Here is a 256,700-nt window from a genome sequence, read left to right on the forward strand (position 1 = left end):
CACCAGTTGCTCCATGTTTTTGCTCCAGACTTTACTCCCTTCTTTGTCTGGCAACAGATATTTTTCTCCTGGATTGGGGGCATGTTTCTATATGCATTCCCTCCACTTCTTCTCCTGTTGAGCATTTTATTCAAGCTCAAGAGAGAAGTAGCCACCATGCTTCTCTTAATTTCTTGGTGGCCCAGACAACATGGGTTCTCCCTTCTTCTTCAACTCAGTTTTAGGGAGCCCTTACTTATTCTAATTTTCTTACTCAGTTCATTCTGACTTAGGAATCTTTAATTTATTCCAATCTCCATTGTTTTTTCCTCGGGCTGCATCCATTTCATTTACATATTTCTCAGCCCGTTTGTTAATTCCTGGATGTCTCCAGGGCACCAGCCACTCAACCATGTTACTATCAAAAGTGGATTTGGTTTTTCCCTGGTGTCTTTTCTTTTTTTTTTTATCTGCATGATCCACCTTTCCAGCCGGTGGAATTGATCTTGCCTTATTTCGCTCAGACTTCTTTTCACTGCTATTGCATTTTTTCCCTTTGTCAGTCCAAGGTCAACCTCTTCTGCTGGTTTCTAGATTCATGACAGGGGTATTTTAATTTGTATAACCACACCTCATACCTTCTCCTGTTATTTGGGCTATAGCCTTTTCTACTGGGTTTCCAGGTCTATGATGGAATTCTTTTCCCTATGAAACCATCTCTACAGTCTCCTCATGTCATCGGAGCACTCCTGTGGTTCCTTCCCGTTTGTTGATACTACCTTTTGTAACAATGGCATCAACGCAACTTGAGTTTCTTGCCTGGAAAGTGTTTTTTCTTTATTACTCTCACCTCTGCCAGGAGGGTCGATGAGTTACATGCATTACTAGCAGATTCATCCTTCACAGTTTTTCATCATGACAAGGTGGTTCTGTGTACATATCCAAAGTCTCTTCTACAATTTTCATCTTACTCAGTTCTTCTGTGTTTTTTTCCTGCACCTCATTCTCCTACGGGAGCTCTTGCTTTGTATACTCTGGAATGTAAGAGGATTTTTTGTCCTCCTTAATTCACTGGTCAAAGCCGCAGCAATTTTCTCCCTACCTTTTCTTTTGATTCAACCCAGTTTGGGTATCCTATATTCATGAGAACGATTTTCACATGGCTGATTGCCTGCCTTTCGTTCTGCTATACTCAGACTGGACTGGCACAGGGATATCGTGTCCCAGTCCCCTGAGTTGGAGTTCTGGCAGCTTTTGCTGTTTTTCCTTTTAACTACATCTTTGAGGAACTCTGTAAAGCTGCCACTTGGTCCTCAGTTCATACCTTAACTTCTCACTACTGTCTGGATTTTTTCTCCAGATGGGATGGGCACTTTGGCCATTTTGTATTTCAAATTATATTTTCTTTGGCCAACACTCCTACCATCCCATCTCTGTTAGCTTGGAGGTCACTCATCAGTAAGAATATGCTGCCTGCTTGTCCTGGGATAAAGCACAGTTACTGACCGTAACAGGTGTTATCCAGGGACAGCAGGCAGATATTCTCACAACACACCCTCCTCCCCAGGTTGGCTTCTTACCTAGCTTATCTTTAACTGAGGAACCGTGCGCCTATGTCGGGTGGGACGGCACTCGTGCATATGCGGTGCGGGCTAGCCAGAACTTTCTACGTTCTTAGAGTGCAATCACTCTAAAGTATTTGTACTGGGGCTCCATCGGTGCAATCAGTGAGAATATCTGCCTGCTGTCCCTGGATAACACCTGTTACGGTAAGTAACTGTGCTAATTGGCACTAAACTAAATACTAAACTAAACCTTAAGTTTATATACCGCATCATCTCCACGGATGTTGTGGAGCTCGGCACGGTTTACAAGAACTTAAAATATAGGAAAAGAAGGAAAAAAAAGAGAAGAGAAGAGTAAGGGGGGATAGAATTACATTTTAGTGAAAAGCCAGGTTTTCAATTGCTTGTGGAATAATTGGAGGGAGCCCAGGTTCCGCAGTGGGGTAGTAAGGTCGTTCCAAAGACCTGTGATTTTGAAGAGAAGGGCACGATGAGTGAGGTGATCAAATTTGTGGATACAGTTATTTAGAGCAGTGAGGACACAGAAGGATTACGATGACCTATACTGAGACATAAACATGCTTGAGGAGTGGGCTGCGAAATGGCAAATGAGGTTCTATGTGGATAAGTGCAAGGTTATGCATGTCGGTAACAAAAATCATATGCACGAATACAGGATGTCTGGTGCTATACTCGGAGAGAACCCCCAGGAAAGAGACTTAAGCGTACTTGTAGACAAGTCAATGAAGCCATCTGTGCAATGTGCGGCGGCAAAAAGGGCAAGCAGAATGCTAGGAATGATTAAGAAGGGGATCATGAACAGATCTGAAAAGGCTATCATGCTGTTATACTGGGGCCTGGTACACCCCCACCTGGAATACTGTGTCCAACACTGGTTGCCATACATAAAAAAGAACATAGTACTACTCAAAAGGGTCCAGAGAAGAGCGACAAAATGATTAAGGGACTGGGGGCATTGACATACAATGAGAAGCTAGAGAAACTGGGCCTCTTCTCAATTGAAAAGAGGAGACTGAGAGGGGACATGATTGAAACATTCAAGATATTAAAAGGAATTGACTTAGTAGAGAAAGTGAGATTGTTCACCCTCTCCAAGGTGAAGAGAATGAGAGGGCACTCGCTAAAGTTAGAAGTGAAATGATTCTGTACAAACGTAAGGAAGTTCTTCTTCACCCAGAGAGTGGTAGAAATTTGGAACGCTCTGCCGGAGGCTGTTATAGGGGAAAGCACCTTTCACCCTCACCCCACCAACCCAATGCATGGAGTAAGAAAAACCAGAACTGGGTCAGCTTATTCAGTTGACCTTAGGGGAGTTTCGGGGAGCTGGCTTAACCATTAGGCACACTCACTATGCAGTCACCTAGGATGCAGCGTCTGAGCAATGGAAAACAGCTGTTGTAGCCAACGTACAAACCAATATTTAAAAGTAGGATAAGAACATAAGAATATCCTTACTGGGTCAGACCACTAGTCCATCAAGCCCAGTAGCTCGTTCTCACGGTGGCCAATCCAGGTCACTAGTACCTGGCCAAAACCCAAGGTGTAGCAACATTCTGTGCTATTGATCCAGGGCAAGCAGTGGCTTCCCCCGTGTCTTTCTTAATAACAGAGTATGGACTTTTCCCCCAGGAACTTGTTCAAACCTTTCTTAAACCCAGCTACGCTATCCCCTCTTACCAGTCATGGCACATGGCTTGTGTACAACCAGCAGGGCCTCCTAAGGTGCAGTGGTGTAGTAAGGATGAGTGGGGGAGGGACAGCAGATTGGCCCAGGCGCTGTTTTGGTTGGGGCATCTCTCACACCATGCTCGCGCTCACCCTTCCTCGCTCTCCTGTACCTCTTTAAAATTTTTGTCAGTGTGAGCAACTAGTCTAGCCTGCTGCTTGCGCTGGCCAAGCACCCTCTGAAATCACTTCCGGGTTGTTGGGACCAGGAAGTGACATCAGAGGGAAAGCCTGCGTGCGCAGTAGGCTGATGATGATTTTAAGAGGTATGGAGGTGGGAAGGGAGGGCGTGAGTGCGGTGCAGATGGAGAGGGGTTTGATGTAGATGGGGGGTGGCGCCTACCCCCCTTTACTACGCCACTGCCATGGTAGACAGGTTTCAGTGGAGATGTCAGACCAACCATGTACCATCTATATAGGCAGAGGATCACATTTGATGCGACAACGGTGACCACATTGAATTAATACTGTGCCAAAGGTCCAGCAATCTACTTCTGTATTGTGCCATGAGTCGATGGCAATCTAACAATGATTTCCAATAACATGTTTTATAGGCTTGTTCCATGGGATGCCATGCTGGGGGCATTTTGAAGAGTGTTGCTAAAGCCTCTTAGCTTTCTCAGTCAGAAAGGGGAACGTGAAGCAGCCTCTAGTTGCTGCTTTTGCATGGCTTGTCTTTGCTGTCCCCCTTTGGGTAATTCTACAAAAGATGCACTAAAGCGGGAGGGGCCGAACTTTGAGGTGTCCCGAAAGACCCTGTGCACACACACACACGGGCCTCCTAACCTGCTTCCCCCCCCGCGCGTTCAGGCGCCCAGAACAAAGCGCAGCCCCAGGGGGGGAGCAACGCGGTTGCCGGGGCGCCCGCGAACTCCTCCCCCTCGCTGCTCCCGGCGTGCAGTCGGCGGCGCGCGGACGCGCACGTCGCCCCTCGCGGCCTGACGCGCTGACGCCTCTTGTATATGAGCGCGAGCGGCGGGAGCTCCGCTCTTTTTGCCGCCATCCGAGGGGCACCTCCTCCGTGCTCTGCGTCTCTCCCCTGCCCCGAGCGACCGCGCGGCAGCCACCAGCCAAGGCCCCGGTAAGCGGCGACCCGCCGTGAGCTCGCCTTCCTCCTTCTGTCAGCCACCGCCGGAACCCCCCCCCCCCAGTGGGGCCTCGTGCGGGCGCCTATGTGACGGCGCCCGGGCTCCGCTCTGAGGAGGGGGGGTGCGGGTCCCCGCTTCGGTTGGGGGTGGATGGGCGGAGCCCGGTGATTGGGTCTGGGCTCCGGGCTCCGGGTTGCAGGTGGGCCTGGGGGGTGGTGGGGGCAGCAGCGGACGGGGACGTCTGTGGGAGAGAGGGGAAAGGCGACGTGACGTTGCGTGACGTAGATGCTGCTCCCCCCCCTCCTTTCGTTGGGGGGGAGGGAGGGGAGTTCTGTCGCCCATTGGGCACGTGGTGAGCAGCGTTGCCTTCCCCTTCCTAGGCCAGCTTCGGGGGTGCAGCGTGTGATGGTGCCTGAACGACTTCTTCCTCCCAGTTGCCCTGTTTACCCGAAAATAAGACACTGTCTTTTGGGCCCGAAAAATGCACTAGGTCTTATTTTCGGGGAAACACGGTATCCGATTTACTCCCGAGTCCCTCTCCCCTTTCACCTTATTCTGATGCCCCTCAGTCCCGAACTTCCTTTTAACTGAAGGATGCCTCACTCCTGTGTGTTTATATCTGAGGTATTCAAATCATCCCCTTGTGTCCAAATAGACATACCGGTGTCCTATTCCCCCCACCCACCCCATCCCCACTGACCCTTCCGTCTCTCCCTCCCATCCTTACCCCGCCGACCGCGAGACCGATACCTTCTTGCAAATGGTGGCGTCGGCAGCAATCTAGATGCGCTGTCGGGGCTTTCCGTGTGCTACGTTGCTGATGACATCATCGGTGATATGGCAGAGGAAGGCCCCAGCGGGAGAAAGCCCGAAGCAGCCTGGCTGGATTGCTGCCGTTTGCAAGAAGGTATATCGGTCTCCCGGTCGGCGAGGTTAAGATGGGAGGGAGAGATGGAAGGGTCAGCGGGGGGGGGGGGGGGGGGTGAACGCTGGGGAACGCTGCTACCATCAAATCCAGCGCTTCAACTAGGGCTTATTTTTGGGGTAGTGCTTATATTAAGACCTACCCTGAAAATCATGCTAGGGCTTATTTTCAGGGTAGGTCTTATTTTCAGGGAAATGCAGGAGAGAAGCTGTTCTTCCTGGCTGTGGCTTGGGCTTAGAGGGGCACTGAGCTTAGGAACTATGGCTAGGCCTTGCTCTTCAGTTGCTGTACCCACCCTCCCAAGCAGTGATTTGCACATTGTCTTGAGTTGCTCATAACATTGCCCTAGGTTGAGAATCTTTGACGAGCCTGGCTTAGGACATCAGCGATAATGGGTGCCAAGATCTCCGTCCTGCTCTTTTCAGATTTTGAGGGATAGATATCGGGCTACGATTTTGGCACCCTTTATTAAAAGTGCTTTAAGCCAGCGCCTCACCTGGTCCAGTATGGGGTGTGTGGAGGGGAAGCCAGATCATGGGGAGGGGTGCCAATGCAGAAGTTGGCTCGGGGCACCACAGGCCCTAAAGCCTGACTTGGCTCAGATGAGTCATTTGTAACTAAAGTGGTAGCCTTCATTAACCAAAGTGGTGATGTTGGTGTTAATTTTTTGATCTTTGTGAAGAGTGAAAGAGATACTGCACCATCAACTGAGCAATATGTGCATGATAATTACTACATTGCATACAGGTTTGAGTCTTGAGCATTAGCTTTTCTCATAGTGTTAGGAAATAACTTAATTGTGAACCTGTGTGCTTTAGCTCTGGTATGCATAGAAATTTGCACTAACTAGTCATTGCCCATCATTTAGGGGCTTCTCAAAGAGCTTATGCATTCAAATGAGAAACCTAAAATGTAAGGGTTGATTACATGGTTGAGCAATAGGCAGAGAAGTCTTATGGATACGGATAGAATGTATCCCAGAACAGCATTATTCAGTGGGCCTTCAGGATTAAGAACTCCTTGTAATGCATATTAAGGTGGTTTTTAAGTTTAAACTACAAGGGCTATATTGCATATGGAGAATAAATCTTATAAATGTTGAACCAGGATGTGATGTATTTTTGGAAAATTCTTAAACTATATCTTTAGTAAGCATTGTTTTGAAGATCAGAAGTTGCATAGTAGAACCCCTGTATCTGTGGGTGATATGTTCGACTTACTGCAGATACCTGAAACCGCTGATAGTAGTGAATCCTACACATAAGTCACTTTTCTGATGTTTTAGTTTAACCCTCAAGTGACAATGGAGCAATGAAATGCAGTATATTTATTTATTTATATACACTATTTATAGCCTAAGTGATTTATATTCAGGTACTCAAGCATTTTTCCCTGTCTGTCCTGGTTGCTAACATAGTAGATGACAGCAGATAAAGACCCGAATGGTCCATCCAGTCTGCCCAACCTGATTCAATTTAAATTTTTTAATTTTTTTTCTTAGCTATTTCTGGGCAAGAATCCAAAGCTCTACCCGGTACTGTGCTTGGGTTCCAACTGCCGAAATCTCCGTTAAAACCTACTCCAGCCAATCTACACCCTCCCAGCCACTGAAGCTCTCCCCAGCCCATCCCCCACCAAACGGCCATACACAGACACAGACCGTGCAAGTCTGCCCAGTACTAGTCTTAGTTCAATATTTAATATTATTTTCTGATTCTAGATCCTCTGTGTTCATCCCACGCTTCTTTGAACTCAGTCACAGTTTTACTCTCCACCACCTCTCTCGGGAGCGCATTCCAGGCATCCACCACCCTCTCCGTAAAGTAGAATTTCCTAACATTGCCTTTGAATCTACCACCCCCAACCTCAAATTATGCCCTCTGGTTTTATCATTTTACTTTCTCTGAAAAAGATTTTGTTCTACGTTAATACCCTTCAAGTATTTGAACGTCTGAATCATATCTCCCCTGTCCCTCCTTTCCTCTAGGGTATACATATTCAGGACTTCCAGTCTCTACTCATACATCTTTTGGCGCAAGCCTCTTATCATTTTCATCACCCTCCTCTGGACCGCTTCAAGTCTTCTTACATCCTTCGCCAGATACGGTCTCCAAAACTGAACACAATACTCCAAGTGAGGCCTCACCAATGACCTGTAAAGGGGCATCAACACCTTCTTCCTTCTACTGGCTACTCCTTTGTTTATACAACCCAGCATCCTTCTAGCAGCAGCCACTGTCTTGTCACACTGTTTTTTCGCATTTAGATCTTTGGACACTATCACCCCAAGGTCCCTCTCCCCGTCTGTGCATATCAGCTTCTCACCTCCCAGCATATACGGTTCCTTCCGATTATTAATCTCCAAATGCATTACTCTGCATTTCTTTGCATTGAATTTTAGTTGCCAGGCATTAGACCATTCCTTTAACTTTTGCAGATCCTTTTTCATATTTTCCACTCCCTCTTCGGTGTCTACTCTTTTTGCAGATGATACCAAGATTTATAATAGGCACACTTTTCCTTCTAACCCTTCAGCAATGTCACTCACAAACATATTGAACAGGATTGGCCCCAGCACTGAACCTTGAGGGACTTCACTACTCGGCTTTTCTTCCTCCGAGCGACTTCCATTAACCACCACCCTCTGGAGTCTGTCCGACAGCCAGTTTCTAACCCAGTTCACTGCTTTGGGTCCTAACTTCAGCCCTTCAAGTTTGTTCAACAGTCTCCTATGAGAAACTGTATCAAAGGCTTTGCTGAAATCTAAGTAAATTACATCTAGCATATAAGTCCTTGATCCAGCTCTCTGGTCACCCAATCAAAAAATTAAATCAGGTTCGTTTGGCACGATTTACCTTTTGTAAAGCCATGTTGCCTCGGATCCTGTAACCCATTAGATTCAAGGAAGTACACTATCCTTTCTTTCAGCAAAACTTCTGTTATTTTTCCAACAACTGAAGTGAGGCTCACCGGCCTGTAGTTTCCTGCTTCGTCCTTGTGACCACTTTTGTGAAAAGGGACCACATCTGCTATACTCCAATCTCCAGGAACCACTTCCGTCTCCAGAGATTTGTTGAACAAGTTTTAATAGGACTCGCCAGAACCTCTCTGAGCTCCTATAGTATCCAGGGATGCATACCGTCTGGTCCCATTGCTTTGTCCACCTTCAGTTTTTCAACTTGCTCAAACACTCTCTTCCGTGAACAGCGTAACTTTGCCAGACTTTGCCAGACAATCTCAGTCCTTCTCCAGGATTTTCTTCTGTGAACACAGAACAGAAGTATTTATGAACACATCTATCTAATGTACCTGGGGCAATGGGGGATTAGTGACTTGTCCAGGGTCACAAGGAGTAGCATAGGATTTGAACCCACAACCTCCGGGTGCTGAGGCTGTAGCTCTAACCACTGCACCATACACTCCCCACATACAGTTTTAAATACATTTTCTCATTACATTTTTACATTTACCTCTCTTTATCAAGCTATGTAATGTTGGGGTTTTTTTTTATTGCAGACTGCTGAAGTAAAAGCTCTGATGCTCATAGGAAGTCTTTGAGGGTTGGAGTTTTTACTGCAGCATTCTGTGATTTAAAAAAAAAAACCCACCCCAACTTTTACTGCTTGATAAAAGGGGGCCTATTTTCTTTAAAAAATATCTTGGTTTATTGTGTGTACTTAATGCTTCACCATTCTTCGTTGTTGCTGCAATTATATTTTTGAGCCATGGTAAACCATGGATAACTCAAAGCGCTGATACAGGGGTTCTGTAGTTAGAATTTTTGTATTGATGTGGGTGGGTTACTCCCTTTTGTTTAGGTAATAATAGTGAGCTTGAAAGGTATCTGTTTTTCTTTTCTTGGTTTTGTTTTATTTCAATATATAAAAGTGGGCAACATGGCTACCACACCACTTAATCCCTTTATTTAAGGGGGGGCTATAGGTGATCTTCTAGAGTTTAGAAGAAAATAGTTTTGACCCCCAGGTAATTTATGAGCAAGATGCTTCAGCAATAAACATTTTTGGCTTTTTTTAATCATATAGAATAACATTATTTATTTAAAAAATTTACCAACTGCCTATTCCTAGGCGGCTTTACAAAAGTAACATTCACAGAATGAAACAGACAAGACTTATACAAACATCTCAAATTACAAATCATTCCATGTCAACAGTGGGTTCACAGATCCTCAATACATTCATCCTAAAACCAGCATTGAACAAAAATGTCTTATTAGAATGCTTCTATAGAGGGATCCAAGATGGCTGTAGACCCTCTCGGCTGAGCAACACGCTGCGGAGCTTTACCTCTAACAACTTTCAACCTGCTGCTCTGGATTATTACCTCCTCTTCAATGCTGAAACAGAGGTCGCAGTGCCGCTGGAGTCTCGCGCAGTCTGGAGCGACGGCATTCGGCAACATTGAGGAGCTTCTCTGGCATATGCAGAAGACACCCTGGGCGTCGGTAGACCCGCTGGAGAGGTGAAACGGATGTGATTTCCTTGGGCTTGGAGACAACACTTAGCCCTGAAGCCAAAGTGCCTCCCCCTCCTCCTCAGATTACCAGCTCCCCACGAGAGAAGGTACTTCCGGAGAATGGGCAGTATTCTCCCTCGAAGGCCACGGAGAGCAGAGAGGGGAGAATGGAGACAAACTCCCTACATTTGCAGGAGAGTTTGGAGGAGACTGAGTTCAACAGCTGTAGGGGTAAACTAAACTCTGAGCAGTGCTGTTCAAGAAGGGATGCCAGGTGAGATTTCTCATTATACAAGGGTTTCCTATACAATTGAAAAACTCAGAGAGGTAACTGGATTCCCTTTGGGATCTAGTGTCAGACTTGGCAAAGTCAGTTGAGCCCCAACTGAAACAGTTGGAAGAAAGATTTAAAGTCCAAGAAACATTAGTGGAAAACATGAAAGCTGAAATAGATGACACAAAAGTTCTTTAGAAAATATTCATCAAGAACTGAAAGTATCTAAACAGATTAGAGAAACACTAATAAAGGACAATATCAATTTGAGAAGAAAGCTGGAATCCTTAGAAAATACTTTCCAAAATAATAATCGCAGACTGATTAATTTTCCTAGGGTTGCAACAATATCTCCAAGGGATATAGTGAAACGCTATATAATGGAAATTTTGGAAATTTCTGAAGATATGTTGCCACCACTTATTATCTACCCGTTAAAAGAGATGAACAGCTACAACCACAAGAAGGGGACCGGCAACCACTTGATGTTTCAGCAATGTTATTTCTTTCTGATATAGAAATGGCTAAGCCGGAGACACTTCTTATCACAGTAGCCTTAGCACCAGATAAAAATTGGTTGCTCAGGCTTTCTTTAAAAATAGACAAAAAAAATTTATGGTTCTTAAGATATTGATTTTTCCAGATCTGGCTCGAGATACGCAAAAAGGAGACGTGAATTTCTTCTTTTAAAACCAGGAGTTATCGCTTTGGTTTTTTTGATCCAAGCCAGCTGACAACATTCTTGTCTACAACACCCCAGGTTTAAGGGAACATATGAGGGCTATATTGATTACTTGTTATCCTGTCTCAGTCTAAAGGACCTGTTTTTCCTTCATATAATTTGTTAAATTTCTTTTAATTTTTCGCTAGGTATACCTTGGATCCTAATTGTGGACTTGAGCTGAAGTTAAGCTGTATTGATTTTCTTTCCTATTTTGATGTTTGAAATGTTAGATTGAATACTTTATTGGGTTATCTTTATCTTTCTGTACAAGTGGATACTTGATTTTGTAATTTGAAAATGATAGATAAATAATAAAAAAAGAAAAGAATGCTTCTATAAGAAGTGTAATTTTAAGGATCTTTTTAAATGTCTGAATTTCAGAGAGAGCTCTTTGCAGTCCAGTTAGTTTGTTCCACAACATTACTCTTATGATGGAAGTAGCAGAGGTTCTCGTATTCTCATAATGTATTTTTGAAAAGTCCATTAATGACAGTTGTATTGCACCCTTGGACTGCATAACTACAGTAAACTTGAAACAGTTGTAACCTAACTTTTAGACAGATGCATCTGGAGACCTATTGCTGAACAATGATTTTGGTTGAAGGAGCTTGACTTTGGAATAGTTTACCATTTAATTTGAGAAGCATGAACACTATTTATAAGTTAGGAAACGGTTGAAAGCTTACCTTTCTGCCTATGCTCATAATATAGAGGTAGGTTAAAGAAATAGTCAAGGAACCACTGCTCAGGCAATAGGCCTGATGGGCCGCCGCGGGAGCAGACCACTGGGCGAGATGGACCTCTGGTCTGACTCAGCGGAGGCAACTTCTTATGTTCTTAATGTGCATTGATATCTGATTACCTTCTAATATAGTAGTCTTCGTTTTTGTTTATATATTTTTACTATACATTGCCTTGAACTGGGGAATAGAACATAAGATTTGATGCTGCTGGGTCAGACCAGTGGTCAATCATGCCCAACAGTCCGCTCACACGGTGGCCTTTAGGTCAAAGACCAGTGCCCTATTTGAGTCTAGCCTTACTTGTGTATGTTCTGTTCCAGTAGGAACTTATCCAACTTTGTCTTGAATCCCTAAAGGGTGTTTTCCCCTATAACAGCCTCCAGAAGAGTGTTCCAGATTTCTACTACTCTCTGGGTGAAGAAGAACTTTCATATGTTTGTATGGAATATTTTCTCTTCTAACTTTAGCGAGTGCCCTCTCGTTCTCTTCACCTTGGGGAGGGTGAACAATCTCGCTTTCTCTACTAAGTCAATTCCCTTCAATATCGTGAATGTTTTGATCATGTCCCCTCTGTCTTCTCTTCTCGAGGGAGAATAGGCCCAGTTTCTCTAGCCTCTCGTAGTTGTTGCTCTTCTCTGGACCCTTTCGAGTAATACTATGTCCTTTTTCATGTACGGCGATTAGTGTTGGACACAGTATTTCAGGTGGGGATGTACCATGGCCCGGTATAATAACATGATAACCTTTTCAGATCTGTTTGTGATTCCCTTCTTAATCATTCCTAGCATTCTGTTTGCCCTTTTCACCGCCGCCACGCATTGTGTGGACGGTTTCATTGACTTGTCTACAAGTACTTCCAAGTCTCTTTCCTGGAGGCTCTCGGAGTATAGCACCGGACATGCTGCAGTTAAGAATTTTTTAAATAAAAACAATAGAAGGGAAAACTTTCAGCTGTTTTTTCTTTTTTAAATCTTTATTGATTTTCAAACTTTGATAGTGCAATACTTTGATTAATCATGAATACCGTATTTTCGCGGATATAACGCGCACCATTGTAAAACGCGCACAGGGGTATAGCGCGCAGAAATCACGATGATATGTACAAAAACTTTTCTATACCGCGCTCAGGCATATAACGCGCATGCTGCCCGACTCTCCTCTGGCCACCCCGACTCTCCTTTCGCTCTCCCCGACTCTCCTCTGGCCACCCCGACTCTCCTTTCGCCCTCCCCGACTCTCATCTGGTTGCCCCGACTCACCCTGACTTTCGGTGCACTGCCCCGACTCTCCTCTGGTTGCCCCGACTCACCGTTCACCCGCCCTGACTTTCGGTGCACTGCCCCGCCTCTCCGTGCCTGTCCCCCTTGAAGTCCTGTCCCCCCTTGAAGGTCTGCCTGTCCCCCCTTGAAGTCCTGTCCCCCTTGAAGGTCTGCCTGTCCCCCTTGAAGATCTGCCTGTCCCCCCTTGAAGTCCTGTCCCCATCCTGAAAGCCTGATGCCCCCCCTCGACGTCCGATTCTTCTCCCCCCTCGGCAGGACCACTCGCACCCCCACCCCGAAGGACCGCCGACTCCCCGACAATATTGGGCCAGGAGGGAGCCCAAATCCTCCTGGCCACGGCGACCCCCTAACCCCACCCCGCACTACATTACGGGCAGGAGGGATCCCAGGCCCTCCTGCCCTCGACGCAAACCCCCTCCCCCCAACGACCGCCCCCCCCCCCAAGAACCTCCGCCCGTCCCCCAGCCGACCCGCGACCCCCCTGGCCGACCCCCACGACACCCCCACCCGCCTTCCCCGTACTTTGTGTAGTTGGGCCAGAAGGGAGCCCAAACCCTCCTGGCCACGGCGACCCCCTAACCCCACCCCGCACTACATTACGGGCAGGAGGGATCCCAGGCCCTCCTGCCCTCGACGCAAACCCCCCTCCCTCCAACGACCGCCCCCCCCCAAGAACCTCCGACCGACCCGCGACCCCCCTGGCCGACCCCCCCACCCCCCTTCCCCGTACCTTTGGAAGTTGGCCGGACAGACGGGAGCCAAACCCGCCTGTCCGGCAGGCAGCCAACGAAGGAATGAGGCCGGATTGGCCCATCCGTCCTAAAGCTCCGCCTACTGGTGGGGCCTAAGGCGCGTGGGCCAATCAGAATAGGCCCTGGAGCCTTAGGTCCCACCTGGGGGCGCGGCCTGAGACACATGGTCGGGTTTGGCCCATGTGCCTCAGGCCGCGCCCCCAGGTGGGACCTAAGGCTCCAGGGCCTATTCTGATTGGCCCACGCGCCTTAGGCCCCACCAGTAGGCGGAGCTTTAGGACGGATGGGCCAATCCGGCCTCATTCCTTCGTTGGCTGCCTGCCGGACAGGCGGGTTTGGCTCCCGTCTGTCCGGCCAACTTCCAAAGGTACGGGGAAGGGGGGTGGGGGGGTCGGCCAGGGGGGTCGCGGGTCGGTCGGAGGTTCTTGGGGGGGGGCGGTCGTTGGAGGGAGGGGGGTTTGCGTCGAGGGCAGGAGGGCCTGGGATCCCTCCTGCCCGTAATGTAGTGCGGGGTGGGGTTAGGGGGTCGCCGTGGCCAGGAGGGTTTGGGCTCCCTTCTGGCCCAACTACACAAAGTACGGGGAAGGCGGGTGGGGGTGTCGTGGGGGTCGGCCAGGGGGGTCGCGGGTCGGCTGGGGGACGGGCGGAGGTTCTTGGGGGGGGCGGTCGTTGGGGGGAGGGGGTTTGCGTCGAGGGCAGGAGGGCCTGGGATCCCTCCTGCCCGTAATGTAGTGCGGGGTGGGGTTAGGGGGTCGCCGTGGCCAGGAGGGTTTGGGCTCCCTCCTGGCCCGATATTGTTGGGGAGTCGGCGGTCCTTCGGGGTGAGGGTGCGAGTGGTCCTGCCGGGGGGGGGGGGTGTATCGGACGTCGGGGAGTCGGCCGGGCAAGAGGGCTTGGGCTCCCTCTTGCTCCGATCGTGGATGCGGGTGCGGGTGGGAGCGCGTGCGAGCGGTCGTTCGGGGTGGGGGTGCGAGCGGTCCTGCTGGGGTGGTGAATCGGGCGTCGGGCGGGGTGGGAACTATGTTTAAAAACTTTTGTATACCGCGCTCAGGCATATAACGCGCGAGGGGTATGCGCGGTATGTAAAATCACGTATAACGCGCGCGTTATATCCGCGAAAATACGGTACTACATGAAACGCACTATTAACTATACAATTGATGCATTAAACAATCATTTTCTCCCATCCTCAACTTAATTACTAATACAATAATACATATAATGTACTTGCAATATTATAATTAAATAATTTAACTCTTCAAAGTATATTTCCCTCCCCCAACCCTCCCACCCTCCCTAGATGTGTAAAGAAATCTGATGAAAAGGGAAGAAACATGACCCTTACTGTAATGCAACAAAAGTAGTCAATGGACTCCATACATCATTAAAGGACTTACTAGTCCCCAAACGTTCCGCCATCATTCTTTCAAACTTGTATGTGGTACAGCTGCTTTTCTAACGGTAAGCATGAACTTCTAATACAATATACAGTCTGATAATGTAAAGGGTGTGTACACTGTGAATGGCATGCTGTAGTACTTGGAATTTGCTGCCATTGGATCTAACAGAGGTCTTGATGGATTTTCTTCTCAAATTTAGGAGCTAGCAGAAAAGCTTAAGTTTCAGTAACAAGAGAGTGCATCTCCCAATCTATACCAAACCTGACAAGGTGAAGTTTCTCACTCTAGCCTTAAAAAAAGAAAAAATCCATCTTGGATGTTGGACAAAATTTCTAGTCACAATGGTGACCTCATACACAGGATTTGTAGAGCTATGGTTTGGGAAAGCATAGTTCGTTAGGCGTGAATGGAGATCTCCACTGGTTTTGTGCTTGCAAGTACACAGCGAGTATTGATATAGGATGAAACACCTGCCCTTTTCCATTTTGTATCGGTATGTTAATGTTTGTCTGTGTATTTGATCATCTAATAATAATTGTAATTTGTTTTTAACTTATGCCCTCTTTATTCTTTGTTTTTATTATGTAAAACCGCTTTGAATTTTGATAAGGCGTTATATCAAATTTTTAAATAAACCTGAAACCTTATGAAGAGAGGGTGAACATGTTAAGGTTCATCAGTTTGAGGGGATATCAGTTTGAGTGAAATAACAGCTGGTCAGTTTCATGGGGTGTCTTTGATTTGATCTTTGAAAACAAATCTGTAGAGTTTTTTCTCCATACAGTGCGTAATTAAGTTGTGGAATCTGTTGCAAGAGAGCATGGTCAGACTCATGTTTAGCAGGAACCTAAAGGTCTGGACATTATTCCTGGAGGAAAAGGCCTTAACATAAGCCAGGTAGATTTGAGAGCCATTGCTTATCCCTGGAAGTGAGTTATAAGAACTAACTGGGTTTATAAGTTACTTTGAGGAAAGGTGATATGCGGTATACTCAAATATAAACCAAAGTAAACCCCCCCCCCAAAGGAGGAAAAAAGGTTGACTGGAATATAAACTGGGGAGGGGGGTTATATTCAAGTGCCCTGCCAGGTTCTGCACCCAGCACCCCTCCCTGTCAGGCTCTGCATCCTGTCCCCCTCTCTCCCGAAGCCTTGTAGGCTTCCACTGGGCCTGCAGTAAGCCCTGGTGGTCCAGCGGTGGGTGGGAGAGGAGGGACCACTCCCACCTCCTGTCCAGCCAACTCTTAACAACTCTCACCTCCATGATTAGTAAAAGCGTATCTTTAAAATCTCTGGTGGTTCAACAGTGAACTGAACTGGGGCAGGAGCGATCTTCTATGCTCTTGCCCTGTGCCGAGCTGGGATTTTAAAGGTTTACTTTTTGCTAATCAGGGTGGTGGGAGAAAGGTGAGAGTTCAGTCAGCTGGTAGAAGAGGCAGGAAAGAGCCCATTGCTAGACCACCAGCTCTTATAGCAGGCCTGGGGGGGGGGGGGGCGGATGGACACTGACCCTAATATAAATAGAGAATCTTGGTTTATATTCGAATATATATGGTACATCAAATGAATAAACATTCTGTGGCCTAGTGTACAGGTAGGTGCTCCCTTAGACAGGTTTTTTTTTTAAATCAAGTACTTAAAAGCATAATTAAAAAGTTTCCAAAATGCACCTAGATAAGTTGCCTATATATAGTAACATAGTAGATGACGGCAGATAAAGACCTGAATGGTACATCTTCCCAAACTGATTCAATCTGAAAATATTACATTCCTGTAACAAAAAAAAACCCCAAAACACATTGGAATCTTGAACCTATTGTAGAAAGCAAGGTTACAATCACTTCCGTCATTGTCATCTTGATGGAGAAAAGATGGCTCCAGGACAACTGGACGTAATGGTAAGAGTAACACCAGAATGGCATTCATTGTAGAGATCGGTCCAAAGTAGAGTTTGATGGGGACAGAAATGTCATGCATCCCCACCTGTACCCACCAAGATTCATTCCATCCCTAAAATGAATCTCCTCTGTCACCTCCTGTACATGGAGGAGTCGATGCCATTTACTTGTTTGGACCCCTCCCAACCCCAACAGCTTCCTGAGTTTTGGTTTTTTTTTTTTTTAAATGTATTCACTATTCAACCAATGAATGTTCCAAGCCTGTCTGGTGTTTAGCTGCCTCTGGGCAGTTCAAGCCGCATTCTGGTTGCAGTGCATTTCAAGCCTCATCTTGGAGCCAGATTTTGGCTACACACCATGGGAACTCCTGTGGCAACTCCTATACCTGCAGGAATCCTGTAGGATTCCTGCAATCCTCTTTCCCATGCAGCTTTGTAGTCTAAAGCTATGATTCTGTGAATCGTGTGGACAGAGAGAAGAAGACCTGGAGTCTGAGATAAAATGTGGCAAAAAGATAACAGAAAAATTTCCCATTGTGTTGGATGCCACAGGCCTGTTAACATTTACCAAACATAACCCCTACTTTACAAAGCACAGCTTTGTAAAGGAGGGCCATATATAGACACTTATCCAAGTATGTTTTATCTGAATTCCAGACTGAAGCTCTTTGGCACAGTGATTTACCACAAGTATTGGCAGTAAATTGAGACTGAGAATATGCCACATGCCCTGGTTTAGAAGTGAGGTTCTTTCCTGTCATGATATGCACAAAACTAAGTCACCAAACAGATAAGTTGAAATCTCAATTGCAGAGTAAAGTGTTCAGTGCCCACCTTACCCTGCCAATATATATATATTTTTTAATGTAAAATGGAGAAAAAAGCCTGCCTTAGCAGCAGTTAAAAAAGCTTTGTATTTGCAGCAACTATAGAAATTGCAGGCAACCCCCCCAACAAAAAAACAAAAGCCCTCCATTAAGCCTTTCAAGAGCAGTGAGGCAAAAGAACAAATGAATCTCTTGATAATGCGCTAGGAATATATAGTCATTTATTTGCATTTCTCAATCACATATAGCAGTCCACCATTCCATTGCACGTAAAAGTTTCACATGCAGGCAGATTGACTACTCTTCAAAACCCAAGCTCAGTTCCTGGATAGTCAAAAATTCTGTGAGTCATTATATATGTATTGTCACAGGATCTTAAACCATAAAGAATTTAAAAAAAAACCAAACAAACAAACAGCAAAAAGTGCCTTTATTACTAATATTGCTGTGATCATGTTTTAAAATATTTTAACACCTGTGAACAGCATCTCTAGACATTAACAGAAACATTGTTTCTTGATCTGCAATGCATCTAAAGATTATACTGTATTCATGTGGTTCAGCATTTTGAAACCAATTTGGAATGGTGAGAATATAGTAAGGGTCACTTTTTAACCAGTCTTAATTACTACAAATAGTTGTTGCATAGGGGGGAGTCCCTACAGTTTTCCTCACTCACCAACCTCCTATTTCCTGTGCTTCAAAACAGTCTGTAGTAGTTAGAGAGGATGGAGCCAAGATGTGCACACATGGTTCCATGCTACTAGGTTCTCCTTAGGGCCAGATAGAAGTAGAAGTACAGATGAAAGGTGATGCATATGGTGGGGTATAGATCTGGCAGAGGAATGCTGGGCGGGCAGTGTCTCTTAAGTGATGGAGTCTGGTCAGTGTATGGAACTGACGTTTCAGGATTTCCACAGTATTGAGTGATTTTATAGTATGGCTGTTCTGGAAACCAGACTTATTGTGGCACTCAAGGATTGAGATTAGAGGTTTGGCTCCATTCAGGATAGGGCAGACTCGCTGCCAAAGAGGAAACTGCTGAACATGAGGAATAACCCTGGGGAGCTTTCTCCAAATACTGTAAAGAAAAGTCCGATCTACTTGCACACAGAAACGGGGAACATTGATGGAACAGAAAAAAACGACCAACCTTGAAATGGAAGTTTTCTTTTAAAATAACTTCCTTCATGCTTTGTTTACCAGGGCACATCTGATTCATTGGGAAGAGTTTCTCTATAGCAGGGGAGGGCCTAACATAGGGGTGTCAAAGTCCCTCCTCAAGGGCCGCAATCCAGTTGGGTTTTCAGGATTTCCCCAATGAATATGCTTGAGATCTATTAGCATACAATGAAAGCAATGCATACAAATAAATCTCATGCATATTCATTGGGGAAATCCTGAAAACCTGACTGGATTGTGGCCCTCAAGGTCTGTCCTTTTCCCCATCTCCCAGGTTGTTGGTTCTCTGTGAGACAAAAAACTAGCCATTACCTCTGTGGATTGCCTTCTCACTGTTATAAGTATGTGATTGCTGATTTGATTATAACTTTGAGCAGTGATTGTGCTGTAACTTTCATTGTTCTTTCTTTTTGTAATAGCTTGTAAAGAAAAGCAATTAGCTTAAGTACTTTAATCTTTTTTTCCCCTCATTTGTCAGGTATTGTGAACTTTAACATGGCAGACATAGATAAGTAAGTACAAAAACTAATTTGCATACATTTAAATGATACATTTAATGAACTATGGAATGTATTGTTGAAATGGTTTTAGTAAGATTGTTTCTTTAAGCATTAACATAGAAATTAATCTATAGTTGCTTTTTATACAGCTTGTATGTATGTATGTCTCTGCCAGCAGGTAGAGACTGAGAATACAATGAATTCTTATAGTACAAGTGCTGCAGGACCTTCCGGGGGTGCATTTTTTACCAGGCAGAGCCCCAGGAGCGTATTCTTCAGGTGTCCTCTGTTTTACGTTTGGAGGAGGACACCAGAGAGGTTCCGTGGGTGGTGGATCCTTTTAAGGGATTCAGACAGCTTTATGTTCTTTCCCTTGAATCAGGATCTCTAGGATATAGTTCATGCTCAGTGGAACACTCCAGACGCCCCTTTTTGTCTGGCACAGTCCATGTCTTGGTTTTATCCTGTTCCTAAGCCTGATAAGGATACTTTTAGATCTCCAGTTATGGATGCTGTGGTTTTGGCCATTGCCAGGAGGCATACTGTTCTAGTGGAGGAGGTTGGGACCCCCAGGGCTGGAGGATGGAGTCTCTTCTGAAACAGAGTTTTGATGTTGTGGCTCAGGTGACGATGTGTGGTGGTCTAGTGGCCAGGGCTTGTTTCCATTGGGCTGAGCATGTGTTGGATCGGAAGTCTAATGACTGGTTGCTGGTAGATCAGAATGTTACTAAAATTGAACTGGGCTCTTCTTTTCTTTCTGACACCATGTATAACTTGTTGCATGCTTTGGTTAAGTCTCTGGCCTTGGGGGTGGCTACTAGACGTACTTTATGGCTTCGTGATTGGTTGGCAGACACAGCCTCCAAATTCAAGCTCGGTGAAGTTTCCCTTTTTTGGGTTTTTTTTCTCTTTGGAGAGGAATTGGAAAGCTAGTTCAGAGTATGGCTGACTCCAAGAGGACAAAACCTTACCAGTCAGCTAGAATCTGGGTTAAGTTTGTCTTTGGGAGTTTTGCTAGTGTAGGCCTGGTTGAGTGTCTTTGGCAGGGGCTTCCTCCTGCGGTCGTTTCTTCCAGTGGATGCAGTCCTTTTGGGGTGCTTGGCTTTGGCGGTTGGAACCCTTCCTCCCTCTTCTCTGCTGCTTGTCCTGCCTGATGAGTGTTGAGGTCCTTCCCTCAGTTCAGATGGGTGCCTGCTTACAGGAGTTTTACTGGGGGGTGGACTGAGATCACAACAGATCAGTAGATCCTGGAGGTGATTCAAGATGGGTATGCTCTTGAGTTCAATCAGCCCTTGCCAGATCTTTCTCGCTTCCCCTTATCACGCCTCTTAGAAGAAGCAGACGTTCCATCAGACTCTTCAGCGGTTAATAGAGCTCAAGGCAGTGGTTCCTGTTTCTTCTTCAGAGAGTTGCATCGGGAGGTACTCCATTTATTTTGTGGTACTCAAGAAAGAGAGGTCTTTTGTCCGATTCTGGATCTGAAAGATGTGAACAGGGCACTTGGGTCCCTTCCTTTCATTTGGAGACCCTGAAGTCCATGATTTTGGTAGTGCAGCCTGGAGAGTCTCACTTCTCTCGACCTGATGGAGGCCTACCTTCATATTCCCATTCAGGACTCCCATCAGTGATTCCTTCGCTTTGCCATTTTGGGAAAGCACTATGAATTCTGTGCGCTTCCGTTTGGTCTGGCCACAGCTCTGCAAACCTTCACCAAGGTTATGGTGATAGGTGTGTCCTTGAGCAAGGAGGGCATCTTGGTTCATCCTTATCTGGATGTGTTAGATTTCAAGAGAAAATGGGATATTCATGTGGGATCTCTGAGAGAGTAGGAGTCAGGGGGTGGGTCATTGGTATGGGCAGACTCGATGGGCTGTAGCCCTTTTCTGCCGTCAATTTCTATGTTTCTATGTTTCTATGACTTGTTGATTTGTGCAAAGGTCTCAATGATTTTGAGTGTATCGGAGTTGTGTTCGACACTGCTCTGGGGAAAGATTCCCAGGCCCGAGTGCAGAAGTTAGTTACAGATTCACTCATTGATGGGTTCTCATCCCTAGGCACAGGAATTTCTTCAAGTCTTAGGGTCAATGGTGCCCTCCTTGGAGGAGGTCCACTGGGCTTGGGCTCGCATGTGCCCCCCTTTAGTATGCCCTTCTTCAGTGGTGGTCTTCACAGGTTCACAAGCTAGACTCCCAGTCCCTCTTCGTGGGATCGTTCATTACAGCCTGCGCTGTTGGCTTCAATCCTCCAGTCTGGTTCAGGGGGTGAGTCTGGATCAGCCCCAGTGGATGGTATTACTTATGGATGCAAGTCTCCTTGGCTAGGGAGTCCAATATCTGTTGTTCAGCTTGGGGCAGCTGGTCGCTGGTGGAGGCCTCCTGGTCAATAAACATTCTGGAGACCAGGGCCATTCGGTTGGCATTGGCAACTTTCAAGTTGCTGGAGAGCAAAGCAGTGTGAGTTCTCTCAGGAAATGCCATGGCAGTTGCCTACATCAATCGTCAGGGGGGACCCAAGAGTCTTCTGGTAGCACAGGAGGTGGCTCTGCTCATGGAGTGGGCAAAAGTTCTTCTTCTGGACATCTCAACTTCCCATATAGTGGGGCTGGACAATGTTCAGGCAGATTTCCTCAGCCGTCATGTTCTGGATCCTAGTGAGTCGTGCCTCAGGATGGAGGCCTTCAGCCTGATCATTTGCTCGTGGGGGGGGGTGTCGCTCACTAATGGATCTCATGGTCATACGCTTAAACACTAAGGCAAGGCAGTTCTTCAGTCGGCGCAGAGACTGTCAAGCCAAGGGTCTGGATGTTCTGGTGCATGAGTGGCCAATGCATGTCCTGTGTGTCTTTCCTCCATGATCTCTAGTGGGCAGAGTTCTTTGAATTGCAAGACTCGGGGGCTGGGTGATCTGGTGGCTCTGGATTGTTCCAGACGCCCATGGTATGCAGATCTAGTTCATCTGCTTGTGGCAGATCCCCTTTCTCTGCCCCTCTCAAGCAACTTGCTGACTCGAGGTCCCATTCCCATGTTCGATCCGGGTCCCTTTTGTCTTGGCTCTTGAAAGGGAATGCCTAAGCAAGAGAGATTATTCAGATAAGGTAGTTTCTACACTTTTGAGGTCTTGCTGCTTTTCAACATCTTGGGCTTATGTGCACATTTTGCGCTTCTTCGAGTCCTGGTGTTCTGTTTGGGCAGTTGTTCCCTTGTGTGTGTCCCTGCCACACATCATGGAGATTTGCAGGACAACTTAGAGCACAGCCTTGCTTTGTCTTCCCTGAGGGTTCAGGTAGCAGCCTTGTCATCTCTTTTAGATGGCTTTTGCGTGATTGACGGTTGTCATCTCTTCCTGATGTGATCTGTTTCTCAAGGGCAGGGAAGTCAATTTGGCCTCTCGTTCGCCCTTCAGTTCTAGCTTGGGATCTCAATCTGGTGCTTTCAGTGTTGATTCATTCTCTGTTTGCAACCCTTGGCTCCTGGTCTCTTAAGGACCTTACTTTGAAGACTGTTTTTATGGTAACAATTTCCTAAGCTTGGTATGTATTGGAGTTGCAAGCCTTTTCTTGTCATGCTCCCTTCTTGGAGTTTTCGAAGGAGTGTGTGATGCTGCCTGATCTTCTTTTCTTCCTAATGTCGCTTCCTCTTTTCATGTGAATCACTGTTGCCCTTCCGGTCTTGGGTAGTCGGAAGGGTACTTTGGAGCAGAGGCAGTTGCAGAAGTTGGATGTCCGCAGAGTCCTCCATACTTATGTGAAACACTCAGGAGTTCAGGCGTTCTGATCTGTGTATTTTCCTGGTGGGCACTCTAAGGGGGAAGGTGCCTCTAAAGCTTGGTTCGCATGCTGGATCAAGGAGACTGTTGCTTCGGTGTGCCTTCAGAAGAAACCAGTGCTGAAGTTTCTTAAAGCTCATTTCATTTGGTCAGGTGGCTTCCTGGGCTGAGTCCTCTCTTGTGTATCTTGGGGATATCTGTAAGGCTGCTGTTTGGTCATCTTTACATTCATTTGTGCATCACTACCAGGTAGATGTTCAGGCACGTTAGGACGCCGTTTTTGCTGAGTGCGTTCTTGTGGCAGCCCTTCAGAGGTCCCACCTGTGATGGGTACTGCTTTGGTATGTCCCATCCATCTGTGCTGGTCTGGAGGAACGATAAGGAGAAATTAGATACTTACCTTTTCTTTTAATCTCTGCAGACCGTCACAGAACTGACCCAGTGTTTTTGCGCATGATGTGAAACGTTTTTTTTCTCAAGAATGTGATCTTGTGATTTTGGTTCTTTTTGCCTTTTTCTTTTTTTTTTTTTTTCTGAGGTGTATAAATAGTGATATTGGAGCAGCGACATCTGGTTTGTCTGGTGTAGCTAGCGAACTGTGGGGTTAGTTTCTGGTTATCTGTTCTGTACCTTCTCCAACAGTTGTGCTTGGTTTTGCACTGTTCTTGTTCAATGCAATCTACATACATTCCTGGATTTGTCAAAGCTTATAGTTTTGAATTCCTGCTTGGCTGTACTTCAGACTGATTCTGAGGGCCTGCACAGCCCACTTGTACTGTAAGAATTCAGTGTGTTCTCAATCTCCACCTGCTGGCAGAGTAGCATAAACCCAGCCATCTGTGCTGGTCTGGAGGGACTAAAAGAAAGAAATTTAGCAGGTAAGAACCTGATTTCTCCGTTTAGGATTGCAAGCTTGAAACCAGACAATATGGTGAAGGGAAAGAGTCTCATTCCCCCCCTCTTCATTTATCCTTTCTTTTCTGTATTTAATGCCTGCTGTGAATACCACCTATTGATACCTAATCTGAAAGTGATTTGCCATTTTCTGACCTTTTACAGTTTGACTAATGTTACTCCTGGGGATATGCTGCATATTTTGCAATACACAGTGGTGGTTCTATTGACATTTTAAATTCTTGTTTTGCATTTATCTCCATGAATACTGTAATATCAATACCTGCTCCCCTCCCCCTTTTCAGCCCCTTAAGTTTCCATATGATCCCCACACTGAAGCTCATCACTGCTTTTTTCTTTCTTGTTTTTTTTCCTTCATGTTCACTCTTGCTTCCTTTCCATAGCTGTGAACCCACCATGACTGCATGGGTCAGCTACTGCACCCTTTTTTTCTGCCTGTTATCCTACTACATAAGGTGCTATGGCATGTCTAGTTACACACACAAAGTATTCACAGAGGTTTTTTTTTAATTTTGCATAGATTCCATGCTATGCAGAAGCCCCATCCCAGAAGGTTCTACTATCTCATGCTTATTATCTTCTGGATGTTTTGCACAACTGCTCACTGCTTATGTTATAATGCTTGTTCTGGTCTCTTGAACCTATTTCACATATTCTTCCCTAATCACTTTTTGTCAGACCTTTTGCTTTTAAGTAACTGCTTTTAACTATGCAGTGTTGGACTGGAATGGTCATAAGACATTAACCCTCTTTCTTCCTCCCCTCTTAAAGTCAATCAATTTGTACCTTTGCTTAATCTTTGTAAGCCGCATAGAACTTCACGGTATTGCGGTATATAAGCTGTTGTTGTTATTATTATGTAATGTAATGTAATGTAATTTATTTCTTATATACCGCTACATCCGTTAGGTTCTAAGCGGTTTACAGAAAATATACATTAAGATTAGAAATAAGAAAGGTACTTGAAAAATTCCCTTACTGTCCCGAAGGCTCACAATCTAACTAAAGTACCTGGAGGGTAATAGAGAAGTGAAAAGTAGAGTTAGAGGAAAAATAAAAATAAAATAAACATTTTAACAAGACAGCATTGATCTAAATACTTTGGAAGGTAGAAGAGAGGAGAGAAAGGAATAGAAGCAGAAGGGGGAGCCGTTGAACAGTAGAATTCTGGAGAAATTTAAATGATAGAAATAGAACAAAGCAAAGACAAAAGGCAAAACAATAGATAAGATTAAAGATAAATCATAAGCTGGAAAGAAAAATAAAATAAAACTTTGTCTTCAATCCACGGTTTCAGCGTCAGTGATGAAGTGGAGCAAGTAAGTTTAGGAGTTTATAAGACATGGACAACCAAATGGTGAAATGTCAGAAAATCTGGTGTCTTCCACTATAGTGAAATCTAAAGCTTTTGTAGAGGCAATCTCTTGATCCTGGTACAGGTTGTATTGTACAACCTGTATTTGACCCCAGTTAATATATGCATGTTTTTATTAAAATCAAAGACCTGTTCCGTATTCACATATACATAGGTGGAGAACACTGGCGTATTTTGTGTCCCCAAAGACTTCAGCACCTGCACAACACTAAACAATATTGATTGAAAAGGATTAGCAATGACAGTTTGACAGGTCATATTCCATTCTCTGCAGATGGTGCTGAAATGAGTTAGCTCAGCCTAATAAATTAGAGCTAGCGTGGCATCCTATGAGTAAATGTTCCAATACCTCCTGATATGCTGCAGAGCTCATGCTGTGAACCTTCTGAGACACAACATTGAACTGGAATTATTTAAGATGTGGGTTTTTCCCCATAGAACTAATTGCAGTCACAAGTGGTGAAGGTGAATTTGTGGTGTAACAAAACCCAGAAAAGTGAACTTTTTTTCCCAATTTGTGTTGAGCTTTGTAGGCATTTTGGAAAATTAAAATTCTGGTTAGAAAAACACACAAGCAACATATAACACTTTTTTTGAAACCTCAGCTTGTTTACCAATTGAATGCAAAATGTGAAATTTTAACCAATTAAAAATGCATTGTAAGAGCTCAGCTGAGATGAAAGTGGCTTTATATTCATGTTGGTTTATAATCCATGCAAGAGAGCTGCCAAAACGCTGGCTTTTCTTTGAGTCCTCTATTTCATGATTGGAATTTTCAAGTTCACAGTGAAAACAAGCTATTTAGTTTTCCAGGTTGATGGTTTAAGGTTCAACTGTTTGAATTGCATTAGAAACACTGAGAGCTAAGTTGAATCTCTCTGTACTTCATTAAGTTTGATACCCATTTCTGAATTCCATTCAGTTTTTCATTTAATAATATGTTCAGTCTTTTTGTTTAGTTGGTAGACAACTGGGAATTCAAGAAGTTGCTTGTATGTTTTATAACTGTAAAAATTTGACTGAAAAATGCTTCACAATTTAGGTGTGGGTTTATTTTTATTTTGCAATGGTATAATTTTAGTCACTTCTATATATCTGACTAGGCTTTGTCTTTTGAAAGACTAAAGGAAAACTTAAGCACATTTTTAACTCTATAGGCATCTAAATTTTATTTCAAATTAGACTTAATTTGGCCAAGATTAAGGACAGTTGGGGAATGAAGTCATACATTCAGCAACAATATTGGACTAGCCAGTTAACCTGAGCTTCCTAATTAGTGACTAGCTTGATCTAAATGCAAACACCTTCGTTAGTCTGAAAGTAGGCACTCAACATTCTAGTAAAACCAGCCTAGAAAATGTTATATGCATACTTCTAGGAGGTTGGTGTTCAGGTGAGAGAACATTTTTAAATCTAACTTACAGTAGATATAATAACTTAATATGATCTGGCAGGGAGGTTGTTTTTCCCTTGTTTCAGAATTGACCATGTAAAATAACTCTTCTTTTGGAAGAGGTGGATCTTTTAATGTACTTGAGGTATGCTTTCCTAGACTTGCAGACATGCCATATCCTCGCCAAATCAGTAGTATCTTGCACAAAAGCAGACTGGGCAATTTATTGATCTACTCTTGAACTTGGTAGAAAAGTTTAAAAATATAACTTCTCTAAAGCAGCAAAGAACAGAATGAATTGGATCAACAAGACATGGAAGATGTTGAAGATGTGGAAGAAGAAGAAACCGGTGAAGATGCAAACAGTAAAGGTACACACTTAAATAAGCACTGGGGATGTCCAGTAAGACTACATTAATGTACTGAATTTTTAATGTGTAGAATTGGTGTGCAACTGCTTAAGTTTATTCACTTTTGTGGTGCTCTTTGCCTAGGGTATGATGCAGAAAAATGTTAACCTTTTTCAGTAGACAATTTTGTGAGTATACGGTCAAGCTTTCATAGACACCCGGGCACAGTCCATTTAAAATTGAGCTAATGAAACTATTTAGTTATTCAGTGAAGTATGCAGATAACCAAAAGGTTGAATGCTGGGCTTTTAACACTGGGTCTGAAGAGGGGTAAATGTTCATGTACTAGTAAGGATTTAATTTCTCTTAACTGAGAACATATGAACCCACAACTTGGATTGAGTAAGAGCATGGATAAGAACTGAGTGGGAAATATGCCAGGCTATTGAATTACATGCACAAAAGACTGTACCAGCATTCTGAGTTGTACGCAGATAAATATTAGTATTAGTTTTATGCATAGAACAGCGTTCCAACATGTATGCACTTCTCATGTTAGCATATGGTTTTGTGCACCAGGCCTAGTTGTATAGTGTTTGACTTCATTGGAGAGCAAAACATTGGCATCAGGAAGTTATATACTGATGCTCAATATCTTGTGCAGATTGTGCATGCAACATTCTTCCTGATGCTCCTACATAACATTAGCTGTCTGTGTCTAGATTGCCACATGAGTGCAATGCCTGACTTCACAGCTGTAGCACATGTGTAATCACCTTTGCTCCTCATTCCTATGACACTTGTTCACCCATTTTCCAATAAGTTGTAGGTAGGTCATACTTGCAAAAACACTCAATTGCCAGCCACAGAAGACAAGCTAATTTTTTTTATTTTTATTTTTTTTTACTCCCTCTCCATGCTAAAATACCAGCATTTAAGTCTCTTGGTTTTGCATGTACAGTGGTACCTCAGTTTACGAGTGCACCGGAATGCGAGTGTTTTGCAAGACGAGCAAAACATTCGCAAAATCGGCGACTCGGAAACCGATCATGGCTCGATTTACGAGCGCCCACCCCCCGCTATCCGGCACCCTCCCCCCCCATGATCCGGCACTCTCCCCGCCGAAAATTGGGCACCCCCCACTGCGATTGGGCACCCCCCTGCTGCTGCTTACTGTCATCTGGGCACCAGCATGTCCTGTGCGTTGGTGCCGGTGCCTGAAGATCGGCCTCCTCTTCTTGCTGGGTCTTGAGCATCTGCGCATGCTCAAAGCCTGCGAGTTCACGTGAACATCCGGTGCCCAGATGACAAGGGGGGGAGGGGGGAAGGGTGCCGGATCGCAGGGGGGGCCTTCGGGGGGAGCAGTGCTGGTTCTCGTGGGGGGGGGGGGGATAGAGCAGTGCCGCTGGCCTTGGGGGGTGGGACGTATCAAAGCGAGTTTCCATTATTTCCTATGGGGAAACTCGCTTTGATAAATGAGCATTTTGGATTACGAGCATGCTCCTGGAACGGATTATGCTCGTAATCCAAGGTACCACTGTACTGTACTGTACTTGTATCTGGGCTTTAGCTAATGTTTTCATTTAGTTTTAAGTGAGCTGTGTGGTGATGCCTGTGAAAACATTTGCACATTTAGCTAAACTCCTAAACCATAATAGCTCAAAAATGTGCATGGAACCTGTGCTAAGCTGTCTAAGCCTCCTACCCTTTATTACATCAGTCATTGAGTGTGTAAGTTTGAATAAGAAAAGCTTTAAAGGAAGGTGTTGAGTTGGGTCTTTTGAAAATATGATGCAGCAAGTAGGTAGATGGTAGTGAAGGTGGATGCGCACCTCTTGAGTGTGTAGAGGGGAGAGAAGTTTTGATTTTTGCCGAGCAAATAAAGAGCCATTGTAGTGATCTGAAGAGGGGGTAGTGTATGTGTAGACACTGGTAAAATCATGCAGCTAAATTGTAGGCTTACATGGAGAGGTAATGATATGGTGAGTCTGGCTGTGGTGGTAGATGAGTTCTAGTAGTATGCTAAAAGGGATAGTTTTTGCTAAAATAGGTTTTCATAAAATCAGCAATATTGCACCTGCAGAGAAGAGACACAGATCCCCCAAGGTTATGAGCACAGCATCTCTAGTTGATTTGTAGAAGAACTTTATTGAAATCTCAGGGGTACAAGTACAATAACAGTATATGCAGTCGTTATTGAGGTTACATGCAGTAGAAACAAATTAATGCATCGGCATATGGCAGTTTTAACCCATTTTGCCCCCAGCTCCTCATCTTGCAAAGCAACATAGTATGCTCTGCCTAGAATCTTGGATCAGTGTGGCCATGTTATTAGTTTTACTGTGCTCTGTTGGAAACGTTTTTCAGGTCCATATTTGCTGAGGTTAATGAAGTTTATTTGGTGTATCTCTCTTAACTTGATTGTATAGCAATTGTGTGCTTGCCCTGTGGCCTAAGTAAAGGACTTAATTGGAGTTCCGAGCCTTCTGGTCAGGCTGCCTTGGTCCAAGCTGTGCAACGGTCATGGTCCTTTGAAGATGACTACTTCAGGGCACAACAATTGATATGTACCTCTGCAGCTTCAGCTGAATATTTTTATTCTGGATGAAATTCCTGGTTTATGGTATGGGAGGAGCAGTCAGAGTGTGGGACAGGAGAGGAGATAATGGATGCTGTGAATGGGCAGACTGGATGGGCCATTTGGCCTTTATCTACCATCATGTCTTATCTATTGTTGCAACATGTGAACCAAGTCTGCCATGACTGCATAATACACCACATTTAATCTTTAGACATAAAGGTATAAAAAGAAAAAGTTCTGGATTTTATTTTTACATTCTGTTCCTGGACTTTTTTGTTTTGCCTCTATGAAATTTGTGTGTCTAAAATTTCACCTTCACTGTAACATCTCTGGGCAGGTATTAGTCCACACTGCTGCAACTTTTCTCCAAATGACTGCCAGGTGCTTGAGTCCTAGGTCACATGGAAATATTTTCCACCTTCTCCTTCCTTACAAGCTTTACTCCCAATACACAGTAATGGAATTGGTTCCTGCTCCCACCCCCCACCCCCTTCTCAAAGGAAGGCCTTAGCCTCCCAACCACACTGTTAGGAACAAGAAAAGCAGTCGGCTTATGCTGTATTCACCAGAATCAAGATTTCCGTTACTTAACCCATGACAGCATGCCAATGTTTTAGTGCTATGGCAGTAAGCAGTGGCTGGCTCAGTTAGCTGTTTGCCAAAAAGGAAATATTTCTACATCATAGAAACATAGTAAACAATGGCCCAGTAGTGGCTAGGCATGTAACTGCCACATCATGCAGATTACCTCAATGTCTTTTCTGAAATGCAAAAGTCATTTGACTTAAGGCTTTTCAACAGAAATTAATGATATTGGATTCCTAAAAAAATAAGATGGTCCTTTTATCCCATGACTTTTGAATTGAGATGTAGCCTTAAAAAAAATGAAAGAAAAAGCAGCTTTTGCAGACTGATCTTACCACTACTTTCTAATCCCCTAATAAACAGCCATTCTGCCTTGTGCATAATTCCTTCAGAGTAAAGGGTGGCTAGTTACTCATACTAATTCTTTGGGTGGGAGGGGGCATGCTCCCAAATCACCATGTTTAATGTTTGCTCAAACTAGACATGCTATGTAGTCTCGTCTAAGTTTCTAAACTAATAGATTCAAGTGCTGATTCATTGTCCACTAAAAGCTCTGAGTGTGAGACATGGACATGCTTGGAGATGTCACAGCAAATCAAAGGACTACCTCCTGTTTCCATGTACACTGTGGCATTAAGTAGGTCCAAATGTTATAGTGACTGTTTTCCTTTCATTTCAGCTCGTCAGTTAACTGTACAGATGATGCAGAATCCTCAGATTCTTGCAGCTCTTCAGGAGAGACTAGATGGCCTTGTAGGAACTTCTACAGGATACATAGAAAGGTAAGGCTACAACTTCCTGCTTGCGTTGCTAATGCACTTTCTAGTTCACTTTTCATAACCCTGCTGTATCCAAGGCCAGACAAACAGTCGTTTGACTATTTGTATTATTCTTTCAATTTGAATTGGCCACTTGCTGATGTCATCCAGGACAATTCAAACATCAGCTTCCTGAACATTATAGTCCTGTGGAGGTACTTCCTGTCCATTTCTGTTTTGATAAATGGACCTGTTTGTAGCTATCATCTCTTGTTAATATTTTTTTCCTGCCTGCTTTAAGACTGGGTTGGGGGTAGGAAGGGTTGGTTGGATTAGTGTTCATCTTTCATGCTCTCCAAAGTTTTGGAGGAAAAGTCTGGGTGTGAAGATTTCCAAGCTATAACAAAAAGATGGACCTAAAAGAACAATGAAATCTGCTTTGGGCCGACCTGTAACTACTTTAGTGAGCCCTTTGCAAAATGTCAACGGCCCACTTGGTCTTCAAGCAAACTTGAGCATTAAGTTTATAGTTGCTTATCTATTTTAGTATAGATAATCTGTATTGTGCATATTTTACTTTGAATAAATTAGGGTTGTATTTTGTTAGTCAGCATCTTTTATTGAATTGTGTCTTATTTCTTTTATAAGACATTGTTATTTGGATCTGTATTTAATTACTTGTTGTAATTATTATTGTGTAAACTGCCAAGAACTGATGGTTTGGCGGTATATAAAAATAAACTTATTATTAAATGGGTAATTCTGTGATGCACAAATTTGCCAGCAAGAGTGGGATGTTTGTTACCTTTTCCCTGCAGAGGCCAGCTGGTGAACAGGTAGGTCTCTGCCAAAATGTAAGACAAAGGTCCAATGTTAGACAAGTCATATGGCACCAAAAAAGAGGGCTTGTTGGTCTTGGTCCTTGTGCAGAATTTTTTGGGCACAGAATTATAGTGTTAGCTATGGTACCCAGGTCTGTGGCCAGGAATGTCAGCAAGAATAGCCTTTGAGTAAGGATACAAAAATCTGGAAACCATTTTAGTGAAGTCAACAAATTAGAGGAGTTTAGGCAAATTAGCCACAGCTTTACTAATTCACACTTGCATGTTGGCCTCTTGCCATGACGGAACATTATCTGTCTGTTCTATTTTGTCAAAAAGTAGCAACAGAAGCAGATGAACAATCAGTTGGTTTCTTTACCATCTTAGGTGGCCAAACTGGCATATCAGAATTATTCCAGGATTTTCGTTGGCTAAACAGTAGCAGTAGGGGGTGTCTTGTTCTTAAATATTTAGGCATACCTCGCCGTAGGGCAGGCTATTCCTGCCCTGAGAATCCAGAAATTGCCTGAAACGGAAATCCCCCAGAAGTTTTTACTTGAAGTTAGCTGAAATTCTCACTGTAAATTTTCACTATTCCATACTGCTGCATGATGAGGAAGACTGTTCACAGGCTGGACTTCTAATCACTGCTTCTCTGCCACAGATTTCTCTTCTGTTATATCCCTTCCAGATTCCATACGCTAGGTGTTCAATTCCAACCCGTAATCCAGGAGTTGCAGAAATCCAACACTTTTCTGAGCACATGCTCCACCCCCTTAGCCTGAGAGCTAGCAAACATAACCAGTTATAATTTCTGTAAGCAATTTGTGCAGAAGCCTTTTGCAATTGCTCTGCTTCTTTTTCTTGGGGTTTTTGGTTTTTGTTTTTGTTTTTTGCTTAAGGTTTGCTTTCTCGGTGGCTTCAGTGCCTTGAGACCCCTTTCCGGTGGTCCCCTGTCGGAGGAGAGGACACAATCCCACGGTGCTGGACTGTTCTTATGTTCTGTACCTTCCTTTCTACTGAAGGTGGTTCTGTCTGCCATGTCAAACCTGGAGGTTCATTTGCCTGTGTTGTTCCACAGGCTCTTGCATAAGTTGGATGTAAGGAGAGTCTTTATCCACTATTTGGGGAAGACTAATGATTTCAGGCTGTCTGATCACCTTTTTGTCCTGACTGCTGCGCCTTACCATGGTCAGCCAGCGTCCATCCTCGAAAGGCTATTTCTGCGACTTAAATCGGAGTGCGGCAAGCAGCTGCCAGTTTCTCTTAAGGCTCATTTGACTAGAAGTGTTGTTGCATCGTGGGCAGGGTCTTGCGCAATTCAACTCAATGAAATTTGCAGGGTGGCTACTTGGTCCTCTCTTCATACCTTTACCCAGTTTTTCCGAATGGATGTGGCAGCTCCATTTGATGCCACTTTTGGGACCTCTGTTTTGTGGGCAGGCTCTTCTGTCCCTCCTTAGATGCTACCATTGCTTTTGGTACATCACCTAGCGTATGGAATTTCGGAAGGGACATAACAGAATGAAAGACTAGGTTTTTACCTTTGATAATCTTTCTGTTAGTCCCTGTAGTATTCCATACGAACCGCCCTCTTTGTGTACACTCAGTGGTTTGGCATAGCGTGCATCTTTCTGCCTCTGTTGTTTTCCTTACAGGCTTGAACAATTTCCAGCCAGTTGACAGATCTTGTGGGCAGTTTCCACTTCAGATTTTTTATCTGAAGGCTGTCTCATGTTGGTGCCCATTGCACACAGCATGTTAATTCTATATTGTTCCTCTATGTTTTGCTGGAATGATTTTGTGTCTGTTACTTATTTCATGTTTTGTAGAGCAGACCAGTTCAAGGCTTGTTTGTATTGCAGGGGTTCTTCCCCCATACCCCCTTGTCATGGATTTGTGCGGAAATGTTAATTAGTTTTGGGACTTAACTGGATATGTTTGCTAACTCTCAGGCTAAGGGGGTGGAGCATGTGCTCAGAAAAGTGTTGATTTCTACAACTTCCAGATTGCGGGTTGGGATTGAACACCTAGCATATGGAATCCTACAGGGACTAACGAAAGATTATCAAAGGTAAAAAAACCTAATCTTCCAATGTACATCCTTCATGGAATATATCAGTTTATCAAACAATCCCAGTTCAGCATAATAGTGATCAAGATTTTTTTTTTCCTGGTGTCGGCACTTCCTATTGATAACTTTTAGTTTGGGAGAGCCAGTTTACATATAACAAAATGTTCTCCCTATATATATCTATATATCTATATAATAAAACCGTAGGCGGCGCATGCGCAGTCTAATCCGCGTGCTTCCGTGATCCGTATGTCTGTGGCCGGCAAGAGTGCACATGCAAACTTACAACAGCTCGCACTCACGGTCTGGCTGGCTCTTTAAAGTTTTTTTCGGTGCCGGCTCACCTGCTCCGCCTTCCTCTTCCTGCCAGTCTCAGCCGGACTCACTCCTCCCCCCCTGGCAGCCCTGAACCTGTTCCTCCGTTCCCCGCCCGACGGGCCGGTGAGTGCTGCGCCAGGGGCAATGCAGGTGGAGACTATCGGCGGCGGAGCCGGAGGGAAGGGGGGGCACGCAACGCTGCAAGTTGCCGACTCCACCCCCCCCCTCTCTCGAACCGCACAAGGACTGCCGTTGACGAAATTTGCCCCACCGTTCCTTCCCTTCCTCCATCAGGTACAGTTCAGCTCCGCCTATGTTAAAAGCAGCTGCTTTGAAATTGGAGCCCTGCTGCCACCGTAACACGTTCCCTCTGCCGCGGTCCCATATGTCAGAGAAGGGGCGGGACCAAGGCAGAGGGGAACGTGCTACGGCAGTGGCAGGCCTCTGATTTCGATGCGGCTGCTTTTAACATTGGTGGAGCTGCACTGCACCTGATGGAGGGAGGGAAGGAAAGGTGGTTGTGCGCTGTTGAGCCCCTCTGCACGCGCACAAACCAAAAAAGGAGCCAGGACTCTTCCCCACCCGGTGCCGGCAGACCCGAAAAAACGGCCCTACCGAACAGACCCGCGAGCAGGGTTGCCATGGAAACCTAACCGGAATTACATGCAGTCGGCAAGGGTCAGTGAGAGGGGATCAGGAGCTAAAGAGAGATTGAAAAAAACAAACAAACAGTGCACAAGTAGAGAGAGACACACAGACAGTCACAGAAGGACAGGGGGCTAGAGCAGAGATGCTTGCAGGGAGAAAAAGCTAAGCAGTAATGTTACAGCTTGAGAGTGCAGACTGAGGAAGAAAGCAGAGACAGCGCTACACAGGGAAATGGAGGGAGGAAAGAGACAGAAAGAAAAATACAGACAGACATAAATTCTAGCACCCGTTAATGTAACGGGCTTAACGACTAGTATATAGATAGATAGATAGATAGATAGATAGATATAGATATAGAGATATGTATATATGTATATATATATATATATATATATGTATATATATATATATATATATATATATACACGTCCCTTACCTCAGCTGATGCTAACTCAACTGAAAACTTCTCTTTTCAAAATACTTGGTCAAATAATTTCTTTTGTCTTCCTTAAATTGTCTTTAATTTATAATCTTTTGTAAACCACGTAGAACTTATGGTTACGCGGTTAAGAAGTACAATGTCATCTTATGATGCTTATTTGGTAGAGCTACTAACTTGGATGCTATTGCATCAGATGCATTTGGTTGATCTGTTGTCCACAGAATACTTGTAAAACCTTATAACCAGCCACTAGGTTCTGAAGTTGGATTTATCCCAGGACAAGCAGGCATGATATTCTCACATGTGGGTGACGTCATCTACGGAGCCCCGATGCGGAAGCATTTTCAAGCAAACTTGATTGAAGATTTAAGTTTGCTCTGCTGCTCCACGGATGCGTGCCTTCCTGCTCCACTAGGGGGCGCATCCCCTCGTGGTGTCCAGTTCAAAATTTTCCGCTGAGCCTAGAAGTCGTGTTTTTTCAGGCTCTGCCCCAACTGCCTTCTAGCACCGCGATTTTTCTTATTTTTCTCGATTAAGTCGCTGTGTGCAAATTTTTTCTTGTTTCAACTTGTTCCTGCTTCGTTTTTGACCGACCCGGAGGCTTCCGGGTCCCCGTGGCCGCGTGGCTACTCGAGCCGCGGCCAGTTTCGATTCTATGTCCCGGCCTTTGACCGGCTTTAAAAAGTACACCTGGTGCGAGCGGCTTCTTTCCATCACAGACCCACATCGCCGGTGCATCCTCTGCCTGGGGACTGCTCATCCAACCGACTCCTGCCCCCAGTGCGCTACTTTCCAGAACCGGACCCTCCGCCGAAGAAAAGCCCGCATGGCGGATCTCTTCGCCGCCGACCAACCCTCTACCTCGGCCTCGGCCCCGAATACCTCTGCATTGCCTCGAGACTCGAATCTGAAATCCTCGGGACAACAGAAAGCCTCGGCTCCGGGTTAGAGAGCTGCACGGGAACGGGGACGACGGGAATCCCGCGGGACCCGCGGGTTCCCCCTTTGGGTCACGGGGATCCCGTGGGGACGCCCCTAGGGTCGCGGGGATCCCGTGGGGACGCCTCCGAGGGTCGCGGGGTTCCTGCGGGGCTAGATGTACTCAGTCGCGCGGCTCTTCTCCCTACCTTCTCTGCTTGCAGCACAGAGCCGAACGGAAGTCTTCCCGACGTCAGCGCTGACGTCTGAGGGGAGGGAGGGCTTAAACAAAGCCCTCCCTCCCTCCGACGTCAGCGCTGACGTCGGGAAGACTTCCGTTTGGCTCTGTGCTGCAGGCAGTGCAGGTAAGGAGGAGAGTAGCCTCGCGGTTTGAGTGGCTACCAAGGGAGGGGGCGGTCCGCCCCGCCACACCCCGCCCCGGTTTCAGCACAGCCGGCCAGGTCCCCTTACTTTTGTGGCACTTCCCCGACCGACCGACAACAGCCCCGGTCCGACAATCCTCCCTGCCCTGTAGCCGCGAATCTAAATTATCTTCTTACAGCAGCTGTAATAAGGTAATTTAGATTCGCAGTTAAGGGCAGGGAGGTTTGTCGGATCGGGGCTGTTGTCAGTCGGTCGGGGAAGTACCACAAAAGTAAGGGGACCTGGCCGGCTGTGCTGCACCCGGGGCGGTAGAGAAGGAGTGGGGAGAAGGACGCTGAAAGGCCATGGGGAAGACGGGAGGGGGGGGAAGGACTCTGAAAGCACTTGAAGACAGAGGAGGGAGAAGGACGCTGAAAGCACATGGGGAATACAAAGGGGTGGAGAAGGACGCTGAAAGGCCATGGGAAGGGCGGGGGTGGGGGGAAGGACTCTGAAAGCACTTGTGGAAGACAAAGGGGTGGAGAAGGACGCTGAAAGGACATGGGGAAGACGGGGGGGGGGGGGGGGGGAGAAGGACGCTGAAAGGCCATGGGGAAGACAGAGAGGGAGAAGGACGCTGAAAGGACATGGGGAAGCAGAGGGGGGAGAAGGACACAAAGCACATGTGGAAGACAGAGGGGGGAGAAGGACGCTGACAGGACATGGGGAAGATGGGGGGAGAAGGACGCTGAAAGGAAATGGGGAAGAGAGAGTAGGGAGAAGACACTGGCAGGGAAGAAGACAGATGCCAGACTATGGGGGGAGCGGAGAGAAGAAGATGGGTGCCAGACCAATTTGGAAGGGGGAAGAAAGGGAGAGGCACAGTAACAGAGCAAATGGAAGATGCAGAAGGAAGAGAGACAGTGGATGGAAGGAATTGAATGAGAACATGAGGAAAGCAGAAACCAGGCAACAAAGGTAGGAAAAGAATTATTTCTTTTTTTTTATTTTGCTTCAGGATAAAGTAGTATATTAGTTGTGTTGATAAAAATTTATAAACATTAGAGGCTCTGGTAGAAACCCATTTGCAAAGTATGTATTCTTCCCAATTAATATTTTCAAATTAATAAAGTCTTTTTGCTTATTTGTAAATGGGTTTCTACCAGAGCCTTTAATTCAGTAGCATAATTAAATGAAATAACTATTTCTGAAGTTTATAGGGACGGGCGGGGACGGAGGGGATTCCTCGCGGGGACGGGTGGGGACGGAGGGGATTCCTCGCGGGGACGGGTGGGGACGGAGGGATTCCTCACGGGGACGGGTGGGACTTTGGCGGGGACGGGTGGGATTTCTGTCCCCGCGCAACTCTCTTCTCCGGGTAAGTCCCCTCTTCCCTCTTCAGGTTCCATAACAGCGAAGAAGCCAGCCTCGGGGACACCAGCGACGCATGGCAGAAGTCTCATGCTTACACCTCCGGCGAAGCCCCCCAAACCTTCGGGCCGTGCCTCCACCACACGGGAATACTCTGATACGAGGTCGCCCCCGGTGGAGTGCACCGAGGCAGTGGACATGCCCTCGATGCTGTCCGTGCCCGTTTTCTATGACCTACTCTGAGCGATGATCTCATCGGAGCTGTCCGCTGCAATGGCCCATCTACAACCGACCTCGACCCCCGCATGTGCCAGACCAGCCTGAGCCTCGCGTCGAGCCACCTCGGGGAAAAGCGCGCAAGCTTCGCCGCATCCCATCCTCCTCGGACTCCTCGCCGAGACACCCGAGGCGCTCTCCCTCCACAGACCGCTGCGGGGCAAAACGTCGTGCTAAACCGACGGAAACCTCGAACTGCCGTACCTCCAAGAAGGCCCGGAGTTCCCCCACTCTACGAGGCCGTTCACCTACACCTCGTACGGGACCGCTGAGGGTGGCGGAGCTATCACTCTCCAACCCGCGCATCCTCCGAACTCCCCCTCGGACCAGGGCTCCGATCCGAGGTTTCAGGCTTTCACCGAGGGAATCCGGGTCGAGGTCACTGATTCGACATCAATCGGTACCCCGAACCCCGGCATCATCTCCGAGGGGCTCCTCGAGACGTCGGAGATCCATGACCCCGGAACACTTTCACAGTGCTTCCCCGGTCTCGGAGCATGGATCGGAGCAGGAACCTCGATACTCGAGGGAAGCCTCCCCATCCTTGTCCACCCGACGGAGGTCTTGTTCACCGACCCCGCACGGGGCCTCTGGAACATCCCGCCCATCCTTCTCTCGCTTTGTCCAGGACATGGGCCACTCTTTGGACTTAGACCTCCAGTCAGACTCCAGATACTCTAAGGAGTACCTAGCGGAGCTAGATATGCCATCATTGCCCAGAGAGTCCCTTCGCTTACCGCCTAACCCGGTACTCCAAGAGGCTTTCTTCAGGAACCTGGAGACCCCCCTATATGGTCACAGCAGTACCCTCCAAAATGGAGGCCAAGTACCGTACAGTACCCTTCCCGGGATTTGAACAACCGCAGCTCTCCCACCAGTCGCTGTTAGTAGAATCCTCCTTGAAAAAGGCTCACCCCTCCAGGGTCTCAGCGGCGGTCCCCCCAGGCCGAGAAGGCCGAACCCTAGACAAGTTCGGCAGGAGACTATATCAAAATACGATGATGGCCTCTAGGGTGCAAAGCTACACTTTCACCTTCACATCCTACCTCAAACACCTCATTGGACTACTGAGAGCCTTTGAGACTGACTTACCGGCCTCCCGCCAAGGAGCGTTTAGCCTGCTTTCAGAGTCCCTCTCCAACCTACGCCTCCATCTATTCCACGCGGCCTACGATGGCTTCGAACTCTCCTCCAGAGAGGCAGCCTTTGCTATCGCCTTGCGCCGACTAGCTTGGCTGCGCCTGGTCGACATGGACCCCAACTTACAGGACCGGTTGGCTAACCTCCCCTGCGTGGGTAAAGAACTGTTTGATGACACTATCGAGGCAGCTACAAAACGCCTCTCCGAACACGAACGCTCGTTTGCCTCCCTCGTGCGGCAAAAGCCTAAACCGCCCACATCCAGGCCGTTCAGGGCCCCTCCGCGCCGCTACCCACAAAAATCCACTCCTGCCTTCTCGCGGCCTCCGCCCAGGCATCCGCAAGCCCACCATCGGGCTCTGCCCAAGTCCCAACCGCCTGCGACTACCAAACCATCCCCGTCCTTTTGATGGGATACGCGGAAGGGGGCGGGCCCCCTCCGCCATAGTCCCAGGCCTCCTTCCCATCGGAGGTCGCCTCAAAGCCTTTTACCCTCGCTGGGAACAAGTCACGTCGGACGCATGGGTCCTTGGCGTGATCTCATCAGGATACTCTCTCAACTTTCGGGCCATTCCTCCAGACAACCCCCCAAGGAATTGCCCTCCCAACCGGACGCAGCTACCCCTACTCCTCTCCGAAGCTCGAGATCTGCTTCATCTGAGAGCAGTGGAGGAGGTTCCCCCCGGCCAACAGGGGAAGGGCTTCTACTCCCGTTACTTCCTGGTACCGAAAAAAACGGGAGACCTTCGCCCAATACTAGACTTGAGACGCCTCAACAAATTTCTGGTACGGGAAAAGTTTCGGATGCTTTCCCTACCGACCCTCTACCCCCTGATCGACGAAGGCGACTGGCTCTGCTCCCTCGATCTGAAGGAGGCGTACACACATGTTCCAGTGCACCCCGCTCACCGCAAGTTCTTGCGTTTTCAGGTGGGAGACCTGCACCTGCAATACCGAATCCTCCCCTTCGGCCTAGCATCGTCACCTCGGGTCTTCACCAAGTGCCTCGTGGTGGTCGCAGCTACCTTACGCTCCCAAGGTCTTTAGGTATTCCCCTACCTGGACGACTGGCTGATCAAAGCCCCGTCCAGGGAAGGGGTTATCTCAGCGACCCAACAGACTATTATCTACCTACAGAGTCTGGGGTTCGAGATAAACTTCCCAAAATCCCAACTACGCCCCTCGCAGTCCCTACAATTCATTGGGGCCACGCTGGACACGGTTCGCCTCCGTTCCTTCCTCCCCCCTCCGCGTTTAGAGGCGTTAGTAAGTCTGAGCCGAAGGATCTCACGGCTGACCTCGGTATCAGCTCGACAGATGATGACTCTCCTGGGCCACATGGCATCCACCGTCCATGTCACACCCTTCGCCCGTCTCCATCTGAGAATCCCTCAATGGACCCTGGCCTCTCAATGGCGTCAAGACCGGGATCCGATCGATTGTCCTATGACAGTGACTCCTTCCTTGCAACGATCGCTCCGCTGGTGGGCCGACTCTTCAAATCTTTCCAAAGGTTTGCTCTTCCTCGCCCCTCCTCACAGCAAGGTACTCACCACGGACTCGTCGGAGTACGCTTGGGGAGCCCACCTGGACGGCCTCCGCACTCAGGGGATGTGGTCAGCAGAAGACCGCCGCTGTCACATCAACATGCTAGAGCTCCGGGCCATCTATCTCGCAGCTGTAGCCTTTCAACATCTGCTTCACGACCGGGTGGTCCTCATCCGAACTGACAACCAGGTAGCAATATACTACATAAACAAGGGGGGACAGGGTCTTGGTCCCTCTGTCGGGAAGCCATGCGCCTCTGGAAATGGGCAATCTCCAACAACACCTTCCTTCGAACGGTGTACATACAAGGAGAACAAAACTGTCTGGCGGACAGACTCGGCCGCCTCCTCCAGCCACACGAATGGTCACTGCACTCTCAGACCCTACGACAGGTGTTCGAACAGTGGGGGACGCCTCAAATAGATCTGTTCGCATCCCCCCACAATCACAAACTGCCCCTCTTCTGCTCCCGGATACACTCCCCGGACCGACTCGAGGCCGACGCCTTCCTCCTCGACTGGGAGGGAAGGTTTCTGTACGCGTTTCCGCTGTTTCCTCTGATCCTGCGGACGCTGGTCCACCTGAAAACGGTGAAAGCCACCCTGATCCTGATTGCTTCTCGCTGGCCACGCCAGCCTTGGTTTTCCCTTCTACTTCAACTCAGTGTCAGAGATCCACTGCCTCTGCTTCGGTTTCCCTCTCTACTATCACAGAGTCAGGGTTCGCTGTTACATCCCAATCTTCAATCTCTTCATCTGAATGCTTGGTTTCTTTCCCCCTGACTTCTCTCCCCGTGTCTCAATCAGTCAAGGAGATATTGGAGGCCTCTAGAAAGACCTCGACGAGAACCTGCTATTCCCAAAAGTGGACCAGATTCTCAGCCTGGTGCTCCTCTCACAGCCAGGACCCGGTGTCGGTCCCCGTCCCTCTGGTCCTGGACTATTTACTTCAATTATCTCACTCCGGCCTAAAGACCAACTCCATTCGAGTACATCTCAGTGTGATTGCGGCCTTTCATCAGCCCCTGGAAGGAAAAGCCCTCTCGCTCCACCCCTTAGTCTCTCGCTTCATGAAGGGTCTTCTGAATGTCCACCCTCCTCTCAAACCCCCTCCGGTGGTTTGGGACCTTAACGTGGTTCTGGCTCAACTAATGAAACCTCCATTTGAGCCCCTAGACAAATGCCATCCTAAATTCCTCACTTGGAAGGTGATTTTCCTGCTTGCACTCACTTCCGCTCGGCGAGTTAGTGAGCTACAGGCTCTGGTAGCGGACCCACCCTTCACTGTATTCCACCATGACAAGGTGGTACTCCGCACACATCCAAAGTTCTTGCCTAAAGTAGTGTCTGATTTTCACCTCAATCAGTCCATCGTCTTGCCCGTGTTTTTTCCCAAGCCCCACTCTCACCCCGGAGAGGTGGCGCTTCACACTCTTGACTGTAAGAGAGCGTTGGCCTTTTACCTCCAACGCACTCAACCACACCGGAAAGTCCCACAATTGTTTTTGTCCGTCGACCCAAACCGGTTAGGCCACCCAGTTTCCAAGCGCACCTTGTCCAACTGGTTGGCCGATTGCATCACCTTTTGCTACGCTCAGGCTGGTCTCGCACTGCATGGTCGAGTAATGGGACACAAGGTCCGAGCGATGGCAGCCTCCGTAGCGTTCCTCAGGTCCACACCTATTGAGGAAATCTGCAAGGCTGCCACGTGGTCTTTGGTTCATACTTTCACCTCCCACTACTGTCTGGACTCACTGTCCAGAAGCGATGGCCGGTTCGGCCAATCGGTATTGCGAAATCTATTTGCTTAAATTGCCAACTTCCCTCCATCCCTTTTCAGTTAGCTTGGAGGTCACCCACATATGAGAATATCATGCCTGCTTGTCCTGGGATAAAGCACAGTTACTTACCGTAACAGGTGTTATCCAGGGATAGCAGGCATATATTCTCACAACCCGCCCACCTCCCCGAGGTTGGCTTCTTTGCTAGTTAAGAGAACTGGAGACCACGAGGGGATGCGCCCCCCTAGTGGAGCAGGAAGGCACGCATGCGTGGAGCAGCAGAGCAAACTTAAATCTTCAATCAAGTTTGCTTGAAAATGCTTCCGCATCGGGGCTCCGTAGATGACGTCACCCACATGTGAGAATATATGCCTGCTGTCCCTGGATAACACCTGTTACGGTAAGTAACTGTGCTTTATGGTGTCATAACGGTATTTTGTATTTGAATCCTATGAATGTATAAAGGGGAAAGTGATAGGAGTGTACTACCATCTGCCTGACCAGGATGAATGAACAGATGCTGAAATGTTAACCCAATGTGTTAAGCCTCCTTAATTTCTGATAACCCAATAATGGGTGATTTCAGATACCCTGATATTGACTGTATAAATGTAACAGGGCATGCTAGTTAGATAAAATTCCTTGATGAAATCAAGGACTGCTTTATTGAACATCTGGCTAAGGACCTGACATAAGAAGTGAAGCAATTCTAGACCTTGTTCTTGGTGAAGCCCATGAATTAGTGCAGGAGGTAATGGTGCTGGGGCCACTTGATAACAGTGATCATAACATGATCAGATTTGATATAATCCCTGGAATAAGTTCACCCACAAAATCCAATACAGCACCATTTAACTTTAGAAAAGGAGACTTATGATAGCATGAGAAGAATGGTAATAAAAACTTAGAAGTTTCAAAGGTCAAAAATTTACATCGGGCTGGAAGATATTGGAACCAAAAGAGAATCCTTCAGAAAGTGGAAGTAGGATCCGAATGAAAATAATTGTAAACACAAGGAATGAGAGATTTGTATCTTAAAGAGGTAGTGCATGCAAATCCATCTCGTATATATTCATTGTGGATATCCTGAAAGCCTGACCTGCCTGTGGCTCTCGAGGACCAGAATTGCCTACCCCTAGATTAGCCTATGCCAAGACTTTGGATAGCTCCCACTGTTTAAGCCTAATATTCAGTCAACCTTCCTAGCCACAGCAGACCTCTTATCCCTGCTGTGCCCACAGGACCACTACATGGATCCACCCCTAGAGTGTGATGGTACTCAATTTACCCATACCCAAACTGCCTTGAATGGTTTTAATTGGTTGCAGTAAGCGTTCCTGGCTGTACCACATATTCATACTGATGTTATCCGACTATTTATGTCTCGGCCTCCAACTGCTGATACAGGACCTAGACCATAGGTCTGGACTAACCTATTAACAGGTAGGAACAAATTCACATTTTTTTTGTGTGCACCAACAGATGACTTGAGTCTTTGACCGGTGGTTAATCTATAAGATCTGCAATAACACATGTAGACCAGAAATGCAGCTTGAGCAAACTTAATCTATTTTTTGGTCATGTAGTAGAAGTGCTTTTTTTTAATTGACCAATCTGATTTAGGAGTCAAAATGGTCAGGAAACTTGATTGCTTATGGTGCCATCTTTAAACTTTTTCAGTTTGCCTAAAGTAGTTAAGAGGCGAGTGAATGCCCTCAAGAATCTTCAGGTTAAATGTGCACAGATTGAAGCCAAGTTCTATGAGGAAGTTCATGAGTTGGAACGAAAGTATGCTGCTCTTTATCAGCCCTTATATGATAAGGTAAGATATTCTGTAGCTTTTTAGAGGTCCAAAAAAAGTGTTAAGCGCTGTGCTAACATTGCTGCAAAGTACCCTTTAAGTGTATATTGTAAGTGTGGAGAGACATTTTCAATAGGATATCTAAGTCTGACTTTGGACATTCCCCGCAAAATGTCCAAAATTGGACTTCCAGAAGGGTCCATTTTTGAAAATGCTGGACATCTAAATTTTTTTTTGAAAATTCATTTAGTTGGACGACTTGGCCACCAGGAAAGTCCAACTAGATGTCCATACTCAGTATGTTTAACTTTATTCCTCATTTTCGACCACAATACCGTTCAAGTTGAAATTGTCCAAATGAAGCCCATTGGATGTGGGAGGAGCCAGCTTTCGTGGACTGGCCACACAGACGTGCCAACAGAGCATTAGAAGGCACTGCTGTGAACTTCACATAAACAGTGCCAAAAGTACATCTCACCATAACCCCCTTATGTGTGGTGAGCCTCCAAAATGCCCACAAAACTTACCGTACCCACTTGTCCACAATCCCAATAGCCCTTATGGCTGCAGGTGACACCTATACGGCAGTATTGTAGGGTTTTGATGGGCTCACACTTTCCACCATAAATGTAGTGGTTAGAGTAGCTTATGGGCCTGGCTCTTCCTATTTATGGTTCACTAGCCCACCCACCTGACTACTTAAGAAACTTGTGTGATTCTCTACTGGGCTGCTGTTCTAGAGCCAGGTATGTACTGTTTCATTCAAATATTTGGGGGGTGGGAGGGGTCGGTGATTACTGGGGAGGTGTATGGGACTCATTACTTAATCCCTCCAGTGGTCATCTGGTCAGTTTGGGTATCCTTTTGGCACTTAGATGCTTCTCAGACTAGTTTAAAACAACTTAAGTTACATCCAAGGGCGCTGAAGAAACTTAGGGAAGTTATGGTGGCTCCACTGACCTTTTCAATGAGTTTCTAGAGTTGGGAGTGGTACAGGAGGACTGGAGAAGGGCGGATGTGATCCCTCCCCCCCAATTGCTTGCTTTCCAATGCACTCTGTTACAGTACCTCTAACCCAGCTCAGATTGCTGTTCTTCTAGCACAGATAGAACATTGGATGTTCAGGTTTAAACTCAAGCTCAATCCAGAAAAAACTAAATTTTTTCTCACAAGTCTAAATGATAGCATTGCAGAGAAAAAGCTTCAAATCAACAACCAGAATTTTGATATTGTCAGCTCAATTAAGATCTTAGGGGTGACATTAGATCAATACTTAACGTTAGAAGATCATACTGCCGTACAGTGAGAGATTAGAGAAACTGGGCCTCTTCTCCCTTGAAAAGAGAAGTCTGAGAGGGGACATGATCGAAACATTCAAGATACTGAAGGGAATAGACTTAGTAGATAGAAACAGGTTGTTCACCCTCTCCAGGGTAGGGAGAACGAGAGGGCACTCTCTCTAAAGTTAAAAGGGGATAGATTCTATACAAGCGTAAGGAAGTTCTTCTTCACCCAGAGAGTGGTAGAAAATTGGAATGCTCTTCCACAGGCTGTTATAGGGGAAAACACCCTCCAGGGATTCAAGACAAAGTTAGGCAAGTTCCTGCTGAACCGGAACGTACACAGGTAGGGCTAGTCTCAGTTAGGGCACTGGTCTTTGATGACCTAAGGGCCGCCTCGTGAGTGGACTTCTGGGCACAATGGACCACAGGTCTGACCCAGCAGTGGCAGTTCTTATGTTCTCTCCACAAAAGTGGAAGTAAGGAAGAAGTATGGAATTACAGGCGACTTCTGTGGTAAGCAAATTAATGGGAACACTTTTAAATTGGAGAATGGTGAAGTTTCTATAATCCTGTGGATTACAGGATCGGAGGCAACATGGATTTAGAGAATGACACGGGGACCGTTTACCGCGGTAAACCATGGTCACTGCAGTAAATCCGCAGGAATGGAGACTTTTACAACTGGTTTACCGCAGGAATGAAGATAAGACCTTGCGGAATGGGGACAAGACCTTTTACCACCCCGTGGTAAAAAAAATTGCACCCGTGTCAGACTTGGCATCTACTCCCCAGACAACAAAGGGTAGAAAAAATAAATTTTATATTTTGTGATTTCAATATTTCAGATTTGAAATATGTATCCTGCTAGAGCTGGTATTGGACATAACTGGGGACCGCAAAGCCCAGGCTGTGCTTCTTTAGCTTCCAGCTGGCTTAGGGCTCTCTCTCTGAGCAGGGTGCAGTTGCTGTCCCCTAACACTATTCCTGCCACTTGTGACTGAAGTATTCTGATAGCTTGATTTTGCTATGTAGCAGCATTCTGTAGTAATTTTTGGTTTGTTCAGTTTTCACAATAGTGGAGGGGATATTTGTGAAAGGGAGTGGAGACAGGGGTTTTGTTGATTCTTGCTCTGTTTTTGTGTTTATAAAATGACAATTGTACAGAATATTGTCTCTTTTTAGACTTTAATAAAATAAGTTCAGTATAAAATCATAACTATTCGAGGCTTGTGCGGATGGGATCTGACAGTTTGCAGGATGGGGGACCAAGCTTGCAGGGCAGGGACAGTGACTGAGCTTGCGGGGACAGGAACTGAGTTCTGGGGGATGAGGACAAGCTCACGGGGATAGGGCGGGAACTGTGATAATTTTTTTTCCCCGTGTCATTCTTTACATGGATTCACTAGAGGTAGGTCTTGTCAGACAAATCTGATCAATTTCTTTTACTGGGTGACCTGAGAATTGGATAGAGGGAGTGCGCTAGATATGGTGTATTTAGATTTTAGCAAAACCTTTGACAGTGTTCCACACAAGATGTTTAATAAATAAACTTGAGTGCCCTCGGGATGGGTCCCAAAGTGATGGGCTGGATTAGGAACTGGTTGAGTGGAAGGCGACAGAGGGTAGTGATCAATGGAGAACGCTCTGAGGAAAGGGATGTTACCAGTGATGTGCCTCAAGGTTCTGTTCTTGGGCCTGTTTTTAACATTTTTTATAAATGATATTGCTGTCGGGTAAGATTTATCTCTTTGTGGATGATGCCAAAATCTGCAATAGAGTTAGACACCCAGGATGGTGTGAATAACATGAAGAAAGATCTGCTGAAGCTTGAAGAATGGTTTGAAATTTGACAGCCAAAATTTAATGCTAAGAAATGCAAAGTCATGCATTTGGGCTGCAAAACCCCTAGGGAACGGTACAGTTTAGAGGGGTGAAGAACTTATGTGCACGACAGAGTGGGACTTGGGTATGATTGTATATGATGCTATTAAAGTGGCCAAACAGGTTGAAAGTTGTGAAAGCTAGAAGGATGCTATGGTACATAGGGAGAAGTATGGCCAGAAGGATGCCCCTGTATAAGACTTTGGTGAGACCTCATTTAGAATATTATGTTTAATTCTGGAGGCTGCACCTTCAAAAAGATATAAAAAGGATGGATAAGAAGAAGGCTACTAAAATAGTGAGTGGTCTTCGTGATAAGGCGTATGGGGACAGACTTAAAGATTATAACCAAGTCCAAAATCTCTTGTTAAAGCCAAAGATAGGTAATTTTTTTTTTTTTTAATTCTTTATTCATTTTCAATAAGTGCAATACAAAGTAAATACATTTTATATTTAAGACATCACTTAAGACTCGTTCACATATATAAGGGGTTCCAGTGTCTATCATTGACCCTAAAAACCTCATAGTAATTCTCTATTTTTAACTTGAAACTTTTTAAATTCAATTTTATATTCTTTTACTTATTGAATAAATAACTTAGTGAATAAATAGCTTATCAATTGTTGAACAATATGCAAACGCTCTTGATTTAGTGCTTGCAAGAAAAGCAAGAGTGGGACTTATCTTAATCTGCATCTGCCAATGTCTGAATCATAACAGTAACAAGGCAGTTCAATCAACCCCCATCCTCTGGTTGAACAACCTTGTTACTGTTATGATTCAGACATCGGCAGATGCAGATTAAGATAAGTCCCACTCTTGCTTTTCTTGCAAGCACTAAATTAAGAGCATTTGCATATTGTTCAACTATTGATAAGCTATTTATTCACTAAGTTATTTATTCAATAAGTAAAAATTGAATTTAAAAAGTTTCAAGTTAAAAATAGAGAATTACTAGGAGGTTTTTTGGGTCAATGATAGACACTGGAACCCCTTATATATGCAAACGATTATCCCTTGTGGATTGTTCGCGGGGTTACTGAGACCTTTTTCCTCAAAGTTAATTACCTATCTTTGGCTTTAACAAGAGATTTTGGACTTGGTTATAAGATATATGCTATCTCTTGATCCTCATTGGATTTTGTGACATTAAAGATCTCAATCTGTATACTTTGGAGGAAAGGTGGGAGAGGAGAGATATGATAGACGTTTAAATACCTACATGATGTAAATGCGCATGACTCGAGTCTTTCATTTGAAAAGAAGCTCTGGAATGAGAGGGCATAGGATGAAGTTGATAGATGGTAGGCTCAGGAGTAATCTAAGGAAATATTTTTTACAGAAAGGGTGGTAAAATGTGTGGAACAGTCTCCTGGAAGAGGTGGTGAAGACTGTCTGAATTCAAGAAAGCCTGGAAGAGGCACTCAGGATCTCTTAGAGAGAGGAAGAGATAATGGTTACTGTGGATAGGCATTTTCTGATTCATTGCCCGATTGGCTTTCCCTGGTATGCACAGGATAGCAAGTATGTAGTGGTTTGCTCATTGTGGTTGCAGTAGTTGATGGGAGCATAGGTATGTTCTGCTTTGGCAGATGCATACTGGATTCCTCCAGGGGACACCACAGCTTATCCAGTGATGTCTCTCTGGTGGAACCTTTTTTTTTTTATTTTTTTTACTTCACCTGCCTCAATTTCTGGGCTGGCCCAAACTTTTTCTTTTTGAAAATTTAACATAAGATGTAATTGAATATTTATCTTAACTTTCTGAAACCTAGTAACTGCCGTAAATAGCAAATATTTTTAAATACCAGGGTTGTAGTTTTACATACAATGTATATATCTTTCAAATGAAGAGCTGACAGTGGTAATAAGGGTGATACCTCTTTATATAGAGGGAGTAATTCTTGTAGCTGCTGTATTACCATAGTGACATGCTTGACTTAATCTTCTAGAGAAGCGAAATCATCAATGCAATCTATGAACCCACAGAAGAAGAATGCGAATGGAAAACAGATGAAGAGGAGGAGATTTCAGTGAGTATCTGCAGATTTATTAGACGGAAAACTAAATGGCTGTTTGAATTGCTATACTAATCACCCCAAGATCTAACTTGGGGATGGGCAACCATTATACACGGTTGTTTGTGACGGGACCCGACACAGCCTGTGTTTTGGTTCAACGGAACCTTCCTCAGCTCACATGTTACAAATGTTCAGTCGGTTGTGTATACATACAAGAAAATACAATTCTCCTTAGACATGAAGGCGTCACCAATGGGGGGGAAAGTGACAACTGCGATGCCATGTCGGGTCCCATCACAAACTGGGTCGTTTTATTTTGAACTGACAATAAAATGCCATCTCAAGAACATTATTTTCCACAGTATTTGGTTTTTCGTTCTCCATCTCTTACTGTGGAATCCTTGGGCTTCTGTTTCTCCAGCCTTTCTACACAGAACTGCAGGAATGTCAATACTATCCCTAGTGGGCCACATATAATGTTGGAACTGGAAACGTGCAGAGCTCCCCAACTTTGATAAAGTTAACTAAAAACCAATAGAAACTGCTAAAGTGGATATTCTGAAAATTGCAAAACGCAGTATTTAAAATCACCAAAACACATTATGTTTAATTCCCAGGCCACAGTTAGCCCAGCCTTGATTTAACTAGTTAGGGTTTAGCTGACAGCAGTCCAAACAGCCTCCAAATGGCATGGATCAGTAGCTAACTGCTGTGTGCATTTTAGCCCACATTTCCCTAGCTTATTGCTTAGACCTGGTGTCAGCCACTCCACTTAAGTGCCACAAGACGTTTTGAATTTCACGATTTCTATAGTACATAGGTGTAAATTATTTGTCGTGTAAGATCTTGGAAAAAGTGACAACTTATGATGCTTAGGCTATCCCTTACTTGCAGGCATATTTTTTTTCTAGATTTTGGTAAGGGGTTGCAGTTTAGCTTCAAAGTTCAAAGCCTTTCTGCTCATCTCAGAACAGCTTCAGATCATTGAATAACCTCAGAACTAAAACGGAGGAGTATAAATAGAATGTTTCTTCGGTGTTGTCCTAACAGCAGTTCCCAAATATATTCTGGTGGGACCCTCCCCAATTCAGTTATCTTAAGGAATAAGCTATCAGTGTTCATGATTTGTGTGCATTACTAATGTGTTTCCCCCCAAATAAGATATTGTCATATTAATTTTGGGTCCAAAAAACGCACTAGGGCTTATTTTCGGAGGATGTCTTCTTTTTTTTTTTTTGTGTACAACGGTCATCTCTCACACATCCCCTTGTGCAGCAGAACCCTGAAAGCAATTTCATTATGTTGCATTAGATCTAATCTAAGCATTGTTCTAGTATGCCACATCTTCCCTATAAAATAGAGTTTTAAATGGTTAACAAATAAATTACAGATCACCCTTAAAATGAATTTCAGATGTCATAACATTTCTGAAATATAAAAGTCTTTGAGACTTTTGTGGAATAGATAATATGAAGCCATTCCCCCCCCCCCCCCATATGCAGCACAACCTCGATGACACCGCAGACCCAAACAGCAGCAGCACTGAACAGGCTGCTTTGGGGCCTTCCCTTTTGTATCACAGAGGGTGCATGTTTATAGCAACAGAAGTTTTTTTTCTTCCTATGATGTATTTATGGTGGAGTGGGTTTCCCCCACCTATATAACTGAGGCTTTTTCTTTTGCTTTGCTATGTTTGTAGCACCTCTTTGTTATGATTTATGCTTTGTTGTTCTAAGTGTTTTCAGGGGAGTTGATTTTGTTTTGATTGTTCATATTACCCCCTAGCCTCTTATTTCATTGTTTTTGTTACACTAAAGACATAGGGGAGAGTGTGGTGCAGTGGTTAAAGCTACAGCCTCAGCACCCTGAGGTTGTGGGTTCAGGCCCACGCTGCTCCTTGTGACCCTGGGCAAGTCACTTAATCCTTCCCATTGCCCCAGGTACATTAGATAGATTATGAGCCCACTGGGACAGACAGGGAAAAATGCTTGAGTACCTGAATAAACTCATGTAAACCGTTCTGAGCTCTCCTGGGAGAATGGTATAGAAAATCGGGAAAAATTGAATAAATAAATAGTTTGTCATATAGATAAAATTGTCCTATAGAAATGTTGTAATACTATTAATGCCCAAGATTAATCTGCAGTTGAATTTAATCAAGGAGGAAATGAAAGAAAAGGCAAAACTTGAAGAAGAAAAAAAGGATGAAGAGAAAGAAGACCCAAAAGGCATCCCAGAATTTTGGCTCACTGTTATCAAGAATGTTGACTTACTGAGTGACATGCTTCAGGTGAGGTTATTAAAGCCCTTCGGTTCTTCTTGATGCAACCATTTTTTTGTTTGTTTCAGGGTGCTGACTACCGTTGCAATGTGTGGTGTGGGGTTGTTTGTTTTGTGCTGCTTTGTTAGCCTATAATTGTAGGACTTGATTTTCTAAAGCAAGCATCCCAGGGAGGAAAACTGCTGCTCTTTGTTCCGACTCTGGCATCTTGAAACTGGTTCTAAGAAATCTGACACTTTCCCTCTTGGCAGTACATAGAAAGCATGCAGTTATACCTCAATTACTGAAGTACAAAAACAAATGTGGTATCCAATTGTAATCTCACTCGATAGTACACCATACAACAGCATTAACTCATCTCGTTTATTTATAGCTTTCTACTTGTATCTGTTGGACTAGGTTTCCACTGACCTGGTTTATTCTTGGTCTAATCAGAATCTCTCCCATCGTTTCATGAAGTTATTTGATTCCATCCTTAACTATAGGGGTATCACAGTGTGGTTTTAGTCTGATTGACTAAATATATAGAGAATTTTTTTTTTTTTTTTAATTGTGCTAAATGTGTGGCACACTTTGCTTGGGTCAGGACAGGTTGGAGAGACAGGCCAGGTATTAGACAAGAATCTAACTTGAGTAGTACCATATCTGAAACCACAAAGCAGACCAAGGTGGAACTTTTTTTTAAATTTTTGTAGGGAAGACCAGAGCATGGGTATCAGGATACTAAATTTTAAAACAACTCATCAAACAGGATTTGTTGCAAAGAGACATTCTTCTAATAACAATAGATTGGCTTTTCATTCTCTAAATTTTACAAAAAACATGAATGATCTGGCTTTTTTGATCTCCTTGGATGCAGAAAAAGCCTTTGATAAGAGTTGAATGGACTTCTATGTATCAGGCTTTAGAATGGTTTGGTATAGGTTCTGGATTTATTCAAAAGATTCAGACACTGTATAGCTCTCCTGGTGCAAGATTATATATTAACAATAAAATTTGTCAGAACAGTTTAACTTGCTAAGGGGAATTAGACAGGGTTGTCCTTTATCGCCTCTGCTCTTTGATGTTGTTTTGGAACCCTTATTAATAGCTATTTTATTCAAGTTTCAAGTTTATTCATATTATTTGATTAAGCGCTTTACCAAATTACAAAGCGTTGTACAAAAGGTAAAAATATGATTTTAAAGAAATCACATATACATAATTCGTTACCAGACTTACTTGGGGGATTTTCTTTTTAAAGCCACGGGAAACAATAGGAAAGAGGGGAGGAAATACAATTTTGAAGAAAAAGTACATAAAAGGGAAGTACATAAGGAGGGTAAGAATAAAAGGCTTGTTGGTGGAGGTGGGGGTCGAATAAGAAAGCTATTAAAATCTTAATTTGAAAATGGCTGAAATTGTAAGATATTACATCTAGGTTGGACATTATATTTTCAGTTAAAGGCTTCTTTAAAAAGAAGGCACTTTAAACTACTCTTAAATTTCTGCAAATCTTGTTCGGGTCTTATATATAAAGGAAGAGAATTCCAAATTATTGGAGCAGTTACGGAAAAAATAGAAGCACGGCATGTTCCGATAATTTTCAAGGAAGGAACATTAAGGGTAGACTGTGAAGTAGATCGAAGAACTCTCGATGAGCTCTCTGGAATCAAAAGCCTATCTATAAATGCCGGAGCGTTGGTTTGTATAGTCTTAAAGACTAGAAGAGCTATTTTATATGTAATCCTATATGTTACTGGCAACCAGTGAGCTTTTTGCAGTAATGGTGTGACATGATCAAATTTTCTTGAACCTGAAATTATCTTTATCCCAGGATAAGCAGGCAGGTATTCTCACTAGTGGGTGATGTCATCCGACAGAGCCCCGATACAGACATCTCACAAGCATATCTTGCTTGAAGAAACTCAGAAGTTTCGAGATGCCCGCACCGCGCATGCGCCAGTGCCTTCCCGCCCGATGGTCCGGGCGTGTCTCCTCAGTTCTTTTCTTTCCGCGGAGCTGAGAAGTTTTACTTCGATTCTGCACTGACTGAATTCCCGTTTTTTGCCTTCTAACTAGCCGCGGTTTTGAGTTCTTTTTACTCTTATCGTGTGTTTTATTTCTTTTTCTTAAAAAAAAAAATTTCTTCCGGAGATTCGGCCGGGTCGGCCGCGTGGCTCAGGCCCCGCTCCTTTGATCTCGCGGCGGAGCTTTTTCGGCCTATGTCCCGGCCAATTACCGATTTTAAAAAGTGTAGCAAGTGCCAGCGCGCGATTTCGCTGACGGACCCGCATCGACGCTGCCTGCAGTGTCTTGGTCCAGAACATTTCCCGAAATCGTGCCGGCCTTGTTCCACCCTTACAGCGCGGGCGTTTAAGCGTCACTGTTTTTTGTGGGAGTCCATGTTCAAAATGGAAGCTGCGAAAGAACCCTCAGCTTCGACTTCGGCTGCCGCTTCGCCTGCCCATGCGAAGCCCGCCACCACTCCTGCTGCTCCGGGTCTCCTGAAGCCGGCTTCGTTTGTCCCGGTTTCGACTCCGACTTCGGCACCGTTGCCTTCCTCCGTCTCCTCGGATCAGGTACCGCCTTCTACCATTCCACCCGTGGTTACCAAAGTGCCGAAAGCTTCCAAGCAGAAGCACTCGACCACGAAGGAGTGCGAAGACCGTGCTGGAGGACCCCCTTTCGGTGCGGAACCCTCCATATCGGCTTCGTTGCAGTCCCTTTTGGAGGCTCAGTTTGTTGAGCTCATACAAACCATGGGACCCAGGTTAATTGCCACCATCCAGGGTGACCTCCCGACTCCGATTTCGGGGGGCGGACCGCCCCCTCCTCCTCCTCCTCGCCGGTCGGTCTCGCTGCTTGGTGAGGAGGTGCGGCGTATGGCGGCCGGTCCCTCGAGGCGGGCCTCCTTTAGTGACATGCCCCCTTTAGAGCCCATCACGCCTTCAGACAAAGAGGTCTGGAATACCTCTTCGGGTAATCGAAGCCCTGGGAATCGCAAGTCTCAAGAGGAGTTCTTCTGCACTCCTTACCAAGCCTGGACTGCATCTCGAGAGGTGTCGACTCTCCCGCCTCTTCGCTCCATGGCCTCGAGTCCCATCTACTCACTAGAGGCATCGGGGGATCATGCTAAGCATCGTCATTCTAGATCCCCCTCCAGATACCGAGAAGGGCATCGGTCCAGACATTCATCACGGCACTCCTCGCGGCACTCTGAAGTTTCACCGCAGAAGATGCTGCCACGCCTGGGGTACTCTTCGTCGGACATGTCTCCTCCGCAGGGGCCGGAGTACGAGGAACCGATTACCTCTTATTCTCCCTGTCGATCCCAGGTCTCTGTGGATCCCGAGGCCTCGACTTCATCCAGTCCTTCTCGGAGGCCGGTGCTGGCGGATCAATTGTCTTTTTCTTCTTTCCTCCGGCAGATGGCGGATGACCTGGACATTACCTTGGACACCGGTTCTCGGTACTCCAAGGAATACCTTGACACCATGCATTTGCCTCATCCTCCTGCGGAGTCTCTTCGCCTGCCTCTGCATAAACTACTCAATCAAACGTTTGAGATGTTTTGAAACACCATACTCCATTCCTGCGGTTCCGGGCAAGTTGGATGCACGATACCGCAAGGTTCATCACAAAGGGTTCGAGGGCTCTCAACTCTCTCACCAATCCCTGCTGGTCGAATCCTCCCTCAAGCGGTCTCATCCGTCCCAGGTGTACGCCTCGGTGCCTCCGGGTCGCGAGGACAGGACCATGGATAAGTTTGGGAGGAGAATATACCAGAACTCGATGATGGCTTCCCGAGTTCTGAATTACACTTTTCATTTTGCAACTTATTTGGAGTTCTTCCTGCCTGTGCTTCGGAAGTTCACACCTTACATTGAGTCTCAGGCTCGCTTCGAATTCAAGGAAGTAGTGGCCTCGCTGTCCCAGCTACGTCTCCAGTTGATGCAATCCTCTTACGATGCTTTTGAGCTTTTGGCACGGGCTGCCGCCTGTTCCGTGGCTATGCGTCGATTGGCATGGCTTCGGACCATTGACATGGATCCGAACCTCCAGGACAGACTTGCCAATGTTCCTTGTGCAGGAGCGGATTTATTTGACGAGTCCATCGAGACTGTGACAAAGAAGTTATCTGACCATGAAAAGTCTTTTCAGTCTATCCTTCGGCCCCAGCCTAAGCCTCAACAGTCTCGACCTACTAGACCGCCCTTGATCTATCAGCGGCATTATACTCCGAGGCAAGCTCCGGCTGTGAGACAACCGGCAAAGAGACAACCTCCACAGAAGGCTCAACAGAAGCCTCAACCGTCTACTGTCCCCAAGGCTCCTCAGCCTTTTTGACTCTCTCTCAGGGAGCATAACCAACCTCGTTCTGCATCCTTCTGTATTTCCCATCGGAGGTCGCCTCCATCATTTCTTTCATCGCTGGGAGGCTATTACCACCGACCTCTGGGTCCTTTCCATCGTCAAGGAAGGATACTCTCTTCAATTCCATCGGGTCCCCCCGGACCACCCTCCAAGAGAGTATCCTTCCAACTTGACACAGACCGCCCTTCTTCAAGCTCAGGCTTTGCTCTGGCTTCGGGCCGTCGAGCCGGTCCCTGTGGACCAACACAACCGAGGATTCTACTCCCGGTACTTCCTCGTCCCGAAGAAGACGGGTGACTTGCGACCCATTTTGGACCTTCGGGTCCTCAACAAGTTTCTGGTCAAGGAGAGATTTCGCATGCTGACTCTTGCTTCTCTCTACCCCCTCCTCGAGCAGAACGACTGGTTATGCTCTCTGGATCTCAAGGAGGCCTACACTCGCATTCCCATTCATCCGGCCTCTCGCAAGTTCCTCAGATTTCGGGTGGGACATCTACATCTGCAGTTTCGAATGCTTCCATTCGGCCTGTCCTCGTCTCCCAGAGTCTTCACGAAGTGTCTGGTGGTAGTGGCCGCTGCACTCCGGAACCAAGGTCTTCAGGTATTCCCCTACCTCGACGACTGGCTCATCAAGGCCCCCTCTGCTCCGGGGTCATCTCGGTGCCCCTTTCCACGATTCGGTTCCTGCAGAGTTTGGGCTTCGAGATCAACTTCCCCAAATCTCATCTACAGCCTACCTAGTCTCTCCCCTTCATCGGGGCAGTTCTGGACACCATTCAGCTCAGGGCATTCATTCCTCCTCAGCGCCTGGATGCTCTTCTTCACCTCTGCCAGTCAGTGTCTTCTCGCCAGTCCATCTCAGCGAGACACATGATGGTGCTCCTGGGCCATATGTCCTCGACAGTTCATGTGATGCCTTTTGCCAGACTTCATCTCAGGATTCCTCAGTGGACCCTGGCTTCTCAATGGTCTCAGGTGTCGGACCCGTTGACTCAACACATCACAGTCACTCCTGCTCTTCGGCAGTCTCTGCTTTGGTGGATGACCTCTTCAAATCTATCCAGAGGTTTGCTGTTTCACACTCCTCACCACCGATTCTTCGACCTATGCATGGGGAGCTCATCTGGATGGTCTTCGCACTCAGGGATTCTGGACCAGTGCGGACCGCCTCCATCAAATCAATCTTCTGGAGCTCAGAGCCATCTTCAATGCTCTTCAGGCATTTCAACATCTGCTTCACGACATGGTGGTCCTAATTCGCACAGACAACCAGGTCGCCATGTATTACGTCAATAAGCAGGGGGGCACGGGCTCGGCCTCCCTCTGCCAGGAAGCTCTCAGAGTCTGGTATTGGGCGGTTCGCCACAACACCTTTCTCAAAGCTGTCTACATTCAGGGGAAGGACAATGTCTTGGCGGACAACTTAAGTCGTCTCCTCCAGCCTCACGAATGGACGCTCCATTCCAGCCCCCTTCATCAGATCTTTGGTCAGTGGGGAACGCCTCAGATAGACCTCTTTGCTGCTCCCCACAACTTCAAACTGCCTCAATTTTGCTCCAGGATCTACACTCCTCATCGTCTCGAGGCAGATGCCTTTCTCCTGGATTGGGGAACTCACTTTCTGTATGCGTTTCCTCCATTCCCTCTCATTCAAAAGACTCTGGTCAAATTGAAATCCGGCCATGCCACCATGATTCTAATAGCTCCTCGGTGGCCCAGACAACCTTGGTACTCCCTTCTACTTCAACTCAGCAGCAGGGAGCCATTCCTTCTACCAGTATTTTCTTCACTGCTTACTCAGCATCAGGGATCTCTGCTTCATCCCAATCTGCAGTCCCTCCACCTGACAGCTTGGTTCCTCTCAACGTAACTCCTCACCAGTTTTCCCAGGCGGTGAGGGAGGTGCTGGAGGCTTCCAGGAAGCCTGCTACTCGACAATGCTACTCCCAGAAGTGGACTAGATTCTCTTCCTGGTGTGTTTCTAATCGTAAGGAGCCTCAGCGAGCCTCCCTGTCTTCTGTATTGGACTATCTTCTACACCTGTCTCAGTCTGGGCTCAAGTCTACATCTATACGAGTCCACCTGAGTGCTATTGTGGCTTTCCATCAGCCTCTACAAGGGAAACCTCTCTCTGCTCATCCTGTGGTTTCCAGATTTATGAAAGGACTTTTCCATGTCAATCCTCCTCTCAAACCTCCTCCAGTGGTTTGGGATCTTAACGTGGTCCTTTCTCATCTTATGAAACCTCCTTTTGAGCCTCTCAACAAGGCTCCACTTAAGTTTCTCACTTGGAAAGTGGTTTTTCTGGTGGCCCTCACGTCTGCTCGCAGGGTCAGTGAGCTTCAGGCCTTAGTGGCGGATCCACCTTTCACAGTGTTCCATCATGACAAGGTTGTCCTCCGCACTCATCCAAAATTCCTGCCTAAAGTGGTCTCTGAATTTCATCTCAACCAATCCATTGTGCTTCCTGTGTTTTTTCCAAAGCCTCATTCTCATCCTGGAGAATCAGCTCTTCACACTCTGGACTGTAAACGTGCTTTGGCTTTCTACTTGGATCGCACCAAACCACACAGAACTGTTCCTCAACTTTTCATCTCCTTTGATCCAAACAAGTTGGGACGACCTGTATCGAAGCGCACCATCTCCAACTGGATGGCGGCTTGTATCTCTTTCTGCTATGCCCAGGCTGGATTACCCCTTCCCTATAAGGTCACAGCCCATAAGGTCAGAGCAATGGCAGCCTCTGTAGCCTTCCTCAGATAGACACCGATTGAGGAGATTTGTAAGGCTGCCACTTGGTCCTCGGTTCATACATTCCCCTCTCATTATTGTCTGGATACTTTCTCCAGATGGGATGGACAGTTTGGCCAAACAGTATTACAAAATTTATTCTCCTAAGTTGCCAACTCTCCCACCATCCCATTGAGGTTAGCTTGGAGGTCACCCACTAGTGAGAATACCTGCCTGCTTGTCCTGGGATAAAGCAATGTTACTTACCGTAACAGTTGTTATCCAGGGACAGCAGGCAGCTATTCTCACGTCCCACCCACCTCCCCTGGGTTGGCTTCTCTGCTAGCTACCTGAACTGAGGAGACAGCCCGGACCATCGGGCGGGAAGGCACTGGCGCATGCGCGGTGCGGGCATCTCGAAACTTCTGAGTTTCTTCAAGCAAGATATGCTTGTGAGACGCCCGTATCGGGGCTCTGTCGGATGACATCACCCACTAGTGAGAATAGCTGCCTGCTGTCCCTGAATAACAACTGTTACGGTAAGTAACATTGCTTTATTGCTGTGTTTTGTATAAGTTGAAGACGCCTTATGTCTTTTAAATAAGCCCCTTTTAATAAAGAATTGCAATAATCTAGTTTAGATATTACTAGGGAATGAACTAGTATATTGAGGGAGATTTTATTAAGAAGGGGGACTAGTGATCGTATCATCCTCAACTTGTAAAAGCAATTTTTGACCAATGCACTGATATGCGAACGAAACGTGAGTTTATTGTCTATTAGCACTCCCAGAATTTTAGTGTTGTTAGTTTGTTTGAGTGGCTTGTTGTCGATTAGCACTGGGGCGATAAGTTGTACCCCTTCTTTCCCTGAGAAAAGCACAGTAGTAGTTTTGTTGATGCTTAAGGATAGCTTATTGACATTTAGCCAGTCGTGGATTTTGGCTAGCTTTTGATTGATATTAGAAATGTCGTGTGAACTTGTGGGATCAATTGTGTGCAGGAGTTGGAAGTCATCTGCATAAGCATATACTGTGAACCCAATGGATTGACAGAGTTAAAAGAGGAGCCAAGTAGATGTTAAACAATAAAGGAGACAATATAGAACCTTGCGGAACTCCGAAATTGGTTTGATAAGGGGATACGAGGTATTCCGTATTCGAATTGGGAGTATAAGCTTTCTGCTTATGCGGATGATATACTGCTTTATTTGAGAGACCCAGAAATTACCATTCCATGTTTACTTGAATTAATAGAGAAGTTGGGAAGATTTTCTGGATATAAAATAAATTGGAGAAAGTTTGAAGTTCTTCCGTTCAACGTTCACTGTACTAAAGGATTATTTGAATCATTTTCATTTGTTTGGAAAGAAGATGGATTAAAATACTTAGGTATTACTATTAAAAACACAATAGAAGATACAGTGAAAGAGAAGGAAAAATTTTTATTAAAGAAAATATCAGAAATGTGTGAGCAATGGAATCCTTTGCATCTTTCTTGGTGGGGAAGAGTTCAAACTATTAAAATGATGATATTGCCTGTGGTTTGTTATCAAATGAGTATGATACCAATTTTTTTTCAGGGGTCATTTTACAAGAAGTTAAATGGTATTCTTACTAATTTTTTTTGGTTGGGTAAAAGACCCAGAATTGCTTTAGTAACTTTACAAAAGACAATTGTGGAGGGAGGGGTAAATTTTCCAAATTTTTAGGTATCATCAAGCCTATATTTTAAGACAGGGTATGTATTGGATCCTCCCAGAACACTTGGAGAATGAACCAGATTGGTTATATTTAGAATGGTGACTCCTGTTTCCTTTGTATTTATCTCACCTTATAAGTATAAAATTGCCTAGGAAATATAAAGAAAATAGAATTTCGCTTGATACATGGAGAACTTTACGTTATGTTAGTAATCTTTCACCAAATCCAATTTCTAAATCATTAAATCAATCCATTTGGCTAAACTCCAAGATTAAAATTGGCGGATTTCAAATCGTCTGGAAGCATTGGATTATTGCAGGTATACGGACATTAAATGATGTTTCAAATAGTTTGCTGCTTAGTTTTTCACAGCTGCAACATAAATTTGGTTTAGATAAAACACAAAGTTTTAAGTGGCTGCAGCTGAAGCAGGCTATTCAGGAGGGGTTGCCTGAATGGAAAAGTTTTAATACTCAGTATAGTTTGGAATTCCTATGCTTTCAGGCAGATTTCTTGGGTCACCAAGCCGCACAGTGGTATAAATTGTTGTATGGGTATTTGAATAAAAAACAAAAAACTGGTCTTAAGAATATTTGGAGCATTGAGATAACGCATCAAATCTTCTTCTCAATGGCCACGACTTTGGTCTTGGAGGTTAAAAAGTACAAGGTCAGCATCTATGAGACAAACTTGGTTCTTTTTGTTGCATAGAGCTTTTTGGACCCCCAGTTCGTTTACAAAAGTTGGATAGCTCTAGGTCTAATAGATGCTGGCATTGTAATTTAGATATTGGGACTTTAGATCATTTACTTTTTTTCTGTCCCTTTATCAATGCCTTTTGGAAGTCAATTTGGTCCCAAATTAATTCACTGTTAGAAAATCATGTTGCCATATCTTATGATACTATTTTATTTGGAACATCTATGAGATTAAAGAGTCAACTTTTAACACACAATAATAAACTTTTGCAAATACTGACAGGGGTTGCCATTCAGCATATTACTGGAAATTGGAAGGATTATATTAAACTTAATTATACCTTTTGGTGGAATTCAGTTTGCCATATTTATAAAATGGAGAGAATGCTTGTTTTACAGCAAGGAAATTATGATAATTTAAAAAAAAATATGGGGGCCATTGATTACATATTCTAATGATCAGACATACACCTTTTTATTACATAAGATTATATTCAGTGGGGGGGTGGGGGTGGGGTTGTATGTTATATGTTTAATTAGTATATTTCTAATGGATGGGATGGGGAGGGGGGTTCTTCTGTATGATTTTGACAATAATGATTGAGAATGTCAAGTGATTTGTACGAATTTTTGATTGAATATTGTACACTTGTTGAAAGATATGAAAATGAATAAAGATTTATAAAAAACAAAAAACAAAACAATCCAGCAATGTAAGACTTAAAACCATCTACCGTATTTTCACTCATATACCACGCACCCGTGTACAACGCGCACACGGGTATAGCGCGCGGGAAACTGTAATTTATGTAAATAAATTTTTATATACCGCGCACACCCCTATACCGCGCATGCCGCCCCGACTCTCCTCTGGCCAGCCCAACTCTCCTTTAGCCCGCCCCGACTCTCCTCTCCCCCTTGAAGTCCTGCCCCCCCCCCCCCGCAGGACCACTCGCACCCCCACCCCGAAGGACCGCTCGCACACGCACGTCAGAGAAAGGGCGGGACCGCTGGAAGAGGAAGCAGCGTAGACGCAGGGCTAAGAGAAGGGGCAGGACCACCGGCAGAGGAAGCAGCAGGACGACGGTAGGCAGCTTCTTCATGATGGGGGGGGGGGGGGTGAGAGGCTGTGGGGGTGCGAGCGGTCCTTCGGGGTTGGGGTGCGGGTACGTGTTCGAGCGCGAGCGGTCCTTCGGGGTGGGGGTGCGAGCGGTCCTGCGGGGTGAATCGGACGTCGGGAGGGGGGGGGACTATGTAAAAAAAAAAAAAAGGGGGGATAACAGGCTCACGAATATAATGCGCATGGTTATACTCGGTTTGTAAAAATCGTGTATAACGCACGCGTTATATGCGTGAAAATACGGTAGCCATTAAACTTTAAAAAACTGAAGCCTTGAACACTTTAAAATCATAAGTGTTTGAGGCTTGTGCAGATGAGAACAGAGCTTGCAGGGATGGGGCAGGGACGGAACTCGCAGGGATGAGATGGTGATAGAGAAATCCCATGGGGACAAATTGTCCCCTTGTCATTCTCTACTTCTCCAGTTCCTAGTCTGTTCTTCTGCAGCTGCTCTTGACCCCAGTTTTAGCTGTCAGCAAGGTGAGGCTTATTTGGAGCTGGAGTGACACTTGGTGCTGAGTACCTTCACTCTCCCTTTGTTTGCCTACTATGGGTAGAGGCCACTCCTTATTCAACTGGTTCCCGTTTGAGCTCTGGGGATCCGAGTCTAAGATATAGACAGTTACATCTTGTGGTCTGGGTCCCTCCCCTTCTCACATCTCTGCAACTTTTTTCATAAACTTGGAAAGGTAAATCTTACAGCAAAGTAAACTTCTAATAAAAGGACTGCAGGGCAAGTTTGCTTCTTAATTTTCTATTTTTTTCACTGAATGCGTGGATTTGCTACAGTAGCAGCTCTGCTTGAATGTATTGGAAAGGCACAACAGTCCAAAAGCAGTGTAGCAGCAAAATCACTTTTCTGAGCCACTTCAGACCTGCTTTTGAGCCACAGAGGTACTTAGCTCAAAAGCCAACTTATCCACATAGGCACTTTGTGGCTGAAATGTTTTTGAAGAGCTTCTCTACCAGTTTTCTCTCATAGGTAACCTAGAACCTTCCCATTTCATCAAGCCCTCCCGCCCAGATGGTGGTAGAGTAGGAGTTGCTAGACAAGGGTTCTCCAGGGCAATAAACTCATGGGAAGGCTATATCCTCTTCACCGGAAGATTTACTGTCCACCATAGTACCTGATTCGAGACACCAGTCTCCAAAGTGAAGAGTAGCTCAGCCCTGAAATATGCTTACATTTGCAAGGAGGAGTTTTTCTTAAGCATTTAGTGCTTCAGCTCTTGGCATATGATCTGTTGGCTGTGGCTGTTAGGACTCTTCTGCAGTGGACACAGTTGCCTGCCTTGCCAGATGTGCTCAAGGTGGAGTTGGAGACAGCCTTTTTAGCAGATACTCCTTAATCTTGTGTATTTTGTTCTTGGAGCTGCATCTGTGCATCACCATCACAGCTGCCACCGAGTCCTGCTTGAGTATGTTGGCCTTTTGAGGTTGCTTATTCAGATTTTGGAAAACTTAAGGACCTGAGCAAGGCTCGGTGCTGGCTCTCCAAGAAATCATTGTGAGCAAGACTGGGTCTCTGGCGCAGGGCTTTCAGGCCTATAACTAAGGATTGGGTTCTATCAGCAGAACAATAAATGGACCCTCCAAGGGTTCCCTATAAGCTCCAGGGGAGGCTTGTTTGTGGGGTGCAGGTGTAAATCTTACCCTGTTTAACCAGAAGTGGTTTATGGAAGTAGGCTATCTGGGCTATGTCTTAGACTTTGTAGAGCTGGTTTCAGACACTTTCTCATTTTCCTTCTGCAACTCTCCCCTTAGGGCAGGGGTGTCAAAGTCCCTCCTCGAGGGCCGTAATCCAGTCGGGTTTTCAGGATTTCCCCAATGAATATGCATTGAAAGCAGTGCATGCACATAGATCTCATGCATATTCATTGGGGAAATCCTGAAAACCCGACTGGATTCCGGCCCTCGAGGACCGACTTTGACACCTGTGCCTTAGGGCATGAACAGTTGATTCCACATTTGTTGCTTCAGTTAGGAGCAGTAGAGCCTATTCCAAGTCATAGGCTGTGACACTTTAATTTATTTCCTGGTGCCCAAGAAGGGATGTTCTCTCTCGCATTTCTGTATGAAAAATGGGAAACCATACAATCTGCTTGCAGTAGAGAGACTTGACTATTTAGTTTCTGATGTCTCTGGACTTCTGAGGCCTGTTTCCACATTGTCATCAGAGCTCAGAGCCAAGCACAAATGATTTTCTCCTTTTATTTTTATTTAGTTTTTTTTCTGCATCAGCTTTGTTTCGGGTGCTTTGTGTAGAGCTGATGAGTCTATAGATAACCTTTTGCAGGGTTATGGCAGCCCACCAAGGTGTGTGTGCATCTGGACTTGATTGATTAATCTGAGCCAATTCCAAGGTGAAATTGAAGCTGGCGACCTTAAGAGCTTTTTGAGGTGCTGGACTGAGTAATGAACTATTCCAAGGGTTGGCCAGTATATTGTAAGGTTTAGTTGCCTTGGAGTTAGAGACAAGTATGGTATAGTATTTAACCTTGACGTGCATTCTGAAGCTTCAGACCCAGAAAATTACATGTATGCAGAGAGCATCCCGGGTCTGGGACCCTTTCATTGCGATGGACTTGCGCACTAGTAGAGCCCTAAGTGAGAGCCCATATGGAGATAACAGTGCCCAGTAAAGGAATCTCAAATCCCAACAATTCAATGTTCAGCTTCCAGCTGGCAGGAGCTTGAAGCTATAGGGTATGGTGGGACTCTTCAGTCTCCTCAAGAGGGTTCCTCTGGACTGGTTGGTGCCTACCATAGACAAGTCTGATAGGCCGGGGTGCTCATTGTCTGGGTCACATGATACAGGTATTTAGATTCTGCAGGAGGCCTTCTGGAATATCAGTCCAACATATTCAGGGCCTGGGCCATGTACTTGGCACTTCCTCACTTCCAGCTACTTCCATGAAGAAAAGGGGCCATGGTGCTGTTGGTCAAATGTAATGACATTGGCATACCTCAAGCAATGTGGGATCAGGAATGTGGTAGTAGCAATGGGGAGAGGTTGAACTTGTTCCTAGGTGGAATGCCATTTGGGGGTTGGTTTCAGCTGCTTAGAGGGTGCAAGCAGATTTTTTTCAACACTAAAATCCATGGGAGAGCATTTCAGATCCTAGTAGCTCTCGGGGTTCCTCATGGCATCCAGCTAGAACATGGTGCCCATTTCTTCAGCAGTAAGAAAGTGCATCATCTCCTTTGCCTTTGTTACAGTGTACCTTGCCTGGTGGGTAAAGCTTTGGTACATCAATCAGTCTGAACAGGTCTAGCAGTATAATGAAGAAATTTATCCTTACCCGATTTCCTTTCCTTGAGCCCTGCTAGACCATTCCCGGACCCATCAGGGAAGATGGAGTCCTAGTAGCCCTTAGCTTTGGGCTGTCCTTTCCTGTTAACGATATATTCTCTAATGTTCTGGGGTCTGTAGAGGGTTTCCTGGTTGATAATGGGTTCCACATATAGGTTTCTTTTGTTGGTTCTTAGCTTTGGCATTAGCTTACTGGGAATATTCCTGGTTATACCATCTGATGTTGTTAATCTTCAAGCCTCTGCTTTCATCTACCGATGGGGAGCTGCAACTGGTCAGTAGAACTTAAGGAAAGGAAATTTTTATCAGGCAAGGTAAATTTTCACCACTTAAGGGCACATGGCACTGGAATTCCAGTACAGATTCAGATTAAGCTGAAAGAATGGCCAGTTAAATAATAAATTCTGCACTAATAGTAAACTTGATACAGCTAAAACAAAAGTTTTAGTGTACTTTGAAGAATAACGTTGGTGATTGGATGAAATACCAAATAGTAAGAGGCAGCTGAGAAATGGTGATAGCCAGGATTGCTAAGATGACTGGGCAAGAGGTGTTGGAGATCCTCCATGTCTTCCTTCTTGGAGAACTGTTAGCCTGCTTTCTGAAGTTCTGAATAGTTGTGCTCCCTTCATGCAGTCTGTATAAAAGCTTTATTCACTATCTTACACATTGTGAAAGCTCATTCTTTATACAGTTGTGTGGTTTGGCAAGAATACTCTAATCTGAAGTCTTATTTTTCTAACAGGAACACGATGAAGCTATCTTGAAACATTTGAAAGATATTAAAGTAAAATTTTCAGAAACGGGTCAGCCTATGGTAAGTTTATTCTCAATATTTTTTTAAATTCTTGCTATTGCAATGTGGTACTTTTTTTTTTTTTTTTTCCAGTCTTGTCCTTTTGCAGTTCAGCTGTTATAACCTGCTACAGCTGGAGCTTGGAAACACAAACCTTCAATAGTCTCCCTAGGATTTCTTCTATTTTCCCACAATCTTCAGACATAGCTCCTGAAACACTTGAGCAATAACTGGGGTGTTAAGACTGCAGTCTTCATGGGGAACGAGGCAGCAGCTGGAATGTCATTGTCACATTGCATGAAAACCCTGGTACAATAAAAGGGGAATCTTTTTGGTAACATGACTTCATTGGTTTTAGCTTAGAGAATTACTAGCTAAAGGACCACTGGTCTCCCATTCTTTAGTATCCTTCCATTGTTTGCAAAATGTCTTTATTTTCTGTTAATGGTTCTAAATGGATTATAAACAAGACTAGATTATGTATCTAGGAATTTACAGACTAAATATAGGACACAGCAAACAGGTTTTTGATTATTTTTTTTTATTTCTATTTCATAGTTTAGCTAGATCTTAGAGTAGATCAAGCACTAGGCAGCTTGCTAAGAAATAGAGAGAAAACTTTCACAGATGAAATACCTCTAGGGCTTTGTTTTAGCTTTCAACTTTGTGCCACCTGTTAATGCAACTAAGCTGTTTGTTAAAATCCATATTTGTATATTCAATTTATAAGCATATGGAAGGGTTAAAAAAAAAAAAAAAAGCCCTGTGTCTTGAGTGCAGTATATCAACCATTAAGATGCATTAAGGTGGTACTCCTGGGTAGTTCATAAGTGTCCATTTATTCATCCCAAAAAACTCAATGACTCGACATGTACATGTTTCGGCCGTGTTAGCCTGCTTTCAGGAGTCTTAAGAGTCTCAAGGATAACGTAAATTGATTAGTCCACAAATGCACAAAATTCCAAAGACTTTGAATACCAGGATATCTTTTTGGCTCCTGCATCATTTAATTCAGAGGATTCCACTCCGTACCAACGGCTTGGAATTTTGTGCATTTGCGGACTAATCAATTTACATTATCTTTGAGACTCTTAAGACTCCTGAAGCAGTTTACAGCTCAACATTGGGATGTTATTTGTGGGGAAGTATCCCGGGCCTCTACCTGTGCTTTGGTTCAGGAGAACGCCTATAAAGTGCTTACTAGATGGTACTATACCCCTGAACAGTTGCACAAAATGTTTCCAGGAGTATCGGCTCAATGTTGGCGTTGTGGTTCACCTGTGGGATCTTTTTCACACATTTGGTGGGACTGTGTGCTTATTGGCCCCTTTTGGAGGGCGGTGACTAGTACTTTGTCTACTATGATTGGGGAAACGGTGGGGGTGACTCCACAGTCGTGTCTTTTGGGTCTCCATAATGAAAGAGAACATCCATGGCAGACTAAAATACTTCGTTGGGGTCTTGCAGCTGCCAAATGCCTCATAGCTAATCATTGGAAAAATAAAGTTGCTCCCTCTATATCAGATTGGACCATTAGATTTTTGTCCATTGGGAGAATGGAGATGGCGGTAGCTAAACGTCACCATAAGTTCCTAACACGTTCCTTGACTTGGAGCACCATTGGAGCCTTATTGGATGCCCTGTAGGGGTTTCCGTGTTCTTTCTGCCTGGCTGGCTCACAGGATGGTGAGCGAGTGTTTTTTTTTTTGGGGGGGTTGAATGGGGGCTGGGAGGGGGGGTTGAATGAGTGGGGGGGAGGGGGGATCGGGGTGAAAATAGTAGGGAAAATGTGCATTCTTTCTTGTATATTGAACATTCTTAGTAGTTGATATCTAATCTATTGCTGTACAAGCTGGTTGTTGTATATTGTTTGTTGTATTTTATGGAAACACTTTACAATAAAAATTTAAATATAAAAAAAAAAAAAGACTCCTGAAGCAGGCCATCTTGGCCGAAACATGTACATGTCAAGTCATTGAGTGTTTTTTTGGACACTTATGAAATGAGTACACCAGTCTGTATAGGACATTTCCTCTCTTTGCTTTGCATCTGAGTTTGTGGATTTGGTTCTCGTGTTTTATACTCTAAACTCCTGGGTAGTTGTCATGGCCACTGTCCAGATGACATTTGTTTTAAAGCATATTGAGCAGTTCAGTGTTCTCCCCAGAAATTTTTTCCAGCCGGGTGGCATGAAAAAGTAGCCGGGTGGGGCGGGATGGGGAAATTTGGTGGTGGGGAAAATTAACCCCCTCTTTTACTAAGGTGCGCTAGCATTTTTAGCGCGCGCAAACCCCTTCGCTATGTGGCAAAACTAACGCCAGCTCAATGCTGGCGTTGGCTCCTTCAATAAACTGTCTATCCTGTGCCCCTTCTCTTCTCCTTTGTACATGATTGATTTCAGATCTGCCACCTCTCCATTTTTCTCTCTCTGTTACCACCCCGTCCCCTATGTTCTGGCATCTCTCTCTTCTCCTTTCTTTCCTTCGCACCCCACAGTCTGGTATCTTCCCTTCCCTGATTCTCTGGCATCTCACTCCTATCCTTTTCTTCCATCTCTCCCTCCCCCTCCATGCTCTGACATCTCCTCCTTCCTTTCCCCCTTCCTTTTCCCTTGGTCTGGCATACTTTCCTCCTTCCCTCCATGCCCTGGCATCTCTTCCTCCCTCCCTTCCCTCCAATCCCTGGCATCTCGTTTCATTCCCTCCCTCATCTTCTTTCTCCCTCCAGTTGGATGCGGCAAGTCTCTCCTCCTCTGCTCCCTTTCCTCCTTCTGTCACCCAAGGCCTAGCATCATGAACTTCTTCAGGCAGCAGCATTCACAATTCACTGCTATTGCCAGCTTCAGGTCTTCTTCTCTGTCGGGTCCTGCCTTCATGGAAACAGAAGTAGGCAGGACCCGGCAGAGAGGAAGGCCTGAAGCTGGCAAAAGCAGTGAATTGTAAATGCTGTTGCTAGCCGAAGAAGTTCATGATGCCAGGCCGAGGACCCAGGGCAGATTGCTACTCTCCCCCCCCCCCCCCCAAACGACCCTCCTATCTCTCCCTCCCTCCCATCACGAGACTCTAAACAGCACTGCTCTACTCTAAGCAGGCTACTTCAGGGCTTTCTCCTGCCGTGATTCCCTCTAGCACGTCACTGATGAGGGAGAGATAGGAGGGTCAGATCGGGTTGGGGGGGGGGGCGCCCGGGATGATGATGAGGCTGCTGCTGCCAGTGAATCCAGCAAGGGTAAGGCCCCAGAGCACAGCACTGGCGGGCCCCCCTGACCATTTCGGGCCCTAGGCCTGTGCCTACTGGACCTATCCTTTAATACGGCCCTGCTTCCCACCCCCAAATGCCATGACATCTCTCTCTTCCACTCCATGGTATAGTAATCTCCTTTCCCTCCCTCCCATGGTCTTTGCATCTCTTTCCTCCTTTTCCTGATCTTCCTTCTCCCTCCTTCCCTCTCTCTCCCCAATTGGGTGCAGCAGCATTTCTCTTCCCCCTCCCCCCATTGAGTACAGCAGTATCATCAGCATTTCTCTCCCCCCCCAATTGGGTACAGCAGAAGCAGCATTTCTCTTCACCCTCCCCCCCTAATTGGGTGCAGCAGCATGACTCTTCCCCCTCCCCTTTTGGGTACAGCAGCATCATCATCAGCATTTCTCTTACCTCCCCCCCCCCACAATTGGGTACAGCAGAAGCACCAGCATTTCTCTTCTCCCTCCCTCTCTAATTGGGTACAGCAGCTTTTCTCCTCCCATTCAACTCCCTCCCCCCGTCTCACACACCCAGCAGATTCGCTACAGACAAAGGCAAGTTGCAAGTTTCCCTTCATCGCTGACCTATCTCACAAAGGTCAGCGACAGAGGGAAGCTTACATTATCCCAGGACAAGCAGGCAGCATATTCTTGACTGATGGGTGACGGCACCGACGGAGCCCCGGTACGGACAATTTTAGAGTGATTGCACTCTAAGAACTTGGAAAGTTCTGGCATGCCGCACCGCGCACGCCAGAATTTGAAAATTTTTTTGACTTGCCTTCCTGCTCGCGTAAACCTTTTTGGCTTTTGCCTGTTTCTTTTTTCTTTCATTTTTGTAAAAAAAAAAAAAAAGAATATTCTTTTTTTTTACTTCAATTTGGCTTTTCCCCTGCGGGGCCTTCTGCCACCATCGAAGCCTCGGCCTTCGATTTGGCTGAAGCGGTCTTCACGTTCATGCCCCCTCAGCCAGGTTTTAAAAAGTGCCAGCGGTGTGCTCGGCCCATATCTCTCACGGACCCACACAACTGGTGCTTACAGTGTTTGGGTCCTGAGCATCAGGCCTCCACCTGCACCCGCTGTGCCACACTTAAAAAACGAACATTAAAAAATCGCCAAATACAACAGCGATTATTGTTCGGTGCCGAGATGTCCGATCCCGTTCCATCGACTCCGACTTTGGCACCAGTTCAGTCGGCACCCTCTTCTTCGACGCCGCGAGACACCGCACTGGCGTCCCAACATGCAGGTAAGCCGGCTAAGAAGCCTTCCCCGCTGGAGCGTCCTCCGGTCTCGAGTGCAGTGAGTCCAATCCTGCCGACTGTGAGGCGCCAGCAGAAGCGCTCCGCCCCTATCGAGGTGAATCCCTCGACATCGGGCTCCTCATCTCCAGGGCGTCGAGCGGCACTGCAGGTACCGCAAAAGAAAAAAGCGGTACCGGTGCCATCCCTTGATGACCGTATTACGGCCATTCTCCAGGCACAGCTGAAGTAGCAATTACAACAGCTTCTTCCAGCTATCCTGGCACCGAACCTTCCGGTGCCGGTCCGCACTGAGCCGGTACCGATAGTGGAACAACCTGTGCTGTCGGTATCCACTCCCTCGGTACCGATTCACTCCACCTCATCGGTATCGATGCCAGTCCTTGCGCCGGAGCCGAGAGCTCAACATCAGTCGGTGCAGACTTCGGCTCCGGTACAACTGATTACATCGCCTGGGTCGATGTCGATGAGATCGGGTAAATCGGTGCGCAAAACCCGGCATGTAGACCCATCTACCCCAGAGTCTCGGGACCGTTCTCTCCATGTCAGGGATCCTGATCTGTGGGGAGATTCAGAGGAACCCTTTCTCTCTGAAGGAGAATGTTCCTCAGATGAGGAGGAGTCTGCTGTACATGACCCGTCCTCTAAGCATGACACTTCATCTTTCTCCAGTTTCCTGAAAGATATGTGTGATTCTCTGTCCATTCCTTTGGAGGCTGAGTCCAAAAAGTCTAAAGCTTTTTTGGATGCCCTTGACTTTGACCAACCTCCAAAGGAATTTTTGAAGCTCCCTCTTCACGATATCTTGAGGGAGACTTTCTACAAGAATTTAGAGACTCCCTTAACGGTTCCAGGGGCCCCAAGTAAGTTAGACTCTATATAAAGTAATTCCCATTATCCCAGGACAAGCAGGCAGGTATTCTCACTAGTGGGTGATGTCATCAGACAGAGCCCGATACGGACGTCTCACAAGCACGTGTTGCTTGTAGAAACTTAAAAGTTTCGAGATGCCCGCACCGCGCATGCGCCGGTGCCTTCCCGCCCGGAGAGCCGGGCGTGTCTCCTCAGTTCTTTTCTTTCCGCGGAGCTGAGAAGTTCAACTTCATCATGCGCTAGCTGAATTCAGTTAAATTTGCCTTCCTTGTCCGCGTTTTTCGCTTTCTTTTATTTTAATTGTAGTACATTTCTTTTTCAGTAAAAAAAAAAAAAGATTATTTCCTCCGGCGGGTCGAACGGGCCGGCCACGTGGCTCAGGCCTACTGGCTTCGACCTCGCGGCGGAGATTTTCCGGCCTATGTCCCGGCCAATCACCGGGTTTAAAAAGTGCAGCAAGTGCCAACGCGCGATTTCACTCACGGACCCGCACCGACGCTGTTTGCAGTGTCTTGGTCCTGACCACATTCCGAAATCGTGCAGGCCTTGCTCTACCCTTACGGAACGCTCATTCAAACGGCGTTGCCTACTGTGGGAGTCGATGTTCAAGATGGACGCAGCCAAGGATCCTTCAGCTTCCACTTCATCTGATACCTCCCCGGTTCGTGCAAAACCGGTATCGACCCCTCCTGCATCGAGTGTGGTGAAACCGGCATCGTTCATCCCGACACCATCCACGAGCTCGACGTTGGTGCCTGCCCCGGTCTCCTCAGTTCAGGTACCTCTTCCTTCCACAGTACCACCAGTGGTCATAAAGTGCCGAAAGCTACCAAGCAGAAGCACTCGACCTCGAAGGAACGCGATGTCCGTGCAGGAGGACCCCCTTTCGGTGCGGATCCCTCCCTATCGGCTTCGCTACGGTCCATGCTGGAAGCTCAATTCGTTGAGCTCATGCAGACCATCGGACCCGGGCTCATCGCTGCCATACAGGGTGACCTCCCGGTACCGGTCCAAAGGGGCGGTCCGCCCCCTCCCCCTCCCCCACGCCGTTCGACCTCGACAACCGACGAGGACGAACGGGGGAGGGCGGCGATGCCCATGCGGCAAGCCTCGCTTACTGATATGCCGCCATTAGAGCCCATTACGCCTCCGCGCCAACATGGGACCAGATCTCCGATCGATAATCAAAGCCCTGGGCATAGTCAGGAAGAGTTCTTCCGCACTCCTTACCAGACTTGGGTAGCATCGCAAGAACCCGCATTGCAACCCCTGTTACGATCCACCGCCTCCAGCCCTATCCATCACTTGGGGGCCTCGGGAGACCATGCGATGCACAGATGATCCCGATCTCCGTCCCGCCACCGAGAGGGACATCGATCCAGACACTCATCCTGGCACTCTTCACGCCACTCGGAGGTGTCACCGCAGAAAAAACTGCAACGTATGGGATACCCCTCATCAGAGGTATCCCCACCGGAGGGACCGGAGTACGAGGAAACACCCGTACCCGACTCTCCTTGCCATTCCCCGATGTCCATGGACCCGGAGGCCTCTTCCTCCTCCAGCCCGTCTCACAAACCGACGCTGGCGGATCAATTGTCTTTCTCATCATTCCTCCGACAAATGGCGGATGATCTGGATGTGACTCTTGACACGGGCTCCCGATACTCCAAAGAGTATCTGGACACCATGCATTTACCTAACCCTCCAACGGAGTCGCTTCGGCTCCCTCTGCATAAATTGCTGGATCAGACCTTCATGCAGTGTTTCGAAATACCGTACTCCATACCGGCGATTCCCAGCAAACTCGATGCTCGATACCGCATCGTGCACCACAAAGGGTTCGAAGGCCCTCAACTCTCTCACCAATCCCTACTGGTCGAGTCCTCTCTTAAACGCTCTCATCCCTCTCAGGTCTACGCCTCTGTACCGCCGGGCCGAGAGGGGAGAACGATGGACAAATTTGGTAGAAAATTCTACCAAAACTCCATGATGGCGTCACAGGGTGCTGAACTACAATTTCTTTTTCTCTTCCTATCTGGAGTTCTTCTTGCCGGTGCTCCGCAAGTTCACTCCTTTCATAGACACCCAAGCTCGATTCGAGTTCGAGGAAGTGGTAGCCTCCCTCTCCCAGTTACGCCTCCAGCTGATGCAATCCTCCTTCGATGCATTCGAACTCTCGGCACGTGCTGCCGCAAGCGCGGTAGCCATGTGCCGCCTGGCATGGCTCCGTACAATCGATATGGATCCCAACCTCCAAGACAGACTCGCCAACGTACCATGTGCGGGAGCTGATCTGTTCGATGAGTCTATCGAAACTGTTACCAAGAAGCTGTCGGATCACGAAAAATCCTTTCAATCCATCCTGCGGCCCAAACCCAAACCTCAACAGTCTCGACCTTCCAGGCCACCCCTGATTTACCAGCAGCGTTACATGCCCCGACAAACGCCTGCTGCGAGACAACCTGCGAAGAGACAACCTCCCCAGAAGTCTCAGCAAAAACCCCAGCCGCCGGCTGCACCTAAGGCTACCCAGCCCTTTTGACTCCCTTCCGGGGAGCATAACCGACACCGTTCTGCACCCCACAGCCTCTCCCATAGGGGGCCGCCTCCATCTTTTCTACCATCGATGGGAGGCCATAACCACGGACCTATGGGTCCTTACCATCATAAGAGACGGATACTCTCTTCACTTCCATCGGGTCCCCCCGGACCATCCTCCAAGAGAGTATCCTTCAAGCTCGACACAGACCACCCTTCTTCTTCAGGAAGTCCAAACCTTACTTCAGCTTCGGGCTGTCGAGCCAGTCCCGTCAGACCAATTGAACCGAGGGTTTTACTCCCGGTACTTCCTCGTCCCGAAGAAAACGGGCGACCTGCGACCCATTCTGGACCTTCGGGCCCTCAACAAGTTTCTGGTCAAAGAGAAGTTTCGTATGCTGACTCTGGCTTCTCTATACCCCCTCCTCGAGCAGAACGACTGGTTATGCTCCCTGGATCTCAAGGAGGCCTACACTCACATCCCCATTCACCCGGCCTCCCGAAAGTTCCTCAGATTTCGGGTGGGAAATCTGCATCTACAGTATCGAGTGCTACCATTCGGCCTCTCTTCGTCCCCCAGAGTCTTCACAAAGTGCCTGGTGGTAGTGGCCGCGGCACTCCGGGACAGGGGTCTACAGGTGTTCCCATACCTCGACGACTGGCTCATCAAGGCCCCGTCAGCCCCAGAGGTCACTTCGGCAGTCTCGGCTACAACCTACCTCCTCCAGAACTTGGGCTTCGAGATCAACTTTTCCAAGTCCCACCTACAACCCACCCAGTCCCTCCCCTTCATCGGGGCAGTCCTGGACACCAGTCGACTCCGAGCATTCCTGCCCCTGCAACGCATGGAGGCTCTTCTTCATCTCTGCCAGTCGGTGTCTACTCACCAAACTCTACCGGCGAGACAACTGATGGTGTTCCTGGGCCACATGGCCTCCACAGTACATGTGACACCCTTTGCCAGACTCCATCTCCGAATCCCCCAGTGGACCCTGGCATCACAGTGGAATCAGACGTCCGATCCACTAACCAAACACATCGTAGTCACACCTGCTCTTCGGCAGTCTCTACCTTGGTGGATGACCTCTTCGAATCTATCCAGAGGTTTGCTGTTGCACTCTCCCCCCCCATCAGAAAGTTCTCACAACCGATTCGTCGAACTATGCATGGGGGGGGCCCACCTGGATGGTCTCCGCACCCAAGGATTCTGGACCAGTGCGGACAGACTACATCAAATCAATCTACTGGAGCTCAGAGCCATCTTCAATGCTCTCCAAGCTTTCCAACACCTACTTCACAACATGGTGATCCTCATTCGCACAGACAATCAGGCCGCCATGTATTATATCAACAAGCAAGGAGGCACGGGCTCGGCCCTCCTTTGCCAGGAAGCTCTACGAATCTGGGACTGGGCGGTTCCCCACAACGCCTTCCTCAGAGCTGTCTACATTCAGGGGAAGAACAACGTCTTAGCAGACAACCTAAGTCGTCTTCTACAACCTCACGAATGGACTCTCCATTCCAGCCCCCTTCACCAAATCTTCACACAGTGGGGGACGCCTCAGATAGACCTCTTTGCGGCTCCCCACAACTCCAAACTGCCTCAGTTTTGCTCCAGGATCTACACTCCTCATCGCCTCGAGGCAGATGCTTTTCTACTGGACTGGGGGAAACGATTTCTATATGCGTTCCCACCATTCCCGCTGATCCAGAAGACTCTGGTCAAGCTGAAACTCGAACAGGCCACCATGATCCTAATAGCTCCTCGGTGGCCCAGACAACCTTGGTTCTCCCTTCTACTTCAACTCAGCAGCAGGGAACCTGTACCACTTCCAGTGTTTCCTTCACTACTTACTCAACAGCAAGGATCACTGCTTCATCCCAACCTGCAGTCTCTCCACCTGACAGCTTGGTTCCTCTCAACGTAACCCCTCACCAATTCTCACAAGAAGTGAGGGAGATCTTGGAGGCTTCCAGGAAGCCCGCCACTCGACAATGCTACTCCCAGAAATGGACTAGATTCTCCTCATGGTGTGTTTCTAAATCAAAGGAACCTCAGCGAGCTTCCTTATCCTCCGTGCTGGACTATCTCCTACACCTATCTCAATCTGGGCTCAAGTCTACATCCATACGAGTCCACCTGAGCGCTATTGCAGCTTTCCACCAGCCTCTACAAGGGAAACCCCTCTCGGCCCATCCGGTGGTCACCAGATTTATGAAAGGGCTCTTTCATGTTAACCCTCCTCTCAAACCACCACCAGTAGTTTGGGATCTCAATGTAGTCCTTTCCCATCTCATGAAGCCCCCGTTTGAACCACTCAACAGGGCTCCTCTTAAGTATCTCACCTGGAAAGTGCTTTTTCTTGTAGCCCTTACGTCTGCTCGCAGAGTCAGCGAACTCCAGGCATTGATGGCGGACCCACCATTCACAGTATTTCATCACGACAAGGTGGTCCTCCGCACTCACCCGAAATTCCTGCCTAAAGTGGTCTCCGAATTTCATCTCAACCAATCCATCGTACTTCAAGTATTCTTTCCTAAGCCCCATTCTCACCACGGAGAATCGGCCCTTCACACTCTAGACTGTAAACGTGCTTTGGCTTTCTACCTGGATCGTACCAAGCCACACAGAACCACCCCCCAACTTTTTGTCTCCTTCGATCCTAATAAGTTGGGAAGACCCGTATCAAAGCGCACCATCTCCAATTGGATGGCGGCTTGTATCTCTTTCTGCTATGCCCAGGCTGGATTATCACTTCCTTGTAAGGTCACAGCCCATAAGGTCAGAGCAATGGCAGCCTCAGTAGCATTCCTCAGATCAACACCAATTGAGGAGATTTGTAAGGCTGCCACTTGGTCCTCGGTTCACACCTTCACCTCACATTATTGTCTGGATACTTTCTCCAGACGGGATGGACAGTTTGGCCAAACAGTGTTGAAAAATTTATTCTCTTAAGTCGCCAACTCCCCCTCCATCCCACTGAGGTTAGCTTGGAGGTCACCCACTAGTGAGAATACCTGCCTGCTTGTCCTGGGATAAAGCAATGTTACTTACCGTAACAGTTGTTATCCAGGGACAGCAGGCAGCTATTCTCACGTCCCACCCACCTCCCCTGGGTTGGCTTCTCAGGCTAGCTACCTGAACTGAGGAGACACGCCCGGCTCTCCGGGCGGGAAGGCACCGGCGCATGCGCGGTGCGGGCATCTCGAAACTTTTAAGTTTCTACAAGCAACACGTGCTTGTGAGACATCCGTATCGGGCTCTGTCTGATGACATCACCCACTAGTGAGAATAGCTGCCTGCTGTCCCTGGATAACAACTGTTACGGTAAGTAACATTGCTTTCCGGGGTTCGACAAACCGCAACTTCCACATGAATCTTTACTTGTCGAATCCACCCTTAAAAAATCCTTAAAATCCTTAAAATCCTTAAAAAATCCTTAAAATCCTTAAAATCCTTAAAAAATCTTCAGGAGCCAGTGTATATGCTTCTGTACCTCCTGGCAGAGAGGGTAAAGCCATGGACAAATTTGGTAAGAGGCTCTACCAAAATGCAATGTTGGCAAATAGAGCTGGAAATTATGGTTTTCATTTTTCTTTCTACCTTAAACATCTCCTTACCACCATGGCTTCCTTTGAGAAATACCTTCCTCAACGGAAACAACAATCTTTCCACCATTGCTTGTCATCTCTGTTTCAGCTGCGTAAGTTCATGGTTAGGTCCATTTACGACACCTTCGAACTTACATCCAGAGCGACAGCAATGTCTGTGGAAATGCGTCGCTTGGCCTGGCTTCGGGTATCTGAACTTGATGTTAATCATCAAGATCGGCTAGCCAACGCTCCATGCCTAGGGGATGAGCTTTTTGGGGAATCCATGGACTCGACTACTCAAAAGCTGTCTGCTCATGAGACACGTTGGGATACCCTATTTAAAAATAAGAAAAAGCCTCCCCCAACAAGGCCTTTTAGACAACAGTCAGCCTATCAACGCCGCTTCACAGCTCGGCCATTGCCAACAACAGCTCAGCAACCCAGGCGTCAACGGCAGCAACAGCGTCAGCCTCCCAGACAACAACAGCAACAGCAGCCTGTAAAGCCAACTCCACAGCAGAAGACACAGCCCTTTTGACTTACTTCTCCGAAGTATAGCCAGTACTCCTATATCTGCTCTCCTGCCTCAACCTATAGGAGGTCGTCTCTCTCTGTTCCTCAGCCGGTGGGAAGTTATAACTTCGGACCAATGGGTCCTCAACATCATCCGCCACGGCTACTCTCTCAACTTTCAGACTCTTCCGCCCCAAAACCTGCCAAAAGAGTCTGCTTTGAACAGTCCTCAATCTGCCCTCCTTATTCAGGAAGTCCAATCCCTCCTCCTTCTGAACGCTATAGAAGAAGTTCCTTTAGATCAAAAGGGGCAGGGGTTCTACTCCCGTTATTTTCTAGTTCCCAAAAAAACAGGAGATCTCAGACCAATTTTAGATCTTCGCGATCTCAACAAACATCTGGTAAAGGAAAAATTCAAAATGCTTTCCTTAGCCATCCTTTATCCTCTTCTCAATCAAGACGACTGGCTATGCTTCCTCGATCTCAAAGAGGCATACACTCACATACCGATCAATGTAACCTCAAGACAGTATCTCCGTTTCATGATCAATCATTGTCATTACCAATACAAGGTGCTGCCCTTCGGTCTTGCCTCCTCTCCAAGGGTGTTCACCAAATGTCTTATTGTGGTAGCTGCATTTCTACGCTCTCATCACCTTCAGGTATTTCCTTACCTGGACGACTGGTTAATCAAGGCCACATCCGCTCAAGCAGTTCTCCTGGCCATCAACCAAACCATCCTGTTTCTACGAATACTGGGGTTCGAGATCAATCTACCCAAATCTCATCTCATCCCCACTCAGAGACTTCAATTCATTGGAGCGATGCTGGACACACTCCTCATGAGAGCATTCCTACCATCCAATCGTCTTCAGACCCTTCAGTCTCTATGTCAGCAGGTGCTTCCACAACATTCCATCTCAGCCAGACAAATGATGGTACTCTTGGGTCACATGGCATCCACAGTTCATTTCACACCCCTCGCACGTCTTCACCTGCGCACTCCTCAATGGACCCTTGCTACTCAGTGGTCCCAAGCGACGGATCCTTGCTCGCGACACATATCTGTGACATCATCTCTTCGTCTGTCTCTTCAATGGTGGTTGGTATCCTCAAATCTATCCAGAGGTCTTCTGTTCCATCAACCTCCTCACCAACTAGTCATCACCACCGACGCTTCGCCTTATGCATGGGGAGCTCATTTGAACGAGTTCCAAACTCAAGGCCTTTGGACAGCCCAGGAAAAGAAGCATCACATCAATTTCCTGGAACTCAGAGCGATGTTTTATGCCCTCAAGGCCTTCCAACATCTTCTCTTTCCTCAGGTCCTTCTGTTGTGCACAGACAATCAGGTTGCGATGTACTACATCAACAAACAGGGTGGGACAGGCTCTCGCCTTTTATGCCAAGAAGCCCAAAAGATCTGGACTTGGGCCATAGATCACCATCTCTTCCTGAAAGCTATCTACATTCAGGGAGAACAGAATTCCTTAGCGGACAAACTCAGCAGAATTCTCCAGCCTCACGAGTGGACACTCGATCCTGTAACTCTACAGTCTATCTTCACTCAATGGGGCACTCCTCAGATAGACCTCTTTGCAGCTCCTCACAATCACCAGCTGCCCCTATTCTGCTCCAGACTCTACTCTCCTCACCGTCTGGCAGCGGATGCTTTTCTTCTCGACTGGTCAAATCTGTTCCTGTACGCCTTCCCTCCTCTGCCTCTCATGTTGAGAACCTTGTTCAAGCTCAAGAGGGAACGAGCCACCATGATTCTGATTGCTCCGAGGTGGCCCAGGCAACATTGGTTCTCCCTTCTACTTCAACTCAGTTCCAGGGAACCTTTTCTTCTTCCTCTGTTTCCTTCTCTGCTTACGCAGCATCAGGAGACCCTTCTACATCCCAACCTACAGTCTCTGCACCTGACAGCTTGGTATCTCTCGGGCTGACATCTCATGATACTCTTATCTCAGCCTGTTCGTTCCATTCTAGATGCCTCCAGGAAACCAGCCACTCTGCAATGTTACCATCAGAAGTGGACGAGATTTTCTTCCTGGTGTCTTCTTCATCATCTTGATCCCACTTCCCTAGCAGTGGAGACGTTGTTGGATTATTTACTTTCCTTGTCTGACTCTGGCCTTAAGTCTTCTTCCATCAGAGTCCACCTCAGTGCCATTGCTGCTTTTCATGAGCCGGTCCATGGAAAACTTCTCTCAGCTCATCCCCTGGTGTCCAGGTTCATGCGAGGTCTTTTCAATTTGAAACCACCTCTTAAAGCCCCTCCTGTTATCTGGGATCTCAATGTGGTTCTTTCTGCCTTAATGAAGCCTCCATTTGAACCTTTGGCTACCTCTCCTTTCAAGTTTCTCACTTGGAAAGTACTTTTCCTTATTGCTCTTACCTCTGCCAGGAGGGTCAGTGAGCTTCATGCACTGGTTGCAAATCCACCTTTTACGGTTTTTCATCATGACAAGGTGGTTCTGCGTACACATCCAAAGTTTCTCCCTAAGGTTGTCTCTGAATTCCATCTCAACCAATCCATTGTTCTACCTGTTTTCTTTCCAAAACCTCATTCTCATTCTGGGGAACAAGCTCTGCATACTTTGGATTGTAAAAGGGTTCTAGCTTACTATCTAGAGCGTACGAAACCCCACAGATCAGTTCCCCAACTCTTTCTGTCCTTTGATCCGAATAAATTGGGACGTCCTGTTTCTAAGCGTACGTTGTCTAATTGGCTGGCAGCGTGCATTTCATTCTGTTATGCTCAGACCGGACTGACACTGGAAGGTTCTGTCACGGGCCATAGAGTCAGAGCAATGGCAGCATCTGTAGCTTTCCTCCGTTCCACTCCTATTAAGGAAATCTGCAAGGCTGCTACTTGGTCCTCAGTTCATACTTTTACATCTCATTATTGTCTGGATGCATTCTCCAGACGGGATGGACACTTCGGCCAATCTGTTTTGCAAAATTTGTTTTCCTAATGGCCAACCTTCCCTCCATCCCTCTTTTTGTTAGCTTGGAGGTCACCCATCAGTCAAGAATATGCTGCCTGCTTGTCCTGGGATAAAGCACAGTTACTTACCGTAACAGGTGTTATCCAGGGACAGCAGGCAGATATTCTTGCGTCCCACCCACCTCCCCGGGTTGGCTTCTTAGCTGGCTTATCATAACTGGTGGACCGCGCGCCTCTGTCGGGCGGGAAGGCACTCGCGCGTGCGCGGTGCGGCATGCCAGAACTTTCCAAGTTCTTAGAGTGCAATCACTCTAAAATTGTCCATACCGGGGCTCCGTCGGTGCCGTCACCCATCAGTCAAGAATATCTGCCTGCTGTCCCTGGATAACACCTGTTACGGTAAGTAACTGTGCTACTTGCTGCTCTTGCTTACTTCGGGCCTTTCTCGTTGCCGGGTCCTGCCTTCGCGGAAACAGAAAGTAGGCAGGACCTGGCAGCGAGAAAGGCCTGAAGTAAGCAAGAGCAAGTAAGCTTCCCTCCGTGGCTGGCCTATCTCCCGCATGCTCCGGGGCTCTAATGGTCCGTGCCGGCTTCTCTTCCCTACCCCTGACCCCCCCACTGACTTAACTTCCGGTTTCGGAGGGAAGCTGGTTCGAGTCGCTTGCTGGGTTTTGTTTTGTTTAAAGTACGGTGGGAGTCTTTCGGCGGTTCTTCAGGCTGCGCATTAAGCAGTGGCGGCAGCAGGATTTGGCAGATGATAGCCGGGCGGGCATCTAAATTTGCTGGGCGGAGCGCCCGACTGAAAAGCGCTGGGGAGAACACTGGCAGTTACTGTATAACTAAGTGGCAGGGCAAGCCTTATGGCTTAGGTGGTAAGTGTTGTGCTCTTCCATGTAAAAGCATCCGGCTTAGTCTTGGGTCAGCCAGGGCTGTGGATGCTGCAGAGGTAGCATTGACAGTTCAGGAGATGGAAGGAGTTGTGGCCATTTTATGAAGCTTAAATAATTTTAGGCGTTCACGGCTATGAAGGAAGCTGGGCACATCGTCTGATCCAGGATGGTTATCATAGTGGCTCAATGGAAGAGCATAATTGAAAGCTCACGGTGCCAGATCTACCCTGTCCTGTTCTCAATGAGCATGTAAGAAATAGGAACAGAAGAGAACTACTGAATCTAAAAGGGTAACTCAGTTTCATGGCAAAAAGTTCTATAGATCACATATTCTGGGTTCTGTTCACCCCAACCTGGTTAATACGGTTGCAATTAGGGATTCTCATCTGATTTGCCAGAATTAGGGATTCTCATCTGATTTGCCAGAATAAAGGCTACATTAGAATGAAATCTAAACTTAACCACTCTTCTAGGCAGTTTGCTCCTGCAGCTTTGGGTTCCTGCTTAATTGGAGCAAGGGCTGGAATCGGGCATCGTGAGACTTCATGGAGAGTGTGGCACAGTGGTTAAAGCTGCAGCCTCGGCACCCTGAGGATTGTGGGTTCAAACCCATGATACTCATGTAATTCCCCCATAGCCCCAGGTACATTAGATACTGAGCTTGCTAGGACACAGGAAAAAATGCTTGAGTACCTGAATAAATTTATGTAAACCATTCTGAGGTCCCCTGGGAGAACTGTATAGAAAATTGAATGAATACATTTTTGCAGTTTACCAGGGAACTTCCTCAGTGTCACTCTTGTCTTTAGTGACCATCATCTGCTAAGGCTGTGCACCAGGGCTGCTTCCAAAACCTTGCAACCATCAGTTTCAAATATGGCCAATGTGTTGCTTGTGCAGCGATGGACTCTTCACATGCTTAACTGACCTTATTTTTTCCCCCCTTCTAGAGTTTCACATTAGAATTTTATTTTGAACCCAATGAATACTTTGCAAATGAAGTGTTGACAAAGACATACAAAATGAGGTCGGAGCCTGATGAGTCGGATCCTTTTTCCTTTGATGGCCCAGAAATTATGGGGTGCACAGGGTAAGCCAAGCAGTTTATCAAGTAAAATAGTTAAGATAGAGGTCTCTTCTTTTTGAGAATATTAAAAAAAAGGCTTTGAATCGGCTCAAGAGTACATATACTGTAACATCTTAAGGATCCAATATAAATAGCAGTTAAGAGTTAAAACTGCTATTGTACTGTGTGTTTTTGGAAGCCCTAAATTTAGTTGGAAGTTAAATCCTTGTTTCAGTATTGTGCAAAATCATAGCATTGAGGCAGCATGGATATATTAAATTTTGTGTGTCTTCTCTTCAGCTATGTTTGAAGGGAAAACACTAGTTGTAGTTGGCAAGACTAGCAATACCTATGGTGCATGAACTTCCTATATTAGCTTAAGTGTTAACTCACAGGTTGGTCATCACCCATCACAATAGCTAGAATTGGGAACATTTGCAGAAATTCAGCATGTTTCAGGTTGTCTGTCTTTTGGTGCCATGAATGTCAGAACATGAATCGTCTTATGATCTGAAACTGCTTGAGTCGGAATCTGAACATTACACTACCAAAGCTCATATTTTGTGTGAGCTTATGTGAAGTCCCTTAGTTGGAAGGGGAGATGTCCCATCGTCTGCTGTGCGTTAAATAACATTCTTTAATGTTCATGCTGGACCAGTCCAGAAAACAGATATACAGCAGACCCTCAATATTCGCGGGGGTTAGAGGCAGATAAGCTGACCCTCCCTCCTGCCTCCCCCACCTTACTTGCTGGTCTAGCGGTGACACGGGGCAGAAGCAATCTTCTACACTCCTGCCCCGTGCAGAGTTGTCATCAAAATGGCTGCCGTGAGTTCCTGTTGTACTCTCAAGACTACAAGAACTCTGACAGCTCTGCACGGGGCAGGAGCGTAGGAAGATTGCTTCTGCCCCGCGTCACCGCTAGACCACCAGTGTTTCTGCATTAAAAAAAACAAGGGACAAAAAAAATCATGAATAACCAAATTTGTGAGTGGGGAAACCGCAAATCGGGAGGGGGATCTGTAATCCCATGTCTTGCAGAACCAACACCATTCTCCTTCATAGGGTGCTGGTAATCAACATAAAATACTGTTGCATGAGATGCTAAGTATAGATCCCTCAGTAATCTGTTAAAGGGGATCCTGACAATTGGTAGGGTTGTCCTATCCTGTTAGAATGACTTGCCATCAGATTTGTGATAGGGGAATACCTGATCAGCTGAACTGGCAGGATTTCCTGAAACTGGGGTTTAGAGGAGTGCTGCCAGCTCAACTAGTCAGGGATTCCCCTGCCACAATCAGCTAAACCGGCAGGGAAATCTGCAATTCCTCTCTCTCCCTCCCACCTCCTTGGATGCACTGGGAGGGGCCTAAGGCCCTGATTGACCAATAAGGTCCTTAGGCCCCTCCCAGTGCATCCTGGGAGAGAGAGGGAAGGGCCAACATTTTGAAGAGGCAGCCTTATAGGCAGGAGGGAGTGGGCTTCCTGCTGATTTTTTTTTCTTTTTTTTTTTTTCCCATCGGAAGGTATATGTGTGTGGGGGGGGGGAGATATAATAGGAGGGATGTTGGTGGAGGCAGGAGTATAGGGCTCGGTGGAAGGCGGCTGTCTTTAGAGGGGGACTGGGAGGGAGAGAGAGAATTGTGGATCTCCCTGCCTGGGGTGTGGGGGTGTCGGGAAATGTTGGGATGCATCAGCTGAGTAGAAAAGGGCTCTCTATGGAGGGGGCTGGAGGATTGGTGGGTGTGAGGGAGAGGAATTGAGGGGTTCCCTGTTGGTTCAGCTGATCATGTCAGGGGAATCCCTGATCAACTGAGCCAGCAGGACTCACCAAAGACCTGATTTGGGGGACTCCTGCCAGTTCAGCTGTTTGGGAATTTCCCTGCCATTCTGACAGGTAGGACAGTTAGTAGGAAGATACTACAACTGTCATAGACCTCTGTTAAGGAGGTCCAATCCTAGAAGCAGCACATCAGTTTTGGGTTCCTAGATGGGGGAAAGACCAACCCCAAGTAGGAGAAAAGAGGAGCTTAGAATCGGAAAAAGGGAAATTTTTTGAGTAGGTCAAGAGATCCCATTTGATCTAGTATTTAAGAAAAGCATCTCGGTGCTCTGGAAACTCCGCACCATAAAAAAATACTTCGACACCTCTTTCCGTCTGTTAGTACAATCCTCCATTCTCAGCATCCTTGACTACTGCAATATCATATACCTGGGCGCCTTTAAGAAAACCATCAGGAAACTGAAACTGATTCAGAATACCGCCATCCGCCTCATCTTTGGCTTGAACAAATGGGAACACATCACCCCTTTCTACCATAAACTTCACTGGTTACCATTCGAATCCAGAGTCCTGTTCAAGTTCTCCTGTATCTGCTACAAAACAGCATTTGTAATGTCACCGAGTTACCTTAATCTACACTTCAATTTAAATTACAACAATAAGAGCTCCCACAGAATACACCTGTTTGCCTTTCCCTCATTAAAATTATGTCATTTCAAAAGGTTCCTTGATAAAACTTTCTCCTTTCATGCGGCTAAACTGAATCTATGGCTCGCCCAAATTGTACTTGATGCCCCCTCCTACCTTGACTTCAGAAAGCAGCTCAAAACGCACTTATTCCACAGACTGAACTCCTAATGCACTGTACCACTACCAGTATCTTTTTACTACCTTCCCTCATCACCACTACTTTATGTCTGCTCTCCCGTCCCCTTATGACCTGCAACCCTTCCCGCCACTTTCTTTTTTTGTTCCCCTTCTAACTGTTAATTGCAATGACTTTACTGTATGTATTTTTGATTAACTGCTGTGAACTGCCTAGAACTCCCTGGGTATGGCGGTATACAAAATAAATTATTATTATTTGCTTGCCAGGATGGATAGAACAGACAGGAGGAGCAGCAGCGATGAGCACATGGGTGGGGACAGAAACACATGCCCAGAAAGCCTAAACTTTTACAGGCTCTGGGAGAGCTAATCTATTCATAGCACCATCAGATAGTCACCTGTTTGACTGATTTTTATCCTGCTTTTCCATACAGAATAGCACCAACACTACATTATATAATGTACTTTCCCAGGTGACGTCTGGATAATGTATTAAGGTCAGGTGATTTAATTTATTTCCTGGGTAATGGGCTACCAAGTTCTCTGTTCAGTAGCATACCTAGAGATATGTAGATTCTTATGCATATTTGTCAAGTCTGCATGCTTAACGAGCACTACTTGTTAGGTCATATTTGAGTGAACATTTTCCTCAGAGATGAAAGTAATAAAGGTAACGGACTTTAACCAATTTTAATTAATATCTTAGCAATTTTTTAAAATTCTAGTTCACCACCACTAGGGGGTGCTGTGGAATAAAAGGAATATTGACTTGCAGGAGCTCAAATATTTCTAGAGTTTTGTGTTTTTTTTTACAGAATATTTCATTGCCTTGTAGGTGCCAGATAGACTGGAAGAAAGGAAAGAATGTCACTTTAAAAACAATCAAAAAGAAGCAAAAGCATAAAGGCCGGGGCACAGTGAGAACAGTTATAAAAACTGTCCCTAATGATTCTTTTTTCAACTTCTTTACTCCTCCAGAAGGTGAATATTAACAAGTCTCTATTGTATACTATTGCCACTTTTTTTGTTTGCCTATAAGATTTTTAATACTGCTTTTTTTGTTACAGTTCCTGAAAGTGGTGAATTGGTAAGTTGTTTTTTTGTCTAGGCAGTTTGACACCTTAGTCTGTTTTATGAGATATGGGATTCTGTGGTAAATGGGGCTCAGAGAGGGGAGATGGAATCCTGAAGTATACAGTATCAATCGACTATTAGTTCACTATCAAAAATATATTATGTAATAATGCACTAAGTCATTTGCATGAAGACTAGCAGTAAATCTCAGGAAATTTATAAATAAAAGGGGAGCTTTCCCAACACAGTTGGGAAAACTCAAACCCTGAAGGAGTTGGCCTAGAAGTGCATTTGTAAACTTCAGGTTAGTTCATGAGCCATATGCAGTTAGAAACAATTGTATCCATGCCAGAACAATACATTTTTGGCCATGTGGTAAAATAGAGAACAAAGCCCATCCACTGGCTCAGTTTTCTTGAATGTTTCAAATTTTAATGTTTGGAAGGAAGGGAGTGGTCTAGTGGTTAGAGCTGCAGCCTCAGCATCCTGAGGCTGTGGGTTCAAATCCCATGCTGCTCCTTGTGACACTGGGCAAGTCACTTAATTCCCCATTGCCCCAGGTATATTAGATAGATTGGGAGCCTACCAGGACAGACAGGGAAAAATGCTTGAGTACCTGAGTAAACTCATGTTAACTGTTCTGAGTTTCCCTGGGAGAACAGTATAGAAAATTGAATAAATAAATAGTGTGAAAAGCTTCAGCCTCTAATAACCAGAGCTAGTATTGTGACATTAGAATGCCTCATTCCACCAACCTCATCAGTGATGTCACAATGGCTTGAATGTCCTATTTTTGGCTCACTTGTACTACATTTTGATTTCTAGAGTGGTGCAGTGGTTAAAGCTACAGCCTCAGCACCCTGAGGTTGTGGGTTCAAATCCTATGCTGCTCCTTGTGACCCTGGGCAAGTCACTCAATCCTCCATTGCCCCAGGTACGTTACATTGTGAACCCACCGGGACAGATAGGGAAAATGCTTGAGTACCTGATTGTAAACCGCTTAGATAACCTGATAGGCGGTATATAAATACCTATTTTTTTTTTTTAAAGAAGCAAATACAGCTGTTGAAACTTAACAGTTGTTTATTGATTCTTGAGAATTTCAAGTTAGGTGTAGTCTTGCACTCAAAGAATGCAAAGGACAAGTGAAGAAATGTACATGTTCACACTGCAGACAGGCTCGACTCCCTGTACTAGAAGAATATGTAACATGGAAGTCGCTTCTTATTCTTCAGGGGCTACCAATAAGCACATTTTTATTTGCCTTTTGAAGGAGAGTAGTTTGTGTGAAGAATATCTTAATTTTTTAAAGGCAAGCGATAACGATCAGTTATGTCCAAGTATAACTTCAGTGTGCTTTTTTTTTTCCTCCCCTTCACACCCTTTGTTCAGGACGATGATGCAGAAGCAATCCTAGCAGCAGACTTTGAAATTGGTCACTTCTTACGTGAGCGTATAGTCCCACGATCAGTGTTGTACTTTACAGGAGAAGCTATTGAAGATGACGATGACGATGTAAGCAATGCTTCCCATTCTAGTGGTGAGATCTGAGGCCAGGTTTATGCCTGGAGAATTTATATGCAAAAAATGAAAACTATATATACTATTTACAGAAACTTTTTACTGTATTCTCCTAGAAGGCCTGATTTTTCCTGCCCAGTCAGGCTAAATCTTCACAGTTCATCCCACTGCTTTCACTTCCCCCTTCTCCAGGGTGGGTTCCTCTTGGCTTTGTTGCTCTATAATTGTCAGTACAACTCCCAGTTCTTCCTACTACTCTACCCCCAACACTGATCATACATTAAGGCCAAGTAGCTGCTCATGCCACATCTGCTTCCTCTCTGCTACCCAACTCCCAGTTCATGATTTTTAACCATGCAGTTCAAATTGATTCGGGTCCAGGATGGTGGAGGATGTGACCAACAATTTAGCAAGTCTCCTTGCTGCAATCAGCAGGAGGGGAAAAAGGGATCCATTCAAGCCATGGATTATTATAGAAGAATGATGGATAGACCTTCTAAAACTGCTTGCATATTGGGAGATTAGATCTTATTTTTGTATTTTAATTTTATTTCACTTTGATTACTTGTGTTCAGCATTACTATGCATGACTTCTGCTTCCTGATCCCTGTGCAGAATTTTGTGCAGACTTGTTACATAGTTATAAAGAATTTCCCTAGGAGTACTAGTTAAATTTTATAACTGTCTTCATTCAAATTATACAAATTTTCCTGTGCTAAGCTACTGCAATCCTTTGACCAGTCATGCATTTTGCTGTTGTGCTTGCAAAATTCTGTAGATATGGATTTTTGGCACTCAGTTGCTGTCACAGTAATTCCTTAGATGTTTGCTGTACTCTGACCAGTGTCTAAGGCACAGGTGTCAAACTCAAGGGCCCCAGGGCAAATCTGGCCCGCCTGGTCGTTTTATGTTGCCCGTGGTCCGATGCCCCCAGTGTTACCTTGTGGCCAGCTCCCTCCTCCTCACAGCTGTAGTGTGCACGGAGCTGCGTGCATCCTTTGACATTGCGATGTCGGAGAGAAGGCTTCCGGTTCAGGTGCAGGACGCACGAGGAGCCGCTGCACGTGGCTCCGTGCACACTATGGCTGTAAGGAGGAGGGAGCCGGCCACAAGATGATATTGGGGGCATCAGACCGCGGGCTGCATAAAACGGCTAGGTTGGAGCCAACTAGAAGGTTAGACACCCCCTGGAAGGAGGCACAGCATGGAGGGAAGGAGACAACAAAGATAGGAGGAATGATTTTATTTTCAAGTTAGTGTTAAAATTGTGTCAATTTTGAGCATTTTAATCTGCTGTCTATCTTTTGCACTGCTCAGGAAGAAATAAATTTGTTTCTTTTTCTCTGGGAGTTGTACTGCATGCAGAATCTTGAATCTTAGGGTGTTTTTTTTTTTTTTTTTAATATATTAGTACAGTGGTGCCTCGCATAACGAACGCCTCGCACAGCGAACGCTGCGAACAACGAACTTCATGTCTTGCTTCCTACAACGAACTTCGTTTCACACAACGAAGTCGCTCGAGCTGCATCCTTCTGCGCAGGCACTGCGCTTAACTGCCCTCTCTCCGCCTGGCTCCCTGTGCAGTGGCGGACCGTCGGCTCGCAGGGGCCCGGCGCCTACTGCTGATGCGTTGGGGGGGGGCGGAGCTACTCTCGCCGCTTCCCCGATGCTAGGAAAAAAAAAAAAAATGAACAGTTAAGTCCCAGTTTTTGCCGCTGAGACTCTGCCCTCTCTCACTGTAAAATTAGACTCTACTTAGTCTGTCTTTAAATTTAAAAAATGTGTGTTGTTTTAAAAAACAATTATGTTTTTAGATGTATCTAAATAAAAATAATAACAAAAAATTTATCTTTTTTTATGTCATCTTAGCATATTTTATGCTACAGAACGAATTATTTTTTTTAACATGTATTGTTATGGGAAAACGCGTTTCACATAACGAACTTTTCGCATAACAAACTTGCTCCTGGAACCAATTAAGTTCGTTGTGTGAGGCACCACTGTACTTTTAGTTTTTGGTCCCATATTTGCATAGGGGTTATCTGTGTTCTGGTAGGAATGAATGTTGAGAAGCATACAGTGTGTTTTGTGTAGTTTAATTTTGTGGTTAACCATTACCATTATGTGTTAATAAGATTGTATTGTGTGAAAAATGAATGGAAAAAATGGTGTTATAATTAGTATGGGGGCAGGGTCTGGCCTGCGACTTAGCCTGTGTTTTGGATTTCGGCCCCTTAATGTGATTGAATTTGACACCCCTGGTCTAAGGTGCAAGTCAAATATTGTATTTGTCATTTAAATATCTCCTTTTTTATAGTAATAACATGATAGATTCACTGCTTTATCATGTGGGCTAAATACCAAATCAAACAAGTTATTGTTCAAGGCCACTGTTAGGCTAGTTTTATAACTTGTTCTGGAAACATAGATTTAATTTTTAATTTCTTAATTTATATCCCCTTTCTCAAACATTCTGGTTGCTCACAAATTAGCACATCAGCTTAGAATTAAATATAACATACTTGTTTGTGTTCAGTGTTGCAGTTTGTAAAATTTCATACACCACCTAAATAATTGTAAATAAAACATGCAAGTCGAGGTAGATCAGAAATACATGACTATGCATGCTTATATGATTTGTCCACTGAGGATTTCTTAGACAGCTAGCCAGGATAAGGCTGTACTGGCCTTTCCTGAATGTTAGGTCATTAAATTCAGACTTTAGTTATTGATCCTTAATGTAGTACTTCTTACAGATGTTAATTGTTAACAGTTTGAAGATAATTCTGCTTTTAATGATCAAATCTGAAATTTCTTTTCAGTATGATGAAGAGGGGGAGGAGGCGGATGATGAGGTATGCTTATCAAGTTATATGGAAAATATGATCACATATCTACTGTTGGGTCCTAGAGTTTGCATGGATTGAAGATAATGTTGACAAGGTGTTCAGATAATGCTTATACCATGTACTTGTTCAGGTATCTTTTCATAACTAGCAAAACAAATGCCTGCTTTCTCTTAAGAGGTGGCTTTAAATTTTTTTTTTTTTTTTTTTTACCCAGGGAGGATGACTTTTTTTTTGGTGCCTATGTTTTCTTTTCTAATGCAGCTGTACTGTCAGCCATAACTTGCTATTCATGTTGGTTTATATCTGGGCGTTTTCGGGGTTGGAATAGTGGATGCGGCCAAACAGTCCGCATCATTGTTATTCAGACATTTCACATATGTGTTGGAGTGAGGATCTGGGTTATTTATTACCACTTTTTATGTGAGAACTTTCTAATTTGTGGTTCTGGCAATGTTCTACATAAAATGGGTTTGATCCCTTTTTTAGGAAGGGGAAGAGGAAGCAGATGAAGAGAATGATCCAGATTATGACCCTAAGGTGAGAAGATGGATTTCTTTTTAGACTTTGCATATCAAGTGTGGCTTTATGTACAGTAATACTTTTTTCTGTGGTATGCATTATGCTTGAGTGCAACTGTCTAATCTATAAAGATTTAGATTCAAGGACAGCAGTTCACTGCTCCTTGCAAGTTGGCCTACCCTTTTTTTTTTTTTTTTAGGGGGTTGGTGCGTGTTCATACTGATGCATGTTGGGTAACTTTGCTAACTTTCAAATGTGACTTTGTAAGACTTATCCATTTTATACATAAGGTGCCAACTACATTTTTCCTTGCTAGGTGGCAATGTCTCAAAGAGACTTACTTTGAATAGCTAAAGCTTATAATCGACATCTTGCTACTAGCTCACTAATGGCCTATACCGGGGGTAGGGAACCTGTGGCCTTCTAGGTCTTTAAGTGTGTGGCCTTTTGACTGAATCCAAATTTTACAGAACAAATCTTTTATTTTTATTAATACATTTTCCTTCATCTTATTTTTATTTTTAAAATGAACATATTTAAAATACAGTCAAAACAAAGAAAGGCACAGAATACATTAGAATAAGTTTCAACAAAATAATCCTCCCAGATTGACCAGCACAATTAGAACATTAGTAAGCCATAAGGGCTAAATTGCGTTCATGACTTAGTTCTAACGTCTCCCGCCTGACTGATGCCACTACCACACGAGGCTGGTTGGTGAGTTTATGGAGTTGAGTAAGCCAGTCTGTTATCAGCTTTTGACCAAGATACATTGTGTTTGAAGTGGAATTTGTGAATAACGTTGCACAGCTCGATAGTATTTTTTTAATTTTCTGCTTAAAAGCCCATCATGTCAAAGACCAAGAGAATGCTGAAGGAAGAAAACAGATTTTTTTAAAAATGAGGTTTGGGAATTGCAATATTATCTTGTTTCTGCTAAAGATGAGATTTGCTTGCTTTGTGATACTGCAATATCAACATTAAAGAAATTCAATGCTCATCAGCATTATAACTCCCATAAGGCCCACAAATATTTTAAATTAGAGGGAGAGGCGCAGAAGATTGTATTGCAGCAATTAAGATGAACAGCAAAGATGATTCTTTCAAGCAGCAATAAGGCCTGGAAATAATGCCACTGAAGCAACTTATAAAGTAGCTTATATACTTTGGGAGGGGAGGGAGGGAAGCCATTCAGTAATGCAGAAATTGTGAAAGAATGCATGGTCAAAGTTGTAGGAAGCTTAGACCCCAATAATGTTTTCAAAGTACAAAGGCCTCTTTCATGGAGAACCATAACTGATCGGCAGCATGAATTAGTCTTCAACTTGACAGAACAACTTCAGGCAATGCTTCAGAAGGAAAATATATATTATTCAATTGCTTTGGATGAATCAACTGATACTGACTCGGTGCAGGTTTTATACTTCATTCAGGTCACAACAGAAGATTTTGTTTGCTATGAAGCGTTACTTGCTTTGGGTGCTCTTGCAAACAGAATACGAGGAATCTTCAACAACTTTCAAGATAAATGCTGTGAAGTTGGACTGAATATAGTAAATCTAGTGAGTGTATGTACAGATGATGCACCTTCCATGACAGAAAACATGAAGGGTTTATTGCACAGATAAAGTATTAATAGATCCAGATGCTCTCATTACTCATTGTATCTTGTATCTGCTAAAGCTACTATTTTAAGTGATGCATCACAAGTTACAAGTTTTGTTAACTATAAGGTAATGGCGGAATAGAAATCTCTAATGTAATGTAATATTCATGCTTGGTCAGTTTCGTAATATGCTAAAGTTGAACTATGAGATATTCAGTGTGGATTTGCTGTATCATTCTAAAGTTCATTGGCTATTGCAGGGAAAGGTGTTGGCCAAAATTTTTATCTCTGAGAACAGATGGTTAAATTTTATGAAGAACAGAATCAGAATAGCAACATGAATTATTGAAAGACAATTTCTATAGGAATGCTGCATTTGTGTGACGACATGTCGAATCAAAACGACTTGAATATTTCTCTGTAAAGTAAAACTATATATGATGTGGCAAAAAATCCAATCGTTTTGAAAAGTTTTTCTTTCAAAACACTTCTTCAAAAGGAAATTTCAGATGAATATTTTCTCCAGTTAGCAAAGGTCAATGAGCGGGATGATGTATGCAAATAATTTGAGGAATACGCAGCTGTTAGACCTATTAATTGGAGAATACAATGAAAGGTTTACTGACTTTGAAAATCATGACATCGCATTCAAATTAACTTATCAGCCTCACCTAGTTGATATCACCAAGACACTTAAAGAGCTACAGATGGAATTGATTGAGCTCTTAGTAGATGATATTTTTAAAGTCATTGTTTCAAGCTAAGAAAGATCCAGTTGATATATGAAAAAATGCAGTAGAATACCCACTCATTTGGCAACATGCCCAAAAAATGCTTTCTTGCTTTTCCTGCGAATCTATATTCTCCTACCTAACCCAAATCAAGACACCCTTAAGGTCACAAATGACTGATACCCATCTGAAAGATCAGCTGAAACTACAGATTTCCACGTTGCAACCAAATATTCAAATGCTTTCCAACAAAAAGCAAATACAAAATAATCATTAAAAGGTTAATTAACTTTAAAATTAACAGTTCATTTTTTTGAAATTAAGTACATGGTAGCTAAAAATATACATTTTTAAGTGTATCTAATTGAAGTCTCTTGCATGCGGCCTTCCAACATGAAAAGGTTCCTCACCCCTGGTCTATACACTAGTTTCACAGCAGTACTAATCTGTTGTAAGTGTTCAGCACTCACAGTGCTATATAATAACTATGCAGCAAGTGTTCTGGGGACTAAAGCTTGTAGAATTTGTTTGTAACATGTTCTCAGTAGTTTTAGAAGAGTTAGACTAAGGCCTCCTTTTACAAAGGCGCGCTAGTGGTTTAACACGCGCTAAATCGCCGGATGTGCTAGCCACTACCGCCTCCTCTCGAGTAGGCGTTGTTTTTTGGTCAGCGTGGGGATTAGCGCGCCTTTGTAAAAGGAGCCCTAAATGTCAGATCTCTCGCCACATATTAAAAAGGAAGTGTGGGATTCTACAAAGCGAAGAAAAAAAGCAGAGAAGAGACAAGTTGTTGGAACTAAGGTCCCCTTATTAGCAGGGGAAAGTCTAATATCAGATCTTTAAGCAAATAATAGCAGATTATACTCTTAACACTATACTTCAAGTGATTGTATCTTTGGGGCAGAAAGGGGGGGGGTGTTCATACAATAGACTAAAAATGCATTTCTGTTATATCCCTTCTGGATTCAGTTTGCTAGATCAGGGGTCCCCAAAGTCCCTCCTTGAGGACCGAATCCAGTCAGGTTTTCAGGATTTCCCCAATGAATATGCATGAGATCTATGTGCATGTACTGCTTTCAATGCATATTCATTGGGGAAATCCTGAAAACCTGACTGGATTGTGGCCCTCAAGGAGGGACTTTGGGGACCCCTGTGCTAGATGTTCAATCCCTTCCCACAATCCAGGAGTTGCAGAAATGCAAACACTTCTCTGAGCACATGCACCTTCCACCTTGGACCATACTTTCATCAACATCATTTTGCTCTGATTGTACAGTCGATGATCCTACCACAGCTTGGACTACTGTAACTCTGCCTACATCGGAATCAACAGCACACTGATCCATAAAATGCAACTCATACAAAACACAGCTGTACGACTAATTTTCAACCTGAAAAAATACAACTCGATATCAACCTATATCAGGCAACAACACTGGTTACACATCCCATCACAAATAAAATATAAAATTTAAAACTTCATGCATCTTATCCCAAATAATTCACTGAAACTCAGCAGCTCCACTCATCCAACTCTTCTCAAAGGCATGGTCTACCTCCCACAGAACCCTTATCAGGATAAACTTTCCCTCAACAAAGAATCTCCAATACAAGCAAGTTTCTCACTCCATGCTTGCCTTCCTAGGAGTGAAAACTTGGAATGACCTCACTGAAACGACCATAACAGAACCCAACTACACCATGTTCTGGAAAAAAATGAAAACCAACCTCTTTGACACTTGAATTTCTTAGATCTTCCCCTGCCCAAATTTTCTCCCTTTTCTCCTCTCTTTTCTCTCCCCTTTCCTCTCTTCTCTTTGTAAGTCACCTTGAGCCTGCCTAGGTATGTGCGACACAGAAATAGAAGATTAGATTAGATTAAGAGCCCCCTGCAGTTTTCAGTATCTGCAAGCAATTCCTACAGCAGTCTTTTTGGATATGCTCTTCATCTTTTTTTTAGTTTTTCGCTTAAGTATTTTTTTGTCCCCAGTGTCTTAAGTGCCTTTAGACCTCATGTAGTGTTCTCTGCCGCTTCACAGAGAAGCTTCAGTGGATTTGTGGAGCCAGCTTGCTTGTGCCACCCTTCTCAGACTCTGGGTCCATTCCCCTGGGAGTTTGCTTGCCCTTTGACTCTGTCAGGGGTTTAAGCGCAGGCTGTATGCATCCTGAATAAAATTTCCCTCCGGGTTTCAAGGTGTAGGCTGTTTTTCCCTCCCCTGGTCGCATGGAGAGTTTTCATGGGAGGCAGAGGTTAGTCTGTGTATGTCCGACTAGCAGTCCAAAGATCTTCAAGTTTGGTCATTTAGAGCAGTGTTTGAGGCAGAAAATCATTTTCCTCCATTCAATTGCAGTGTAACAGAGCTAGAGTTTCAGGGGGTGGTCTGTGGGACCCAGTAAAATGTATCTTTCAGAGTTTGAGGGTAAGGTTCAGGTCTCCCACCTTTCTAAACCTCAAATCACTATTTTTTGTATTTTCAGATCATCTTTATTTTTGCTGTTTTTTGGTGTGAATTTGCTGTCTCAAAAACCCTTGATTAAGTCATTTGGGATGGACTCCCCAGCCCCTAATCTATCAAATGTGTGCATTGATTGGCGCCTGATCAGCAACCACATGCAGCAGCACGTTGAGGGCGGAAAGGGGTAGGAGCTTCAGGCTTCGCCTCCTTCAGGTCCTCCAGGCCTAGGGAGCTGGCCTGGGTCTTGCACAGAAACCGTTCTGAAGATTAGGGACACTTTTGGCGCAGTTGACGAGGTGTGAATTTTGACCAGATTTTATTTCGGCTCCTCTGAAAAGTGTATTCTTCAGACCCAGATTGTTGGACGCAGCCAGTGGGCGCGTCGGTTTCTTCTAAACCAGTTGAGCCAGTGGCAGAGATCCCTTCTTCAGGAGCCCTCTTGTCCAGCTATGGCAGAGCTTGATTGCAATATGCCATATGAATATTATGCTGCTTCTGTCTCCTGCTTCTATTTTGGATCTGGTTGATGACCCTTGCTGGGACTAGTGGACACGATCGCCCTGAGAGTCTGGATTTGGTGAGGACCCCTCCATCTGCAGACCTCTTAATCATAGCTCTGTCCACCATTTTATTGCTGAGGTTTTGAAAGAGCTAAAATTGGAATCTCCACTTTCCACATCAGTGATTGGTCATTGACTGTTCTAATGTGCTGCCCTTTTTTTTTTTTTTTCCCTTTCCATTCCATCCACAGCTTCTTAGTCTGGTTACAGAACAATAGGATACCCAAACTGCTCTTTCTGGCTCTCTAAAGCTATGTCTAAGCTTTATCTGCTGGCTCCTGCTTTTCAGCAGTTTTTGAGCAAACTAAGGTGGATTCCACCGTGGCGCAGGTACCCGGAACATGGACCTGCCTAGTGATGGAGTAGTGTTTAAGGTCTCCCAGGATCGCAGATGGACAGTGTGGACTATGTGGCAGATGCCCTTTAAGATCTCGTTTGAGTTCTTACCGCTTATGCGGTGTCTGCGTGCTGGCCTCTTTGGCCAGATAAGGAGTCAAAGGGCTGCACTACTTTGCAGCGTCTGACATCCGAACACTAGAACCCATTAAAGAACATGAATCAGGCTTCAGTATATAACACCTTATACTTTTATTGTGCCAAAGTATGGCTCAGAGGACTGGAGTCCCATTCTGGATCTCAAGTCGGTTAATTGCTTCCTGCAGATTCCTCATTTCTGAATGGAAACTGTGTGCCGAGTCATTACTGACTCTCCTGGGGAGTTTCTAGCGACCTTGGATCTCACTGAGGCTTACATCCATATTCCAATATTTCCAGATCATTACAGTTTCCATGTTGTGCAACAGCATTTCCAGTTTGCGGCTCTTCCCTTTGGGCTGATAGCTCCGCACACTTTCACCGCGGTGTTTCTGTGCAGGCGGGGTATCCTGGTCCATCCTTTCTTGGGACGACTATTTGATCCAGACTCCGTTTAGAGTGTGCCTGTGTGGTGGAGACGGTGGTCTCTGCTATAGGGCTTGGGTTGGATTCTCAACCTCAAAAAGAGCTAGTTGACACCATCACAGACCTTGGAGTATCTGGGCCTTCTCTTCAACACCCAGCAGGGTCATGCGGCTCTTCCTGAGCCATGCAGTCCAAAACAGCAGATCAGAGATCTGAGCTGCCTTGATCCCACATCCTGGCATTATCCGCAAGTGCTGGTGTTCATGGCAGCCTCCTTGGAGGTTGTCCCCTGGGCCAGTGCACACATGTGCCCTCTACGGCACACCCTCTCACTTGTTCTGAATTCCTGCTTTCTGCCTCTCTCATTCTCTTTCCAGGCTTCAGGATCTTCCAGCCAGTTAACAGATTCTGTGGGAAGTTTACCACTTCTGTGAGTATGCTTTACTGAAGGCTCTCATGTGGGTACTCGTTGCACACAGCAGGTTAATTCTACATTTTCTCAATATTTTTCTGTGTTGCCTTAGTGCCTGTTTATTGCTTGTTTTCCATGTTTTGCAGAACAGATCAGTTCACAAATTGTTTGTTGCTGGGGAGCTTCCCCCATTATCCCCTTCCTTATCAAGGATTTATTGCTTGGCTTTGGGGACTGGTCTACAGAGGGCTCTAACTCTGAGGTGGGAGGAACATGTGCTCAGAAAAGTGTTTGGATTTCTGCAACTTCCGGATTGCGGGAAGGGATTGAACATCTAGCGTACTGAATCCTCCAGGGATCTTCCATTAGGAAAATTAGTTGTAGGATTTTAGGTGAGAGTGGTATAGCAGTTAGGTGGGCCCTCGTAAGATTTTGTGGTGCAAATAATAGAACAAATTTATTAAAATGGCCATTTTGTATCACTGGAATATACTGAAGGGTTATCTATTCCATTGGCTTGGAAATAATATGGCTGTAAAAATCCCCCCTTTAGTAACACAGGATGAGATGCCTTCCATTTAACCAATTGTGATAGCTTGATATTAAGGGGGTGACTAAACTGAAATGTAGTGCTCCGCATAAAATGGGTAATGTGATTGTGCACATCTCAAATCCAATCAATCCCTTGCCTGTTTGTTGAAGTATAATTTAATGCCTTTAAGAAACCTTTAATTCTACCCCATCCCCACACTTGTTCCCTGATGTTCTAGATCAATGTTCTTCAAGCACCGGTCCACAGAAATTTCCTGCCGGTCCACAGGGCCAGCATGTGCATCAGGCCCAAAACTGTTCTTCAACTGCCGGTCTGCAGTGTGATCGATGCGTTCTTAATAAGATTATATATTGTGTGTATATATGAAAAATGAATGGAAAAAATAGTGTTACAATTAGGACTATGGGGGCAGGGTCGGGGTGGAGATTGGGTAGAGATGGGCAGGGTCTGGCCCACGACTTAGCCCAGTGTTCTTCAACCACCGGTCTGCGGACCGATGCCGGTCCACAAAATAATTCTTTTATTTCCATCGGTCCTTAGGTGTAAAAAGGTTGAAGAACACTGTTCTAGATTGTAAGGTCTTCATAGGTGTGGTTACAGTTCCATGATTTTTATTTAAATCTTAAAACTAATTTATTTACCCTTTTTTTCTTTACAGAAGGATCAAAACCCAGCAGAGTGCAAGCAACAGTGAGCGGTGTATGTGGCCTTGAAGATTAGCTGCACTGTAATAGCCTAAATACAGCCATTAGTTACAGCCTTATGTTTTGTAATTCTTGGTAGAATAAAGGAAACAATTTTTTTTGTTAAAATATAAATAAAATCAAGCATTTCCAAAACATTTCAAAAGTAGGCTCATTCTACCTAGCATTTGTATAATCAGATTTCCTGCCGGTTATACGTCAAGTGCAGAAAATCCCTGTTCTCCCTACCCAAAACGAAAAGCATGACTTAATTCACTGCTACGTAGTTTGGTTCTTATGAAGTCTCGTCATGTAGCTATTAGACTGCAGCCGTGAAGATGAAAACAGACCAATGTTCTAGAGATTCACCTCCTGAAGAACCAACCAAAGTATTTCAGCCCAGTAGAGTGACCGGGTTTGTCTGCTTGCACTAGCTGTGCCTTCATTACTTTGTTCTGGAAATGCAGTGACTTGTACTTAACTAGGAAACAATAAATTTTGAATTTGATTACTTCAGAAAGATTGCTAAAACTTGGTTAAGAACAGCCAAACAAGACCATGTGTAATATTCATAGCTGTTTGCTTGTTCATGCTATGGGTTTTTGTATTTTATGTGACAGTGATCTACAAAGGAAACCCTAGTCACCATATTAAGGTTATTGTTTACCACTGGGGTGTGAATAAAACCTAGTATTTTCAGAAGTTGTCTGATTTTTATTCAAGCTTTATGTATGTTAAACGTGGGTTTTTAGTTTTATCTTGACACTTGGGGGCAGTTGGTGTGTTTTTAGGATTTAAGTCTTATTTTGAAATGTTTATCTGCTATTGCATTTGACCATTGAGGTAAGGGTGAACTAGACAAATGTGAGTACCTAGAACAAAATCACATCTCCAATAAAGAGTGAGTAAAAAATTTAGAGGGGACTTACAAAAATGATGCAGAGAATGTAAGGCTTTAAATTTGTGCCAGCTAGGGGTTAGTTTAGTGCTTGTACAAATGCACAAGGGTAAGGTTGCTGATTTGTAGAACAAAAGGTCATGAGTAGGAGGCTAAGGATTAGACTTGGAGTAACGGGCATGTTTTCATGAGATGTAGGGAAGAGCTTTCCACGGTTGATGAAAATAAGGGACAGAAATGGAATAAACCAGAAAACCTAGCAGAGAATCCTAGTTAGATGGTCTGGTATTGGCTGCTATTCTTTGGGGAGGAGGGTAGGGTCAAAAGCAGGAAACATTGCAGTCTTGCTTGCAGAAGTTATGGGTGGTCGTGCACTGAAGTTTGCCATGAACATAAGGCACGTCTCATCAATTCAGGTGTGTGGACTTCGTGCTTTCAGCCATGAACATGCTGCTGTTGTGAGTTTCATAAAATGGAAAGGCTATTAAAGTCTGATTGGATATGATGCACTCAGTAGGTTGAGTTCATCGTTTTAACAGCTCAGGGATCTCCACTGGTGATCATTGATTTTAACACTTTAAATGATCTGGAAAAGAAGCAACAAGTGATGTTAAATTTTCCTTATCCTCTGCATAGTGAAACTGCAATATTCTGCATCGGGGATAGGGACTTGTGTACTCTTTTGGTGGTTACACATTCAATGCAGTTTACATATATATAGGTACTTATTTTGTACTTGGGGCAATGGAGGATTAAGTGACATGCCCAAGGTCATAAAGAGTAGCGCTGGGATTTGATCCTATAACCTCAGGGTGCTGAGGCAGCAGCCACTAGGCCACTCCTCCAGCCAGAGGAGGTGTTAATTGTTATTTAAATGTCAAGTTCTTATAGGAAGTGTTGTGAAAGAGCCCATTGCTTGAGCTCAGCAAGCTAGAATCCAAAGTGAGTGCTGAGCTGTAGGCAATGCTGATGTCTTGCAACAGTTATGAATCAGTGTTGGCTGCACATGCAATTCCTGAAATCCAGAAGACTAACCACCAGGAAGTAGATTGCAGTCTGCCCAGGTTCTCCTTGTATTCATATCGCATATCCTCTAGCTATCAGAAAAGAAGATCGAACACTGGTTACTCCCATTTAGTGATGAGTTTGTTCTCTAAGCTGTGTATATCTCTTCCATCACTGGTAATGCCCACAGGATGGCATTACAATAAATTTTGTTTCAACAATACCACAGTGCAAAATGCGGCAGCAAGATTTTGCTGGCATAACACGACAGACGTTGCATTGGCTTCTAATTGAAAGAAGAGAAATTTAAGATTCTGCTGCTGACATTCAAGGATTTACATTCATCTGAATCATACTGTGTTCCAAATTGCACAAATATATACCAGGGTGGTACCTATATTCAGGACAAGAGTCCTTGTTGGAAATCCCTTCCTTTAAAGAAATCATTAAACCTCCTTGTATATAATCTACCTCTGTATGAAAGAAAGTAGCAAGCTTGACATTGCTTGAGGTTACTCATTCATAGTTGTGGCTCAGTGTGTGTCTAACATTCCAAGAGGCAGGATCTCAGGAGAATATGAGAATCAAGTAAGAAACTGCTAGATTTGGAGCACTGTTCAGTGATAGAATTTCTCACAAAAGGAAAAAGCCAAAGGAGATCCATGAATGCATGACTGCAGTTTATAGTGAGTCTTGCCCCATCATCCTACAAAGTTTAAATTTTGGAGAAAGCAGTTAAGTGTGGTAGAGAGTCCATTGAGGATGATCCTCGCCCTAGATGGCCTGAGGAAACAACTTTCACAGAAATATGCAAGAAAGTTGAGGATTTAATTTTGTCAGATAAATTAAGGTTTCCCAGATAGCTGAAGAAATGGGCATCTTGGCAGCTACAATTTGGAAAACAGTTCATGAAATGTTAGGCATATCCAAGGTTCGTGCAAGAAGGGTTCCAAGAATGCTGATGCCATGTCAGAAGACCACAAGGCTTCAGTGCTATCAGGAGAACATGGAGATGCTCTGTGAAGACCAAATGGAATTTTTGTCATCGTTTGGTGACTGGATATGAGACTTGGATCTAGCCCAGAGATCCTGAGTGCAAAATGGAGTCAAGAAAATTCTCTAGGCAAAGTCTGGGATGATGGACCTTTGCTTCTGGAGTTCATACCACATAAGTCAACCATAACCGGGGAGAGTTACACCAACACAGTGATCACTTTGCAGGAGTCGAGGAGAAATGAGGAAAACTCTCAGGTGTGTTGATTGTGACAATGTGCCGGTGCACATGTCATGATGATCACAGGCTGCCATCTGAGAATGTGGGTTTCAGTAGCTGAACCATCCAACCCACAGTCCTGACCTGGCTTCCTGGTCTGAGTTTTGAAGAAATATTTCTGGACAGCGGTTTTCAAGTGATGAAGATGTCAAGGACGCTGTGACATCCTGGTTTGAAGGTCAAACAGAATAATTCTTTTCAAAGGGGGTTAAAGTCATTACACTTCATCTACTTTTTTTGCATCCATTGATCAGCGGGCCTATATTGAAAATAAACAAAATTTTTGAAAACTTTTCTTTCCTACTAAGGTAGATAAATATTGAATTCCCCTTATAAGAGCATATCAGCCTGAGAATGTCTTCAGTGATGGCTCCAGTGTGGAATTAAGAGCAGAAATGAATGTTATAAATTTAAAAGAAAATTAAAGACTCTGCTTGGTATGGACTTATTTTCTGATACTATGCTGCTAATCCCTTGTGAAGTGTTTTTGGGGAGAAATGTTTTAAAATTTAATCGGTAGTCTTTGTGAAACAGCGAGTATGTATTGTATACTGCTTTGTATTGGCTTTTTAGTCATTATACAGTAACTGGTATAGAAATTGTTGATAAAGATGAAAAATAGCTCATAGTGTACAATAGGGCCCATATGAACAAGACAACAAACTAGCAGACAAAAACTACATGTATGATAGGTAGTTGCACTCCTAAAATAGACAAGAACAGACCCATTGCAAAAATTCCTTTTGAGGCAAAAATGATGGAAAAAATAGTCTTTAATCAGGTATCAGAATTTTTTGAGAAAACGGGCAATTCATCCTCAACAAACAGGCTTTCGCCAACATCATTCATAAGAACATAAGTAGTGCCTCTGCCGGGTCAGACCAGAGGTCCATCCCACCCAGCAGTCCGCCCCCGCGGCGGCCCAACAGGTCATGACCTGCCTTAATCACCAGAAGGGGCCCCCTTGCCCCCTAGGTTTCTCATCGAAGTCCTATCTTCCCATCAATGTCCTAACCCTCCGGCCTTGCACCTGCATGACCTGGTGAGCTGTCTATACTTATGCAACACCCCAGCACCTCCCTCAGTACCCCATTCGACGGAATATTCTCTAATTGGTTTGACATCATCTGTCCTTTATCATTGGGATCATCATCGATCTGTTCTTCTCATTTCCTTAGACCTATCCTCAGCCTTTGATACTATAGACCACCATCTTCTCTTAAATAGACTCGAATCATCAGGAATAATTGATGTTGTCCTTCAATGGTTTCAATCATATTTTTCAGAACGTTCTTCAAAAGTGATATTTAATAACTCTTCCTCAAATACCATTGCAACTAGTTTCGGGATCCCACAAGGATCAATTTTATCTCCCCTACTGTTCAATATATTCTTGGCTCCCCTGTTAACCATTAGTCAATCAATTGGGTTTACACCGTTTGCTTACGCTGACAATGTTCAACTTTTGTATCCCTTGGATTTAAGATCAGTTGAACAAATTTCGGAAGTTAACATGAAATTAGCAATAATATCTAAATGGCTACATGATAACAAGTTGGCCATTAATACATCTAAAACAGAGGTCATGCTCTTTCCATGCAGGGAGGGCCAAAAATTAGGAGCTAGTATAAATATAAATAACAGTACGATCAAAGAAGTCACCAAGGTAAAGATCTTTGGGATCTTTATAGACCAGAAACTGAGCTATCATGACCAAATAAATCCACTGATGAGGAACTGTTTCTACAGGCTTAGGCTGATTAGATCACTAGCTACATTTCTGGATGAAGCATCCTTAAATATCTTAATGCACTCCTTAGTCATAGCAAAAATTGACTATTGTAATGCTTTATATAAGGGAATTACTCTTAAAGAATATAACTCATACAAAACACGGCAATAAAAATAATCACTAAAAAGAAAAAATTTGATCATGTGACTCCCCTTTTGAAGGAACAACATTGGCTCCCTGTTAACCAATGAATCACATACAAAATAGCTCTACTTGCACATAAAATTTTAACAAACAAAGCCCCTGCATTTTTAGAAAAACTTTTAATTCCCTGTACTCCTATATGATCTTTAATAATCCCTTCACTAAGAGTCATCTACTCTAGGAGAGACACGATCTTTTCTGTCACAGCCCCTCAAATCTGGAATTCCCTCCCAGCTAATAAAAGGGATGAAAAATTGCTTGGTAAATTTAAAAACCTCCTAAAATGTTGGCTTTGTAAGGAAACTTTTAACTAAGTTATATCCATTTTTTTATACTCCCAAGACTTTATTTTTTTTTTTTTTTAAAAGAAAGAGCTATAAGTAAAATTGAGCAGGTAATCTTTTACCCATCCTTCTGTTTCAATATCCTACCCCGTTTGATTTACTTTATAAATTGTATTTAATCCATTTTATTTTTTCCTTGTGTTTGGCTGGTATATAGTTGTGTAAATCAATTGTCTGTTATTCTTATTATGTTACCCCAATTTTAATAGTTTTTGTAAATCGCATTGAAGTAAGATTTTGCGATCAAATCAAAATTTTATTAAACTTGAAACTTTTAAAACACTACTTGTCCTCCCTTAACATATACTATATGCCTTTAAAGTAGCCTAGGGGTTAGAGTTTGATTCCCAGTACAGCTCCTTGTGACTCTGGGCAAGTCACTTACTACTTCACTGTGCCTTGTAAACCACACAGGAAAAACAGTCTAGCAAGTCCCCGTGTCTTTTATTCTTTCTAGCCTCTTTAACTGAGCAGTTCTTGCTGGCTTTTCTCATGCTGGTTGGTAATCTACCTGATGGTGTTTCTATCTATCTTTGTTCTCTGAGCAGCACAAAAAACACATTACTTTAGCATTGCTTTTGGAAAACTAGTGGAGACTTATTAAAGACATCTCTTTTTGTAAAATTCTTAGGCAAGTAAGGAAGATGATATTTCTCTTGTACTTCAGTGTGATTTAAACTGCATCGATGTGGAAGGTATTGCGGTCTAGAAATGTATTTTAATGTAATCTAAATGTTGGACTGCCTTTTTGACTTAACCCAGATGCATTATTCCTCCTTTGTGGTATGAGTCTTTGTAACTGTTCTTTGTTTGAATTTCTGCATTGCTTGTAGCAGCTGCTGAGATAAGGCAGTCCATAAAGTCCTAAAATTGACCCCATAGGCCAGGGGTGTCAAAGTCCCTCCTCGAGGGCTGCAATCCAGTCGGGTTTTCAGGATTTCCCCAATGAATACGCATGAGATCTATTAGCATACAATGAAAGCAGTGCATGCAAATAGATCTTATGCATATTCAATGGGGAAATCCTGAAAACCCAATGATTGCGGCCCTCGAGGAGGGACTTTGACACCCCTGCTATCGAAAGTCAATTCTAACTTCTATCATTCCTTGGTAAATAGCAGTCTTTAAGTCTTTCTTAAACTGGGGGTATGGTCATTCCAAACCTAAGGCTACACAAAAGGCCAGGCTGCATGGGAATTCAAATCTGACCTTTAGAGTACAGTGTGCTATGGAAGAATTGGGGCATGGTATGGTTTTAACTAATTTATAGTGGATTCCCTCAAGTCAAGCAAGCATCAGCTTTACTGTTCTATCTGAGCACAGGACATGCTAGAACTTGGTATTATGGATTTTTTGATACACAATATGTAAATGGTCTTTATTTCTTTCCTACTATCCTGCCTTATGTTTAAGCCAACTGGATGATGTAGCATCATCTGTCTGAAATGTCTCTTGTTACAAGGAACATCTTAGTTTTAGGTGGAAGCCCTGCATCCATGCTTGCATAAAGATAGTGATATATGGAACATGCCTTTTCTTCCTTCAAAGAATGATAAACAGCAGGCTGAAAACACTCTTCTGCTATTGAGGTATCCTTAGTGTATATAAATATTCCTCTCTAACCTGCCGGTTTAGACTTAAAGTTACTGGCATAAGAACTGCTGAGCTATAAAATTGAATTTCAGCAGAGATCTACTTTTTGTTTAAAATATGTTCAGCTTGGCTGATTTAGGCTTTGCCCTCATGCTGCTAAAGGCTTACCTGTCACATTTTGTGCTCTAAATGTGGGATGATCCTCTGCCTGGCTGACCGTTGGAATTTTAATTTGCAATCTGTTTGCTGCTCTACAATAAATAACATACAAGTGCATTAAGTCATAGTTCTGCTGGGTCAGACCAAAGGCACATCCTGTCCAGTATCTTTTGTTTCTGCGTTGTTCTCTGGGTACTGGGTGGGAAGACTGAATGGCCTCATTAGCATCTCTGTAAGTACATTGAAATACATGATGCACCAGGTAGGGAAAGCCCTGCCCTTCGGAAGCAGTGAACCTTGGAGCATGATGAATTGAGCTTCTGTCCTGCTCCATCCCTTTCCCATCGAAGTGGTTTATAATATAAACAGAAAAAAATATTACATGTCTAGACTGCAAAACCTCTCGGATAGATGCAGTTTACAAGAAAGCAAACTGGATAATACTAGCAATCTACAAAACAATCGACCATTTTAGTTCTCTAAAGATCTTACAAATAGACTTGATTTTAATAATTTTCTGAAACTTTTTTAAGAGCAAGACCTTGTAAATAGAGAGTGTAACTCCTTATCCCAACTGGCCCAAGCAAGCAGGCGCTGTGGGAACTTCTTACGAGTACATCCTCGAACTGGAGGGGGGGGGGGGGGGACGGATGAACGGACAAAGATGTGGGTAATGGATGATTCATTTTGAATAAGGGAAACAATTCTGATAGATACTCAGGTGCTTGGCCATATTGAACTATGTAGCAATTTGAATAACACTCATCCCTCAAATGGGAGCCACTGGAGCTCTATAATAAAATGGTAATGTGATCTGATTTTTTCAATTTGAAAATCAAACGTACTGCTACATTCTGTGTTCTTTGTAATCTCAGGATGTTTGGACAATGCCTGGCACAATGAACTGAGTTGCAGTAATCCAAAGTACTAAGTATCAACTGGACTAAAATCCTGAGTGCCATAGGTTCGAAATATGTTTTAATAGTATGCAATTTCCACAAAATAAAGAAACATTTTTGACCAATGCTGAGGTAAAGGCTTTCATAGATAGGTTTCTGTCTGAATATACTCCCAAGATTTTAATTTCTGAATCAAGAGGGTAGGTAATTCCAGGGCTGTGGAGTCGGTAGATAAATGTTCTGACTCCGACTCCTCAGTTTTTTGTACTTCAGAGTCCGACTCCAGGTACCCGAAATTTCCTCCGACTCCACAGCACTGGTTAATTTTCAGATCGTTAAAATGGAATGTCAAGTTGAGAGAAATGAGCATTTTCGATACCACCTTCTTTTTGCTTTTAATCAAGGTTCTAAGGCCGCAGAAGCTGCTCGCAACATTTGTGCTGTGTATATAGTGGGTGCTATAGCTGAAAGAATCGCTCATGATTGGTATGCCAAGTTCAAAAATGGAGTCGGTAGATAAATGTTCCGACTCCAACTTCTCAGTTTTTTGTACTTCTGACTCTGACTCCAACTCCAGGTACCCGAAATTTACTCTGACTCCTCGACTCCGACTCCACAGCCCTGGGTAATTCCACCGAGTGTTAACTTTATCTACCATCTGATTTGAAGGGGAAGTATAGAAAAACCTAGGGCTCCTTTTATGAAGCTGCGTTAGTGGCTTTATTGCACAGGATTTTTCATCACGTGCTAACCCCCACGCTAGCCTGCTCAAGAGGAGACAGTAGTGGCTAGCACGGCCGGCTTCTTTTGTGCGTGGTATTATGTACGTTAAACTGCTAACGTGGCTTTGTAAAAGGAGCCCCTAGTTTTATCCGAGTTCAGCTTTAATTTATAATCTCTCATAGTTGTATTCATGATGGACATAATCTCTTGAATTATATTTAGAGAGGCAATAATATTTGTCAAAGTAGGAATAACAATTATGTCATTTGATAATGAAGTAGAACAAAACAGACAAACTTGGCAAAATATAATAAGTCTTTAACGATGATCTGAAGAAGGTTATCTTTGAAAGCTAAATGCGATAAGTTAGTCTGATAAAAAAGGTATTAACTTATTTCCTTTGTTTTTGTTTAGTTCTATATATTACCATAATATAAACAAATCCCGATGCCCCTGCAGATGTGACGTGCACCGAGCTATCCTGTAAAGGATTGATGGAATAAAAGAGAATTTAAGAGAGTATGGAACCGCTCCTAACCATGCCTACTTGTATGAAGTACTTCAAATCAGATGGTAGATAGAATTGTGTTTTTTTAAATTAGGTGCTTAACTTTCAAGTCAAAACCAATTAGGTGTTAAGTGCTAATTATTGGTGTTGATTAGGGCTGATGCACAAAGCTCTGGTAACCTGGTTTAAAATACAGGGTTGGGAGCGATTTTGTTTTGCTGGTAAAAAAGAATGAGTACAAATGGATCGATTTTTCACTCCGTTAAAAATTACAAAGAGTAAGGGACAGTCAATGAAGTTAAAGGGAAATACTTTTAAAACTACTAGGAGGAAATATTTTTTCACTCAGAGAATAGTTAAGCTCTGGAACGCATTTCCAGAAGTTGTGGTAAGAGCAGATAGCGTAGCTGGCTTTAAGAAAGGTTTGGACAATTTCCTGGAGGAAAAGTCTATAGTCTTATTGAGAAAGAGATGGGGGAAGCTACTGCTTGCCCTGGATCGGTAGGATGGAATATTGCTACTCTTTGTGGTTCCAAATCTTGTGTTGCTCTTTGGGATTCCAGAATCTAAGTACTCCCTTGGGATTCTGAATGGAATGTTGCTACTCCTTGGCCAGGTACTAAGGACCTGGATTGGCCACCATGAGAATGGGCTACTGGGCTTGATGGATCATTGGACTGACTCTGTAAGGCTATTCTTATGTATGTATTACCTAATATTCTTTGAGCAAAAGTAATTACAATGAATGTAACTACTGTAAACATTTGTATTCCAGCAACTTTATTGCTCTATAATTAAAACACACTTATTTGCATTTTGTAAACTAACTTCTAAAAATGACTGTCACTCATAGGGATGTGCTTGTGAATAATTATTAAACCAGCACAACAAAAATGCATTTAACAATTGCACTGGCAGGAAGTGGACAGTTGCTGCAATGTAAGATTTCCCCTGGGAAGGCCAGCAGTCTAGCAGTAAAGGTATATCTAGGTCTGTTTACCAACAATTGCAACCTGGTTCTGCTGCCTCTCTCTGTGTCAATGTGACCCAACTCATCACTGTTCAGTTTGGCTGGAGGACCAGTAACCAGTTCAACCAACAAATTCCACTAGCAAACCCTGTTCTAGTTTTTGCTGAGTAGGTAGAATTGTTTATATTCCACTTCTGCATTTTGCTTTTGACTGTAAGCATCAGCTGTAACTAAGTAGTAAAAAAAACTGTGCCATTATTTCTTCAGTAAAAGTAGCAAATATTTCCTATATTTCTTTATAAGTAAAAGTGATAAAACTTTTACTACGGTAAGTACAGTAATTAGTTACCACAGGGCCGCCATCAGGGCAGTACTACCAGTCCTGCATTCAGGGGCCCGGAGCTGACAGGGGGCCCGGGCTCCCCCAGGGTCCTAGGCCACAGTCTAGGGAGGGGGCGGTCCGCCCCAGGTGCACAGGAGAGAGCTGGACGGTGAACCCGCGGAGTCAATACATCTCGAGCCGCAAGGCTCGTCTTCTGTTCCTACCTGCCCTGCCGCTCACATATAGCCGATCGGAAGTGTTCCCCGAGGTCAGTGCTGACGTCGGAGGGAGGGCTTAAGCAAAGCCTTCCCGCCAACGTCAGCACTGATGTCGGAGAATACTTCCGGTCGGCTATTTGTGTGCAGCAGAGCAGACAGGAGACAAGCCTCTCGGCTCGAGCTCCGTTTTGCTGAGAAAGTTGCAAAGATGGGCTGGGAGGCAAACGCGGAACACAAAAGGGGGGAGGGAGTGCGTTTTGGACACAGAAGTCATGGACTTGGGAGAGAGGAAGGGAGGGAAAGAGATGCTGAGGTGGGGGAGGGAATGGGTTTTTGGACACAGAAGGCATGGACTTGGGCGAGAGGAAGGGAGGGAAAGATGCTGAGGAGGGGGAGGGAATGGGTTTTTGGACACAAGGCATGGACTTGGGAGAGAGGAAGGGAGGGAAAGAGATGCTGAGGTGGGGGAGGGAATGGGTTTTTGGACACAGAAGGCATGGACTTGGGAGAGAGGAAGGGAGGGAAAGATGCTGAGGTGGGGGAGGGAATGGGTTTTTGGACACAGAAGGCATGGACTTGGGAGAGAGGAAGGGAAGGAAAGAGATGCTGAGGTGGGGGATGGAATGGGTTTTTGGACACAGAAGGCATGGACTTGGGAGAGAGGAAGGGAGGGAAAGAGATGCTGAGGTGGGGGAGGGAATGGGTTTTTGGACACAGAAGGCATGGACTTGGGAGAGAGGAAGGGAGGGATAGAGATGCTGAGATGGGGGAGGGAATGGGTTTTTGGACACAGAAGGCATGGACTTGGGAGAGAGGAAGGGAGGGAAAGAGATACTGAGATGGGGGATGGAATGGGTTTTTGGACACAGAAGGCATGGACTTGGGAGAGAGGAAGGGAGGGAAAGAGATGCTGAGGTGGGGGAGGGAATGGGTTTTTGGCACAGAAGGCATCGACTTGGTAGAGAGGAAGGGAGGGAAAGAGATGGTTGTGTACACGGGGAATAGAAGAAATAATTTTTGGTCATAGGGAGGGAGTGAGGTACAGATGGTGGCATACCAAGGTGGGGGGGGCGGTCCACCCCGCCCCGGGTTTACGTCGCAGGGGGGTGCACAGCTGGCCACCCTCCAGTGTTCTCCCTAGGCCAGCAAACTGCAGCTCTTTAGCCACTTGAGTGCCACCGCCGCCATCGGGAACAGGCCGGCGCCGAGTTCTCCCTGCTTTTCCCTGTGGGGCTGACCAACTCTCGCCACTCGCGTCAATTCTGACGTCGGAGAGGACGTTCTGGGCCAGCCAATCGCTACCTGGATGGCCTAGAACGCCCTCTCCGATGTTAGAATTGACGTCGGGTGGCGAGAGTTAGTCAGCCTCACGGGGCAGAGAAGCAGGGAAAACTCGGCGTCGGCCTGTTCCCGATGGCGGCAGTGGCAGCCTATTCCCCAGTGGCAGTGGCAGCATTTTCCCAATGGTGGTGGCATAGGGGAGGAGAGGGAGAAAGAAAGAAAGGGGGGGGGGGGACAGGAAGCCAGAAAGAAAGAAAGGGGGCAGGGTGAAACAAAAGAAAAATGGGGCACGGAGAGAGAGAGAGAAAGACAGACACAGGCAGCAAAGATCGATACTACCATCACCAATCTACTGACCAAATCTATAGACATTAAAGTATTCCGAAAAGAAATCAAAACTCATCTCTTCAAAAAACACTTCCCATCATCATAACCTCACAAAAGTATTAGAAAATGCTCTCACGACCACCTCCATCACCACCACCAGCAACACCCTGAATCCGGACAGTATTATCTCTATTCGTCTAAACAACCTATCACTATCTACTACCTGCTATCAATTTCTCCTGGAAAAGTCCAGACTAACAATTGTAACTGGACACACTCTTGATTACATGTACTGCAATGCTACTGGAAATGTCCAGTCCTCTAACTTGTAATCCGCTTAGAACCGCAAGGCACAAGCGGAATAGAAATCACTAATGTAATGTAATGTAACAAAAGAGGGTGTGGAGAGAGAAAGAAAGAAGGGGGCAGGGTGAGAGAGAGAAAAACAGACATCCAGAAAGAAAGGGGGGATGGAGAGAGAGAAAAAGAAAGAAGGGGCAGGGTGAAACAAAGAAAAAGTTTGGGGAGGGAATGAGGTCTGGAGGAGAGGAAGCATACAGGAGGCTGAAAGAAGGGAATAAATATTTGATGCACAGTCAGAAGAATAAAGTGCAACCAGAGACTGATGAAATTACCAAAGGTAGGAAAAATGTTTTTATTTTCAATTTAGTGATCAAAATGTGTCTGCTTTGAGAATTTATATATGCTGTCTATATTTTGTACTATGGCCCCCCTTTTACTAAACCGCAATAGCGTTTTTTAGCGCAGGGAGCCTATGAGCGTTGAGAACAGCGTGGGGCATTCAGCACAGCTCCCTGCGCTAAAAACCGCTATTGCGTTTTAGTAAAAAGGGAGGGGGAAAATTTGTCTATTTTTGTATAGTTGTTACTGAGGTGACATTGCATAAAGTCATCTGCCTTGACCTCTTTGAAAACCCGCGGAATATAAATGAAAATTAACATTTTCTCTGCGTACAGCGTGCTTTGTGTTTTTAAAATTTTATTGTTGGTAGATCATTTTGACTTGGCCACAAAGGTAAGGGGGAGGGAGGGGAGCTGCTGACAGACATCTAGTAATCCTTGCAGGCCTGACTGTGCAGGGAATTATTTTTGTAAAATCATGTTTTGTTATGTGACTGGCATTATTTAGACTTTAATTTCTATGAATGAATAGAATGAAAATGATATAAATTACTTGCTTGTTTTTATGTGCATGCGCTGAAGGAAAGTGGAGAGAGAATGGGCTGAGGACGCTGAAGGGAAATGGGGAAGAGAGTGGGGAGAAGACGCTGATTTATAAATTGAAAATTGTACAGAATATTGTTTCTTTTTTATATTCATCCATAGCTGCATGTTAATGATGTGCTCATATGCACTTATTTATCATGATAACATATACATCATCATTAATATGCAGCTGTGGATGTGTAAGGACAGGCTGAGGAGGATGGATGGGAAGGAAGGAAGGTGCACATATCAACATATACATTTTTAACATGCATGATGCAGCTATAGGCAAGCTGAGGAGGATGGGATCATACAGATGTGTATGTTCAGATATGCGCTCAGATGTGTAGTTTTTTTCTGATATATTTATTAAGCTTACAGTATTTATAAAAACACATTTAATACTTGTTACAAAAAATATTCTACTTCTGGCCTACAAAGGTTAAAAGAAATCCTTAACTGAGATTTTACATTCACAAGTGAATTATAGCTACTAGCACTATTATTTATTAGTTATTTATTATGCAGATGTTTGTTAGTTTGTTATTAGTTCAGTATTAGACATATGTTAGTTTAGAATAGATAGGTATAGATTAGTTTAGTTTAGGTTAGGTTAGGGCCCTGCTGAAAGAGTCTACCTTGACGTGATTGCAGGCTTACAAATCTTTTGGTCAAAGAGTGCGGCGACAGAGAAAAGTATGTGTGTATTCGGCCCATGGAAGAATGGGGGGTCGGGGGGGGGGGGAAGGGGTGCGTGGGGGGCCCAATAGGCTTGCTCAGTAAGGGGCCCAGAAATTTCTGATGGTGGCCCTGAGTTACCATGCAATACTATTGGCTGATGAACTGTAGGTGAGCAGAGGGCCTAAAGCAGTGTGCCCTGAAGAGATTCTGGGTGTACCATGAGAGATTCCAGAATTGTACTTTATTTTTAAAAATTCCCTTCTTAGGTATACATTAGACTATATAACTTGTACATCATGTAGGCAAAAGTCTATCAATGTTATGAGTCTGTGTGTAAGGATACAACCACCCAGAAGAGCATCATTCTTTGACGTGATTGGTTCTTGAAAAATAACGGCAAGTAATTTTATTTTTTTATGCAAGTTAGTTAGCCTAATTTGAGCAACAAAGCAATCAAGGCTTTGTTACCGTTTGGATCTTCTTATCTTTGTAAAGTTGGACGTTCAGCTCTGACGGAAATTAAATTGCAAAAAAGAATGAATTTGCGCTCAAAAACAAGCTCATCCATCGCATTGATTAGAATTCTATTCTATCGACTTTAGGGGGTCCTTTTACTAAGGCGCACTAACCGATTTAGTGCGCCTTGGTAAAAGGACCCCTTAGTTGCAGTTGTAACAATTACTCATAAATAGCTTAAAGAACTTTAAATAAATAACTGAATTTTTTTTGTTTTGTTTTGCAATTTATTATTTTGGCACAAAAAATATTTGCTCCTTTTAGTGTGCCAGAGCTCAAACAATTCGGGCGACACTGGGCTGGAGCAAAGCGTATGTTTCGGGTTGGGGAGATGAGACCAGGCAGCTATCTTTTCTGGTTGGGAGGCTAAGGCGAGAGGGGCGGGGCTGGGGAAGGGCGGTCCCGCCCCCCAGGCGGGGGCGGCCAGCCCTTCAAAAGCGGCCGGGGAAGCGCTCGAGCTCCGGCGCGAGGATGCTGGAGACGGGTTGCCGCGTGCTGAAGGAGGGCGTCCTGGAGAAGCGCAGCGACGGCTTGCTGCAGCTCTGGAAGAAGAAGCGCTGCCTGCTGACCGCCGACGGCCTCCTGCTGCTGCCGCCCAAGCTGCGGCCCGGGCCGGGCGAGTCGCCGGCGCGCGTCAAGCAGCTGCACTTCGCGCACATGAAGACGGTGGACTGCGTGGAGCGCGCGGGCCAGCACGTCTACTTCACGGTGGTGATGGCCGAGGGGCGCGAGATCGACTTCCGCTGCGCGCAGGAGCAGGGCTGGAACGCAGAGATCACGCTGCAGCTGGTGCAGTTCAAGAACAGCCAGGCCATCCTGGCCGTGAAGTCGACCCGCCAGAAGCAGCAGCACCTGGCGCAGCAGCTGTGCGCCGAGCCCAGGTCAGGACTCGAAGGGCAAATCGCCTTCGACTCTCCCCCCCCCCCCCCCGTATACCCTTTTATTCTTAGAGTTTTGTGCTCCCTAAAAGAAAAAAAAGCAAAAGGCGGCTGGATGGGGTTTGAGCAAAATCAAAAGGAGCCCCCCTTAAAAAGCAAAGCATAGCTGGATGGGGTTTGCCCAAAATCAAAAGGAGCCCCCTCCCCTAAAAAGCAAAGCACAGCTGGATGGAGTTTGTGCAAAATAAAAAGGAGCCCCCCTAAAAGGCAAAGCACAGCTGGATGGGGTTTGCGCAAAATCAAAAGGAGCCCCCCCCTAAAAAGCAAAGCACAACTGGATGGGTCTTGTGCAAAATCAAAAGGAGCCCCCCCCCCCTAAAAAGCACAGCTGGATGGGGTTTGTGCTTCTGAAAAATCAGGAAGCAGATTAGACTGAAGGGGTATTTCAGCTGCTCACATTGTCGGCAGCCTGAGTTCTGATGGATTCTGAAATTTTGGGATCCCGCCAGGTGCTTGTGGCCTGAGTTGGTCGCTGGTTGATTCCAAATTCTGACCCATTATGGTCAGTTCTTATGGTCGGGAGTCAGCCCTGTGGGCAACTTGATATCTTTATACCCACTTGTGCTGGAACAATTAGATAGCGTGTCGCCTGCCAGGGACTGAAAATCGCAGGGTTATTCTCTTATGTAACACTCCATATGTGGTGCCTACTTTAAAATCTGGACTGATAGGAAGTGTTTGCATTAGGACATACAGATGAATGGAAGCTAAGGTCAGAACTAGATATATCCTAATGCCATCTGCGTAGACGTCATTTGAGATGTGACGACAGCTGTGTTATGTCTTGCCAAGCATTAAACGTGTAATGGATTAACAGTGGTACTTCCCGTGTTAGATGCCCTTTTGCTGAGAACATCAAACGCAGGTCATAGCCATTTACAGCTAATAGTCTGGGATGGTACTAACAGAGTTTAAGCTTCATAAATTATAACAGCAGGGAGCTTACTAAATCTGTATCCAGAAACTAAATCAGAATAGGGCATTGGGGGTGAGTCGGCCCCAGAAATGCATCCCGAAGTACAGAAAGCCTTCTAGGTACCTAGTAAAGTCGGACGAGAGCTTAGAATGCCTGTTCTGGAATTCCCAGTTAGCATGCGTGAATACAGAATATCTAAACGGTGCAGGTTCTGATATCTTTTCCTCCACCTATCTCATCTCTTTCAAAGCGGTCGTGTTGAGCCCTCGCTGTTGCAGAGCTGTACCTGATTTGTGCTCATGTTGATACACTTCCCAGCTTCTGTATTCCAACAGTGGCTAATTCCCAACCTTACAGAACGGAGAACTGGTTTCCCCTAGGGCTGACTTGGCAAACTTATCTTATGCTTATCAAAATTAAAATCGGTGTTTTTTTTTATCCTGGCCAGTCTTCATCATCTCACACAGTACTCTGGGAGGGGAGGGGTGGCCTTTCCCTTTTCCTGTTGATTTTCATCATTACATTTTTGATAAACTGATCTAAGGGAGGGGGGGGGGTTATTCCTGAAAATATATTTCATGATGAGTTAAATCCAATAAAAAGGTGTCACTTTTTTTTCCTCTAAATTCATAGACTAATTAGATAAATGGAATTCTGGAGTATATTTGGTTAATTTATTAAATCATTTTGGAAATTATGTTGAGCATTTTGCTCATAATAAGTTTCTTGTACTGTGTCATTGTTTTCCAGATTGTCTTAAGTGGTCTTCAAGGCTGTAAGAGGACAGTTTCTCTTATCGTCAGTGGATCAAAGACTTGCAATGTTCAGAAAAGCACTAGAACAGCTGTTACATTTGCCATCGGTCAGCCTGGGAGGACCCATAAGCTGACTTCTGCAGAAATACAACATAGGCTCAAAGACCACACAGCTGGCAGCTTCTCTCTTCGTCAATGGACTACGGAATGGCTTGCGCTGCTTGGTGAATCTGCTTGGACATGACTGACCTTAACTTGATTTTATTCCACTTTATTTCACAGTATGAGGGGTTTTATTTAAAACATTTTTTTCTCCTTATGGCCAAAGTGGCTGAATGTAAGCTGTGGAATTTTTCAGCAGAAGTGTAACAGGGTTATCTATCCTGTTACAGAGATTTACTTTTTTAATAGTAAAAAAGGTGGAGGGGGGAGGGATCTTTTCTGTTTAGCTTAAAAAAAAAAGTTAGTTTTGGAACACAAGAAACTTACATGAGTTGTTTAGTATTTATACTTTTATTTAATAACCTGGAGCTCTCCTCACTATCCTCCTCTTTTATTAAGGCGCGGGCAAGCGCACCTTAGTAAAAGGCCCCCCTATCTCTGACAGAATGCATTCACAAAATATACACGATATATATTTTCATACTTTTTAAAATCAGCTTAGTTTTCTTTAGTTTGGTTATCTTGGCAAAATTAGATCTGGAGGAGATACTTGACAAAGAATGACATGGGGAAAAAATTTTCCCCCGTCCCCGCGGGAACTTATTTTACTGTCCTATCCCTGTGGGGATGGGGAAAATCTTGTCCCCGTGTCATTCTCTAATGCTTGAGGATCTGATGTTAGAGGCACTCATTTAACATGTTATAAATTGTTTCTAGAAGGATCTGAAGTTTGATCTCTTCATGCACATTTTTTAAAATTTTCACATCTTTTAGGATTTGTATTTAATCAGTTTTGGGTTTTCTACAGCGAGTTCTATGCATGTCATGTTTTGCATTGCTTGGTGTTTAGTTGCAGTAAATGGGAGGGTTTATTTGAGGTGCATCTCTGCTGGAAGTAAAGAGACTTAGAAGTGACATTCTACTCTTGGAAAATAATTGAGTGGAAGCTGGGGTTGGAAACAGTGACAAAACTAGCTGGTTTATAAAAACCCTGGAACACTATAAAATCTTAGTATAAGTCAGTGGTCTGAAACTCGTGGCCCATGGGCCTCATCGCCAGGTACTATTTTGAGGCCCTTGGTATGTTACCATTCTGGAATGTTGCCTGCCTCACTTCTGTAACCTCATGCAAGCGCTTTCCTGCATTTGCACGTGATTGTGAGGTGGAGAGGACAATCGCGTACAGACGCAGGAAAGCACTTGCTTGAGGTTACAGCAATGAGGCGGGCAACGTTTCAGAACGTAAGGTAACCATTGGAGGCAGTGCAGCTTGTGCGTATGTAATCTCGTGAACTCTTGCGAAATTTGGCCCCTCTCCTGGCAGTGACTGCTTGATGAAAGATGGCGGATGTGTCCGGTGCTAGAGAAGGTGAGGGATGAAGGCACAAATTTTCCAGGCACAAGTCGGATATTGATTCTCCCCTCTACAAAAAAGCCTAAAGGACCACACCAAAATCTTGTCTCTTGCAGTTGATACTTTAGAATCAAAATCACAATTTTGCATGAGGTAAAACTCTTTTTATAGTTTATAAATCTTTCCTTAATTGCTTCTGATAATTTCAGCTATACACAGCTGAAAGCAGTGCAACATGCAGAAAGTAAAAAAACTATCTAAATGTCACTTTCTGCATGTTGCACTGCTTTCAGCTGTGTATAGCTGAAATTATCAGAAGCAATTAAGGAAAGATTTATAAACTATAACGAGTTTTACCTCATGCAATGTTGTCATTTCTTTAGTAAGAAAACAATTTTTTCTGCGGCCCTTCAAGTACCTACAAATTCAAAATGTGGCCCTGCAAAGGGTTTAAGGTTGAGACCGCTGGTATAAGTGAACAAAAAAATGGGCTGCTTCTCACCACACTGAAGTTTTTCCCTTAATGGAGGGGGGAGCTGCCATGACTCCCAGTAGGGGGTCGCTGTGGATCTTTAAAGCAATGGCTCATATATACTTAGAATGACATTCTGCATCTGTTTTTATGAAATATCTCAGTAATGTGGAAAATACATTTAATCTGATTATAAAACGGATTGCATTTGAGAATGCATCTCATTGTTTTTCGGGCTTCTTAAAAGTAGAAAACTTGTTTAAATCCCTTTGCCCCTTACAAGATCGGTTTGCACCCATTGGGTGAATCTAGGAAAGCCTGCTAATGACAAACTTGGTGATTTGCATGGATGGCAACAGACTTCGGTAGCAGCTGTGGAAAAAATCACAAGCACAAATATAGGATCGTGTTCGCGCAGTGAGACCATGGCGTACCATGCATGAACAATAAGCCGGTTTCATCAAAGAAATTCAACTTGCTGTGGTAACCTGCTCACGTTGTCTTTGGTATAAAGCAAAAAACTGTTGCAGTTGGTACATTCCTCACTATTCCTCCCCTTCCCCCCCCTAGATGGACACATAGCCGCAGGCATCTGGATATCTCATGCGACTCAAAATGGTTGTGATGTTATGAATGCGTGTAAATATTACTCTGAAAATGACAGATGTGATTTTATTTTTCATACTTTCCAAAATGCATTCCATTTTAAATAAAGTGATACTTATTAAAGACTGAAAAGCAGTAGTATTTTTTTTTTTTTTTTGTTTTGTTTCTATATCTGGGTTGCATCGACTTAAACTGCTTGGGGTAAGGGATGACTCCAAACTATGGCCTCCTTTTACTAATGTGCGCTAGCGTTTTTAGCGCACGCAGGAAATTACCGCGCTACGCTTCTAGAACTAACGCCAGCTCAATGCTGGCATTAAGATCTAGTGTGCACGGCAGTGTAGCGCTATTCCGAGCGTTAAAGCCCTAACGCGGCTTAGTAAAAGGAGCCCTATGGGGACCTTGTTAACAGCATTAAGTGCTAACACACACTTAATGGGGGGAGGGGGGAGGCATGCCCCAAAACATGTCAATATTTCAGTGCAAATAATTGGCAGAAGAGCTTTTTCCTAAGAGAGATCAAATATACTAACCATTTTTTCTCAGGATAGTATACACTCCGAATTTTTAAAAATGTATTATTACATTTAAAAAAATACTTACCATTTTTTTTAAACAAGACTTCAGAAGTGTCACTCAAGGCTCAGTTATCCTCATTGTCATGAGCTTTACAAACCCACCTCCTCATAAGTCAGTATAAAGTTTAATATAAATACTTATCAAACCTTAGGGGCCCTTTTCCTAAGGCACGCTAACGATTAGCGCGTGCTCAATGCTGACGCGTCCGTAGAATAAAATGGGCGTGTTAGCGCGCCTTAGTAAAAGAGGGGGTTAGTCTCCCCCCCCAAACTCTTATTAAGATTTAATAATAATAATAACAGCTTATATACCGCAATACCGTGAAGTTCTATGCGGTTTACAAAGATTAAGCAAAGGTACAAATTGATTGACTTTAAGAGGGGAGGAAGAAAGAGGGTTAATAGGTCAGGAAATCCATTTTTGAGGCGAGAGTGATCAATAGAACAAGTTAATCGCTATAGAGGGGAGAGAGAAGAGAGGATCAGTTGTCTAGATACTTTAGGAACAGGTGTGTTTTCAGACGTTTCCTAAATTCCTCATAAGTAGTGGGTGAAAGCAATTGTTCTAGGTCTTTACCCCATGATGCTGCTTGGTGCGAGAGAAGATGTTCATGGTGTTTTTTCAGTTTACAACCTCTCACTGGGGGGAAACGAAGTTGGAATGTGAGGTTCTCTTGTGTCTGTTGGCTGAGAAGACGAAAAGGTCAGTTATATATTTAGGGGCAAGTCCGTGTAGTCCTTTGAAGCAGAAGCAGGCAAATTTAAACTTTACGCGCGCCTCCATTGGCAGCCAATGCAGCTGCCGGTAGTAGGGTGTCACGTGGTCAAACTTCCTCAGCCCAAAGATCAGTTTGACCGCTGCATTTTGCATCAATTGTAAACGCATGTTCTTTTGGGAAATTGCTAAATAGGCGATGTTACAGTAGTCAAGTAGACTCAGTACGAGGGATTGGACTAGGGTTCTGAATGCCGCTGTATCGAAATAAGCTTTAATGGATCTGAGTTTCCAGAGAGTGAAAAATCCCTTTCTGATCAAGGAGTCCACCTGGTCTCTCATGGTGAGGCACTTATCCAAAGTTATACCTAGTATCTTTATGGTAGGTTGGATAGGGTAATTAAGATTATTGATACATAGTGGTGATTTGGTGTCAAGCGGATGTGGCGAAGCAACGAAGAAAGTTGTCTTTTCTGAATAGTTTGAGCCTAAAGGTTGTCATCCAGTGCTCCATCACGTTTATGGCTTCTGAAGCTTTAGGAATAGTTTCAGAGATAGAATTAATGAATGGGATGATCGTAAAATCATCTGCATAACTAAATAGTTTTATCCCTAACTGGGTTAGCTGCGTGCCTAGTGAGGACATGTAGACGTTGAAGAGCAATGGAGATAGCGGAGACCCTTGTGGCACACCGGATGGATTGCTCCAGGTATCTGAAAGTTCATAATTAAAACGTACTTGATAAGTGCGGGACATAAGCCATGGAACCAATTCAGCACCTCGTCCCTGATACCAATGGCGTCTAGGCATTGCAGCAGTTTCCCGTGGTCTACTAGATCAAAGGCAGAACTCATATCGAATTGCAAAACCAGGGCATTAAGGCCCTTACTAAACAGTAGGCGCAGATTGTCTAAAATAGCCGCAATTACTGTCTCAGTACTGAATAACGGTCTAAAACCGGATTGAGTTTCATGTAGGAGAGAGAACTGATCCAGATAATCCATCAGTTGGGTGTGTACCAATCCCTCCATAATTTTTACAATAAACGGAACGGATACTACTGGTCTGTAGTTGGATATTATAGCTGAAGATTCTTTTCGATTTTTTAGAATTGGGGCTATTATTATGTGACCATTATTAGAGAGGAACTTCCCAGTTTTTAGGTTATGAGCCAAATATTGCATTAACGATAGTTTAAATACTAAAGGTGCTGCTTTCATGATTTCTGGGGGGCATGAGTCCAGAACGCAATAGGATTTAGAGTATTTGTTAAATAGGATTAAATAGAGACAAACGCTCGGTGAAACTCGCATTAAGAGGGGAAAGCCGTTTCTTGTTTTTTGGCGAAATGTGTTGGATTTAATCCCCCTGGCCGACGGACAGAATGCGTAAAAATTATAAGTTGTTTGTCTCTATTTACTCCTTAAAGCTTAATAAGGGTTAGGGGGAGACTAACCCTTTCTTTTACTAAGGTGCTCTAACTACACGCTAACGTGTCCATAGACTAAAATTCATGCGTTAAGAGTTTAGCGCACGCTAAATCGATTAGCGCACCTTAGTAAAAGAGGGTCTAAGTTTTGGTAAGTATTTATACTAAACTTTATTTTTTTTTTAAATACATGACTTATGATGAGGTGGGTGTGCAAAGCTCATGGCAATGAGGGGATAACTGAGCCTTGAGTGACACTTCTGAAATCTTGTTTAAAAATGGTAAGTATTTTTTTGAATGCAATAATAAATTTCTAAAAATTTATAGTGTATACCAGTGGTCCCCAACCCTGTCCTGGAGGACCACCAGGCCTATTGGGTTTTCAAGCTAGCCCTAATGAATATGCATGAGAGAGATTTGGCGCAGTGGTTAAAGCTACAGCCTCAGCACCCTGAGGTTGTGGGTTCAAACCCACGCTGCTCCTTGTGACCCTGGGCAAGTCACTTAATCCCCCCCCCATTGCCCCGGTTCATTAGATAGATTGTGAGTCCACCGGGACAGATTGGGAAAAATGCTTGAGTACCTGATTAAAATTCATGTAAAACCGTTCTGAGCTCCCTTGGGAGAACGGTATAGAAAAAAAAAATTGAATAAAAAAAAAATAATGGAAGTGACAGGCATACAAATCTGCTCCATGCATATTCATTAGGGCTAGCCTGAAAACCCGATTGGCCTGGTGGTCCTCCTGGATAGGGTTGGGGACCACTGGTGTATACTATTCTGAGAAAAAGTGGTTAGTATACAAAACGTCAAAGCAATTTGAAATCGGTGTGGGCTAATGGTGTGCTATCTTAACTTTTTTTGGTTGTAAATTGTTCAAAGGGAGTGTGCCATTGGTAGGGAATGGGTGTGCAAATGGTAGCCAGCTAGCGCATTCGCCTATGCTGATTGGATAATCTAATCTGGTATTTGTGTGTCACACAATACCTATATAGGCTCAAGGAGACTTAAATAGCGAGTAAAGAAAATACATTAGATCATAAAAAGATCAAGGGAGGGTAGAGTGGAAGGATTTAGCGGGAGATTGCGATTAGGGCAATACCTAGTCATCACAGTTTGATGATCCTTAATAATAGGGAACCATTTCTATGTAGGGGAGTATTACTTAGCCCCCAGAGGCCCAAATATAGAAAAAAACGTAAAAAAATGTTTTTGAACGTTCACATGTTGTTATAGGAGGCTTGTGATCCCTAAATCAGTGTTTTTTTTTTTTATTTTGACATTTTAGTAACTTTTGGGGAGGATGTTGTAAAATTGCAACGCTGGGCCTGTAAGGTAGCAGAATTTCAATAGTGTCACTCTCTCTCTGAACACATGTAAGGAATAATTAAAAGTTTATTTGTACTTTACAGCTTATAAAGACCCACCTAAGTTTATGTATATACACAACAACAATAGTATAATAAAGAAAAAAGTAATTTTTATTATCAATTTAATACAAAAAATGAGTATCATATAAAAACGCAAATTTTTCCCTGTGAAGCGCCCATTGACTTCTATCAGCGGTAATCAAGAAATTTCGTGTTTTTGCACAAAAAATTTCATGTTAGCGCAAATACGGGTAAAAACGGCCACGCTATGAAATAGCACTTGTGCTATCTTCATAGCACGGTTTTGTGAATCGAGCCCTATATGTGCATGTTTTATTTGTTCATTTATTCAGTTATGGTAGTTCCAAAAACAGTTATTTTGCTCTGAAAAGCACAGGCGAACATTGCACTTCCTGCAAAGTGTGTTGGTATAGCCTTTTGCACAGTGTCGGCACCGTCCTCTATCGGCTTTGATGGGAAAATGTCCAATCATGTCCTTGCAAACTTCCTTTGGAGGGTGTGCATTTGACTTTTTGGCTGTCATGGCAGCTGAAGAACCTCCATCATCTGTAAACTGCCTCTTTTGGGAAGTCAAGGTGCCCCCTCTTGATGAAACTGGGCTTGCAGATGGTCGCCCTCGCTTTGACACTGACCCAGCCGTTCCGATCAGGATAAGAGAAGATGCCAACTGGGCCTGAAACATTCTCCTGTTTAGCATCTGTTTCTTTGGGATATCCAAAGCTTTGCAGTCCCTTTTGTACAGGAGCCAAGCATTGATCACAGCTAGGTTAATGGTGTGCCAGAAGATGTAAAGGTACCAGCGGTAGGACTTCAGTGGAAACTTGTATTTTGCTGCAAATGAGTCTAACAAATCCACTCCGCCCATGAATTTGTTATAGGCAGCCACGATATAAGGCCTCTCAACTTCAACAAATCTTTTGGCAGTTTTGTCCCAGCGTTGAATCTTCTCCACTGGTTGTGGGCCAGCAAAGGAAGACACAAGTGTAACCTGTCTGTTGTCAAACCATTTCACAGCACAAATGTTGTGATTTGACTCCACTCTGACATCAAAGCTTCCTCTTCCCTTTTTCTTCAAGCTTTTCTCATCCTCAAGATTACAGTTTGGAAGGCGCACTTGTCTGGCTGTTCCTGTGTAATGAATTCCACAATCCAGCAGCCTAACTATCAATGGGATGCTGGTGAAAAAGTTGTCTGCATAGATCTTGTAGTTGTGACTATGTGGAAGTGTGGAAGCAAGTTTCATCACAACATCCCCTGATAGTCCAAGTTCAGATCTTGCCCGTATTCCATTCACACTGCCTTGGTACACATCAAAATCACAAAGTATACCAGAGATTCCAGTCCTTGCCCACAGCTTGAACCCCCATGGGTTTGGCTTGCCACGCATGTACTGTTTGATGCTGCTGAATTTCCCCCTGAAAGGGATCATCATTTCATCAACAGAGTTATGTTCTTCAGGGACCACTTTTAGGCATTTCTCTCTGAAAGCATCAAGCCATGGTCTGAGTTTCCAGAGTTTGTCACTTTTTTGTTCCATCTCAGACACGGTTAGATTGTTCACAAAATGTAATGATGTCAACAGAGACTGGAATCTGTTTCGTGACATTACATCAGCGACAGGACTGTATCTTGTGTCTGCTTCCCAGTACATACGGACTCCAGGCATTTGGACAAGACCCATCTTCAGATACATGCCAATCATCTGCTCTATTTCCTTTGTGTTTGTGTTTATAGATGATCCTTTCTTCTGAAAACTGTACTGATTTGTGTTATCTGCCAGAGCGTTGATCATATCTTCTGTCACAAACTTCTGAAAGTACTCCAGTGGTGTGCAGAGGGAATGGACATCATTACTCCAAAGCAGGCAACAGGGTTGTATGACTTCATGGCCAGATAAACAGACCTATTTACACATTCAACCATCCAATGGTGTTGCAGAACTGAACAATAGGTTCTATTAGTAATGTACATGAAGTTTTAAAAAGAAAAAAAATGGGGGAGGGTTTATTTTGTAGCCTTAAATGTGATGTTGTAATATTACAACACTGGGTCTCAGGGGAGTGCAGACAAAACCTTGCTATCACTTTGACCCACTGTTGTAAAATTACAACATAGAAATAACCAGCTCTAAATCTCTTAAAATCAGTATATTCAATGATGTCATAAAATCTGCATGATCTACACATATTAATGATCACATAAAAAAATATTTCAAGCTTTTTACTTACTTTAGTCCTGATGTATCCCGTCCAAAACAACAAGATGATATACTCCAAAGCAGGCAACAGGGTTGTATGACTTCATGGCCAGATAAACAGACCTATTTACACATTCAACCATCCAATGGTGTTGCAGAACTGAACAATAGGTTCTATTAGTAATGTACATGAAGTTTTAAAAAGAAAAAAAATGGGGGAGGGTTTATTTTGTAGCCTTAAATGTGATGTTGTAATATTACAACACTGGGTCTCTGTGAGTTAAAGTTCTTTGGTGCGAGTGGAGATGGAAGCATTGCACATGTTGTGGTCTTTGTTAGTTGGCGAGTAGCGGCGTGGTTGATGGAGGGATTCAAGTTTCAAGTTTATTTTCACTTTGATGAATCGCCTATTTAAAATTTCTAGGCGATGTACATAATAATAAGAAACTTTATCATAATAACAATAAAATCCAATAAAGACTAACATGAAAGATAGGAAAGGGGGTAGAGTTACAATTAGGGTATAGAAAAAAAGGGAAGTACAAAAGGAAGGGTAAAAATTATTCAAAGCACACTTCATAAATATTAATTAAAATAGAATTGAAAAATTTTGAAGTTTAGAGATCAAAAGCATCCCTAAACAAGTATTGAGGGAGTTGGAGTTGGACTTAGATTCACGTAGAGTTCAGGTATCAAAAAGAAAAGGTTTCAGTTTCTTCCGAAATGTGGTGTAGTTGGAGTCTGTTCCGACAGTTTCTGTGAAGTCGTTCCAAGTTTTCACTCCCAAGAATGTGAGCATGGAGTGGAACATTTCGTTGGTACTTGAGATTTTTTGTTGTTGGGAGGTTCAATTGCATCCTGTTAAGATTTCTGCATAAGGCGGACCAAGCCTTGGCGAACAGGTGAATAAGTGGAGCAGCCGAGTTTCTGTAGAGTATGTGCTGTATAATGATGTTTTGAATTTTATTCGGGATGGGTAGCCGGTGAGGTTCTTTGAGGTAAGCGGAGACTGAGTCGTATCGTAACGCTAGAGCACTTAATGTCTCTCAAATAGAAATCGGCATGAGTGTTCATGTGTTAACATTTTTGTTGGTCATGCATTGATGGGAAAATTAATGTGAAAAATGCAAAACGGAAAAAAAAAGCCCTGTTTTAGGGCTATGTTAGTAATCTGCTTAGCACATGGAAAAGCTCTGTGTTAAAACACGCTAAGCCCAGTTCTTAACACCCTTTAGTAAAAAGGCCCCCTTGTTTGTAAGTCTAAACCTTTTGTACGTGGGAGAGGCCAGCTAGTTTGAGGGGGGAGGAGGGGTTCTTTTTATAGGTAGATTACTGTGTGGTGTCAGTAAGAGTGGAAAAATGTAACCGGGCTAGTTCTTTCCATATATAAACTGACCAGTTTAGAGAGGTTTAAAATATTTCTGAAATGATTTGCCATATTAACAAACTTTCATGTTGGTTCAAAAGAAACAATCTTTCCTAACATGGAAATTAGATTGTAAGCTCTTCCTAACGAGGACCACCTATTAAATGTGAAAATATACAGCGCTGCGTGCCTTTTAGTGCTATATAAGTGATAAATAGTAGTAGTCGTAATGAATAAAAGTGCACATGCCTGAATTAGTTAAACATGGTATTACTGAAATTACATCAAGCAACGGTCCTTTTTTTTTTTGCTTCCCCTTTGCTCCAAAACTTAAGTTGGATTAGTCCATGCTGAGGAAGGTCACTGTACCTCCAGATGACCAGATTGGAACACTGCATGTTGAAAAGGGGTAACCATAGATGTAACAGGATACTGCACCCATAATCCTGTGATAACTTCACGTTGAAAGAAATGGTGCCTATCTTTTGTACACTGATTCGGAAGCCAAGGGCAGGCCTCAACGACGAGACGAGAACACAAAACGAAGGAGTCGTGAGGACAAGGTGTCAAAGGATCAGCCAGGGGTGTATAGTTCCAAAAAAACTTTATTGATGAATATGCCACAATAATAATAACTTTAATAATAACTTTATTTTTCTATACCGCCATAGTCAGACGACTTCTAGGCGGTTCACATCAAAAGAAGGCTGGACATTCAGCGAATTACAAATGCATGAAGGGAATGTTACAGAAGAAAAGGGTTGTAGGGGAGGGAATGTAAGAGGGGTTGAAAGGAGGAGGGAAAGTGAGAGGGGTAGGAATTGCCTGAAGATTGCTCGACACTGGCAGTGTTTCGGCGTCTGTGCCTTTATCAAGAGTCTGTCTTGACTGTTGGCACAGTGCGTACGTGCACTCGGGGAGGAACGCTGGAAGAGTCTGATAAAGGTAACGAAGGAACCAGTGTCTCAAGTAAAAACTGAACTACACAGTACACCCCTGGCTGATCCTTTGACATCTTGTCCTCAAGACTCCTTCGTTGTGTCTATCTTTTGTAGTCATTGTAGGTAAGACCTGCGTTTTAGTGTCCTGGGCATATTCCACGACTTGAATCTAAGACTCCTGCACTACAGCACTGTGACTGACCAACTAAAACCTGGTGCAAATCCTGGCATGTAATCTAGATGCAGGGCTTGGATCCCCAGGATTCTGTAATACTGCCCACATCTTTAGTGAATGTCCATGACCTGCCCATTCCTCTTCCACGGCTGCGGCTCCTTTTGAGTTGCATGCTACAAGATGTAAATGCAGATCTTTACAGAATAGCACTTAACAAGGTGCATAGGCAAATCCAAATTGTTGCCAATAATTGCCCGTTACTGTGTTAATTGGCTCTTTAATTGTGTTTGCTTCTCAGAATATCGTGAAATTTTACAGGTGTGAATTTGCATGCCATTTATAGTGTGCATACTGTTAGCAACCTTAAGTGAATTGGCTCCTGAGACCCCTGTCTTTCTGCGCCTAATTAATCACTGCCTATATTGGTACTCGATACACCTCACAATCAGCTTTAATTGGACTTCATTGAAAGTTTAAGTTAAACTTAATTGAAAGTTAAGCGCCTAACTTGGGAAATGATGCTTATAAAACCTAGGCACCTATCTCAAAGCGCTTACGCTACAAGTGGGCATGGTTAAGGGCAGTTCATAGGTATGTTTTCTAGTTAGGCGCCTCTTTGTGAATCAGGTGCCATCAGGCACTGATATAGGCACCTAACTTTAGGCATAGAAATGCCTGGCATAAATTGGGACACCTAAATATTAGGATGATGAGCACTGCCGAAGCACGCTTAGGTGGCACTAAGCGTGATTCTATAACGGGCACCTAAGTTTTATAGGCTCAGGGAGCATTCTCTTACCGACGTCTTTATCAGCTGGTGCGCCTCTGGAAATGGCGCTGATCGCATGTCAATCACACAACTGCACCAGTAAGGTAATTGTGGCCGGTGGCAAAAATAGGCATTGGAAATGTAGGCCAGGGTTTTACTGGCCTATATTTCTTTTTTTTATTTTAAATTTTATTATTTTATAAACTACAACAGTGTAGTACATTTGATTGAATACAGAAAAATATTACAGAGATTACACCATTTTATACAATTAGTATATAGAACCCTAACTTTACCCACTCACCCTTCTATCAATTATTAATAATACAAGACATCTTTATTTATTACATTGATATGAAGAATTAATATCAATTTCTGAAGAATTAATATCAATTTCTCAATTACCTCTCCCCCCCCCCCAAACCCCCCACCTCAGATGTGTAAGGAAAAACTTAGAAGAAAAGTACATAAACCGTTAATGTGAAGCAGCAAATAAAGCCAATGGACTCCATACTTTGTTAAATGAAACACTGAACCCCAGACATTCTGCATTCATTTTCTCATATTTGTATGTATATTTGTCCATTTGTGAAGATAAGCTGCCGCATTTCTTCTCTTACTTTCCTTTTAAGTGGGCTTTTAGGGCCTAGGGACACTTAAGTTAGGCAGCATAAGGACACCTACTACTGCCTAACTTTGGGCGTCCTGTCGAGATTCCAACCCTCAGTGCCTATAGAGCAGGGGTGGCAAAGTCCCTCCTCGAGGGCCGCAATCCAGGCGGGTTTTCAGGATTTCCCCAATGAATATGCATGAGATCTATTTGCTTGCACTGCTTTCATTGTATGCTAATAGATCTCATGCATATTCTTTGGGGAAATCCTGAAAACCCGACTGGATTGCGGCCCTCGAGGAGGTCAACACCAGAGGTGTCCTTAGGCATTGGAATGCATCTCCGCAGCTGCGTTTCACAGGACAGGCAGGCTTCAGAAATGTAGGCCAGTAGAACCCTGGCGTACATTTCCAAAGCCTATTTTTGACACCCCTGGTATAGAGGCACCTAACTTTAGGTGGGCTTTATAGAATCCAGACTGAACTGCCCATGCTTCGTTCGTTATGTCTCATTTGCTCATTCCCCAGCACCCTGCAGCTGGAAAACCTTCATCAACCCTACTCGCATCTCTTTTGTTAGTGAAAGACGTTGGCTTTTGTAAACAGTTCTGCACAAGAAATCATCTCCAACAGAGGAGTCATGGAAAATTGACACAGAAAAACAATAAGGAATGATTTAGCATCTTAAGTTTACAAAGAATATTTTCAATATGCATCAGTTTGGGATGAAATTAGCTAACAGATGTACTACTGCTCAGCCATGCGCTCACGATGCTCTGACTCACTTGGATACATATGCAAAGCCTTTTTGGGCTAGGATTCCATTAGGCACCAAAAGCTGAGCCAGGCCAATACTTGGCTGGAAAACCTCCCAGTAAAGCTAGCTATGGCCCCACAGAAGAGGTAGCAGGGGTACTGCTCCCTCTAAGCTGAGCGGGAGTCCTACAACTGTATTGCTACCAGAAGGAGGCGATGCGTTAATAATGTGTTTTAAATTGTTAGGGACCAGTGGCGTAATCGGGCGCTGTCTTGGTAGAGGCGCTGGCATCCATCCTCCCCCCACCTTCCCGACCCACCTCCCCTTCCCTTCTTTTCTAGGAAGTGACGTCAGAGTGAGAGCCGGGAAAATTAAAGAGGTGCGGGGAAGGGAAGGAGGGGAGCAGAAAAGAGGACAGGGGAGGGGTGCTACCGCCCCAGGCACCACTCACTTTCGCTAGGCCACTGCCAGGGACAGGCAGGTTTCCTAGAGAGCTCTACAGGTTTTGCCTGTCCCTCACTATTGAAAATGCGATAGTGATACAGTGCCCCCCGCTGGCAGGACAGTAGGTGGAGGACTTCCACTCAGAGGACGCATTGGTCGAGGGCACTCTTCTCGCCGGAGGTAGGGGACTCTTGCTTAGTTTAGCTGGGTGGTATCCATAAGTAATTCCCTATATAAACAAAGCTTACGTACATTTAATAAACTGTAATCTGACAAACTAGACAATAATCTCACAGGTCGTATCCCAATAAGGAATTAATAGCGGATCAACCCTGACATTAAGCTGTCATCACACAGGCACTGGAAGCTACAAATTACATTTCGATCCTGGCAGCAAAGTGAAAGCATTTTCAAGACTGGGATTTTAATTGCAACCAGCCTGGAGATTGCCTGCCCAGCACTTCACTATTCTCCGATTAACACTCAGATTCAGTCTGGAGGTTAACATAAATAAAGCAAACCATGTAATTAAGTGCCTGACAGGTTCTCTGAGGCTTTTGTTCTCTAGGATAGGCAGGAGAGGGGGAGCACTGGGTGGCATACCCCTACGGTGGTATTAATATTACAGGCAAGTATGTGTAGCTGTGTTCCACCATGTGGTGCTGATACTCGATCCAAGAGTGTGGCTCAAGCTAGGTGATGAAGGACAAAGGAACTCTTGATGCAATGTTGACTCAATAGAGCAGTTTATCGCAAACTGTGTGCCTCCTGAGATTTCTGGTGTGCCATGACACACTGGCGAGGAGGAGAGTCGTCCACGCTGGCTGACTGCCTTCAGGATGTGCCTCTCGCCGTGAGAGGCACGTCCTGTAGGAAGTCAAGCCAGTGCAGATGACTCTCCTCCTGGCTGGCGTTCTCCTCCAGATGAGGATGGGGCTTAGGCATTGGAGGAATGAGGCATTATAATATCACAATCTGAGCTCTTGAATGTTACTACTTAAGATTTTAAAGCGTTTGAGGCTTGTGCAGATGAGGACCGAGCTTAGGCATTGGTGGAATTATGCATTATGACATCACAATCTGAGCTCTAGAATGTTGCTACTTATGATTTTAAAGCGTTTGAGGCTTGTGCAGATGAGAATGGAGCTTGCAGGAATGGGGCAGGGACAGGAAAAGAACTCATCCCCCTTCTCTTCAACTGCCAACTCCAGACTCCGTCCCTTCTGCCTTGCTGCGCCGTATGCTTGGAACAAGCTGCCCGAATCCCTACTCTGGGCTCCATCTTTGGCAGTGTTCAAGGCCCAATTCTCTTCAAGAATGCTTTTGACTCCTAACTCCTCTCACCTTGGGCTCTGCATCCCCAACCCTCTATGTCATGTTTATATGTCCAAATTAGATTGTAAGCTTTTCTGAGCAGGGACCGTCTATAAATGTCAGACCACCTCTTTGAGAGTGCTTTCGACTCCTAACTCCTTTCACCTTGGGTTCTGCATCCCCAACCCTTGAAACTAAGGTATAGGTAGAAAGCTGTCCCACTGCCCAGGGCCATATTATCCAGGAAGCCCAGAGAAAAAGGCAAGAGAAAAGAGATGAGTTTACAAGGCAGCACATAATTTAAAATAAGTGGATTCAGAACGACGGCAGAACAAAAAATCCTGGAAATGCAGGAGATATCAAGTGCAAATGTTTATTCTCAAAATGTCATTTGATGACATCAGAAAACCTCTTATATAATAAAGTCTGTGTCAATATTCACACCATATGCTAATTGTTCATGGAATGTAGAGTGAAAATGGGACCCTACATGGGCTGTGTTTCGGCAAAGTTTTGCCTTCCTCAGGGGTCCTGATGATAATCGTTCACCTAGGAGTTGAGAGAAATGGCTGTGAGCAATCGGCATGATTCCAATATACAAAAATCTTCTCGTGCCCCACGGAAACCACAGAAAGGAGCAAGCGTCGAAATCAATTGATCTGGCGGTTGGCCTAATTTATTGGTGCCTACATCATAATGTGTCTGTTCTCTGCTGCTAACTAAGCCCCACTTTTCAGGTAGACAACATTAGGCACTGATAGGTACTTTGACTTAGATGTCAGTAGGCGCCACACTGAATTCCGTGTGCAGCGTCTATTAGAGTTAAATTTGTTGTTTTGAATTGACTTTTAATGGCATTTTGAATTACAGTGCCAATGAAAGTTAATTAAACAATTTGGAGTTGCATGTGGATTTCGGATAGGCGATGCTCGGTGCCACCGATGTGGGCGTCGTTTACAGAATGTGGCCAAAAACACGAAGCAGTCCCCCGGAACACCACATACCTCAGCAACTTCAGAGGTTATGATTGACCGTGTGTTTCTAGGCCAAAGAACAGACATTCATACCTTGAATCGGGGTAAGCTATATATATTGTTTCAGAGATAAGCTTTGTGCAGTTCCCTTTCTCCCTGTGCTTATGTATTCAAGTTTACATGAAAGACGTCCTTCATACACGAGCCAAGTAGTAGCCAAGGGCAAACATGACTCAGAGATTGGCTTAACAGTCACAAGATAGAACTGGAACAAATTCATTCATAAATCAATGAGAGATTCTCCAGTGAAGCATAACGGGCCCATAGTGATGGGATCTCGACTGTTAGTTTTGTCGATGAAAGGAATATTAATTAGTCTAGCAAATGACAATCAGGTTCACCCCTGGCCTTGCATCGGTTTTGGTGGTTCTCTTCTCCTTCCTCTTGCTTCTCCCGTATGTTCAATAACGTGAGGAGTCGTCTGAATTTTGATATCATTATGTTTTACATTTCCCGAGTCCTGTTCGCTCTGAGTGGTTTAGGACAGTGTAATGGTGTGAGAGCAGAGGCTGAATAGAAGATCAGATGTACTTCGGAAGAATTTCTCTGTGACTGTCATAATGAGCTATTTAAGAAACAGCGATGGCCATATTTCCATTTGACTCACCCAAAATCTAATTCACATAGTACAATTTCAATACGTTGAACTTGTGACCGTGCCAGCGTGATGGCTCGGATTCTTATAACAAGGTTGCACTGTCTTGTACGACAAAGAGAATGTGCAGTTTCTCTAGGCTGCCTTTTTTTTTTTTTTTCTTTGCAAATCAAAATTTGCAAGAAAGACAGAAGCACAGCAGAGACGAATGAATGGAGACACAGCTCTGGAGCAACAGGTGATATCCTCCTTATAAATGCCCCATACTAGCTTGTATCTGCCACTGGCTGTAACTGATACCAGTGTGTGAAGCCGGTCATAGAATGTGAGAGTTAAGGTCAAACCTTTGTCACAATTGCTGTGCATATTTTGATCTCTTTTTTGCTGAGTTGTGGTTTCCTAGCACCATTTATAGAATAACATTCTGCATTGATTTTGGGTGCCCGTTGACTGAATTTGTTCTTCCGGGGCCTCCAATAGTGCATGCTGAGCACTAGTTCCACAGTGGCAACCCTGCACCCAATTGCTCTTATAAACCCACATTCGTGTACACAAAGTTAGGCACCTTCGTTTATGCCAAGTCAATGGTGGGCAAATCTGGGCATGCCTAAGTGCTGCATGTCATAGCCATAACTTACAATATTCTGCAAGTTACTCGCATAAATGGGAAACACGCCCACCTCCGGTAACTCATTGCCAGCACCAATAAACTCAATTAAGAGTCTTGAGACATTAAAAAAACATTAAAAGACCTTTTTATTTTAACAAGCCTTTGGTGATGTGTGAAATGATTGTAAGAGGCATTCTTTGGGATTCCGGAATCTTGCTGTTCTTTGAGATTCTCTTACTAAGGCATACTGCAAAAGAGAATAAACATGAAAGCATATCACTGTCATAGAAAAGTACTTTAAAAAAATGTTATCCCTTTCTATATCTGGGGGAAAGCCTGAAGTCATAAGGAGAGAAAAGTCAGTCTCAACTGCTGGAATGTTCTCTACATTTCCCCCCTCCCTGAATATGGACTATTTAAATGGCATTTAAATAGTCCATATTCAGGGGGGTGGGAAATGTAAACATTCCAGCAGATGAGACTGACTTTTCTCTCCTTAAATCATTCATCACACAAGTTCACTGATGGTAACTATGTTCCAACTGAGGATGTGAGAAACTGCCCAACCCCCACATGTCCTGTTTGTCTATATAAATTAGATTGTAAGCTCTTCTGAGAAGGGACCATCTATTACATATTAAATGCACATGTACAGCGCTGTGTACGCCTTTCAGCGCTTTAGAAATGATAAATAGTAGACCACAGGAGGTTCTGAAAAGTTCTCAACCAACCAACCAACTTTCTAAATTCTGAGCGTTATTTTGCCACGGTAGCTGAAAAGAGTGTTATCTTATTTCATTAAGTGCCAATTTGCAGAAAGAAAATTCTATGTTTTGACCTTGTTTCAGATCATTGATGGAACCATATCCACGTCATTCTCTTCTTGGTTGGGCTGAGAACTTTTCAACACCCGCTCCTAGTGTGAAGACTTTCAGTCTCTAGTAACCAGAACTGAGATTGTGATGTCATAATGCTTTGTTCCACCAATAAGAGCCAACCTCATCAGTGATGTCACAAGGGCTTAATTGTCCTATACTTAGCTCACTTTTATTACACACCAGGGAGTGCTGAAAAGTTCTCAGCCCAACCAACCAACTTCCTAAATTCTGAGCGTTATTTTGCCACGGTAGCTGAAAAGCGTGCTATCTTATTTCGCTAAGTGGCAATTTGCAGAAACGAAATTCTTTGTTTTGACATTGTTTCAGATCATTGATTGAGCCATATCCAGGTCATTCTCTTCTTGGGCGGGCTAAGAACTTTTCAGCACCCCCCCCCTCCCCGGTTTGCAGCAGTTTGTCCCTATTTTCTGGAGTAAGTGGACTCTGTACTGCTGACCTCCTCACGTCCCTGCTGAGTAATGAGTCTTGCGTTTGCTCTTAATCGGTGCACATGGCCTTGGCTGCAGATTAGTCGCTGCCTCAAGGTCCGACAGTGCTGAAGACATTTCTCTTTCACTGAGTGCTCCTTCTCCCCCTGCTCCGTACGCCTTCCCATCTGAAAAACGAGCACAGCTTTCATGGGGAGCTGCAAATGTTCGCCCTGGAAGCAGAATGAATGAAATATTCTTGGCGCTGTATGTGAGAGTCCCACAATGCAACCCTATTTCCTAGAACAGTGAAACCATCTGCCAAGCAGGATGTACGCCCTCTAATCTCTCAAAGGAATTAGTATTTGCAGTCTTCACATTGGCATGATCCTCTGGACTGCGTTTTCTTTTGTCTTTTTTTTTCGCATTGGCAGTTAACAGCATCCATTCACACAAAATGTATTGAGGTGATTTATGAGACACACAGTCTTGTCCCCAACAAATCTAATGAAAACAGCTGTACTTTAGAATGGAGATTTTTCAATTCTGCTGTGCACGGATGAATTTTGAACGTATATTCTTTTTTTTATATAATTCTTTATTCATTTTCACAAATTACATTAAGTGTTAATATTTTCATTCACAGTAATAATAAATACATCACTTAAAAACAATCATTGGTATATTACAAATATTCTTATCCCTATCCCTCCCTATCCCTCAACAGGATTGAGTGTATATTCTAATAAATTTACAGTATACAAAGTGTGTTTGTGTAGGGACTGGGTAAAACACGGACCTTGTGGACCCCACAGACCTCACAAATCTTAACCATATGCCCTTAAAAATTTGCTTACCTTGGTTTTGGCAGCTGTAATTTGTTTATCTCTGATAGACTTGTACATGAAGATTCCATGGACTTCATGGATGTCTACCACATAACCGATCCCACGGACCTCACGGATGTCTACCAAACGACCTTAAAAAGGAAGCAGCCGTGGCATGGGGTCTGCAGGGATCTTTGTTTTAACTCCAGCAGACTTCAGGGATCCCGCTCACCCCATGTATCCTCATCTTACCCCCCTCCAGCGGGATCCATGAGGTCCGCAGGAGTTAAAATGAGGATCCGTAAGAGTAAGCAAGATCTGTGAGGTCCACGGGAGTTAAAAAAAACAAGGATCCCTGGGGACCCCACACCATAGCCTCTTTCTTTTTAAGGCCATGAGCTTTTAGTTCCGTGGGGGGGGGGGGGGGGGGATCCATCTTTTAACTTCTACATGTGCAGAGTTCTTTTCTCTTTGTAGTTGGGATTGGGAGGGAGTAAAACACGGACCCTGCGGACCCCGCAGAGATCTTCATTTTCACTGCCGTGAACCTTATGGATCCTGCTCACTCCTGAGATGAGCAGATTTTTAAGGGCATGCGGTTAAGATCCACTAGGTCCGTGGGTGTCTGCGAGGTCTGCGTTTTACCCAGTTCCATTTGTGTATAGGTACACACATCCATATATTTTTTGATTTTGTCTATAGGATTCCTGAACTACATAGTTTTTCATAGTTTTTTACAAATTAGATAAAATGCTTCTCCTGGAATACAAAGTGTTGTACATTATACATTTTAAATAGGGAACAAACAACAAATAATAAACATAGACCTTCCAAGACAGGCATACTTGGTTTGGGGTTGTGACATGAATTAATTAGGGAAAAAAAAAGGGAGGAACTACAATTTAGTAAGAAAGAGCCCAAAAAAGGGAGGTACAGTGGGGAAAATGTGACAGGTTAAGTCATAATAAAGTAAATATATACAGTATATGTGATAAATCAATTGTAGGCATCTTTAAAAAGAAAGGGGAGAGAGTTCCAAATTGATGGGGCAGTAACTGAGAAAATAAGGGTACGACAATTATTTTTAAGGACGGGACATTAAGAGAGTATTGTGAGGCTGATCTTAAGATTCTGGGAGGGGGGGGGGTCATATGGAATCAATAGTCTATCTATAAATGCAGGAGCATTAGTCTGTAGAGTTTTAAAAGTTAGAAGAGCAATTTTATAGGTGATCCGGTGTGGGATAGGCAACCATGGAGCTTTCTTTAACAAAGGGGTGACATGATCAAATTTTTTGGAACCTCTCTGCACAGTGCCCACAAGGACACAGACCAAGCCCCTTTCAACCACTTGGCACAGTGCCCTTAGGAACATTGGCGCACGGGTTATTCAAAGAACTGTATGACGTGAAGCATAGGCACTGGAACGCTGCTTTGTTTGGGGGTGGGGTGGGGCAGGAGCTCTGTCCTGGCACACAATGTCTAAACAGCTCCCGAGTCCCCCTCCCCCACCTTCTGGCGCTTTAGTTAAATCTTCAGCAGCTGCTGTCTGACACGACACGGCAGCTGCGCAGTGGCTGCCCGAAGATTTAAGCAACACCACCAGGAAAAGGGTGGGTGGAAAGGCCAAAAAAAAAAAAGCAACCGAGAATTTTGGGGGAGGCCATGACCTCTGTAGCCTGTCCCCCATTCCGACGCCTATGATGTGAAGGACGAATGTTCTCTGCAAAAGCCTGAGGAGTGAACGTTGCAGGGGCAGCAGCCATTGCCCTTCTCAAAATAGACCTGACGTGTTTTTCTAGAGACGTGCGACATAAGAACATAAGCAATGCCTCCGCTGGGTCAGACCTGAGGTCCATTGTGCCCAGTAGTCTCCTCACGCGGCGGTCCAACAGGTCCAGGACCTGTGCAGAATTCCTCTATCTATACCCCTCTATCCCCTTTTCCAGCAGGAAATTGTCCAATCCTTTCTTGAACCCCAGTACCGTACTCTGCCCTATTACGCTATCTGGAAACGCATTCCAGATGTCCACCACACGTTGGGTAAAGAAGAACTTCCTAGTATTTGTTTTTAATCTGTCCCCTTTCAACTTTTCCAAATGCCCTAACCGAACCGCAGTCACCTATCCTGCTCTTCTCTCAGGCAGACCCATCAGAGATGAAGACAGTGAACGGCACTCGCAAGCACTGAAGTGCTGCCTGTTTTAGTTCCCCTTTAAAAATCTGCGTTCTTTAAATCTCCTTCCCAACACTGCCACTGGCATTTTGGGATTTTGCTGTAGTTAAAAGGATGCGTACTATGCACAGCAATTTTCAGAGGGTCATTTTCCACAGGTAATCACCATGAAAATGTTACTAAGTGCGTTTATTCCAGCATGCTCAAGGACAAGACACGGCAGGAAGGAATATCGAATGTGAAGCTTTTTATCCTGTAAATAGCCACTTGGAGACAAGGAACACACAGCATAGCACCTTCTCCAGGAAACAGCACGTAACTAACGTAAAACAAGTCCGTTTCTGTTGGGGGTATCTGAATAGGAACTGGGATGTTCAGGTTAGGACGTGTACAATACAGTATTACAAAAGGATCACTGAACACAAAGCCTTTTGTGAACTATGCAGAAGGATGCTATGAAATGCACTGCTTTCCCTGGATCGGTGGCATGAAATATTGCTACTATTTAGGTTTTTGCCAGGTACTTGTGACTTGGATTGGCCACTGTGGAAATAGGATACTGGGCTAGATGGACCTATAGTCTGTCCCAGTATGACAATTCTTATGTTCTTATGTGAGCCAAGTATAGGACAATCAAGCCATTGTGACATCACTGATGAGGTTGGCTCTGAGACAATGTGGAATGAGGCATTATGACATCATAGTCTAATTCTGGAATGTTGCTACTCTTTGAATTTTTGCCAGGTACTTGTGACTTGGATTGGCCACTGTGGAAACATGATACTGGGCTAGATGAACCATTGGTCTGATCTAGTAAGGTTATTCTTATGTGAGCCAAGTATAAGACAATCAAGCCATTGTGACATCACTGATAAGGTTGGCTCTAAGGCACTGTGGAATGAGGCATTATGACATCATAATCTCCACTCTGGAATGTTGCTCTCATTGGGGTTCTGGAATCTTGCTATTCTTTGAGATGCTGAAATGTTGCTACTATTTGGGTTTTTGCCAGGTACTTATGACTTGGATTGAACTCCGTGAAGATGAGATACAGGGCTAGAGGGACCATTGGTCTGACCCAGTATGGCTATTCTTATGTGAGCCAAGTATAGGACAATCAAGCCATTGTGACCTCAATGATGAGGTTGGTTCTTAGACATTGGTGGAATGAGGCATTATGACATCACAGTCTCAGCTCTGGAATGTTGCTCTCATTGGGGTTCTGGAATCTTGCTATTCTTTGAGATGCTGGAATGTTGCTACTCTTTGGGTTTTGGCCAGGTACTAGTGACCTGGATTGGCCACTGTGAGAACGGGCTACTAGGCTTAATGGATCTTTGGCCTGACCCAGTAAGGCTATTCTTATGTTCTTATATTCACATACAGTGAGGACATAAGAACTTAAGTGTTGCCGTACTGGGTCAGACCTTAGCAAACCCAGTATCCTGTTTCCAACAGTGGTCAATCCAGATCACAAGACATAAAGAATAAATAAAATATCAGAAAGTGATCTCAACGGTCCTGTCAATTTATTCCATAGGAACGTGGGAATAAAAATTGTATTTGCAACTCTGTTTTCAGACCGTGGCTTTTCCCAGGGCAGTGCTTTCCAGTACAGTCTCACGTATTGCCTTGTGTCTGTGATTTTGCTCCTCCGTTGTCTCTTGTTTCGTAACCATTTCTTAAGAACATAAGAACATAAGAACATAAGAACATAAGAACATAAGAAGTTGCCTCCGCTGAGGCAGACCATAGGTCCATCCTGCTCAGCGGTCCGCTCCCGCGGCGGCCCATCAGGCCCATTGACTAAGCAATGGTCTATACCTATCTATACCCCCCAATCCCTTTTTCTTCTAGGAATCTATCCAAACCTTCTTTGAAACCATTTAGTGTTTTCTTGTCTACAACAGCCTCTGGGAGCGCGTTCCATGTATCCACCACCCTCTGAGTGAAAAAGTACTTCCTAGCGTTTGTTCTAAACCTGTCCCCTTTCAATTTCCCCCAATGCCTTCTTACTCTATCATTACTTCTCGCCTCTATGCAGACAGTTAATTATTTTCCCTTTTTGTCTTTTCCATCTTTTCCTGAGGCTGGAAACGCTTCTCATACCCTCTCGTTCTCCTCTGTTAAGTTGAAATTTACATAATTAGGGCAAAACTAAGAGGTTGTTGCAAAATCATTTCCCTTACCTTAGTAACTGACAGTCACCAGAGTGTGTCCACCTCTTTCTTCCCAGCTTGTGACCCTTTATTACAGTCAAAAGAATGACTCTGATCAGTCATATTGTTCTTGTGCAATGATTTAACCTTCCTCCAACACCCCACTGGCTCGTAGAGAATGACAGGTGAACGATGTCTATCGGGTGTGACAACTGAACAAAGGCCGAGAATCACTGGGATAACCACACTTCAAGGCTCTGATTCTATAAAAGACACCTACCGGTAGGTGCCTAACTTATTTTTTTTTTTAATTGGCTTAATTGGTGCTGATTAAAAAAATATTTTAAAAAATGAATTAGCCAGAGGTGCCAAACTCAATAAGCGCTTATCGCCTCATGGCAGGCATTTACGCTGAAGCGCCTACACAGGAAGTAGGCATGGTTAGGAGCGGGGTTTGGATTGAGTTAAGCGCCGGTAGGCGTCTACTTTAGGTGCTGGTATAGTAGGCCAAGAAAGCCTTAATGTACCAGAGCCTAACTTTATGACACCTACTGACGCCTGAGTCGATTTCGGCGATGCTTTGATTGACATGCGGTAGGTACTGTTTTGCTTGGCACCTACTGAGTTGGGCATCATTTACAGGAGTGTATCGCAAACTGTGTGCCGCCCAAGATTCCAGGTTTGCCGTGAGACGCCGGAGAGGAGAAGAGACACCGGCGCCGACTGACTGCGCGGAGAGAGGCACATCCTGTAGGCATTCAGCCGGCGCCTCTCCTTTCCTTTGCGCCTCTTCCCTTCCAGCGCTCCCCACTGGAGGCTCAGGGCCCCATCCGGAGGGCCTTTGCACATGCACGGATGTCGATGTGATGACATCGCGCGTATACGTGATGTCATCACGTTGACGTCCACGTACTTCTCGATGCCCTCGAGCCGCAGCCATCCCATTTAGTGTGCTGCGGCTTTGCAAACTTTGCGAGACACTGGTTTATAGACTCAGGCCCGAAGGGATTACCGCCCATTAGTAAAATGGCTCCTTTGACTACAGGAGTTTGTTTGTTTTTTTATATTATTTATTTCTTATTCAACAAAATTTACAAAAATACATCTTGCTACAATAAACACAGGGAGGCAAAAACAACACAGAAGTATTATAAACTCATACTTATAGAAATAAAAAAGTATTTCTTTATCCCCTTCTTAGATCACAATTTTAGGGGGGTGGTCAATCAAGAAAATATATGAGAGAAAAATTAAAAGAAGAATTTAATTAACAAATAGGCTTAATGTATCTAAGCACCAGCTATTAAAATTTCATTATCCCTCAGTCCTTGATGATCTTCTTCACATCCAAGAATTCCTTCAGATGGTTTGGAGAGAAAAAAGTGTATTTGACATCCAAATACCTAACCAAGCATTTGCAAGGGTATGCTAGAAGAAACGTTGCTCCCAAATTAATAGTATCTTGACGCATAGAAAGAAATTCTTTCCTCCGTTATTGCGTAGTCTTTGCAACGTCAGGGTATATCCATATTTTCTGTTCCCCAAATAACTTTTGTGAGTTTTTAAACAACAATTTCATAATCATATTCACATCTTGCTCAAAAACAAATGATACTAAGAGCGTAGCTCTATCAATGTCAACAGTTACATAGAAACATAGAAAAAGCGGCAGAAAAGGGCTATAGCCCACCAAGTCTGCCCATTCCAAGTATCCCCCCCCTGAATTTACTCCCTTAAAGATCCCACGTGAGTATCCCATTTTTTCTTAAAATCCGTTACGCTACTGGCCTTTATCACCTGGGGTGGGAGTCTGTTCCAATGATCCACCACTCTTTCGGTGAAGAAGTACTTCCTGGGATCGCCATGAAACTTCCCTCCCCTGATTTTCAGCGGATGCCCTCTGGTGGTTGAGGGTCCCATGAGCCAGAAGATATCATCTTCTGACTCGATGCGTCCCGTGATGTACTTATACGTTTCAATCATATCTCCCCGTTCTCTTCTTTCCTCAAGTGAGTACAGCCGCAACTTCTTTAGTCTTTCTTCATACGTGAGATCCTTGAGCCCCATGACCATCCTGGTGGCCGTTCGCTGAACCGACTCGATCCTCAGCACGTCCTTTCAGTAGTGTGGGCTCCAAAACTGAACACAGTACTCTAAGTGAGGCCTCACCATGGCTCTGTACAACGGCATCAGAACCTCAGGTCTCCTGCTGACGAAACCTCTACGGATACACCCCATCATTTGTCTTGCCCTGGAGGAAGCCTTCTCCACTTGATTGGCAACCTTCATATCCTCGCTAATGATCACTCCTAGATCGCGTTCCGCCGTAGTTCTAACCAAGGTCTCACCATTTAGTACATAAGTTCTATGGGGGTTTCTCCTGCCCAAGTGCATTATCTTGCATTTTTTAGCATTGAAGCCTAGCTGCCAAGTTTTTGACCATTGTTCCAGCAGCAGTAGGTCGTGTGTCATATTATCAGGTAATACGCATCTGCCTACTATGTTACAAAGTTTGGCATCGTCGGCGAACAGTGATACCCTTCCTCTAAGTCCTTTCGTCATATCTCTTATGAATAAATTGAATAGGATCGGACCCAGGACCGATCCCTGCGGCACTCCACTGATCACGTCCGATGCTTTGGATGGGGTACCGTTTACCACTACCCTCTGTAGTCTACCGCTCAGCCAATCCCCAACCCATGTAGTTAGAATGTCTCCTAATCCCATCGATTTCAGCTTGTTCAGTAATCTTCGATGAGGGACGCTATCAAATGCTTTACTGAAGTCCAAGTATACCACGTCCAGTGACTCTCCGGTGTCCAGTTGTTTGTTCAAGAAGAGCAGTCACGTTAGCAAATTCTATTTCATTATTTTTTTGTTTTGTTTTCTTTTCTTTCTCAATCTCATTCTCTCCTCCTTCTCTTCCAGGTATCGACTTCAGGAGTTTTTAACCTCAAGGTCACTGAGTTGAGCTTCATACTAGAGAATGACACGGTGGCGGGTTACCCGCGGCTAGCCGCATTTAGCCGCGGGTAACCCGCCGAAACGGGGAAGAAAAAATAATGGCCTCTGCGGGACGGGGACAAGGCCATTCACCGCCCCGTGGAGCGGTGAATGGACTTGTCCCCGCAGTGAGGCAATCAAGGATCGCGCGGTCCCCGCCATCTCCCTTCCTCCCTCCTTACCGCCGGTTGAATTTCTTCCAGTCCGCGCGAAAAAAAAAAAAAGCCTCCTTCCTTTTCCCCTGCTCTTACCGCCATGCTCATGCTGCAGCTACTAAAGCCGACAGGAAGTCTTTCCGACGTCAATTCTGACGTCGGAGAGGACGTTCTGGGCCAGCCAATCTGCTGGCAGAAATTCAACTTTACTCAACTTTTGAAAAGCCGTCCAGATGTCTGGACAGTCCTTTACAGTTGCTCAAAGTTATGGAAACCACTTATCTTACAGCAGCCAGTGATGCATCACGTTCTCAGTAGCCGCTAATATATCCCATCCGTCGCCCGACTCTACACACCGTGTTCCTCTGTTCCAGAGACTTGAGAAATGACACCAGTCCAGTATTCATCTTCATCGCTGCTTCCCATAGCACAGTGTGGCTGCTTTCTCTTAAGCCTTCGTGGCGGTTTGGGCATGTCAGCGCGCTCTTACGTCCTTCCTCCTGCTCTCTGTGGCCTAAGCTCCTCAGTCGAGCTGCCACAGGGTGTCATAAATCCAGCAGATGAATTCATCTTGCTCCGCCAGCTCTCTCTCATATAATTAATACCCACTGCAGCTGTGCAACCTGTCCCTCCGAGACCGTTGCGTTTAGATTTACACCCAGAGCAAGAGCGGAGAAGTAGCCTAAGGGTTAGAACGGTTGGCCGAGAAACAGGGTTCAAATCCCACCTCCGTTCAGGCAAATCACTTAAGCCTCCATTGTCTCAGGTCCAAGCGCACCAGAGTGGCTATTATAGTGTGTTGGGGTTCTAATGTGCATTATTTTCCCAGTTGCCAGCATCATATGAACCCAGCAGGGTGCTAGTGATTGAGGAGGCCATCGGGGGGAGGGCATGGGGCTGTCATTTAGCAGCCGGATGCTCCCAATCTGATTTTCAGGATACTCACAATGAATATTCATGAGAGAAATTTGCATGCGCCTCCTCTACTGCATTCAGCTCTTTCTCATGAATATTCATTGTAGATATCCTGAAAATCTGACGGTTTGAGAAACACACACACACACACACATATATATATATATATATGTATAATTAGATCAATTTCTAAAAGTTATATACCCACATAAAAGGACTATTTGCAAAATTAAAGGGAGTGGTTTACACAATTAAAGCAGTTTACAAGTTTTAGACAGGTACATATTTTATACTTGGGGAAGCGAAGTGTTAAGTGACTTGCCCAGAGTCCCAGTGGGAATCAACCTCACAAACTCAGGGTGCTGAGGCAGCTGCTCTAACCACTGGGCCACTCCTCCACTCCCCGTGACCTATGGTGCTAACTTCCCCCCCCCCAGGGCTCCTTTTACTATGATGTGCTAGCATTTTTAGCGCACGCTACAATGCCGCACGCGCTAACCCCGTGCTACGTGGAAAATGCTAATGCAATCTCTATGGAGGCGTTAGCGTGTAGCGCGCATGCTAAAACCGCTAGCGCACCTTAGTAAAAGGAGCCCTTAGCGTGGAGACTTTCAGTCTCTGGTAACCAGAGCTGAGATTGTGATGTCATAATGCCTCATTCCACCAATAAGAGTCAACCTCATTAATGAGGTCACAATAGCTTGATTGTAAAGGACTGCTTTTACTGTGTGGTTGCAATCAAAGCGGTTTACATATTTCAGACAGGTACTTATTTTGTATCTGGGGCAATGAAGTGTTAAGTGACCTTCCCAGAGTCATAAGGAGCTGCAGTGGGGATCGAACGCACAACCTCAGGGTGCTGAGGCAGCTTCTCTAACCATTAGGCTGCTCCTCCACCCTTCCTGCAAGTAAAAAATATGTATAGATGGTTTGTTGAGTTTGGAGAGGAAGCTCTCAGGATCTATTGTCTTGCTCTGACTATAGCTGCTGTTTGCTGCCTGTTGTAGCTACTTCCTAAACGAAAGACTAACTTAATGGTTGGGCTGGCTCTGACTTTTATCATTTCATGGATTATTTGGGAAAAACTGAGTACAGTAAAACCTTGGTTTGCGAGCATAATTAGTTCCAGAAGCATGCTTGTAATCCAAAGCACTCGTATATCAAAGCGAATTTCCCCATAAGACATAATGGAAACCCAGACGATTCGTTCCACAACCCAAAAACTTTAATACAAAATACTATACATACTTGTATTGCAAGACCTCGCTCATTTAGAACTATCACTACACTTGCAGCGTCAGAGAGAGAATCATTGGCTCAGTTGTATTGCAATACCTTGCTTGTATATCAAGCTAAAATTTAATCAAATGTTTTGCTTGTCTTTCAGCATGGGATTTAATACAACATCAGCTATGCGGCTACTTTAAATAGGGGGAAGTATACATGTTTAGGGGAGATGGAGAACCTGCTTACTCAAATAAATCCTTAAAGAAATTGCTGCAAATTAAAGTGACCATTTTCTGGGAGCAATTTTCAAACCAATTTTTAATACCAATAGGAGGAAATGTATTTTTTTCACTCAGAGAATAGTTAAGCTCTGGAACGCATTGTCAGAGGATATGGTAAGAGCGGACAGCGTAGCTGATTTTAAGGAAGGTTTGGACAAGTTCCTGGAGGAAAAGTCCATAGTCTGATATTGAGAAAGTGCAACACAAAAAACCCCAAAAAGATAGACCCAATGATCCACAGTAAAAACAAATAGGAGTAGAGATAGGTTATAATAATAATAATAATAATTTTAATTTTTATATACCACCATACCCGTCGAGTTCTAGGCGGTTTACATCAATTAGAAAAGGATCTACGTTTTCAAGCAGATTTACAAAAAAAATAAAACAATTAAGAATAAGTAAAACCGAAATTATAAAGCTAGTCAGGGACCACTGCTCAGGCAAAAGGGCCTGATGGGCCGCCGCAGGAGCGGACCGCTGGGCGAGATGGACCTCTGGTCTGCCTCAGCGGAGGCAACTTCTTATGTTCTTATGTTCTAATCCAAAGATAAAAAGAACAGACTGTGGATGTGGATGGTCTGAAAGATGATTTTTATTCGCAACACTCTGCTTGTTTCAAGCCATTTCCAGGTTTTATGCTCAAGGACACGTACATTGTTTTGCTCATATTTTTATCTTTGTACCCTACATCATCCAAATCCCTGAGGAAGGTGGTCTCGCCGAAACACGGACCATGTAGGGTCCGTCAGGACAATCATATATGCATTACTTATTCAGACTTTTATTTGTATTTTTATTGTGAAGAGCGAATAAAAATCATCTTTCAGGACATCCCCATCCACAGTCTGTTGTTTTTATCTGTTACTGAGAAAGACATGGGGGAAGCCATTGCTTGCCCTGGATCAGTAGCATGGAATGTTGCTACTATTTGGGGTTCCGGAATCTTGCTATTCTTTGAGATTCTGCCTGGAATCCTGATACTCCTTGGGGTTCTAGAATCTTTTGTTACTCTTTGGGATTCTGGAATGTTGCTACTATTTGGGGTTCCGGAATCTTGCTATTCTTTGTGATTCTGTCTGGAATCCTGATACTCCTTGGAGTTCTAGAATCTTTTGTTACTCTTTGGGATTCTGGAATGTTGCTACTATTTGGGGTTCCGGAATCTTGCTATTCTTTGTGATTCTGCATGGAATCCTGATACTCCTTGGAGTTCTAGAATCTTTTGTTACTCTTTGGGATTCTGGAATGTTGCTACTATTTGGGGTTCCGGAATCTTGCTATTCTTTGTGATTCTGCATGGAATCCTGATACTCCTTGGGGTTCTAGAATCTTTTGTTACTCTTTGGGATTCTGGAATGTTGCTACTATTTGGGGTTCCGGAATCTTGCTATTCTTTGAGATTCTGCCTGGAATCCTGATACTCCTTGGGGTTCTAGAATCTTTTGTTACTCTTTGGGATTCTGGAATGTTGCTACTATTTGGGGTTCCGGAATCTTGCTATTCTTTGAGATTCTGCCTGGAATCCTGATACTCCTTGGGGTTCTAGAATCTTTTGTTACTCTTTGGGATTCTGGAATGTTGCTACTATTTGGGGTTCCGGAATCTTGCTATTCTTTGAGATTCTGCCTGGAATCCTGATACTCCTTGGGGTTCTAGAATCTTTTGTTACTCTTTGGGATTCTGGAATGTTGCTACTATTTGAGGTTCCGGAATCTTGCTATTCTTTGTGATTCTGCCTGGAATCCTGATACTCCTTGGAGTTCTAGAATCTTTTGTTACTCTTTGGGATTCTGGAATGTTGCTACTATTTGGGGTTCCGGAATCTTGCTATTCTTTGAGATTCTGCCTGGAATCCTGATACTCCTTGGGGTTCTAGAATCTTTTGTTACTCTTTGGGATTCTGGAATGTTGCTACTATTTGGGGTTCTGGAATCTTGCTATTCTTTGTGATTCTGTCTGGAATCCTGATACTCCTTGGAGTTCTAGAATCTTTTGTTACTCTTTGGGATTCTGGAATGTTGCTACTATTTGGGGTTCCGGAATCTTGCTATTCTTTGTGATTCTGCATGGAATCCTGATACTCCTTGGGGTTCTAGAATCTTTTGTTACTCTTTGGGATTCTGGAATGTTGCTACTATTTGGGGTTCCGGAATCTTGCTATTCTTTGTGATTCTGTCTGGAATCCTGATACTCCTTGGAGTTCTAGAATCTTTTGTTACTCTTTGGGATTCTGGAATGTTGCTACTATTTGGGGTTCCGGAATCTTGCTATTCTTTGTGATTCTGCATGGAATCCTGATACTCCTTGGGGTTCTAGAATCTTTTGTTACTCTTTGGGATTCTGGAATGTTGTTACTATTTGGGGTTCCGGAATCTTGCTATTCTTTGAGATTCTGCCTGGAATCCTGATACTCCTTGGGGTTCTAGAATCTTTTGTTACTCTTTGGGATTCTGGAATGTTGCTACTATTTGGGGTTCCGGAATCTTGCTATTCTTTGAGATTCTGCCTGGAATCCTGATACTCCTTGGGGTTCTAGAATCTTTTGTTACTCTTTGGGATTCTGGAATGTTGCTACTATTTGGGGTTCCGGAATCTTGCTATTCTTTGTGATTCTGTCTGGAATCCTGATACTCCTTGGAGTTCTAGAATCTTTTGTTACTCTTTGGGATTCTGGAATGTTGCTACTATTTGGGGTTCCGGAATCTTGCTATTCTTTGTGATTCTGCATGGAATCCTGATACTCCTTGGGGTTCTAGAATCTTTTGTTACTCTTTGGGATTCTGGAATGTTGCTACTATTTGGGGTTCCGGAATCTTGCTATTCTTTGTGATTCTGCCTGGAATCCTGATACTCCTTGGGGTTCTAGAATCTTTTGTTACTCTTTGGGATTCTGGAATGTTGCTACTATTTGGGGTTCCGGAATCTTGCTATTCTTTGAGATTCTGCCTGGAATCCTGATACTCCTTGGGGTTCTAGAATCTTTTGTTACTCTTTGGGATTCTGGAATGTTGCTACTATTTGGGGTTCCGGAATCTTGCTATTCTTTGTGATTCTGTCTGGAATCCTGATACTCCTTGGAGTTCTAGAATCTTTTGTTACTCTTTGGGATTCTGGAATGTTGCTACTATTTGGGGTTCCGGAATCTTGCTATTCTTTGTGATTCTGCATGGAATCCTGATACTCCTTGGGGTTCTAGAATCTTTTGTTACTCTTTGGGATTCTGGAATGTTGCTACTATTTGGGGTTCTGGAATCTTGCTATTCTTTGAGATTCTGCCTGGAATCCTGATACTCCTTGGGGTTCTAGAATCTTTTGTTACTCTTTGGGATTCTGGAATGTTGCTACTATTTGGGGTTCCGGAATCTTGCTATTCTTTGTGATTCTGCCTGGAATCCTGATACTCCTTGGGGTTCTAGAATCTTTTGTTACTCTTTGGGATTCTGGAATGTTGCTACTATTTGGGGTTCCGGAATCTTGCTATTCTTTGAGATTCTGCCTGGAATTCTGATACTCCTTGGGGTTCTAGAATCTTTTGTTACTCTTTGGGATTCTGGAATGTTGCTACTATTTGGGGTTCCGGAATCTTGCTATTCTTTGAGATTCTGCCTGGAATCCTGATACTCCTTGGGGTTCTAGAATCTTTTGTTACTCTTTGGGATTCTGGAATGTTGCTACTATTTGAGGTTCCGGAATCTTGCTATTCTTTGTGATTCTGCCTGGAATCCTGATACTCCTTGGAGTTCTAGAATCTTTTGTTACTCTTTGGGATTCTGGAATGTTGCTACTATTTGGGGTTCCGGAATCTTGCTATTCTTTGAGATTCTGCCTGGAATCCTGATACTCCTTGGGGTTCTAGAATCTTTTGTTACTCTTTGGGATTCTGGAATGTTGCTACTATTTGGGGTTCCGGAATCTTGCTATTCTTTGTGATTCTGCCTGGAATCCTGATACTCCTTGGGGTTCTAGAATCTTTTGTTACTCTTTGGGATTCTGGAATGTTGCTACTATTTGGGGTTCCGGAATCTTGCTATTCTTTGAGATTCTGCCTGGAATTCTGATACTCCTTGGGGTTCTAGAATCTTTTGTTACTCTTTGGGATTCTGGAATGTTGCTACTATTTGGGGTTCCGGAATCTTGCTATTCTTTGAGATTCTGCCTGGAATCCTGATACTCCTTGGGGTTCTAGAATCTTTTGTTACTGCTTGCCCTGTATTGGGATATTGCTACTCCTTGGGTTTTGACCAAGTACTAGTGACCTGGATTGGCCACCGTGAGAATGGGCTACTGGGCTTGATGGACATTGGTCTGACCCAGTAAAGTTTCAAGTTTCAAGTTTCAAGTTTATTATTTATTTGTTTAATCGCCTTTTCAATATTCAAGGCGATTTACACATTAATAAAGTTACAAAATAAAATAAATTTAAAATAATTAAAAACTCACAAGACTAGACGATAACTGAACAAACTGGAAACAAAAGGAAGGTAGGGGAAGAAGTTACAATGTAATTGAGCAAAGTGGGGAACCAAATAAGGAAAACACAGAAAGGATGGGATAAAAATAGTTGAATATGTGAAGAAAAGAGAAATAGAAACAAATGTAGTTGGATGATAAAAAGAAAACTATAAATCAGATAACAAATGCATCGTTAAATAAAAAAGTTTTCAGTTTGATTTTAAATTTGTCTAGATTAAGTTCTTCACGTAAATAGATGGGAAGAGAATTCCAAGTTTGGGGAGCCGTTACTGAGAAAATATACTGACGGCGCGTGTTTATTATTTTTAACGATGGAATCATTAATAAGTGCTGTTGGTCTGATCTTAGGGTTCTATTGGAGGAATAAGGAATTAATAGTTTATGAATGAAGGCCGGAGTTTTAAACAGAAGAGATTTAAATGTGAGCAGACAAAGTTTGTAAGTTATTCTGTGAGCTACTGGAAGCCAGTGAGCTTCCTTAAGAAGAGGAGTTATATGGTCGAATTTTTTAGCTTTTGTGATAAGTCTGATGGCTGTATTCTGAATAATCTGAAGACGTCTGATTTCTTTTTGTGCTATACCATTAAATAAAGCGTTGCAGTAATCTAATTTTGAAATTACAAGAGAATGGATGAGAATTTTCAAAGAGTCATTATTGAATAGCTGGGAGATAGAGCGTATCTGTCTCAGTCTAAAAAAAGAAGACTTAATAACACTGCTGATATGATCGTGAAAAGTAAGTTTATGGTCCAGAATTACACCAAGAATTTTGGTTTTTTGTACTACTTGTAAAGGGAGTCCATTGACAGAGATTGGCGAGATAAGAGTAGGGTTGTCTTTCCAAGGAAAAAGCAGTATATTGGATTTATTGATGTTCAATGCTAAACGATTATTGATTAACCAGTAGTGAATTTGTTCAAGTTTTGTGTTAATTTGGGCTATGTCAGAAGGGTTGTCAGGATTAATAGGATGCAGAAGCTGTATATCGTCAGCATAAGCAAAAGTATTGAAACCAATTGATTGACATAAAGTCAACAAAGGAGCAAGAAATATATTGAATAAGAGAGGAGAGAGTATAGAACCTTGAGGAACACCGTACGTTGTGGAAAAAGTATCAGAAATTGTATTATTGAAAGAAACAGATGAGGAGCGATTTGAAAAATAAGATTGGAATCAGGATAGTACCTGGTCTGTAATACCTATTGTTTGGAGTCTATTTATTAGTAAATCATGATCAATTGTGTCGAAGGCTGACGATAGGTCAAGAGAGACTAGAAGCTATTCTTATGTTCTAATGTTCATGTGGGAGATTTTTAATGTGTGTACTTTACCCATATTTTCAAAGAGAACCTGCCCATTGACAGGAAAATAAGAGGCTGGTAGAAAATATTTGACAGTGAGCTTCTAAGCCAGCTGGAACACAGTAGCCTAGTAAATGCCTGATTTAAAAAGTATTCTTAATGTTATTACAAGACACAAAGAATTAATGAGAAGGATATATATATATAATTTTTAATTCTATAGGTATTCCAGTGGTGACTGTGTGCCAAAGTGTTGGCTGGTTCGCATTATTCACACTTCAGCGTGTTGTAAGGTTTATAACTAATTATTAATACACTGCAAGGAGTAATTTACTGACTGTAGCCATTACAATATACTTGAAGCATGTTGTAAGACACTAGACCGAGGGCAAAGTGCTTTTCTGCCTACAGAACCATTGTGTTGGATGGGTAATTTGAACTGGCTTTATTACATATTTAAATATTCAAATTTGGTGGCTACGATTTACCCCCTCTCTCTTTTTTACAAAACCATAGTGTGGTTTTTAGCGCTTGCTGCAGCGGTAACAGCACCGACGCTCACTATGAGCGTCGGAGCTGTTACCACTGTGATTGGTGCTAAAAACCGTGCTATGGATTTGTAAAAGGGGGGGGGGGTTGATGCATTTAGGTTGCAAAACCCCATAAGAGTTCACTCTGAGGAAAGGGATGCTATCGATGGTGTGCCTCAGTTCTTGGGATGGAGTGTGTAGTGCAGTGGTTAGAGCTACGGGCTCAGCACCCTGAGGTTGTGGGTTTGAATCCCACACTGCTCCTTGTGACCCATTGCCCCAGGTACATTAGATAGAGTGGGAGCCCACCGGGACAGTTAGGGGAAAATGCTTGAGTACCTGAATAATTTGGAATCCACATAGAATTGTGGAATATAAATTATTAAAATAAATAATAACATTTTTGTAAGCAATATTGCTGAAGGGCTGTCTGGTATGGTTTGCCTCTTTGCGAATGATGCCAAAATCTGCAATATGGTAGATGGTGTTGATGCTTGAAGAATGGGTCAGAAATTGACAGCTAAGATTTAATGCTAAAATAAAATACAGGGTCATCCATTTAGGCTGCAAAAACGCCAAGGAATGGTACAGTTTAGGGGTGAAGAACTTTTGTTCACGAAAGACTTGGGTGAGATCATATCTGACGAATTGAAATTGGGCAAACAGGTGGAAAGACTATGGCAAAAGTGAGAAGGATGCTTAGGTACATAGGGAGAGGATTGGTCAGAAGGAAAAGGGTGTAATAAGTTCCTGGAGAGACCTAATTTAGAATACCGTGTACAAGTTTGGAGACTGCACCTTCAAAAAGATATACACAGGATGGAAGTGGTCTAAAGGGTGGCTATTAAAATGGTCAGTGAGCTTTGACATAAAGTAGAGAATGACAAGGGGACAAATTGGAACTCAATTTCCCCACCCCATCCCTGCGAGTTTTGTCGCTGTTCCGGCCCTATTCCTGTAAGCTCTGCCTTAACCGAACAAGCCTTGAACACTTATGATTTTAAAGCATCTGAGGCTTGTGCAGAGGAGGACGGAGCTCAGGCATTGGTGGAATGAGGCATTATGACATCACAATCCGAGCTCTAGAATGTTGCTACTTATGATTTTAAAGTGTTTGAGGCTTGTGCGGATGAGGACGGAGCTTAGGCATTGGTGGAAAGAGGCATTATGACATCACAATCCGAGCTCTAGAATGTTGCTACTTATGATTTTAAAGTGTTTGAGGCTTGTGCGGATGAGGACGGAGCTTAGGCATTGGTGGAAAGAGGCATTATGACATCACAATCCGAGCTCTAGAATGTTGCTACTTATGATTTTAAAGTGTTTGAGGCTTGGGCAGATGAGGACGGAGCTTGCAGGAATGGGGCAGGGACAGGAAAAGAACTCACCGGGATGGGACAGGAAAATGAGTTCCCGCGGGGACGGGGAAAAATTTGTCCCCGTGTCATTCTCTATCATAATGAAATATATTACTATCACCTATTATTTATTATTGACAATGCCAAACTCAAATCATTCCATTCATTCATAAAGCATATGAGGCCAGACTTATAGATCCAAAATATGTATACTTTGGAAGAAAGGCAGCAAAGGGGAGATATGATAGAGACATTTAAATACCTCAGTGGCATAAATGCACAGCAGTAGAGTATCGTTCGATTGAAATAAAGCTCTGGAATGAGGAGGCATAGGATGAAGGACCAGGAAAACTCACATCAGTTGCTAATATTCTCCCAATTCTGTAGTAACAAATATACAACCCTTTAGCCCACCCATGTCAAACACAAGCGCTCACCTGGCTGTTTTATGTGGCCGGCGGTGACTGTGCCGCATCCAAGCGCCTGATCATGCAGACCCAGTCTACAGAATGACACGGGGAAAAAATTTGTCCCCGTCCCCACCCCATCTCCGTGAGCTCGGCCCCATCCCCGTCCGCCCGCTCGGTCCCCGTTCCCACCCCATCCCCAAAGCAAGGATCAACAAAACCCCTGTCTCCCCTCTCCTCACAAATATCCCCTTTCTCCCTTACTTGTTCCCTCCAGGGCCATCCAACTGGACATGCCCCCCCTCCGCCGATGCCAACACAAGGGCTTCCCTCTGATGTCAGAGCTGACGTCGGAGGGAAGCTTTTTCGGTCAGCCGGGGATCCCAATAACCTCGACTGATCTTCAGTGCCAGCCGCACTTTTTGCCAGGACAGCGCACAGCAGCTCTTGCACGCTGCACATGGCTGACCCAGAAGAATTTTAAGATAGGAAGAGGAATGCTATGTGTTGAAAGGTGGTATGTAGGAAATAGCAAATAAAAAAGTGAAATAAGTGTGAAATAGACTTTGAACAAATGTGTTCAACACAAACATTTGAGGTAGAGAAAATCTAATATGCAGGCGCCATGTTTTGAATGTTTGAAGACATAATTAAGAAAAGAGAAGATTAAATTAAAACAAAATCTAAATATAACAGAAGTGAGAGGACTTAAAGGTAAGAAAAGGGTGAGGAAGGATCTATACTTTTACTAAGACTAAGGGGTCCTTATACAAAGATGCGCTAAGCGTCTTAGTGCATGCTAATCAATTTAGCACGCGCTAAACACTAACGTGTCCATAGACTATAAGAACATATAAGAACTTCCTAACATTTGTTATCCCCTTTCAATTTTAGAGAGTGCCCTCTTGTTCTCCCTACCTTGGAGAGGGTGAACAACCTGTCCTTATCTACTAAGTCTATTCCCTTCAGTACCTTCAATGTTTCGATCATGTCATAAGAACATAAGAATTGCCGCTGCTGGGTCAGACCAGTGGTCCATCGTGCTCAGCAGTCTGCTCAAGTGGCGGCCCTCTGGTCAAAGACCAGCGCCCTGAGACTAGCTTTACCTGCGTACGTTCCAGTTCAGCAGGAACTTGTCTAACTTTTTCTTGAATCCCTGGAGGGTGTTTTCCCCTATGACAGACTCCGGAAGAGCATTCCAGTTTTCCACCACTCTCTGGGTGAAGAAGAACTTTCTTACATTTGTACGGAATCTATCCCCTTTCAATTTTAGAGAGTGTCCTCTCGTTCTCCCTACCTTGGAGAGGGTGAACAACCTGTCCTTATCTACTAAGTCTATCCCCTTCAGTACCTTGAATGTTTCGATCATGTCCCCTCTCAATCTCCTCTGTTTGAGGGTGAAGAGGCCCAGTTTCCAAAGTGACCAGTATCCAAAGTGACCAGATAAGCACTGCAGACACAAGTACAGACACCCCACTCATTGCTCCAGTGATCATTGACCCCCCCCCCTATAAAAATCGTAACAACTTTACATATCTGCCTCCAGAACATCAGCACCTGGCAGCCTGGCATTGGAAAGCCTAGTAGAGCTGAACAGAAGTGGCTTAAGTGGTCTTGGAGGTGGGTTAAGAACATAAGAAGTTGCCTCCAGTGGGTCAGACCAGAGGTCCATCGCGCCCAGCGGTCCGCTCCCGCGGCGGCCCATCAGGCCTATGACCTGTGAAGTGGTCCCTGACTATTCCTATAACCTACCTCTTCTTCTATCTGTACCCCTCAATCCCCTTATCTTTTAGGAATCTATCTAAACCTTCCTTGGTGCTACAAAGATTTTAGAAGTAGACCACTTATCTGAGAGATTGATTCAGGGCTTCAACACAGTATGTGTTTTGCTATGGCTACATCAGGAAGCCGGAGGAATGAGCTTTTTAAATTATTTTCATAAGCATTGTGCAATGCCTGAGAAGAACAAAAACATGCTATAAAACAGTGTTCAAAACTTCAGAAACAAAAACGTCACTATGAGTACAATATCATTCAGCAAACATACAAAACTTTAGTATGGCTGAAAGGCAGGTACCTGAATCCTTTGACACACACACACTCGAAGTTAAAAAAAAGGCTACAAAAAAGGTAGCCAAGCTGACATCATTTACCACAGGGAGCAATAGACCTGCCTTCCTTACTAAGATGTATCTGAATAAAATGATGTCATCCACTCAGGGGGCAGGGCTCGCCCTCGAGCAAGCCATCTATGCAGGAAAAATAAACAATTTAAAACCCCCAATTTAAACCCGATTTGAAAAACCTCCCAAACAAGGAAGTGACAAACAAGAGCAGAGCCAGCAAACAGAACCAGTGGTGTAAACTTACAAAAACACACACCACTCCACTTCTCTATTCAAGCTTTTGGGGTATATAGACTGTAGGCGGTAGATCTATCTAAACCTTCCTTGAATCCCTGTAGCGTGCTCTGGCCTATCACAACCTCCGGAAGCGAGTTCCATGTGTCCACCACTCTCTGGGTAAAAAAGAACTTCCTAGGATTTGTTCTAAACCCGTCCCCTTTCAATTTCTACGAGTGCCCCCTTGTACTTGTGGTTCCCCACAGTCTGAAGAATCTGTCCCTGTCTACTTTCTCTATTTACTTCAGGATTTTGAAGGTTTCTATCATGTCTCCTCTAAGTCTCTGCTTTTCCAGGGAGAATAGCCCCAGCATTTCCAATCTGTCAGCGTATGAAAAGTTTTCCATACCTTTTATCAGTTTAGTCGCTCTTCTCTGAACTCCCTCAAGTACTGCCATGTCCTTCTTGAGGTATGGCGACCAGTACTGGACACTACTCCAGATGAGGGCGCACCATTGTACGATACAGCGGCATGATGACTTCCTTCGTCCTGGTCGTGATACCCTTTTTTATGATACCCAACATTCTGTTCGCTTTCTTTGAGGCTGTCGCACACTGTGCTGATGCTTTCAATGTTGTGTCCACCATCACCCCCAGGTATCTTTCAAGGTTGCTTACCCCTAGCAATGATCCCCCCATTTTGTAGCTGAACATCGGGTTCTTTCTCCCTACATGCATGACCTTGCATTTCTCTATGTTAAAGCTCATTTGCCACTTTTTTGCCCACTCTTCCAGCCTCGTTAGGTCCCTTTGCAGGTCTTCAAAGGGACCTAACGAGGCTGGGGGCTATTCTCCCTGTAAAAGTGGAGTCTTAGAGGAGACATGATAGAAACCTTCAAAATCCTGAAGGGCATAGAGAAGGTAGACAGGGACAGATTCTTCAGACTGTGGGGAACCACAAGTACAAGGGGGCACTCGGAGAAATTGAAAGGGGACAGGTTTAGAACATACGCAAGGAAGTTCTTTTTTACCCAGAGGGTGGTGGACACATGGAACGCGCTTCCGGAGGTTGTGATAGGCCAGAGCACGCTACAGGGGTTCAAGGAAGGTTTAGATAGATTCCTAAAAGATAAGGGGATTGAGGGGTACAGATAGAAGTAGAGGTAGGTTATAGGAATAGTTAGTGAACCATGGAGAGGAGGACCTAGTCTATGGATGCATTAGTGTTTAGCACGTGCTAAATTGGTTAGCATGCGCTAAGACGCTTAGCGCGCCTTTGTAAAAAGAGGAGGTAAGTAACTTAATAAAAAATCTGGCCCGCTACTTAGCCTGTGTTTTAGATTTCGGCCCCTTATGTGATTCAGTTTGACGTCCCTGCTTTAGCCGATCACAAAACAGGGATTTGCAAAACAGCACCAGGACATCCCTAAGCCATGACTCCCCTGCAGAGTGACAGAATTTTTTTTTTTTTTTGGGGGGGGGAAGAGATCTGCAATGCTTTCTCGTGTAAATCTTTTCTACTCAGAAAGATTGGTTTGCTCTAATGACCGGTCATTTATTACATCGCTTTTCATGGAAAAGATCAATATAAAATTAAATTTGGTGGAAGGTAAACATTACAAATGGTGGCCTGCGTACATTGATTTTGCTATAAAGACGACTCAGGAGAAGAAGTTCTCCGGCACTTTTCCAGATGGTAAATCACGAACAACACCCCGGAGTACACTAATCTTGTGCAATTTATCAGCCAGACCCGGTCTATTTTTAAAAGAGTTAATGAGCTTCTTTTAATTGGATTCCTCTACACCACATGCAACGACTTCAAAAGTAGGTTGTTAAAACATACCTATGCGGATTCTCTTCAGTTTAGAGTGCCATCACCCACGATGCTGTGCAGCTGAATGAAAAAGATGCACGCCCAATAGAGGGCTTGACCTGGCCAAACAATTCTCAAATTCTGTGCAGAGGAAATTTAGACAGGTTCTAGATTGGGATGGGGTGGGGTGGGGTGGGAGGGTGGAATACAGCCATGACATCAATTAGCTGCCTGGCTTTTGCAAAAATGACTTAAAAAAAAAAATTCCAAAGACTTTATTGAAATTTTCATAATAAACATCCAAACAGGAGAAGAAAGATTCTTAACACATTGCTTACAACTTGTTGATAACAGCATAGGATATTCATGAACATATAAAAGATATAACCCAACCCCATATACAGAGAATACAGCATTCATACACACACACACATACATATATACAATCATTCTACCAACGACGTTCAATTCTTATTATTGTTCTCATATTCTTGGATAGGCAACCATAACCTATCAAACTTGGCCCTCTGACTCCTCTTTTCCCTTATGGTTGCTTCATATTTCCCAATTAGGCAAACTGAGTTCTACCAAAACTGGAAAGATAGTCGGGACGCATTTTTCCAGGTTTTCAAAATAGTTTGAAATGACACAGCTGTCAATATTGCTATTAACCTCAAAAAGATTAAAAATAGTTCCCGCATATGTCGAAGAAACATTCATATGTAGTTATGGAAAGAATCTCTGGGATATGATATCCTATTTGGGCACTGGCTTCATACTCGGAGAAAAGAATGCTCCTGACCACTGTTTCCTCTCAGTTAATTGAACATAACCATTCACAATGTAATGCACATTCCATAACAAAACCATGAAACAATATTAAAAAATCGTGTGGGCTTTCTGCTGTGTTAGCATCTCTGGTTGTTATAGCTCCAGTGGCATACTAAGGGGGGGGGGGGGGAGAGGTGCTCCCAGGGCCATTGCCCTGGGCCCCAGTAGTCTGGGAATCCCTTCCTCTTTTGCAGCAGTGGCAGCCTTTGTAACTCGCTGCTCTGGCCAACGTCAGACCTTCCTCTCTGCCACGTTCTGCCTTTGTGGAAGCAGGAAGCAGGCAGGACTGGCAGAGAGGAAGGCCCGACACCGGTCAAAGCAGTAAGTAGCTGCTGCCGCCAATAATAGATGGCAAGTTTTCAGTGGTGGGCAGACCGGATGGCCTGCATTAAGATCTAATGACAAAAATCTCCTGTCCACCCCATCCTTAAGATGCATTAATATCCGAAGGACATGGGGGAAGCCACTGCTTGCCCTGAATCGGTAGCATAGAATGTTGCTACTCTTTGAGATTCTATAATCTTTTTACTCTCTGGGATTCCAGAATCTTGCTATTCGTTGAGATTCTGCTACTCTTTGGGTTATGGCCAGGTACTAGGGACCTGGATTAGCAACTGTGAGAACGGGCTACTGGGCTTGATGGGCCATTGGTCTGACCCAGTAAGGCTATTATTATGTTCTTATCTTTTCAGTTGTAGCCCTGCAAACTTGGAATTCACTCCCGAAACAACTGAGGGAAGAAAAGTCATTAGCCAAATTCAAAGGACTATTAAAAACCCTTTTATTTAAAGATGCCTTTGGTTAAAATTTCTAAGAGGTTCTAATATCTTCTTTTCCCTGTCCTTCTGGTTTAACCTTTAGCTGTCTCTTTCCTATCACAACTGTAGTTCTCCCCTCATCCTTTTGCATCTAATCAGTCATGTTAGTCCTTGTCTATGTTAGTAATTGTTTTAATTGCCATTTCTATATTTTACTGTACATCGCTTTGAATTCTGAAATTGCGATTTTATCAACACAGGCATGCCATTGCTTTGTCCCAAGGATTTCAGACTGTTTTGCCTCGATGCCAGGTATTCGCGCTCCTGTCTCCGCGTCACAGAAGAGAGAGGTTTCTGTTTTAAAAGCTTTGTTATAAGCCTTTTGAAGGCATCTGGCTTAGGATGCGAGATCTGTTTAATTTACCGCAGCATCTTTGTTCTTAAACTGATCCTCTCATAGGAAGCTGTACACGCTCTTTCATAATTTTCTTTTCATCTGATAATCTGTGTAATTTCAAACTTTGCTGCTAGCTTGGGTGGAGGCCAGATTCAAGCATTTTGCCTCGACAGGAAATCTGTTATTTGATGTTGGGTCCAAAGAAGGCCCTAGAGTAGGAGACATATGAAATTATAAAATGTGACAGACATATCAAGAAAAAAAACAAAACAGCTGAGGGTTGCTATAGCATAAACATGGACTGGACATCCAGTCTTGATTAGGGTTACCATATTTTGAGTGGTAAAACCTCGGACACATGACACTGTCCCATTCCGTCTCTGGCTCTGGTTCTACCCTAGCCCCATCCCAGTCTGCCTCCAGCCCTGCTCCATTCCGTCCCAGCCCTGTCCCCACAAAGCCTCCGGGAGATGAGCTCCGGCCACGTCTAGAGGGCCTGGAGCATTCGCGGATGTATGTGATGTCATCCACTCATGCCCAGAGGGCCCCCCTCCCAGATGCAGCCAAGGCTTGTTGGGGATTTCCAAAACTTGGACTAACTGCTGGGTTTTGGAAAATCTGTCTGGGTGCCTGGACAGTTCTCTAAAATGTGGCTTTCAAGGTTGCAATGTCAGCAGAATACAGAGCCTACAAGGATTGCTACAAGCCTCCGTAAGATAAGCCAGCCAACATGGTTTCTGCAAAGGGAGATCATGCCTAACTAACTTATTGCACTTCTTCGAAGGAATTAACAAACGGATGGACAGAGGAGACCCCATAAACATCATATACCTAGATTTCCAAAAAGCCTTTGACAAGGGCTTCATGAACGTCTATTCCGGAAACTGAAGAACCATGGGATGGAAGGAGACGTACATAGATGGATCAGAAACTGGCAGGTAGGAAACGGAGGGTAGGGGTGAAGGGCCACTACTCGGACTGGAGGAGGGTATCGAGTGGTGTTCTGCAGGGCTTGGTGCTCGGGCCGCTGCTATTTAATATATTCATAAATGATCTAGAAACAGGGACGAAGTGTGAGATAATAAAATTTGCAGATAACACCAAACTATTTAGTGGAGCTTGGACTAAAGAGGACTGCAAGGAATTGCAAAGGGACTTGAACAAACTAGGGGAATGGGCGACAAGATGGCAGATGAAGTTCAACGTTGAGAAATGTAAAGTATTACATGTGGGAAGCAGAAACCCGAGGTACAACTATATGATGGGAGGGATGTTATTGAATGAGAGTACCCAAGAAAGGGACTTGGGGGTAATGGTGGACATGATAATGAAGCTGACGGCACAGTGCGCAGCGGCCACTAAGAGAGTGAATAGAATGCTAAGTTTAATCAAGTAGGGTATTACAACCAGAACGAAAGAAGTTATCCTGCCGTTGTATCGGGCGATGGTGCATCCACATCTGGAGTACTGCGTCCAATATTAGTCGCCGTACCTTAAGAAGGACATGGCGTTACTCGAGAGGGTTCAGAGGAGAGCAACACGTCTGATAAAAGGGATGGAAAACCTTTCATACGATGAGAGATTGGAGAAACTGGGTCTCTTTTCCCTGGAGAAGAGGAGACTTAGAGGGGATATGATAGAGACTTACAAGATCATGAAGGGCATAGAGAGAGTAGAGAGGGACAGATTCTTCAAACTTTCAAAAAATAAAAGAACAAGAGGGCATTCGGAAAAGTTGAAAGGGAACAGATTCAAAACAAATGTAATGTAATGTAATTTATTTCTTATATACCGCTACATCCGTTAGGTTCTAAGCGGTTTGAAGAAAATATACATTAAGATTATAAATGAGAAGTAAGAAGGTACTTAAAAAATTCCCTTACTGTCCCGAAGGCTCACAATCTAACTAAAGTACCTGGAAATTAATAAAGAAGAGAAAATAAAGATGGTTGAAAAAAGAAAAATTCTATGTGAATTTATAGGATGGAAATTAAACTGACAGTGAAGAACTGTATGAAAAATACATATGGAATTCAGTTAGAGAGGGTAGGTTACAATCTATTTATGGTATTTGTTTAATTGGAAGGTGTTAAGGTGGGTAATTTGGGGGAAGGTTATCTGAAGGTAGGTGAATCTTCTGGAGGTAAAATAGGAGGGGTTAAGATATTTGGATGAATTTTTTGAAAAGCAGGGTTTTGATTTCTTTTCTGAATGTTTTGAAGTTGTCTGATATTGTCATAAGATTGGAGATGGAATGGTTGATTTTTGCTGCTTGTGTTGCTAGAAGGTTGTCAAACATTTTCTTGCGTTGTGTGCCTTTGAGTGGGGGGAAGGCGAAAGGGTTTGTGGTTCTTCTGTGTCTTGAGGTGGAGATTTGGTTTAAGCGGTTATTTAGATAGGAGGGGGAAGAGCCGTGTAATGCTTTGAATATCAGGCAGTAGAAGTTCTTCTTTACCTAACATGTGGTGGACACCTGGAATGCGCTTCCAGAGGACGTAATAGGGCAGAGTACGGAACTAGGGTTCAAGAAAGGATTGGACAATTTCCTGCTGGAAAAGGGGATAGAGAGGTATAGATAGAGGATTACTGCACAGGTCCTGGACCTGTTGGGCCACCGCGTGAGCGGACTGCTGGGCACGATGGATCTCAGGTCTGTCCCAGTGGAGGCATTGCTTATGTTCTTATGTTCTTAAGTTAGCCTAAAGCTGAAGAAAGCACATCTTTGAAATTCTCTCCCAAATTTTTCTCCTGGGCCCCAGAAAGTCCAACATCAAACTCGTAACAATATGACTTGATTTTAGTTTTATTTTCTATTTAGCTCATATATTTTGAGGGTTTGATATTCGGTCAACAGAGCAACAATCAAACCTGAGGGGTATGTCGACTTCAGACACTTTGGGGATGTTCTATAAAAGGCGTCTAACCCCCTCTTTTACAAAGGTGCGCTAAATGCTAATGCATACATGCTATCCTATGGACGCGTTAGGGTTAGCGCACGTGTTGATTTAGCGTGCGCTAAATCTGCGCTAAAACGCTTAGCGCGCCTTTTGTAAAAGCGGGCCTAAAATTAGGCACCTAAATACCAGGGTAGCTAAAGTTAAGCGCCTAACTTAGGCCCCCTTTTATGAAGCTGCGTTATGGGTTTTTTTTTTATCATCGGCCGCTGCGGTAAAAGCTCATTGGAATCCTATGAGCATCGGAGTTTTTACCGCAGTGGCCAGCAATAAAAAACACTTATGCAGCTTGGTGAAGTGGCTTCAATAATGAGCTTTAACAAACTCATAACTGAGAAAATTAAAATTTAATTGGGAGACAGTGGCGTAGCGAGGGTGACTGGAGCAGGGCGCAGTGGTGGCGCCCCTCTGAGCATCTCATATTTTAAACATTTATTTTTTTCAAAATGTTATTTTGAATGAGGAGTTGACTTATTTCAAAGTGGACTTGTGTGGTTTTTTTTGGTGGAATGCATAGTCATTGAGGATATATTGAACCTGAATGGCTGGGGGGTAGGGGGGGGCCTTAATGACATGTACAGGAACCCCTGAAACAGATCAGTGCTCAAGGCTCATGACAGAACAAATTTAGGACAGTATTATCAACAATTCTCATCTAGAATAATTATCTCTAATTATCAAGTATTTGAAATGGTTCCTGGAAGCTCTGAAGATGAATACTGCTTAGTTTAAATCCAGACGTCTTGTGATGAGACTTCTTTAACTACTGTAATACTATGAAAGCCGAAATATGGCAATGCTTAAAGGTTTGGTAAGGATCCAAAGGTATCACAATGCTGTCTACTGTACCCTACTTTGGAAAGAGCCTCAGGCAACAGTTCTGTCATACACACACACACACGTATCATGTGTTGCACGGAGTGAAGTTAGCCAAAGCACAAATGAATAATCTTCAGAAAAATAAACTCAAAACAGGTCATCTTTACCGCTGTCTACAGTATTTTGACTTTCTGGAAGTGAGTGAATAGTGTGATCGATTTTCAGAAAGGACTTGAGCAAATGCTCCTTGGAAATCCTTCAACAAATTTGCAGGGGGGAGGGGGTTTCAGGTTGACTTTTCCAGGAAAGCACTCCACACTGTAGTCATGGGGCTGGAATCAGACAATTTCCTTTCCATTGCTTTGTATTGGTGCAGAGCTCCGGGGGTTCCATGCGGACCTCAAAGTCCTCCATTGCAGCCCTCAAACAGTTGACTCAAATGCTCTTCAAGTCATGAACAGTATTCGTAAATGTGTTGATTTCAATCTTGCCCACTTGATATCGTAACTGCACACAATCGCTTAAGTGTGTCACTCAGGCATCTCATTTACGGAATTTGCTACTGCTGACGATCCAAAGTAAAGTGAGTTTTTAAAAAGATATCCTTGAATTGGTGTAGAATTAAAGTTAGTATTAATTTTTAATGTTTAATACTCAGTCTGAACAGGCAGGTCAAGATGCTTTACAACCTATGTGAAATCCTGAAATCTTTTGGTGGCCCTCAGCGCTTTCTCGTATTCACACTGCGGCTCTTTACATGTAAAAGGTTGGAGACCATTTCTGTGTATGGGATAACAATCATAGTAATTTTTGAGGGACAGCAATTTGAGCCATAGAGTGGAGGCAGGCCAGCCATCAGGGATACCTTTGATTTCGAGAAATGCTTTCGGATCATTCATGCATCTGTGATTTTGCAAAGGGCAAGGACAGATCAAGATCTTGGATGGATGAAAGATCCGAAAGCATTTCTCGAAATTAGAGATTTATGCCCCCTTTTACGAAACTGCGGTATTTTTGAAAATAGATGTCTTCTACATTACATTACATTGATATCTTCTATCCCGCCAATACCTTTCATTTCTAGGCGGTTTACAACAAGAAATTAGCCTGGGCATTCCCAGGGAGATTGCAAGGTTGATAGCTATAGTATGCATCAGGATCTGGGAATGGTCGATATGGTTTGGTTAGATCATTTGACAAATTTCTTGAATAGTATGGTTTTCAGTTCTTTTCTGAATGTTTTGTAGTTGGGTGTTGTGGTCAACAGATTTGAGAGAAATGTCCAAAGTTGGGCTTAAACGTTCTATCGAAAATGCCCCTCCACATGCTTAGGCGGAATTGGGACATTTCCATGTGAACAGCATGTTCACACATGTACATATCTGCCAGTATTTCTAGTAATTTAAGTGTGTATGTGGTCCATCTTATGTATTTATGTCATAACTATGCTTTAATTGAAAAAAGATAAACTCTCCTTCAGTTTAAATGTATTTCAAACTTATGTAACAGGCAGAATGCTTTTCCTGGTAGTTTATGCCATTAAAATCAACTGGTGGAAACAGTGCATTTATTAAAATGAAGCAGGGTTGAAAAACACAGTCTTTGTTCCTGTACTGCTATGCAAGGTTCAACATGTCCCATGGCTCATAGCTTGCAACAGAGCTTATGTCGTGGGTATAATATCAAGAGGGGAGGAGAACAGATTCTTGAATGAGCTAACTGTCTAGATGCATTGAGGTAACCCTACTCCATAACTACTTCCTATTTCAAAATCAGAAATTGAGAATGCCTATACAGTCAATGAGAATACATCCACAGTATTAAAAATGGAGGGAAAGACCTCAAACACCTGTCATGGCATATGAGAAGGGCCACTGTGGGGGGAGGGGGACAAGATTTCCCCATGCCTGGCCTCCAAGGGAGGCCCATAGTAACATAGTAACATAGTAGATGACGGCAGATAAAGACCCGAATGGTCCATCCAGTCTGCCCAACCTGATTCAATTTAAATTTTTAAATTTTTTTCTTCTTAGCTATTTCTAGGCAAGAATCCAAAGCTCTACCTGGTACTGTGCTTGGGTTCCTACTGCCGAAATCTCCGTTAAAACCTACTCCATCCCATCTAAACCATCCCAGACATTGAAGCCCTCCCCAGCCCATCCTCCACCAAATATACAGACACAGACCAAATGGCCACTATAACATAGTGTACAATTTTCCACTCAATATAGGAGATGCATCTGCAGTGTTCTATTCCATAGAGTGACTACTCTCTATTCAGGAGAATGGTTCGAGAATCATTGGCAGTCGGGAGTAGGAAAATGACTTGATGCTTTGATACTGGCCCTGAAGCAGTGAATAAAGAATAAAATCCGGGAAACGCTGGCCACGTCGGCATTATACAATAAACAATGAAAAAATATTGAACAAACACTGACTGAGATAAGTAACTAGCTGTCAATTGTTTTTCAAACCAAGGGAGCAATGCATCTCTGGTGACTTTAGATGATAGATGATATTTTAAGATATGGTTTAAGTTATAAAAATTAAAAAAAGAAAAAAAGTAAGAATAATTAAAGTATTGAAAAGAAATATTAGCTTCAGGTTTTTTGGCCAATGACTGGAGCATGGAGCAGAAAAAACTACGCTGATAGTTCAGTCTATGATAAGACTGCATGTAGGCTCCAATTCTGAGGCCTTTTCCTGAATAGAGAATAGTCACTCTATGGAATAGAACACTGCAGATGCATCTCCTATATTGAGTGGAAAATTGTACACTATGTTATATTGATATTTGGATCACTCAGGGTAATAATATTTTAGGTTCTACACCAAATGGCCACCCCAGCCCATCCTCCCCCAAATGGCCATATACAGACACAGACCGTGCAAGTCTGCCCAGTACTGGCCTTAGTTCAATATTTAATATTATTTTCTGATTCTACATCCTCTGTGTTCATCCCACGCTTCTTTGAACTCAGTCACAGTTTTACTCTCCACCATCTCTCTCGGGAGCGCATTCCAGGCATCCACCACCCTCTCCGTAAAGTAGAATTTCCTAACATTGCCTTTGAATCTACTAACCCTCAACCTCAAATTATGTCCTCTGGTTTTACCATTTTCCTTTCTCTGGAAAAGACGTTAATACCCTTCATGTATTCGAACGTCTGAATCATATCTCCCCTGTCTCTCCTTTCCTCTAGGGTATACATATTCAGGGCTTCCAGTCTCTCCTCATATGTCTTCTGGGGCAAGCCTCCTATCATTTTCGTCGCCCTCCTCTGGACTGCTTCAAGTCTTCTTATGTCCTTTGCCAGATACGGTCTCCAAAACTGAACACAATACTCCAAGTGGGGCCTTACCAATGACCTGTACAGGGGCATCAACACCTTCTTCCTTCTACTGACTATGCCTCTCTTTATACAGCCCAGCATCCTTCTGGCAGCAGCCACTGCCTTGTCACACTGTTTTTTCGCCTTTAGATCTTCAGACACTATAACCCCAAGGTCCCTCTCCCCGTCCGTGCATATCAGCTTCTCTCCTCCCAGCATATACGGTTCCTTCCGATTATTAATCCCCAAATGCATTACTCTGCATTTCTTTGCATTGAATTTTAGTTGCCAGGCATTAGACCATTCCTTTAACTTTTGCAGATCCTTTTTCATTTTTTCCACTCCCTCTTCGGTGTCTACTCTGTTACAAATCTTGGTATCATCTGCAAAAAGGCACACTTTTCCTTCTAACCCTTCAGCAATGTCACTCACAAACATATTGAACAGGATGGGCCCCAGCACTGAACCCTGAGGGACTCCACTATTCATTTTTCCTTCCTCCGAGCGACTTCCATTAACCAGTGCTGTGAACAAGTCTGCCCTGTGAATTTCTAAAAGCTAAGTTATTCAGCATTTCATATTCTGCTCTTTTCACTGTTTTTCAGCATTATATCTGCTAAATTTCTCTTCTCCTCCTCCCTGTTTCTTACTTAAAAAAACAAAAAAGTACACAAAAAAATAAACCCTTCTCTTTCCTCTGTTAAATCTTATTTCCTCTTCCTTTTCATAGGAATTAGGGTAAGACTTTATTAACTAATTAAATCCTTGTGCCTATGGCACAAGGTGACTAAAGTAGGGAAAATCCTTTGTTTTAGGGTAGCCACTGATTTGGTATAGAGCCTGCCCAATAGAAAAGTTTTGTTTTCAGGCGACAAATACGATCTTTATCTGCCATCGTTTTCTATCAATATCGATTCAGTCAAGGTAAACTCCACCTTGAGGACTCCCTTTGGTGTTATCTCTTTCAGTTTGGGTACGGTTTGTGCAAGCAGGGGATAAAATTCAGTCAGTGAGCAGGGAGAACATTTTAAGAGCATGGACTTGGCTAAAACCTTCAAATATGGACCTCATTAGGACCAAGGCCTAGATTCACTAAACTCACCGGTCTGGATTGTTGTTGAGTGATTTGTGGCCGAGTTCTGCCAGGCGACTGATTCACTAAAGAGTTCTCATGCAAATTATCTGATCGGATGCACGCCCCATGGATCGCTGCAGAGAGACCGCGATGCACGGCAGACCATCCTGGTTGGCTGTAGATGCGATCCGCACATGTGCCTGCTCTCCGCACAAGCGAGGTCAAAACAAAGGTTGGAAGGGTGGCATAGATACAGACAGCAGCTCCCGAAAGGAATCATTTAAATTTGTGTAAGCAGAATTGAACAGAACATGCTTTGCAGCCAGACTACGGAACACAACACACTTAACCCACGGGTTAAAACCACAGGTTTGCATTGCACTTTTTGCACAATATATAAAAAGGGGGGAGTATGCATAAGTACAGTTTTTTATTTTTTATGTTGATGGTTGTTTTCAGGGCGGCAGAGAGCAGGAGAGTCGACAAGGAAAGTAATGACTGGTCCTCAGCAGTTTCTTCATTTAGGATCGGCAAATGCAATCGGTGTTCCTTCTTTAGTGAATCGATGACTTCCTACTTATGCATGGCATTTCCCCTCATTTGCATGTGCAGATTGGATATTGATCGCATAGCTGTTTAGTGAATTGGGTCGGGAAATGATCGCAAATCCATCAGTAAGTTTTGTGAATCTAGCCCAGGGGTGGGCAACTCTGGTCCTCGAGGGCCCGAATCCAGTCGGGTTTTCAGGATTTCCCCAATGAATATGCATTGAAAGTAGTGCATGCAAATAGATCTCATGCATATTCATTGGGGAAATCCTGAAAACCCGACTGGATTCCAGCCTTCGAGGACTGGAGTTGCCCACCCCTGATCTAGCCCCATGCATGGAGAGGATGCACATATGAAAAACAGCTCAGAAAGAGAAGAAGGTTTTCATTAGCATCCTTTCCAACCTGAACAAGCTCCTTTAACTTGCCAGTCTTCCATTGACTTCCTATTATGGAGCATTACTCCTCATAATTGCATTTTTCCTGGGTGTGGCACTTTGGAAATGTCATGGTGCCCTGAAGTCAATGAGAATGAAGCCCACATTGCGTGCACTCATTGTTTTGGTTTCCTGCCCATCCAGGCAATTGAAGAACGGCAGCAGAGAAAAAAACAATGCAGTCTCAGTCATTCATATGTTTTCCTTGGCAGGAGCAGAGCTTCAGAAAGAGTAACTCAATGCGTGACATTTTGTGCTGTAAAGTTGAACAGAGCCAGCAGGTTCCAACTGCTCCTTTGGGTTTTTAACTCAACTGGATCTGGTCTTTACTAGTGCTAGGGTATCTTGAACTTCTCCACACATATTTATAATCCTCCAGCCACTGTAGGGACAAGCCTTGGCCAGAAACAAGCAGACGAGTGCTCTTTTCAGAACATGGTCCACATGAATGTTAAGCCTGGCTGGTTGGTATCATTGTAGCATGGAGGTAAGGACTCACTTCCTCAATAGCACCCTCCAGCTCTTACATGAGAAGGGATTACACTAGAAAAGAAACCTAGCCCTTTGTAAAAGCATATGGAGTTGCTAGCAAGCCATGGGGTTGACCAAGGTCACTGAAAAAAAAAATGATAGTGATAAATTTGTCTGAAACTTTTTCTCCCTCAATGTGCTTAAGGGTGTACATTTTATTCTGGGGAGAGTGGGGTGTAGTTAAAGCTACAGCCTCGGCACCCTGAGGTTGTGGGTTCAAGCCCATGCTGCTCTTTGTTACCCTGGGCAAGTCACTTAATCTCCCCATTTCCCCAGGCACATTAAATAGATTGAGCCCACCAGGACAGACAGGGGAAAATGCTTGAGTACCTGAATATAAATCACTTAGGCTATAAATTGTATATAAATAATGAAATAAATAAATATACTGTATTTCATTGCTCCATTGTCACTTGAGGGTTAAACTAAAACATCAGAAAAATGACTTATGTATAGGGTTCACTACTATCAGTGGTTTCAGGTATCTGCAGCAGGTCTTTGAACATACCACCCACAGATACAGGGGTACCTGAATAAATTCATGTTAACCATTCTGAGCTCCCTTGGGAGAACAGTATAGAAAAATAAACAAATAATTTTACCTGCCTTTAGAGCAGTACATGTTGGGTGGGATGACAAAACTACACAGACTGCACTTTTTACTTCATATGCATTATTTTCTATGAAAGAGCTACACACCAGGTACAAATGTACCCACAGAAGTTTTAAAGTGAAAGCACCTGCTTGCTTTCTCTTTGAAAATTGATGCAGAGTACCTGGGCAAACAGAATCCGCAGACTTTTTCCCAGTGTGGAAAGTTTGAAAATTGCCCCCGAGGTCTTCATCTCAGGAAAACCTCAATTGTTTTCTGAACCCCCCCAGATAATATCCTCAAAGGCCATACTTCTGTCACTGCCATCAATTTGATCTCATAGGAGGCAGAAACATTTGAAGCATACCTATCTCCTCTGCCTCTTGAGGTCAGACTAGTGATTTTAACTACATCACACATCATATTGCAATATGGTTTTAAATGCCAGCCTGGATAATGTCAAGCATGCAATCTTATGTGGGATACTAGGTGGGTGGGGGGAGAGGGGAATAGATCTTCAACCTGAAGGGATTCATTTGGCCAGGCTACCTGTACCGGAAGACTAGAGTTGTTTAAGTACCTACTGTAAGTGGCACAAATGAGCATGAGGCGAGTCTGTTTCATTTGACAGGAAGCTCTGGAATGAGAGGGCATAGGATGAAGTTAAGAGGTGATAGGCTCAGGAGTAATCTAAGGAAATAGCTTTTTACAGAAAGGGTGGTAGATGCGTGGAATAGTCTTCCGGTATAGGTGGTGGACATGAAGACTGTGTCTGAATTCAAAAAGGCGTGTGATAGAAAGAGAAAGAGATAATGGTTACTGCAGATGGGCAGCTCTATGACCTCACAATACAGGTGCACAGAGCCTTAGCCTATAGGAAGAGGAGATGCAAATATTAAGAGCCTCAGCCAATAGGGAGAGGGGAGATATGATAAGAGGCATTCAAATACCTATATAATGTAAATGTGCATGAGTTGAGTCTCTTTCATTTGAAAGGAAGCTCTGGAATGAGTGGGCATAGGATGAAGTTAAGAGGTGATAGGCTCAGGAATAATCTAAGGAAATACTTTTTTACAGAAAGGGTGGTAGATGCGTGGAATAGTCTTCCTGTATAGGTGGTGGACATGAAGACTGTGTCTGAATTCAAGAAAGCATAGGACAGGCACGTAGGATCTCTTAGGGGGAGAAGGAGATAGTGGATGCCGCAGATGGGCAGACTGGATGGGCCATTTGGCCCTTATCTGCCATCATGTTTCTATGATTCTGTGTAACCATTGCAGTAACCACCCTCATTCAGGGACCAGACACTACGGTATATCTGGCCCAGAGATTAAAGGTCAGGCTTGGCAATCAAGCCCAGGTCTTCAGCAGTCACCAGGCCACAAATAATTCACACCGAGAACAGGTTTGGAAAGAAGAATTAAATCCAATAGCCCACAAAATCCAGGCTGGTGCAGAGCCAGATGCCAGATGCCTGTAAGCTGTTGGATATGAGAGAAATACTAATAATGTTCCAAGTCAAAATCAGATTCATAAATTAACTCAGTTGATTTATTTCTATAGATTTAGCTGCTGCCTTTTCATTGGCAGCTCAAGGTAAGTTACATTTACTAATGTGTATCATTTCACATTATTTAATGCAGCCATCATTGCTGCCTGTGGGGCCTATTTACTATTAAGATGCTAATTTAATTAAAGTGAGTTCAATGCACATTTTTTTAAATGAGAGTCTGTTTTATTTATTTTGTGTTTTAAAATGTAACCTCTTCCCCCCACTTTTACTAAACCGCGGTAGAGGTTTCTACTGCGGCCCGGCACGCTAAATACGCCGACGCTCATAGAATTCCTATGAGCATCATAGCATTTAGCACTCCAGGCCACGGTAGAAATCTCTACCACAGCTTAGTAAAAGAGGGCCTTATTTACTGTCTTTTTGAAAAAAATATCACATATGTTATGTTATTAGAAGACGATTGATGGACCATGAACAGCCAGATTGGTTTCTTCTCTTCTAGCCGGACTAAAAGGGACTCTGCTTCATTTAGCTGGGGGACGGTGACTGCACAGTTTGATTGTGTCCTGAGTCAGGACTGCTAGCCTCCTCCATGTCATCTCCCTGGTCTCAGTTGACATTAGATGTTGAAACCTATTGGGCATAGTTCAGACAGTGGTAAATCCCTGGTTTCATCTAGCTATTGCTAAGACGCCTAGATGCTGTTTGTAGGTAACATCATGGATCACTGAGGATTTCTTAGTAGCTAATCTGGCATTCACCAGGCCTATGGCTCCAAAGGGTGGTCTGGAGATGGTGGGGGCAGCTTGGGTACGGCAGTGAGGTAATTATTAGGAATTGTTAGATAGGTATTTGACCTCTTGCACTTAACATGAGTAAGTAAATCTAGCTCTTAGTTTGTACCTGGGGTCAAGGGGGATGAAGGGACATGCCCAAAGTGGCAAGGAGTGTCAGTGAAATTTGAATCCTGGCTTTCCTACTTCTCAACCTGCTCTTATAACTACTAGGCTACATCTCCTCCTTGTAGTAACCTTACCATGAGAGGTATTCACTAATTTATTTACCTGAGTATGAAAGAAAGTAGCAAGTGTGTTGAAACAAGTCTGTGCGTGTTGTGACATGTCTCAAGGTTACTCATGCATAGCTGTGGCTCAGTGCAAGTCTAACATTCCAAGAGACAGGATGTCAGGAGAGTCCTCGTGCAAATCAAGTAAGAAACTGATAGATTTGGAGCACTGTTCAGTGATAAAATTTCTCTCAAAAGAAGAGAAAAATCCAAAGGAGATCCATGAACGTATGACTGCAGTTTATGGTGAGTCTGCCCCATCATCCTACAAAGTAAAATTTTGGAGCAAGCAGTTTAAGTGGGGTAGAGAGTCCATTGAAGCTGACCCTTACTCTGGACAACCTGTTGAAGCAACTTCCACAGAAATGTACAAGAAAGTCGAGGATTTAATTTTGTCAGAAAGACAAATTAAGGTTTCCCGAATAGCTGAAGAAATGGGTATCTCATCAAGTACAGTTTGGAAAATAATTCATGAAAGGTTGGGCATGTCCATGGATAGTGCAAGATGGGTTCCAAGAATGCTGACACCATGTCAGAAGGCTACGAGGATACAGTGCCCTCAGGAGAACTTGGAGATGTCCCGTGAAGAACAAGTGAATTTTTTTCATCATTTGGTGACTGGAGATGAGACTTGGGTCTATCACAGAGATCCTGAGTCCAAAATAGAGTCAATGGAGTGGAAGCAAAAGTCATTCCCCACCCAAAAAAGTTCAAGACAGAAAAATCTGCAGGCAAAGTCATGGCAACGGTTTTCTGGGATGATGAAGGACTTATGCTTCTAGAGTCATGCCACACAAGACAACCATAACCAGGGAGAGTTACGCCAACACAATGATCGCTTTGCGGGAGATAATCAAGGAGAAAAGATGAGGAAAACTCACAGCAGACATGCTGCTTCTTCGTGACAATGAGCCAGTGCACGTCATGACAATCAGCAGCTGAACTATCCACCCTACAGTCTTGTCCTGGCTCCCTCAAATTATTTCCTGTTCTAAGTTTTGAAGAAATCTCTCCGTGGACAGCAGTTTTCAAGTGATGAAGATGTCAAGGAAGCTGTAACGTTCTGGTTTGAAGGTCAGACAGAAGAATTCTTTTCAAAGGGGTTAAAGTCATAGCAGGAAAAGTGGATGAAGTGTATGGTGCTATCAGGGGACTATATTGAAAAACAAAAAACAAAATTTGAAAACTCTTTTCGTTCCTACTGAGGTAGATAAATTATTGAACACCCCTTGTATCTACAGGATTCTATTGCTCCCCCTAAATTCATCACCTCAAAGAGCACTGAAGCAGTTGACCCTACTGAATATTGCCACTATCTCGATATTTTTCGGCTCCACCCAATCCCAGATCACCACAGTGCTATCTAGACAATGCTGGTGTTGTCTACTGAAAATCAGTGACTGGCTCCAGTCAGCGGCATTTATCCATGCTAGTGTCTCGATAACTGCTTTTAACTATTGCAAACTATGATGCTAAATATCCAACAGTTTCAGACTGAATTTAAATGAGCCACGTCTGCCCTATGGTGCTCTCCGGCATTTTTCAAATGCCCAGCTATCGGTTTATGATGAATTTGGCAAGGTGTTGAAGGTGGAAGGGAGGATAGGGGAAATCAAAACATTTTCAGCGTCGTGTGTGGAAGGGTTAGACATGTTCCTTCCTTGGCCAGCATTTCAGAGCAGAACCTGAACAATGGAAGCTTGTCAGGCATGCGACCGCCTAGTGGGTGCTTCCGAGTGGCCAAGGCTGCCATGTTGCAAGAGACTCACCTTTCTCTACCTTGCCTGGAGGCAACAAATGAAAGCTGCTATATTTGCTTAGCTTTGGTTAGTAAACTAAAGCGGTTACCTATTGCTTCACAAGCTAAATCACTGCAAAGATTAATTAGAGGTGGGAATACACAGTGGGAGCCTGGGCACAAAGACGTGAGAAGACTGCCAAGCCAGAGCCGCCAAAACGTAATTTGGGTGGTGACTCAAATGCTTGCAACAAAAAAGAAAATTATACCGATAGGCTTCTAAAGGATCATTTTAAGAGCATTATAAACATACATACACTTAGGGGTAATCCCCTATAGATTGCCTAAAAGGCACTGGGATAATACGTGTTGAGCGTGAATTCTATAATGGCTGTTATGTGCACAACTTCTGATTATAGAAAATTAGCATAAGTCTGCAGTTATACATCTAACTATAGGTGTGAGCACATATGCTACCTCAATGGCTGGGGTAAATACTCTCACCCAACTGTAGGCAGTTAGATGCGTAATTCTTGAATTCTGTAACCCCGGGTATAATTGCTTGACATGCTTCTGATCCTTTCATGCCCCTCCACGATAAATGTTCTCCTTGAAATTGTATGTTCTGGAATTTGAGCACCCATTGAATCAGTGACATAGTAAGGTGAAGGGCGGGGGGGAGGTGGACCACCCCAGGTACCATCTTGGTGGGGGCACTGGCACCACTCCACCCATACCATGCCATGCTAGCGCTCTTCCTTCCCCCCCCCCGTACCTCTTTATATGTTCACCAGCACGATCGACTTCAGCCTTCTCCCCTCTGAAATCACTTCCTGGTTGCAGGGCCAGGAAGTGACATCAGAGGGAAAGCCAACGCCAGCACGAGCAGCAGGCCAGAGAAGCTGCTCGTCCTGGCAAAGATCTACAGAGGTAAGGGGGGAAGGGAGGGCACGAGTGTGGCATGGGGGGCGGGGAAGGAGCGGAAAGCCTTCTACCTTTGCTACGCCACTGCATAGAATACCGACTAAGGGCAGTTATGCTAATTAATACGAATTAATATCAGTTATAGCCAATAATTGTTTCCTTTCCACCCCCCCAGCCCTGCCCCCCAAGATGTCATGCGCGGATGCCCCCTCCCAACCTGATTTTTACAGAAAGCTTTTCAAAACCCGGACAAAGTGCCAGGTTTTGAAAAGCCATCCGGAGCACCAGACATGTCCTGAAAAAGGAGGACATGTCCGTGGAAATCCGGACGTCTACTAACCCTATGTCTGGTGCATATAAAAATATTTTATCATTTTGATTTCAAAGCTCTTACATTTTTCTTAGGGGAAAAACACTGAGGCAATCAGAACTACAATTGGATAAACCCAGGACTGGATCAACTCTGTTGGTTGACTATGAATGTAGTTGGCAACCCTAACCTGAATGGGCCATGGTGTTTGCAAGAGGTTGGACTCTGCCCTTGCACTCTGAACTGGTTAGTGCAGGGGATTATGGGATGTCCATTGCACTCTTTAATGTGGACTTCTACTTTGCATCCCATTAAGTTTGCGACTCAACCAATATTGATTTTAGCATATATGCTAAAAAAATAAATAAAAATATGACGAGTTCTCCTAGTTCTATTTCAGTTCTAGTAGGCAATGGGGGACCATTTATTTTAAAAATTTCTATATCGCATAATGCCTACGCGGTTTATGTAATGTAATGTAATTTATTTCTTATATACCGCTACATCCGTTAGGTTCTAAGCGGTTTACAGAAAATATACATTAAGATTAGAAATAAGAAAGGTACTTGAAAAATTCCACTTACTGTTTACATAAGAACACACATAAAAATTGAACAATACATACAATTTCATTAAGAAAAAGCTCTTTGCTCTTCAAGAAACATCACATCACATAAAAGCATTCACAAACAATTGTGTTTTTCAACAATTTCTCAAAGCCTAGTCTAGCTACACATAAACGCAGAGATCCCGGCAAGGCATTCCAAAGTTTCACAGCCCCTACAAACAGCATAGCATCACCGATCCTAGAGTGAGTAATTATCCTGTTGGTACCCAAGTTCAATCTCATACTCATAGCTCATGTATGTATTGTAACACCATTACTGGAGCGCATGTATTGTAACACCTTTACCGAAGCTCATGCAAACCACTCACAATTGACTCCCCAGTCATTGGTAGAAGCTTTCAATAAACAAATACAATACCAGAAACTTCAAACTAACTACTTGGGCCACATTGTGAGAAATAGGAATTCAGGCTAGCAGAGGTAGAGAACTTCATCAAAGTGACTGGCTCCTGTATCTTCAAATTACAACACTCTGGGCTCCTTTTACTAAGGTGAGCTAGCGTTTTTAGCATACGCAGGAAATTACTGCGTGCTACGTGGCTAGAACTAACGCCAGTTCAATGCTAGTGTTAAGGTCTAGCGCGTGCAGCAATGTAGCATGCGCTATTCTGCGTGTTAAAGCCCTAACGCAGCTTAGTAAAAGGAGCCCCCTATGTTGGTACAGATACACCCCATAGAGCTTTAATCCTAGAAGGGCCTTTCTGTCTGGCTCCAGCTGAAATAGTTGGTGTATGGAAATTAATTATTTTGGAGAGAGGGGGCGCTGAAGAGTATAAAAAGAACTCTTAAAATCCTTGCTAAGTTTAGCTTTCTTAATTGTTAGAGTTTTACAATCGCAACAGTGTTTTGCAGTGAGTGAAGAGTTTTAGAAAGGTGTAAGTCAGTGTCTCTCAAACTTTTTTTTTAGCTCCGGAGCTAAAATGTTTTTTTTGCGGCACGTTATAATTGAAATTACAAAATTGCAAAACTGAAAAAAAATTAAACCTGAGAGTTATTTATTTAAAGTTCTTTACATAGTAACATAGTAGATGACGGCAGATAAAGACCCGAATGGTCCATCCAGTCTGCCCAACCTGATTCAATTTAAATTTTTTTTTTTTTTTTTCTTCTTAGCTATTTCTGGGCGAGAATCCAAAGCTTTACCCGGTACTGTGCTTGGGTTCCAACTGCCGAAATCTCTGTTAAGACTTACTCCAGCCCTCTCTTTATACAGCCCAGAATCCTTCTGGCAGCAGCCACTGCCTTGTCACACTGTTTTTTCGCCTTTAGCTGTGTGTGGGTAATTGTAACAACAGTGACACTAAAGTAGATAGAATAGAATTGCTAATCAATGCGATGGATGAGCTTGTTTTTGAGTGCAAATTAACTCGAAACAGGTCTCAATAGTCGACAAGCAAACATCCATTTCATCATCCACTATCTGAAGTCATTCATTTTTTTTTTCAATTTGATTTCTGAGCTGAAAATCCAAGTTCGCAAAAATAAGAAGATCCAAAGCCTTGATTGCTTTGCTGATCAAGTTAGGATAAATATTGCATAAAAAATAAAAATAAAATTACTTGCTGTTAGTTTTCAAGGACCAATCATGTCAACGAATGATGCTTGACAGTTGTATCCTTATGCACAGTCACCCATAACATTGACAGACCGTTGCGTACAAGACGTACATGTCATCTATTCTAGTGTATACTTAGGAAGGAAATTTTAAAAAAAATATGATAAAATTCTTGAATCTCTTCGTGTTACACAGTTTGAGAGACACTGGCGTAAGTGAACACTAGCAAAAGCGAAAGCGAGCATAACCAAGTTCTCTGTCAGGGTCGGTGTTAGGGGAGGTCTAAACAAGGCAGTTGCCCTGTGTGTTCCCCACCCCCCCTGCTCCAGGGAGCTCTGAGCCCACCTACATATGAAGGAGATACAGCCTTCTGGTGGATGTTGGGGCCCCTTTCTACGTTTCTGCCCTCAGCCCCAGCACGTTTGACACCGGCCCTGCTCTCTGTCGTTGATTAAGTGTATACAAATGTGGCACAAATAACTTCTTCACAAAGGAAGAGAATGGTTAATTTGCTTAAAAACTGTGTATTTACATATGACTTTTATACTGGATATGCTAGACGTGTTACTTATTTAAATATCAACTGCAAACACATGTGCCCACGTACACTTGGGGCTGTGAAAGCGAGCTGTCAACCAGCGAGGCAGAAAAATCAAACAAATTGAAGTAGACCAAATTATTCAGACAAGCTGTGCACTGAGCGAGATAATGAATACCGTTGGAACCAGCACCACAAATTTGATCCATTAACATAGCCAGGGGGCAAGCGAATGAAAGCATGCGGGCGGGGGGGGGGGGAGTTTTCTGAGTTCGAATGAAAAGAAAAAAATTATGAACATCTATATGATTTCCTTTGTCATTTGTGAAAGGTTGTTCGTAACAACGTGCAGGTTTTTTTATTGGCTGGCGATTGCGGCTGACTGGTTACGGCGAGAGTCACGATCAAAGCTTTGCCTCAGAGCAGGAGCTCCAATCTGCCTGCCAAGAGAGAAGGAACAGCTGCCCGTGGCATAGACCAGAGGACAGCGGATTTGTAATAACACTGCTAAAGGGTATGGTTTCAGAAAGTAGAGAGCAAAGGATATTATTTCATGAAGGACGAAACAATATATTTCTGCACAGATCAACATCAAAATGGAGATGGATGAGTGCACGAGCGAGTGTGTGGGCATGCGTCAGAATTCAGCTATATATTTGGGATTCGTACTGTGTTAACTTACTAAGGGGTCCTTTTACTAACCGAATTAGCGCGCGTTAAATGCCAAGGCAGCCATAGAATATAATGGTTGCTTTAGCATTTAGGGCGTGCTAATCTCTAGTGCGCGCTAAATCGGTTAGTGCCCCTTAATAAAAGGACCCCTAAATTGTTATATTGCATTCAGCTGCTTTGCTACATTTAATTTGGAAATATAAAGCTAAAATGTTTGACACTCTTGTGGGCTTAGCTAGTCAACATATGTTATCGGAATGAAAAAATGGTACTGCGCTTTCTTTTTCAGCTTGGGAGTTAAGGGACTGGAGGAGTTGCCGTACAGCGAGAGGCTAGAGAAACTGGGCCTCTTCTCCCTTGAAAAGAGGAGACTGAGAGGGGACATGATCGAAACATTCAAGGTACTGAAGGGAATAGACTTAGTAGATAAAGACAGACTGTACACATTCTCCAAGGTAGAGAGATCGAGAGGGCACTCTCTAAAGTTGAAAGGGGATAAATTCCGTACAAACGTAAGGAAGTTCTTCACCCAGAGAGTGGTAGAAAACTGGAATGCTCTTCCGGAGTCTGTTATAGGGGAAAACATCCTTCAGGGACTCAATATAAGGAAGTTCTTCTTCACCCAGAGAGTGGTGGAAAACTGGAATGTTCTTCCGGAGTCTGTCATAGGGGAAAACACCCTCCAGGGATTCAAGACAAAGTTAGACAAGTTCCTGCTGAACCGGAACGTACGCAGGTAAGGCTAGAGTCAGTTAAGGCACTGGTCTTTGACCTAAGGGCTGCCACGTGAGCGGACTGCTGGGCATGATGGACCACTGGTCTGACCCAGCAGCAGCAATTCTTATGTTCTGGTAGTTGTTTAACTCACAAATATGAAGAGGTGGCCGCCAGCAGATGGAATAATGTTCATGCGCACTTAGGGTTTTGTGATTCCTGAAGCATGCTGTGTCCTTCCGTGGCCATATTCTATTTATGGCGCACGGCGGCTTGAGGTGACTGTGAGCTTGAGGCGCGCACAGTGGCTGTCGGCGTGTGCAGGCCGCGGCAGCTTGAGGCGGCTGTCGGCGCATGCAGGCAGTTGAGCTGTGGCGGTTTGAACAGGAACGGCTGGAGGGTGTCGTGAAGGTGCTGAGAGGACAGGAGGGCAGACGCGAACGGAATGGAAGCCGGATGCTGGACAGAAAGAGCAGGGAAGAGGTGCTGCTGGACGGGGGGGGGGGGGAGGTAAAAGGATGGGAGGCCTACTGCTGGACAGAGGGAGCAGGTAAGGGGTGCTGCTGGACAGGGGAAACAGGGAAGAGGTGCTGCTGGACGGGGGGGGGGGGGGGGGAGGTAAAAGGATGGGAGGCCTACTGCTGGACAGAGGGAGCAGGTAAGGGGTGCTGCTGGACAGGGGAAGCAGGGAAGAGGTGCTGCTGGCCAGCTGAGGAAAGAGAGGGACAGAAAGAAAGAAAGACGGACAGAAAGTGGCCAAGGAGAGAGAGAGAGAAAGAAAGAAAGAAAGACAGACACACACATCTATTCTAGCACCCGTTAATGTAACGGGCTTAAAGACTAGTATACAACATTTATCTTGAGCTCCTAATATGCCTTTGTTATACTTTTGTCTTAGGGGGGATGTTATTGGTTGGCTCCATGATATTTGTATTGTTTAAAATCAATAAAATACATATTTGGAAAAAGGAAAAAGAATTCAACTATTTGGCTGACTTTCCAATCGCTCACTTTTTTGAAATATTTGAAGAACAAATGCACTAATCGCAAACAGGGTAATTCTATACCTTGGCGCCAAGATGCAGGTTGCCAAAATGGGATACACTTTGCACACATTCTATAATAGGCAACGCCTAAGCCATTAGAGAATACTAGTTCAAAGCCACATAAACATGCTGAAATAAAGGCGTGCGCATTTATGACAGGTCAATGGTTGGTGTAAGTTGGCCTGCACTGTGCAGACTACCTCTACTTCAGGAAGCAGGCGAAAGCCTGGCTCTTCACCCAAGCCTTTAATAAATAGGATGATTGACTATATACACACTGTGCACCAGGACTAGCTCACCACACTAACTAAATGAGTTCCTTATACCTGGTTTGACTGTATAAACAACTTGCCTTGAGTTTAGCCTCCCATCTGTTTATTCCAAAGCACTCTCTACCACCCCCATCTAATATCTGCATTTGACCCCCTTGGCTAGCGTTGCCAGATTTTCCTTTTGGAAAATCCAGACCCCCCTTGCCCCGCCCCTGGCCTGCCTAGTTCCGCCCATCTCTGCCCTAATCCCGCCCCCCCCCCCCCCCCCCTGCTGCCTGCTTTTGTCGAGCAGGGCCACAGGCAATCATATCCTCCTAAGCTGAGCTTCTCAGGCCTAGATCCTGGCCCTAAGAGGGAGTGTGCTTAAGGAGGACAGGTATCTTCCTATACACTCCATCACAAGGCAGTAAACAAAACTTAATAACATAAATAAAATTGTGATAAACAGTTTGACTAAAACACATAGATTTAGAAGACACAATAATAGTCCATGGTCTTATCAAAGCAGTCTAAATAAAATTCTTTGCCTGATTTCATACTTGCTGACCTGAACATTTTGTTTACAGCTAGGTCAGAATCAAGAAGCATGCTGACTATAACACTATATGACTAATGGTTGCTATGGATACCGCTAGGCCTCACATCCCCACAGCTCACTCACAAGTGTAAGGGAAGGCGTCCAGCGTCCAGGCAAATGTTACTGTGTAATAATAGTTGGAAATAATGAAAGATATACCTCCTCGTTCTGATTAAACTCTGAAATTGTGGTTTACATTGTCCTGGGGGCTTTGCTGCTGTTTTCTTTTTCCATTTACTCCTCAGGCTCCATAGGCAGAAACATATCATATCCAAGTAGATTGTCCACATTTCAAATCACGTTCCTCAAACTGTAACCTGTATGTTGGACTATAAGTCAGAAAGGAGTAGCTTCTCTCTCTTAATGAAAGTTTCCCTTGTCTTCTGTTCCTATTCACATTTCCTGTATACTCTCTTTCGCTTTCATGAGCAATTCGTGAAAATATGCCCTCATACAAATATCCCCAGATGCGCAAAGCTGCCAAGGAGGCCACTCCAGCCCTCCTCTGGCCAACCCCATTCCTCGCTCTGTCCCTGGCACAGCCAAATGGCATACAGAGGCAGAAGTGGCCTCCCCATCTTATTGCAGCAGGAAACCCCTTCATAAATATTGTGGGATTAGCAGAAGCAGGAAATGACATTTTATGAAGGCATTTCATGCTGCCATGGGACGGGGAGACCACTCAGCGGGAGACTGTGGTTTTCCTGATGGGAGTGCAAGAGAAGACCCACAAAAGTGGAAGGCTGCTTGGCAGGTTTGGATGTGTGAAACCAGCCTATACGTTTTCTGGACTTTTTCACTTTTGTTTTATTTATTTATTTTTGAATTCCTTTTCTATTAAAAATAGTAGAAAGCTCATACCTTTCAAGGGACAAAGCAAAACCCAGTCCCACTGGAAGGGACATGGACAGATCAGGATCATGCCCAGAAATTAGGCGTCCCTGCATTGGCCTAACTGCTTTCATTGTATGCTAATAGATCTCATGCATATTCATTGGGGAAATCCCGAAAACCCGACTGGATTGCAGCCCTCGAGGACTGACATTTGACACCTCTGATTTACATCATCCTTTGGCAGGTGTTAAGTACTCGTGCCCAAAGTAAGGCGTGAGAAGTGGGTCAAGCAGAGCGCTCTCTACAAAATACCATCTTAGCATGGATCGTAGAAGCTTTTACTGAATCTGGCTCACATACTCATCCTTGGAACAGTTTATGCCAGGGATTGGATTGCAGCCCTCCTTGAGGGCTGCAATCCAATCAAGTTTTCAGGATTTCCCCAATGAATATGTATTAAAAGCAGTGCATGCAAATAGATCTCATGCATATTCATTGGGGAAATCCTGAAAACCTGAATGGATTGCGGCCCTCAAGGAGGGACTTTGAGAATGTTGAATGCATCTTTCTAATCTTGTTTAAAGAAAAGTAATGGAAATAAAACACTTTGTCCGGGTTTAGAAAAGCCACCTCAAATCGCGTTGCGCAGAGAGGAACTGGGTGGGCCTGGGGGAGGTCCAGATTTTCCAATTGGAAAATCTGGCAACCCTAGTCCTATAAAATACTAAAATCTTTCCAGATTGATTCCCCACAAACACTACCATTAAATCTCACTTTTTGGCTGTTAGTATCATCATTGGAGCGGGCCACCCTTAGTGCCTCTGTGTGGTGCACCAGAAGTTAATAAAGAGAAGCACAATTTGTGAGGGTGTTGGGGGCTCTGGTAAGAGGGAGGATCTAGACTCTAACTACTGGTTTCCCCCTGATACCAATCAGGAGTGCAGAGGATCCTGGGAATGGGGAGAGCCAGACTCGACCAGGAAGGATCTCTGAAAGACTAAAGGACCCTGGGAAGCTGAAGGACTGGACAGGTCAAAGGGTGATTAGCGTGCCCAGTGGTGGGAAGAAAGGGAGATAAACTCTCAAATTGTATCCCATCTCTGGAGAGAAGAGGCTGTTAACAATTTTAGGTGGCTCAGGACTTGCAGACTAATAGGCCAATGCAGCAAACCCTGTATTAGAGCTGGCCTAGTGTACGGCTTCTACCAGAAAATTATCTATGAGAAAAATTCTGTCTTATGCAACATGTAAATTACTGCCACATTAAAAATGCAGAAATATTCGATAGCAGGTGTTAATGGGCATACCTAACGTTGGCAGCTGCGTGTGTGATAGTATTCTATTACTTATGCATGCAACTTCAAGATACGCCCATGCCCTGCCCATGTACACGTTGCGTTCTATAGCATTCAGTCGCTAAGTTTAGAGAATAGCACCTAAGAGCAGTTACGCATGTAGCTACAAATTAGTATCAATTAGCAGCAATTATGCCACTTAAGGGCCATTCCCGGTACTGGCATCTAATTTAACAATTAAGTTCTACATGCGATTGGCATGATTGTATAACTTGTGTACCCAAATTTGTACGCTAATCAGGGACTGTCTCTTCAATATTAATGTACAGCGCCACCGCGTTTGGTAGCACTATAGAAATGTGTAGAGAGTGTGGCGCAGTGGTTAGAGCTACAGCCTCAGCACCTTGAGGTTGTAGGTTCAAATCCCTCGCTGCTCCTTGTGACCCTGGGCAAGTTACTTTGATTTGATTTGATTTCTTATATATCGCTATACCGTGAGGTTCGAAACGTTTTACAATAAAGATACATTGAAGGTACAATAAAAATAAGATAAGTAAAGATAGGTACTTGGAAATTCCCTTACTGTCCCGAAGGCTCACAATCTAGCTAAAGTACCTGAGAAAAACAATTAATGAATAGTAAAGATATGAAATATAAAGGCAGAGATAGAAACAAGATATGAAACATCCCAACAAGAATTCATTGAATAAATTAAATTAGGATTAAAAATAGAAAATAAAATAACAATAAAAAATAAATATATAAAAATAAATAAAATAAAAATGAATTCCAATCAGACAATAGGATCTGATGTTAGAAGATCAAAAAGACTACATGCCAGGAGTGAAAGCTGGTATGCTCCTTGAGCCCTGAAATATGAAACCCAGCCACCAAACGATATTTCAGCCATAAGGTTTCCCAGGATGTAGTGATGAGTGCCAAAAGCAGGCTGGTCATATTGGATCAGAGTTAAGGCAATGCCAACATGCAGGCTAGTCAAATTGGATCTGAGTCGAGGCAATGCCAAAATGCAGGCTTGTCATTTAGAACAAAGTCAAGGCAATGTCAAATGAATTCAGTGAGTAAACTAAATTAAAATTAAAAATTTTGAAATAAAAATAAAATATAGAAAATAAAGAAAATATTTGGACTTTGGAAGGGTGGAAAAAGTATAGAGAGGGAATAGGAGTAGAAGGAGGAACCGTTAAACAATAGAATTCTGAGGAAATTTAAATGATGAAATAAAAGAAAGGGGTAAAAAACAATATGGTAGAAGAGGCAGGAGGGTCTCAATTCCGCTTCAGTTGGGCCACCATTATCACCATCCCTAGCTCATCAGCCGCTTTAGCCGAGCAACCGTCACCACCATCCTCTGCGCACAGGCCACCTCCCCCGATGCAAAGAGAGACATCCTTCAATCACCAGATCACCGGCCATTGTGCTGATCAGCTCCGCTTCCTCACGGTTCCTGCTGACTCCATTTCTCCGCTCCCTGGTCCGGACCCTACACCTCTCTGCCAGCCCTCGCTCTTGCTGATGCAGCCCCACACAATCCCTCCATTGCCCCAAGTATAGTAGATAGAGTTTGATCCCATAATAAAGTACCTGAACGTAAAACAAGTTAGGATATAAATGGTATATCAATAATAACAATAATAAATAATAATAATTAGTAGTGGTAGTTTAACCGTCCCCGTGAGCTGTAACCCCTACCCTTACATCCTGTCTTGATTGATTAGACATGTCTACTTTGATTGATTAGACATGTCTGCTTTGATTGATTAGATTGTGAGCTCATTCGAACAGGGACGGTCTTCGTCGTGACTCTGTACAGCACTGCGTACGTCTGGTACTGCTCTAGACATAATTAATAGCAGTAGTACTGGTGGTAACTTTGGTCATGCGTTTCTGCAGAATCTAGGGGATGATCTCCAGGTTTCCAAAGGCGATAGCTGTAAAATCCAAGGAATGTTGATAGATTTTGAATCGTACACCAGAGGCTGTTCGAGAGACCTTAACCACATGGTCAAGGGTAGCTCTTAATAGTGAGCCATTGAACAGGGAAGTGCTTTGAGCCTGAGCGATCACAAATCAGAAAGATCAATCACTGCTTTCCTGCCCTGCGAAAAGAAAACCAGGCCCTCGACAAGACAAATAACAGCGAAGGCCTTGAACTAAAGACCATGCTGAAGATGATATTATTGGGCAGTGTGAAAAGCGACACAACATTTGCAAGTGGGAATTTACGACAGAGGATTAATGTATGGCATAGTTCCTGTCTAAGCATGGAGATTTACCGTATACAGGCCTTGTGTCGGGTTTCCACTTGACCTGCCTTCTTCACTCTTTCACATTATTCTTCCATTTTCATGTGCCATCCCGTTGTTCTTGATATTTGATCATCTAACCCTGTTCTTTGTATTGGAGGCCTGAAGAAAGAAAACAATCTGTGTATTGTTGCAATTGTTTTAATAATAAGAAGAACAACAGAAAAGCCTCAAATGTTTATGCAGTATTTAATTAGAGGTTGATGCAATTTAGAAGGGGAACAGGTGTGTTACATTCATCAGTTGCTGTTGCAAAATTCTGGGGACTGAAGCAGGCTCAGAGCCGAGGAACAACCAAAACAAGGACCTTGCGGACCTCAAGGATCTTAACTGCACATCCTTAAAAAATCTGAGGTCCATGCCATTTTTAGTCTCAGCATAGGTTATGGCTCTGACAGACCTCTGTGACACTTTAGCTCTGATGGATCCTAACGCAGCTCCTGATTGGTGAGGCCCGACTTTAGTGCAGGAAGAGGCGGTTGGAGCATACCATGAGTGATTTCCTTCACTCGCCGGCACTCCAGCTGCTCTCTCCTACCTCTCTGGCTGCCCTCTCCCCACTAAAAACCGTATTCACGGTTTTTCAACATTCGCGGGGGTTCCTGGAATGGAACCCCCGTGAATATCAGGGAGAGTACTGTACTACTGTTTATTATTTCTAAAGCACTGAAAGGTGTATGCAGCGCTGTACATTTTAACATGCAATAGACAGTCCCTGCTCAGAAGAGCTTACAATCTAATTTAGACAGGACATTTCGGGGTTGGGGAGATTATGGTAGAGGAAATGATACAGTGGGTCTAGGTATCTGACAGCAGTGAGTGGGAGTTAGGAGTTGAAAACAAACTAAAAAAAGTGGGCTTTTAACTTGGATTTGAATGCTGCCAGAGAGTTCCACAGGGTTCAGCAATATCACCTGTTTTATTTAATACATTTCTTGCTCCATTATTTACTATCATTGAAGAGTTAGGTATTAAAATATTTTGTTATGCTAATGATATTCTACTGCTGGTCAAGATTGATTCAGTTAGTAAAAACTTAGATATTCTTCAGAAAGGTTGAACTTAAATAAACTCTCTTTAAATGTGGATAAATGTCAGGCATGTTGGATAACAGGCAAGGGATCATAGTAACATAGTAGATAACCTGAATGGTCCAGCCAGTCTGCCCAACCTGATTCAATTTAAATTTTTTAAATTTTTTCTTCTTAGCTATTTCTGGGCAAAAATCCAAAGCTCTACCCGGTACTGTGCTTGGGTTCCAACTGCCGAAATCTCTGTTAAAACCTAATCCATCCCATCTAAACCCTCCCAGCCATTGAAGCCCTCTCCAGCCCATCCTCCCCCAAACGGCCATATACAGACACAAACCCAGACCGTGCAAGTCTGCCCAGTAATGGCCTTAGTTCAATATTTACTATTATTTTCTGATTCTAGATCCTCTTTGTTCATCCCACGCTTCTTTGAACTCAGTCACAGTTTTCCTCTCCACCACCTCTCTTGGGAGCGCATTCCAGGCATCCACCACCCTCTCCGTAAAGTAGAAATAAATAGTCTTATCTTTTTTTAAAAGGTAAATCTATTTCGGTAGTAAAGAAATTCAATAAACTCTCTTTAAATGTTGATAAATGTCAGGCATGTTGGATAACAGGCAAGGGATCAGAAATAAATATTCCTATCTTTTTTAAAAGGTAAATCTATTTTGGTAGTAAATAAATTCAAGTATTTAAGAATTTGGGTTGACTCTCATCTAACTTTTAATGAACAGGTTTCAGATTGTACGAAAAACGGTTTTTATGAGCTTCAATCCTTACAATCCAGCAGACATTTTTTTGTAAAAAAAAAAATTTCACACACTAATTCATGCTTTTTGAATTTCAAAAATTGATTATTGTAATATAGTATATGCAAGACTTTCTATATTCAATATTACAGACTTCAGACATGACAAAATATAGCTATAAAACATTTGGGACATAAAAGTAAATTTGACCACGTGACACCATTATTTCTATTTATCACTGGTTACCAATATCATATAGGAAACAATTTAAAATTTTAATGTTGACACATAAATTGTTTCATTTACAACAGCCAAGTTATTTAATTCTTTAACCACACCATATATTCCGTTACGAACTGTAAGATCATTGCAAGATAATAGGTTGGTTTTACCATCGGTCAAAAGGACTAAAGGGGAATGTACCCATTCAAAGGTGTTCTTAAAATCATCATATACTATCACTCCAAAGTCCTGCTCCTCTTTCGTGTACAAAAGTTCTTCACTACCTAAACTGTACCATACCCTCGCAGCCCAAATGCATGACCATGCATTTTGTAGCATTAAATCTTAGCTACCAAATTTAAGACCATTCTTCAAGCTTTACTAGGTCCAGCAATATCACTTATAAAAACGTTATAAAGAGCAGGCCCATGAACAGAACCTTGAGACACACCACTGGTAACATCCCTTTCCTCAGAGCGATCTCCATTGACCACTACCCTCTGTCGTCTTCCACTTAACCAGTTCCTGACCCAGCCTGTCACTTTGAGGCCCATCCCAAGAGCACCCAGTTTATTTATTAGCCGTCTGTCAAAGGTTTTGCTAAAATCTAAATACACCACATCTAGCACACTCCCTCTAGCAAAGTCTCTGGTCATCCAGTCAAAATAATTGATCAGATTTGTCTGACAAGACCTATCTCTAGTGAATCCATGTTGACCTGGGTCCTATAAGCCACTGGATTCCAGAAACGTCACTATTCTCTGTGCTAAAGTAGCATAAGTTAGTGGAAAAATAACATCTGAACCTTAGCCCACATTAATAATTACACCCCTAAGTTACTCAAGGTCAGACAGTGAGTGATGGCTGCAGGAATGGAATGAAAGTCACGAGGATCACCTATGTGACATAATTGGTACGATGCAACCACTACAATACACTCCTGGCCCTATTCATGAATTATCTACCTTTTAAATGTCATGGACTACTTCTGTTATTTAGATAACAGTCGAATCCGTTCCCTCCTTTCCTGAATAAACCCAAATGACTAAAATCAGAATGTGGCAACATATTTTGGTAACTACTCTCTCTCTCTCTTTGCAATGGCAACTCATCTCTTCCACGTAGGTTTCATTGCTTGGAACAATGGGGCATAAAACCCAGAGACTCAGTTTTTCAGAGGTAACGTAATGAATGCTCGCACAGCCTGTAGGGTTGTATTAACTGCTAAGCAAACAGTATAGAAATGTACAAAGCATACAACAATCGTACCTGCTTTCATATGCATGAAAACAAAGAAAACACTGACAGGGAATGACTGTGATGTAAAACTCTTGGGAAAGGCTATGATTATGATTCATGAAAAGCTGTGCAGCTGAGCTGTGTGCACACTTCCCTCTGGAACCAGCAGTGTATTATCCAAATGTTGAAATAACAGGTGCGGCAGAGGGGAAGGAAGACATTTCAAGTGAGATTATTAGAGATGACTGCAAAGACCCCAGATCCGTTACTTTCCACTCACGCACAGTAAGAATATCTAAACTGGGAGTCCAGATTTTCAGGGAGGACCGGATGCTGTTATTAAGCTTCTACAAGTCACTTTGGGCTGGACTTTATAAAAGTTGGTTGCCCAAATTTCCAACCAGCATGCAAATTTGGGCATAAAAGCTAGAGAACAGTGCCAATTTAACATAAGAACATAAGAATTGCCGCTGCTGGGTCAGACCAGTGGTCCATCGTGCCCAGAAGTCCGCTCACGTGGCGGCCCATAGGTCAAAGACCAGTGCCCTAACTGAGACTAGCCTTACCTGCGTACGTTCTGGTTCAGCAGGAACTTGTCTAACTTTGTCTTGAATCCTTGGAGGATGTTTTCCCCTACAACAGCCTCCGGAAGAGCGTTCCAGTTTTCCACCACTCTCTGGGTGAAGAACTTCCTTTCGTTTGTACGGAATCTATCCCCTTTTAACTTTAGAGGGTGCCCTTTCGTTCTCTCTACTTTGGAGAGGGTGAATGACCTATCTTTATCTACTAAGTCTATTCCCTTCATTATCTTGAATGTTTCGATCATGTCCCCTCTCAGTCTCCTCTTTTCAAGGGAGAAGAGGCCATTTCTCTAATCTCTCACTGTAAGGCAACTCCTCTAGCCTCTTAACCATTTTAGTCGCTCTTCTCTGCACCCTTTCAAGTAATACTGTGTCCTTCTTCATGTACAGTGACCAGTAAATTAGGTGCCATTGATAATTGTGCTAATTGACAGTAATTTGTAGTTAGGTGTGTGCAGGAGTTATTCTACAAACTTAGGCCCAGATTCTATAAAAGATGCCAAATGTTAGACATGCCTAGCCAATCTAGGCACTTAACTTACCCCATTTTTACTAAGCTGTGGTAGAGGTTTCTACCATGGTTCGGAGTGCAAAATTCTCCAAATCCACTCCGACACTCATGGAATTCATAAGAGCATCAGAGCATTTAGCGCCCCAGGCCGCGGTAGAAACCTCTACTGCAGCTTAGTAAAAGAGGGCCTTAATTATTATTTTAAAAGGTTAATTGACACCAATAATGAGCAATTAGCAGCTCATAATTGGCAAAAAATTAAAATTAATTGGGTGGTAGGCACCTACGACTTCCAGGTAGGTGCCTAGTACAAAGTACCTACCAGAAAGTTGGCGTGGTTAGGGGCAGTGGCATTATAAAGGGTGAGTGGTGCTCCTCCCCACCCTCTTCTCTGACCCCCCTGCTGCGCACACCCCCTCCTTCCCTTTCCCCATACCTTTCTAACTTCTCCGGCATAAGCAGCATGGCCACGTTGGTGTTGGCTCGCCCTTTGAGGTCCTGGAAGTGACATCAGAGAGAGTGCCAATGCCGACGCGGAAGCAACCTCACACTGGGGAAGTAAAAAAAAGGTACGGGAGAAGGCAAGGGGCACACATGCGCAGCAAGGAGGGGAGCGGGGAGTGGAGAGTAGGAAGACCCCCCTCCCCCCTCTTACTTCGCCACTGGAAAGGGGTAGATCTTGGTTGTGTTTTGCAAGTAGGTGCATAAACTGGACTTAGATGCTGGTATTTAGGCCAAGAAAACCCTGGAATAAATAGCGAGTGCCTAAGATTAGGGCGTCTACGATGCCTACATTTATCCCCCTCTTCTACAAAACTGCGCTAGTGGTTTCTAGCACGGGGAGTTGCGCTGGATGGCCTGCGCTGCTCTCGACGTTCATAGAGTTCCTGTGAGCATCAGGAGCTGTGCGGGCCATTCAGCGCGGCTCTCTGCACTAGAAACTGCTAGCGCGGTTTCATAGAAGAGGGGGTTAGTTTAGACACCACCAGCCGTTATTCTATACCGGGCACCTAACTTAAGATTGACAGGTGATAAGCACTGCGTTCCTTGGTGCCTCTGTTTTAGGTGCCGTTTAGAATCAGGGCCTTAGCGCCTAGTGCAACTACAGTGTGCACAGTGGTGCAGTATGGGGCAAGATGCACTGGGAGGGGAAAGGGCAACCATTTTGAAGAGGCGGCCCTATTGGCAGGAGGGAGTAGGCATCCCTCTTGCCGATGTTTCATGGAAGATACAGGGGTGTGTGTGTGGGGAGATGTCAGGATGGGGGCTGGAGGGGTGTCGGGAGGGCAGGCCCTTGTGCGATTCTCTAACAGGCGCCGCTTTTTAAGATGGCCACCGACTTGTGCGCTGGTTAGAGAATTCCGGGGGCTAGGTGCTTGGAATGTGGCCCTTCATTTTCTTTCTACTTAGAAAGGCAGGCTAAAGGTCCATCAATAAGCAGCGTCTGGTATTCTGGTCTGCTGGTTTATATGCAGAAGGTTGGCGAGTCATAGGTAGCAGAGTGGGCTGCGCCAAAGGAGCCATGCATGGACAGAACCATAATCATTGTGCAATATCACCACCTATTGGTCAGATTGAGGACCTGTGAAGAGCCCTGAAATATGGCCCCCAAACAAGTGATTGCTAACACAATGACCGGACTAAAGTATGTTAGGAGGGGAAATGAAATGGGAAAAATTTTAGGGAGGTTATGAATGAAAGCTCATGACAGCACATCCCAGTTCTGCCTCCAAGTGAGCTGGAAGCCCTTCATCCCCCCAAATAAAAAATAAATAAATAAAAGACATGACAACATAGCTGGATCCAATGACCCCCCCCCCCCAAATGACAAGGTTATATGATAAATTAACTACATCAATCATATCACACAGCTGAGCCTGGCTGTGCCCAGCACACAGCTGCGAGACCTCACCGACCATTTCCAAATGGAAATTTGTCATCTCTGAAAGATGAAGGATCTTACTGAAACACAGCGTTTTCCCATCTTGCGCCTAGGGAAAACTTATGATTGAATGGCATCCAGCTGATTAACTATGACCCGCATGTCTTCGGGTTGCTTTTTAAATGATGTTTGTGAACATTTGAAAGATTATTCACCACAGTCTTCCACACAGAGATGACTTCCATCTGTTTATAGCTCTGCTGCTTCTGCAAAGTTTAAGATCAGGAAGAATTGACTCTGCAGAATGGACTGAGTTTACTGAACATTTTGTAGATATTTGACGTTGTTCAAAGCTGTAAACAGATGTCATTAATATTTTGACATGTGCTATAACTTTTTGTTTTCTGCTCCCTCTAACCCCCTCCCTCATGAATTTTCTTGAAGTCCAGTCCAACTTGACATGTCCTGGAAAACTGAGAAACGGAGGAAGAAAATGGGTTGGGTTACAAAGGTGGGAAAGAGAAGAAAGACGAGAGGAGGGATGATATTAGCAGAATAGTGAAACAGAGAAGTAACGTGAAGGATGGGAGATAAATATTAAGGGAAGTGTGAAGGAGAAGAAGAGCCAATGAATAGGTTGGGGAGAAGAATAAAATTAGGGGATAGGCAAAGGGATGTTGACGTAGGGGAAGACAGAAAGAGAGATGGAGGAGTCGGAATGAAGAGCGAAATAGAGAGGAGGACATGTGAGTAATGAAGTTTTTGAGAGAAGTAAAAAGAAAGAAAGTGAAGGATAGAAAGGAAAGAGACAACACAGTGGACATAGAGAGAAAGATGCAAATTTCACTTGTTGGTGACTTACAGGCTCTTAATCAAAAAACAAAGACAACCCAAAAGCATCCTAAATCGGCACCTGGGCGTCCTAATCGCCAGGACATCCAAGTGCCGATAATCGAAACCGTCTTTCTGTACGTCTAGAAAGGTGCCCCAGCCTCTGTGCGTCCAGAGGCGTGTTATGGGCGGGCTTTGGGCGGGCCTAAGGGCGGGTTAGACTTGGACGTCTTGCAGCGATAATCAAACATTTTGCAAAGACATCCTGGATGGAACTTATACGTTTGGAACTAGACCTATTTTAGAAGGGTCTAAGGGCCACAAAACTGCCCAAATTGACCAGATGACCACTGCATGCATCAAGGTAAGACACCCCCCCACTCCCCCAGTGCTCACTGACCTTCTTCCACCACATAAAAAATCAACAAGGTACATACCTGGCTCTACAACAACAGCAGCACACAACAAAAACCCAGTTATTCCACAGTGAACAAGGAAAAAACAAAAGAAAAACTGCTGTGGCAAGGATGTTCTTGATGTAAATGTTTATTCCAAATTCCAAAAGACAAACTCATCCACATTAACATCGATGCGAACCCAAAACGGTCGGTGTTTCGGCTGAAAGAGCCTTCCTGTGTTGCGGCTGCTTCCTATATTTTTCTCAGTTCCGTTTGGAGCTAGGTTCAAGTTTATGACATAACTTTACCATCCGCATTTGTTTTTATCCACTGTGCGGACATTATCCCGGACCCCTGAGGAAGGCTTTTTCAGCTGAAACACGGACAGTGGTGGGTCTGCATCAATGTTATTGTGGATGAGTTTGTCTTTCGGAATTTGGAATAAACATTTACATCAAGAACATCCTTTTCACAGCATTTTTTTATTTTGGGTTTTCTAAAACAGCAGCATCTGGTAGGGGGGAAGCCTGGTAGAGCTGCACACAGGTGTCTTACGTAGCCTGGTAGGTGGGTTAATGAGAAAAGTATGTTGAAAACGTATTGTAAATAATATCTAGCAGCAGGGATTAATGCATACCATAAAGACAACAAAAAGAACCGTTGACAAAATAATAGAACAAAACGGAGAAAAATAAACCTCAATTGTGGGCAGCCGGGACTACACAAGTACCCTAAGCCGCCCACATCATCATTGATTTATAAAAAAACTCCGTACAAATATAAATAACTTTCAGACAAGTAGATTATATAAGAACATAAGAACATAAGAAATGCCTGCACCGGATCAGACCCGGGGTCCATCTAGTCCGGCGTTCCGCACACGCGGAGGCCCAGCCAGGCACACCCTGGCGAATACAATGTCACTCGTATCCCTCAATGTCTCCTGCAAGAAGATGTGCGTCCAATTTTCCCTTAAATCCTAGAACGGTGGTTTCCTCCACCAGCTCTTTCGGGAGAGAGTTCCAGGTGTTCACCACTCGCTGTGTGAAGCAGAACTTTCTGACGTTTGTCTTGGCCGTGTCCCCTCTCAGCTTCAGGCCATGACCTCTGGTCCGAGACTGGGTTACATTTGCCAATGTGAATAACGCTGTTTCTTGCTCACCATCCTTTCCCCCTGTTGGTGAGTGAGCTTGCTCCATTATGTCAATTCCTTTTAGCAATTTAAAAGTCTCTATCAGATCCCCTCTCAGTCTTCTCTTCTCAAGGGTGAATAGTCCCAGTTTTCTGAGGCGATCTTTGTAGCTCAAGTTCTCCATACCTTTTACTAGCTTCATCGCTCTCCTCTGCACCCTCTCCAGTAGTGTTATATCCTTCTTCAGGTATGGAGACCAGTGTTGGACACAGTATTCCAGGTGTGGTCTGACCATTGCTCTATATTTTTTCAATTTTTCAGTCTCTCTTTCTCTCAGTATTTCCAAAATTTTCACAGTGTCAACCTTCAAATGTGTCCAAAAAGGATAAGAAATCCCAAACTGACTTAACTTATAGCAATCAGCTCAGCTATAAGCATACAAAAACGGTTAGGCTGCGTGGCTTATAAAACCAGAGTAACATATATCATGGAAAAAGGTAATCACTCATCTGGAGATGTAAATCTTCTTAGTCCCGACAGAAAAGACTTTCTGTTTCGCCTAAAAGTGTAGTTACTTACCTGTAACGTAGGTTCTCCGTGGACAGCAGGATAGTCAGCCACATATGGGTGTTGTCCCAACACCTCCCAATTTGCGGATAAGCTCTCCAATAGCTCAGAGAGATTTTTTTTTTTTTTTTTCTCTGAGCACGTGCAGTGCCTGAGCCCCACTGGGCATGCCCGAGCCCCACCCATTTCCCCCTGCTTCCCCCTAATCCCCAGGATGAGACATTCAAATATCTCACGGGCCGCATCAAGGTGGAAGAAGACATCTGGGGGAGGGTTCACACATACATACCAGAGCAGTAAGGATCCATCCTGGAGAAGCAAGTAAAACCCACACTTCTGAGCCTAAGGTAAGTACCCATAGTAAACACACTTCTGAGCCTAAGGCAAGTACACTAACGGGGATAGGCATATCATCACAAATTTGGAGAGCAATGTATGTTAATGCACACAGCTTGGGCAACAAAATCCTGGAACTAGAAACAGAAATAAGGAATGCAGACCTTGACATAGTAGCGATATCCGAGACCTGGTTCACAGACTCGCATGGGTGGGATATGGTTATACCAGGCTACAATCTACTTCGTCGGGACAGAGAAGGCAAATTAGGAGGGGGGGTAGCACTATACACTAAGGATAATATCAAAACTACCAGGATCACAGAGGTTAGATACACAGGGGAATCACTTTGGGTAAACCTGACCAGAGGGAACGAAAAATGCCTTTACCTCGGTGTGGTATACAGGCCTCCGAGACAAAAGGAAGACAAAGACAAAGAATTGATTGAGGACATAGAGAACATCACTTTGCGTGGTGACACAGTACTGTTAGGCGACTTCAACATGCCAGATGCAGACTGGAACACCCTCTCAGCAACTACGAGCGGTAGCAAAAGAATAATAACCTCCATTAAGGGTGCACAACTAAAACAAATGGTATTAGAGCCCACCAGGGAAAAAGCAATACTGGACCTGGTACTCACAAATGGAGACAGTGTCTCGGAAGTATCAGTGGGAGACACGCTGGCCTCCAGTGACCACAACATGGTATGGCTCAACCTCAGGAAAGGCTTCTCTGAATCAAACACTGCAACGAGGGTCCTCAACTTTAGGGAGGCAGATTTCGACCACATGAGAGACTTTGTCCATCAAAAGCTGCAAAACCATGCAGAAACTGACAATCCGGAAACTATGTGGTCAAACCTAAAATCCATCCTGAACGAAGCATCTAGCCACTACGTAAAAACAGTAAGCAAACGCCGGAGAAACAAAAAACCACAATGGTTCAACAAGGAAATTTCGGACCTCATTAAAATGAAAAAAGAAACATTTATTACCTACAAACATCTGGGGAAAAGGGAGGCAAAAGAAGACTATCTGGCCAGATCTAAGGCTGTCAAAAAGGCAGTCAGGGAAGCCAAACTTCAAACAGAGGAAGATCTAGCACGGAACATTAAAAAAGGGGACAAATCCTTCTTCAGGTACATTAGCGACAGGAAGAGAAACAAAAATGGAATAGAACGCCTTAGGAAATCAGATGGAAACTACGCAGAATCTGATGCTACCAAAGCAGAACTGCTAAACGAATACTTCTGCTCAGTATTCACCTGTGAAGCACCGGGAGATGGTCCGCAACTACAAATAAGAAACAGCCAAAATGACCTGTTTCGTGATTACGAGTTTACACCTAGTAGCGTCTACCACGAACTTTCAAGACTCAAAGTAGACAAAGCCATGGGGCCAGACAATCTACACCCCAGGGTACTCAGAGAACTGAGTGAAGTCCTGGCTGAACCACTATCCATACTCTTCAATCTTTCCATGCGCACGGGAATAGTACCCCTAGACTGGAAAACAGCTAACGTAATTCCACTCCACAAAAAGGGCTGCAGAACGGAGACAGGAAATTACAGACCGGTGAGTCTTACATCCATAGTGTGCAAACTCATGGAAACAATGATCAAACAGGAACTTGACAAAATTCTAGATGAAGAAAATCTACGTGATCCACATCAACACGGATTCACCAGGGGAAGGTCCTGCCAATCTAATCTGATTGACTTCTTTAATTGGGTGACCAGTCATCTGGATGCCGGTGAGTCCCTTGACGTGATATACTTGGACTTCAGCAAAGCTTTTGATAGCGTTCCACACCGCAGGCTGTTGAACAAACTAAAATCGATGGGATTAGGGGATACATTCGCAACATGGGTAAGGGATTGGCTAGATGGTAGGCTTCAAAGGGTGATGGTAAACGGTACCCCCTCCAAAACGTCAGCAGTGATGAGTGGAGTACCTCAGGGCTCCGTCTTAGGGCCGATTCTATTCAATTTATTCATAGGAGATTTGACCCAAGGACTTAGAGGAAAAGTATCACTGTTTGCCGACGATGCCAAACTATGCAACATAGTTGGCAAAAGCAGTGTGCCTGACTTTATGACGCAGGACCTAAGACAGCTTGAACAGTGGTCATCAACTTGGCAGCTGGGCTTCAATGCTAAAAAATGTAAAGTAATGCACCTAGGCAAAAAAAATCCACACAGAACTTACACACTAAATGGTGAAACCTTGTCCAGGACCACGGTGGAACGTGATTTAGGAGTGATCATTAGCGACGATATGAAGGCTGCCAATCAAGTAGAGAAGGCATCGTCCAAGGCAAGACAAATGATGGGCTGTATCCGTAGGGGTTTTGTCAGCAGAAAACCTGAAGTCATAATGCCGCTGTACAGATCCATGGTGAGACCTCATCTCGAGTATTGTGTTCAATTCTGGAGACCACACTACCGAAAAGATGTGTTGAGAATTGAGTCGGTTCAGCGAATGGCTACCAAGATGGTCTTGGGGCTCAAGGATCTCACGTATGAAGAAAGGTTAAAAAAACTGCGGATGTACTCACTGGAGGAGCGAAGAGAGAGAGGGGACATGATTGAGACCTTTAAGTATATTACTGGGCGTATAGAGGTGAAAGATGATATCTTCAGTCTTACAGGGCCCTCAGTAACCAGAGGACACTCGCTGAAAATCAAGGGAGGGAAATTTCAGGGTGATGCGAGGAAGTACTTCTTCACTGAAAGGGTGGTAGATCATTGGAACGAGCTGCCTCAGAGGGTGATTGAGGCCAGCAGCGTGTTAGATTTCAAGAGAAAATGGGATATTCATGTGGGATCTCTAGGAGAGTAAGAATCAGGGAGTGGGTCATTGGTATGGGCAGACTCGATGGGCTATAGCCCTTTTCTGCCGTCAATTTCTATGTTTCTATCTTCTTCTTCAAGGGTCCCGCGGCAACAAGGGGGCATTCGTGGAAAATCAGGGGCGGGAAACTGCACAGTGACACTAGGAAATTCTTCTTCACTGAAAGGGTGGTTGATCGCTGGAATAGTCTTCCACTTCAGGTTATTGAGGCCACCAGTGTGGCGGATTTTAAGGCCAGATGGGATAGACATGTGGGATCTATCCGCAAAGATAGATAGCGAGGATCACTGGAGTGGGCAGACTTGATGGGCCGTGGCCCTTATCTGCCGTCTATTTCTATGTTTCTATGTTAGCTGTGGCCGGGTCGGCCGTATGGGGAGGCGGGTGGGTTGTGTGGCTGACTATCCTGCTGTCCACGGAGAACCTACATTACAGGTAAGTAACTACACTTTCTCCTAGGACAAGCAGGATGAGTCAGCCACATATGGGTGACTCCCTAGCCGAGGGATGTACCGACTGGACCTGCGCCTTAGCGCTTTGTGCATCCCTCGCCTGGCTGTGGAGGCCGAGCCGGGCAGGGTAATCAGGCAAAGCAGGTAAAGTTGTGGAAACAAGGTTTTAGATAAAGTGCTGTGTTAACTGAGCAATAATACTCACAGAACAGTGAACTGGTCAATGACAATCAATGAACAGTGAGAAACCAACTGGTCAAAAGTGACAATTCGTACTTGCATGTGAGAATTCATACTTGCCTATTCCACATTCATAGTAACATAGTAACATAGTAGATGACGGCAGATAAAGACCCGAATGGTCCATCCAGTCTGCCCAACCTGATTCAATTTAAATTTTTTTTTTTTTTCTTCTTAGCTATTTCTGGGCGAGAATCCAAAGCTTTACCCAGTACTGTGCTTGGGTTTCAACTGCCGAAATCTCTGTTAAGACTTACTCCAGCCCATCTACACCCTCCCAGCCATTGAAGCCCTCCCCTGCCCATCCTCCTCCAAACGGCCATGCACAGACACAGACCGTACAAGTCTGCCCAGTAACTGGTCTAGTTCAATCTTTAATATTATTTTCTGATTCTAAATCTTCTGTGTTCATCCCACGCTTCTTTGAACTCAGTCACAGTTTTACTCTCCACCACCTCTCTCGGGAGCGCATTCCAGGCATCCACCACCCTCTCCGTAAAGTAGAATTTCCTAACATTGCCCCTGAATCTACCACCCCTCAACCTCAAATTATGTCCTCTGGTTTTACCATTTTCCTTTCTCTGGAAAAGATTTTGTTCTACGTTAATACCCTTTAAGTATTTGAACGTCTGAATCATATCTCCCCTGTCTCTCCTTTCCTCTAGGGTATACATATTCAGGGCTTCCAGTCTCTCCTCATACGTCTTCTGGCGCAAGCCTCCTATCATTTTCGTCGCCCTCCTCTGGACCGCCTCAAGTCTTCTTACGTCTTTCGCCAGATACGGTCTCCAAAACTGAACACAATACTCCAAGTGGGGCCTCACCAATGACCTGTACAGGGGCATCAACACCTTCTTCCTTCTACTGACTACGCCTCTCTTTATACAGCCCAGAATCCTTCTGGCAGCAGCCACTGCCTTGTCACACTGTTTTTTCGCCTTTAGATCTTCGGACACTATCACCCCAAGGTCCCTCTCCCTGTCCGTGCATATCAGCTTCTCTCCTCCCAGCATATACGGTTCCTTCCTATTATTAATCCCCAAATGCATTACTCTGCATTTCTTTGCATTGAATTTTAGTTGCCAGGCATTAGACCATTCCTCTAACTTTTGCAGATCCTTTTTCATATTTTCCACTCCCTCTTCGGTGTCTACTCTGTTACAAATCTTGGTATCATCTGCAAAAAGGCACACTTTTCCTTCTAACACTTCAGCAATGTCACTTGCATACATATTGAACAGGATTGGCCCCAGCACCGAACCCTGAGGGACTCCACTAGTCACCTTTCCTTCCTTCGAGCGACTTCCATTAACCACCACCCTCTGGCGTCTGTCCGACAGCCAGTTTCTGACCCAGTTCACCACTTTGGGTCCTAACTTCAGCCCTTCAAGTTTGTTCAACAACCTCCTATGAGGAACTGTATCAAAGGCTTTGCTGAAATCCAAGTAAATTACATCTAGCATATGTCCTCGATCCAGCTCTCTGGTCACCCAATCAAAAAATTCAATCAGGTTCGTTTGGCACGATTTACCTTTTGTAAAGCCATGTTGCCTCGGATCCTGTAACCCATTAGATTCAAGGAAATACACTATCCTTTCTTTCAGCAACACTTCCATTATTTTTCCAACAACTGAAGTGAGGCTCACCGGCCTGTAGTTTCCTGCTTCATCCCTGTGACCACTTTTATGAATAGGGACCACATCCGCTCTCCTCCAATCCCCAGGAATCACTCCCGTCTCCAGAGATTTGTTGAACAAGTCTTTAATAGGACTCGCCAAAACCTCTCTGAGCTCCCTTAGTATCCTGGGATGGATCCCGTCTGGTCCCATCGCTTTGTCCACCTTCAGTTTTTCAAGTTGCTCATAAACACCCTCCTCCGTGAACGGCGCAGAATCTACTCCATTTTCTCGTGTAACTTTGCCAGACAATCTCGGTCCTTCTCCAGGATTTTCTTCTGTGAACACAGAACAGAAGTATTTGTTTAGCACATTTGCTTTCTCCTCATCACTCTCCACATATTTGTTCCCAGCATCTTTTAGCCTAGCAATTCCATTTTTTATCTTCCTCCTTTCACTAATATATCTGAAAAAATTTTTATCTCCCTTTTTTACATTTTTAGCCATTTGTTCTTCCGCCTGTGCCTTCGCCAAACGTATCTCTCTCTTGGCTTCTTTCAGTTTCACCCTGTAGTCCTTTCTGCTCTCCTCTTCTTGGGTTTTTTTTATATTTCATGAACGCCAACTCTTTCGCCTTTATTTTCTCAGCCACTAGGTTGGAGAACCATATCGGCTTCCTTTTTCTCTTGTTTTTATTGATTTTCTTCACATAAAGGTCCGTAGCCATTTTTATTGCTCCTTTCAGCTTAGACCACTGTCTTTCCACTTCTCTTATGTCCTCCCATCCTAACAGTCTAGACAGGAGTGCTGGAAGACCTACTTAACTCACAGAACAGCGAAACTGGTCAATGACAATCAATGAACAGTGAGAAAACCAACTGGTCAACAGTGACAATTCTTAACTGGTCAACAGTGACAATTCGTACTTGCATATGAGAATTCATACTTGCCTATTCCACATTCAGACTAGACAGGAGTGCTGGAAGACCTACTTAACTCACAGAACGGCGAAAACTGGTCAATGACAATCAATGAACAGTGAGAAAACCAACTGGTCAACGGTGACAATTCATAACTGGTCAATAGTGACAATTCGTACTTGCATATGAGAATTCATACTTGCCTATTCCACATTCAGACTAGACAGGATTGCTGGAAGACCTACTTAACTCACAGAACAGTGAAATTGGTCAATGACAATCAATGAACAGTGAGAAACCAACTGGTCAACAGTGACAAATCGTACTTGCATGTGAGAATTCATACTTGCCTATTCCACATTCAGTCTAGGAAGGAGTGCTGGAAGACCTACTTAATCAATATCTATAACACCCTACTTGAACAGTGTTTGTCGATATTTATAACACCCTACTTGATCAGTGTTTGTCAAGGCTGTGCTAGTGGTTGCTGTCCCTCCCGGGAGGGAACCTGTGCTTGGTGAAGGTGTGCATGGAGGACCAAGTGGCTGCATCACAGATGTCCCCTATTGGTGTGTGGTGCAGATGTGCCGTTGTGTTGGCTATGGTTCTGCGCTGGTGGGCGTTGGCTCCCACCTGCGGTTGATGCTGCGCTTTTCTATAGGTGAAGGGGATGCACTCTTATATCCAGCGCGCGCGCCTGCGTTTGGTGGCCGGAAGTCCTGGTCTGTTTTGGTCGTAGGAGACGAACAATTGAGGCTTGTCTAATCTGCTGCATAGTCAGGGCCCGCACACAGTCCAGGAGGTGTTGCTGAGGTGACAGTGTGCCTCCCTGTGGGGAGATGTAGAGTGCCGGGAGGCACGTTGAAGCCGCCTTCGGCAAGAATCGGGGGTGGGTTCTGGGTACCACCCTGTTCTCATGAGGGAGTGTGTCGGTAGACACGATGGTCAGGGTTTTCCCAGCCAGGAATACGGGATCTGCCTCCCCCAAAGGTTTGAAGGGGCGAGGTGAGATGATGCGGCACCAAGTTGAGGTCCCATCCGGGCGGTGGTGGTCTGACCGGTGGGTGCAGATAGGACAGTCCCTTCATGAAATTTTGTGATTACTGGATGCCTCGACACTGGTTTGCTGTCTAGGCCAGCGTGGTATGCCGTGATTGCACTTAGGTGGACCTTGATGGAAGTGGGTTTTAGGTCCCCCTGAGATAAGCTCAGTATGTACTGCAGGATGTCCGGTATGGGGCAGTTGTAGGGGTCTCGCTGCGTGTCTGTGCACTGGTAGCGGAACCTTCTCCCTTTCAACCCATAGCGTTTTCTGGTTGAAGGTCTTCTGGCTGCCATAAGAGTGTGCTCCACGTCTTGTGGTAGGTTCATCCTCTCATCATCCATGCGGTCAGGGCTAAGGAACGCAGGTCGTGGTGGAGGGGGTAATGAGAACTGCACTGATCTGGAGCGGGGAGAGGTGGGTGAACCGCTATCCCTTGCTGGAACGGGAACCATGGTTGCAGGAGCCCGATCAGGGCAATCATGATCACCGTTGCTCTGTCCTGAAGAATCTTCTGCAGGACTTAGGGTGTTCCAACTCACAGACAGACTGTCGGGGCTGAGATGGCGATGGGTTGATCTCTTTGCGCAGAAGGTCGAGTACTTTGAGTTCGGTTCGGTTGCAAACAGGTCGATGCTCGGTGTGCCCCAGGTGCTGAAGATCTTCTTCATCGCCGCTGGGTTGAGACACCACTCATCGGGATCCAGCTGGTGGCTGAGTCTTTCTGCCAGGTCGTTCTGCTCCCACAGGAGGTAAGTTGCCTGGATGGTGCATTGAATGGAGTTGGAGAACTCCCACATGTGGCAAGCTTTCTTGCATAGCGAGGTTGACCCTGTCCCTCCCTGTTTGCTGATATAGTGCGAGGCCACCTGGTTTTCTGTTTGGGTGAGGACTGCCCTGCCTGTTTGAAGGTTTCGAGGGCATTCCCTAAGGCCCTGAGCTCCAGTGGGTGGGTGGTCAGAGGTTGGGTACACTGGTCCCAGTGACGTCTGAGGTGCCCTTTCAGGGATCACATGAGTAGTCTGGTGTGCTGCACAACAAAGACCGGAGCGTGCTGACGATGAGCTGCTGGCAGGGATGCACTGGGCCAGGGATGTCATGGCGTCGATCTGGTAGTCCCGTAGGACGGCCTTGGTCTGCGTGGTGTCGATGACTGCCCAGATGAACGATATCCCCTGGGTGGGTATCAGGTGGGGTTTCATGTAGTTGATGAGGAACCCCAGTTCTTGGAGGAGGGTTATGGTGGTTGACGGGGCTGCCAGCTGTCGAGATAAGATAGGACGCGCACCCCTTGAAGGCGAGGAAGTGCCACTGCCACGCACTTTGTGAACGCTCTAGGAGCCGTTGAGAGTCCAAGGGGCAGGACCTTGTACTGGAGGCGTCTGTCTTGGCTTTAGAAGCGACGATGCCTCCTGTGGGCTGGGTGCATGGGATACTAGCCAATACTCGGGCTGTAACAGGGCCAAGACTGTACCCAGAGAGTGCATCTGGACCTTGTGTATGCATCTGTTGAGCTTACAGAGATCCAGGGACGAGCGTTGTCCTTGTCCATGGTGACGCGGGGGTTCCTGGAGTAGAAACCCCTTGGTGATCTCTTCTGTTCGTCACCTCCTCTATTGATTCTGCCGAAGCAGGTCCTCTCCTTGCTGCAGGAAAGTTGGGTCGTCAGATGGAGGGTGCCCCGCCCACTCGGGGGGGGGGGGGGCGGGAGTGGAGACGAATTCGGAATCCCTGCTTGATGATGCTGAGGGCCCACTGGTCGATGGTGATCCTGGGCCAAGCCTTCGCAGACAATCTGATCCTGCTGGGCCGGAGGGTGGTCAAGGTTCTGTTTTTGTCTTGGGGAGAGGGCTGCCCTTGGATGCCCCTGCCCCTCGGGCGGTACTTGTTTGCGTAGCAGTTATGTTACTGTTGCGAGCGCTGGGGCACAGACTGCTGCCAGTGTGGACTGGCTCAGTTGTGAGCTGGAGTCTCTATTTTATTTTATTTATTTATTTCCTCTCACTGGCCTCCTGATAAAGCCGCATCTGGAACTGGAGCGCAGCAATTCATGCGCTCAGCATTGCGCCCTTGAAGGTCTTTTTCCCCGTGGAAACCAGGGTTTTTCAGGTCCTTCCCTGACGGGGGTTGGAGGGGGGGGGGGGTCGTGCTGCCCTGTTTCTCTTAAGTTACCGCAATGTCCATGTATGGCTGCTGCGGGTTGTCGAATCCCTGGGCTGGAAAGATCTGGTACTTCAATCCCAGTCTCCTTGATGTTGGTTGCCCTGAGGAGGGAGTCAGCCAAATCTCGTCTCTGCAGTCCAGGAGGTTCTTGTGGACTGGAATCGCCACTGCCTGCGTGAAGTACTGGTACTGGTAGTTCAGGCCTTGTAGTACTCTGTCTTGGGTACTTGTTGTCCACACACGTGGATCTTGAGAAAGGCTGTGAGTTTCTGGAGGGACTTGGGGTGAGTCCTCGTTTGTGGGTTTTTTGTTTTTGTTTTTTTTAGTAAATATTTATTTATTTTTGTGGGTGGTGACTCGGGGCGTGGCTGGAGGCTGGTGTGTAGCTTGTTCCTCCGTTGCTTGGGTGCATGGCATGCCGCTGAACCGCGCCATGTTGTTGTGCGTGGCTCCCTCTAAAGGGGGACATAGTGGGGAGTGTAGCCCACTGAGAGAGGAGTGGGTCAGCAGGAGGATTAACTATGGCTGCTGGTCCCACCCCTGGTGGTTCGCAGGTTCATGTGCTGCTCCACTTGACTGGTTGGGTGGCTCCATGTACCCCACCGCCCTTCTCTGTCCTTCTTGAGAGGGGGGGAGAGCCTGCAGAGAAGGGGCAGGATGCACCCCTTCATCTGTGCCAGTGCACCTGGCTGCGTTTCCCACTGTGCCTGGAGGCAGAGAAAGAGGAGTGATAATGCCTCTTGAGTGGGCTTCTGCGGCTGTACTGCCTATTGTATATTAAACTGTACAGCGCTGCATATGCCTTTCAGTGCTATAGAAATCATGAATAGTACAGAGTCCCTCATGCTAGCTGGAAAAGCACTCTGCCTAGGTTTTATGAAGAGCAAACAGCTTTTTAGACTGAGGAGTTTCAAACCCCCACCCTTGGAGAGGCATGGTCTGACATGCCGCATCTCTGAAGATATCAGCACCCTGCTGAGAAAGGCAGACACCTCATTCCCAACCTGAGAGGGGGAGGGGGGCGGGGTGGGAAAGGTGTGAATTGTAGACTCTGCAGGACCCCAAGAGGGAAAGAAACATCGAGTTGTTGTTTTTTTTTTTCAGCATGACCTTTATAAGCTGAACTCTGGGGCAGCATGTCTCCTACTGGGGGGAGAGGTCTGCAGGTCCCCTCCAAGGGAAAGAAGCATGGGAGATTCTTTCTCCTTAAATTCAGATTGGGAGGAGGGTGGGGCAGAGCCCTCGGGGCTGCAACAGATTATCAGAGGTTTTCCCAAAAACAAGCAGATAGGACTTACCTTTGAACCCCAATCGGCTCCCTTCAGAGGCTGGCTGTAAGAGGCAGCATGCCGTCTGGAGGGTGAAAGCCCCGATCTGTTGCTTGCAGAGGCTGTGGATTTACGCAGCAGCATGCAAGACTCCTATCGGCTGCCCTGCAGAGGATGGCTGCGTGGCAACAAGCAGGGATTCCTGGAGAGATCTCTCGGTCTGGCGAGACTCCTATCGGCTGCCCTGCAGAGGCTGGTTCTAAGCGGCAACATGCAGGGACCTTGGGAGATATTTCTCTACCGGGCCAAGTGCAGGCGGGGGGATTAGCTGAGCCAGGGCATCCTGGAGGCTCCTTGCCACTGTAGCATGTGGATCCCCCGCTGCTGCATTCTGATGAGGATGGCTGCTGGAGGAAGATTCTCGGGCCTCACTTCTCTTCATGCCCTGCGGAGGCTGGCTGTAAGCAGCAACATGCAGGAACTCCTGGAGAGATCTCTCGGTCTGGTGAGACTCCTATCGGCTTCCTGCAGGGGCTGGCGGCTAGCGACAGCATGCAGGACTTCCGGGAGAGATTTCTCGACCGGGCAAGTTGCAGTCGGGGGGGTTGACTGAGCCAGGATGTCCTGGAGGCTCCTCACCGGATTCGTCTGTGGATCCCCCGCTGCTACGCTCCGATGAGGATGGCTGCTGGAGGAAGATTCTCGGGCCTCACTTCTCTTCATGAAGTCTCTCAGTGCCCTCTTCCTTAGCTTGCGTGCACGTGGTGACATGTGCGCACAATGCAAGCCACAAGGAAACCTCGAGCGCCGGATCCAATCAGTGGGCGCACAATTCATGAGGATCCAGTGTGTTCATCCTCCTCCTGCATCCCAGTTGTTTCTTTAGATGATTCAGGCATCTTCAAGTTGAGTAGAAAAGTTGTAATGGAGAGCTGTAGAAAAATCCGACCGATGGGAACGGGCGGAAACTAAAGACTGGGGATTAGGGGGAAGCAGGGGGAAATGGGTAGGGCTCGGGCATGCCCAGTGGGGCCCAGGCACTGCACGTGCTCAGAGAAAAAAAAAAAAAAAAATCTCTCTGAGCTATTGGAGAGCTTATCCGCAAATTGGGAGGTGTTGGGACAACACCCATATGTGGCTGACTCATCCTGCTTGTCCTAGGAGAAACGGCTACTTCAGAGGATCAGTGGTGGGTCTGCATCAATGTTATTGTGGATGAGTTTGTCTTTCGGAATTTGGAATAAACATTTACATCAAGAACATCCTTTTCACAGCATTTTTTTATTTTGGGTTTTCTAAAACAGCAGCATCTGGTAGGGGGGAAGCCTGGTAGAGCTGCACACAGGTGTCTTACGTAGCCTGGTAGGTGGGTTAATGAGAAAAGTATGTTGAAAACGTATTGTAAATAATATCTAGCAGCAGGGATTCATGCATACCATAAAGACAACAAAAAGAACCGTTGACAAAATATTAGAACAAAACGGAGAAAAATAAACCTCAATTGTGGGCAGCCGGGACTACACAAGTACCCTAAGCTGCCCACATCATCACTGATTTATAAAAAAAACTCCGTACAAATATAAATAACTTTCAGACAAGTAGAGTATATATTTTTTCAATTTTTCAGTCTCTCTTTCTCTCAGTATTTCCAAAATTTTCACAGTGTCAACCTTCAAATGTGTCCAAAAAGGATAAGAAATCCCAAACTGACTTAACTTATGGCAATCAGCTCAGCTATAAGCATACAAAAACGGTTAGGCTGCGTGGCTTATAAAACCAGAGTAACATATATCATGGAAAAAGGTAATCACTCATCTGGAGATGTAAATCTTCTTAGTCCCGACAGAAAAGACTTTCTGTTTCGCCTAAAACGGCTACTTCAGAGGATCCATATCATTCAGGTTATTCCACGCTTCTTAGCAACGCCACCAAAATAAAGCTGGCTTTTCTCAAAATGGACCTGGGACAATTGAGGTTTATTTTTCTCCGTTTTGTTCTATTATTTTGTCAATAGTTCTTTTTGTTGTCTTTATGGTATGCATGAATCCCTGCTGCTAGATATTATTTACAATACGTTTTCAACATACTTTTCTGATTAGATACGATTGTACTTCTCGATACATTTAGGTGGGTTAATGAACCATAGAGAGGAGGACCCAGACCCAGAAGCCTCTCTAACCACCACATTTATGGTAGAACATGTGAACCCACCCAAACCCTACTATTCTGTCATATAGGTGCCACATGCAGCCATAAGTGCTATTGGGGTGGAACACAGGTGGGTATAGTAGGTTTTGGAGGACTCACCCTAAATTATAAGGGGGTTATGTTTAGATATACAGCTGGCACCCTTTATGTGAAGTTCACAGCAGAGCCCTCTAAGGTGTTCCATTGCTCCGTTGGGATGTCCATTACTATGCTGGGCCCTCCCATGTCCAAATAGTCTGCATTTGGACGTTGATGACATGGATGTTTTTCTCATTGAAAATAGGGTATAAAGTTAGACATCCCGGTGGCCAAGACGTCTAAGTAGATGATTTTCAAAAAAAAAAAAAAAATATATATATATATATATTTTTGGACATCCAGCAGTTTTCCATTCGAAAATGGCCCTTTCTGTTCTTCCAACTTTGAACGTCCAGCTGGAAATGTCCAAGTTGGACTTAGATGATTTTTGAGGAAAATGCCCTTCATGCGTTCAGTAATATGACTTGCTGCAGTGCTTGGGATAGGCAGACGAGAAAGCACAAATGCCTCCTTTTACAGGAGGACACCCCACAGACAGAGAAGGGTGAGCAGGTAGAGGAATAGGGTAGCAGTTCTGGGTGTGTCTGTCTTCCCTACCGTGCAGACAGGAGGTCTGGAGGGAAGGGTGTGGCGTAAAGAGATAAGCATTCTTACAGGGCCGTCTGACAGTCACTGCCATTTGCCAATATTCCTGGCTGCTGCCCTAAAGGCAAGTGGAGGCCCCTTCCAGTGTTTCAGTACTGAGAATGTGTTCTGCTTGATTTCTTTGGCAACGGAAGACCCTTGAGCAACCCAGGAGGTGCTCCAAAATACACAAAAGGAGAGGAGTCAGCCGGCAAGCAAAAGCCCCACCTGTGAGAAATGGAAGCATAAGCAAGAATATTCATCCCCATGGGCGCAGACCAGCGCATCACTTCAATTGCCAAGGCAGCAAGTGAAAACATACTGATATTACAAAGAGTGACTTAGATACCCATTGGAAGCAAAACTGTGTCTATTAAAACAGATGAAAAAAATCTATTGTAATCCAGTAGTCCTGAGACTGTCTCGAGGGGGTGTGTGGTGCACTGGCTGGAGCTACAGCCTCGGCACCATGAGGTTTTGGGTTCAAATCTCACGCTGCTCCTTGTGACCCTGGGCAAGTCATTTAATCCCCCCCATTGTCCCAGGTACATTAGATAGAGTGGGAGCCCACCGGGACAGTTAGGCTGTAGCACTTAACCACTACACCACACTCTCCTCCACCTCTGCTTTCAAATTTCTTCTATTTCTTTGAAGAACTGAGTTAACTCTGAAGCTGGTGACTGGGGCAAAATCCTAGCCTAAATTCTAGTGAAGAGTTTGGCTCCTGCATTGAACACATTTCTGTTACCTTTTTATAACACGTATAGTCCAATACATGCATTCTTACCCTTCAGCTTTGAAGGTTTTCATTATTTATGTGTGTAAATAACAGTAGTACAGTAAACCCTCGATTATCCGGACTTCGGATTTAACAGAATGCACCCCAGTAACTAACATAGTAGATGACAGCGGATAAAGACCTGAATGATTCAATTTACATTTAAATGTTTTTTTTCCTTCTTACCTATTTCTGGGCAAGAATCCATAGCTCTGCCCGGTCTTAGGTTCCAACTACTGAAGTCTCCGTCAAAGTTCACTCCAGCCCATGTACACCCTCCCAGCCATTGACGCCCTCCCCAGCCCATTCCCCACCAAACGGCCATATATAGACACAGACCTTGCAAGTCTGCCCAGTACTGGCCTTAGTTCAATATTTAATATTATTTTCTGATTCTAGAACCTCTGTGTTCATCCTACACTTCTTTGAACTCAGTCACAGTTTTCCTCTCCACCACCTCTCTCAGGAGCGCATTCCAGGCATCCACCTGTTTTCCTAACATTGCTCTTGAATCTACCACCCCTCAACCTCAAATTATGTCCTCTTGTTTTACCATTTTCCTTTCTCTGGAAAAGATTTTGTTCTACGTTAATACCCTTCAAGTATTTGAACGTCTGAATCATATCTCCCCTGTTTGCGATGCATCGCCCTCTTCAGCGAAGCACTTCGAGTGAGCCAGCAACACCCAAGAGGAGGAGGGGACTCTGGTTTGCATGCAACCAGAAGCGAGTCCGGCTTCCGGAAATAGCTCCTCTTCACAGATTGGCTGCTCCAGCTATCAGTAGACTGCAGCTGACCACTCAGCACGGACGGCGGGTAGATAGCTACTGTATGTATTTTTGGAGGAGGGAGGGAGTTATTCATGGAGGGAGGGATCTCCTGTTTTAGCTCTGCCCCCACTCATTACCAGATTTTCCAGACAATCATGTTTAACGGACACCCGTCCCCCCCCACCTCCCCCCGAGCAGTCCGTTAAATCGAGGGTTTACTGTATGTGATTTTCCTTATAGCAGTGAAAGCCGGTAATTTACATGTTTTGCCCTGGTTGTTCCCTTTAATCTGGGTACAACAATTACCTAGTTACACAGTGTTGTATCTTCTGCGCTCCTGTGATGGAAGTTTATTCCTGCTTTCGGCAAAAAAGAAAAAAAAATCTGCCACTTTGTTCCACTTTTTGGATGCTTTTCTGTTTTGAAAATGAGCCTCATAAGCTTTTACTTGATTTCATTTTCAGTATAATCGTAACGGTTTGAACCCTTTGTCCATTGTATCGCTGGACTGTCAGAGAATCTATTCTAAGGCAAGAGCGATAGAACTCAGAGTTTTAAGTTTTGGGTAAAAGAATTAAGTTAGACTATTAGCGTTATGTCTCACAGCTCAGGTTCCCATTCAGCTGAGATTTCATCATAAGTATCTGCAGGAGATTGCGGGAGACTTGGATTATGCGGAACTCGCTTGTAAGTAGACATGATTTACATGCTCCTATCACCGTTGAAATGATTAAACAGGGCATACGACTTGGGATTAAACATATTTTTCAAGTGACAGAGAAGGAACGGAACTATAAATTCTTGCTGAGAGCTTATTGTGTACCCGATCGAGCTTACAAGATGCAACTTTGTGCCACTGATCAATGCATTAAATGTCTTCAGTCCCACTCTACTCTTGGACACATGTCTTGGGCTTGTCCTTATATTTCTCAGTTCTGGACACAACTTGTGGCTTATGTGGCGAGCCTACGGGACTGTACTTGGCGCTTCCATCCCAGTTTTCTTTTTACCATAACTGCCCACCTGCATCCCATAAGGCCGGGCTGTAAGGCATTTCATAGAAAGGCCATTCTGTTTGGTAGAAAGAGTATTTTGGCTTTTTGGCTTTCTCCAAACCCACCTACCCCTATCTCAATGGAGAGCTCTTTTGATACAAGTATTGCTGGAACACCGAGATATTCCTGATTCAGACACTCGTGCTGGCCACCTTTTTGCTCAATGTTGGACTCCTTTTACTGCTACATAGAGGAAAAATTTGTTACTGATTTGACTTGATATTATTTTTTCTCTGCATTGCTTCCTAGAGTTTTTATTTGTAATACCCAAAGTTGCTGCTGTTCCTGAGAGGGTGGGGGATGGGGGGGGTTGGTGATTATTGTATTTTTGGAGTTATTTGCAACTATTGTACATTTTGCATTTTTATACTCTGTAAATCAATAAAAATGATTTAACTATAAGTTAGACCAGTGTTCTTCAACCTTTTTACACCTGTGGACCGGCGGAAATAAAATAATTATTTCGTGGACCGGCAAACTACTAAGACTAAAATTTTTTTTAAAACCATCGCCGCCCCATCCCCGCGAGCTCGGTCCCACAAACCATCTGATCCCATCTGCACAAGCCTCAAATAGTTATGATTTTATATTGAACATATTTTATTAAAGTTTAAAAAGAAACAATATTCTATACAATTGTCATTTTATAAATACAAATAATACAGGGCAAAGATCAACAAAAACCCTGTCTCCCCTCCCCTTCACATATATCCCCTCTACTATCAAGAAAACTGAATAAGCTAAATTATTACAGAATGCTACACAAATATCATGTAATAGAATATCACAGTCACACATGACAGGAATGGTTTTAGGGAGTAGAACTAGGGCAACTGCCCCCTGGTCAGAGAGAGCCCTAAGCCAGCTGGAAGCTAAAGAAGTAGTAGTGCCTGGGCTTTGCACTCCCCAGTTATGTCTAGCAAGATACATACTTCAAATCTGATATATTTGAATCACAAGATAGAAATAAAATTATTTTTTCTACCTTTTGTCATCTCTGGTTTCTGCTTTCATTGCCTATTCACTCTCTTCCATCCAGCGTCTGCCCTAAGAACATAAGAACATAAGAATTGCCACTGCTGGGTCAGACCAGTGGTCCATCATGCCCAGCAGTCCGCTCACGCGGCGGCCCTCTGGTCTAAGACCAGCACCCTAACTGAGACTAGCCCTACCAGCGCACGTTCTTGTTCAGCAGGAACTTATCTAACTTTGTCTTGAATCCTTGGAGGGTGTTTTCCCCTATAACAGCCTCTGGAAGAGCGTTCCAGCTTTCTACCACTCTCTGGGTGAAGAAGAACTTCCTTACGTTTGTACGGAATCTATCCCATTTCAACTTTAGAGAGTGCCCTCTCGTTCTCCCTACCTTGGAGAGGGTGAATAGTGTTTTTATCTACTAAGTCTATTCCCTTCAGTATCTTGAATGTTTTGATCATGTCCCGTCTTAATCTCCTCTGTTTGAGGGAGAAGAGGCCCAGTTTCTCTAATCTTTCGCTGTACGGCAGCTCCTCCAACCCCTTAACCGTCTTAGTCGCTCTTCTCTGGACCCTTTCGAGTAGTACCGTGTCCTTCTTCATGTACGGTGACCAGTGCTGGACACAGTACTCCAGATGAGGGCGTACCATGGCCCGGTACAGCGGCATGATAACCTTCTCTGTCTCTTCAGTCCAGCATCTGCCCCTTCCATCTATCCTCCTGCCCCCCCCCCCCCAATTTGGTCTGGCATCCATCATCTTCCTTCTGTTCCCCTCATGGTCTGGCATCTCTGTCCTTCCCTCCCCCCTGTGGTTTTTAGCATCTCTCTTCTCATTTCCTCCACTCAGATCTGATATTGTTCTCTGCTCTCTCTTCCCTTTTCTTCTCTGGTCTTCCTTCTCTATTTTCTGCCTCCATCTAAATTAAATTATTTCTTACTATTTAGTCCCGTTTCCCTCTTTTCACTGTGTCTACCCACAGCTTGTCACCCCTTTCCCTCACCCCTCCATTATCTTACTATTTTCTTCCCCCTTTATTTATCTCCTTCCATCCAGTATGTGTTCTTTCCCCACTTCCATTCAGCATCTGCTCTCCCCTCTCAACTGACATCCATCTGCCTTCTGCTCTCTCTCCCTTCTTCTCACTTCCATCATCTGTCCCCTTCTCTCTCTCATCTCCTCCATTCCATCATCTGCTCCTTCTCTCTCCCCCCCCCTCCAACTTCCATTATCTGCCCCCTTCCCCTCACCTTTGCGGGTCACTTTCTTTCCCCTGAGGTGGCTCATGTCAGAGGGGAAGCTTTGGCCGAGCAGAACCGCTTGCAAGGAACAGTGGAACTTACTTGATTGATGTCGATGCTGGGGCCCTTTGCCGTTTGAAGAAGAAAAAAAAAAAGGTGGAAAAAAGGGACCTGCAAAGGCGAGAGGAAGGGAAACCTTCAGGACAGCTGCTCTTTGCCCTCCTTCAGTGACCCAAGAATCCAGACCAGCAGCGGCAGCTCTGTATATTTTTAACTTTGGTACAGAGCTGCCCCTAATCAATAGTTTAGCGCGGTTTCATGAGGCAGCTTCGGGGCCTTTGCTAGGCCGGCCCACATCGCATCATCGAAGCGGGCCGGCCTAGCAAAGGCCCCGAAGCTGCCTCATGAAACCGCGCTAAACTATTGATTAGGGGCAGCTCTGTGCCGAAGTTAAAAATATACAGAGCTGCGCTGCTGGTCTGGAGGTGCGGAGACAAGGCAGGAGGCAAACGCGGTGGAAGGCAGGAGTCCCGGCACCGCGACTGCAACAGGAAGTTGCAAGTCAGCTGACGCCGGCCTTTCGTTGCGGCGGGGACCGAATCCTTCGCGGACCGGCAAGATTTTTTTGCGGACCGGCACCGGTCCGCGGACCGGCGGTTGAAGAACTGTGAGTTAGACTATTCATTTGGCTGGTGTTTGTAACAAATACAATATTGGGGCAACAGTTTTATACACCTGGTGAAAAAGGATAGAGACAGAGAGCAGCAGTGAACTAGGGGGTGCTGAAAAGTTTTCAGCCCAACCTACCAACTTCCTAAATTCTGAGCGTTATTTTGCTACGGTAGCTGAAAAGAGTGTCATCTTATTTCGCTAAGTGCCAATTTGCAGAAACTAAATTCTCTGTTTTGACATTGTTTCAGATCATTGATGGAACCATATCCACGTCATTTTCTTCTTGGTTGGGCTGAAAACATTTCAAAACCCACTCCTAGTGTGAAGACTTTCAGTCTCTGGTAACCAGAACTGAGATTGTGATGACATAATGCCTTGTTCCACCAATAAGAGCCAACCTCATCAGTGATGTCACGTGGCTCACTTTTATTACATACCAGGTAGTGCTGAAAGATTCTCAGCCCAACCAACCAACTTCCTAAATTCTGAGCATTATTTTGCCATTGTAGCTGAAAAGAGTGTTACCTTATTTCGCTAAGTGCCAATTTGCAGAAACGAAATTCAATGTTTTGTGACATTGTTTCAGATCATTGATTGAGCTATATCCAAGTCACTCTCTTCTTGGCTGGGCTGAGAGCTTTTTAGCACCCCCTTGTAATTCTACAGCACTGATTTGCGTGACAAAAATTGGTCGATCTTTCACTGCCACTCTGTTTCTGATTTTGTCGATTCAATATTCTGGTTAATCATCTTATATTTATACAGGATGGAACCGTATTTGCAAGCCAAGATTTTAGTGGTAAGTACATAGACACATAGTAAAACCAGAAAATAAATACCAAGGTTACTGTAACTGAAAAGCCTCATCTTGCAAAATAAAAAAAAAAGAGAGAAATATCTTCCCCTGTATGTCACCATTATATTAATATAGCTACTAAGCTGTATTAGGCATTAACACATAGGCAGCTTACAATGGTGTGTACCAAGAGTGACAAAGTTCAGTTCATTCATTACTTGAAAAGCTACCCAAGAACATAAGCTCCCAGATCTACCTCTCTACGCCAAATATCTCTACTGAAACCCAGATCAGAGTCTCAGCCTTTCTGTCCAACATAAGAACATAAGAATTGACGCAGCTGGGTCAGACCAGTGGTCCATCGCGCCCAGCAGTCCACTGTGCCCTAACCGAGACCAGCCCTACCTGCATTCGTTCTGGTTCAGCAGGAACTTGTCCAACCTTGACTTGAATCCCTGGAGGGTGTTTTCCCTTATAACAGCCTCCAGAAGAGCGTTCCAGTTTTCTACCACTCTCTGGGTGAAGAAGAACTTCCTTATATTCGTACGGAATCTATCCCCTTTTAACTTTAGAGAATGCCCTCTCGTTCTCTCTACCTTGGAGAGGGTGAACAACCTGTCTTTATCTACTAAGTCTATTCCCTTCATTATCTTGAATGTTTCGATCATGTCTCCTCTCAGTCTCCTCTTTTCAAGGGAGAATAGGCCTCCTGGATGTCTCACCGCCATCTAAAATTGAACATGGCTAAAACAGAGCTGCTCATCTTCCCGCCTAAACCCACTTCTCTGCTTTCCTTGTTCTCCGTCTCTGTGGACAACACTCTCAAACTTCCTGTTTTGTCTGCTTGTAATCTCGTGGTCATCTTTGACTCCTCTCTCTCCTTCACCCCCCCCCCAGATACAACATATTACTATAACCTGCCGCTTCTTCCTCTATAATATTACCAAAATCCGACCCTTCCTCTCTGAGCACACTACCAAAACCCTTATCCACACCCTTATCACCTCGCGCTTAGACTACTGCAACTCGCTACTCTCAGGCTTAGCCATCTCGCTCCCTTCCAATCTGTCCAGAGAACCATTTTACTCATGTTACCCCTCTCCTAAAGTCATTTCATTGACTTCCCATCTGTTTCCGAATACAATTCAAACTCCTCTTACTGACCTACAAATGTACTCACTCAGCTGCTCCTCACTATCTCTCTTCACTTATCTCCCCCTATGATTCCCCCCTGTGAGCTGGTAAGTCCCTCCTTTCTGTGCCCTTCTCTTCAGCTGCCAACTCCAGACTCCGTCCCTTCTGCCTTGCTGCACTGTATGCTTGGAAGAAGCTGCCTGAATCCCTACAGTGGGCTCCGTCTCTGGCAGTGTTCAAACCCTAAGGTTAAAAGGCCACCCCTTGAAAGTGCTTTCGACTACTAACTCCTCTCACCTTGGGTTTTGCATCCCCAACCCTATATGTCATGTCTGTCTGTCCAAGTTAGATTGTAAGCTCTTCTGAGCAGGGACCATCTATAAATGTCAAAATATACAGCGCTGCGTACGCTTTTCAGCACTCTATAAGTGATAAGTAGTAGTATGTGGTAGAGCTCTGTGCCTGAATAGTTTGTATCTGACAAAGTGAATTCTTGTCCTCAAAAGCTCAGGCTTCAAAAAGTGACTTAATCTCTCAGGTGCCACCAGCTTTTTTTGTCAGCTACTAACCAATAGTTTGGAGTTATGATTGATTTATGGAAGCAATAAATGGAGGAAAGCTGAGGACTTATAAACTAGAAATGGAAGTGAGCTAAATGACAGAGGTCAAGTTTGCTTTCTTTGCATCTTCTCCCGATGTATCTTTCCTGCAGTTAAATACTGATGCAAGGCGCTTCTGACTTCAAGCGTGATAAAATGTGAGGTATTTATGCATCTTCTACTCCTCTTGGGTACTGACTATGTGTTAGGATTACCAGATTTTCCAAACAGAAAATATGGACCCTTGGCCCCACCCCCAGGCCCACCCACCCCGTTCCAGCTGGCCTGAAAAGAAAAGAAATCTAAGGCTGAAAATGAAAGCAAATTAAATAAATAATCCAGCAGAAATAAAATCTTAAGAACTGCATGGCGAGTAGGATCAATGAATACAGGAAATGTATATAAAATGTTAGGTGTAACATTGGGCAAAAGCGAACAAGAAAGGGACCTGGGGGTGCTGATAGACAGGACCCTGAAGCCGTTGGCTCAATGTGCGGCGGCGGCAAAGAAAGCAAATAGGATGTTGGGCATGATAAAGAAGGGAATCACGAGTAGATCGGCGGACGTCATTTTGCCGCTTTACAGAGTAATGGTCAGACCACACTTGGAATATTGTATCCAACACTGGTCTCCCTACCTAAAGAAGGATATAACCCTGCTGGAGAGGGTACAGAGGCCAGCCATGAAACTAGTAAAAGGAATGGAAAATTTGAGCTACAAAGAACACCTCGGAAAACTGGGACTGTTCACTCTCGAAAAGAGGAGGCTGCGAGGGGACATGATAGAGACTTTTAAAATACTAAAAGGATTCGACAAAATAGAGCAAGAAACATCGTTATTCACATTGTCAAATGTGACACGAACAAGAGGTCATGGACTCAAACTGAGGGGCGGCAGGTCCAGGACAAATGTCAGGAAGTTCTGTTTCGCACAGCGAGTGGTGGACGCTTGGAATGCTCTTCCGGAGGAGGTTGTGATGGAGACTACCATTCTGGGATTCAAGTGCAAGTTGGATGCACACCTTCTTGCAAATCACATTGAGGGATATGGGTAATCAAGGTCTCCATCAGGGAGCACCTAGCTTGGCCTCCGCCTGTGCGGGTCGCCGGACTAGATGGACCTAAGGTCTGATCTGATGAATGGCGTTTCTTATGTTCTTATGTATTTCTGTGCCATGGGGTGTTCTCTCCCTTTGGGCTGGAGCCTCCTACCCAACAGGTTCAGTAGAGCTTAAGGATGACACGGAAGGGACACGCTGAAGCCCACATTAGTCCAAGCTTTGTGGTTCCAGAGCTGCTCCAGCCTATCCCCAAAGCCTTGCATTACCCGGGGAGGGGGGATTCTTTGAGGTGCTGCTCCTTTAAGCTCTACCTTAATTCTGCACTTACTAATTTGCAAGCAAACCATTCATCACACCGTCCTCAAAATGTCTTCGCTGCATGGCCCATGCTTCACACATGTAGCATTCTGTCATCTGCCTGCGATCCTTCCTATTATGCTTTTGAGCAGGGCTCCAGGTGCCCGATGATAACCGCTCATTTCTGTATTATAATAGAAAGAAATTGAACTAAATCAATCTTTAGATCTCACTGTCAGTCTGCTTCTGCTGGATGGGTGGCTGGTGCTCACGATATCCAGCTGCAAACAGTAAGGGAGGCTGTTTCCATGGATACCAGTGCAAAGACACCACAGGAGAGACTGAAGGCGGGAGGGAGAGAACAGAGGGAAAGGGCAAGAGTGGAAAGCAGAAAAAGGCATGTTTGGGCAACAGGGATTTGTTTCCCCTGCCCCCCTCGCCCCCTCCCCACGTCAGCTGCAGGCAAGAGAGAACAGCACATCGGCGTGACTCATTTGCCCTTCATCTTGGCTTCCAGTGCAGTTCAGGTCTTTCCTTTGGTTTCATTTCAGTGCTTTCTCTCTCTCTCATTTTTTCGCTTGTCTGAGTTTTCAGTTGCTATAACAGCAAATTTCCAGCGCTCACCCTCACCATCCTTGGCTTTAGTGTTGAACGAGATAGCCGGTTGCCTAGAGAGGCAAACAGAGGCTGGCAACAGCTGGCTAGCTCATTCAACACTAAAGCCAAGGATGGTGAGGGTGAGCGCTGGAAATGTGCTGTTATAGTAGTATGACCATATGGCTCCAGAAAAAAGGGGATGGATTGAGACATCTGGGTTTTACTTCCATTGAAAGCAACCAAGATGTCTTAATCTGTTCTCCTTACTTCCATTGCTTTCAATGGAAGTAAAACCCGGATGTCTCAATCCGTCCCCTTTTTTCTGGAGCCATATGGTCACACTATGTTATAGCAACTGAAAACTCAGACAAGCAAAAAAGAGAGAGAGAGAGACAAAGTTCTAAGTTATACTGTTTTGACTGTCTCTAACTTATCCTTTTGTGTCACATGCCTAGAGCCTGTCCCAAGACCTATATTCACACCAGGTCTCTGACTGTGCAATTCAGTATCATAATAGAAAATTAAAAGTCTTGAGCCCGACAGGAAATCCGAAATGAAAACCATATCTCTCTCTAAGTCAGGGGTGTCAAAGTCCCTCCTCGAGGGCCCCAATCCAGTCGGGTTTTCAGGATTTCCCCAATGAATATGCATGAGATCTATTTGCATGCACTGTTTTCATTGTATGCTAATAGATCTCATGCATATTCATTGCGGAAATCCTGAAAACCCGACTGGATTGCGGTCCTCGAGGAGGGACTTTGACACCCCTGCTCTAAGTGTTTTCAGCTTTAACCTCTCACAGCTGCCAAGTTACTCAGTTTCAGGAGGGAAAACTATGGCCAGTCCTGGTTTTGAACTTGCAGCCTAATCAGAGTCTTAGGCCAAGCCCATTCCATCCCAGGATGCACCGGGAAGAAGGCCTAAGGCTCGAAGTGGACTTTGAAGAAGGTGAAGCAGTGAGGCTGAGGTGGGGAAGAGTTGAAATCTACAGGGCGATGAGAGTAACAGCCTAACCACTCCTCCACAGCCAAATGGGCAAGGTGTATGGGAGAGGTGGTAACCTCCGCGAGATAGGGCAGCGACTGAAACAGCGTCTTCAGGGCAGAGCTGGGTTTCAGTTAGTGCAAAAAGATGGAAAGAATGAGCGATAAAGAGGTCAAGGACGTAAGTGAGCTTGTTGGAGATGAAGTGGGCATTCCACAGGGCACATGAGAAAGGTAGAGAAGGTGAGGAGAAGGACAGAAATAAGATTGGATATGTTGTGATGCGAACTGCATGAGTAGGGTGTGACTTAATTAGGAGGGCCAGGAATGGGGTTGATGTCCCCAGCAGTGAGCAAAAGAAGGAACAGATGATGGTGATGCAGTCAGACAGGATGGGAAGGGTTGCATGAGGGGGAGAAACTATTGAAGCCTTAGAGCTGTGAAGAAGGTGGGTGATAGAAGGGATGGTGAGGTGGTGAATTCAAAAAGTGGACCTGACTGAGCGATGTCACTACCCCAGGGCTGGCTGTGCTGATTTTGTGGATTGTCATATTACCACAGCTGGCCCATGAATTTTAAAACGTCGGCTCACGTGCCAGCGTTTTGTAGACAGCCTTGTGCCAGGCAGGAGCTGTTTAGTTGCGCTTGTGCTGGGAATTGCTGATCCCTGATTTCGCAGATGTAAGATTTACTTGCATTCAGCATTTTAGCTGATTTTCTTTAAATTTGTAGAAACATATAATTATTCACGTCAGCATTGAACTGGAAGGAAAACCAGTGGGACAATGGTTTAAGAAATTGAATCTTTTTGTTTTACAGTTTAGCAGTTTCTTCTGTTCTCAAGAATGTGATACCCAGTTTTCAATCTACATTTCAAATCCTAGAATCCCCCTCACCCCCCACCCCTTCTCCACCTTCCTGCCCTCTCTTATACTTACGGGTTCTGTCATGATCAGAAATACAAACTTTAAAAAATCTGCAGTTAAAACAGAGCTCTCTCTCTCTTTCACCAAGAGCACCTTTACTAAGCTGCAATAGCGGTTTTAGCGTGTGCTAGGTGTACGCAGAATTGCCCCGCACGCTAGATGCTAATGTCAGCATTAAGCTGGAGTTAGTTCTAGCCATGTAGCGTGGGTATAGTGCATGCTAAAAACGCTATCGCAGCTTAGTATAAGGAGCCCTAAATCTTAGAAGAATTATTTTTATAATGCAGGAGAATATATCCAGAGGGTGGTGGTTAATGGAAGTCGCTCGAAGGAAGGAAAGGTGAGTAGTGGAGTCCCTCAGGGATCAGTGCTGGGGCCAATCCAGTTCAATATGTTTGTGAGTGACATTGCTGAAGGGTTAGAAGGAAAAGTGTGCCTTTTTGCAGATGATACCAAGATTTGTAACAGAGTAGACACCGAAGAGGGAGTGGAAAATATGAAAAAGGATCTGCAAAAGTTAGAGGAATGGCCTAATGCCTGGCAACTAAAATCCAATGCAAAGAAATGCAGAGTAATGCATTTGGAGATTAATAATAGGAAGGAACCGTATATGCTGGGAGGAGAGAAGCTGATATGCACGGACGGGAAGAGGGACCTTGGGGTTATAGTGTCCGAAGATCTAAAGGCGAAAAAACAGTGTGACAAGGCAGTGGCTGCTGCCAGATGGATGTTGGGCTGTATAAAGAGAGGCGTAGTCAGTAGAAGGAAGAAGGTGTTGATGCCCCTGTACAGGTCATTGGTAAGGCCCCACTTGGAGTATTGTGTTCAATTTTGGAGACCGTATCTGGCGAAGGACGTAAGAAGACTTGAGGCGGTCCAGAGGAGGGCGACGAAAATGATAGGAGGCTTGTGCCAGAAGACGTATGAGGAGAGACTGGAAGCCCTGAATATGTATAACCTAGAGGAAAGGAGAGACAGGGGAGATATGATTCAGACCTTCAAATACTTGAAGGGTATTAACGTAGAACAAAATCTTTTTCAGAGAAAGGAAAATGGTAAAACCAGAGGACATAATTTGAGGTTGAGGGGTGGTAGATTCAAAGGCAATGTTAGGAAATTCTACTTTACGGAGAGGGTGGTGGATGCCTGGAATGCGCTCCCGAGAGAGGTGGTGGAGAGTAAAACTGTGACTGAATTCAAAGAAGCGTGGGATGAACACAAAGGATCTAGAATCAGAAAATAAAATTAAATATTGAACTAAGGCCAGTACTGGGCAGACTTGCAGGGTCTGTATCTGTATATGGCCGTTTGGTGGAGGATGGGCTGGGGAGGGCTTCAATGGCTGGGAGGGTGTAGATGGGCTGGAGTAAGTCTTAACAGAGATTTCGGCAGTTGGAACCCAAGCACAGTACTGGGTAAAGCTAAGAAGAAAAAATTAAAAAATTTAAATTGAATCAGGTTGGGCAGACTGGATGGACCATTCGGGTCTTTATCTGCCGTCATCTACTATGTTACTATGTTACTATCATCCTCTGTAAGAACAGAGCTAATTCTGCTTTCACTGGTTCAAACCACTTGGAGGCTTTTCAAGTATAGTCGGTAGAAGCTTTGGGGCGAAATTCTATGAGAAGCGCCTAAAGATGTCTTCATTTTTCTTTTTTTTAATCTATTAATTTTTCAAAGCCAACACAAGTGCAAAACAATATACAGAGTTCCCCTGGTCGTTTGCGGTCGGCGGTTTGCGGTCCCGGTCATTCGCGGTATTTTCCGACCGCGAACCGCCGACAAGGAGAGGGCAGTGGGAGAGGCAGGAGAGAGCAGCTGGAGCGCCGCGAGTGCAGGAAATCACTCACGCAGCTCCTGATTGGATAAGGCCCGACTTAGTGCAGGAAGAGGCAGTCAGAGCATACCGCGAGTGATTTCCTGCACTCACGGCACTCCGGCTGCTCTCCTTCTGCCCTCTTCAGGCTCCCCCATGAAAAACCGTATTCGGTTTTTTGAGATTCGCAGGGGTTCCTGAAATGGAACCCCCGCAAATATCGGGGGACTAGTGTACATACATATAATAATAATCATAATAAGCACTTATATTCAATCAATAACAATATAGAAAAATGAACCCCCTTTCCCATCCAATTCTTCCATTAGGGAACAAAAACAAACCCTCCCTCCAACCCTTCCCTGTCTTCATTTATCAATGTTATGGAATCAAGAATTTTTTGTATTAATGCTGATATGTTGTTTGTATGTTTTAGGTGTTAGATTGTAGTTTTGTGTAGAGCAGGGGTGTCAAAGTCCTTCCTCGAGGACTGCAATCCAGATGGGTTTTCAGGATTTCCCCAATGAATATGCATGAGATCTATTAGCATACAATGAAAGCAGTGCATGCAAATAGATCTCATGCATATTCATTGGGGAATCCTGAAAACCTGACTGGATTGCGGCCCTCGAGGAGGGACTTTGACACCCCTGGTGTAGAGTGTTTTTTTATTTCGATTTTATTTTGGATGTACAGTTGGTACTCGCATGCAATTGTTGGATATGCGGGCTTTAACTAATTAAATAAATAAATAGGCACCTCAAGTTAAGCACCTAATTACCCCCCCTTTTTTACAAAAATGTGCAAGAGGTTTTTAGTGCTGGCCGGCGCACTGAATGCTCTGCGCTGCTCCGCTGCTCATAGAGTTCCCATGAGCCCTCTTCCCTGCCTCCCTGCCATGTGCACGTGCCAGCGCCCCTTCTCCATACCTTTTCAACGTCGGCATGAGCAGCGATGAACTTGCTGCTCACTTTGGCTTCGAAGCTCTCTCTGACATCACTTACTCCTGGAAGAGACTCGACTCAGGCGCATTTACGCCACATAGGTATGTAAACGTCTCTATCCCCCTCTCCCGCCTTTCCTCCAAAGTACACAGACTGAGATCTTCAATTCTGTCCCCATACGCCTTATGATGAAGATCACGCAGCATTTTAGTAGCCTTCCTTTGGACCGACTCCATACACGAGTCTCTCTGGAAAAGGGCAATGTATCGGGTCACACCTACAGAGGTCTCTAGAAACCGCTTCTTATTGGATTGCTCAAGAGCCTTCCTCTATGACTAATGAATCAACACAAGTCACATTATTCTAAGCCATGCCATAAAGTGAAGGCATTGATATCAGCTCCAGACACTGATTAAAGATCAGATTTCAGCGGAACCAGATTCATTTACTCAGTACTGTGACTGGCATAAATCTTAAAAATCAATATGCAATGCCAAATTATAAGCAGCTTTTACCTGAAAAGTTTTGAGAATATTGATGACTGCTAGTTAGTCGGTTCCAAGGTGTGCTGCATGCTATGAATTTAATTAGGTGTAGACAGTGGAAAGCTGGCAGAGAAGCTTAAAGAACCAGCATCAGCATGCGTAGAAAGGCTTGGAAAATGATTTGATGCTCTGAACCAGCCCCCTGTTGAGGCTTCTTTTAGAAATGTGTGCTTTTTGGAATTGGACTATGATACAGGAGTGCTGACGCCTAGTTAGCGCATCAGTCACAAATCAATGCTATAAAATCAGAAGATCGTGTGTACAACGCAACATGTTCACTCCACATGGGAATACGTGCTCTCAGAATCAGGCGAATTGAGTTAGGACCAGGTGATGAGCAGCTGGTGAGTGAGTGCTTTGTTGCGTGGTTTGTGGTGAACTCCTGTGATTCTCTTATTCATATAGAGCAGGGGTGCCCAAAAGGTCGATCGCGATCGACCGGTAGATCAAGAAGGCAACGCCTTCGCGTTCTACTTGCTTCCTGACTCAGAAGCGCCGATCTGACCAACTTCCCCCACCCGATGTCAATTCTGACGTCGGAGAGGAAGTTCTGGGCCAGCCAATTGCTGCCTTGCTGTCCCGGAACTTCCTCTCCGACATCAGAAATGACGTCAGGGAGAGGAAATCTGGTCGGCCCGATGCTTCTGTGTGGGGAAGCAGGGAAAGCTTGGGGCAGCGGTGGATTGGAGGTCTGTTCCCCGATGGCGGCGGCAGTGGCTTGGGAGTAGGCAGGGAGACAGAAAGAAGGGGGAGCAGGGAGACAGAAAGAAAGAAGGAAGAAAGAAAGGGAGACAGGAAGACAGAAAGAAAGAAAGTCAGAAAGAAAGAAAGGGGAGGCGGGCAGGGAGAGAGGAAGAAAAAGTTGGCGGAGGGAATGAGGTCTGGAAGCATACAGCAGGCTGAAAGAAGGGAAGAAATTTTGGATGCACAGTCAGAAGAATAAAGTGCAACCAGAGACTCATGAAATCACCAGACAACAAAGGTAGGAAAAATGATTTTATTTTCAATTTAGTGATCAAAATGTGTCCGTTTTGAGAATTTATATCTGCTGTCTATGAGCATATGAGCATCGAGAGCAGCGCAGGGCATTCAGCACAGAAGGAAGGGGGTATATTTGTCTATTTTTGTATAGTTGTTCCTGAGGTGACATTGCATAAAGTCATCTGCCTTGACCTCTTTGAAAACCCGCGGAATATAAATGATAATTAACATTTTCTCTGCGTAAAGTGTGCTTTGTGTTTTTTAAAATTTTATTGTTGGTAGATCATTTTGACTTGGTCATTTTAAAAGTAGCTCGCAAGCCCCAAAAGTGTGGGCATCCCTGATATAGAGCATATCTCTCCTATTCTGAAGAGATTGCACTGGTTGCCCGTAGCATTCCGCATTAAATTCAAAGTTTTGAAACTCATCCATCAGGGTGTTTATGATTTTCTACTATTCTATTTGGAAAAATGTTTGATGTTGTATATTCCATCGTGGAAGCTGAGATCTGAGAATCATTTATTGCTGGACACAAAGAGAGAGAATAATATCCAGCATGTGCGGTCGAAGAGCTCTTGCTTCTCTTTAGCCGGTCCGCTGACGTGGAATGCCTTGCCAGGAATGTTACATCTCTGTAGAAATCTCCTGCAATTTAGAAAGTTGCTTATGATCCACCTGTTTGTTCAAGCTTTTCTTAAGTGAATATATAACAGTTGTTGAGTAATGTTTTTACTGAAAAATGGTTTATTAAATGAAGAATGATGGTACTTAAGAATTAGTCTGGATGGAGTTATGTTGAGGCTATGCAGATAGAATATTGTAACTTTGTATTTTCCTCTGTCTGATGTATGTCTTTTTACCTATTTTATTATGTATGGAAATTTTTAAGCCGCCTTGGATAAAGACGGATTAAAAATGTTTTAAATGTATATCTTTGGAACCCATTTTCTACTTTAATTTGGCTCTTCCCTAACTTCAGACCTCTCAGATTAGTCATCATAGAGACCCAAATTAGGCTTTCTGGTGGAAAAAAAGTAGATGGGGAAAAAAATGAAACCAGAGCTGCCACATCTGAACTCATAGGGCTCCTTTTATCAAGCCACGCTATAGCGGGGTTAACGCGCGTGATGTTTCATCACGCGTTAACCCCCGCGCTGGCCTAAAAACTACCGCCTGCTCAAGGGAGGCGGTAGCGGCTAGCATGGCTGGCGGTATAGCGTGCGGTATTACGTGTGTTAAACCGCTAGCGCGGCTTGATAAAAGGAGCCCATAATCTCTGAAGAAGGGATAAAATAAATTTCCACTAAGGGTTCCAGTTACAGCTCTTCTGACAGATATAGCCTCTTGAAAATGCAGTCTTTCTTGGAATCACTGAATGAGGAACTGCATTTATCTAAGGTTGAAAAATTGATCTTGTGGCAGGAGGCTACGAGTAATAGAAAGTAGAGAATGACACAGTGACAAAATTCATCACCGTTCTCGTCCACGTGGATAACCGTGGGAAACCATCCCATGCCATTCTTTAGTGTCTATCCCAACCTCAGTCCTACACCAGCATTCTTCAATGCAAGGCTTGAGGGTCAGTGGCTGGGCCCATTCAGACTCTTATGTGAGCCAAGTATAGGATAATGAACTCCTCTGTGACATCACCGATGAGATTGGCTCTTAGGCATTGGTGGAATGAGGCATTGTGACATCACAATATCAGCTCTGGAACGTTGCTACTCTTTGGGTTTCTGCCAGGTACTTGTGACCTGGGTTGGCCACTGCTGCAAACAAGATACTTGGCTTGATGGACCTTCAATCTGTTCCACTATAGCAACGTTTATGGTCTTATGTTCTAACCATCCGCTGTCATTCTTTAGTGTCTATCTCAACCTCATTCCTTCTACACCAGCATTCTTCAATGCAAGGCTTGAGGGTAGAGTGGCTGAGCCCATTCATACTCTGATTCTTATGTTCCTGGTTGCTATAAAGGGGAAAGGAAGAGAAGTTTGACCACCTGCTGGAGAACTTTCCTTTTCCTTTACTCTTTTGGTTGGAAATATAGCCAAGTCTGCCTGCAGCCCTTACGAGGAAATGCGATTGTGGAATGCATTTCAGATGTTCTGTAGCTAATGGACTATATACAGTATATTGCATGATACATAGCTGTTTTGCTTCTTTGTGAGTTATAATTGTTTCTGGATCAGGGACAGCTTTTGGTGTTATGGAGCTAGTGGGAATTGTTTTGGTGCTGAGAATTATTTTTTTTTGTTGTTGTTGCAGTGTGAGATGTCTCAGAGGTGTTCCTATGATGTGTGAGATGAGGGAGGGGATTGCATCTCCGAGACCTAGCCTTTTGATGAGGTAAGTGAGACCACTCTATAGGCGGGGAGTGCTGGGAAACTCTTAGCATGAACAATGGAGAATTGTCTTTCTTTGATAGTTTTAATTACTGCTCCCTAAGGGTGATACAAGTTAGGGCAGGATGAACTCCTACGGTGTGAGGACTGACGCAGTCGGTCATTTTGAGCAGTGAGTGGCATTCAAAAGACAATGTTTGCACGTTCCTTCTGAGACTAAAGACCTGCATGAGAGAGCCGAATGAACTCATAGGCACTTCACTAGTGTTTTAAAAAAATGAAATATGAGTGCCAGGCAATCAGTTATCAAGTCCCATGGAAAAGTTGGAAAGTTCCCCCCACCCCGAAACAGACGTCTGCAATTTTCACAGCTTACCAGACATGGCAAGTTTGACAAAAAACATTTTCCAGTGCTTCTTGGTCACAGCCCTTTTCTATACGTAGAAAAGAAGCAAAATATATTTACTTATATAATTTCTGACCTTCAAATTTTGTATCTAGCGGCATAGGTTGTGCACACAAATCAGTGCACACAGCTGATTTGCGCATGCAATGTAATTGTTTAACAAGACCAATCAGTGCTGATAATTAGCAATTAACACCTCATAATTGATGCTAATTGGCACCAATTAGAATTTATGATTGGTGCATTCTGTAAAGTGCTGCACATCGGTTCTAGTGCATGAATCTCAAAAGGGGGCATGGCAAGGGGGAGGAGCATGGACGTTCCTAAACGTTAAGTGTCCTGTTATGGAATATGCTGATTCGCGCACAAATTAGGCAGAGGTATTTAGGGCTGGTTTTTCTTGGCCTAAATAGGTGTGCATACATGTTAATGCACCTGATTCTATATATGGCATGTGCCTTTCATAGAAGTGTACTAAGTGCAGTTATGGTTGGCGCCAAATTTTTAGATGTTACATATATAGAACTATACAAAGTAGGATAAATATAGTCAATTACTGATATTCAATTCATTAAAATACAATACCAAGAATACCATAATATAAAATTAATTAAATATTTAATTTATTGATTTCTTTAATTCAATTCATATCCTAAAAGCTAACAAAATTTATTTCATCTACATTTACATCTACAATAACATGTAATACAAAGTGCAAAATGCTACTACTAACAAAATCATAGGCTGGGAAAAGCTACAGGTAATATCTAAAGCTTTAAAATAGAGTCCATCAATCAGTCTTCAAGGTTCTTAATGATTTTAAGTTTTGAAGCCCTTCAGGCCCAATGAAGGTCACTTAACTTGATGATGAGTCAATCAAAGTCCCAATATCTCCTTGACCAGACTAGTTGGCTTGACCAGACTAGTTGTTCCTTATATTAATAATCCAATTAGAAATGCTTAATCAGTTCTGAGGTTCTCTCTTCTTAATCCTTAAAGTTTTCCAGTTTTAATTACTTATATTGGGCAGGATTCACTAACCTGCCAGAGTGGGCCCGATTTGGGCAGGTCCGATTAATTCAGTAAACTTTAACATGCAGATGAAGGCGGTCGGAGGAACGCCCCCATCTGCAGGCATGGAGCGATCCCCGTGCATGCGCAAACTATCTGTAGATGGTCTGAGCATGCGCGGGACCTCCGTGCCATCGGAGTTGTTTTTTGTTTTTTTTTCTTCTTCTTAGCTCAGCCAGGGCCGCAAGAAAGCCTACAAAAATGCTATTGCTGGACCTCAGGGACGACAATAGATTTTTTTTTGGCACGATCGAGGAACTTTTGGGAGCAAGTGGTTTTAATCCGCTTAAACCCACAGTTTGCGACCCAATTTCCCTCCAACCCGATTCACTAACCTCTGTCACTCACAGCTCCGATCCGATCCTCCCATGCAAATTAGTAAAACCCCATGCAAAATAGCCAAGTGATTGATTCACTAACAATTGCTTGGCTATTTTGAATCGTGTTTTACTATTGTCCAACTTGACTGCTGCAGACCTGTTGGTAACTGCAAATCCTGTTGGTTTTTTGATTGGTTTTCTTGCAGTATTGCTTTTGTTTGCTGGTAATTGTGTTACCGACAGGTCTGCCTTTTTTTGACAGGCATGCCCGTCTTTTTTATTCATTTTTTTCCCATGGAATGGATATTTTGGGTGTATTACACAAGCAAAATATCTGCCCCATAAAAAAAAAATATGAGTAAAAGACAGGCAGACCTGTAAAAAATGTGCCCGCAACCCACAAATTGCAGAAGGGATGCCCCCACATACAAACGCAGCCCTGCTGCCCTCCCTCTGAAGAAAAAAGCAGGAGGGATGCCGACTCCCTTCTGCCATCGGCACTAGCGGGCCCAGTCCCTAAACCCCCCTCCCCATTCCCGATGCTGCCCCCTGTCTCTAAAAAAAAACCCACATTCCTGATGCTGCCCCCCACCCCCATCCCACGCGAATGATGCCTTGAGAGGGGAATTTGGTCTGGATTGGTCTCAGTACTATCACTGGCTGCAGCTGAAAAGTTCTTGGTTTTCAGATATTCATGGGGGGAATAATGGCTTGTGAGATTTTTGTGTAGGGTTGATTAGGCAGCATTAAGAGGCTTCATCTGTGTATAGAAAGGTTAAAGTTTAAGAAGGCTAATCATCATGCGATTTTGGAACAGATTTGGACACACAATCTTGGAGAACACGTACAAGATGTGGGTTGGTGGTTTTTTTGGACCAAAGTTTGTAGGCCGACTCTGTCAGCTTCAATGACCCCCCATCTTTGTTTTATGTGGCTCATCAAGGCCTTTGGGCACCTTATAAGGTGCCCCAGTTGATGAAGATGAAGGAGGGTTGAGTATCTGTTAATCGTGTAAGTTGGATGTTGGGACCTTTCGACACATGCTGTTTACATGTCCTTTTGTTAAAGAGAGAACCTAGCCTCAGTGATTGGGTGGTGGTTCGAATATAAACTGAGACACCCCATTTTTGGGCCCAAAATCTCTCAGTTTAGATTCGAGTATATACAGTTGGTGCCTTTGGCTGTTCGTTTAGAAATCCCATTTATAATTTATTTATTTAATTAATTCTCTAGCCCGTCGTCCCCAAAGAGCTCAGAACGGGTTACAGGTTTAGCATACATAATTTGTGTACAGGTTTACTGGTGTTTACATGTGTCAGTTGCCAAAGCTCCACTGTTTAATATATCAACCTATTATCTTTGCAAAATGGTCGCTCTGCTGTACATTCTGGCAACACATGTAGGGTTACCAGATGTTTGGGAAAACCCGGTAGTTTGGCTGGGTTTTGGAAAGCCCCGAGCTCCGGCTGCACCTGAAGGGCCTTCAATAAGCATGCGCGGATGACGTCACATGCAGCCATTCATGCTGGAGGCCCTCCAGACGCAGCCTGGAGGTGAAGAAAAAAGAGACAAGGCTTTTCTGGACTGGAGGCTGAAGACCCTAGGCCTTCACAGACAGACCACTCAACTCTCCTTATGCTGGTTCAAACATTATGAGTTTAATAATCAAATGGTAGCTTACAGGAACAAATCACACAGCATACAGAGTGATAGAGCATACATCAGGCTGGCCAGACTGATGGAGAACTTCCAAAGAGTTCTGAAGCTCTGGTCCCGGGAGCCCTCTTTTATAGGACTCTGACAGTTCTGGCCCACCTTGATGCATGTTACATTTCACATTTTCATTGGTTAATCATATTTATTATCTCATTTATTAATCTAATGATTGGTTAACATGAGTGATACTGTGTGACCACACCCCTTATGATTTCTTAATTCTACCCTGATTTCCCCTAAATGTCCTGTTAATATACCAAGCCCCGCCTCCAAGCACCTGGCCTAACGGTTTTTAGCTCTGTGGTTAGTTTTTACTTCCTTACATCCCTTGTTCTTACGCTGCACAGTGCAGTTTCTTGGTGAGTTTCTTACATCAATTTTAGCGTCTTTCTTTCCAGCTGTGTTTTGTGGTTGACCTTTCCTTCAAGAAAGCAGAAGTGTCTTTCAGAGCTGACAGTTTGTTAGAGTTTGTTAGTCAGAGTCCATTTTTACTTTTTCAGCATCCATTTTAGGCTCCATCCGTATTGGCCTGTTTCTGCTTAAATGGGGGAAATTTCAGGGGTCTTCACCTGGTCTCCTCTACACAGGACTTCTATACCCTTCCTCAAGGCGGAATGGGGAAGGTTGGAGGCAGAACAAGGCGGGGCTGGGGGGTGGAGCAGGGCGGGGCCATGCATCTAGGATTGTATGTCATTAAATAGGATAACCTTAAACACATGCACTCCTGGTAGATCTTTTTAAAATACTACCGGAATTGTACACAAATCCAATCTGGACAAATCAATTCCTATTTTTCTATCTATGAGTAATAAAGGGCTTTAAGTGTTTTTCTATGTTACGTTGAGAAGGGTTACCGGATGTCCGGACATGTCCTTCTTTTGAGGACATGTCCGGGGGTCCGTATGGCTTTTCAAAACCCGGCACTTTGTCCGGGTTTTGAAAAGCTCCCAAGGTCAGGACGGCATCAGCGAATGTGCAGATGCAATGTGGCGACATCAAGCGCACATGCACAATGTCAACGTGTCGTATACGTTCGACGTCATCACTTCGCATCCGCGTATGCGTGGTTGCCATCCCGGCAAACAAACAGGTTAAGGAGATGGGGCAAGATGCAGGTGGAACTGGGCAGGCCTGGGGGCATGGCCATGGGTCCGGATTTTCCTTCGGGAAAATCTGGTAACCATAACCTTGAGAAAACATAGGAATTCCAGAAAACACAGGTCTACCAAAAAGAAGCTTTAGCGGCAGAGAACGGAGGGTAAAATCAGATTATAAGAAAGGCCTGTGGTATTGCGCCAAGATAGGAAAATGACAAGACAGATCTTGTGGTCCTTCTATACTGCCCTTGACATGTGAAGTTCTTTACAGGTTTCCCAATCGATCACTGAAGCCTCCAGCCCTCTGGCGCCCTCTCATCTGAAAGGTGGCACTACATCAGGATTTTTTCTCCTTTTCGCCTTCATTCCCTGCATCCCCTGCTCTCTAATTACTGACAGAATTAGTTCACTATTTTACAATTATAAAACTACCATAACGAGCAGGTACAGAACAGTTGAGTGCAAATTATAAATGAAGCAAACATAGCATATACTTGGCAAGCGATTTCAGTCTGTCAAGCTCTTAGAATAGATCCTTTTCATCGGGGGGCTTTTGTTTCTGTTTGGTTGACATCTGTATAACTAGCTCCAATTATTATAACAAATTGCGTCTAATAATTAGGTGAAATACTCGATAATTAGTAACACAGAAAAAGGCTTTCAGTTCAATGTGAGCTGCAGACCTACAATTTAATTCAATGATGTTTGCAAGAAATGTACATGAAAACTGAAAACATGTGGAATGACAGCTTCCCCCTCCTCTCTCCTTCAGTGCCTTTCATTTCAGTGAGGAATTGAAACACTCAAGCATCCAGCCCAGGTTTAAGCATATAAGTGATCACCTGCAGTGGTAGTGCCTATACCCTAATCCTGAAGCTCACCATTTGGTCATCATTATGATCGCCAAGTACAATATCTTTATCTGTATTGGAAGCTTCTATACGGCTACCAATGACTGGGGAGTCAATTCAGAGCGGCTTTCAAAGACATCTGTAATGGATTTTAAATACAGATTCAGATGGATTCCACTGTGCTTGTTGTCGGCCTCCGAGCTGCTTGGTTGGGGTTTCAGGTTTGCATTGCCTTAGTACACTATTATACATTCAGTCGTGTCCAATCCTTGGATACTCTGTAGGCCAGTCCTCACCATGCTTCCTTGTTTTCCATGGCTTCTTTCAATTGCTTGATGTTCTGTGTCATGCTTGATGGCATTACATATGCATGCTATTACATTACATTAGTGATTTTTATTCCGCCATTACCTTGTGGTTCAAGGCAGATTACAGAAGAGGATTTCTGGACATGTCCAGAGGTGTTACAGAGTATAGCGGGTTGCTTCAAAGGATTGAAATGTTTCATACGGTGTTAATTAGTCTTCATGGATTTCTTGAATAGCAGGGTTTTTATTTCTTTTCTGAAAGTTTTGTAGTCTGAGGTCGTGATTAGTAGATTGGAGAGTTGGCGGTCTAGTTTTGCTGCCTGTGTGGCTAGAATTCCATCGTACAGTTTTTTCCGTTTGATGTCTCTGATTGGAGGGTATGTGAATGGTGTCTGGGTTCTCCTGTGTCTGGTTGTGGTAGTTTGGATTAGGTGGTTGTTCAAGTAGGCTGGGCTGTCACCATTTATGGATTTAAATAATAGACAGTAGAATTTAAATAGTATTCTTGCTTGAATTGGGAGCCAGTGTGAGTTGAGGTATGCCTTGGTGATGTGGTTGTGCTTTCTTAGTGAATAGACTAGTCTCAGGGCTGTGTTTTGTACTGTTTGTCATTGTTTTATCATTGTTGCGGGGCAGGGGAGATAGAGGATGTTGAGTCAAGAAGACCTAGGACTAGGGATTGGACCATGAACTGGAATTGTTTTCTGTCGAAGAATTTTCGAACTTGCGTTAGGTTTCTCATGACTGCGAATAATTTCTGTATTGTTTTGTTGATTTGTGGTTGCATGGTGCAGCATCTGTCTATCGTCATTCCCAGAAGTTTTAGAGTGGGTTGAATGGAGTATGTGATTGAGTTTATTGCTAGGTTTGTTATGGTTGGGGGTTTTATTTTTTTCGAGAAGTATGAATTTTGTTTTGTCTGGGTTCAGTTTTAGTTTGTAGTCTTTCATCCATGTTGCCACTGTTTCTAGTATGTATAGCATTATTTATGTATGGCATGTTTACACCCTCCTAAATAGGTTAACCATTACAACTAAGTTAGTGATCACTGTGGGAGTGTGGGGGGAGGTATTTACGTTCTCTCTGCAGTGATTATCTGGTCACTTTGGATATCTTTTTGGTACTTATACCTGCTTTTACATCGTCTAACTCACAACATATAAGTTTTGTCTAGGAAGTCTTTTGAAATATTTGATTATCCCTGCATGATGACTAAGTCTAGGTCAGCCCATAGCCCACAGCCCACATCTCGTCCATATACAGGCCGCACCTTCATAAAGATATAAAAAGGACGGAGTCGGTCCAGAGGAAGGCTACAAAAATGGCATGTGGTCTTCGTGATAAGGCGTATGGGGACAGACTTAAAGATCTCAATCTATATACTTTGGAGGAAAGGCGGGAGAGGGGAGATGTTTAAGTACCTATGTAATATAAATATACATGAGTCAAGTTTCTTTCATTTGAAAGGAAACTCTGCAATGCGAGGGCATAGGATGAAGTTAAGAGGCGATAGGATCAGGAGTAATCTAAGGAAATACTTTTTTTACAGAAAGGGTGGTAGATGTGTGGAACCTCTCTTGGAAGAGGTGGTGGAAACAGACTGTGTCTGAATTCAAGAGGGCCTGAGATAGGCACATGAGATCTCTCAGAGAGAGAAAGAGATAATGGTTGCTGTGGATCCAGAAAGTCAGTTTAATTAATTATTGGAACTTGAACGACCTGTTTTTTAGGTCGTCCAAGTGCTGACTTGGGCAGGTTTTTAGACATGTTTAAGTTTGCTTATAAAAAAGAAGAGTCAAGACAGCTCAAAATATAGATGTTTGATTGACTTGCATTTCACAAACATTTGTGAGGATATGTTAGGAAAAAGAGTGCTCCATTCCTAGCGATTCATTATAACTGGTTGTTATAAACCTCATGATATACTTTGCATATTATCCTGTTAGAGCAGGGATGTCAAAGTCCGTCCTTGAGGGCTGCAGTCCAGTCGGGTTTTTGGGATTTCCCCAATGAATATGCATGAGATCTATTAGCATACAATGAAAAGCAGTGCCTGCAAATAGATCTCATGCATATTCATTGGAAAAATCCTGAAACCCTGACTAGATTGCGGCCCTCAAGGAGGGACTTTGACACCCCTGTGTTAGAGGTACAATATTTTATTGAAGTAGAGCACAGTTCAAAATGATCTTCCAAAGAATTCTAATAAATTACAGATTAGGTTCATTGAGTATAATTTATTGTCAGGGATATTAAAATTCAGATAACCGTTTTGGAAACGAATGCAAGCTTACGTCTCAGACTTAGCAATTGAGAATTACCAACCTCAAAGGAAGTGAGCTTGAAGATGTTATTACTGTAACTATAAATACTTTTGGGGATTGTACGGTTCTTATCTAGTGTTTAGTGATCACATTACCCAAATTATTAAGCCAGTTAATATCAAATTAAGCATACGTTACAGAATTTAAAATCTGCTGTGTAGCAGAAGCCGGCAGTTCCTTCATTAAAAAGGAATACGATAATGTCATACTTCAGAGGGGAAGAGTTAATCATCAGCATGCTTAATAATGTTTGCAGAGTCAAGCTGGCTTTGTACCCATAATTTGGAGCTTTTCATTCAGGTTCATATGAGGGCAAATCGAAAATGGACATTCCTGCTGCATATATTGGCTCACGAAGCATTTTAGAACGGGTTCTGTTTGGATGTCTGATTTCCCATTTCCCACTGTCTCCTTTGCGATTTTGAACCTGTGGGGTTTTTGTCCTGTTGGACTTTTGGAGTTTGTCTGACCTTGTGGCTGCCACATGATTAAAGGCCGAGCACTGCACTGTGTGTGGACGAACTATCCAGCAGGTAATGTACGACTACATATGTTGCATTTCGCTAGCTTTGTTCCGGTTACCACATAATTTAACAATTTCCTTTAATTTTTCATTCAACCTCGTACTTGTATAAGAATGTACAACCCTGATTATCTTAGCTTGCAGATCTATCATTTAACTTCAGATCTGAGAACAGGAGTTCAGATGGTTGCTCAGTTAGATTTCTACAATGTGACACAGAATTTTAAGAAAGAATGTTCAAATGGGAAAGCAGACGTCCAAACAGAACCCATTCTACAATGCTTCTTGAGCTAATATATGCAGCAGGAATGTCCATTTTAGAGACAAATATGTTCAAAATATGGACGGGGAAACAGCCGGCTCAGAGAGGTCATTACACACCACATGAAAGTCTATACAGTGCAATGGCAATATCGACATTCATCCAGACCCTAGCCTTCGCCAATCCCCACTCACCTCACCCCCTCCTGACCCCTCCATTAACAGTTCTGGTCTATCTACCAAACTCCCCACACTTTTACATCCCCCTTCTGTCTCGCAAAACCGTGTCCCAGATAAAAGAGCCAAGGTCCCCCAGAACCCTCCCCTCCCCCACCCCCAATCTACCTCAATCCACCGGAGCATATCAATGCTGTCAATAGCCCATGTCAGTGTTCCTGGGTGGCAGTGGTCCCCTTTCACTGTTTCCTGGGAAGGTGCCAGGATCCAAGATGGCATCTCTGTCTTCTAGCTTTGTTGGGGGGTTGTACCACCATGGAACATGAGGTCATGTGGGGTCTGGATGGCGTGAATGCTGTACATACCCTTTGCAGTATATACGAGGCTGGCACTAGACATCTACCACAAAGGCTTTTCTCTTACCTTGACCATTGCTGATGCCTTTTCAAATGGTTGTTGTGACCTCTAGCAGTCTGGATATTCTGGGGGCATGGAGGGAGGTGGATCTGGGGGCATCCGGGATGTTCTGGGAAGGTGAAAGCGGGGGTCGAAAAGGGGTTTTATGTTCTTCTAGGGTAATGAAAGGGAGGGAGGGGTGATTGGCACACTTCAAACCCGGACCCTGAAATTATGTGGGTGTTGGCCGATAGTCAGTGCTGGCACCCGCAGAGCTAAATGATCAAAATTAGGGCTGGTTTTTTATGCAGTCGTATTTGGTTGCTTAGCTATGCAGGTACTGGCACCAGTGGTATAGCAAGGGAGGTGGTGCCTGGCATCACTGCACCATGAGCACTCCCCACTCTTCCCTGCCACTTGAGTGCCTCCTACCCTCTGCGTACCTCTTGAAATGTTCACCGGCGCGAGCAGCCTCTTCCACCTGGTATTTGGGCCAGCCTCGGCACCCTTCTGATGTCACATCCTGGTCCCGTGACCAGGAAGTGATGTCAGAAGGGAACTGGGGCCAGCGTGAGCAGCGAGTGGAAGATGCTGTTTGCGCCGGTGAACTTTTAAAGAGGTGCGCAGGGGAGAGACGCCAGCACTCCCTGTAAAGACAGCACCAGGGGCCCCCTTACACTGACTGGCGCTGAATATTGCCAGCACTTGCGTAGATGCCAGCTCCAACCAGACTCTGCCCTCGGAATGCCCCTCTCTGACCTACTTCAAACATGACTGGTCAGAGTTGATATTCAGTAGTACTGCCTGATTAATTGCTGATGATTATTGTTAGCTGGCCCTCGGAGTACACTTTATGCAGGTGGGAGCTTTTCTTGCCTCCATTTTAAATATCGACTGGATATTCCCCCCCCCCACAAAAAAAAATGGTCTTGATTTAGAAAGCAGGTATAGCTTTAAGGGAGCAGGGAAAAATGGAGTTCTTGATCTCCCTTGCCTCGGAATCCTTCCACTTCAGCATCTGTGTTATGTCTGCAATGCAAGTTCAATGTCATTGTGAAAGATAAAAAGCAGCCCTGGCACTGCAGTTCTCTTGTTACAGGAAGGCCTGTCCTCCAGCCGTTTTTCAATTTTCATGAATGGCAAACAAGCAGCAAAGGAAGTGATTGTGTGCGCAATTAAAGTGGTTCATTCACAGGACTCTGTTAACTGCGTATGATGAGATACATTTTTCCCTCTGGAGATTGCACAGTTCATGTCTGGCGTTTTGCCCCAGGCACACGCCACGACAGGCCATTTCACCCCAAACTTGAATAATATTAACCGTTCAAATTCTGAATTCTTCCCAGTCATAAATTACTGTTTCTGGGCCGACCTGAGTCACAATTCTTTGAGTCATATTGTTATTAGCCATCATGGAAAGTATTTGTTCCCTACCATCTACTACACGATTGAGTTGATGCCAACTGGATGACATTTTCTGAAAATAATTAAGTATAAATTTTTATTATGTCCTCTCCTAACAAAGAGCAGCTCTGATTAGTATATAATTCAAGTCACTTCTCAGACGGCCCAGTGCTCTGAATCCTGTTTCAGCACAGATTTAATTATGAACACAGGAAGAACAATTTTCAAAGGAATTCCCACACCTAAAACAGGTTTTTAATGCACAGAATGGTGTGTTTTAGAACCATCATTAGTCATAAAGACCTCCCTTTAGGAGAGTGTGTGGTGTAGCACCCTGAGGTTGTGGGTTCGAACTCCACGCTGCTTCTTGTGACCCTGGGCAAGTCACTTAATCCTCCACTGCCCCAGCTACGTTGAATAGACTGTGAGCCTGCTGGGACAGAGAGAGAAAATGCTTGAGTACCTGAATGTAAACCGCTTAGGCCAGTGCATCGCAAACTGTGTGCTGTGGCGAGATGCCCAGTGTGCCATGAGATGTCTGCGAGGAGGAGAGGCACCGGCTGACTACCTACAAGACATGCCTCGTGGCAAAACGCACGTCCTGTAGGCAGTCAGCCGGCACCTCTCCTCCCCCCTCCACATCTCTCCTCTTCTAGCACACCCCTACCCACATTGGTGGCTCAGAACCCCATCTGGAGGGCCTCCACGCCTGCGTACGTGTTAACATGATGATGTCACGCAGGCACGTGACATCATCACGTTGACATCCACCCATTTCCGAATGCTCTAAGTTTAGTGTGTCGCGGCTCCAGAGAGTTTGCAAGACACTGGCTTGGCCTATAAGTGGAATATAAATGCTACAATAAATAAAAATAAAGTTTTTGAAAATTGCTCGCCTTTTGCATGGGTACAGTTTTGCATATATTTCCAAACTCCCCCTCATCCTATAACAGGCCCCCTCCATTTAAGCACCGTTTGCACACGTACGCCCAAAAATGGCAACAGTGCGGCCAAGGACTATTCTATAATTATGGCAACATTGTATAAATGGTGCCAAGATTTCGATGCTGGAAAAAAAAATCTGCGCAGAGTGCTACCCTATAAATGGCACTCCGGGTTGAGCACTGTTTATAGAATGGTGCTTAGACCCAACTCCTGCGCCCAAAGATGGGACGAGTTTTTATGAAATAAAACCTTTGATGGGTGGATTGGCATCTCTCTTGCCTTTTTTTTGTTGTGTTGATTCCGTAGTAAGGCGAGTTTTTTCTCTATTTGGTTTCCTGGAATTTACACCAGGTGAAATGTGATGTAAATGTACCTAGCTAGATTCCAAGTAGTAAAGCAGATTTTATGCTGCTTATCCTAGAAATAAGCAGTGGATTTCCCCAAGCCATCTCAATAATGGTCTATGGACTTCTCTTTTAGAAAATTTGGGGTGAACATCATACCCACTAAACCTATGTTGTGTCATAGCTGGCACTGATGGTCCCATCACAGCTGAAGTAGATTTGAGTAATATTTCAGATGGGGTTTTTATATTTCTTTTTAATTTCTGTCTACTATATTAATTGACATGTATTAATGATTGTATGTAGAAGTTTGTTTTGAAATTGTATTTTTTGGCTGACTTGTTTCAGTTTTTCTGTTGTGAACCACCTAGAACTGTTGGTGGGGCGGTATACAAGAAAATAAATTATTATTATTATTATTAGTTGCATGTGTATGTGATTTTTTTTTCTCCTCTCTTTGGTGGGATTTTTTGTTTTTGGTTATTTTTTCACAGGTAAGATTGTGACTGCATATTCTCAGTAGAGCAGAAAGGATAAGGGACTATGTGACCTTATTGTGGTGATGAATCAATGTTCAATATCCTTTATTGTTTGAAATGATTCGACACGATCGTGTTTCGGCCCAAAAGGGCCTGCTTCAGGAGCCTGGATATTGATGATGAATAAATAAACATAAATATTCGTAATCTTCTATTTTGAATGCTCTAATGAATTCCCGTTTGTTTTCTGCTTTCACGTTTGTGGAGATAGCATCTCCTGTTTTTTGTGACCTTATCATGGTGCCCAAGCGCTCTCTTAAAGTGCTGCTGAGAACCTTCACGCTCGTTTGCTGGCATATCCCTTCACAAAGGTTAAGCCTCGGGAGATCCAGGCTGGTAGGGAGAAAGATTTTGTAAGTCTCATCCCATGTTGCATTAATAATGCACAGAAGCATCAAAGTGAAGCTTAAAAACCGAAAGGGAGACAGAAAGCCTTCTCCATTATCAAGAGCTATATCCGGAGCAAAAGCAATGAACAGTATATACTGTGTGCATAATCCCCTCAGAGGCTTACTTGAAAATGGCTTGGTCTCTGGTTACATAAGAGACAACCCACTGCCGAATTATATCAAATGGCAGTCACAAAATGCCTGTGGGAATCTGCAGTCAGCACAGTGTGTTCAGTAATACAATCTTCTATAGTAAAAAATTTTACAGATGGTGTGACTGCACTTTAGAGGAAACCTTTTCTCTTTCTGGAATACTAATGTATAGAACTAAAACTCGACCTTACTGTCATGCACAGACAGCGTACTAACGTATTTAATCTATTAATGTGTATCTAGGAGCACGGAGATTAGAACAAGTTGCCCGAATCCACACGGCGGGCTCCGTTTCTGGCAGTGTTCAAGGCCCAGTTAAAAGCCTACCTCTTCGAGAGTGCTTTCAACTCCTCTCACCTCACCCATCCCCAACCTAGGGTTACCAGACATCTGGATTTATCTTTTTAGAGGACCTGTCCGGGCGTCTGGATGGCTTTTCAAAAATTTATATGTGTTGTTCACTTATATTTTATTATTTAATCACTGTTTTACTCAGTATTTCTTTCTTCATGGTTATATAATAATAATAATAATAACATTATTCTTTTATACCACCATAACCAAAAGTTCTAGGTGGTTTACACTAAAAAGAGCTAGACAATCAGCAAATATAAATATTTGTAAAATAGAATTTCAATAATAAAACTCACTAAGTAATAAACTTATCAAACAAAGTGGTCTTAATTTCCAAAAACTGCAATAGGATAACATAGCTTGCTGAATACATTTACCTAACCAAGATTGTTGTTTACCAGCTTGAAATGCTAGGGTCTAAGAAGGTCTTATATCTACACCAATTAATTTTTGGATAAGCAAATAAGTAGAAGTTTCTAGTTTCCCTTGATGGTCTATGCAACACAAAATGAGGAAAAAGGTAAGCTGGAGACAATCCTGATATCAGCTTACAGCAGATACAGGAAAATTTGAATAATACTCTTGCCTCCAAAGGTTTTTGATTGTTTATTTATTAATAAATATTCCCTGTTATTTGTAGGACTCTTGAAGTGGGCTTTGTAGCTGAAACATGGCCCGTGTCAGGTCCGTTTCTCTTGCTCCACTTCCTATTGGTGACATTAAAAGCTTCAATTTGAAGGTCAGATCTTCTCTGCTCCTTTGTTTATCCATTTAGGGCTCCTTTTACGAAGGTGCGCTAAGCGTTTTAGCGCACGCACCGGATTACCGCCTACTCATAAGGAGGCAGTAGCAGCTAGCGTGCGCGGCAATTTAGCGCGTGCTACTCTGTGCGTTAAGGCCCTAACGTGCCTTCGTAAAAGGAGCCCTAAGCTTTGTGCAGAGTTTTGACGATGTCTTCTGTTTTGCAACGAATATTGTTCGTCACCTCGCACAAGTTTTTAGGCAAAAAATAGGTTGCCAATCACTGAATTAAATTATACTGTATTTTACCAGTCACTAAGGGGTCCTTTTACTAAGGCGCGCTAACCGATTTAGCACGCACTAGAGATTAGCGCTCGCAAAATGCTAAGGCGCCCATAGAATATAATGGGCGTGCGTTCAGTGCGCACTAATCTTTAGCGTGCACTAAATCAATTAGCGCAAGCTAAATCAGTTTGTGCGCGTTAAATCGCTTAGCAAGTCTTAGTAAAAGGACCCCTAAATTAAAGTATAATGTATTTTATCTGTATTAAAGTACAGTAAAACCTTGGTGTGCGAGCATAATTCGTTCCAGAAGCATGCTTGTAATCCAAAGCACTTGTATATCAAAGCAAATTTCCGCATAGGAAATAAAGCCAACAGGATGCTGGGCATCATAAAGAAGGGCATAACAACCAGAACACGGGAAGTCATCATGCCATTGTATCGAGCGATGGTGCGTCCGCATCTGGAATACTGCGTTCAGTATTGGTCGCCACACCTCAAGAAGGACATGGCGGTACTTGAGAGAGTCCAAAGGAGAGCAACGAGAATGGTAAGAGGGCTGGAACACTGCTCATACGCCGAGAGGCTGGAAAGGCTGGGGCTCTTCTCTCTGGAGAAAAGGAGGCTCAGGGGAGATATGATAGAGACCTTCAAGATCATGAGGGGCATAGAGAGGGTGGATAGGGACAGATTCTTCAGACTGAAGGGGACAACAAGTACGAGGGGGCATTCGGAGAAACTGAAGGGAGATAGGTTCAAAACAAATGCAAGGAAGTTTTTTTTCACCCAGAGGGTCGTGGACACTTGGAATGCACTACCGGAGGAAGTGATCAAGCAGAGTACGGTCCAAGGATTCAAACAGGGATTGGACAGATTCCTGACGGATAAAGGGATCGTGGGATACTGAGGGAGGAGCTGGGATGTAACACAAGTATAGAATGTTAACCAGGTAATGAGTATAAACCAACCAGGTCGTGCATGTGCAAGACTGGAGGGCTAGGACTTCGATAGGAAGGCAGGACTTAAACGAGATAACAAGGTGGCAAGGGAGCCCCTTCTGGTGATTCAGACAGGTCGTGACCTGTTTGGGCCGCCGCGGGAGCGGACTGCTGGGCAGGATGGACCTATGGTCTGACCGGCAGAGGCACTGCTTATGTTCTTATGTTCTTAATGGAAACTCAGACAATTCGTTCCACAATCTAAAAACTTTAATACAAAATACTATACGTACTCATATTTCAAGACCTCGCTCGTTTAGAATAGTCGCTACACTCTTGTAGCATCAGAGAGAGAAGAACCATCGGCTCAGTTGTGATGATGTCACACTTGTATACTGTATATACTCGTATTGCAAGACCTCGCTTGTTTAGAACAGTCGCTACACTCTTGCAGCGTCAGAGAGAGAAGATCCATGGGCTCAGTTGTGATGTGTGTATACTTCATGTAATCGTAATGCAAGACATTGCTTGTATATCAAGATAAAATTGAATCAAATGTTTTGCTTGTCTTGCAAAACACTTGCAAACCAGGTTACTTGCAATCTAAGGTTTTACTGTATACTGTATTTTAACACATACATTTGGCTCTCCCCAAAAAAGAAATAATAATCCTTGCTAAGTGCTCACGTTCAATCCCCTCTCAACAGGTTCATTAAAGCAAAGAGGAATAAAATATAGAACTGATCTATTTATGATCTGGCCATGCCCCCTCCCCCCTTCTATCATCACCATGTTTTACCTCGTAAAGTCTATGGACAATCACTTGCTCCCATAAAAACGATGAGAACAGCTGCATCTCTTTAATTTAAATTAACCCAACTGAAAACACGCTTCAGCAACTTTGTCCTCGTCTCTAAAGGTTGCTCTAGTCAACCGGAATTTAGATTCTGAGAGCGTACGTGAGGGCGACCTTGAACAGTGGGGCCAGAGTAGTGAAGGTTTTGAGGTGTTGTAAAAGAGCACACGGTTTAATTAATTATGCCACGTGAGCTGAAGAAGCTGAACTGAGACAAACAGGGATACAGCCAGGGTGCACTGAACGTGTTCAGCACCACAGTTCTAACATACAACGTAAAAGGGCACAGACACCATCATAGAAACAGAGAAAAATGAAAACAGGTAAAGGTAGGGTTGCCAAATTTTCCAATTGGAAAATCCGTACACCCCTATACCCGCCCCCTCAGGCCCACCCAGTTCTGCCCATCCCCGCCCTGTAATGCCCTAATCCCGCCCCCTGCTGCCTGCTCTTGCCGGGCAGGAAGGAAGTCCGCGCATGCGTGGATGCCATGCGATGACATCCTATGCATGCACGCATGTCATCGTGTGGCATCTGCACAAGCATGGACTTTGTCCCTGCCCGAAGCAATTTGAGGGGGCTTTTCAAAAGGAGGACATGTCCGGGTAAATCCGGACATCTGGTAACACTAGGTGGAGATCCTAGGGCCTAAAATGGCAGTTAGGGAGGCAAAACTTCGAGTGGAAGAAATTCTGGCAAAAAACATTAAAAAGGGGGACAAATCCTTCTTCAGGTATATTAGTGACAGAAAAAGGAACACAGGCGGGATAGTACGCCTTAGAAGACCGGACGGAAGTTACGTGGAAGCAGATTCCGATAAAGCCGAACTACTGAATGAATACTTCTGCTCAGTCTTCACCTGTGAGGCACCGGGACACGGTCCGCAGTTGAAGGCAACACAAAGCACAGAAGACCTGTTTCAGAATTTTGAGTTCACACCAGGTGAAGTTTACAGTGAACTGGCAAGACTCAAGGTAAACAAAGCCTTGGGACCAGACAATTTGCACCCAAGAATGCTCAGAGAATTGAGCGATGTCCTGGCGAAACCGTTGGCTGAGCTATTCAATCTCTCCCTAAGTAAGGGGAAAGTTCCCCTGGACTGGAAATTAGCTAATGTCGTTCCTCTGCATAAAAAGGGTTGCAGGGCAGAGGCTGCGAATTATAGACCGGTGAGTCTCACATCAATAGTGTGCAAACTCATGGAAACACTAATTAAAAGCAAATTGGACACGATCTTGAATGAAGGGAATTTTCGGGATCCCAGTCAGCATGGATTCACCAAGGGTAGGTCCTGCCAATCCAATCTCAACAGCTTCTTTGACTGGGTAACAAGAAAGTTGGACTTGGGAGAGTGTTTGGACGTCGTGTACCTGGACTTCAGTAAAGCTTTTGACAGTGTCCCACACCGCAGGCTGCTAAGCAAGATGGAATCGATGGGGTTAGGAGAGACACTAACTGCATGGGTCAATGATTGGCTGAGTGGCAGACTTCAGAGGGTGGTGGTTAATGGTACCCTCTCTAAAACATCGGAGGTGACCAGTGGAGTGCCGCAGGGCTCGGTCCTGGGTCCACTCCTTTTCAACATATTCATAGGGGATCTGACGCCAAACTATGTAATATAGTAAGTGAATGCAGTTTACAGAATTATATGGCGCAGGACCTGCTTACATTGGAAAGTTGGTCCTCAACATGGCAGCTAGGCTTCAATGCTAAGAAATGTAAGGTCATGCACCTCGGAAGCGGATATCCATGCAGGACGTACTTCTTGAACGGAGAAACTTTAACTAGGACTTCAGCAGAACGAGATTTAGGAGTAATCATCAGTGCAGACATGAAAACTGCCAATCAAGTGGAGAAGGCTTCATCTAAGGCAAGGCAGATATTGGGTTGTATCAATAGAAGTTTCGTCAGCCGAAAGCCTGAAGTCATAATGCCGTTGTACAGGGCCATGGTGAGACCTCATCTGGAGTACTGTGTGCAATTCTGGAGGCCACATTACAGTAAAGATGTACGCAGAATTGAATCGGTTCAGCGGACGGCCACCAGGATGATCTCGGGGCTCAAGGGTCTCTTGTATGAAGAGAGACTGAACAAATTGCAGCTCTACACTCTCGAGGAACGTAGGGAGAGGGGAGACATGATCGAAACATTTAAGTACCTCACGGGATGTGTCGAAGTGGAAGATTATATTTTCTTTCTCAAGGGATCCTCGGCCACAAGAGGGCACCCGCTCAGACTCAGGGGCAGAAAATTTCATGGCGACACCAGAAAGTATTTCTTCACAGAGAGAGTGGTTGATCATTGGAACAAGCTTCCAGTGCAGGTGATCGAGGCAGACAGCGTGCCAGACTTTAAGAATAAATGGGATACCCATGTGGGATCCCTACAAGGGTCAAGATAAGAAAATTGGGTCATTAGGGCATAGACAGGGGGTGGGTAAGCAGAGTGGGCAGACTTGATGGGCTGTAGCCCTTTTCTGCTGTCATCTTCTATGTTTCTATGTTTCTATCCAACCTGCCCATCCATGCTCTCTACTGTCCCTTCCTCTCTCGTAGAGATCCTTTGTACTTGTCCCCAAGTTCCTTGAATTCATTAACAGTTTTCATTTCGACCACTTCAACTGGAAGGACATTCCATTCATTCACCGCACTTTCATTGAGGTGGCCCACCTTGAAGAGAAATCTTAGCTTCAGTTGAACTATCCCTCAACAAAAGGCCTCAGATACAAACATGCTTACAATACTATAAGAACATAAGAATAGCCTTACTGGATCAGACCAATTGTCCATCTAGCCCAGTATCCCATCTTCACAGAGGCCAATCCAAATCACAAGTACCTGACAAGAACCCAAATAGTTGCAGCATTCAATGCTACCAATCCAGGGCAAGCAGTGGCTTCTTCCATGTCTGTCTCAACAGTAGTTTATGGACCTTTCCTCCAGGAGCTTTTCCAAACCTTTTTTAAAACCAGCTACATTAACCGCTCTTACCACATCCTCGGGCAACGCATTCCAGAGCTTAACTAATCTCTGAGTGAAAAAAATATTTTCTCTTATCACAGGAAAAAAAAGGGAGGAGCCTAAGGCCCTGATTGGCTCAGATGCCTATGACCTGCCCCTTGAAAGGGCCTTAGGGATCTGAGCCAATCAAGGCCTTAGTCCTCTCCCTGTGCATCACATGATGCACCATGAAGGGGAAGGTCTGCCATTTTGGATTTGCGGGCCATGGAGGTACTGGGGAGAGGCTCAGGAGAGCATCCGGTGGCAGGAGTGAGTGGGCATCCCTCCTGCTTTTTTTGTGGAGGAAAGGGGGGAGGGTAGGGGATGATTCAGATGGGTGGTGCCTAGCACTGGGAGGGGCCTCCATTGGCAGGAGGAAGTGGGCAACCCTCCTGCTGATTTTCGCTAGCGTGGGGTTTGGGGTGGTGATGTCGGTCCCTGGTGCTGGCTCATATGAGAGATGTCGGGGTGGGCCATCATTGACAGGGGGGGTGCTTTTTTCTTTCTTTTTTTTAATGGGACAGATATTATGTAAAGCAGTCAAAACTGGTTTGGCGACAATTGCTGACATTAGTGCATCTAGTTTTTAATCCTCCATTGTCCCTGGTACAAAATAAGTACCTGCATATATGTAAACCACTTGGAATGTGTAACCACAGAAAGGCAGTATAGAAGTCCCATTCCCATAGTTCCTTATGTACTCCTGGCATAATTCTGCAAAATGCAGAATTGGCGAATTCCCCAGGCATGCAGAATGACCTATTTCTGCAGCTCAAATCGCTGCTAGAGACATCTTAGGGCAGCCTGTGCAGGCTCTGTGGGCTTCCCTCTACCGTGTTCCCATTCTTAATGATGTCACTTCCTCTTGCTTCAGCCGGGACCACGGTAGAAGGAAGCCTGCAGAGCCAGTGGCAAATTGCCAGTGGAATTTGCATCTCTAGTCACGGTGGAGAGAAGGTAGGAGATGCTGGCTAGGTAGGGACGGGGTGATAAATGCTGGCTCAGGGAGGACAGGGGAGAGAGAGTGAGAAATGCTGGCTGGGGGGAACAAGGGTGAGAAAGATGCCGGCTAGGAAGGATAGGCAGAAGACAGAATTCTGGCTAGGGACAAATGGGGAGAGAGATGCTGGCTGGGGCTGTTGGGGAGGGGAGAGATTCTGGCTTGGGAGGATAGGGGAGAGTGAGAGCGATGAGTGAGAGTTACAGACTTGAAGGGTAGGGGAGAGAGGCTGGCTCAGCGATGCAAGATCCTGCACAGCAAAAGACACAGAAACAGAGAGGGGGACTGATGTAGAGACAGGGATACTGAAATAATGTTGTGCATGAAGAATGCTGTTTCCTTCCTGCTCTGAACATGCCGGGAGTTCTTGTGCATGTTCACGAAATCCTGGCATGCTCAGAGCAGAAAGGAAGCAGCAAAGAGCAGCAGTGCTGTAGTAATCTCACTAGCAGGACTTGGCATCCCTGCCGGCAAAAGTAACGTTAGCACACGGGAGAGATACTTCCCCCCCCCCTTGTCCACTCCTGCCCCCCCAAATCGAAGGGCTGATTATGCTCCTCTGCAAACAATTTCATATTCTTTTGTTTAATACTGAAGCTCACATCCCCTCCCTGTTGCCTTATTTTTCATTGAAAATCGTTATATAGCATCTTATGAGGTTACATGGTAACATTTTTGTGAGTGAGTCGGAGATTCACCCTCACGAGTGATGTTGTCATGTTGGTGGGCAGTAGAGGGCCAATTAGTGGGTAAACTACAGGGTCCAGAATGCATTGAGCTCTGTAGTTCATAAGACCTATCCCGAAAATAAGCCCTAGCATGATTTTTAAAGATGCTCCTAATATAAGCCCTACACCAAAAATTAGCCCTAGTTAAGATCGACCCCCAAAGCCCCCCTCCCAAATGTCCCTGACACTCCCTGACTCCATCCCTGACACTAGTGCTGCCTGATTTGCCAAAAAAATTGTATTCATTGATTCAGCAAACCCCCACCCCTGCTACTTTAGGAGACTTCGGAGTGGAGGTATGTCAGTCTCACGGTGGAAGGGTCAGTGGGGTTCTGCTGCACAAGGGGATGCGTGTGAGGGGAGGAATGATACTGCACAGGAGGATGAGAGGGAGAGATAGAAAGATGCTGCACGTGGGGGGGGGAGGGGAGAAAGAAAGAGGAAGAAATGGGGTGGAGGAGAGGAAGGGAGAGATAATTGTTGTACAGGAAAAAAATAAGACATCCCCCCCCAAATAAGCCCTAATGCATTTTTTGGACCGAAAATTAATGTTAAGACACCGTCTTATTTTCGGGGAAACACGGTACTCAGTACTCCGGAGCACCCCGTCAAAATAAGCCCTGTGTATAAGCAACCTATGAAAGTGTGCTTGAAAATTCCTTCTATTCAAGCCTGTGGCATCCAAAACAGCGGGCAAGATTTTGGTATCTTTCTGACACCTTTTCCCAGTCTCCATCTGCATTTCTTGGTAGTTGAGGATCTTCCCTTCCTCTCCACCCGATTCACTTGGCACCGATACCTCTATTACCAGCATAGTTCTGGTGTGTGTGTGTATGCGCAATCAAGAGATCTGCATGAGAAGAAAGAGTTGGGGGGGAAGGGGGTCAGTATTGTTGCAAACCGAAATGACCTGCTTTGCGCTCGCGTGATTGAATTTTTACCAGTGAGTAGGTGTACATCATACTCTTCAGAACAGGGGGATTGAATGTCCATGACCAGGAACAGAACAGCACAAAGGCTCTTTTGGCAGATGAAATCAAACGACGGCGCCCAGCAAACAGTATCCGTTGCTTGGTCTAAATCAGTGGTCTCAAACACGCTCGCCAGGTACTATTTTGAGGCCCTCGGCACGTTTATCATAATCACAAAAGTAAAATAAAAAACAGTTTCTTGATCATATGTCTCTTTAGCTATAAATGACAATATTATTATTAAGACTTAGCCAAAAGGAAAGATTTATAAACTATAAAGAGTTTTACCTCATGCCAATCGTCATTTCTTTAATAAGACATAAACGATTTTTTCTGAGGCCCTCCAAATACCTACAAATCCAAATTGTGGCCCTGCAAAGGGTTTGAGTTTGAGACCACTGGTCTAAATTAAAAACTTTATGTATTTGGCATATGCATTGAACAAGGGAGCAAAGCACCTTACACTAAAAGGGATAGTCTATTATTGAACACAGCTTCATGTGTGGATTTCTCTGCAGCTAGATTCCTTGCATTTCTATCATTCTCGAGTTGGAGGTGAAAGTAACTGTGTGGATAGGGAAAACAGAAGCACTCTAAGGGCCAGATCTGTAACCGGCACCTACTTCAGGCGGTGTCTGCAAATACAGCACCATCTGTGTGCCATTAGCAGAATCACAGCTACAGAAATCCGGCCTACATTTCAGCCACCTATCTTTGTGTGTGAATCAGGCACAATTCTCTAACTGGCGCTGTTGCGTGACTGACAGCCGATTTTAAGGTGGCCACTGACATGGATGCCAGTTAGGGAATCCAAGGGTTAGTGTGCACTAAATCAGTTAGTGCCTCCTGTTGATTTCCCCCCCCCCCATACTTGCTGTAGCTACCGCTTGCTAACCATCACGTTTGCATTTAGCGCAGGTTCACTTGGCACATCCTCAACAGACGTACATCCCACTGATTTTCAGTACGGTAATTGCAGAGGACATGCTGGGCACGCTCCCAAAAATTACCGCACAGTCTTTTGTACCACTGCACGTTCTAATGTTTGTAGTTAAGATCTGCTAAGTGTAAAAACAGCACACTTCAGTAAAAGAGCTGCTTATTTTTTATTTAAATTTGTCAGACATGACGAAGAATGATGACAAGGTCCTTGAAAATAATTGATGTGTAATTTAATTACAGGAGAGAGAAGACTCTGCACTACTCTGTTGTGGGTTTTTTTTTTTGTTAACCAGATGCAAATAATTAGGAAAACACTAGCTCCTTGTCTCCTGACAGTATCTGATTGCATGCACATTGTTAATTGATGTATCGTTTAACACCTTATTAGGTTTATAAAATTTGGAGTGTTTTGACTGAATAAATCATTGCCTATTTGAAGAAATTAGGACTGCCAAATTGAGTCAGACCAAACATATTTGAAAGGTATTAATATAGAACCAAATCTTTTCCAGAGAAGAGAAAACGGTACGACTACAGGGCATAATTTGAGGTTGCAGGGAGGAAGACTCAGGATCAATGTTAGGAAATTCTTTCTCACGGAGAGTGTGGTAGATGCCTGGAATGCCCTCCTGAGGGAAGTGGTGGAGAGGAAAACAGTGATGGAATTCAAAAAAGCGTGTGATAAGCATAGAGGATCTTTAATTAGAAAACGAAGGATGTAAATTAAAGAACTAAGGCTGGTACTGGACAGACTTGCATGGTCTGTGTCCCACATGTGGTGATTTGGTGTAGGAAGGGCTGGGGAGGGCATCAATGGGAACTCCACTAATTTGGAACATGAGGATGTTACTGGCCAAACTTTATGGTAGATATCCTGCAAGCAGGATGGTAGGATAGGCTGGAGCTTGGATGGCAGCTTCAGCATTTGGAACCTAGGACAATACCAGGTGGACTTTACAATCTATGACCCAGAAATATCAAAGAAGAGACAATTTAATGTAATCATGTATTTTAATGGGTATAATAACTAATGGGCAGACTGGATGGACCGTTCAGGTCTTTATCTGCTGTCATTTACTATGTTGCTATGTTACTATCCTTCAAGCTCAGAATCGTGTTGTCAGCTATGGCAAGTGCAAGTCAGAAGTACCTAGCAAGTTCAGTTTGGTGTGGCATCATTAAGGAAATCAAAATCACAAGGAAAAGAAAATTAAAAGTTAACCCAGAGGATATGTTTTGAGAGGCAGTGCATTCTCAAATCCCCCAAAGAAGGGAAGTGTGTGGTGCAGTGGTTAGAGGGTTCAAATCTTGTACTACTCCTTGTGACCCTGGGCAAATCACTTAATCCCCCGGTGCCCCAGGTACATTAGATAGAGTGTGAGCCTGCTGGGACAGATAGGGACCTGAATAATTTGTAATCCACATAGAATTGTAGGATATGCGGAATACAAATAATTAAATAAGATCTGTTGTAGTAGTCAGGAGAGCAAAATAGCAGGACAAGATATATCAAGTGATAGTATGAACTGCAAAAATGGCATTGTGAGATTCAAAGGAGAACTGAATGAATAAATAGAGGCCGAAAGGGTAAAAATCAAATTGTGCACAGTTCTGGAGTGCATATGTTTTAAAAGGAATAAACCAAATGGAGTCAGTCCAGAGGACAGCTACTGAAATGGTCAATGGTCTTTGTCATAAAGCATATAAGAAGAGAGTTAATAAACTAAATATGCATCCCTTGGAGAAAAGGGGTGAAATGATAACAGACATTTATATACCTCCAGTACATAAATATATAGTAGCCAGGACATTTTCAATGAAAATGGGGCTCTGGAATGAAGACCTGGGGGAAAGGATGAAGGTGAAAGGAGGCAGACTGAAACATAATATAGAGAGATATAAGAACATAAGAATAGCCTTACTGGGTCAGACCAAAGGTCCATCAAGCCCAGTAGCCCGTTCTCACGGTGGCCAATCCAGGTCACTAATACCTGGCCAAAACCTAAGGAGTAGCAATATTCCATGCTACTGATCCAGGGCAAGCAGTGGCTTCCCCCATGTTCTTTCTCAATAACAGACTATGGACTTTTCCTCCAGGAAATTGTCTAAAGTAAACCCTTCTTAAAACCTGCTACGCTGTCTGCTCTTACCATAACCTCTGGCAATGCGTTCCAGAGCTTAACTATTCTCTGAGTGAAATTTTTTTTCTCCTCCTATTGGTTTTAAAAGTATTTCCCTGTAACTTCATAGAGTGTCCCCTAGTCTTTCTTTCCAGAAAAAGTAATGGGCACATGGAACACCTTCCAATAGAGGTGGTGGAGATGAGGACATCAGAGTTTATGAGAGTACAAGATGAGCGTAGAGGACCTCTGAGGGAAAAGAAAGGGTTGTATAAACAGACTGGATGGTCTGGGTGACCCCTTTTCCACCATCGTTTTCTCTTTTTCTGTTTCCAAATAATCTAGATAGCATACCCTGTGCCCCATATATTCTTTATACCTTTCTGCCATCTACTGTGCATTATGATGAAATGTTTAGTCAGAGAGAGAGAGAGACCAGGCTTGTTCATTGGGTTCCTTGACCATTTTGTGAACTTAAAAGATATTACACTTTCGATATCATTAGTGTACACTGTGCTATACCCGTGAGCACAAATTTCCTGAAGAATAACGAGTATTGACAGATATTAGTAGAATCCAGCAGGACATTAGCAGAGCAAATTGTAATGAAATGACATTAGAACCCAGTAAAAATATGGAAGTAATGGCATATCAAAAGGCTTGCCAGAAATTAATCTGTTCAATTTAAGCGATAAAGGAAATTGCTTGCTGACTATGATACGCAAAGAAATGATGATTCTCGAAAGATCACTGAACTTTTGCCCTGAGGTCCGTGCCACTTTTAGTCTCAGCATAGGTTATGGCTCTGACAATTTAGCTCTGACGGGCCCTAATGCTTTTTCCTCCCTATGCTGAGACTAAAAGTGTCACGGACCTCAGGGCAAATGTTATGCCACTTTTAGTCTCAGCATAGGGAGGGAGAACTGAGACTAAAAGTGTCACGGACCTCAGGGCAAAAGTGATGCCACTTCTAGTCTCAGCATAGGGAGGGAGAAGAATTAGGTCCTTCAGAGCTAAAGTGTCATAGAGGTCTGTCAGAGCCATAACCTATGCTGAGACTAAAAGTGCCACGGACCTCAAGGCAAAAGTTTTGCCACTTTTAGTCTCAGCATAGGGAAGGAGAACTGAGACTAAAAGTGGCAAAACTTTTGCCCTGAGGTCCGTGACACTTTTAGTCTCAGCATAGGGAGGGAGAAGCATTAGGGTCCGTCAGAGCTAAAGTGTCATAGAGGTCTGTCAGAGCCATAACTTATGCTGAGACTAAAAGTGGCAAAACTTTTGCCCTGAGGTCCGTGACACTTTTAGTCTCAGCATAGGGAGGGAGAAGCATTAGGGTCCGTCAGAGCTAAAGTGTCATAGAGGTCTGTCAGAGCCATAACTTATGCTGAGACTAAAAGTGGCAAAACTTTTGCCCTGAGGTTCGTGACCCTTTTAGTCTCAGCATAAGTTATGGCTCTGACAGACCTCTATGACACTTTAGCTCTGACGGACCCTAATGCTTCTCCCTCACTATGCTGAGACTAAAAGTGTCATGGACCTCAAGGCAAAAGTTTTGCCACTTTTAAGTTTCAAGTTTATTAGGTGACTTGATTAATCGCTTAATCAGGATTTCTAAGCGATGTACACTTTAAAATTCACATTTTTAAATACAATACGTACAAATACTTAAATAGGGCTAATTTACATTAAATTAACATTACTAAACAATGGGTAAGGAGGGAAGAAATACAATTCTTAAAGTAAAGAAAAGACATTAAGGGAAAATACAAAGGGGTAATAATTAACAAAAGTATAGCAAAGTTAAATAAGACAATAAAATAGTAAAATTAGGTTGCGAAGGCATCTTTGAAAAGGAAGGTTTTTAACTCATTTTTAAATTTCCCAAACTCCTTCTCCTCCCGTAAAAAAATAGGGAGGGCGTTCCAAGTCTGCGGTGCAGTACAAGAAAAGATAAATTGTCGTCTCGTATTAATAATTTTCAGTGAGGGAATAGATAATAAATTTTGTTCACTAGATCATAAAATTCTCTTTGTAGTATATGGAATTAGAAACCTAAATAAAAATGCAGGGGTCTTGTTATATAGAGTTTTAAAAATAATTATACATAGTTTATAAGTAATTCTGTGAATGACTGGTAGCCAATGAGCATTTTTGAGAAGTGGTGTTACATGATCAAATTTTTTAGACTTGGTTATTAATTTAATTGATGCATTTTGTATAATTTGTAATAGTTTTATTTCGTTTTATTTCTTTTTATGTCTTCCTTTAAAAGAAGAATTGCAGTAGTCGATTTTAGACATCACCAAAGAGTGAATCAGTATATTAAGTGCTTTGGGACAAAGAAATTTAGAGATGGAGCGAATTTTGCGTAACCTATAAAAGGTAGTT

The 256,700-nt window shown here is 44.2% G+C and overlaps 2 protein-coding genes across 8 annotated transcripts; both read left to right on the forward strand.

Annotated features, from left to right (window-relative positions):
• Window positions 1–4,244: 4,244 nt before the first annotated feature.
• Window positions 4,245–100,872, forward strand: NAP1L1 (nucleosome assembly protein 1 like 1). Of its 7 annotated transcripts, none has more exons than XM_033951502.1 (15): window positions 4,245–4,371; window positions 19,336–19,369; window positions 27,085–27,176; window positions 31,001–31,103; window positions 44,459–44,600; window positions 49,697–49,777; window positions 51,912–52,055; window positions 66,711–66,782; window positions 83,580–83,719; window positions 87,142–87,287; window positions 87,374–87,393; window positions 88,773–88,895; window positions 91,724–91,756; window positions 92,237–92,287; window positions 100,146–100,872. In XM_033951502.1, the coding sequence occupies exons 2-15, from the start codon at window positions 19,353–19,355 to the stop codon at window positions 100,179–100,181; spliced, it is 1,200 nt and encodes a 399-aa protein (XP_033807393.1). In that variant the 5' UTR covers window positions 4,245–4,371; window positions 19,336–19,352; the 3' UTR covers window positions 100,182–100,872. The 7 variants fall into 7 exon arrangements, with proteins under 7 accessions (XP_033807393.1, XP_033807394.1, XP_033807387.1 ...); XM_033951503.1 differs by having other exon boundaries at window positions 27,088–27,176; XM_033951496.1 differs by lacking the exon at window positions 4,245–4,371 and adding an exon at window positions 14,974–15,013.
• Window positions 100,873–115,487: 14,615 nt separating this feature from the next.
• Window positions 115,488–118,965, forward strand: PHLDA1 (pleckstrin homology like domain family A member 1). Its single transcript, XM_033950832.1, has 2 exons — window positions 115,488–115,930; window positions 117,654–118,965. Exons 1-2 carry the CDS (start codon window positions 115,521–115,523, stop codon window positions 117,661–117,663), a joined length of 420 nt encoding a protein of 139 aa, XP_033806723.1. The 5' UTR covers window positions 115,488–115,520; the 3' UTR covers window positions 117,664–118,965.
• The last annotated feature ends 137,735 nt before the right edge of the window (window positions 118,966–256,700 follow it).

Source organism: Geotrypetes seraphini, chromosome 7, assembly GCF_902459505.1.
Source record: "Geotrypetes seraphini chromosome 7, aGeoSer1.1, whole genome shotgun sequence".
NCBI classification, from domain to species: Eukaryota; Metazoa; Chordata; class Amphibia; order Gymnophiona; family Dermophiidae; genus Geotrypetes; species Geotrypetes seraphini.

Bases quoted from the DNA above. Each gene is read 5' to 3' on its own strand.
- NAP1L1 (XM_033951496.1), top strand. From the start codon at position 14,989: ATGTGGTACAGCTGCTTTTCTAACG. The intron at 52,056-66,710 runs GTGAGGTTATTA...TTTTTCTAACAG, and splicing joins TACTGAGTGACATGCTTCAG to GAACACGATGAAGCTATCTT. The intron at 87,394-88,772 runs GTAAGTTGTTTT...CCCTTTGTTCAG, and splicing joins TTCCTGAAAGTGGTGAATTG to GACGATGATGCAGAAGCAAT.
- PHLDA1 (XM_033950832.1), top strand. From the start codon at position 115,521: ATGCTGGAGACGGGTTGCCGCGTGCTGAAGGAGGGCGTCCTGGAGAAG.